The sequence below is a fragment of the Rhizophagus irregularis genome, chromosome 9 (genome assembly GCF_026210795.1).
Source record: "Rhizophagus irregularis chromosome 9, complete sequence".
Lineage (NCBI taxonomy): Eukaryota > Fungi > Glomeromycota > Glomeromycetes > Glomerales > Glomeraceae > Rhizophagus > Rhizophagus irregularis.
The window spans coordinates 3368612-3607914 of record NC_089437.1 but is presented as its reverse complement, the minus strand read 5'-3'; the positions used below and the strand labels follow the sequence as shown (position 1 = coordinate 3607914).

Genomic DNA, 239303 nt, shown 5'->3' with positions numbered 1-239303 from the left:
TCCCAAAATTCGTTTTATTCTTTTTTTTTCGTTTTGTCATCATTCACAAAATCACAAAAATCGGAATATTAACATATATGGTAAATTCTCTTTGGGTGTTGTTATGTAATCAATTATGTATTTCACAATTTTTTTTTAAAAAAAATTAATTTGACAACTTTTCATTCACATCGAATGACATTAAATAAAATCTCTATTTTTAACTGAAAATGGATCTTTTCCTAAAATTTCGAATGTTACACAAAATGATTAAAAAATAGAAATAATTTATAACCATACATTCTCAATTCAAACTATAAAGCATTATTTGACACCACATCTCCTCTTTAGCAGATGATTAAACCATAAATGTAAATTCACAGCTTCTCCATGAATTCCATGAATGATGTCTCTTGTTTTAATTAAAAAAATTTATTTTATAATTTTTTATTATTTTTGCTATCTTTAAAAGTCAAATAAAATCAAAAAGTGAATTTTTTTTTTTCAAAGTACTGCATTTTTATTGACATTATTATATTTTAATTATCATCAAATATCAATATTCACATGTTAAAAATGTAAAACAAATGAATTTTAATAAGTTCAATACAATAAAAAAATTTTTATAAATTAAATTACACGTTTTAAATCATATAAATAAATGCATTAATGTAATTGTATAATATCTGCGCCAAGCCTAGGATTTATTCATTTGTAAATTAGCAGATCTGAATATCATTCGTTTAAAAATTATCCGGATACAGTTGGATAGTAGGATAATCCGGTGTAGGGACCACTCACCTTTACGTGCATGATTTATTTAATCATTGTCACTCAGGTTAAAATACATTTCCCGAGTTCAAAAGATGAAATAATAAATAAAATTCAAGAAAGAAAATAATTTTTAAGTTATGAAAAGTAAAATATTTCCAAATACTAAAATATAAAAAATAATTTAAAAAGAAAACTATTTAAAATATGTATAATTATATTTTTTCCTTTCGTTCCTGTTTATATAAACGAAGTCTCTACGCAAAGTACATAACCTAAAAATGAAGTTTATTTTTTAGAAAATGAGATAATTGAGAATATAATGTACATTTGAGATATCTTTATTTTATTTATTTTATAATTCACTTTTTTTAGATCCTCTTTTACCACTTTGGAGGTGATCGTGAATTCGATTCTTTGTATGAGTGGAGTTTAACTCTATTAGCAATAAATGGGCATAAATACATAATATACTGGAGGCATCTATTTAAATATAATACTATTATTATTATTTGTTGAATACAAATGATAAAAATGCAATTTAAAATCTTACCAAAGATACTGCACGCGAACAACGCACATATATAACAGAGATTATAAGATAACGTTTGTAGGCTAAATTATTAATTATATATTAATTACGTATCCCAATTAATTACTAATAGTTGACTGACCTATTTGCATCAAATCCATTTTTGTCATATAAACGTGATAATGGATTGACTGTTAAGCAAGAATGACTATACTTTTAGAGTATGCCATTCCCATTATAATCTAAATGTGGTGGTTAAAGGAATGTATAAGACTAATTTAACCCAGGGTGATTTAAGCTGGGTGATTTAGCCTACTAGTAAATTTTATATAATTATATAATTTTGCCCAAATTTTCAAAAAAAAATGTAAATTATGATTACAATAAAAAATGAGACATTGTCAAAAATATAAGAAAAATTGGTCATTATACTCTAATATCTAAATAAATAAAATCTATGTAAAGTGAAATGAATAATAACATAAATTGGGTGATTAAATCAGGTTATTTAACCCAGGGGGGCAAGTTAGCAAAACTCTAAAGGAATAAACTAAAATAAAAAAAAATGAAACGTAATATATTTATGAGAAAAATGAAAAATATATTTTTTCATCTAAAAACTAAAAAAAAAATATTTTTAGTTTAAGAATGAATTTGACTATATAAAGAATTATTAATAATAAATATATATTTAGTGAAACTATATAACGGAGCAACGGAACCCGGGAACCGACGGAAAGTCAATAAATAACATAAATAATGGTGATTATTTAAAATAACACGTATCTAAACTAAAAAAAAAACCTAATGGCTAATGATATCGTAAGGATCTAGCATGAACACAAGAAAATGAACATTAACATTATGTATCACAATAATACACCATTTAGGAATGAAAAAAAACAAAAAGATTTCATTTATCGATTGATTTAAAATTCAAATAAAAAAGATGTGGAAAATGAATGGTTCACTGTTTGTTCACAGATAAACATTATTTTTGCATATTTATATTGATAAAAGGAACCAAGCTTTGATAGAAAAAATTTTTGATTCGTCGGAAATGTTATTGGTAAATTAATTCATATGTGAGCTAACTTTAAGAAATATCTCGTTTAGGGAATATTAGGAAATTAGAATTCCGAATAGCGATTCGAATATAACGATTTGATCAAAATCTTGTGATCCTAGTGATCAATGATAACCTACATTATCTTTACCTAATCATAATAAACATAAACAACGGAAAAAAAAACTACTATATAAGGCGTGGGCTTCTTCATGGCAGATGGTTAAGATAGAATGATAAAATTCATTCCCGAATCTTTATTATTGTAAACAAAAACTATAAAGTCATATGAAAGGAAAATATTTTCTTTCTGTTAGATAATTTAGGCATTTGTAAATAAAAATGTGGTACTTCCCGTTCATTTACACGAAAAAATATTTTTTTTTTTTTAACGCATGATAAATAAAAATAAAATGTAGACGCCCCATTTTTAATATGAAGATTACATAATTTTTTTTAAATTTTTTTCATCCCCTGATTTTTTAATCCTTTCGCCAAGTTTTCATCGTATGACAAAGTTTATACGAATTTGGTTTCATTATTCCGAAAGATATTTTTATCTATTATCCAAAAATCGGCGCTATTATTTATTTGGTGGGCATATTGCATATGTCGTACGAACAATGAATTTATAGGGAAAACAAAACTGTTAGCAATTCTAATTATAATATACTTTTCTGGAATTTTCTTCACGTGTAAATATCACCTTTAGTTAGCCTGAATTCTTTGGTGTAATAGGAAAAATTTTTTTTTACTATCTATGGTTGAAGAATAAAGTAAGAAGAAAAAGAAGAAATTAAATAATAAAATAAGAAAATAAAATAATAAAAAAGAAAATAAAAAGTACACTTATATCTAGTATCTACAAATAAATTTTTTACAATATGAACAAAGAAAAATTAATGTAATTTCTACTATTATTAACTAATATAGAAATTCTAAGATTAATAATAAATTATGCTTGTACTTTTAGTTCAGGCGATTTCGCATATTCTTCTCGCCTTCCTTCTAATGCTGCTAATGTGTCTTCCACACCACCAGGATATCCTCTGGTGACACTTGAGACACTGATAATACTAGCGACACTACCACGTCTCTCACCATTATATTTCTTTGCTGTACTCGAATGTGTTTGACAGACAGACACTTTGACTCTCTGATAAACGATCAAAAACATTATCCTGTCGGTGTTTCGATCTTGTATGTGTATGATGTGACATTAATTCACGTTTTTCACGTTCACTGGTCGTATTCGCTTGCTGCATCATCACTATTGGGTGAATTGCGTCCATATGAACTTTGTCGCATATAATATGCTGCTGTTATATCTTTGGCTCGTCGTGCCATACTGCTTTGTGACCTTCGCTTATCACCACTGCTAAAATATCCGCTATCACGTGGACCATCCCCACCTGATTCTAAGTGAAAACCCATGCTTGTTGAACTACTTTGTCGACTATCTTTTGGTGTAGATGGTGTAGATGGTGTAGATGGACCATTAGATGGTCTTTTTAATCTTCGACCATTCGAACTCTTTCTCTTTACATTATTATTGTTATCACCACTAGATTCACTATTACCGGAATATTTTCTTCTTGGATTTGTTGGAACGTCCAGCGTTCATTAGTTTGTTCGAGTACTTTTTCACACGGTTGAAGATTTAACCAACCGGTGGTATTGGTGGTCTTGAAGAAAAACTTGCTCTATTATTACCAGCATTCAATGGACTTGCAGATAATGGTGAAGAAGAGAAGTAAGCTGCATCGTCGTCAAAGAAGTATGAATTACGTCTTGATAATGATCCTATTTGACCAGGAGTTCCAAGAGTTCCTGCTGATACTGCAGCTTCGACTTCTGCATAAGCTTGATCTAATTTATGATCAAATAAGGAAATGCCATTGGAAGTACTATTTTCAATATCATCCATCTGTAATTCTCTCTTTTCCGGAGTTGATGGACTTGATGATCTTTCACCGAAACGTAAAGCTTCCTCAAGTTCTCTGTTTTTCTTTTCATATTCACTTGTTGTAAGAACTGCAGCTCTTCGCATGGCCAATAAAGTTTTTCTTAAATCAATAATTGTCTTATCTTGGTTCTAAGGTCATTTGTCGAGACCAAATCTCCAGTTTTCAGATCTACAATATCCTTAAGAAGGATTTTAATATTGTATAACTTTCAAATTCATCCAAATTTCGTAGAATGCGAACAGCAACGTCATATGATGCTTCAGGTGTGGCAATATGAAAGTAAGTTTCTTTTCAATTTTACTTGACTTGATACTATTCTTTCGTGATTTATCTTCAGATTCTTTGCTACATATTTTCAGCAGATTTTTCTTATTCGGCTGCAATGTAAAGAATGAATCTTGGCAGTAATATAAGTAATTTTGGAGGTGATTATCTTAATCTTATCATCTAATGCTTGAGCATCTCCTCCTAACTCATTTCTAATTTCACTAGTAATTATTTTTTCACGTTCTTCAAGTAATTCATTCTTCTCTTCTTGTAAATTATTTCTTTTAACGATCCAATCATCCATCATTGTCAATGTTTGACGACCACTAATATATTTGTAGATTGCTTCATCAAGAAGTTTTTGTTATTATAACCACTTCATCGAAGATAGAACTTAAATCATCAGACGGAGGATTGTCTCGAATCTCGATTCCTTTCCGTTTTCAGTATTATTAGATGTTGATTGTCATTTGTGATTACGGATATTCTTTAATGATCATTTATCGGAGTTTTTCCCGGGAAATTTTTTATGGGGAAGTATAAGGCTAGGCATATTTGTATTTGTTCATGAAAAATCCAAATATTGCCAAAGTCGCCAGATCCCTCTCTCTCTCGCTCGTTCTTAGGTTTCTTAGGTAGAAAGGCCACAATTATCTAGCCTATTCAATTTAAAAAAAAAGAGCCAATAAAAGCCCAGTTATGCCTTTTCGCAATTTCAATAAAGCATAAAGATTGGAAGAGCCGTCCACAAAGTAAATATTGTTCAACCTAATTCTCCAAGTTCGGAGAAATTTATTTAAGCCTCCATATTTTTATCTTAATTTTAGCCAGTTTTTACTCATACCCCATCTTTAAATATTTCCAGTAAGTCTTCCGCTTGCTACTTGACAACTTAAATACCGTTTACCTAAACACCTTAATTTTTAAGATTTTTTAAACCTAAAAATTTTTTTTTTGCATGACTTCATCGCATCGCCGCAGTAAAAAAAAAAAAATTTCCGTCTCCGAAAAAAAATATTTTTTTTGGGCCAAAGCATGTGATACCAACATCATTCAAAAAATTATCATTTTTTTTTGTGGGGGTACATTATTGCATTTGCATACATTAGATTGATAGATAGATGTCACAATTTTTTTATGTTCTAGCGATGCCAAGTCTTCAATATGTTGATCTTACAGGGGTACCATGTCTAATGAAAAGAGTATTACTCATTCTTGTACAACCCGAGTTCATTTCTTGTAAATTCAAATCCTAAATATTCCGAATAAAACATGAACTTTTAAGTTCTAACTAAATCATCACAAAATTAACTACTATAATTATAGTTTATACTATAGTAAAAAATGTTTGAAAACACCACAATACTGAGTTAATAAAATAGTTTCTTTTTCTGGAAGAACAATAATTCCTTTACTGAAGCAGAATGAGAACATTCTTTTTTCATTATCTCAATACTTTGTAAACAATAATACAATTTTTTATGAAAAAAAAAAAGAGAATTAAATATTTCCAGTAAGTTTTTCCGCTTGCTACTTGACAACTGGATTAAATATCGGTTACCTAAACACTTTAATTTTTAAGATTTTTAAACCTAAAATTTTTTTTTTTTAAAAAAAAGCAGACATCGTGACATCACCGCATCGCCAAATTTTCGTCTAAACGGTCTAAGCGCAGTAAACTATTTATATATTTATATTTTTGGGTAAAAAATGGGCTAAAACTTGAAGCATGTGATACCGACATGATTACAGCTGATTTCATAATGTACGGGACACTTGGCAAATTTTTACGCCGAGAGTTGCCGGTTGTCGCCTGTTCGGCAAATTGAAAAAATAACGAACACATGATTATCTAAACCGACAAACCCGACAACCTGACAACTCTTGGCAAAAATTTTGGCAAGTGTCCCGTACATTATGAAATCAGCTGTAATCATGTTGCATATTAGATGTCACGGACAACGCATTTATTTTTGACAATTTTTTAGTTCTATGAAAAGTACATTACAGCAAATTTCAAAATATACGGGACACTTAAGAAATTTGATTGTCGGGTTGTCGGGTAGCCGGGTTACTCGGCAGTAGGTTGTTTATTAGAAAAGTATAAATAACACGTGACGAGTGTAGTATATCAGATTATATAATAACCTACTGCCGAGTAACCCGGCTACCCGACAACCCGACAATCAAATTTCTCAAGTGTCCCGTATATTTTGAAATTTGCTGTAATAATATTACATGATCAAGTACAATTGTATTATGTAATCGATCTTTTTTGCAGTATGAAACATCACCTGCATAATTTGAATGGTTTGATCTGCAAAAGAATTTTCTTAAAAAATAAGTTTCACAATTTTAGGTAATTAAAATAAAGTGAAAAAAAAAAAATCAGTTTCAATCTCTTTACGATTTTGGATATAAGTCGCTTTTCTTATAAAACATATAGTAATATTACAAAAAAAAAGTGGAACATTAGTTTAACCGGTGTAATACCTTTAGTTACCCTGCTTTTTTTTTGGTAAAAAAATTTGTAAGCAAAAGAAAAAAGCAGAAGATACCTTTTTTTATTCTTTCTCAATCTCTCTTTTTTAATAAATATTAGACAAATAAATTATTAATATAAATTATATTTACAATATATTTATAACAAAAGAGTACTATTTTTTAGTAAAAAAAAAAATGAAATCTACTATACTTTTATACTTTTTATATATCTATTTATTTGCCTAAAAAGATCAAGATTACATTTCTCCACATATCTCAAATTTTTTGGCGTGCATCTCTTTTTCAAAGAAAAATGAACCATAATGAACCACAATGAAATGTAATGAAACATATTATTAAAATTATTACTAAAGTTTCCGAATTCTAGGTAATGTTAACAATGTAAAAATATAATATACACCACATTTACCACATTTACTAAATTTACATTTATTACATTATTGATTACATTGATTACATTTATTACATTTATCATTTTTATCATTTTTATTATCGTTTTTTTTTATTATGTCATCCTGGTCAAGATATTCTGCACACTATCAAACTTTCATTGTAAAAAAAAAAAAATTCCTGTTAGAAAAATCCTTCACATGGAAAACAAAACGAAAAATAAATAATAAATTTATTACTTAAAAAATGGTGAGGATGAATTTAATTAATTCATGTTTACAAAATAATTATTAATAATAATTAAAATTTAATTACCGTATTTATCATTATCATTATTGTCATTATTATTATTTGATTCGCTTTAGAAAAAAAAGATTTAATAAAAGATTTAATGGAAGAGCTTTAAAATAGTTTGATGCATTAATGCATATGATCATATTAAAAAAAATCAGTAAAGAAATACGTAATAAATTCTTGAGACAATGAAACTCCATGATTGGTAAACAGCGTTTGTTAAGAAATATAAGAAAAAAAATGCAGGGGTTATTACTTTAAAATGAAATTATTACAAGTTAAAAGAATAAACTTAAACGCAAAACAACTTGATTGAGGAAAAGTTGAGAAACTCGGGAAATACATTAGCAAGAATTGGGGTAATCAACAAAATATCTTATGATTGAAAAGAAAGAAAGAAAGAAAGAAAAATAACAAAAACGGTATAAAAAAAGGTTTATAACTAAAATTAGATTTTAATTAAAATATTCTAGATTGTAGGCTATAGTAAAACGGCCTAAAGTGGGAAAATAAAAAGGTCATTGCCGAAATGGTAATAATAGTTTCGTCATTTTGACATGACGAAATGACGAAATTAATTTTGACAAGCAACTTTAGTCCTGATTTTAAAATGCATTTCGTAAACTAAAATGTACGTTACAAAAACCACGGATTGGGAAAAAATAAAAAGCTTGATTTTTATTTATAGTGGATAATTATTCATGTAAGTCATGTAAAATTGTAAAATATACGTAATACATAATCTTTTAATTGCGAAAAATGCAAAAAGCCTCTTTTCTGCCCAATTTATAGCATATATACATACACTGCTTGGACAAAAGTAGCGGACCTCAAATTTTATTTATTACTCAAAAACGTACATAACAATATTACTCAAAATTTTAATATGTAATAAAATGGACACTTCAAAAGCATATATTTAAATTTTATACTGCTGGCTTTCATATAATGTCATTAATTGAATAATGAAAAAATATTTTTTTTTAAAAAAAAGGTTAAATTAAAAAACAATTGATATTAGTATTTTTTTGATTTCTAATTTTTTAGAAAAGATAAAGATATAAAAATTTATATGCTAATTCTTTAAAGCAATAGCTTTTAAATGAATAAAATTTAACCATTTTTATTATGTACAATTTTAAGTAAATGCGAAATAATATAATTTTTTTTGCAATTTTAGTTCAAATTTTCTTTTTTTACAATTTTTTCATAAACCCATATAGTAACTTGTAAGCTAATAATGAAAAATTCAATACATATATGCTTACTGGAATTTGTGTGATCACATATTAGAGTTTCAGGCAATAATATTATGTAAAATTTGAAGTTATTAGGGGTCCGCTACTTTTGTCCAGGTAGTGTACAATTGACCTATTTTTTTTTCTCAATAAAAGAGATGAAAATGTTTTGGAGTCAATGACAAAAATATTTGAAGCTCGTGAAACAAAAAAATTTTTTTTTTTATTTTTCTCGATAGTTTGAAACAATTAAAATGTATGGAGACTCCTCAATGTATGGAGATCCGGAGTTTTTTAACATTATTATTTTCATTGTAATTAATCTAGCTATATTATTATTATTCAATGAATACAATTAACAAATTTCCGCGTTTATATCTATAGTAGTCTAAATAGGTTTTATTTAAAAACCCGCGGTCAATGAACATGAATATAGTCATGTAATTAATCGTATCATTTGTATTACAACGTCCATTGTTTTCTCTTTTGATATTGATCTTGATAGGATCTTTCCGGAAACCTACTTCCGGAATTCAATCTTATTTTTCCCGACTTTTGTTACGTAAATATTTTATCGTATTAACAATACTAATACCAACCTTTGATGGTTTATTTTCTCGTACATCAATCAAAAAAAAAAAATTTTTTTTACTTTCCCAAACACTAATCGACTATCGACTTCATCTAAAACACCAACGGAACACAAAATTGGGGTGAGTGCTGGGAAAAGGGACCAAATTGACAAAAAATTTTTTTTAAAATAACAAATGTTCTGGATCAGATGATTAGATCTACATTTATTTTATAAACTTTTTTTTTTGAAAAAATTTCAATTTGGTCCCTTTTCTCAACACTCACCCCAATTAATATTCATAATATTAAATTTAATCTTTTTAAATAAAGTTATTATCTATTAAATTTAAAGAAATACTTCTGAGATGAACTCTATAAAAATACAGTAGTAAGTAAATAGTAATAAAAATGATAATAAAATGATAGTTAAATAAACGTAAAAAATAACTTTAACCATATCCTTTTAAACCATTATATAATTCCGATTTCCGGAAGAGAATCGACTTTTTTAATCTCATTCATATGAAAAAACATGAAAATATCTTTTTGTTTTGGTTCACGAGGTCTCATTGATATATTTTCAGTTATTATATGGATAAATATTTTATTATATATGAATCGAAACTCTTAACTCTTTTCGTTAAAATCTTTTATATTTCCAAATAAAGAAGTTTAATAATTTTTTGACTCCGTCCCTTCTTTTAATCCCTAGATTGAATTATATTTAATGTGGATTTACGCCAAATTTAGTGTTTTATATGCGGATATCGTAATACATATTATATACATATTTTTTTAGTATATATACATTTCGTCATAGATGTTTGAGAATACTATTCGGATCTACAATATTTTTTACCCCTTTAAAAATGATATAATGATACACCTTCGCAGTTCCATCCCCCCTTTATAAAAAAGATCTATACATTTTTACCCTTTTTTTTATGATTTTAAACTATAACTCTATTAAAGTTATATATAAAATCGTTATATAATGTTAATATAATGTTATATAATAAAAAACTAGTATTTAATGAAATTGTTTTTGTGATGATTTAGTTAGAAGTTTTAAATTAACACTACATTTGTACCGTGGCTTTGTTCACGTTGAAAATAAAAATAAAAAATTAAAATTAACATGTTTTATTCAACATTTTCTATAACTACAAAAAATTTAGCCAACTTTTGTGAAAATCTACTTTTTTTTTTTTTGAAATCATCACAATAATTAATAAAAACAAGTCACCATAATAGATTCTCTTTCCGGAAGAACAATCATTCCTTTAATAATAAAAAATAACTTTATTTTTTTTTTTCTGAAGCAGAAAGCGAATCAGTTAAATGACTTAAAAAATAAAAAATCATATTTTATTAAAAAAATTTTTCAAATTCCAAATTAGGAAGATTTATTTTTAAAATGAGGAGATGGTTTTTTTTACACCAAGTCAATTTTTAACCAGGAAGGTAAAAGTTGGGAAAATTATGAATAAATAAATTTCGGAATTTAATATTATAAATGTAATTCCGGATTATAAAAATCATTCGATAAAAAAAAAAATTTAGTATTAAAGAAAATTTAGTATTTAATTTACCAAAGTTAACCGAACGTAACCGAACTTGAGGATTGTAAATAAATAAAACAACGTCTTACGTACTTCAATCAGAGATTTTTAATCTGACGAATAAAGATATAATAAAAACTAGGTTATTTGCGTGGGTTTTATAAATAATAAGAAAAAAAGAAAGTAAAGAAAGTGAAAAAAAATTTTTTTTTTTTTCGTCATGCACAAAGCATAAATAAATTATTAATAAAAGCAAGAAAGCATAAGACAGCTGCGAAAGTATGGATTTTCGGTAGTTTAAAAACAATAATCGGAATTTTCTATTGAAATTTCCAGTATATAATAATGTCAAAAAATGAATAGTTACAAATAATTTGTGAGATGGTCCATGCTTTTTTTTCCTGCGAAATGCAACCAAAAAATTTTTTATATAAAGAAAAAAAATAAATATGTGTAAAAAATATATTTTATCAAAGAATACTTTTTTAGAAAGAATTTCATTATAAAATGTTATTCGATTTGCAGGATTTCTGTATGAACATGCCCTGACTTACAAGACTGAAGTTTTGATATACATAAAAATGAATAGTTACAATTGTAAATGATTCTCCCTATATATTATAGTCATAACGATTATATTAAACTTTTACCATGAACTTTACCATGAACTTTACCATGAACGAATCCTAAAATCAAAGTTTTACCAAATATAAATAATGATATACAATTGAACGAAAATTTTCAATCCCTTATCCCTTATTCCACAACATTAATAAATTAACTAGATATCAAGTTATTGAAAAACTGTGCTATTCTTAGTATAGTATTCGATAACTAGCTCTGCATAGGAAAAATAGGCTTACCTAGTTCATTATTTTCAATAAAAATTAATTTATGGATATCATTTTTACCACTTGGCACTTATTTTTTTATATAATTAGACAATTGAGAACCCCAACTCCAATTATGGTTCAATTATAATATATTATCAAAATATAAATGTATTTATCAAGGGTTATCTCTTGATCAAATAAAAATAAAATAAAAAAAAAATTTTGTTTCTTTTAAAAAATGCTCGAATAATAAAGGCTAATAGACTAATTAATGTAAAGGTTTAATGTAAAAATTTTTTTTTTAAAAAAAAAAATAAATGAATTATACATAACAAACATCTTATCAACAAATACTTTAATATACGTAATAATCATAAAATCATAAGCATGAATAAATTGAGATAATAATTAATTAAACTCAATATCGGCAACTTTAAGATATAAATATTAAAAAAAAAAATTTTATAAAAATAATTTATTTATATTAGTAAACGTAATTTGTGAATCTTTTAACTTAATAACCCGGATAATAATTTTTTTTTATACATTCGCCAAATATAGAAATATTCCAGTAACATCTTTTTGAAATAATCGCCATATATATATTGGACTTTCTTCTTGCTAATTTTTTTTTCTTGCTGTTGCAAATTCACAAATCTCGTTCATAATTTACCAAATAGCCTTTTCATTCTATTTCTATAACTTTTATTAAAATAAGCCATGAACATCCCGCCGATTCCATTTTCAGCTATTAATAATTTTATCCAAAACAACTTGGTTAACATGATAATAATTAATATTAATAATACTCAATCAAAGAATACATTACATCATGGAAAACATATTGGGAATAAATTAATTACACCGTTACCCGTAACAATAAATCGCAGAGAAATGGGATTTATGTAAGTACCCTGTTTGTTATTTTTCTTATTATAAGTTGTTTTCTCAATATGCCACATTTGACGCACTATAGAAAATCCAAGTCAACAATTGAAAAAGCTTGCGGGATTGTTACTTATGAAATTGATAACAAGCGTAAGAATAACTTACCATTACTTCTTATTGTGGGTTGGAGGGTAAGTCCTTTCGCAATAATAATTTTTGTTTCAAAACTGTGCCGAAAGTAAGCATGCACATAATGCCAGCCAAGATCATCATAATGTAGGCCAAAATTGTAATAATTCTGGTAAGGGTGCTTACTTTCGGAATTTTACGGTATTTATATGAAGTAACGTTTACCGAATCACTTGATCCTATAAACTGACCAAATATGTAAAATGGTCAAAAATCAGCTATATAAACCATGTTTTATTTCATAATTAGATATCCTTCATCGGAAAAAACAAGTGGTTCGTCTTTATTGGCTGTGAAACAGATCCGGATTTTCCAGACAAAAGTTCTATAAATAAATATTTGAAAGAAAATGGAAATAAGGGATCAGATACTTTGGAATTTGAGGAACATTCAATGATCATTGACGGATCGATATCTGATGGGTAATTATTTTATTTCATTATCTGTTATATTGTGATTATTTTTATTAACAATACAAAATACATATAGGAATAACGCACAACTCAACATTTGTATCCGTTCTTGGGGGGTATTAGATAGATTTTTTTTCTTGATAGGCTAGGCTTTTTTCAGAAATATATTTATCTCATTGATTTTCAGTACATCAGTTTTCGGTATATTTTTCTTAGTTTTTTTTACTTCCCAAAATTTCGAAATGTAGATCTACGATACCAAATTAGCGATCCCTTATTTAATTATTGATTTAGTTGTCCTAGTTAATTTATTTATTTTATCTTTCGTTTTCATCTGTTTATTTCTTTTCTATTTATTTTTTATTCTTACTTTGAAATGATTATACAAAATTTGGATCTCCGTAAATGCTGGAAACCTGGAAGAAATTTTATTTCATCGGCCACATCTCGTTGATCGGGGTGGGTAAAACTGAAGAATAGAGAATATGAAATAATTTATTAATAAAGTTATCACGCAGCCCTTAAAAAATAATAATAATAATTTACGTTATTTATTGATTATTGCTATAGTATTTTCATTTCCCTGAAAGGGTATATTTCTTATTTTATATTATTTATATAAAGTAAAAATAAGGATTAACCGATTCAACCATTCATATATCCATATGACCAAGTATCATCATTCTCCATTTTAAGACAGAAGAAAATATCTCTAATATTTAATTTTGGGAATTGCTAGGGTCTTCGATCACGTGGCAGATTTAATGTTTTTGATTGGCCACATGATCGCTTCATGTTTTCAGTATAAGTTTGAGGTTCGTTTCTTCTGTTCTTTCGGCCTCAAGGTATTTTTCTTTTTTTTCTTTTACTAACTCTATTTCATTATTTTTAGGTCCTTTAGTGAGTTTAGTCCTTCTGGTTCTGCAATCAAGGTTCAGTTGTTTTCACTTACGTTTCGTTTCTTACTCAATTTTTTATTTTTTTTTTATTTTGTTTCTGTTTCATATTAGATCTTTTAGTTCTTTCGGTTCTACAATTAATAAAGGTATGATTTTAATTTTTTATTTATTTTTTTTTATTTTGTTTCTATCTTATATTTCGTTTCTTACTAACCATTTTTTTTTACTTTATGGTTTTATTTTTTACTTGGTTTCCTATCATTATCTTTTGCTACCCAACCTCCTATCATGATTATCTTTTTATTTTTTATCTCTCATCATTTTTCGCCTCCTATTACTTCTCATTATTCCATCCTTTTCGTCTCCCATTATTTTCTATTACATCTTTTCATTTTCCATTATCTCTTTTTCTCTCCTGTTTCCTTCCCATCATTTTTTTTTATTTCTCATCGCTCCTTTACGTCTCTCATCACTTCTCTTCATCTTCTATCACTTCTTTTCGTCTCTCATCACTCCTCCCATTATATTATGACAATAATAGTAAAGAGCGGTCAGTGGATAAGAAAATCGGATAAAATAGTTATTTTAAAATGCTTAATGATTAGTGAATTTTTGAGCGTGGTATGTGTTATGAAACTTAAACTTTTGATCTTAAAAATGTTTTTGTTTAATTATATGACATTTTTTTTATGTTTAATACTTAACAGATAAAAATAAAATTATTCTTGAAGTATATGGAATATCTCAAAATCCGGATACAAATAATTATGTTATAGTTTTTCATATTAATAAGATGATTGAAATTTATGAAAAATATACGAAAAATTTTTTTACGAATTGGTCTTATAATTTGCCAACTAATAAAAAGATCATTGATTTCATTCAACAGATGTAATTAAAAATTAATTTTTATTACGATATAGTATTTGAATAGATATCATACAGTCAGTTGAATAAAGTTAAAAAAATAGTTAAAGGTGGTTTTGTACGGTATATTCAGCAATATGGGAGATGGTCTGATGACAATAAAATGGAATGGACAAGAGAAATAAATAAAAAAGTTGCTTTAAAATGTTTACATAGTTCTCAAAATATCAATGAGGGATTTCTGAATGAGGTATGAATTGCAAAACACCTTTATAGATCATGGATTTTTAAAAAGATTATAAATAATTTAATAATTACATTTCTTTTTGTTTAATAGGCTAAAGAATACTCAATTGATAGTCTTAATATTCTTAGAATATATGGAATATCTCAAAATCCAGATACTAAAAACTATATTATGGTTCTTCAATATGCGGAAGGTGGTGATTTTAATAAATGGATCAATAAAAATTATGAAAATTTTGATTGGATAAATAGAATAAAAGTATTAAATAATATTATTAACGGTCTTAAAGAAATTCATCAAAAAAAGAAAGTTCGTCACGATTTCCATACAGGAAACATATTATTCCTTTTTACTAGCACTAGTGATATTTGCGATTATACACGTATTTCAGATATGGGATTATGTGAAGAAGTTGACAATGTTGACGAAGAAAAAATTTATGGAGTTATGCCTTATGTAGCTCCTGAAGTATTAAGAGGAAAACTTTATACTCAAGCAGCGGACATATATTGCTTTGGTATTATTATGTATTTTGTAGCTACTGGAAGACAACCTTTTGCTAATCGTGTGCATGATGAATTTTTGGCATTAGATATATGTGAAGGAATTAGACCTAAATTAAATGAATTGGAGGCACCAAAGTGTTATATTGAATTAATGAAAAAATGTTGGGATTCAAATCCAAATAAGAGACCAGATGCAACCGAAATAAGTGATCAAATATATTCTTGGAAAAATGATGATTTTGAACATGTAGAAAATTATCGAAAAGCAAATCTTTTTAAAAGAAAACAATTAATAATTCATCCGCAAGCTATTTATACATCTCGAATACTTAATCCTTACACAGAAAATCTTTCGAAATATTATAACTCTAATTGTTCAGACTGTGCAATTGTTGATTAAAAGTAAAATATTCCACCTTCCCTAAAGATTTATTTATTTCGGATCCTATCAATAAGATGTATTATTATATAGTTTTGTTCAACATTGATTGTATATGTATAGTACATGTAAATTTTTTTTTTTACATAAATAAAAATTGAACAAATTTTAATATTAAAATGGTAATTATAAAAAATTAGAAAAATTTAAATATCGTCCAGGTATCATCTTATTTCTCATGTTTACTAATTGGTCTTTTTCCAATCAAAATTATTTGCGATCACACTTTTTCTCATCACTGGACGTTAACTATTTCACGTGTCGCATAAATATCATGATTTTACCGCATGCGGCACGTGAAATAACTATTAATGGTCTAACTTCTAAAATTATATTTGTTGTAGAACTTTGCTGATCATAATAAATTTGTTTCCGAGCCTCAAAAGGTCATTAAAAGTTAAGGTCAATTCCGGACCACAGTAAATTTAAAATATGATACTGCGCCCAAAATTAATAAGATCATTAGATAAGGACATAAGGTCATAAGGTCGTCCTCTACATTGATAAATACTAGGATTTCATCCGGTTCGTAATGGTGTAACCAATCTTCTGGGGATACAATATATTTTATTCCGACTGTGGTGCTTGTGTCAAATGCTACCAAAAAAAAAAGAAAGTACATTTCGCATTTCGCAGAAAGAAAGCATAGACCATCTCACAAATTATTCTTTCAATTCTTGTAATAAAAATTTTTTCTTACCTGTTTTGTGAAATTAGGTGGAACTAGTGTTATTATTCATACAGCATTTCGTCTTTTAGACTTAGATCTAAATCGGTGATCGGATCGATCATATTGATGCTGCGGTCCTACATACAGTAAGCGTGATTTCTTTTTTCGTTCTTTCACCCCTTAATCAAAATAAAATAATTTTTACTGCTTTGTATGACTTATTAAATATATTTTTTTATTTAAAAATAAAAGAAAATTTTATTGTTATACTGATTTAAACTCATTTAATCCTGTTGCAACGCAACAGGCTACAGCTAGTAATTAATAATAAAAATGTCATAATGGCCTTTTGGCTGAACCTCTGGTATTCGGCATTAAAGAATTATGCAACGTTGTATCGATTATTTAAACTCTCACAACTATTTATGTAATCTTTACGCAGTAATCATATTGAAATTTCACATTTGCGATTAGCAATGTATTTATTAAAAAAAGCAGCATACATAAAAATGGAATTTCTAATAAATGTAAACGATATGTATATATTGTATATATATGTAAATAAAATGTAAACATGGATAAAATATAAAAATAGAAATAAAATAAGGTTAACTTCAACTGTTCAACATGCTCTTCAGTTACTTAAATATTTGATTCCAATGAAAGAACCTTCATTCAATATTATTTTCGCAATCTTGACAAATTTCATTTAGTTCTATAAAAAAATAAGTAAATAAATAAATCAGATAAGAAATATTAATAAGGTTAAAATAAATAATAAATTACCTAATTCGCTTAATTGAACATCTAAACACGCTGAAACTGTAAATTTCATGAAATAGTATTTGACCATTAATAAATAAATATAAATGCAATAATCATTATAATAATAATTAAGAGAAATACTTGCTTGGATTCGCTGCCGTTGATTGAATATCATAATTAGCATCTATTGGGGAGGGGAAAAAATAAAATTAATAATGTAAATGATTTTTCATAACAAAAGTAAATAAGTTAAATTAAATTACCTGAGTTAAATTGAAAAGTAGAAGAATTTACTGGTTCTGGAAGATTTTTAAAATTTAAATGTCTACTAGTGTATATAGCTTGTGGATGTGTTTGAATATTTTTGGACCTATCTTCATTTGACCTGTTGTTAAATTTTTTTTCTCTAATTTCATCACATTCTTTTATTTGAAGAAAAATTTCAATATTTTGATTATTTTCACTATTTTTACTATCTCTAAACCATTTCAGTAATGTTTGATATAACTCTTTGGCAGTTGGTCTGTTTTCTATTTTAGCATCCCAACATCTTGTAATCAAGTCTGCAAGTAATTTTGGTGCGTCTTTAGAAATTTCTGGTCTCTGTCCTTTACATATTTTAATGGCTAAAAATTCATCATGAGGAATATCATTATAAGGAATTTCCTCAGAAAGAAGCTCATTCATTATTATTCCAAATGAGTAAATATCTGCTGCTTGTGTATATTGATGTCCACGTATAACTTCCGGTGCCATATATGGTAATACTCCACAAATTCCTTCTCTTTTAACTGCTTGCTTATTTGCTGGTCGAGACATTCCTAAATCACATATATATGGTATATAATCAGAAAACAATATATTTCCAGAATGAAAATCTTTATGAACTTTCCCAGCAATATGAATGTCTGAAAGTCCTCTTGCAATTCGTTGTAGTTTACTAAGTTTTGTTCTATAACCTATGTATTCTTCAGACTTATTTAAATAATTTCTCAAGTTTCCATCTTTACAATATTCTAAAACCATCATATACTCCTTAGTATTTGGATCTTGAGTTATTCCATAACATGTAATAATATCAAGAAGATGAATCTGAAGATGAGATTTAATCTAATCGAGTAAAGAAAAATTTGTTAATAAATAAATGCAAATAATAATATTAAATATAAATAAAGTAAATTCAAATTACCTCATTAAAAAAATCTGAACTTATACCAGAAGAATTATTCAAACTTTTCAATGCATATTTATCTTCATCACATCTACGCCATTTTTGATTTTCAATATCCCAATAGTCAGTATGTCCTTCAGGCCATTCAGCTAAATATACTTTACCAAAACCACCTTTTGCAATATAAGTGATATTTTGAAATTTTTCATAAGGTATCCATTCAAGACATTTACCATAACATAAAGCATTAAGTTGTGAATGTTGTATAAATTCATCAATATTTTTATTTCCACTAGTCCAATTTTTAAAGTTATCCTTAAATCTTTTAGCATTACAAGGTTGACACCATTTTTCTCCTGTGCCGGGTTCATTACATTCTCCACATATTCCATATACTTGTTTTCTTTTTTCTAAATCTTCCATATAAATTATTCTTTCGTCTGCATCTTCTGATTCAGTAGTTGAATCAATAGTAGAAATTTTGACATGAAGCTTTTGACGATCAAAAAATTATTACTATTTTACTATAAAATTCAATATTACTATAATTATTAATAATAAATGTTAATTTATAATACCTGATATTTTCTAAAATCAAATTCTTTCCATAAATTCTTTGGTTTTTCTTCCATGCTAATTAGTTTAAATTATATGAATTATAATTTTGTATATGCGAGTAATTTAATCAAAAGAAATTTTAGAATTATAAATACTCAAAAACGAACGGGTTGAAAATACAAAATTTTGTACTACGGCTTAAACTGTAAAAATTTTTTATGCAGAAAAAGACTAAATATGGCAATTTGGCAATTTATAAAAACAAAACGTTTGTTACACATTATCTGATTGTCACAAAAAATAAATTCAATCAATTTGATAGGTTATATTTAATAAATCTAATTTCGATTGCATACGCCACCAAGTTTGCCAAATCTTTAGATAGAGTTTATAAATTTGACGTACCTATTAAAGACATGTACTGTATGTATGTGACAACATATGATTATTTATAGATATTGTATTTATATTAATTCGTGATCCACGAGTCAACTGCAAACGATCTGCAGAAAATGGGGGCGTCAAATAAAAGTGAAAAGTAATGTGAAAAATTATTGTAAAAACCAAACTATTTGAAACTTTGGGATAAATATTATGTATTAAAATATATTGGTGTTGAATGGATTCACATAAAGAGCATTATTTAAGGAATGAAAATCGGGTGGCACCGAAATATATGAGTTTTTTGCAGAAATGAGCGGAATTTTTGGTAGTATAGGTAACTTTTTCAAAAATATTTTATAAAATCGTCACAGACACAATATTCACGATTGTCATGTGACCAATGCAAAAAAGTATTCAACTAAAAGCACCTTTCCATCAAAAGGATGATTTAGAAAGATGCCAAACATTTACAACAATTGTTAGCAGGAATTATTTTATTTATGATATAAATTTTATATTACGTATCATATAATACAAATATTACAAATATTATAATTAAAAATACATATGAAAAATCTTATATAGATAATAAAAAAATCAATTTTACGTTATAAATTTTATTCATCCGACCTTAGCGTCACGTTAAAAATAATTGATCTTTTTTGGAAACAATGGATATGACCCCTAACTTAGTTTTGTAAAAACCGTCCTGAAAGAGGAGAGTTAGTTCCGAACATAGTAAATATATTAATGACATATATATATATATATATATAAGAATTTTTAATTTAATACTATTATATCTTAGAGATCTTAAAGTATCTACTAAATGTTCCCGGCTCTTTATCCTTATATATATTTTTTGTTATAATGTGCAGGATAACGATTATTGAAGGGAAAGTCAACTGAAATGACTTGAGTTTTCCGTATTGCTTTTATATAATTTTTGGTGTGTCAAGTAATGATGATGACAAAATTACTGTCTCCTCCTTTAAAGACTTTTTTGAAATCCTCAAACGTTTTTTTGTCTTCTTTGGTAAACTTTACACCCTTTTTAACATAACATATATAGTTGAATGGTGACTGAATACGCGATAAGACCTCTCCGATCAATTTGATAGCTTTGTTGTTTTCTATATTTCCTTTGAATGATTCACATAATATATATATATATATATATAGTGTGTCATATACCTCAATGCAAACTGTCATAAGTCTTCTAACTGCACCATCATAATGGTAAATGTGTTTTGTGATAAATATCACCTTGAACAAGCATATTAGCGAGAGTGGACTTTCCCTTTCCGGCGGTACGTCCAAAAAAATTACAGATAATGGTACATCAACTAGAGAGAGGTTATTCCTATACGAGTGTATGGAACGGTCAGGATTAATCCTCTTCTACATATTCATATATTTTTTTATGAATAAATAAATATTAATAAGATAAATATTTATAATAAAATTACCAGGTAGTTCCCTTGGATGTATTTATATGCTTTTTATGGTTAAACAATCAGATAAGCAAACGTTATCAATCGATTTATCTATATCATGGTATGTATGGTATATATGGTGGTGACCTGATGTATGGTCATGTATATGAATAACACATGATTTTGAATTTAGGATCATGATAAACAAATGCACTTAATTTTCAGACTTTCCTTTTTAGTTAATTTTTTATTCAAACATGGAATCATTTGCACTAAAATCATCAAAAACATTAAGATTAGGAATCTGGTTTTAAACTTACTAAAAATCTCTTAGCAGATATAAAAACAATTATTTATCCATTTTCCGACATACTGTACTTCACTATTATTTTAACTTGAAAAAAATAATAGAGAATGCACAAAAAAAATATTTCTTCAGAATTTTATAAGAAAATTAATCAATATGATGCATGGTAAAATTGAAGTAATTACTGCCATAAATTAAATTATTAGCGCCTATATTTTTATGTAATTCAATAAATTAAGATAAAATAAATATGTTTACTTTATATTTTAGTTTTATTTTATATTATATGTATGAGAATTTTTTTTAATTTGAGAGGTGTCCGTATATTTTTGATCGCCTACTGTAAATTCATTGGATTTTTTATAATTTTATTTGAAATTTCCTTTTCATCATATTTATGAAATGAGACTTTTTATGAAATTCTTGAAGAATATTATAACAGAAGTTAATGAATTTTAATGTTTCTATCTTTGGCAGGAATTTTAATTATCCTTTTTGGATGGGATGCAATAGCAGATACAATTTACAAACTTCTTTCACACACTGAGAAGTCAAGTTTGACTTTCTTTCTAGAGCTATTCTCTTCGTAATTCTCAATAGATCCATGATTGATATCCTTTGTCATGTAAAACGTGGCACGCGATGCAAATGTAGGACCAAAATACTCCTTAAAATTGCTTTTCATAATAATGAGGCAATTATTTGTTAAAATTGTGTCATCAAATGGTTGTATTGTAAAAGCAATTGTTATGTGTTGGCATTGGGAAAGGATTTTGTGAAGCTCTCCTGTGGTTCCCTCAAGATTCTTAATGTGTTCTTTTTTAAGACTTTCAGCAGTGCCTGAGAGGTAATATAAGTTGTTGTTTTGGACTATTGCCCTGATGACGAATGCTTCAGAAGATGCACCAATAGAATTTAATTCTTTATCCATTGGTTTCACACATGGTAATTGTTCTTTTGCATAGCAAACAGTAAGTTCCTTCAATTCCACTTCAATATTCAAAGTTGTTTGAGTCCCATGAGCGCCACGATACAACTCACCCAGACGCGCTGATTTCTTTCCACGTTTTATTAGCAGATTTGTACGGAATGCATCATAATTTGCTACAAAAATCTCCCACGATTGCCAATACATTTCATTTTGTACCGGAAATACCTCCTCAAGTTCTCTGTCCACAATTTTTAATTTGTCATTGTATAAACAGATAAAAAAGAAAGGCATCTTGATGGTAAATTCAAAGGAATAGTGATCGCAGGGATTGAGAATGATATGTGAGTCACGCTCGAGTTTTTCAATCGTATAATCTTGCTTGCTTGGATCCAGGCATGTATTGTAACTAACAGGAATTGCATCAATACTGTGATAAAGAAGCTCTAAAGCAAGTTTTTCATTATTCTCAATGGTTTTATATATGTTGTAACGTTCTTGGAGATGGTGTTTGACATTATAAAAGATGGTATTAAAGTGCTGTTTATAAATTTTTTCAAAGAATTCCTTTTCACCGCCTTCAATTTTAAAGCATTCATCAAGAACGTATTGAAGTGCACGAGGCAATCCTCCGGTGTCTTCCAAAAGTTGGAGAAATGGTTGACAAAGCATCCATTTGTATGTACCACAGTCGAATGTTTCTGGATCAAATTTTTGTGCATAATGATTTGCAATATTAAGCATTGCTCTGAGCGACAGTTGTGGGCAATTGACAAATGTAAATGAAACACCTGCTGGTTTTTTCGTAGATTTAACAAGTTGTGGTGCTGTTCCAGAAAGAAATGTCTGGACAAAGATACGGGAGGGTGGACCAAACAAGAATGATGCAAGGTCATTAGTCATTTCCTTAAAGAGCTGTTTTATTGCCATTTGCCTTTTCATAACTGCGTTAGACTCCCACTGATCGATGAGCTGAAACTCGTCAATATGAAGAAACACAAAGAGTTGTTGATTGGGTTGGAGGGTTATATGTATATGATTATAAATACTTAAAAAAACATTAGATATCATGAAAATGTCTCTGTATTCCCAGATTAGTCTACGAAAAGTTTCAAACTTCATTTTATATTTTCTTTCAATGAAAAATGTGAAGGCGATTCGCAGGCCGATGATGACTGTTGGAGTTAGTTCATCATCATATGAATCAAGCTGGCAGCCATTACCGAAGTCTAAATAGAGACCTACAATATGCAGATTATTTTTCCACTCAGAAGGGACCCAATTCTGATTATTTTCCAGGTGTTTGAATAGTTCTTCTCCATACCGAGTTTTACCTATGCACGAGATTTAGTGATAAATGAATAATTACGTTTGACACTATATTAAGAACATACCTATTCCGGGAGCCCCACCACTCACAAGGATGTCATAATCCGTTTTGGATTTACAATATTTAAGATTATTATTAATATTTCGTATAATCATTCTAATCGCTTCATCGGTGTCACGCTCCATAAAAGGCATATTATCATCAGGTCCAACAATATCAACACTAGTAATAGCATCCTTTAAGGCAATATTAATGGCATCCATGACTAGTGATTAAAAGTAAATTAAAAATCCGATTACACAAGAAGATTCTGCTGTAATGAAAAAAACAACTTCGCGTGTTACCTGTTTCCACAGTTTCTTGTGCTGATTATAAAGAAACGGGAAGGAAACCACAAATGTGGTGCATGTTGGCAAAAAAAATAATGACATTAGACAAATTGATATTTTGTTATTGCAAATTTCTCATTCGAGAGGTAAAACATTGAGACACTTACCAGTAACAGAAACGGGTATGAAGGTAATTAAAAAAAGAATGAATGATATAGTGCAAGGTTAAAAATTAAATAAAGGTATTTTTTTTTTTCAACTTAAATTTCGAGGGAGATACTTACCAGTGGTGGGCAGTTTCACAATGATGAGACTTTTATCGGCTTCATCTTTATTTTTAAAATAATTCGAAAGAAAGTTGACAGCTATCAACTCTTGGCCTTCATTAATTTATTCTTCAGTAAAATCTCCAAAAGTGACGTCAACCTTCCAAAGGGTCATCTTCTTACAATTAATCTTAACTTCATTTAAATTACCACCACGTACTTCATTATAGATAATATACTTAAGGTCTCCAATTTTGAGACTATTAAATAAGACTTTAGAATCACCAACATTGTTGGTTTCGTAAAGGTTAACCGTAAAAGAATCAGAAAGAGAAGTCTTTCCTAGGAGTAAACAATTTAGTGACATCGCCATTTTGGAAATAAATCTGATGTAAAGCGATAAAAAAAAGAATTTTAGAGGAAGAAGTATTTTTTTTGAGAAAGTTTGAGGATATATATATACTTTGATTACTTGTAAAACCTCATCATGATTGATCAGTGGCTTATAATGACGATATAGGTACTGCTGTACTACCAACTTACAGTTTTTAGCACCTTAGTTAGCCCTTTAATACATATTTGCAATATATACAACTACAATAAAACATATTATTATACTAAAATAGTTTCAAGACTAATTTAAAAGATTTTTAAAAATCCTGATTTAAAACTAATTTAAAACTAATATTAATTTAAAATTAGACTTGAAAATAAAATAAAAATTTCAGCATTTTATTATATAAGACGGCTCGAAGAAACTCAGACACGGGATCATTTTTCTGAAAAATTTTTTATAGGGTCATGATGTGATAACCCAATTTTCTTGTCATTTTTTAATTTGATTATATAAATCGCATGATCAACTAATCAATCATTGATTGGTTCGAGCAAATGGTCGAATATGATTGATTACATGTGATCGATTAACGTGATCGAGTCAAATAAGCATGGTAAATTTAATTCACTACTGAAAATTTAATATACTAAATGGAATAATGTTACAATTTCACAAATTTCAACGGGTTTGTACTGTATTTAATAATGAATTAAGGGATCATTTGTTATTTTACTGTTATGATGTATTATTACGATAACATATTTAAAAATTTTAAAATCTTCTTCAGATTCTTTTATATTAAATTTATTGGAAATTATGTTGAATACTTTATATTTGTTACACTTTCATTTCTTTCTTTATACATTACGTTCCTATTATTAAAAATAAAAAATGTATGAATGGCTTGAGGATGAAATTTCCATAATAGTTAAAGAAGGAAAGTTGATATATATATATATATATATATAAATTGAGAATACTCGAGAACTTTCTTCGAGTATTCTGAAAGAGATTCACAAAAGATTAAAACCGGACAAAATCTTAAGTTCATTAACTAATGGTGATATTACTGCAAATATTCCTAAATATTCTTAGAAGTAGTTGAATAGGTTTATGAAAGTTAAAAAATTCTCAAATAATTACTTCGAAACTTTTAGTAAATTAATTCGGATTTATGAGGTTCAATTATACAAATTATACAAACTAGTTTTTACGTTCCGACCAATATATCAACGGGTTTTTGGCCTGAATTATGATCGATTTTGGCCAGCATTATGGTTAATTTTGGCAAAGATAAATACCGGACCTCGGAACATTTAAATTAAAAGTTTATTTATAAGAAAATGAATTTTTAATACATATATTTTTTTTGATTGGATAAACAGATTTTAAACCGGTTTTAAAAACTAAGTTTTATACTAATTATAAATTTAGTTTAAACCGAATTATAAACCGTTTCACACTTGAGTTTTACAAAAAATTTAGTTTAAACATTATTCAAATTAGAACATTCTAAATTAAAATCATATGTAAATTTTAATGCAGAATTTGTAGATAAAAATCTCTATTGCTTCGCTGCACAGAATTATAGAATATAGATCTTAAAACTCTAACATGTCTTATTATACTATATTTAGTAATCATTTTCCATTTTACAATCACGTTATAATTGATTTGCGTGACGATTAATTTTAATGAATTATAGAATTATACCGATTTGTATAGGATATACGAAAATGGGTAATGTGTTACTATAAAAATAAAAACGCGGACAATTCGTATAATTGATTAATTGTATAAATTGTATATCAGTATCACAAAACAATGCAAGTAATTAGTCCATTATACTATTTTAATTTCTATATTCATAAAAATCTTTTTTCAACATTTATCGAACTTTCTAAAAACTTCTAAAACTTTTAAAAGTATAACATCTTTAACTTTCATATATTGTATATGAAATTTATCTTTTGTACCTTCTTTACCTAAAATTCCGTAACTTTTTTCCCCATTAATTCCTTTAAAACAACATATATCTTCCCTTAATTTATCATTGTTATTATTATTATTATTGTTATTATTATTATTGTTATTATTATTATTATTATTATTAATTAACATTTTAATACTACCAATATAAAAATATATTGCATTATTCACATGTGTCACCCACACTTCAATTAATTTCTTTTTTTCGAATAACGCTTTACATTCATCATTAAATTCAAAATCAAATGTTTGGCATGTTGAATCGTATCTAATGAAATCTGCAAAAATTTGTTTTGATTCTTTGGTTTCTTTATTCTTTTTTTTGTTTTGATTATTCTTTTCATTTTCATTCGTCGTTTTAAACTAAAATAAAATTAATATAATGTAAATATAAATTACGTTAAAAAACAAAAATTGTACAAAAAAAAAATAAATAAATTATTTACCATGAAAAGCCATCCGTCTTCATAATATTGTAATAATTCATCGGAAATTACTATTGGAATTAAATTATTCCATCTTTTACATGTCCTTCGTAATTGAAATAATTCGGGAAAACTAAAAAGAAAAATATAAAAAAAAATAAAAATAAAAATAAAAATAAAAAAAATAAAAAATAAAAAATTTAATTTTAACAAAATTGAATTTACCTCATTTCATGTTCATGATATAATCTTGTAAATATGTCAAGTAATATTTCATTCGGTAATTTATTGGCCATGATTATTATTATTATTCACGATCAAAAAAAAAATAATTTTTTTTTTTTCTTATAATAATATTTTTCGATGAATGTACGTACGCTCAAAGAGAAAATAATTAATGGAAAATGATTCGTATCTACAAAAAATTTTTCATTTATATTTATACATTTTTTTTTTATAAATAAATAAAAATACGTATGTTTGCAGCTAGTGGCCGTTTTGTTCAATGATAAATAATAATACAATTATTTTACATTATTCAATACCTTTTTTTTTTGCATCTTGTTATTGTCGCTATTGTACGGGATTGATCTATAAACGCCTACATGTTGCAGTAAGAATTATGCAATTGCAGCTGAAATATTATAATGGAAAGAAGTTTACGTAATAATTTATCATGATCCTCCATGCATGACATTACAATCAAGTGAATTTAGTAAATTATTTACTCAAACCAGTTCGTTATACAAATGAAATCGGGTTAAACCTTTAACCGTATCAAAGATTATCATATAAATAATCTCACATCCCCCCTTTTTTTTGGATTCTTTCTTTCACCTTTTTAATTCCTTATATTTTTGTTCAAAAAGATGCAAGCTATAACGTACCAGGATCCTTTTAAGGTTATTGTTAAAACCGTTGATATTCCAAAATTAATTGAACCAACTGATGTTATTGTGAAAATTATTGCTAGTGGACTATGTGGATCGGATCTTCATAGTAAAAAAATGAAAAAATTTGTTTTTTTTTGTAGATAATTTTATTCTCATAAACTTGATTTAACTTGATATTTAATTTGATTATATTTTGATTTTTTAGTTTATAGGGAAAATGAGAGAGGATTGGATAAAGGAACCATAATGGGTCATGAATTCGTTGGAATCATTCATGAAATTGGTGATGCCGTAACGACCTTATCAATTGGTGATCGTGTTTTTTCTCCTTTTACAACGTCTTGCGATAATGTAAGAAAGTTCATATTATATAAGAATTTATTAATAAACTTTTTTAATAATTTTTATAATTTAAAATTTTTTTTTTTTAGTGCTTTTATTGTAAACGTGGAATAACATGTCGTTGTGAAAAAGGCAATTTATACGGATGGATATCAAAAGGGAAAGGAATTCAAGGAGCACAAGCGGAATATATCAGAGTCCCTCTTGCTTCTACAACATTAGTTAAAGTTCCACAAGATATTAATGATAATGTGGCATTATTACTTGGTGATGTATTATCAACAGGTTATTTTTGTGCCCAAAATGGTTTGGGTCATGAATTTAGTGATAATGACGTTGTTGTGGTTATTGGATGTGGTCCTGTTGGATTAATGGCTATTGCTGCTACAATTTTTCTTGGTGCTAAATCTGTTTATGCCATTGATTGCGTTGAAGAAAGATTAAAAATTGCTCAAGAATTTGGTGCTAATATTATTAATTTTGTTGAATGTGATCCTTTGAATAAAATTAAAGAATTAACTGATGGTCGAGGTGCTGATGTTGTGTTGGAGGTAAATATACCAAATTTTAATAAAATTAGAATATATGTAATACTGTATATATAATTTTTTTATTTAACTAATGATTTATTTTTTAGGTTGTTGGTAATCCTTCAGCACTTGAATTGGCGTTTAATATTCTTAGAACTTCTGGTGTAATATCTAGTGTTGGTGTTCATAATTCAACAACTTTTCCTTTTAGTCCAGCAAGGTAAGTTTTTTTTTTAAAAAAAAATATTCATCATCTATATTATTTAATTTTATTGATTTTCTTTTTTTTTATTATTATTAAGTGGGTATGATAAAAATCTTACATACAAGTCAGGTAGATGTCCGGTAAAGCATATTTTAACTAAATCAATTCCATTGGCACTTTCTAAAAAATTTGATTTTGAAAAAATCATTACTCATACGTTAAAATTATCTGATGGTGAGAAGGCTTATAATATATTTGATAAGAAATTAGATGGTTGTATTAAAGTCGTATTTAAGATTTAAATATTGTTGTTTTTTAATTATTTTATACGAAAAAAAAAATCATTGTGATATATTAATTATTTATTTTTTTAATAAAAAATATATAATTACGTAACGTTGAACCAAATTTTTTCTTTTTCTTATAATTTTTTAATTTTTACTAAAAATATAATTAAAATTTTTTACAATCAGGCAGAGTTTTTTTGGAATCTTAAATATTAAATTTCGATTGAAATTACAAAATGAATATATAATTTTCTTTTACTTAGAGAAAATTATTGTAAAATTATCAGCATATACCAGTTACATGTTGACAAGCGTCTATTATTTTAAGATCAAGCCAGTCATGAGAAATCAGATTTCAAACGAGAAACGAAATAACTAGTTTATATATATACAATGATTATATCTAAAATAAACCATCGATAATTGGAATATCTATTAAGAAATTTATATATTATTAAATAGTTATTGGATGGGGGAAAAGAGATATCAGTCGAAATAGTGAAGATTCCATACATACAATATCAGCTGGTCCACAATATTTAAGATCACTCATAATGATTAATCCGATGATATAGAATCCGTGAATTCTGTTCTCACTATGAATTATATGAAGTGCGTGAAGTATATATCATAAGTAAAGTAATTTGAATTCTTTCTTTCCATGTAAGGTCATTATGATTTCGCTGTAAATAATTCTTAAATCTATATCCATACAACATTACAACACATTACAATTATTTCAAGCATATAATTTCTTTTTTAAACCAAAACATGGTCCATTCCTAATATCGATCTTACACCTAGCTGCACCATTGAGTGGACATACGGCTTGGTGCTATTGATCCATGTGATTTCCCATATAAAATTACACGTATATTTTTTTTAAAAAGTTACATAAAGCCGAATAGAATCCTTTCAATATAAATACCCCATCAATCTAGCACTTTCCAACATTTTCTAATCTTTTAAGTATTACTCAGTAACCTTTAAAACTTTTCAGTTGTTTTTCTTTAGAAACTCATTTATTATAATTTATAACGCCCATCAATCCAATCTGTTATATAAATTTCGGAGAATCCACCTTTAGTTAAAAATATAAATTATAGAAATCCATTCTATTAATGTATTAAATTGTTATCCAATTTAAAAATTTTTTAAATAATCTCGAACAAAATGTTCACAATATGTTATAACTAAACATTCATTTTGACAATTTTCACAAATTATGTAATCCCGTCAAAGTTCTTATTTAATTTATTTATTGCTTCTCTTCTGTAAGAGATTCATCATTATTAATCGCAGTATTCACTAGGGTATATTGTTAATTTTTTTTTTAATTTAAATAATTAAAACGAAAAGCAACTTCTTACGGCGATTGAGACCTAGTTTTGATGAGACGTGTAGTCAAGGCTTAAATCTTGTCAAGATATTTAATTAGAAACGTATTAACTTCTCCGATTCTTCGATTTCTCGGTATTTTAAGTGAATCATATTTCATATTTATCTTATTATTGCATCAACTGGGACCAGTCAATAATTCAAAAGAAAAAAAAAATGGTATTGAAATAAATATTTCTGGAAATTATACGTTATTAGCAGCCGTAATAATATTGCAGAATTTTAATGAAAACGGAAGGTAGGAGAAAGAATTTTTTTCATTTAATAAATTATTTAATTCGATATATAATCTTTTTTGTAACAATTAAAGGTTTTCAATTGACGAGTTGTAAATTAAGAAAAAGTTTCGCCCGATCAGCTAATCGATAAATTATTTTTACTAAGAAATTTTTATTCAACTATAAATATTACAAATATATTTGATAGGAATTAAAAATTATTATTAAAGTCTCAAATTACTATTATTAATCACATGATAGTTTCGTTTTGCTAACAAATTATAAAGTATTTTTACTTAAATTTACCAATTTAATTAAATTTGCGTGACCACGATACTCCAATTATTCACGTAATATTATGACTTTAATATTGTAAATATTGTAAAGGACATTAATGAGAAAATATTACTAACAAGATTTACTATTCAAATTATTGGAAATATTCAGATGGAGCACAAAGTATTTTTGTTGCTTTTGAAGATTCTTGATTTATGCATAATCATTTTAATCATTTTTTATATTTAGATCATATCGTTGATTGCAATCCAAAAAATCAAGAATTTCTAAAACAAAGTATTATTAGAAAACTCACTTTTATTTAAAGAATAATAATGGTTCTCGGAAAAATATTCTCTATAAATTTGCTATTATTGCATTTATAAAAAAAAAGCGTCGACTCAATTTTGGCATTAAAAATATTTTGATTTTCTGTTTTATATAAAAATCCAATGATAATCTAGCCGCATTTCCGCAAACAAGTGAACGAAGTAATCCACCCTAATCTTAACAATTCTACTCCCAAGAGATCGTTTCTTGTACTAGAATACTAAATAATCGATCGATCAATCTTTTATTTTATTTTTGGCTTTATTTTTTTGATTCTCCATTTTTGATTTTAATCCAACCTTGATTATACACATCTTCTTCAAATTTTATATTTTTCTAATGATAGTACAACAAAATAACATTGATTTGGATACGAATTCCTCCCCTAAATTTTCCCAATTTTCTTCCATTAACTTCGCTACTTTCAATATCCAAGGTGCGATCAACAAAAAAATGACACTTATTTCATATATCACATTCATTTATTACACGTATGCGAAACAAATCTACAGGATCCCAATAACAGACTAGATATAAAAAACCACAAAATTACAAAAAATTATTTTACACTTAATAATAAACAATTTCTTATTATACATAACCCTGATCCCTCTTACAACGAACGCATTAATTCTAAACGGATTTCTAAAAATCAATGGACTGATTTCCACAACTTCGTTTATCAATAATTTCAACGAGAATCCATCAATTATCGTACTCATCATGATCCTCAAAAACATGTTAATACGACATATGAACATATCCAACAAGCAATAGACAAAACGATAAAAAGCCTTAACCTTCCAAAAATTAAACAAAATTCTCATCAATTTGATAATTCTTATTCTATTCGAATGATATTCATTACATAAACAAACTTATTGCTAATATTAATGTTTTTTTCAAAGACAACCTCATACTCTTTCCAGTTTAACTCCACAAAGTCACAATAATAACCGACTTAAGTTGACAAACTTTTGGACTGGTTTAACTGGACTGAACGTAATTTAACGAAAATTACGGATAATCCACATTTACATTGTTTACTCCTAAATTTAATCCCTAAAGAGATTATTTATCCTTTTAAGGCTGCTGGTATAGGCAAAGCTCGAATGAAAAAAATATTAATTAACTTTTATACGACCTTCACAAAAACATTTACGAAGCTATTTGGAAAGAACGCTCCATTATGTGGAAAGAGACCAAGAAACGTCTTAATATCACCAAATCTTCATTCCGTGATTATCGACGCACACATCCTAATGATAATAATCGAAAACGTACACGTCATAACTGAAATCTTAACGACTCCATTATGGAACGTGGCTACCGACACCCTTTTAATGACTCACGACGAGCATTTGACAACAATATCTTATGGATCTATTTAACATCGTCAAATTTCAGACATAATTTAACTTGGTTATTATCTTTAGATGTTGATTTATCATCAGTTTCTTTTACCCATTGGACTAATATTTTCTTTCTTTTCTTTTTTTCTTTTCTTTTTTTTGTAATTTTATTTTTTCCTAATGCTAGTAGTAGCGTAATTTGAATAATGTACTTCTACTTACTAGATTTCCCTGCGATTTGTTTTATTACATATCTTTTGTAACAGATAACATTTACTACTCTTCTAGAAATAAAATAAATAAATAAAAAATATCGCGTCACAGGGGGGTGTGACATCGGTGGATTACACAAACGGGAAACTCAGTTGAAATTAATTGGCGCTTAGAATATAAACTATAGTATACAAAATATAAAAATTGTAAGTTAATCATGCACGTGTCATTGATAATAGTGTTTTGAATGGGGTTTTCAGTGGTTTTTTCAAAAGAAAAAAGAAAAAAAAAAGTTTTCTTTTTTCTTTTATTTTCTTTTTGTTTTCAATATTTACGAGCTCTTTTTCAAAATCAATTTATAACAGAAAAAAATAGGTAACGTAAAATGTCTCTCTCATTATTTTTTTCTACACATAAACATTACTAATTCTTATTTTTCACATTAAATACAATATCTCTTTTTTACATTAAAACCTTTTCTTTTTTACATTTAAATACCACTTTATTATTAGATGGTTTTTATTATGATGTGTAATCAATTTTTAAATAAATTAAATAAATTTATAGGAATTCCAGCTAGAATTAACGAATACGCATATCACATGATTAGGAAATGATTGGATTCAAAGTTTATAAACAAAATAAATAAATAAATAAATCAAATTAATATTGTTTCCACAAGATAGAAATGTTATTACAGTTTATAAACATAAAATTGACACCATTAACATCTCAGGATTTTAAAGTATGCTATCACCAAGAAAATCGCACGGTTCTTTCATCTATCTATAAAAAATATAATTAATAGTAAATTATTTTACATTAGAAATATTTCTTACCAATTCTAGATAGTTATTGCGTCAATCAAAAGTTCAATATGACTCACCTATACAATATTATTATTAAAGTTAGATATATTATGTAATAATTGTGTCTGATCGATGATCTTTCCATACTCAGCACACTCAGCCTCAAACGCGTACTATAGAACACGACGTGTCTCAATAAATACACAAGATGAGTCAATTTTCAGAAAAAAATTATATATATCCTATATTTTTTTCATACGTTTAATTTTTTTGTATGGTTTAAAATACTTTTTCGTACGTTTAACTTATTTTTTCGTACGTTTTTTTTTATTTCAATAACTCGGCAACAAACAACTGTCGTTTGTCGAAAAAAAGTTTTTTTTTTCTTTGGTCATTAAATGAGACAACTAAATTCCTCAAGGGTGCAACAGTATGCAAGAAAAAAAAAAATAATTTTTTATTCTTCAGCAACAACTACTGTTTAATACTAAAGAAAATAAAACGTATTTCTGGGTGATTGATTATGTTCTGCTTCAGAATTATTATTATTATTATTAGACCTCTCATTTGGTTTTCAATACTCTTGAAAACCAACGTGATCTTCACTATGATGACAAGAAGGTTTTGATCGTTCATGACCAGGTAATGGAGTATTGAATAATATTAGGTATATACCTACCTATTTATCTTTGCCTTTTTTATAAGAACTCTCTTCTTTTTTGGTATTGGAGTCATTAGTTTGTTTCTTTTCCAAAGAATCAATGTTTCCTTTTCTTTATCTTTAATTAAAACTTTAGCAGAGCAGGCAGCTTGTTTGATCTTCCAATGGTGGTAATATTGGTGAAAATTTTGTTCTCCTTGAATCTTTTTTATTATATTTTCTAGAATCATCAAAAGACTCTTTGTGATCATTATCTTGATTGTCTGTCCTTTTACAACTATCAGCTAATACATCTTTTTCTTTATGATTTTTATCATTTTAACATATTTTTTCGTATGGTTAACATATTTTTTCATATGGTTAACATACTTTTTCATAAAGTTAACATACTTTTACAAACAATATACAGTATATATCTGTTGTAAAATCATTAGATACCAAAGGTTACAAATTTCGCAAAAGTCTTCTAAGCCATATACAATAGAGAGCCATGGTACAGAAGTTAAAGGCCTTCTTTCTTGAGTGTAAAATGACTCAAGAGATTTTAAAAGAGGTGTGTATTTTTTTTATTTGCAAAGTGGGTAACTTCCTAAGCTAAAATTAGAACGGATAACTCATTTGAGTCGGGGAGTTCACAAATTTTACTTAGGAGGGTACTGGATTTATTTGTTTGGGTTGGGTAAGGGTGAGCAAAGTGGGTAATTCCTATGAAATTACCTGCTTTTTCTTTTTTATTTTATTTTTATTTTTATTTTTTTATTCCCTTTTTTTTTTTTATTTTTTTTTATTTTTTTTTATTTCTCTTGTTCACTTGATAACCAACTCAGGCAAATAACATCCTACTTTGTTATTGATAAAGTCTGCTAATAATTCTAAAGGAGGAATTGGCTAGTTCTTCTTTACCATTAAATAAAAATTTAGCACACTATTAATAATTTTTTCTTTCTTATAATAGGTAAATGCAGAGATTTACAATCACTGGTAAAATGAAGAAATTTCCTAGAGGAATTCTTGAAAAAAAGTAATAAAAATGTGAAAATTTTTTTTTATGTTTATACTTTATATTTGTTATCTGATTTCTTATTATTGAATTATATTCAATTATTTATCAATTACAGCATTATTTTGTATTGAAATACTGGACAACAGATGAAAATTCTCTGAATGGAGCATTACTGACTTTTAGATAAGTGTAAATGGCTTATTAAGAGACTTTAAAAGAGGTGTGTATTTTTTTATTTGCAAAGTGGGTAACTTCCTAAGCTAAAATTAGAACGGATAACTCATTTGAGTCGGGGAGTTCACAAATTTTACTTAGGAGGGTACTGGATTTATTTGTTTGGGTTGGGTAAGGGTGAGCAAAGTGGGTAATTCCTATGAAATTACCTGCTTTTTCTTTTTTATTTTATTTTTATTTTTATTTTTTTATTCCCTTTTTTTATTTTTTTTTATTTTTTTTTATTTCTCTTGTTCACTTGATAACCAACTCAGGCAAATAACATCCTACTTTGTTATTGATAAAGTCTGCTAATTCTAAAGGAGGAATTGGCTATGTCTTCTTTACCATTAAATAAAAATTTAGCACACTATTAACAATTTCTTCTTTTTTATAATAGGTAAATGCAGAGATTTATAATCACTGGTAGAATGAAGAAATTTTGCTAAGTTTATTCAAAAAGTAACAGATTATACAAAACTGAAAACCAATATTTGAAATTGAAAATTAAAATTAATGATATATCTTGAAAAGATTTTTGTGAAAAGGTAATATTTGACAATGAAGATTGTGAGTTGTTTGGTAAAGCATTCATGATGGTAGGTTGGCTAGTGGCATCAGATGCTAATGATCATTTCAATTTTAGGTGCTGACTGCTGAATAAAGATCTTAAAGATGAAATAGAGATAGGAACTGGATAAATAGTAAAGGTAAGATGAACATGAGAGGTAAAGGTAAGAGATAGTAACTTATTGGATCTAGTATATTGAGATGTACTGTACAGGGATGTTGTACATATTAAATATGCGCAGAGTAACGTAATTATGCGAATTTCATTACCTTACGTTCTTTATGCACTTAGCCAATCTAATGCTGGTCCATTTTATTTAAAGTATTGAGTGTATTAATAGTGTTGAGTATTTTAGTAGCTTTAAATTATAAGGAACATTATTAGATAAAAGCATAAGAAGTTGTTCAATCATATCATTTTTTATGTTTTTTAGTTTATTTTAATCCTTTTATCCTCTCTATTGATTCTAGTTGATATTATTAATATTTAATACTGTATAATGTAATAAAATAAATTTTATAATTTCAAAATTGAATTTATTTATTAAACCAAGTATACTGTACATTATATGTTATGTGAAAAAAAAGACAAAAAGATGATGAGAAATAAAAGAAAAATAAAAATAAAAATAAAAAATAAAAAATTTACAAGAAAATTATATTAAGATACTATATAGAATTTACAATAAAAAAAATAAAAATTTACAAAATAATTAAACTAACTTAAAATAATTTCACATTTTCCTTTTATCTTTTTTTTTAAAAAAAAAGTTTCTTCTTTTTATCAATTTCATAAAAAAAAAATACTATTTAATAATAATAATGATGATTATAATTAAATATTATTATTATTTATTTATTTATCATTCATATTCATTCATCATATACCCAAATTGAAACTTCATCAAGACTTTTTTTCTTAAAATCATGTTTTGTAAAAGTAGATTTTTCTTCAAATCCTTTATAAATAGCATCTTGATCATCTTTCCTATTATTATACCAATCTTCTAATGTTTTAGATTGTCCAAAATAATAAATATGTTTTGGTTCAGGTTCATGATTACAAAAATGAATATGATGTAACACTTCATAATCTGCTATATGATTTGCTCAATGTCTTAATAATGTTTGTTTACCTTTAGTTTGTGCTATTGCATATCAGTCACTGGAAATGTCACAATAAAAAAAGGCAAATTTTTTTTATTAAGGTCGAGAAAAAAAAATTTATGGCGCAGTACCCTCTTCAAATGTATAATACAAATATATAATTAAAGTTGGCCAAAATTAATTAAATCTGGTTAAATTTGCCGATCAACAATTTATAATTCTGGCCAAATTTTTGTTAATTCTGGCCAATTCCGTAATGCCGGCCTAAATTCCGTTAAATTAAAAAAAATTAAATCATATGTAACACCAAATTTACACAATATGATCGATCTAACTTAAATAATAAAAAACGAACATATTGACCGCTTCTATAACCTTATTAAAAAAAATCTCTCATACTCTTTGTTATTCAACTTTAATCTTCGCTGGAAGTTGTTGTATTTTTGATATTAAAAATAATAAAAGGTAAGAAAAACTTGAAATTTACCAAAGATAACAAGAAATTTAAAGTTTTAAACAAAAACTAGTAAAATATAACGTGTTTTTTTCTTAAAAAAAAATTTTTTTTTTTAGATTTATATAATGGATTTAGAGAAAAGCTTAGAATATGAGAATTTAGAGGAAAGTTTAACGGATAAGAATGAAACTTTTTATAGTGAATATGATGAAAATGAGAGTTTCAATAATGTAGAGGAAAATGAATCTTTAGAATCTTTATTTGAATTAGATTTTAATATGCTTACAAATGCAAAAAAATTAGTTCAACAAAATATTTCAGAGGAAGAAGACAATTGGGAGGATCTGAGTGATATAGGAAGTAATTTTTCTGAGACAGAATCTGATGATGAGCGTGATGAAATAATTACTAAAGTACCAAATAATGAAAATTTAACTCCATGCGTTGTAATTGATATGTTAGATGGTAAAATTCAGCGGTGCAACTCTAAAAAAAAATTGAGACGACTTTGGCAAATGATTGGAACTTGGCAAATTGACGATGAAGAAGTTAAAGCAAAAAATTTTTTAATTGAAGATTTAGGTGTTTGTTATTCGCATTTTTTATATGATCAAAATCAATTGCATTCATCAAATTTAAAACAAACTAAAGATTATATGGAAAGTATTATTCATAAACGCAGATGTTTATTTTGTAATAAAAATAAAATTTTTTTTAGTCGTGGTCCTAATTGTGAAAATCACTCATATAAAGTTATAGGTAAAAATATTCAGGTACCTTGTATAGGGCAAATGAAATGTGGTGCATTGCAAACATACCATTCTTTTGTAATTCCAACAAATTCGAGTAAACATGCACGATATATATGTATGAATTGTTATGAAGAAAAGGGTGGGCATATTTATCAACGTGTTGGACAAGGTATAAAAAAAGATCCAAATTGTGATAACCTGTCACATCATAAAAATGATACCAAAAAGGCATTAGAAGTAATTGGATATTGGATTCTTAATATTGCTAATTCTGATAATTTAGCATTTCAAGAAAAAATTTTAGCACATTTAGCTCCTATTTTATGTATTATTAATACTCAAGAAAAATCTGAGACTACATCATCAACGCTACTATCAGTACAAAATATAAAAAATGAAGTACCTTCTTTATTTATAATTCTTATTATTCTTATTTTAGTCAAATTTAATTACAATTTTGATAAAAAATTAAATCCTAAGAATCTTACGTCAAAACATTTTTTTGAATTTGGAGAAGCATTAGCACATTCAATAATACTCGCGAAAAATGAATTAAAAATTCACAAAAAATTACTTGAATCACCTACTTCTATAGAAGAATATCGTTCTATATTTCCTTCATGTTTAGTACAATTTTATGATGGTCTTTTAAAAACTTTATATGAAACAAAAAAAAAATTATAGATAGACAAAGAAAATATCGTAAAAAACCATTAAAACCTTTAAATTATGAAAAAATTACTAAACAAACCACATTTTTTATTTCAATAATTTTAAACATTGCATTTAAAGGATGGAAAATTTGGTTACCTCGAACAATGGCAAGTCTTTGCCGAAAACCAAAACTTTTGTCATCATTGCAGGGAATTTTAGAAGTTGTTAATATTACAAGCCACTCTCAAAGACATGAACGAAATTTGGAAAAAATTCGTGCTCTTTTAGTAGATCCAACTGATCGAATTTGCCATGAAAAGAATATTTGGAATCTTGGTATTATTGATAATGTGGATTTTAAAGAAACTACATTTGGTTATGGAAACATTTTTGACGCTGTTAGAGGAAATTCACACGCTACATTACGGATGCTCTTTCAATACCAACTACCTAATGAATTACCTGAAATTATTGAAATACAAGACGAAAATAAGCAAAAACTTTTTGGGCAAAATAATTTTTCACAACAAACATTTAATATTTTTAATTCAGTTTTTGAACAATTACTTACGTTTAATGAAAATCTCACTCCTAATTATCGTTCAGATTTTAATGAAGATGATATACGTAATCAAATTATGACACATTTTGAAGTTAGTTTTAATCTTCCGCCTCCCAATGTTATAATTCTTGATGCTGGAGATCCACCATCAAGTGATTCCGCTGTGCATAAATGTCTAGAAATGTATAAAAATGAAATTGGTATGGAAAATAATGAATATATTAATGTAGTTGCGGATGAAGCTATTTTTAGACGAGGTATTAGTTATTGTAAAACAAATCAAAAAACAAAAATGATCCTTGGACAATGGCATACCAATAAGGATATGATGATGGCATTAATTACAATTTTTTCTGGTTACGGAATATTCAATATGGCAGGAATATTAGGTGTACGATTTCTAGATAAATTAGAGAAAGGTGTAGATTTCAGAGCAACTTCAAGAGTATTGGAATTGATTTGGATTTCCGTAGGAATAGCAATTCATATATATGTAAAAAAGAAAAAACAGACATTAGATAATATTTTAAAAGAAGAAAATAATTGTGTAAAAGTTTGGTATTTATATTTTCAATGGGCTAGTTATTGGCGTGCACATTGGTTTGGTATTAGATGGGGAATATTTGATTTACAACATGAAAGTTTAAAAGCTTTTTCACCTTTATTTCCCATTGCCGGTAAATCAAATTATGCTAGATCTGTAACGTATCATATACATTGCATAGAAAATAATCCTCTACTTCGTAAAATGCTTCGTACAGCACCATCCATTAATTTAACAAGTCCTGGACATTTTTTTGCATATGACGAAGCACTAGAAACATTTGGAGTAAAATTTGTAAAACAAAATGTAACAAGAATTCCGGCAGATGGGGAAGAGTTGAAATTAAGAATAAAAGCTACTCAACTAGAAAAGGAACGAACAGAAATGCTGATTTGTGATTACATTGGAGATTCTGTTCAAAGTTCCCGACCACGTAATGTTCAATCTCGAAAGGAAAAGATTTGGGAGCTCGCACACTTATTGATAAATGCTTTTGAATCTTTAAATCCTCTTGAAAATCCAGTATTTGAATTCTGTAACAATTTAAATGATGATGGAGTTAATCAATTAATTATTGCGTATGATATTGGAATTAAGAGATTACAAACAATAGCAAATCAAGAAATTTTTTTAACAGAAAGTTATACAACTATTGGAAGAAGAGCAAGAAATATCACACGGGTTACAGTTGCTGATATTACTAAAATGAAAAAAGAAAAAAATAGAAATAAGAGAAGAAAAAGAAAAAGAAAAAGGGAGAGGAGGGAGAGGAAGAGGAAGGGGGAGGGGGAGAGGGAGAGGGAGAGGGAGGGGGAGGGGAAGAGGGAGGGGGAGGGGGGGGGGAAAGAAGAAGAAACAAACATGCTATCTGATGATGATGATGAAGCAACTGATACTTAAATCCCAAACTATTATACGTTCATGCTATAGTAATTTGTAAAAAAAATAAATTATTTTTAATTAAAATATTAAAAAAAATTTTGATAATATTTTAAAAAATAAATTTATATTTATTTATCTATGAAAATTGATAAAAAAATTTCTATTATACACGAAAAAATAATTGTTCTACATAAAAATAAATCTATCCTATATGAATACAATATTATCTATGCAAAAAATAAACTCACATGAATAATCAACTTGTTTTCATCTGATTAATTAATATTATTTGACGTCCATCACGAAAATTAAGAAATCGTCAAAAATAATTTTTAACTACTATTAAACCTACATAAAAAAAAGGACAAACAATCCATATTAGTTATAAAATAAGTAATGGTAGTATGAGAAAAAAAATAATTATCTTTACTTTAGGCAAAATTTCTAAGCTGAAAAAATAAGAAATTCCAAATCATCAAAAATAATTCCAGACCGCCTAGAGAAGAGAAATTAGTATTAGCATATAGTATTGTATAACTAACAAGTATAATTGAAGAGTTGTAGATACGAGAGGATATTGATAACTTACAAAAATAAATGATTTTAATATACTTTTTTTTCGTTTTTTATATTAAAAAGCTCCTTATAATAAAAAAAAATCCAATTTTTTACGTTTTACACAAAAACTACCTAACTGACCGTCATTAATAACTTAGAAAAACATTTTCTTCTCGTGAATTTGCATATATTACTATTGTTAAAAATATTTTTTACTCCATTTCTCAACTTTAATCTCGAAGAAAAGCTTTTTTTAAGGGTTTTTTGCACGAAATGTAAAACGAAAAAAAAAATTACTAAAATGGAAAGTAATGATAAAATTTATAGAACACATGATTATCTATAAATTTTGTAATTTACACAAGCGTGGTACATTTGGAATTTGACGTTTAATTATAAAATAAAGTTGTTGGATTAACGTTACACAAAATCGATTTATTATGAAAATGATCTGCATGTGACATTTCCGGTGACTGATATACTTCACTAAAAATAAAAAGAATGTAATATATATATAAATATAAAATACGAATAATAATAAAATTTTTGTTTTATAAAAAAACATTAAAATATTTTTTTTTTAAAAAAAAAAAAACTTACCCCATAAAAGCGATCAACAAATTTTGTAAAATTATTATAAGAAAACAAGTTAACATTAAACATGGCAGGGAGCTATAGTCATAGTATAATTAGAACTGTAATAATTCTGACTTTTTTTAATTAAGTTGGTTTATACTACCATACAGTATCATAATTACAGTCAACTCTCTTTATAGTCACACATTTGGGACAGTCCATATTTGGTGATTATAAAGAGATGTGACTATATAAAAAATTTCTTATATTAGTATATCATAATTCCGGCCAAAAATTAACATAATTTTAGCCAAAATTATACTCAAAACTTTATTGTATCGTAACTCCGCGCCAATATTAATCGTAGAGAGATGATCTTACCGCCATTCGATTCGTCTTGATGAGACGGTTCTAATGGTATAAAATACATCGAAATCTAATCACTAGATTAATTTCCGAAATTAAAAAAATATTAATGGTTTTTGTGTAATAATTCTGCCAATATTGATCCTAGAGAGACGATCTTACCGCCATTCGATTCGTCTTGATGAGACGGTTCTAATGGTATAAAATACATCGAAATTCAATCACTAGATTAATTTCCGAAATTAAAAAATATTAAATGGTTTTTAAGTAGTAACTCCGTCAATATTGATCACAGAGAGATGAGCTTACCACCATTCGATTCGTCTTGATGAGGCGATTCCAACGAGCTATTAATCGTCTTTTTACAATCACTAGGTACCGAGAAATTTAGCAAAATGTTAAATGGCGCAGTAAACGTAAATTAAGAAATATAATAATGCCGATGCTTAACATTTTGTTGAATAACTCATCAGTCAGTGATCGCAAAAGGATAAAACTACCACCATTCGATTCATCTCAGTGAGACGATTCTAACAAGCTATGATACATCTTTGTACGATTATTAGATGCCAAGTTATTTAATATATTCTTTATATAACTGCGATTATAAACGGTTTTTTTTAATATAAGATTTTTGAGGATAGGTGTGATAGTGACTATAGATAGATTGTGACTATATAGGATAGTTTTTAATAATAAAGTGTTTTGAACATTCAACTGGTGTGACTATATAGTAGAATGTGACTATAACGGGAGTGACTATAGAGGGAGTTGACTGTATGTTATAATTTCTAAATTTTAACTGGTGGAAAAATTACTGGTAGATCATGTGATTGTGTATTAAATATTCACATGATTTATTATGACAATGCAATTTCATTTGCTCGTTTCACTCATAGGGTTTTTCTAGCCAAACCATAACTTTCATTTTATTTGCAAAATTTTTATTATATTTAACATATCTATAAAAAAAAATGAGAAATTACTCTTAACTAGCTATTAACATAATTTTTTTTATCATTTGGTAAAGGATGATCATTTTCAGTTATTTTGATTGTTAATCATTTTTGGCTTACTTGTTAATCATTTTAAGGTTAATTATCTGATTGTTGATGATTTGCTAAAAATTTTATCCACAATTTTTTAGCAAGAAAGGACATTCTATAAAGTGCAATATGACCTATTGGGTGGTGGATGGCGCGTCATGTTATTGTAATGACTTGAAATGATTGACATGTCATGATAGGTTAACATTAACTTAACATTAACATAAGATTTTTTTTTTTTTTAAACAAAGGACAATATTTATTACAAAAGAAAAATATACAAAATTGAACTAATCTAGTTTAAATACAAGATCGAATAAAAACTAATAAAAAAAATGGTGACTTAAGAATATATGTTCAAAAGAACTATCTACCGTCATGCCTGCCCAAATACTTTCACAGTCGTCGGGCTGGTAGTGTGCCTCGCTAGCGCTCATCCCACCTCGGCCATGGCCTCGCAGTACCTACATCACCCCTCCGTGGGGCGGGAAATCCCTATACATCTGAAACAATATGAAACAAGATCTGAAACATAACAATATAAGCAAAAAAGGATAAAATAAGGGAAAAGAGAGGAAAATAAGAGAGAATCAGAGAGGGTGTTTCGATGTTTCAGATGTTTCGGCAATTTTGGTAAAAGTCAGGTGAAGACAACCCTCCCAGAAAAAGTTTTGATTTTACCCCCCCAGATCCGAAACTTCTGAAACATCTGAAACCGATTCAGGATTCCGTTCGTTTTCTTATTGGAGGCAGTGAGATAACAAACCGAGTGAACAGGTAGGTCAATAGCCCCTAGAAGGTCTGGAGAACCACAGGAGGGTAATCGGGTAGGAGTGCAGATCTTTGGAAAAAATATATTCGGCAATTGAAGATTAGGTAACTATAAATTAGTACTCGATTTGATAGAACAAAAAATGACCACTCAAGCTCAAGTTATCCCCAAGTTCGGTGAACAAACGAAAGCCTTCAGTATCGATGAGCTTAAACGGTTTATTGTCGCTGCAAAGAGTATGAATGATCTCGATCAAGCCAAGAGGTATCTTTGCAGTTATTTCATTCTCTGTGCAGATCCTCATGGGGTTTTCTGGTGGGACCCGGATAGTAAAAGTTTGAAACACGTTATTGACAAAAATATTGGTAAACTTATCCGTCCAATCACGAAGGCATTCTACACACAACCTGAACAAGGACCCTCTCAAAAGACCGAGTTCAACATCTACAAGTGGTTTATGGTCGAGAATACCGATGTATGTAATGCAACTTGTGATCCCCATAAACAGCGAATCTTCAGATCCTTAACCGGCCAACTCTATCTAAATATCTTCCCGGGATTCCTCCACGTCTTACGTCTGATATCTACCTTTGAGTCTACAATTCACCTCGCGGTTAAATTTATCTTCTCTCACATTCAGGATATCTGGTGTTCAGGTGATTGGAATCTCACTGAGTATATCATCAAGTGGTTAGCCGGTGTATCTGCTGGAAGGAAGATGTACTCGATCCTTTACCTGAAATCTGGACAGGGTTGGGGCAAAGGTATTATAACAGATTTCATTCAGCGCAGCGTCCTAGGCACTCAACTCGTTTATAAGACCAGCGATCCTCAAACGATTCTTGGAAGTTTCAATGGGCAATTACAGGGTAAGGTTCTTCTTCTCCTCGAGGAAATGCCCACGGAAAAAAGCCAGTGGAATAATCTGTATCGCTCTTTAAAGGATAAGGTAACGAGTGACATAATAGAAATCCATGAAAAATACAAGACGCCAACACATTACAAAAACTTTATGTCAACTATCGTCCTAACCAACGAAAATGCTCTCAGAGTGGAGAACGATGATAGGCGCACAGTGTTCTTGGATGTGTCACCATCCCGCAAGGGAGACCTCAACTACTTCAAAAAACTCGGTGACGCTATGAAATACCCAGGCGCCAGTGAGGCGTTCTATGCTTATTTGAGAGCCATCGCGGATGCTTACCCGGATTCAATGGAAATCCGCCACCTATGACAACATCCAAACAGGAACATATCATCTCGACTCTTCCACCGCTATTCCAATTTATAAAGGACACTTACCTCGTAGTGAAAAATTATATGACCGACCTACCTGTTCAAGAATTTTATAGGGTATATACTTCATATTGCGAAACTCATTGCATTTCACCCCTATCAAAGATAAACGCTTCTAGAATCCTATCAAATGAGTTGGGTATAAATAGCAAAGTAGTACGCAAGGGTGGAAAAACACCACGGGTTTACAGCATATCCAGGGAGGATCTTTACAAGAAATACCTCGGCAAAAACTGGATCCACGAAACAGACGAGATAGACATAGAAGGAATTGATATAGAGACTTCTAAGAAACCCGCATCAGACCCCAATGCCTTGGATAAGTTCTTGGCAAATATATATAATCCAGCTAACAATTCACAAGATATACAAGAGAAACCCGCTGAGAAAAAACCCGCTGAGAAAAAACTCGAACCCGCTGAGGAAAAACCCGCTGAGAAAAAACCTGAACCCGCTGAGGAAAAACCCGAACCTGTAATTCGCAAAACTTCTCCACCACTTCCACCCAAGCCTGATCACTTAAAAGAACGTCCACAAGAGTTAAGGGAAGAACAACCAGATCCCGATGAAGATACTAATGAGTCAGACACTGATGAACCTATAGATAGCTTCTCAGATTGTTATCTATCTGACGAGGAACCTGATCAAGAAGAACCCACCCCTAAACCAGATGATGACTATGACATCTTAGACGACTTATTATCAGACTCGGATTCTACAACCGTGGACCCAACTCCTGAACAACAACCCAAGTCTCCCGCAGAATCTTCTGCATCTGTCACTAAGCCTGACCCAGAACTGGCTCCTGAAGAGCAATTTATCCCAGAATCTGACACAGAACCAGAAGTCGACCAGGATCCTGAACCAAAGGAAGGCACTCGAGCACACTAGGCTTGGCAAGAAAGGCACCGATGGGATCGCAAACCGTGGGTTAAAAATTCAAAGGACCAGGTCTTCAATGAACTCTACAATACAGGTAAGGAATTATGGGCCAAGTACCAAGACGCGTCAGATGAATATGACTGGGAAATACTCGCGTTTGAAATAGAGGAATGTCCCACAACGTGTATTGAGGACGAGTACCAGTACTACCTTATGGAGGTAGTAGACCGCTTCAAGGACTGGATTGAATATAATGGATACTTACCTAAAATACCTAGCCGTAAAGAACTCGCAGATTTAATAAGAGTATACAAGGATAATCGTGATGCCGAGATTATTCCCACCCCCTCTGGTTATGAAACTATGAGGGCAGATAAGGGAAAAGCGCGAGAGATCCCCGAGGAATGTCCAAAAACCGATATGGAACGTGAATGGGAAGCCGCCAATGGAATCATTGATGACTGGGACGAAGAGGATACTGAGGGCGCTATCAACGATATATTGTAAGCGCTATTTGAGATTATTTCTTTTTTCGTATATATATATAGAAAGATATTATTTATAGTTGAAGACAAAACATATACATAAAAATGCAATACTCAAGAATTGCCCGCACTTTACCAACACGACCTGACATCAAGGAACTTCAGTATTCCGGTGCTCGCTTTTCCAGAGGAGCTATCGCCAGACTCGGTCAGACTCTCCAGACGCGATTTCCAGATAGAAAGTTCCAGATCCTACTTCCCTATGAAAACTGGAAACCCGGTGGATGGACATCAGGAAACCAACCAGCCAGCCTCTTTTCACTATTAGACCATTATGATGAAGCACAACTACCGGATGACGCAGACCCTGATTATTTTGAACGATTCATAATTTATGCAAGAGATAGTCCACCGGCCACAGGAGGATGCGATGGGGAGTTAAATGATTGCCTATATGAATGCCTGAAATATATCTACGGCACATTCTCTAAAATGCCAAAGTCAATCGAAAAGCCCGAGTATATCAAAAAGGCATTAGGTCTCAATCGCGATGCTCCCATCCCAGTTTCATGCATGGACAAGATTGAACAACTCGCAGGAAGTCTCGCAATTAATATTGTGGGGGACATTACCCGAATCTCTAAGAGTAAGTCCGATAGATGTGTAACACTCATCCTATCAGAAGGCCATTACTTCCTCGCGTTAAATCCCGAAAGACTCCACCCCAGTAAAATAGATAGAAAGCGTAATTTACCCATTGTATACCATGAAGATGGGACCAATAATGTAGTCACAATATACAACGGCAAAACGGTTAAGTCTTGCACAATTGGGCAGTTTCAAAAAACTAAGAATTCCAAGAGTTCTTTCATCCCCGTCGAGAAAAACCGTAAGACTGGGGTATATGAAACTCTCGAAGAAGCATATCAGAGAATCCACGACGAGCGGAATTCCTTTCTACAGGAGACAAAGAAGTTCGGTTTAGGAATCGACTTATCATACCATAACTGGTCTTACAAAAGAACGGCTCTCTGGTTATTCGAACGATTAAGTGTAGGGATTCCGGCCAATGATCCTCTTGACCCGATAGAAGCAGAGTGGTTAAGTGATGCAATGATGGGCGGATTAATCTGGGCAGATAACGAGTGGAAGGGCTATGGAAGACAGTACGACGCAACAAGTTTATACCCGAGTATCCAACAATCGAACGTGAACTTTCCAATCAGACGGGGTAAATTCCAGACACTTAATGACTTTGTTGACCGCAGGGGTTATGCCTTGTATGGATTATTCCGTGCCAAGGTAAGTGGGAATAATATTCTCTTCCGACAGAATAAAAGGGGAATCTATACATTCATCGACTTACAACGAGCAAAAAAACTTGGTCTCAATATACAGTTAATACAGGATGGGAAGCCAAATGCATTGATATATGATAGAGAAGCGAGAATCCCTGGAACTGTAATATTTGGTGAGTATGTACACTTCCTCTTCAAAATTAAAAACCAGGGTGGCGTAGCTGGCCGCGTGGCAAAGCGAGTCCTCAACACATTATGGGGAGCATTATGCCAGAGGAAGCGTAATTACAAGACACTCACCGCAGATCAAACAGACCCATTTACATTTCCAGAGGGCCATACACTCGACTCTATCATACCAGTAGGATCTGACCAGTGGCGATTCCAGTTCACAAACCCGGGTAATCCCTTCAAAGGTGAGTATCCCAGGATCGCCCCATTCTTATTAGCACGTGGTCGCAAAATCACATCTGAGGCAATTCAACCATACAAGGATAAAGTACGACGTATCCATACGGATGGATTTATTTTAGAAGAGCAGCCAGATAGCCCCGCGCTTTTCACTTGTTCAGAGAATGCAGATACGACTCTAAAGACTTTTAAGTTTGAAACCGCGGGATACTGCCATGTGAAAAATGCGAACAAGGTTATCTGGATATGATTGCTAAAAACTGGTAGGTTTATTTTTTACCGACATACCGTGATAGCATAATTGAATAAACCTATAGAACATGTAATCTTACAAGATACCCAAATGCAAAACACTGACGGATTAGGTAGACAAGACGACGAAAGTTTCCACACGTGGGCTAAGCGCATTCAGAATGCTGTGCAATATTATGAGACTTGTAGTAGAATAGGTTTTCATAGGCGGCTACCTTATCCAAGGTCTCGTCAAGCTGTATATGCTTATATTGTGCACATTAGGAGAATAGTATCACGACTACCAAATAGGTGGTACTGTACCTACTGTAAATCTTTTATTGATCGCGGATGGAGAGCCGATGCTTCCATGGATCAAGCGGTACGACTACATTTATATAGTTGCTCGAAGCATTTTAATTTCGACTATTATACTCATCATGCTGAAATGATCCAGAAAGCCTTTAGGAGATATATAGAAAGAAGGAACAATAAAGCGGCTAAGATCATCCAGAAAGTCGCTATCCCCTGGTTATATAGACCAGGCTCTCCATTGATACAAAAGGCCGAGCGACGCTTCTACTGCCTTGCAGTATCCCAAGTGTAAACCCCGAGTTTCATATTTATTTTTTCTCATTCGAATAAACAGGTAACTGAAGATTTATATTTTTTACAAAGTACAAAGAATCATGTCAACATATACTGAATTCGCAAGCATTGTTAACAGCACTGACAGCACTAGTGAAGAGGTTATTTACGAGGCATCGCGCATTCAGCCTAGTGTTATCACTGACGAAACTGTCCCCAAGATTATCCGCGCATTAAAAGATACTATAGTAGTCGCATTAGTATCTGGGTTTAGCAAAACCAGTTACCTCGTCCAGGACCACGTGAAGTATATCAAGCGAATCCAGACGGCAAATTCTCCTGTATCATATGTGAAGTTCGTGGCCAGAAAACTCTTCCCAGATAATGCGGCATATACTGCTAAAATAGCAAAAATCCGCGAATCATACAAGAATAAACAAGCTCTCCTAGATAAGCTTCGAGGCCCTCTTCGAATTGTATTATAATGCGACTAAGGACTCATCAACCGGTCCCCCAAAGCGAGCTATTACTAAAAACGAGGCTGAGAAAACCTTAACAGAACTTCTTGCATAAGCGGCTCCTGTGGTCCTACGATTCTGTACGAATTTAGTCTATATTTTTTATCCATGTGTAATAGGCATACAGTAATTGAAGATAGCTATAGTATAAGTAACATAACATCATGTTGGACCGATTACCAGTAGAAATAGTCGAACACATTGTCGCAAAGATCCCGGATACTGACCTTATTGCAGCGAGTAAGGTAGATAGAGTGTGGTGGCAGGAAGTTCGTCGAGAGGCATATAAGAGGTGGAAAAATTATGCCACTATGATCGGGTATGTCCGAGCTCTTGGAAAGCCATTCGAAAAAGGGAATGTTGACTGGATAACATTTGAAGATGTAAACGACTTCTATAAAAGATGGATAGACCGCCTCACCGAGGATCAGCTTTATATTATGGAGAAAATGCTTAGGAATGGGATGGTCGTGGACCCCCAAGAGAGGGAAACCATAGAGCATGCATTAAGTGAACATAGATGGGGAGGCGATCCTTGGGGACTGGGAGTGGTATGAATGGACTCAACAAAAGTAAGCATTTTGTACTTGACTTTCGTAGGAATTACCCTGCAGAGTCATATTTTTTAGATCCGGCCGGCATTACCGCGTAATCCCGAATTACCGAAAAAGGAAATTTATGTTACACAAGGTTCCAAACGCATTCTTACCAAATCGATTTTTGTGGAACGGGTATCGCCCAAAAAGGAAATGATCTACGTACCGCATGAAGTCACGTGACACTCTACACATTTGTTCAGGGTATCACGTGACATGAACTCCGTTCACATTTTCTGTAATATAATCCATAGTTTTTCCATGAATGCTTTAATCCAATAACTTATTCATCAGGTATCCTCGTGTTTTGCGACAAGGACTGATGACCATGTAACCTCATCATCAGGCATCCTCGCATTTTTTGACAAGGACTGATGACGATGTCACTTGGTTATTGTAAATTGAAGATAACAATTAGGTATGTAGACACGTACAGAAAAAAGACATGTCATACCCTTATATAACTAATCCTATAACCGGACGTCCAATCCGTGTTGGTGGAGATACCTTTAATCGAATAGTTATGGAATCCCATGATTATATCGATGGAAGGCTTGTCCGTAGACAAACCGTACCGCCTCCACCCCAGGAACAACCTGTATATTTAAATACAGATACAGGACGCTATATTCAACACGGTACTAGAACGTATCATAGACTGGTTGAGAGTGACTACGAGGTAGTGTAGGACTACTACCTTGTTCATTCTAAAGAGGAGGAGCTTATAGAGGAAATCATCAATGAAACGCGCTATAATGAGGAAAATCTTGATGGCCAGCGGTTAACTTTTAATGATATACAACAAATCAGGGCCGCTATTCAGGCTGACCAAGATGAATATGATGATTTTATCTTACAGCAAGATACGACTAACGGGACACCTTCCTCCGGTCCTTCTGGTCATCCACGAACTTTGGAGGACCATGCCCCGAGACTTGCAGAGCTTAATATTGAGTTGTGTAGGGGAATGTGCCATTGCCTGTGAGCCCAAGTGACTTAATAGACAAGTTGTGCAAGGACTGCGCTTCCTAATGGTCAGTCCTCCGGTCCTCCAGTCCTCCAGTCCTCCGGTCTTTCCAACGGTCGATCCCTTAATGCCAGTTATTTTTTTTTATACAAATGACAGGTATTTAAAGATAACAATATATAAAAAAGATTGTGAAGGATACTAAGTGAGCGAATAATCAAAGAAAGATAGCCATGTCAACATCAATCGTAATAAACCAGTGTCAGAACTGTGGAGTATTCTCTGCAAAAGCGGCATATAGAGGATTATCCAGCGTGTTGTATAGACAGATTATAAAGAAGATTGGCGACGAGAGTGAACCTTTACAAGCCTTGGGACTTGCCAGGGATAAGTTGGTCCAGATTATCCATCGGGCAAGTAATGCGGATTTTACGCAATTATTCACACAAAGACTGGATATGAAAATTATGGACGGAGATTCATACGAGGATACTAGGAAGTGGCTTCTTGAACAGCTTATAGCCATTGGATGTGACAGTGGGGAAATTGCCTTATATCAGTTCTTACGGAATACATACCCGGATGGTATTGACGAACCCTTTACTACATTCTATGAAAACTATGTAAGTCATGTAAGAAATCCGATGACTAAGAACTTTGCTTCTCGAGCCTTAGGAGCTATTGGGTTAAAAGCTAGGATGCTACGGATTGACTTCGAAGGACGTAAAAAAAGTGCCATGATTCTTAGGGCTTCTGCAGAAGAACTTCGTGAGATGGGTTGCTAAAGCAACCAGATTCATACAAAATACTATTGATCCCTACTCGTAATGCTCGACGGTCCATATGACCCTTAGAAAAGATCTGTAAAAGGACCCCGATGCCTTCTATTATTTTTTTATTATCCAAAGGGTGACTAGACTTCAGGACTTCATATCGGAAGAATAACTCCTTTACGGTCTCAGGTTTTGGAATTTCAGTCTTCGTGGTTCTATCCCGTACTTTCGCTAAGAAGTTTTGGAAGTCTGATCCCAAGGTCTTACCAGATAGTCCGTAGGCTTCCCGAAAAACGTACTTAATCCAGGTATCTGCGTTCTTAGCTATAACACCAGATACGAGAAGGTGTTTTCTCTCTTTAGGCGACGGATATTCCCGAGCAAATTCGATTAGCTGGGAGGACTTTTTTGCTTCAGCTACGGCTTTCTGGCCATAGGAACTAAACTTCGATCGAACTGGGTTCAAACTCGGATTGAACTTCGATCGAACTGGGTTCAAACTCGGATCGAACGGGGATTGAACTGAGATCGAACTAGGATCGAACTGAGATTGATCGGTGATCGAACTGAGACTAGTATCCCATCTAACCCGAATAGATAACGGATCGCTCTTGGATCTTCTAAGATCAAATACTATAAATTCGCGTTGTAGAGTAAGGTCATCGATTACTGGAGCTAGTGACTCCGATTCTTCTGTATACTGGCGGATGATCCTCTTAGTATCAATCAAACTTCCGTGACCTCCATGTAGGGAAATATAATTCACATTTTCACGAATAGCCTTGGGAATGGTAAAGAATCTTTGGGCCACATAGATACACGAGATATTTTTGTGACACCCGTGTGTAAAAAATCCAGTGATGAGATCCTGGGTTTTTTTAGGCGCATCTATCAAATACTCGAAGATTACCACAGTAGCCTGGGTGGAGTTGAAGTCCTTAACATTTGGAATCTCACTATGGGATACTGCGGTAAACGGAATTTCTTGTTCTTTGAAAAAATCACGTACAACTGCCCACTTCGGTTCATCGAGGTATCTGCCAACTAGAATTACCGCATCACATAATATGTACCTTTCGCCATTCTCCTTTGCCTTCTTGTCTCCCATTAACAAATTAATAATCATAGTTGTCTTACCCGAGTCAGAACTTCCTGCTACGGCAAGACGGAAAGGCCATGATGGGGCAAACTCATTACCCTGTCTCGAGTCGGTCGTGTACTCGTCCAAATTGTATACATAAAGATCCATTTGAATTTTATTCTAACTTAGTTTAAATACGATGTCGACACCAATTGCAATTTATACTCCTTCAGAGCCTACTGGACCGCCTCCTAGGGATTTGCGTGATATGAATAATATACCATTAGTTGCGGTAATTAAGGATCTAACAGATTTTTTAACTGTCAGTGATCGCATGGTTGTTAATCGAGATGTACAAAATGCAAACCATCGTCTTAAACATGCTCTTAATTTATTAATTCATCGCTGTAGAGAAACATACGAAGAACGCGATATATTAAAAGCGGAACGCGATCGATCTCGAAAAGAACGTGATGAATTACAAGATGAACTCGAGGTTCAAACGGGTTTGTTAGGTCTTACACAAGATGAGCTAAATAACGTACAAGATACTATTACTGGTTTAGAAGCTAATTTGGCTGAATTGGAACGTGAGTTTGGTGGTAAGCGGACGACTAATCGTCGTCTTCAGCAGCAATATAATCTTATGAGAGGAGAACGTAATAGAGCTATAGGTGAACGTAATAGAGCTATAGGCGAGCGTGATGCGGCACGAAATCGGCTTGTATATGCCAATAATCGGGTTCTTTTTGGAATTCGGACATTGGGACGTCTTAGGAATCGACTTTTCCAACAAATAGCCGCTCTGCGTATCCAAGTACAATGGTTTCGGATTAGACAATTGAACCTTCCTCCACCTCCTCTCAACCATCCACAAAATACGATATGGCTGCCGTTGGTATAGCTGCCCCCATATTTCATGGTCGGGAAGATGAAGATCTTAATCTTTTTATTGATAACTTTTTAGGGTATATTAATACCGTTGGTATTGATCCATTGGACGATACCGGTGCGCCTCCTGGTCGGGTGCGAGCGATGGGGTTCTTCGTAGCTGTATGAGAGATGAAGCGGCGAGGTGGTTTGATGCGGAACTTACTGGAAAAAATTGGGAACTCTCGAATATTCGGTTAGTAGCTGCTGCAAATGGTGGAGCCGGTGCTACTCGCTGAGCATTCAGAGCTTTGGCTGTTCCTGAGGTTGCTAATGGATTACATGTTGGTACTTACTTACCCGGGTCTGATGCTGATGTATATTCAAGGATTGCAGGTAATGCGGCGAGAACCGTTGGAGAGGCATTTTTCCCATCACGCGCTGATATCGTTAGATCGAATTTTAAAGTTGAAGAGCAGTGGAGGCGTGCGGGCGGACGTCCTACTCATCAACCCGTTAATGGGTTGGGAAATCATGGAGGTCCATTTAATGCTGCTGTCCAGAATCAACCAATAGTCTTACAGGGGATTCTCCTGGATCAAGCATTTATGCATATGCGTACAAATTTTCCAACCATCGTGGAAGAAAGACTTCAGATACGATTTAGTAATCTTTACCAGGAACAAGGTGAACCTGTTCGATCTTACTATAAGCGAGTTGAGAGGGCTGGGGATATTGTAGGATATAATCGAATTATGGTTACTGACCAGTTCTATAGAGGACTTTTGCCAGAAAACGTTATTGAAGCTTCCAGAATCGGGACGGCGCCTCTTAATATATTAATCGATAGATTGAGTGATCTTGAGCGACGAAAGGGTGAAATGTTCTATGGATTACAAAGGCGCCAGGGTATTGAAAAGGCTAAAAAAGAGGAATTGGCTGGCTATACTCATCCCGTGACTCCACACGAAGGTGCTGTAATACAAAGGTCGACAGACGTTATTACTCAAGAACGATTACAAGAATTGCTTAAGGCACAAGCCGAGGAACTTACCAAGAATTTCCAGGCACAATTTAAACAATTACAAGCATCTAAGCCAGTTCGTAAACCACCGGTCTATAGACAACAGATTAAACCTGTTCGGCCAAAACCACGGCCACGCGTTGTTCAGGATCATCAGGATCCTGATTGGGATGATGGTTATGTAGATCATGATTTTGGTGATGACCCTGGTGACCCTGATGCTCCTGAGTGGACTAGTGAAGATGATCAACATGTTATTGATCTTATTATGGGATATGAGACATCTAAAAGATTTCCAAAGCGACTTCAGAAGGCTAAAGATAAACGCGATGATCTGGAATTAGCCCGAGCAATGAGAAACCTCGATCTTAATGATGATGCTATGGATATTCACTGGTCGAAATAGTCCAAATCGGCTAGAAATCGGATGTCCGATTTTAGGCCGAATTTGGTGATAAAGATGGCCGATTTATTAATTTAGGCAAAGTTCCGATTGGCAGGCCGATCGACGCCGATCAGAATATCCAAATTGTATCTGAATTGCTTAGTATTTTTGATCCGAATTGTTTAAAAAAATATATTCATAAATTTACCGAATTGCAGTGAATTTATTCTGAATTATGATAAATTTTGATAAATTGCGATAAATTTTAATCTGAATTGCAGTAAATTTTAATCTGAATTGCAGTAAATTTTAATCTGAATTCAGTAAATTTTTCGAATTGCAGTAAATTTTAATCTGAATTGCAGTAAATTTTAATCTGAATTGCAGTAAATTTTAATCTGAATTGCAGTAAATTTTAATCTGAATTGCAGTAAATTTTAATCTGAATTGCAGTTAAATTTTAATCTGAATTGCAGTAAATTTTATTCTGAATTGCAGTAAATTTTGAATTGCTGAATTGCGGTAAATTTTATTCTGAATTGCGGTAAATTTTCTATTCTGAATTGCGGTAAATTTATTCTGAATTGCGGTAAATTTTATTCTGAATTGCGGTAAATTTTATTCTGAATTGCAGTAAATTTTAATCTGAATTGCAGTAAATTTTAATCTGAATTGCAGTAAATTTTCTATTCTGAATTGCGGTAAATTTTATTCTGAATTGCGGTAAATTTATTCTGAATTGCGGTTAATTTATTCTGAATTGCGGTAAAAATTTAATGAATTGCGGTTAATTTTATTCTGAATTGCGTCTGAATTGCAGTAAATTTTATTCTGAATTATGGTATATTTGCAGTAAATTTTATTCTGAATTGCGGTAAATTTGCAGTAAATTTATTTCGAATTGTAATTAATTTTTTTCTGAATTAAGACAAATTTATTTTGAATTATGGAAAATTCTAATACTAATAATTTGGAATATTAATTACATATATATATAGATTTTTGACGAAAAAAAGAAAGTTTTCTACCAAATTAATTCAGATTCGTTCATTGCGCGTCGTCCATATGTAAATCAGAATCTGAATTATTATGATTGTCGCCGACCGTTGATTTTGATGGTTTTTCTTCTCCTTCCTTGTTATGGTCTTCATCATTTTCGGTGGTGTTGCCAGTTGCTGGTGTTGTCCCTCTACTAACTTCTTCTTCTTCTTCATCATATTCAGTGATTAAACCCTGATCGATATCAGTATCGAATATTAAATCTTGTTGTTGTACGATATAAGACCATTCGGGAGCATTCGACGGATGTGGTCGGTCGTATTTTTGTACCTCGTCGTCGTATCTACGTTCGCGTATTAATTTCGACTTATTTGACGAGTGTACATCGAGTACATTTCGTAGCAAATTTTTAAGCTGAAGAAACAATAAAATATAAAAATTAAATCCAGCGATTCGTCTGAAAAATCAAGATTCAGAAGTTCTAACCTCATCAGATCTCCACGAATAGTCGTAAATAGCGATTATGGACTTTGTTGGGTCTTCTTCGTCTGTCTCGCTTATTTCTGGAGAATGAAATAAGCGATTGGATAACATCTTTAGTAATCTACGCTTATCATATTTTGTTATCCGTTCATCGTCAAAACTATATAATCTCTTTGCCGCCTTAATTCGGCGGATTTTCTTCTAAAATACGTTATAATTTGAATAAAATTCAATACATAATCGGAATAAAATTCAGCATAATAATTATAAATCATTACTAACGTCGTGTACTCGATTGTTTGAGTGCACCCGGTGTTTATTTTCATCGGCTTTTCCCCTATCCATTAATCTTTGATGAGAACGACGAGACTTGTGGAGACAACCCAACCATTTTGTAAGTTGCTTATTCGAAGCGGGAAAACACGGAGCAAGGGCTGAACGCAATTCAGGGACTAGCTTACGACGAATCTTGAGATTTTTCGCGCTATTGAACGTTTCATTGTAATCTAGTCCTCGAGTTTCATCGATGGTTTTCAAAATAGACTTCATTTCAGCCTAAATATAACAATCAAATAATGATAACCGGTACTTAATTACTCAATACTGCAATTTTAAATAACTGAATCAGACAAATAAAATTAATATACCCTAGCTTCTTTTTCGTCGTACTCATCATTATTGTTAGAACCAGACCGTTCTTCCTCCGATTCTTCCTCGTATCGCTCGGACTTTTTTGTCTTAATTCTTTTTTGACGTTTTGCCGGCTGTTCGAGATCCGTCTGCCTATGAATGGCTTTAGGCAGACGGATTCTCGAATACCTGTTTAAGCTTTCGCGTAGATCGTCATTCTCGTCTGCAAAGGCCTCGTTTATTCGAGTCAAAAAACGATTTTCGTCGAATAATCGGTTATTTTCGCGTTGAAGCTTTGCATTCTCTACTTGTACTTCTTCAATTTGTTTCTTTAATTTTAGATTTTCTAAATAAAGAATTTTATTAATAGTAATATTTTTTTACGAATAATTCTGAATTTATACGAATGAAGTCAAAATCGTACCTGCTTCTAAATCAGTATCGTCGTCATCGATCATCCTTTCATTACCTTGATCGTCTTTAACCACTAATACGAATTTTTGTGGAATTCGAATATTCCCATATCGTTTTTCATTTCCGATAACATCTCTTGTTGATCTATAAAAATTATTAATTATCGTACATGTCAATCAGCAATTTTCCAAAATTCAATTACCTTTAGGAATATTTGGCGGTTCAATTTCTATAACCTCATCGTCAGACTCTTCTTGAGTCGGCTTAGTCGACTTTGCAGATTTGAGGATCGACTTGATGGGTGACGATTTGCTAGTCGACTTATTGGTTTTGTCAATCGTCTCATTCGGATTACTTTCTTCTTCCGTTCTTCCCCGTTGACGATTAAATCCTTCGTCAGGTGTTTCTTCTTGAAACCTTTGCTGCTTTTGTTTGTTTGACTTGGTGAGTGACGATTTGCTAGTCGACTTATTGGTTTTGTCACTCGTCTCATTCGGATCACTTTCTTCTTCTGCTCTTCCCCGTTGACGATTAGATCCTTCGCTCGGTGTTTCTTCTTAAAACCTTTGCTGCTTTTGTTTGTTTGACTTGGTGGGTGACGATTTGCTAGTCGACTTATTGGTTTTGTCACTTGTCTCATTCGGATTACTTTCTTCTTCCGTTCTTCCCCATTGACGATTAGATCCTTCGTCAGGTGTTTCTTCTTGAAACCTTTGCTGCTTTTGTTTGTTTGACATGGTGGGTGACGATTTGCTAGTCGACTTATTGGTCTTGTCACTCGTCTCATTCGGATTACTTTCTTCTTCCGTTCTTCCCCGTTGACGATTAGATCCTTCGTCAGGTGTTTCTTCTTGAAACCTCTGTTGCTTTTGTTTGTTATTTTTTTTATTGTTTTTTTTATTATTGCTATTATTTGACATTTTATATTCACTCAATATTCGTTTAAAAAATCGAAGCGGGTTCAATATCGTCATATCGTCCTATTTATAAATTTAAAAATCATCAATTAATTAATAAGAAAATCGTTAGCGTTCTACTGCGTTGATTTCTCGATTGAAAAATCAATTATAAATCATAATTAAAAAAGACAAATAAATTAATTAAAATTAAGAAAATCGTTAGCGTCCTACTGCGTTGAATTCTTGATTGGAAAATCAACTATAAATCATAATTAAAAAAAACAAATCAATTAATTAAAATTAAGAAAATCGTTAGCGTCCTACTGCGTTGATTTCTCAATTGACAAATCAACTATAAATCATAATTAAAAAAGACAAATAAATTAAAATTACGAAAATCGTTAGCGTTCTACTGCGTTGATTTCTCGATTGAAAAATCAACTATAAATCATAATTAAAAAATCAAATAAATTAATTAATAAGAAAATCGTTAGCGTTCTACTGCGTTGATTTCTCGATTGAAAAATCAACTATAAATCATAATTAAAAAATCAAATCAATTAATTAAAATTAAGAAAATCGTTAGCGTTCTACTGCGTTGATTTCTCGAGGAAAATCAACTATAAATCATAATTAAAAAATCAAATAAATTAATTAATAAGAAAATCGTTAGCGTCCTATTGCGTTGATTTCTCGATTGAAAAATCAACTATAAATCATAATTAAAAAATCAAATAAATTAATTAATAAGAAAATCGTTAGCGTCCTACTGCGTTGAATTCTCAATTGGAAAATCAACTATAAATCATAATTAAAAAATCAAATCAATTAATTAAAATTAAGAAAATCGTTAGCGTTCTACTGCGTTGAATTCTTGATTGGAAAATCAACTATAAATCATAATTAAAAAAAACAAATCAATTAATTAAAATTAAGAAAATCGTTAGCGTCCTACTGCGTTGATTTCTCAATTGACAAATCAACTATAAATCATAATTAAAAAAGACAAATAAATTAAAATTACGAAAATCGTTAGCGTCCTACTGCGTTGAATTCTTGATTGGAAAATCAACTATAAATCATAATTAAAAAAAACAAATCAATTAATTAAAATTAAGAAAATCGTTAGCGTCCTACTGCGTTGATTTCTCAATTGACAAATCAACTATAAATCATAATTAAAAAAGACAAATAAATTAAAATTACGAAAATCGTTAGCGTTCTACTGCGTTGATTTCTCGATTGAAAAATCAACTATAAATCATAATTAAAAAGACAAATCAATTAATTAATAAGAAAATCGTTAGCGTCCTGCGTTGATTTCTCGATTGAAAAATCAATTATAAATCATAATTAAAAAAGACAAATAAATTAAAATTACGAAAATCGTTAGCGTTCTACTGCGTTGATTTCTCGATTGAAAAATCAATTATAAATCATAATTAAAAAAGACAAATCAATTAATTAATAAGAAAATCGTTAGCGTTCTACTGCGTTGATTTCTCGAGGAAAATCAACTATAAATCATAATTAAAAAATCAAATAAATTAATTAATAAGAAAATCGTTAGCGTCCTATTGCGTTGATTTCTCGATTGAAAAATCAACTATAAATCATAATTAAAAAGACAAATCAATTAATTAATAAGAAAATCGTTAGCGTCCTGCGTTGATTTCTCGATTGAAAAATCAATTATAAATCATAATTAAAAGACAAATAAATTAAAATTACGAAAATTGTTAGCGTTCTACTGCGTTAAAATTTGATATACTTTAATGCGGCAAGTTATACTTTGTCGAAATTTGCAGTAAAATCGAAAATATATTGTTATTATAGCAATACCACTTCGATTAATACAAAATTGTTACTTTTCAACTTTCGCTAAAATTTACAGTTTCTTTTGATAAGGTTTGTTTGGCATCCGAAAATGATAAAGGGATGATAAAGTGATTATCTTGTAAATAAAAGTTATTTTAAAATAAAATAAGCTTTTTATTTTAAAAATAAGCTTTTTATTGTAAAATAAGCTTAAATCATATTGCAATTTTTAAAAGTATATTAATTAGAAAATTCGCAAATTTATTATATAAAATTGCCAAATTTGCGAAAAAAAAATATTAAATCCTAAAAAATTATTGAAATAATCATAGAAGCCAGGATTACATTAATTATACATACAAATTATACAAATTTTGTGTTATTCCAAATTTTATAAAAATCGGCCTTTTTACAAATTTGGATTTTGCCAAACTTATTAAACTTATTCAAATACTAAACAAATGAGCAGAAAAAGGTCAGTCTCTAGTATACTTGACGATCTTGATGATGAAGAATCACCTTCAAATCAGCCATCTTCTACTCGTAGAAATAGATCAATTTCTGGTATAATAAACGAAGAAATAGTATCTTCTGCTAGACCAACAAGTAATAAAAGAAAACTAGTAGTTTGTAATTGTCCTGATTGTGATGGCAACTTGGTGGATTCTCGCACAAAAGAAATTCACGATTCTAGACATCAAGAATACCAAGATTCGCAAGGTACAATTTCGTCTCAAGTTCGTCAACTTGAAATAGGTGAAACATCAATACCCGCTTCAGCTGGACGAATGATTGACGAATCTATTAGACAAGAATCGGAAAAATCAGATAACAGTAATCAAGATGATGTTGATGATGAACATCAAGATGTCGAATTTAACTTCTTACCTCGACAACGTGCAAGAAAGTATACAAATCGTCCGGAAATTTCAGAAGATCCAGAAGATTCATCATCATCCGAATATACTACAGAGGAAGATATCTACAGTGATACATTGTCTATAGGCAGTGAATCAGATAATGATCCAATTTCTGGAATTTCTGAAATTTTTGAAGACTATTCACCACCTAGTTATGAACCATTTCAAAACCCACCATATTTAGAATCGAATTATGATCGATTTTTATGGATTTTACTTTGGATAATGAACTTTCGAACAAGATTCAATATCGCAGAGACAGCTACTGAGACTCTAATAAAATTTATGAAATTGGCCCTGTGCGAGTTCAGTAGTGACGATTTTAATGATTTCCCAGATTCGCTTTACTTAACAAGAAAGAAGCTTGGATTAAATGACCAATTTCATAGTTTTGTACCTTGTCCGAAATGTCACAAATTGTATAAAAAAGAGGAAGTGGTAGATTTCAAACAAGAGGACAATCCTGCTATAATGAAATGTCAACACATAGAATTTCCCAATTCTTCAGTTCGCAGATCACGTCTTTGCAATACGGCATTGTCTGAAAAAATTAGCGCATCGACAAATCGAACAATAATACGACCTAATTTAATGTATCCGTTTGCTGGAATCAATCAACAACTTGCCACTATGTTTTGTCGGCCTGGGTTTGAAAATTCTCTCCGACATTGGGCTAATCGGTCGAATTTTGATAATATTTTGACCGATATATATGATGGGCAAGTGTGGAAGAATTTTAAAGAATCGGACAATGAAGATTCGCCAAATTTTTTCAGAAGCGAAGTAGCCGATTCTCATCTTGGCTTGATGCTGAATCTTGATTGGTTTCAGCCATATGATAGTACCATTTATAGTATCGGTGTCATATATGCCGCTATATGCAATTTGCCACGCGATATCCGATTTAGACGTGAAAATTTATTGACTCTCGGCATTTTACCTGGGCCAAAGGAGGTCAGCCTACATAAAGTGAACCACTATTTAGCACCAATAGTTAACGAATTGGAAACACTCTGGGCTGGGTTAACACTAAATCGTACTTATGAATGCGAAAATGGAAAGAGAGTTCGTGGCGCTTTAATCTTAGTATCATGTGACATTCCCGCCGCAAGAAAAATTTGCGGTCATGTTTCTGCCTTAGTTTCATGTCACAGGTGTGAGAAAAAAGCAAATTATGAAAATGGGCAGCATAATTTTGCTGGAATGGATGATGTAGGGTATTCTGCTCGAGATTCGAATGAGCGCCGGCAAAACGCATTAGGTTGGCGAAGATGCAACTCAGACGCTGCTAGAAAGCGCTTCGTCAAAGAAACTGGCGTTAGATGGTCCGAATTGTTGCGTCTATCATATTTTGACCCTATTAGATTTATTACAGTCGATCCAATGCATTGCTTATTTCTGGGCATTGCGAAGTGGATAGTAAAACGAATTTGGATCGATGGGGGTATTTTGACACCAAATTCTTTGAACAAAATTCAGAAAAAGATGGACGAGTTTCAGATACCATCCGATTTAGGTCGAATTCCAGGAAAAATTCATAGTGGAGAGGGATTCACCAATTTTACGGCCGATCAGTGGCGAATATTCTTTACAATTTATTCAACTGTATCACTTTGGGAACACCTTTCAGACGTAGATAGAAGAATCCTGAATCATTTTGTCAGGGTTTGTTCGATTTTGGTAAATCGGATTCTAGAATCTAATTTGGTGGATGAAGCCCATAGAAGTCTTATCGAAATAGTCAAGCTCATTGAGAATCACCACGGCAGAGATAAGATCACACCGAATCTTCATCTTTCTCTGCATTTGCGTGATTGCTCATCTGATTATGGACCATTATATGCGTTCTGGTGTTTCTCTTTCGAACGTATGAACGGTATTTTAGGTAAATATCCGTTAACGATTTTTTAACGATTTTAACGATTTCAATATTAGCTTATAATTTATTGATTTCGCACTTTTAGGTTCGTTACCAAACAGCAACAGGAAAATTGAGTCTGAACTTATGCGTCGATTAATGTTTGATAAACAAATCGAAAATATCATAAGTTCAGGTATCGAAGTAAAAGGTCTTGAATTGCTAAACAGTCAGCGTACTATCGGGTCCCTTTCAGTTACTGATGAATTTTCGTCAGATGAGATGCATCGATTTTGGCTGAATTCACAAAATATTAAAGATTCACAGATTTCTGGCAAAGAAGGCTTTCCAGGTGAATTTCTTAAGCCGGTATCTCATAATATACTACTTTCAAGTGAAATGTTAAATTTAATGGTCGAATATTACAATGCGACTTACGAATCATTTGGATTTCGGAGGCCTCTTGTAGAAGGTTTAGATAACGATATAATAATTAGGGTCAAAATTAACCAATTCGGAAGGTGTCGGATTGGTTCAGAAGTCTTTGGATCGTCATTATCGTTAAGACATGTAAAAAGTTCGTACGTCTTAGCGAAATTTATTACGGATGATGAAGATGTCGACACCTACCCAGGTCAAATTCAGTATTATTTTACTCACGTAGTAGACTTTCCGGATGGTCCCGTCGAACATTTTCTAGCATACGTTCGTTGGTATAAACACGCAAATTCAACCAATATTCAATACTATTTCAGCAGTGATGAAATTTGTAATGTTGAGTTGTGGAATACCGAATTTTATCCAATAAGTCGTGATTGTATAATACCTGTGCATCATATTTTAGGTAGATTTGTACCAGTAAGTTACCAAATCTCAAACCGGCAAAATGCAAGAGAGTATTTAGCCGTAAATCCAATTAGTAGAAAATACCAATTATAAACTTATAAGTTTTAGACATAAATTTATAATAAATTGAGTAATTGACTATAAATTTGGTGTTGATTTTTCCGAATTTCTGAATTTTAATGACAAATCATGTTTTTCAAAAGTTAATTTTGATGACTTTTTTTGTATCAATCAGCCGTCAATCAAATATAATGATTTTTTGCCGAATTTTTATCGAATTTTTATTGAATTTTTATTGAATTGTCAATTTTCCATAAATTGGAAGTACATATTTGAATATTGGGCAAATTTTAGGTTGATTTGTCATTTTGTCTGATTTTTTTTTGATTTCAACCAGCATCAATCAGCCGTCAATCAAATATAATGATTTTTTGCCGAATTTTTATCGAATTTTTATTGAATTTTTATTGAATTGTCAATTTTCCATAAATTGGAAGTACATATTTGAATATTGGGCAAATTTTAGGTTGATTTGCCATTTGTCTGATTTTTTTTTTGATTTCAACCAGCATCAATCAGCCGTCAATCAAATATAATGATTTTTTGCCGAATTTTTATCGAATTTTTATTGAATTTTTATTGAATTGTCAATTTTCCATAAATTGGAAGTACATATTTGAATATTGGGCAAATTTTAGGTTGATTTGCCATTTGTCTGATTTTTTTTTTGATTTCAACCAGCATCAATCAGCCGTCAATCAAATATAATGATTTTTTGCCGAATTTTTATCGAATTTTTATTGAATTTTTATTGAATTTTTATTGAATTGTCAATTTTCCATAAATTAGAAGTACATATTTGAATATTGGGCAAATTTTAGGTTGATTTGCCATTTGTCTGATTTTTTTTTTGATTTCAACTAGCATCAATCAGCCGTCAATCAAATATGATGATTTTTTTCTGGATTTTCATTAAATTGTCCGATTGGCATCAATCAGATGTGCCGATTTGTAATGTCAGTCGATTTTGGTCTGATTTTTAGCTGATTTTCCATATGTCCGATTTTTTTGATTTCGACCAGTGATTGATACTAATACCGCGAGTTTTGATGACTTGAAAATTGTTCCCGATGAGGAAGGTGGTTTTCGGATTTGTGCGGTTCGAAGTACAAAAAAAAAGTAAACTCGGATAAGGGTGTAAGTATCTCGAAACTTCTTAAATCTGTTCCAAAAAAATCAGTTAAAATGACTCCTATTAAGATTCCTGTGAAGGTTACTAGTAGTAAGCCCACACTTATAAAAGCCGTCACCAAAAATGATTCATTAAGTTTATTAAGGTCTGCAGATTTTAGAAAATTACTCCGCGAGATTCTTCGGGAAGAATTAAAGTCTGCTCGTAAAAGTACGGAGATTCCGGAAGACCTAGTTGAGGAAAAACAAGAAGAGGATATCAGGGGAAGATGACCCGATGGATATTGACATAGCTCGTTTGGAGAATACTAAAGATCTTTTAGCGCTGGATGGGGAGGTCAATGGGATAGCAATTCAGTGTTTAGCAGACACTTGTGCTAACGCGTCTTTTATTCAGAGGGAAGCCGCTGAAGAATTAGGGTTGGATATCGACAAGAGTATTACACATAACATATCCGGTGCTCCGGGTTCTGGTAGGACATTCGGCATGGTAAAAGGTGTGTCAATCAAACTAACCCCTGATTGTGTAATCACTGAGAATCTCGCGGTTTTAAGCGATTACAAGCATAGGGAGATTGGATTGAGCCGGACGTGTCTGAAACGTTACAATTATGATGTCCATGAATCACGTGAACATATCGCCCTTACTTGTAATGAGAAGAATGTTTTTATCCCGATAGTTTCTGATGTGAATCGAGGAGACAAAAAATAGGGAATATTTATTTTTTATTCCCAAAACTTGCGGATTAAGGCAGGGACATCCTCTTCCAACCGGTCAGCGGGTTCCCAAGTGGCTTCGGTATCTGGGTATCGTTCCCACTTGACTAGATACTGGTCTTGACCCTTCCTGATGCGATGCCAGAGTATCCGCTCAGGTACAAATCTTTCAGGTTGCCCTCTTATCACGGAATCAGGTGGGGGATATTCATTTTCTGGAACAATCTGCAACTCTTTTCGGGTGTACGCACATCTGGATACACCTAGACGCCCGTGTGGTCCATCAAGAAGATACGTAGGAGGTTGTTCGGGTGAGAGTATCATTTTTTTGATGACACGGATATTGGGATTCCATCTTATGTCTCCTGTACGAAATTTTCCATGGAGTTTATTACCGAGTACTGAGATAGGTTCATCTAACTTTACTCAGACTCGCATTCCTTCAGAGAGAATTTCCATCTTTTTTGACACCTTGGGTGACCCAGTCGGAATGTCTGGAGGATTTCTTTGCCAGATTTCATCTATTTTACTAACCACATCATGGAAATCTTCTGACCATTCCACGGATGTCACCCCAGTCTTCAACTCCTGTGCCACCATTCGTTTTAGGAGAGGTTCCTGGATTGCTTGGATGGCTCGTTCAGCGTATGATTGCTGTTTGTGTCTTCCTGGTTCGCCGAATCTCATCATCACCCCTAGGCTATTCAGGAAAAAATCACGTACCTGATCATTGGTGAATTCTGATCCGGAGTCTGTCTCTATTCGATGTGTTGGTGGCTTAATGCGATTTCTTCTGTAGATTTTAACAAATCCATTGAGAACCTTATTTGCGGTTTTATCCTTTAGGGGCTCTGCATCGACTCGTTTACCCGCGACTTCTACCACTACGAGGAAATAGTGGAATCCTTTGGGGTCGACTGGCATCTCTGCGAGATCTGCCTGATGCGTCGCATTTGGTTTCCATACAACTACTCGTGGACGCTCTGATGACTTCTCCTTTAGGGGCTTTTTGTATAGGTTGTAGTGCTCCTCACCTTTTAGAATTCGTGCTGGTACTCCGGAGAGATTGTAGTATTTGTAATAATTCTCTAAATGCGACATATTACGACAAATTAAAGGAAAGATTTTGGACTTCAAATCTTAAGATGACACGATTTTACTGCCTAAAGTGTAAGAAGGAAACCGAAACTGCTAGTGAAATACAAGATATGACCACAAATGGGCGTTACCGGCTGCATGGTGATTGCACAGTTTGTGGTATGCATAAGAATACTTTTACTGGGATAGACTGGGTTATCAAAAAGAAAACCAAGGAGAAGAAAAAAGAAACTGCGGCTAAAAGACATCAGACGGCATACAATCGGCAATGCAAAAAACTCGGGCAGAAAATCTTAGATTCTGATGACACGTGTAAGCAGTGTATTGATAAATGCCTTAAGGAGGCAAAAAAGAGGAAGACGGATTAGTACCGCTTTCTAAAAGTATTCCTCATCATCTGAGTCATCGAGAGATACCTCTCCATCATCTGATTCATCATCCGAGTCATCAGGAGTGCGACCTTCCTTAAGCAATTGGATGTTGTACGTTATTTGAGTCCATTTCTCCCAGTCGGACTCTTGCGTTATAAAGCCGCATCTGAGGAGTGCTCTTTCTATTACTACCATCCCTGCAAACCTGGTGTATTTTTTCTGATCGGCTTCATTGAAATTGTCAATGGCTTCCTTGTAGTAGTCTACTGCCTGTTTGTATACCTCTTCAGCTTCTTTATGCCGCTTCCACAACTCGGCTTTACAACAGTTATACCAGAGTCTGTTAATCTTGAGATGTTTTCCGAATTCTTTAACCGGAAGGTTTCTGACCATCTCTGCTACTATGTCCGGGTCATTGAGGGGTGATGCCCGAATTTGGATCCATTTACGGATTCCATAGATGTCTACAAGATCAAGCCCGAGGTCTTCGGCAAGAGAAGTGGCGGCGTGTAAGTTTATCATTGTATGTTACTTATAGTTACCTAATCTTCAATTGCCGAATATATTTTTTCCAAAGATCCGCGCTCCTACCCGATTACCCTCCTGTGGTTCTCCAGACCTTCTAGGGGCTATTGACCTACCTGTTCACTCGGTTTGTTATCTCACTGCCTCCAATAAGAAAACGAACAGAATCCTGAATCGGTTTCAGATGTTTCAGAAGTTTCAGATCTGGGGGGGTAAAATCAAAACTTTTTCTGGGAGGGTTATCTTCACCTGACTTTTACCAAAATTGCCGAAACATCTGAAACATCGAAACACCCTCTCTGATTCTCTCTTATTTTCCTCTCTTTTCCCTTATTTTATCCTTTTTTGCTTATATTGTTATGTTTCAGATCTTGTTTCATATTGTTTCAGATGTATAGGGATTTTCCGCCCCACGGAGGGGTGATGTAGGTACTGCGAGGCCATGGCCGAGGTGGGATGAGTGCTAGCGAGGCACACTACCAGCCCGACGACTCACATGCATAAGCACCCTACCGGTATTCGTACATTCTTTGGTGACTAGATCAAAAATATTTTTCTAAAAAAAAAACACACTATAAAACAAAAAGAAAATTATTCTAAAACCTAAAAAAATTTAGTATATCCTAAATTAATTTACGTAAAACATCTAAAATTTCCGCTAAGACCTTTGATCGTGATGTTTTACGGGACTTATCTTTCTTCTGCTTTTTATGCTTCTCAGATTTTGCCTCTTGTGGTTTCTTTTTAGAATTCTTAGAATTCTGTTTACTTTTATCAGTCTGTCGACTTCCTGAAGTTCGTTACCGGTCCTTGTTGGTATTATTACCAAATGACCTTGTTCGTTGCGATGGAGAATCATGTCGATTCCAAGACAGGTGCAATTGCTCCCAATCAAATTGATTATCTAATGCTGTACGCATATCAACCCACTTTTCAAAATAACCAATAAGTTTACGATCCCCCTTGCAGTCTGTATAATTTTAAAGCTTTTCAAACCCTTAATCGCAGAAAGGAATGAATGTGGGCAATGGTCTTTCCATAAGGCTGCTATCATCATCGATTCTGGAATTTTTCGAATCATAGCTTGGAACTTCTCACGTTATTTTCTTTCTTTGAGTGTCCACCTTGCTGGAAACCATCAAACCGGTATCCCCCCTAAATCCGTAGTCCAAACAGGATCTTAACGTTAACATAAGATTAGTTTTTGAGTGATTTCCATTTTAAGATGCTGATCCCCCATCTTTGGTATTAATTTTCTGATTATATAAATACATTTCGAATCAAGCTTTTCTATTTTAGTACAATCGGCAACCAACAAATCTTTTAGTGTTTTAATTAATGTTACACCCAATTTCACAATACTTCAAATCACTAATTATATAGTTAAAACGCTTTGTCATAAATTTTATGACAGTATTTATAACCATTTATTGATGCTTTTAATAAACAATTCATCAATGTTTTTAATAAACACACTCGCTAAAAATAATTGAAATACAAATACATGTTTTCTCTGATTTATGGAGTTCATTGAGATTGTTGTTAATATTACCTACTAAAAAAAAGCTTCATACAGATATTCCCTTTAATCATGAATCTTGCCCTTTTTAGATTTATTAAACATAATACTATGAGGTTAGTTGCATATTGTGAACACTCACCATGTTAAACTGGATGTTCGAACTTATTAATCTTTGTGCTTTCATTTGTTAAGCTTTGTTTTATGTTAATAAATGTGACATTTCTTTTTAAAGCTAAATGCGCAATTTGTTTCTTTGACTCATCTGATGGATTTCCAATTTATTGATAATTTCTAATGCAAGACCTGTCAGATCCCTTAATTTTGTTGTAAATTAGCCATCCTCATCTTCTTTGTTGTAATTTTTTTTTTGCAATTTCAAATTCCAATTTCTTATCTATTTACATAAAAATTATTAAATATAAAAAAAATGTTGCCCAAAATAAATTTAATTACTTGTAAGAATAATATTCATACTTGAATTATAATATTACTGAGACACATTAAATCATTATTAATTATTAATTGCTGGTTCTTTTTTTTTTCATATCATATTATTTAAATTATTTGAATGTTTTGAATTTGCATCATAAGAGAAAAGGCCTTTATAACTAAAAAACAAGAGTGACAGAGTGAAAAATCATTTAAAAGAGTCAAACTTCTAGTATAACGAACCTTTATTTTTTTAACTTCAATCTTAACCTCATCAGAAATGATGTACATTGATTAAGCTAATGCAGTGAAATAAAAAAAAGTAAAACACTTAAATCCACTTGCCATTGTCAATCATAGACTTAAGCCTACAAAAAAGCTATCTTTGTTTGAGAGGTAAATGTTTGGAGACATTTACTAGTGGTGGCAGGCTTTGGCATACGATAATGCGGATTCTTTGAAAGTGGAGGTAGAGTTTGGAATCGATTAAGGTTAATCGATTAATTAATCGACTAAGAGATTAAGGTATCTCAAAAATCGGTTAATCGATTAAAATTATCAACCTATAATTCTGGTCAAATTATCTAATGCGGCCCAGAGCTGTGAATTTTTGGTCACGTGTTCTCCGAACTTGGAAGAATTTGGATTAATTTTTTAATGATAATAATATTTCTTATCTTTCTTACCAATATATCCTTATCATAATATCCTTCTTACCATATTGAACCTTTTGCACTTGTTGAAGAAGATATTATTCCTATCAACAAGGATATATATGTGCTAAATATCCTTGTCAAATGATAAGTTTCACTGAGTTAAGTCTATTAAGGTAAGCACACTAAGAAGGCTATTTCGATAAACAAGCTTACAGACAAAAAAAGACTGATAAGAGAAGAGGTGGAACTGGTTTTCCTGAAGAAGGGATTAACCTATGTACTCCTGCGATAGTATCAAGACCATGACAGTAGGGACTTTTTAGTCCCTTTATCCTTTATTGTGCAAGATCTAGGGCAGGATGACAGATCTATCAACACTAATTAAGGGCAAAGAATCCTGTCTTCTTGAACACTGAAGTGGTTTTGCTACCTTCACTTTTCTTGGAGGTTTTTTTTTTATGTAGTGTGGTTCCCTGGTACCAACCATACTAACGATTTTTTTTTTAATCAATTTTTTAGTATTACTAACTGAAGAGCAAATTCAATATATGAACATAAATAACAATTTCAGAGAGTAGTAGTTGTAATCATTTCATGCTATTTTGCATGTAGTGAGTAATATAATTTTATTGCATATTTGAGACTTGTTTAGCGCATCTGTATACAATTGTTAGGTCAACATGATGTATTATCCTATTACTTTTTTTTCTCTATATTAACTGACCCGGACAAGATCTTGTAGATGCCGAAAGGAAGAATTCCTAGGTAACTACTACGAACATTATAGACGCGAGCAGGAGTAAAAACCAACAGTTGCTGGATTACTTTATTTGGTGTACTATATTATATACAAATTAATTAAAGGATCGTGTATTAATGGGATACCAGCTTCTTAATTCGCTAGTAGTAGCAATAGGTCACCACAGTGGAATCGCACAATTAACATGTCTTGTCATCTTGGAACTTGCGTACTTAATAATCGTAAATTTTAAACCACTTGAACGAAATTTGGCCAATATTTTTAACTTAACATTTTCTGCTGGACGTCTGATAGTACCATTCTTGGGTGGTAATCTTACAATCACGCCTACAATTCACTTCTCCTTGGCTATTGTGTTAATTATCATACAACTTCTAATGGTTGTTTGTATTGGTGGATTGATCCTCTGTGCTACTTTTAAGTTCCTGTTTAAATAAACTTACTAATCACTTTAATCATCAATTTTCCTTAATAGATAAGTTATTATTATCGTCACCAGCCTCTTGTGTTTGATTTAAGTCAGCGTTCTCATCTGTTTTAGTAGTTTTTTAAAACATTAAATATTTTTTTTTTCAATTCATTAATTACTTTAGAAGTTACAGAAATCAAGAACGTAGAACGTTTTATCTATGGGGATATAGATTACAAAAAATGTTATACTTTTATGATGTATAGTTGAATAATTACTATCAAACACTTGCTAATATTCAATGAGATTTGTTTTTTTATTTTTATTTTTTTTTAAAAAAAAAAGCTTTATCCATTTTTATAAGGTGATCATGATCAACCATCGGCCGCAGGGAGTTCGATGCACCACCAAGACAGAAAAAAAGACAACGTTAAATTATCATGACTTAACTAGTATTATAGTGAAAGTATTTTCTAAATTATGAAAAAAGTGCAAGTTCATCTACGAGGTTGAGGTAGCGGTTTATTTTTTTTTACTATAAACTTCTAAACTAAATGCTTTTATTACTTTAGTATTAAAAAATCAAAATTCACAAAGAACTAATCCTTAAAAGCATGCACTACAGAAAAACCCTCGCTAAAAATTAATGAAGTAGAGTAAAATGAAATACGCTTAATACATATATGAAAAAAATAAAAGAAAATAAATTATTTTTTTAAAAAATTTTATCCGTAATTTCTGTAAAAACTCCGTGAACATGATACATTTACGGAAAAAACACGGAATAAATTTTTTATGTTGTAGAGAATTAAAAACTAATATATGTGATTAATTATCACTTATCTAAAAAAATATAATCGTAATTGAAACGATTTTTCAGGAGTCAAATTTTTGAAAGTTAATAATCATCACCTATATATTTAAATAAAATTAAGTATGAAAAAAATAAAAGAAAATAAATTATTTTTAAATTTTATCCGTAGTTTCCGTAAAAACTCCGTGAAATATGATATATTTACAGAAATAACATGGAATAAAAAACACAGAATAAATTTTTTATACTGTAGGGAATTACAAACTAAATATTTGTGATTAATTATCACTTATCTAAAAATATAATCGTAATTGATTATAAATAAAACGATTTTTCAGGAGTCAAATTTTTGATAAAGTGTTGGGTTAATCATCGCCTATATATTTAAAATAAAATTATTACATTATATTCACAGTGGTAAAGTTAAAGATATTTTACTTACTAATATCGTCCGGAATAATAAAATCATATTGCGTACTATCATAGACTAAAAAAAAAAAAAAAAAATTTACAAAAAATGATTGAATATATCAAATTTTTTATTTTTCGATTATTATACCTTCCTGTTCCTCTATTAATTAAAGAATCAATAACGTTAATTAAATATATATACATTACAAACATTTATTTAACTGCTTACATTACCTTCAGTAGCATTTCTTGGTTCAGGTAAATTATCATACATATGTACTTTGCTGATAGATTTAGTATAACTAAAATTTGTAACATTTGCGTGTGAAAATGTTTCATGATGTTCTTGGTTATACGAATTTTTTATTTCGCTTATTTTATCGTAAAGACTATTAATATCAGGCCTTTTTGCTGGATCAGCATCCCAACATTGTTCCATTAATATTTTGTATTCTAAGGGGGTTCCTGGAATTATTTTTGGCCTCATTCCATTTACTATATTCATTGCAAGATTAATATCATGACTGATATTAGCAAAAGGTGACTGACCAGATGAGATTTCCCACATAAGTATGCCAATGCTGTAAATGTCAGATTCAAAAGTAGTTTTATTTCCCACAATAGCTTCTGGTGCTATATATGGTAGTTTTCCATATGTACCATTTATTGGTACATTAGCTGGTCCACAAAATCCAAGATCACTAATATAAAAACTTTGATTAAGATGCAAAAATAATATATTTCCAGAATGTAAATCTCTATGAATTGCGTTTTCTCCATGAATTCTGGAAAGTGCATAAATTATATGTTGAACAATTTGAATTCTTTTTTTCCATGTAAGTTCTTGATTGTTTTGTTGTAAATATTTTTCTAAATCGGTATCCATTAGTTGTACTACAAGCATATAATTATCATTTGATGGATTTTGTGTTATACCAAAACATCCTACTACATTATCCCATTTATTACTTATTGTTATATGAGATTTGGCCTATAAAAATAATGATATTTATTTCATTATTATTATTATTTTTTTTTTAACGAAAAATTTTCGATAATATTCTATTATACCTACCTCATCAAACCAATTTCTATTAGCTTTTTCAATATTTTCTAATCCTTTAAGTATTACTTGACGTTTACCGACTCTTTTTAATTGCTTTTCTTTCAAATCCCATTCGTTATAACGCCCCTCAATCCAATCCGCTATAAAAATTTCGGAGCATCCACCTTTAGTTAAATAATTGACATTTTGGAATTTATTATATGGAATCCATTCTAATATTCTACTTGGTTTAAGCGTTTCCAATTGACAATTTTGTATTAAATTATCAATATCATCATTTCCTGATGTCCAGTTTGAAAAATTCGATTTTAAATAATTTCGAATACAACATTCACAATATGAAGTAGCTAAACATTCATTTTGACAATCTTCACAAATTCTTTTCGTTCCTTTGTTATTTTGGATTTTATGTTTATCAAAATTTTTAATAATAAAATCTATTGATACTAATTTTTCATCTTCTGTGAGAGATTCATCAGCAAGAATAGTTTGTTGTAAAAATTCACTTTTTTTATCAAGATTATCATGAATATTATTATCAATTAATGTCATTGCTCTATTAATTGCAGCAACAGCCAATTCATATCGAATTTCAGTCATTAATCGATAATATAATAATGAAAGGGTCTTTAAAATTATTTTTGTGGGAAAAAAAAAGAAATTTTAAAATTGTTTATTAAATATTAAATAAATGTATAACAAACAATACGGTTTAATTCGGAATTCTGAAACAATTTAATATAAACATGTTTATATTAATTTTTGATCAACATTGATTATGTTAAAAGCGTAGCGACGTAGTGTTCACGTCAATAACGTGACAAAAAATATAGAATTTCGTTTATAAAGTTAAACTGATATGTTTAAATAAGGTATGAAAACTTATAATATTGTATTTATAACCTTTCAATGATCAATCACGTGATTTGTTATGAACCAATCATTTTTAGAATTTATATCATCATGTTTTACAACTGATCTTAACGCACGTGATCGGGACTAAAAAATTAAAAAATTATTAGAGATATCACGTAATAAGCCAAAGGTCATTGAACATTCGGTCAAATTTCAAATTATTGAAAAATTGGTAAACTACGCCAAGACCAAAAGAACATGAAATGATTTGAATAAAAGCAATGCAATAATTTATAACAACAAAGCGTTTTAATATAATTTCTTTTATTCCTCGCATTATTAACATAGCAGTTAGATATTTTAATTTAATTTCTTTTGTTATTTGTATCGCTAACATAGCAATTAAATATCTTAAGGCTCTTTATTTTTCTATTAGCGATAAAACATGAAAAATTCTGTGGTTTACCAGAAATTTCGTATTTAACCTGGAAATTTATCCTTTCTCCTGGTTATTACACAAAATCTAACCATCTCTATAAAAAATATTGCCCAAACACTGTTCGGTTTTTTGTTCGGAAAATCGATTCCGTTCCGAACATTTACTTGACATTTATTGGACATTCATCATGGTTAAAAATTCTCAATCTCCGCATCTTGTATTAAATTGTAACAAATATTGTATAATAACGTGCGAGTGTCCGGAAAATTGACCCCATTCCGAATATTTTATCGTACAAACATTTTTTATAGGGCACCTAATTCTAAAATTCTATAATTCTAAAATTCTAAAATTCTAAAAAAATAAACATTCATTTAGTAATTACTAATAAATAAATAAATTAATTGATGATCCTTCGCCACATGCCGAAAACAAAAGCATTTATAATTACAATTACACAAAAAGAACTTCTAACACGTATTACTATTAAACATTCTCATGTTTGTTCAAATTTAATTCGTTCAAAACTTTTGTTTGATAAATATACAGCCCACATCAAAAATTAGCCCATCCTTTTGCTTTTCCTGAAAATAAAGTTTGTTTAACTGAATTCCTAACCTGTGGATCGAATAGTAATCCTTGAGTTTCACTAACTTGTTCAAAATTTTTAATCATAAAATTTAAATAGGATCTTTTAAACCTTCGTATTTTGGGACCAAACCAAACATAACGCACTGTATATACTGTATATATACATATATAGATAAAAAGTTACGTTAGACTAGACATCATTCAGAGGCACTTTCAATCATTTAAGTATTATTCGATGATCTCCACCGTTTTTTTAATAGCCATTTTTCTCTAGAATCCTGTTTTGCATATTTCCCATCAATCCAAGCTGATGTATAAATTTCAGAAAACCGCCTTTAATCAAACATTTAATACTATGCACAAATTTTGCATTTTTAATTAGTTTTAATAATTGTTACTATAATAAATAAAATATTTTATAATGAATTGTTCGTATTTTAAATCGATCGGTCAGATGTTAATTATATTTACGGAAGTGGAATATTACTTTCAAAATATCTGATATTGAATTCTCGATCGATATAATATAACTTCTTATGTACTTTACAGAAACTTCAAGATCGTAGCGATGGCTTAATGCGCAGTAACTGCATATATGTAATTTCTTTACGATTACATAATGTGGTCACTGTGTATTTATAACGCAGCTACTGCGCATTAAGCCATCGCTACGTTTCTGTAAAGTAGTTGATTACGTTAAATAATTATCAAATGTGGCAATCGTTATATTTATAAAAAATTAAATTTCTTTATATTTTATATTGGAAATATTAAAAATAGAAAATAATTATTGATAATGTGAATACATATAAAATTATGGATTTAAAAGTATTGTACTAATAAACTATTAAAATATTTAAATTGAAATAAGTTCTTGTAATGGATAAATTTTTTTATCTCTCTTAATACGACATATGTCAAAAGTCCCTAGGTTATTGGTTAATTTTAATAAAATTACGTAAGAAGAAATATAAGAAATTAACTTACTTAATAATAAATAGTCTCACACTCAATTGATGAAATAGTAGAAATGATAGACTAATGATAATAAATTTCAGAACAATGATCGAACTACCGAAGCACAAGATAAAAGATCTGATACAAAGTAAGCTCAAGGAAGATAATCCCAATTCGCAAGTTAGCTTCTCTCACCGGAAAGTTTACGACAACAACGGATGCTGTGTTCCCAGCCAGACTACACTCTCGTGCTCTTCTGTGGGACGAAATATTGGTTATGCAAAAATTTACTATTCCGTCATAGTAGTTTATTAATTCTAAAAATAATGCGAATATTTCTACTTATAATGTCGAAACTATTACGAGTATAGTTCTGAAATTATCGTTAATCTAAAATAAAAATTAAAAATTAAAAAATTAATTTTATTTTTTCTTTTAATTTAAAAACAGTAGAATTAGTATAATTATGTTTAAACCAATTTACCTTCAAAAATTTCTAATTCATCCTGTTCTTCTGAATGAAGATTCGGATTATTATACGTATCATCACCGTCATCTATATTCATATCTATATTCATAATATCATTAATATTAGAATTTTTTTTTTTTAAAAAAAAAGACAATTAAATAAATTTTATTCACCATCATTCGTAGTATTCGTGATGTAATGTTCTCTTATATAATTGAATTCTCCTTTATTATCAAATTGTGTTTCTAATTTTTTTTTAAAAAATTAAGATATTAAAGAGTCTTAAACGTTAATAAAACATTAAATATTATTACCTTCGTCTTCACTTAATTTTATTTTCTTAAATTTTTCACCTATTGTTTTAAAAGCAATAAAAAATAATTTTTAGTTTCTAATCATCAACGCATAATTTCTATTATTGTTAAAAATTAATTACTGTCTAAATTATTATTCGAATAAATTCTTTTAGATTCACCCTTTACATTTTTATCTAAATTAATTAAATTATTATTAGATCATATAATCAAATAAATTATAAACATAATATTCTTACCAGTTGAATCATTGTTCTCGGTTTGACGTCCAAATATATATCTTCAATTTTTTTTAAAAAAAATTAATAATTATTTAAATAATATAATTTAAAACTTTAATTTTAAGCAAATACTTACCTACTATCGGGAATAACAAAATCTTGTTGATTACTATAGTAAGCTTTAAAAAAAATTAGTATTTAATTATTTTATTATTAAATAAACTAATTTAAATTACCTTCTCGTTCTTCTGTTGACTCAAAGATAATAAAGATAATAAATTTAATATTATTAATTATAAAAGGATTATTAATAATATATAATATGAAATAATTTACCTTCAGTGAAATTCCTTGGTTCTGGCATTTCTCCAAAAATGTGTATTTTACTAAAACTACTAATTAAAGAATTCACTGAGATACTAATATTCACATCACTTATATTTAAAACATCTAACTGTTCATCATTATTATTTTGATGATACAATTTGTTGATCTCGAAAATTTTATTGTCAAGATGGGAAATATCGGGTCTTTTTGACGGATCAGCATCCCAACATTGTTCTATTAATTCTTTATATTTTGGAGGAGTTCCTGGTACTATTTTTGGTCTCATTCCATTTATTATTTTTAATGCAAGATCAAAATCATGATCGAAATTAATAAAAGGTGGTTGTCCGGATGAGATTTCCCACATAAGCATACCGATACTATAAATATCAGATTTAAAGGTAGTTTCTTTTCCAGAAAGAACTTCTGGTGCTATATATGGAAGATTTCCATACGTGCCATCTAATGGAACATCGGCCGGTCCACAAAACCCAAGATCACTAATATAAAATATTTGACTATTTTCATCAAATAATATATTTCCAGAATGCAGATCCCTATGAATTACTTTCTCTTCGTGAATATTGGAAAGTGCAAAAATTATATCATCAGCAATTTTAATTCTTCTTTTCCATGTTAGATTATTACAATTTTGTTGCAAATATTCCCTTAAATTCATTTTCATTCTATTCATTACAAGAATATAATTTTCATTTGATTCATTTGGTTGATTTGATTGATTTGATTGATTTGATTGATCTTTTGTTAAACCATAACATTGCACTACTGATCCATATTTATTGTTGATAGCAAAATGAGATCTAGTCTGAATTTTTAATATGAGATTTGTTAATAAGATCGTAAACAATTTTTATTTAAATTAAAAATTACCTCGTCAAGCCAATTCCTATTAGTATTTTCTATATTTTCTAGCTTCTTTAATACTACTTCATGTGCACCAAACCTTTTTAATTGTTTTTCTTTTGAATCCCATTCTTCATATCTTCCATCAATCCAATCTGCTGTGTAAATCTCAGAACATCCACCTTTAGTCAAATATTTAATATTTTCTAATTTATTATATGGTATCCATTCTATTATCTTATCCGGTGAAATTGTTTCCATTTGACATTGCTGTATTAAATTATCAACATCATTATTTCCAGATGTCCATTTTTCAAAATTGGTTTTCAAATAATTTCGGACACAATGCTCACAGTATAATTTAGCTAAACATTCTTCTTGACAATTTTCACAAATTCTTTTTGTTCCTTCATTATCAAGAATTTTAAACCCATCAAAATTTTTACTTATTATATTTATTGCTTCTAATTTTTCATCATGTGAAAGTGATTCGTCACTAAGAATGGTTTGTTTTATAGATTCATATTGTCCTTCTTCATTTTTATCATAATCTATTAATAAATATGCATTATTAATTGCATCACTAACTAATTTATTCCTAATAAAAGACATATTATATGTATATATTATTTTTTGGGAGAGAGAGTTGTTTGAGTTGTTGGATAACTCCTACTTAGGTTCTAAATTAGAAATTTGTATAGTGGGGTTATGATTTTGGATTTTGTAACACGATGATGATAAACGTGTTGTTTACAGCCGATCGTTTACATACTCTAATTTCAGTTTTTTCAGACGTGAACCATGAGGCATCATATATATATATATTTTTTAAACTTACATGACGTCATATGTTATAAATTCTATTTACAAACAAACACGTGTATAAATAAAGATCTCCCACCTGTGTTCTAAATTTAGTAAACAAGATTTCAATTTACATGTATTTTGCGGGCCACAGTGGCACAGTACTCCCCCTATGCACAGTACCCTACAAAAAAGAACTCCCATTTTCTACCGATTTTGTTATTTAAAATAATTTAATAATTACCTAGGTATTACTCGTGATAAATACCCAATTATTATATAAGTTTTATACATATCTACTAATAATAAAAACTCACGCAATGGTGGGGGGTATAAGGCCAAAACCTCTGAAATCTGTATCATACCCGGGGGTACTGTGGCCCCCGTTATACGGTACATATTCGAATTTTCTAATTAATCCGGTAAAAATTCACAGTTTGCTTGTTACAAAATTTTCAATTTCGGCCACATTAATATCCGAAATTTTGACGATCTAGAAAATTTAGAAAAAATTTCCGAAATTCAATTATGGATGAAAAATTTGTGATACATACAACTAATACGTTTGTAATTGACGCTCTGCCCTAATGACATCATTTCTCCATTAGTTTTTACACCCAAAAATCAGCTTTATTAAAAAATTCGAATTGTTGTTACAGCCAATTCAATTAGCTATATGATTTTTGATTTTTTTTTAAAGTAACATCATTAAAAATCTAGAAATCGGAATAAAATTCTTGTAAGTAACTTAACGTATACTGTATGTAAGCTAGACGAATGAATTTGTATTCATCTGAAAGAGAAAATCACGATCAGCCCAATGAATCAAAAATCGCATGAATTGAATTACTAGTTGCTGAATAATTCGTTCAATACATTTATTTTCAATTTTTGAATTTGATCGTTAATATCTCCACGTGTAATGATTCAATTTGAATGATCTTTATTTGTTAAGCTAGAGTAAGTTTTTGCCTTTCAAATGAATATAAAAACAATTCGTTTAGGATGTAGTTTGCTGAGAAATTAACGATTATTTCACTTGCATAAAATCCGCCATAAAAATTTTCAAAAATTATATTTCTTACCAAAAGATGTTTCATAAAGGATTCTTGATTCCTTTCATTTTATTTAAAAGGTTTTAGTTGTTATTTAAGAACATTTATTTAAAAATTAATTAGCAAAATGATAATTCTAACTAATAAAAAAAAAATCTTAAACAGTATAAAATTAGTTTATTAAGAACAAAGAAAACTTCATCAAAAATCCTACACCATAACTTACACTTTTATTTATACATACGGTATTTCTATAAGGAAAAAAAAAAGAGTGTAAGTTAAAAAATAATTTTTAATATTAATAGAAATATTAATTTTTTTCTTTTACTTACTGGTTTAAAATTGTGAAGTAGTTTTTTAAATTGAGCATGTAACACGTTAATTTAGGTTGTGAAACATTAAAATAGCTATAAAAATCGCTAATTTCAAAGATCGGCGGAAAATGTTGCGAAACTTTTTGAAATTGTATACGATTCCCGTGTGAACAATGGTGACATTGCAAGTATTTCGTGACATGAGTAGGTTTATTTAATAAATTTTTTCTGCATAACCAAACTCAGCTTAATTTATTTTATTTATTTATTTTTATTTTTACTTTTAAAAAATAATTTTTTTATTGCAGGTTGAAGTTTCTAATTTCATGATCATGACAACGAGGATATTCATAATTATAATAAAATTTCATTCACTTCTTATTGGTATTTGATTTATTTTTATTTATTTTTTACTTTATTTTTTTTTATATACGTATTTACCATATAAATTGACATGTTTTACAATTTAAGCCTAATAGGAGCTTGAATAATAACTCACTGTGTTTGCTAGGCTTATAAGTCCAATAAAATTGAATTTTATTGGACTAATAAAATTATTAAGTCCAATATTCCAATCGATGAAGAAGTCTTTATAAGTCAATAACCATCATTGATCGCTGATAATGAACGTTAAAAATAAGATCATACAGTACATCGGGAAAAAATAAAATTGGGGTTGACTTAAAAAAGAAGCATTATCGAAACGTCACCATCACCAAATGAACCAAACATGTGAGTAGGAATTACAATTTTATTTTATGATGAACGATACAGTATTGATACTAAAGTTTGATCTTGATTTTTGTTGTAGCGAGGTTATTGAGATGAGAAATGTATGTTAACGTGAAGGGAAGAGTAATTGATGCGTAAAAGGACGTTTATTAACTTATCTATTCATAATAATGTCCATTTTCGTTATTTTCGTTCTTGATTCGCAAAATGGTTATTAAAAGAGGAATACAAGAACGTAAGGTTTGATGGTCCATTTTAATTTGTTTCTTTATATTACGATTTAGCCTCTAAGTTTTTTAATATTTACTTGTAATAGAAGGAGATTTATAATCTCTGCCACGTATGTCTTTGAGATCAAGTGGATGAGTATGTGGTTCAGACGCCAAAAACAATCATTAAGGTTATGTTGAACGTTCAGGGTACATTTATTTACGTTAAATCTTAAAACTAGTTTAGTTTCCAGTAATACTGAAGAATCTGAAGGAAATAGCACTGAGGAATTTGAAGATAGTAGTATCAAGGAATTTGAAGGAGTAGTTTTATAAATTCACTACTTCCTGTTTTATTATATCAAGTTTAGAATCTTGGACGCTATACGTATTGATTATTGAACAAAAGATTTCTGAAAATATTGATGAGACTGTTGTAGAAACTTTAACAAAATATATGTAGGTTAGTTTGTATTTTATAATTGCTATTTATTTAATGTCGGCTATTATAAATCAAGAAATTTTATAATAGAAGATAGCAAATAGAGAATTAATTTGGAATAATTTTTTTGTTAAAATTTATTTTCATTTTACGTAGTAAAATATTTACATTTTTGCAAACTATCCATTTGATATCATTTGACTAGTATAATATTCTCCGGCATAAAGCTCGTTCATTTGAATATATCATCGAGGCGTAACCGTCACGTCTTAATTAAGCATTATTTTATGGTGATAAAAGGGTATATAGAATCAGATTATTCTCCAATTACTTTTTGAATTTTTTTTTTAATTTAATCACGATTTTTATTCATCGTGTTTGATTTTTTTTCTTTAACAAATAAAGCATTTTATATTAATTAATTATAATTAAATTTGATGATTTACATTTTATCCATTTTCGTGAACCGGAATTGAATCATATAACGATTTAGGAAATATTAAGTCGGATATTATTATCGTTTTTTTTTTAAAAAAAAACCCGAGATTGTTCAGAGCTATTAATTCGATAATAAATAAGAAAAGGATATTTGATAGAAGATTTTGAATAAAAAAAATATAATCAAATATTGAACAATATAAAGAATATAAAAAAAAAGAAAATTTTAAGATTTAAATATGTTATCGTTATAATAGATCATAAAAGTAAATAATAAATGATCTCAATTTTAAACAACATAAAAAATTGACTTAATTCATTATTAAATCATCCATTAAAATTATCGAAGCTATAAATATTGTCTAAAAATACATGTTTGATGATTTTGATCGAGTTTCGACTCAATCATGTCTAATTGATTAATCAAAAGGCTTCGATCACTACTAAGATCGCTATGAGTATTGATTGACTCGAACCGATTCAATCAACATTTTTATAAGAGTGTAATTTTTATATTATCTTACAATAAATGACCATAAGAAAATAAATTACTATTTTTGATTTTTTAAATTTGACGACAGATATAAATAATTTATGCTTTAATTATACACATTGGATTGTGAAAATGTCAATTATTATTACTATACTAAAAATTGTAATTTGTCAAAATCATTTTGAGGATTTGTTTATTTGATATAAATCAAGTTATAAAAGAATTCTCAGTAGTCTTAAAAAAAAAGTTATTACTGGTGGTATAACGATAAACGTACATACTGTATGTAAAATTTTCAAATTACATAATCTTCCCTTTTTTACAGTTAGTTCTTTGATCACGTCATTCACGTGATTTTGAAATTCAATAACGTGATTGACCATTCTTTGTTATATCGTTTTTGGTTAATGCATCTGCAAGTATCACTCTATTTATCACCATTTATTTATGCATTAACTCGGTCTAATCAACAACGACATATTTGCTTGTTTCACGACACCGGAATTTGTTATATTAAATTTCAATTTTTTTAATAAAAAGTTTATCTCACGTTATCTGTTATCAGTTATGACTTCTATTCGAGAAGAATTAGTTTACATTGTAATCAATAAAGCATATGCATTAATAGATTATAATATCCAAAATACTATAGACAAACAATTTGAATTTGTAAAAAAAATTGTTCTTGCTGACAAATCTCTTACAAAAAATGAAAAATCATTTGCAATAAATCAGTTAAATAAAGATTCTGACTCTTATAAACTTCTTTATAATGAAGGAACAAAAAGAATTTGTGAAAATTGTTATGATGAATGTTTAGCTACGTTATTTTGTGAACATTGTGTTCGAAATTATTTAAAATCAAATTTTTCAAATTGGACATCTGGAAATAATGATATTGATAATTTAATACGGCAATGTCAAATGAAAACAATTAATCTATATAGAATAGTAGAATGGATTCCATATAATAATTTACAAAATATTAATTATTTAACTAAAGGTGGATGCTCTGAAATTTATACGGCAGATTGGACTGATGGTCATTATGTTGAATGGGATTCAAAAGAAAAACAATTAAAAAGATTAGGGCAAAGTGTAATACTCAAAAAGTTAGAAAATGTTGAAAGTGCTAATAGAAGTTGGTTTGAAGAGGTATGTAATTTAAATGTATTTGAAAATGGTGATTCAAAATTCTTTTATATTAATATGCATTAATTTTTATAGAGTAAATCTCATTTATCTATAAGTAACAAATATAGTCAAGTTGCTGAATGCTATGGTTTAACAAAAAATCCATCAAATGGAAATTATATGCTTGTAATGAGTCGTTATGATATAAATTTAAGAGAATATTTACAACAAAATCATAATAAACTTAAATGGAAAGAAAGAATTCAAATAATTAATGCTATTATTGGTGCACTTCGTCAAATCCATCAAAATAACGTAATCCATAGAGATTTACATTCTGGAAACATATTATTTAATCAAATAGTTCAATTATTCAAAATTAGTGATTTTGGATTTTGTGGACCAGCTGATAAACCATTAAATAGTATATATGGAAATCTTCCTTATATTGCACCCGAAGTTATTTGTGGAAAAAGGACTACTTTTGCATCTGATATTTATAGTATTGGTATGCTTATGTGGGAAATCTCATCCGGACAACCACCTTTTGTTTATAAACATAATTATGATCTTGCATTAAAAATAATAAATGGAATGAGGCCAAGAATAATACCGGGAACTCCTTTAAAATATAAAGAACTAATGGAACAATGTTGGGATGCTGACCCAACAAAAAGACCTGATATCTATACTCTTGATAAGGAAATAAGTTCTTTATATAGAAAATATCTCAATAATGAAAATGATGAACAACAGACAAATAACATTACAAACATAGATAACTTTCAATTAAACACAAATTTTAGTATAAGTTCTACTAACTCTATTAACACCTTTTTTAGAAATTCTAGTAGCAGAGTTTATTATTTTAAAAATTTGCCTGAACCAAGGAATGCAACAAAAGGTAAAAAGATTTTTATTTATCAAGATTAATTAACATCATAATAACCGTTTATCTATAATTTTATTTAATAGAAGAACAAGAAGGTAATCATCAATATTTGTTTAAACAATTTGTATGTGGGAAAATATAGTATATATAACGTTGTTTTATAGCTTACCATAGTATACAATTTGACTTTGATTTACAAGATGGTATGATTACAGGTAAGTTTAATTAATATTGAAATTATTAGTTGGTATGATTTTAACGATATTTTAATTTTCCTAAAAAATAGTAGAAGACGAATCTAATAAAAGAATTTACTTTAATGGTAATGAGTCATTTTATTTATCAACAGTTAGTAAAAAAAATAATTAACTTTCTATTACTTTAAAGTAGAAGGACAAAATAATTTAACTGTTAACCCTAACCCTAAGAAAGTAAAGTTGGAAAATAATGATAAGGGTAATTATTCTTAGATATCAAAAATTTTTATTTCGTCGTTGTAAGTAATTATTTTAGAATTATATATAATATAATTTTTATTTTAATTCTAAAATTAGATGAAGATGAAACATATAATCCAAATTTTCATTCATCAGAAAAACGAGATGAATTAAAAGTTACTGATTGTAAGTAAGATTTTAGAATATCTTTCTTGCGTATGATTAATATTAACTTATAATAACCAATTTTTAGGTAAAATGGATCTTAACTATCTATTAAATTAAATTTAATTATAATTATTATTTAGAATTATTTAAGCACTAAGGTTTAGAGTAGCAAATATTTGCAAGTTTCTTAGTTTGTAATTTGAATAATTCACTTTATTTTATAAATAAATATATGAGTTAATAAATAAAATCATTAAATTATGATGAATAAATCACGTATTGTTGGACTTCATAGTGTATATGTATTATTAAAGGTCAACATTTAAAATAATATAGAGAACGACATAAATTTAAAGGAAAATTATTCTTGCTTGACGAACCTCTTACAAGAATGAAAAAATCATACGCAGTAAAGATATTAATTGAAATTTTGTTTATTGTAAAGTTATCCTTAGAACTTATGAAAATTGTAAAGATTGACGTTTAGTTATATTATATTGTGAATATTGTAAATTATTAAAAATATATATATATATATTTCAAACTAATTACATAAAAATAATGTTAAATTGACAAATTTCAAATAAAACGCCATGACAAAAAAGAAAATAATTTTAACTAAAAATGGATGCTCTGAAATTTAATAGATAGCTGATTGGATTTTTATAATTTTTTTTTTTAAATTTTTAGTAGCGAAGCTAAGAAATTAAGAAAGCTAAATATTATTTATTTAAAACAAGAAAGTACGCGTTTAAAAATACTTTTAAATATATACATTGAATTTATTTTTCATAACTTATTATAACGATCATATTGTTGGTAAAGTTAAAAATTATGAATGATATTTTAATTTCTTAATTTATAAAATTTCTAATATTTAAATCAATAAATAATAAAAGTGATTATTTATCAAATCTTAAAAGTTTTATTTCATTAAATAAGTAATTGTTATCGGTCATGTTGTAGATGATAACTGATTTACCACTAGGATTGCTATGTATATCATATGGCCGAAGGCCACATGATAGAGTAGCATCCTAGTGTAAATCAGTTATCATAAACATGACTGATAATAAAGTTATTGGATATGTATGACGTAAGTAACTGAGACTTTTTTCGTGTATCTTATCTTATTTATTATTTTATAATAAAGTGATCAAAATTTTGTATATCACTAATTATGAAGCGACCAAAATTTGTGTATCACTATTATAAAGTGATCAATAACATACGTAAAAAATGTCCAGTGCTTACTTAGAACATATACAATAATTAAGTTTATTTATATAATATTTAGAGTTTGAAACCTGATTTCCAATTCTTTGGAAATAAATCCAATTTCTTCGATTCGGATTTACGATAAAGAGAAACCGGATACAGTATAAAAATTAGGTTTCAAATTTTTGATAATTAAATAAATTCGAAATTAAAAAAAATAATTGAAATTTTATAATTAAATGAGACTCATCTGTATCGTAAAGAATGTTCGATTTAATACTGATTTAATATAATATAATTAGTTATTCAATTCAATATACACTAGATTTATTATAAAAATGACGAAACAATGATGTATCAGATAGATACTTCACGTAAGCATTATTTAAACTAATCACTTTCATTTTTATACTAGTAAATTTGAATAAGTAAATCGATAAGAAAATAGCATTAAAGTAAAATAATTTATAAATATAAAAAGAATTTTTCTAACTATCATGATCACCGGTGATGATCACCCGGTGATTTGAAATATAAAAAAATTTACGTCGATATTGAAAAATAAGTAAAAGTTCAAAATTTTAATTAACAAATCATTAAAAATGATTTTATATATTTAAAATATTAAAATAGAAAATTATTGTACCATTAAAAAATCACTATAATAAAATAATTAATTATTTCATAAAATAATATTTGTTAATATTTTAATATTTTTCAAGCTAGTTTATATATTTTGCTTTCAGTATTAGTTTAGTTCGTGATCCACGAGTCAGCTGTAAAGATCTGCAGAAAATGGAATCTTGGCGTGTAAAAAATTATGTGAAAAAATTATTTTAAAAAATAAACTATTTGAAAATTTGGAATAAATATTATGTATTTAACGGGTATCAGAAAAAAATTGCATAAATTTGCACTTTTGCACTTGGACTCACCCTGTAAAAAAAGTCGATCCAATTTTATTATTCCGTCTTTTTTTTTCCGTAAAAGGCTCATATTTCCGGAATTAATAGCCTTATATCACGGAATTTATCAAATTATTTACATTTTCCGTGAATGGATCCGTGAAAGGCTCATTTTTAGGGAGTTTTTACAGAAATAACGGATAAAAATTTTATAGGGCACGGGATCACTAATTAAACTTTACTTGATGTAAACATTAAAATGTAATAAATATCGAATGCTTTGTGCTGAAAATTATTTAGGACATAAATTTAAAGAAATTGATGATACAGTATATATATCAATGATAATAATTGACCAATACTTTTTCAGTTAATTAAATATATATGAAAACAATCCGAACAAATATACTTTAATTAATGATGTAAAAATTTATTAAAATTTTCAATTATAATGTATTTATATTTGTTCAATTACAAACTGATTTTATTTATGTAAAAAAATTTTTTACATCTACTTCACAATCAGTGTTGAACAAAAACTATATAATAATATACTGCTTATTTTTAATCAACAATTGCACATTCTGAACAATTGGAATTATAATATTTTGATAGATTTTTTGTATAAGGATTGAGTATTCGAGATGTATAAATAGCTTGCGGATGATTTATTAATTGGTCCCTTTTAAAAAGATTTGCTTTTCGATAATTTTCTACATGTTCAAAATCATCATTTTTCCAAAGACTTATTTGATCACTTATTTCTGTTGCATTTGGTCTTTTATTTGGATTTAAATCCCAACATTTATTCATTAACTCTATATAAAATTTTGGTGCTTTCAATTTATTTATTTCGGGTCTAACTCCTTCACATATATCTAATGCCAAAAATTCATCATGCGCACGATTAGCAAAAGGTTGTCTTTCGGTTGCTATAAAATACATAACCATACCAAAGCTATATATGTCCGCTGCTTGAGTATAAAGTTTTCCTCTTAGTACTTCAGGTGCTACATAAGGCATAACTCCATAAATTTTTTCTTCATCAATATTATCAACTTCTCCACATAATCCCATATCTGAAATACGTGTATAATCACTAATATCACTAATGCTACTAAAAAGAAATAATATGTTACCTGTATGAAAATCATGATGAACTTTCTTTTTTTGATGAATTTCTTTAAGACCATTAATAATATTATTTAATACTTTTATTTTATTCGTCCAATCAAAATTCTCATAATTTCCATTTATCCATTTATTAAAATCACCACCCTCCGCATATTGAAGAATCATAATATAATTTTTAGTATCCGGATTTTGAGATATTCCATATATTCTAAGAATATTAAGACTATCGATTGAGTATTCTTTAGCCTATTAAAAAAAAAAATAATTGTTACATTTAAATCAATGAACAACTTATAAAATGTTTTATACTGTAATCTCATACCTCGTTTAGAAATCTCTCATTGATATTTCGTGAACTACGTAAGCATTTTAAAGCAACCTTTTTGTTCATTTCTCTTGTCCACTCCTTTTTATTATCATCAAAATATAATGGACCATCTTCCCATATTGCTGAATATACCGTAGCAAAACCACCTTTGCCTATTTCTTCAATATCATCAAATTGATTGTATGGTATCCATTCAAATATTATATCATAATAATAATTAATTTTTAATTGCATTTGTTGAATAAAATCTATGATTTTTTCGTCGATTAGCAAATTATAAAACCAATTTGTAATAGATTTTTTCACATATCTTTCATAAATTTCAATCATCTTACTATTATGTAAAACTATAACGTAATCTTTTGTATCTGGATTTTGAGATATTCCATATACTTTAAGAATAATCCTATCCTTATCTGCCAAGTATGCTTTAACCTATTAAATATAAAAAAAATTAATATATAATAATAGATATATTTTTTAGATCAAAGGTTTAAGTTTCATACCACATTCAAAAATTCGCTGGTCATTAAGCATTTTAATACAACTTTTTTATCTGATTTTCTTATCCACTCCTTACTATTCTTATGATCATAATATAATGGACCGTCCTTCCATATTGCTGAATATATTGAAGAATAACCGCTTTTACCTATTTCTTTAATATTACTAAACTTGCTATATGGTATCCATTCAAATACTGTATCGTTCCAATTATTAATTCTTAATTGTAGTTCTTGAATAAAATCGTTAATTTGTTTATTTCCATTGGTCCAGTCTATAAAATTTTTTTTGAAATTATTTATTTGACACGATTTACACCATTTATACTTTGTATCCGTATATTTCTCATCACATTTTTCACAATATTTTATACCATATTCTGCACAATATGTTTCCTGGAAAATTATTATATAATCGTTTGTATCTGGATTTTGAGATATTCCATATATTTTACTATTACCCGTATATGTATTAACCTATTTAAATGTGAAAAGAATATTAAAAAAATTTTCGATTTAAAATCACAAAGGACTTCTTACCTTGTTTAAAAATTTATTGATAGTATTTTGTAAATTACATATATTATAATGTAAAGATTTTAAGATGATATTTCTTTTTGATACTCTTTTCAATTCCATTTTATTATTATCATAATATAATGGACCATCATTCCATATTGCTGAATATACTGCAGAATAAATAGTACTTTTACCTATTTCTTTAATATCATTAAACTGGTCATATGGTATCCACTCAAATATTATATCATCCCAATTATTAATTTTTAATTGCATTTCTTGAATAAAATCATCAATTTTCCTATTTTTACTAGTCCAATACGTAAAATTATTTTTTAAAGAATTTATCTGGCATGGTTTACACCATTTATTATCTACATTTGTATATTTTTCAGTACACTGCTTGCAATAACTTTTGCCATATTCTTTATAATATTTATCTTGAAGGACTATAACATAATTTCCTGTATCTGGGTTTTGAGATATTCCATACGTTTTAAAATTATTATTATCCTTATTTGATAAAAACGTATTAATCTAGAATATACAAAATATAATTTATATATTAAAAAAAAGAAATATTTAAATTAAATTTACAAATTATATTATTATTCATACCTTATTTAAAAGTTCATCAATATTATTTTGTGAATTATATAAGCATTTCAAAGCAATTTTTCTATTTGACCTTCTTGTCAATTCATTTTTATTATAATTATAATACAATGGACCATTTTTCCATATTGCTGAATATATTGTAGCAATATTACCTCTACCTATTTTTTTAACTTTATTGAACTGGTTGTATGGTATCCATTCAAATATTATATCCCATAAGTTATCGGTTTTTAATTGCATTTTTTGAATGAAATCATTAATTTTTTTATTGCCACTAGTCCAAGTTTTAAAATTTTTTTCTAGGAAATCTATTTGACAAGACTTACACCATTTATACATTATGTTTGTATATTTTTCCATGCATTTTATACAACACTTTTTACTATATTCTTCACAATATTTACTTTGAAGAATTATTATATAATCATTTGTATTTGGATTCTGAGATATTCCATGTATTTGAATATTATTACAATTATAAACATTTGTTGAATGTGTTCTAACCTATTTATTAAGAAAAAATTTTATTATTCAATATTTTAATTAAATTGAATTACAAAAAAATGTCATACCTTATTTAAAAATTCATTAATATTATTTTGTGAGTTATATAAACATTTTAAAGCAACTTTTGTATTTGATTTTCTTAACCATTTTTTTCCATTATAATATAATGGACCATCTTTCCATATAGCTGAATATACTATTTCAAGAACATCTTTTCCTACTTCTTCAATGTCATTAAACTGATTGCATGGTATCCATTCAAATACTATATCAAATGGATTATTGATTTCTGATTGCATTTCTAAAATCAAATCATTAATTATTTTATTTTCACCGAAATTTAATTTTAAATTATTTGTTTGACATGGTTTACACCATTTATATTTTATATTTGTATATACTTCATTACAATTTTTACAATAATTTTTACTATATTCTATGTAATATTTATCTTGTAAAACTATGATAAAATCTTTTGTATCTGGATGTTGAGATATTCCATACATTTTATAATTACTATCAGTATTTTTTAAGTACATTTTAACCTAATTATACATAAAAAAGGAATTATTATTATTATAATATTATAAAATGAAGTAATTAAATTCATAAAAGATTCGTACCTTAGTTAAGAATTCATTAACATTAATGTTTTGTAAAAATTTTAAAGAAACATTTTTGTTAAACATTCTTTTCAATTCCATTTTACTACAATAATAATTTAATGGTCCATTCTTCCATATTGCTGAAAATACTGTCATAGTAAAATTTCCTTTACCTATTTTTTTAATATTTTCAAATTGATCGTATGGTATCCATTCAATTATAATATCATTATGATTATTAACTTTTAATTGTATTTCTTGAATAAAAACATCAATTTTTTCATTTTTACTTGTCCAGTTTGTAAAATTATTTTTAAAATAATTTATTTGACATGATTTACACCATTTATACTTGATGTTTGTATATTTTTTACCACATTTAAGACAGTATCCATTTTGAAATACTATAATATAATTTTTTGTATCTGGATTTTGAGATATTCCATATATTTTACAATTAACAATGCTTAAACATGCTTTAACCTATTTGTACATAAAAAATGAATCATTATAATATTCCTAATTTTCAAAATTATTTTAGAAATTTATAAAAAATATATTACCTTAATTAAAAATTCATCAGAATTAGTAATTTGTAACCATTTTAAAGAAACATTTTTAGAAGATATTCTTTTTAATTCCATTTTATCAAAATCATAATTTAATGGACCATCTTTCCATATTGCTGAATAAATTTTGGAAGAATCAACCTCGCCTATTTCTTTAATATTTTTAAATTGATTATATGGTATCCATTCAATTATAATATCATTATGATTATTAATTTTTAATTGCATTTCTTGAATAAAATTATCAATTTTTTCATTTCCACTTGTCCAGTTTGTAAAATTATTTTTAAATAATTTATTTGACATGTTTTACACCATCTATACTTAGTATTTGTGTATTTTTTATCACATTTGATACAATAACCATCTTGAAAAACTATTATATAATCTTTTGTATCTGGATTTTGAGATATTCCATATACTTTGCAATTAAAACTAGCATCTGTTAAATATATTTTAACCTAGTATTTGTGTAAATAAATAAAAAAAAACAAAATTAAAATTAAAATTAATATTAAAAAATTTTGACTAAATACTATATAAAACATACCTTATGTAAAAATTTATTAATCATATTATATGAATTATATAAATGTTTTAAAACAACTTCCTTATTTGATTTCCTTAATAATATTTTTTTATCATAATTATAATATAATGACCATTTTTCCATATTTTAATGAAATCACATTTATCACTTTTATCAGTAATTGATCATATGGTATCCATTCAAAAATTATATCATTATAATTATTAATTTTTAATTGAATTTTTTGAATGAAATTATCTATCTTTTCATTTTTACTAGTCCAGTTTGTAAAATTACTTTTTAAATGATTTATTTGACATACTTTACACCATCTATACTTAGCATTTGTGTATTTTTTATCACATTTGACACAATATCTATCTTGAAAAGCTATTAAATAATCTTCTGTAACTGGATTTTGAGATATTCCATATACGTTGCAATTAAAACTAGCATCTGTTAAATATATGTTAACCTATTTGTACAAATAAATAAAAAACAAAATTAATATTAATATTAAAAATTTTTAAATATATAAAACAACTGTTAACATGTTTTACATTCGGCCATTTAGTTCCTATTATCTCCTTGATCAACTATCAGCAAAAAAGACCATACTTAAATAAATACAAAAATTCTTACTTTTCCCATACATTTCAAGTAATCAATGATGGCTTTCCTATAATTTACTCCTTTAGGCAGAACAGGTTTCTCATCATCGGGAATATTATATAAATGTAATTTAAAATGCTCAACCGGTTCTGAAACAAACTGATTTTTGACTTTCCTTTACTTTTTTTTGGTCTTTTAGCTAACGCTGGATAACCCCATTCTTCGACAAATTTAAAATTTTCATCATACTGTAATACTGTATTTGTTTTTAATGGACCGATTTGGTCAGGCCAAGTATCATTCGTAATAATTTCGTTATTCACTTTATGTGCATATGTGAATCCCTAAAAATTTTACAATGATTTAATGAAAGTTCAATAGTTTAAAATAAGAAAGATTAAATAGAATAACTTACAGAATATGTTGTTCCAAAATCTCTTGGTTTAAATAAATGAAATTTTTTAGTGATGATTTTCTGAATAATAGCAGTATTTAAAAAATGAATTTAGATAATTACCAATTGATATTACGACACGAACACCGTCCATTTATGGGAAAAAAGAGTTCGGAGAATTCTATTAAAGGAAAAAAAAGCAAGAAATGAAAAAACTCTCCGGATAAACGGATAATTTATCCGAATTATCCGGATTAATTTTAATCGTGAAGACGATCATTTCCTTTTTGGCGATAGCGTCTCACGCAAAATTGCAAAAATTATCTTTTTGACCCTGTACGACATCCTTTTTTGACCCTCCTCTATGTAATACAGTATATGCGGGTCAAAAAATAACACGAGGAGGGTCAAAAAGGTAAATTTTGACACAAAATTAGACATGAATTCTTAAAATGGAAATTTATTTAACGATCTTGTACAATAATCACTATAAATATGGCCCAAATTATTCTGAACCGGATTATTTATCCGGATAAATTTAGTTAGATATCCGTTGTAATGCCGTAGTAAATTTATTAATTGTGAGGCGCAGTATTATATTTTATAAATTTTTAGTAGTTTAAAATTGTATTTTAATTGGTCCGCAATGACATTAAACTATGATGAATCAGAATTAGGAAGGATTAGCGTCCGAGATGACGTTAAACTAATGAGTTATTAGATCAAGTGATTAGGATGATTTAATTGGTTATCAGAATGATTTTACATTTAAGGACGAATTAAACCATTGAGGGATTGGAATAGAAAATCGAATCTTTTCAAGATTTTTCTTATAGACGACCAACCTAACTTTGAATCAGTTTCTAATTTCAACGAAAATAATCAGCACTTGGCCGGCATGAAAAATTACTTTGGAGTCAGGTTAACTTATATGTAAAAAATTGCTGAGAATCGATTCTCGAGAATCGATTTTACTATGTTTTGTCGATTTTCGATTAATCGATTCCAATCCCTAGTTTGGATAATATGGAACAATGCTTTTTAGCAATGTGTTTAGTAAATATTTAATTTTTGAGGCAACGCTTAACATAAAAAGGTGTAGGACAGTTCAATAGGTATTACAATATAAATAGCAAATTATTTTAACCTCCCAAAAAAAAGTTTACGAATTTTGAGAATTATTTTAAAATTTTAGGATAAATATTTAACCATTATTTAATATTATTAAACCAAGCATATTATTGTATTTATTTATATTATTAATAAAGTAATATTTTGTCAATATCTAAGGTGGCAACGTGACTTATCACGGGCTTAGGTATTACACCGTAAAATACGGATAACGGATCTAAGCTCTAATTCTATTAGAGAAAAAGGAAAAACAGAAATGAAAAAATTCCGAATAAATAAATAAATAAATGCGAATATGTTAAGATCTGATGATTGACATACTAAGTTATATACGTTCTTCTCAATTGTTGTTAGTAAAATGATTCCGTGTCACATTATACTCGCTAGCTATTAGCATTTTTTTGTCTTTGTGTTATTTGATGTACTATCGTACAACCAGTGTTTGAAATTCAATGTGCGAACTGCAGAGTGTGCGCGCGCAAAATTTTTAAAAACTCCGCACATTTCCGCACATCGCGCACATTTTTGCACATTTCCGCTTCCGCACATTGTTGCTTATTTTCCGCACATTTGCGCACATTTCCGCACATCATTAGTCATTACTTTCTGCACATTTCCGCACATCGCGCACATTTTTGCACATTTCCGCTTCCGCACATTGTTGCTTATTTTCCGCACATTTGCGCACATTTCCGCACATCATTAGTCATTACTTTCCGCACATTTGCGCACATCTGTACGCATCGCGCACAAACCATTTATTTATATAATATGAAAGAAAGTTTTTATATTTTCGTAAATGAGTTTGGTAATTTTATTTACAAATATCATTAAAAATTTCGTGTAAGGTTTTTATTGGATATAATTAACATGTGAATTAATATAAGGTTTGCAAATACAATTTATCTATGTGGGGATTTTAAAATAACATATTTGCGTGAATTTTTTGCACATTGAATTTTTCATGTTTACTGATGGAAAACTGTTTTTACCCGGAAAAACAGAACAAGATCATGTTAATAACACAAATAAAAGGAAAAATAAACCAAATCAAGATAATAAAAATAGCTATTAATGTATGAATGGCTAGAATATCGAACATATCGAACAAATTGAAGATAAACCTTTTATTATTGGTGTTTAGTGCGAAAAAGCAGAATTTACTAACCAAATGGCTAAAGGAACCGCAATTTACAAAAAAGTTTCACTTGTTCATCATTTGAAGCATTCAATAGCAGAAAAGAAGCAAAAAGAAAATCAGAAAAATTTTATTGATCATATTATATGAATTATATAAATGTTTTAAATCAACTTCTTTATTTGATTTCCTTAACAATATTTTTTTATCATTATATAATGGACCATTTTTCCATATTTTAATGAAATCACATTTATCGCTTTTATCAGTAAATTGATCATATGGTATCCATTCAAAAATTATATCATTAATTTTTAATTGAATTTATTGAATGAAACTATCTTTTCATTTTTACTAGTCCAGTTTGTAAAATTATTTTTTAAATGATTTATTTGACATGATTTACACCATTTATTTGTCATATCTGCATACTTCTTACCACATTTTCCACATTTTCCAGAATAATATGAATAGATATCATTCTGAGCAACTTTTGTATTTAATATTTTTGTTCGTTTGCTTAAATAATAACGAATATCCTTATTTGTTTCTGATAGTGAGTGAATATCTCTTAAAAGTTTCTAAATTGAAAACATATTAGCATTTTTCCAATTAATACAAATGACAGTTCTACATGAACCACTCACTGTCGTCAGTTCAAGTATTTCTACGTAGGATTTCTGAAATTCCTTTATAACATTATTAATTATTATTCATTATTTCCAGATTTCCCAATTTGAAAATTCCTTTATTAAGCAATGTTGAGCGAGTTTCAAGTTTGTGAAATTATTTAAAATACACTTACTTTCATTTCTGAAGCCAAGTAATGTGTTCTTAAATTAACCTAAATCAAAAGAATATTAGCATTTTTGATTTATTACAAATGATATTTCTATTTGAACTACTTACTATCATCAGCCTCAATATCTTTATTAGTATAAGTTTATTTTCATATGTCCAATTTGAAAAGTCCTTTTTTAACATTACCAAAATAGATAATATTTTTAGCATATTACCAACTAACATAAATGACACTTTTACAGAACCGCTCACTAACCACCACTTTCGAATAATCGTAAGAATTGATGGAAACAATTTTTTCTAAACAATCGGCAAAGTTTCTTTTGGAATATCTTCGCAGTTTCATTGAAAAAAAATATTGAATTAATTAAATTAATTTATAAATAATAAGGTTTGTTAAACTAGTCACAAAGAACATGTATTTAACGTTCTTTATCCTTATAATTCAAAGATATAACGTTTATAAATCTATGTTTCTCTTTTTTTTATATGAAAGAAATTATGTTTTTCACTCTTACCTGTAATTTGGTAAAACAGATAAACGTCGTAAAAAAGAAGATTTACTACTTGATAGTTCATCAAATACAATAATATTTGGAATATTATTTTCAAATTCATTATAATTTATTCGTTTTCTTAGAATGTTAAGAATGTCAGTTGATAGTGGGGAATTAAGTAGAATCATTTTGAAAAATTTAGCAAAAAAAAAAAATACAGTTAGGGAAACCTTCTATTACGATAAGGCGCATGAGTTTGCATTTTTGCATTGGTCAATCAATTCTATTGGTCGAATTCCACGACCAGCTGACTGGCGCTGCGCCGCACGCGGCTAATAATGACACAGCGTTTATAATATTTCAATTTCTTTCTCTCATTTTTTAATATAATCATAGTTTTATCATTTCAATTGCTGCCTCTAATATTAATTTAATTTTTGAGGTAAAAGTTGATATGGGTGTATAATGTAAATAACAATTATTAACTTGTAAAAAAAAAAAATTTTAATTAACTATTGCCTTTACTAGTTTTTCATGATGAAAAAGAAAAAAAAAATTATTATTCTCTGGTGGATTGAAAATAATACATAATAAATAATTAAATTTTTACATTGCTTTGTTTGACAACGTAAAAGTATTTTTTTTCTTAGGATGATATGACTAAAAGGATTATCAGAAAGTGAATTCTTTCAAAATCTTAATTAACAAAAGTATTAAATTATTTGTACAGTATATTATCAATATTAATTACTGACATAAATATTTGTCCATCAAGTAGGTTTAATATGCAAAACAATATAAATTTATAATTTTTTTTTAAAAAAATCAAATGCTAAATCATTTACTCAAATAGTTCAATTAATTAAATTGAAGTTATATAAATTATGAATAGTAATACGCAAATAACATAGTTACGATAATATAAATTTGCAAAAAACTTTACTACTTCTAATTATATTTTTATTTTATATATTTATATATTGTAAATTATTTAAAGAATTCAGAAATTTCAAGATCAAAATTCTTATCATTAGCTAATTTTAATTTCATTTACTTTTTCTGAATGGAATTTGAAGAATAAAATATTTCATCTCCTTCCTTAAATCAAGAAAAAAAAATGATATGATTACATGTATTGGTCGTATTAATAGAAATTATTATGATGTTACTATGAAATACAAAAATATAAATATTTAATAGTATTAGACAATATGCAAATTAAGTATATAATGTGTAAAACCATTGTTCTTCTATGTTAATAAAAAATTTATGCAATCAATTGTATTTATTGGTAGTTTGACCTGGTCAAATATCCGAATAAAAAACCGAGGTTTTATCCCGAATTGCAGATTTTGGATAGCTGAAATATTCCATGAACTAACAATCAGAATTTTATGATTCGTAAAGCGCTTACTACAAAATTTGTTTTTATCCGGATCGAAACGTCCCAAATTGATGAATCACTTGTAAATGTTTTCATATACTATGCATCATTTGCATACTATTACTTTTTCAGATTCATTAATTATATTTTTGGTATGATTTTTTTAATTCAAAGAGTTTCATTGAAAAGAATAATAAAATTAGACTTTTTGTAACTTTTTGTGCTATATATAGGATAGGGTATACGCTATTTTCAAATTTTTTACATAAAAAGCATAAAACAATTCTTAAATTTAAGAATAATATGATGTTAATCTTTTTATGAAAATAAATTAAAATGTCGTGTATGTAATTGTAATAGTAATCTTTAAAATTCTTACAATCTAGTTTTATTTTTTTACGAAATAATTTTTTTAAAAAAATTTTCTTTTTATCAATATATAATTTATATACTAGTAAATTAGTATTGGTAAATAAAATAATTGATGATGAATATACTGGAACAAATCATTATATACGGTACAAGAATTATGATAAATTTAGAAGACGTGAGAATTTATGTTGAAGGAATTCTTGTTCATGGAAAATTGTTATCTAAAAAATATTAAATTGTGATTTATTAAATTAAGCTTTTGATAAACTTTTTAACGTGATGGAAATTTTGATTTCATCAATTATAAAACTCTAACCTACAATTGAAGGTAAAAAAGCACAATAAAAGTTTGTTCGTAAAAAAAAACTCATTTAATTATAAGTGGTGTTTTTAAATTTGAACATTTGTGTGTTCAGTTGTTCACGTATAATTATGTTTAAGGCGTGAATAATATTAAATTATTATTGTTGTAATTATTAATATTTTTTTTATACATAAAAATTCTTTCTATTCTGATTTTGTTTGCAGAATCACCAAAAACAATAAAATTTTAATCAACTTAATCGACTTCTATTGCGTGTTACTTGAAGAGTATCTTTTTTTCTTTGTACGCTTGTAATACAGTACAATCATATAATAATATTTGTTCAATGAACGGAACATCGAAATCATTTTTGATGTCACATGACATATTTGTTTATATAATTCAATAACGAAATGACCGTTCTTTTTAAAATCAGACTATTTTTTTTTATAATAAAATCAAAAGTTTTTAAATTCACCATGACTAAAATTCGAGAAAAATTATTTAACATTGCAATTAATAAAGCATATGTATTAACAGATTATAATATTCAAAGTACCTTAGACAAACAATTTGAATTTAGAAAACAAATTATTCTTGCTGATAAATCTCTTACAAAAAATGAAATATCATGTGCAATAAATTCTTTAAATAAACATTTTGATTATTATAAACTTCTTTTTACGAAGGGACAAAAAGAATTTGTGAAATGTCAAATGGAAACACTTAGATCAGATTATATAGTAGAATGGATCCCATATGATAATCTAAAGAATATTAAATTTTTAACCAAAGGCGGATGCTCTGAAATTTATACAGCAGTTTGGATTGATGGAAGTTATGAAGAATGGGTTTCAAAAGAAAAACAATTAAAAAGATATGGAGAGCAAAATGTAGTACTCAAAAAGTTAGAAAATGTTGAAAATGCTAATACATAATAGAAGTTGGTTTGAAGAGGTATGTAATTTAAATGTATTTGAAAGATGATAATTCAAATATTTTATGTAATATTTATTAATTTTAGGGTAAATCTCATTTATCTATAAGTAAAAAATATTCACAAGTTGTCCCATGTTATGGTTTAATAAAAGATACATCAGATGGAAATTATATACTTGTAATGGATCATATGGATGTTAATTTAAGAGAATATTTACAACAAAACCATAATAATCTTAAATGGAAAGAAAGAATTCAAATAATTAGGAATATTACTTTTTCACTTTCTGAAATCCATCAAGAAAATGTAATTCATAGAGATTTACATTCTGGAAATATATTATTTGGTACTATATCTCAATTATTCAAACTTAGCGATTTTGGATTTTGTAGACCAGCTGATAAACCATTAAATAGTATATATGGAAATCTTCCTTATATTGCACCCGAAGTTATTTGTGGAAAACAAACTACTTTTGCCTCTGATATTTATAGTATTGGCATCATGCTTATGTGGGAAATTTCATCCGGATAACCAACCACCTTTTATTAATTTTGAAAATGATTGTGAACTTGCACTAAAAATAATAAATGGAATGAGACCAAAAATAGTATCAGGAACTCCTTTAGAATATAAAGAATTAATGGAACGATGTTGGGATGCTGATCCAACAAAAAGGCCCGATACTAATACTCTTTTTTTTATTATAGAATAAATGAATAGGTTAAATTATCAAAGTGAGTTAAAAAAAGATAAAAGTAAAGTTAAAAAATTAATTGAATATATATATATAAATAATCAGATTATCTATATCAAAAGCAAATACTGCTCCAAAAATAAATGACATAAGTAATTTGAAACTAACAATTCAAGTAGCAGATTATTTACAAGCTTATCAATTTAAAAATCTACCTGAACCAAAAAATGCAACTGAAGGTATGAATAGACATATATCTTTTATTATATTTGCAAGTTACCAACATTGTTTTAAATTACCATTTTGTTTAAATTAAACAGAAGAAGGTACATTATCTATTATTTATATTTAATTTAATGTAAGTATTCAACTAACATAATTATAAAGCATTTCGCAGTAAAACCTATAGTTATAACATTCCTTATAATAGTAACTATTCTAAAAAAAAATCAAATAGCTTTAATAATAATTTGACTAATTATTTCATATAGTTGACGATTTTATTAACAAAAATAATGATAACACATCGATATCAATTAACAAAATTGAAGTAAATAATTTTTAATTATTAATTTTAAAGTTTTACTTTTTTTGAAGGAATTTATTAATTTTTAAAAATCAGAAAATTATCTGAAGTGTCTGAAAACTGAATATGCAAATAAATTATTCAAATAGTAGTAATAGTAAGTAAAGTATTCCAATTATAATTAATTATAAAATTATGATTTCTTATTAACAAGAATCCTTAACTTTTGTAACATGATGCTAATATTATGAATAAACATATTTACGTGACATTCAATACAAAATGGTGCAATAATTCCAAAAATATGTAAAATGAAATATTGCAAATATTGCTTGCTCTTGGCCAGTTATTAACTTACAACTGTTTCTCCTGAACACCACGTAGAGGTGGCAAGCTTCGCTCAGGGTAAAAAAGAAATCACTTACCTATAATCTTATACAACCAGTTTATAATTAATAGGATTAAAAAAAAAAATATTTGGGTTGTTAAGAACAAAAATTGAGCAGAGACGTTCGGACATATAGATATATATATAATATAACAACATTCACAACTTGACCAATTCTATATGTAAACTGTGTTTTTTTAGTTATGTTCTGGCCCCAGATACGACTACTTATGCACATGTGCATCAGAACAAGAAAGAAATTATTTTTGTAAAATCAAAAATAAGCTTTCTCATCCCCCCATCTAATTATTTGGTTTACATATATACACCATACGTACTATGTACATACATACATAAAATACGTACGTATATATACGTAATGTGGGAAAGTCGAACGAGCAATAAACACAGGTTTCTCGACTCAATTTTATTAGAAAAATTTGTTTAAGTATGGCTTTAACTTTTTTAAAGTTTTTAACGTGAAGTTGGTCGTACCTACGGTTTAAAATGAGATGTGGAGTTGGTTGTGCCTTACCTATTACCATACTTAACGAGAAAAAAATAAATAAAAGAAAAAGAAAAGCGAGAAGGAATAAAAAAGGAGAGAGGAGTTGAAGAGAATAAAGAGAAAAAAGTGGTTTTTTATACTATATTTTACTTAACCATGATGAGTCATGTTACAAACATGTAAACTCCGATAGTATACATGTGTTTGCAATAATTTCTCACGTAATCTTTTATATGACGTCAAATTTTATAACTATTTCTGTGGGCGTATATCAATCATTACATCACTAACCGAAAAACCCATTACTGCGTAACTTATTACAGTATATTTTCAAAAATATTAGTGATGTACTAAAACTCCTAGTACCTCTAGAATAAAGCCAATATAAACACAGAATTATAAGAATAATAAGTAAAAATTTTCTTAAAAATCTTTTGAAACCTAACTAAATATAAAGGTAGATAATCTATTATCAATAACTTGAAATACTTCATATTCCTCTATTTCAAAAGTTTCTTTATTAATGATTTTCTTTTCATATGAATGTTGCTTGCTTTTTACCAACAATATTATTAATAAAAGATCCTGATGATTTGATTGTAACCAAAAATATGGTCCCTCATTTTTACTCCAAATGATTGCTTCCTTTTCAAAATTGACTCGACTTAATATAGGATTAAATCGATTTGTTAATGAAAATAAAAACTATTTGACGTTTTACATTGATAATTTTTTGTGGTTACGAGATCTTTCATCTGCTACCATTTTTGTACGACACCATTCTAATGGATTATATCCACCAATCTTTTGGGTGTAATTATAAGAACAGTTGGTCCCTTATTATCGCAATGTTTATGGAATTTATCAATCCCAAAACCATCGCGACTAGCACGACAAATAACAGATAAGATTAAATTTAAAAGGTAAATCTTTAAAATGATAAGGTGTTCCTTTTTCTTATCAATCCAACTTGCTATTAATGCAACATCTGTAGTAATTAATAATCTTGGAGTCAAATATATATCTTGGCGGCAAAGCATTGGGGAAAGTCTGGAGGCTGAATTTGAAAAATATAGTAACTTCATCATCAAGACCATCAGGAAAAATATTTTTAAAATATACAAAATCTTTTTTAGTTAAAACGAGAAGTAATGACAGGCAATTGTATAATAATATGAATGTGATCTTTGGAGGTTTATAAATCTTATAATTTACAGGTTTCGTTATATTGTCTCCAAGTTCTTAGTGACACCTTCAAAAAAATCACCCAATATGCAGCTTCGATGGTTTCTCGTTGCCCAAAAATTCAGATCTTCTACCAGGAATGTGCAATCTAAAAGCAACTTTTTTGTCATTAGCAATAATTGTGTTGAACAAATGCCAACCTGGAACATAATTAGATTCATATGTCTGTAAAGTATAATTCGTATTTCACTTCTTTAATAACAATTTTTAAAACAATATTAATGCTTCTTGTTAAATATTTATTAAACAATTTATAATTTTCTTTTTTAGTAATATCTACATTTTAAAAAACTATATATTAATAACTTTTTTTTTTTTTTAAAAAAAAAAAGAGCTGTGATGCCATTATCTCTAAGTTTCCAACTCAAACTTTGAAAATCTCATATTTCTTCCCTTTGATTTTTTTTTACGATCCATTATACGCAGTGATAGAGCTGGTTACCAAATAGAATTTTGGTTATTCTCGAATTTACTTAAAATTTCTCTAAATTTTAATATAAGTACTTGTGGAAAACAGAATTATTAGGTGTATTTACGAGTAGCACACTTAAAAATCTACAAATTTTTGTTATTTTTTTAAATTTATTTTTATCCAATAATTTGTTATATTAATAAACACCTTTAAATATTCATTTGAACTACTTAAAATATTTAAAGCGATATATTTTAATGATAGTTTCGTCCATTAAATCAATGTATTAATAAGGCGGCGCAAAGTTATAAATTCGGTTTTCATATCACACATATCACAATTTGTCTTTTTTTTTGACCCAGCCGTCGCCCGGGATTTTATTTTTACAGCTGTTTTCATATTATTCGGGACAAAGTAAAATTTTGAACTTGACATCCAGTCCGGTTTTTCGGATGAGGCAAAAAAAAACTAAGTCCTTCAGATAAATATAGACAGCGGCGGAGAAAAAAGAAAAACTATTTACTGGGGTTATTATTATAATTTCAAAATACGAAAAGCTTTCCAATTTAAACCCATAAAAATGTATAATTTAATATTTCTCTTTCTAGTTTGGTCAACTTCGATTATTATTGGCTTGGTATTTTATATTTATTCATAATTGGGAACCTAATTCTGTTAGAATTTACCGAATTCAATATATATTATAAATTAATATTATAAATTTTTACATTATTTTTAAAAATCATTAAATTTGTAATATTATTATTTAGTGAAGAATGCCGAAAACTTAATGAGGAAGATAAGAATTTTAATTAAAAAGAGTGCAAATTTATCAAAATCGACACCCAATTTTATTCTTCATGATAAAGAAATATATGGGCTCAAATCAATTTATGATTTACAGCTAGAAAGTATAAGTAAAAATATAATTTATCAAAGTAGTAATGGAAATGATAAATTAAAAACTTTGTTTAAAATAAAGTTTTTACAAAAACAAAAAAGAATATGGACGGCAAAATGTCCTGGAGAAATGGAATTTGAAGAATATAGAGGGAAACATTGTTGGATTAGAGACGCTATAAACTTATTAAAAAGTGAGGATATGTGTTTATGTATACATGAAACGAAAGACAAAGAAGATGAACATAGAATAAAAGGGCGTGGATTAGAAATAATTGATTTTTTAACAAAAAAAGAAATTAAATTGAGCGCTAATTCAAGAAGAAAGAAAGGAATAATTTTTTTACCACAGTTGTTAGAAGGGGATAGCGTTCATCCAATGAAATGGAAACATTTTATAATGGAAAAAGGTTTAAATTTAAGAGGAAAAATACCAAGATGGTTTAAAAAAATAGAAAGAGAAGTAATTGAAGATCAAATGACGAGAAGAGTTAAAGATAAATATTTGTGTGGAGAGAAAAATTTAAAAGAGATACATCTGAAATTATTTGACGAAGAAGAGAAGATACTAGGTAATTTCTTGGAATAACGATCAAGGAATGCCAATTTTTGGGATAGATAAAAAGAAGTCAAGAAGTAAAAAATATAAAAGATTAGGATATCATATGGTTGTTAATAATGATATAGTAGATCTTGACAACTCACCTGAGTTAGTGAAATGCAGTGGATGCGAAAAGAATGTAAGTAAGAAGAATAATAAAGATGAGAATGATTTTTGTTTAATTTATATAAATAATCAAAAAAGCAGAATTATTAAAAAAAGAGTAGAAAGACAATTTTAAAACCTTATGAGTCATTAAGGAATATTATCAAGAAAAATGAAATAATAAGAGAATACGTGGAATATGATATAAATGATGAATTTTATAATTGGAGAATTGATTTAATCGATAAATTAATAGAGACTGATGAAAATTTTATTAAATTTTTAAAAAATAGTTTAATAGAAGAAGAAAAAAAGGGTATGAGGGGAGAAGAAATATTTTTATTAGTGGAAAATATAAAAATAAGAAATAGGATGGAAGAGAATGGTAAAAGAAGTTATGAATATATATTAAATATTTTAATTAGGAAAAATTATAATAGCGATAAGGAAGAACTGAAATTTAGTGTAAGATATGACGATAATCTTGAAAATGAGTTTAAAATTATTATAAGAGGTATTATTTTGGGAATATTAATAATTGATAGAGGAAGTGACGTTGGATTAGGAGTTAATAGTTATGTGCTTAGACTATTAGAAGATTTTAAAAATAGTAGTAATAAAAGGAACATTAGACGAAGTGTTATATTTGGAATTAGCTTTTTTAGAAAATTATATGGAAAAAATGAATATTAAATTTATAGAAAATGAATTTTTGATTTTATCTAGTTTAGAAAAAATAAGGTTAAACTAAGTTAAGAGAGGAATTAGTAAATAATAAAGCGATGATGGATTCTAAGTCGTATAAGATGAAATTTATAGATGAGGTAATGTATTTAATCTTTATTGGAAGAAAATTTTAATTTCAGGAGGGCTTAGAGCGTGGCGTAAAAAGTGTTCTGAATTAATTTGGAAAAATGAAATGCTTAACAGTAGTAAGGTGGAAGATCTCTTTTATTATAATTATAAGGATGAATTCGATTGGAATAAAACATTACAGTTTATTAGTAATAGAAATATTTATACATCATGGGAAATTGAGAAAGATGATGTATGGGAGCGTTCATATAAAATTAAAAATTTTTTAAAGGATTTACCAATGTATGAGGTGTTATATAAAAGAGATGTAAACAAGATAGAAACAGATCAATGTATTAGGTGCAAGAATGGTGTGGAAGATTGGGACCATTTATGGATCTGTGAGATTAATGAATTAACGATAAAAGAAGTTTTAAAACTTTCGATTAGTAATTTTGAAGAAAGTTTATTGAAGGAAGAAAAGCATGAAAAAATCAAATTTTTACAGAACATAAATTTTAGTTTTTTAAAAATTTTATACGAAAAATCAGAAGCTGAGTTTACTTGGAAAAGAGAAATATTGGGAATTGATTAGAGGAGTTTATAATCGAAAATTTAATACGTTATCAAAAGATAAAGACGAGAAAGAAGTTATTAACGAGCTTTGGAGTTTTTGTTTCAATGCGTTAAAGAAAGAGTTTTGGAACAAAAGGTGTAATGAAGTTAATGAGATAGAACAGAGTTTAGGTATTAAAAAATTGGATAAAAAAGTTAGAAAATTTATAGATAGGGATATGAAGTGCGGAGATAAAAGTATAGAAATCAAAGAAAAAAATTAAAAATTAGTGAAAAATACAAAAATAGAGAACAAAATATTAAATTAGTAACGAAAAATAAAATAATTAGTAGATTCACAGAAAGAAAAGATACGAAAAATTGGAATTTAACTATAAAATTAGTTTATTTTTTTTTTAGATTAGATAGATATTAGTAGATACTAGTATTTGTTCGAATACTTTAGTTAGTATTAAGGGTAAATTAATTTATTTAATTTGCTTTCTAGGTGTTTTAATGTTTATGTAATCTTTTCTGTTAAATGATTAATAAATAAATAAACGCGTTACTAATTTTTTTTTTAAAAAAAAAAAATATTATTACTTAGTGTTATGGACGTAAATAAAAGATATACAAACTTTAAAATTGGAATTCGATATTGTAAAAATAAAAATATTCACGTTATATAATGGTAATATCAATAAGAAATTTGTGTTGCGTAGTGGTAGGATTCTGGCGTGTCGCCGGTTCGCCGCTCAAAGTAACAGTAACAAGTACTTTAAAATTTTTTTTTTATTATGAATTTTTGATCTTCGCCATTACTATAAATACGGTAGTATTTGACTTTGGATTAAAAAGGATTTTTTTGGTAATTAAAGATTTTTTCTGAATTATAATAATTATTTTAAATTTGAACGTCTTTTTATAAAAAAAGTTGTACTATCTAGGGGATAGATAAATAAACGGGGGGGACAACTCGTGGTTACACAAATATATGGATCACGGATTGAACTGAAGCCATATATAAATTACTATAGTTTACTATAGATGTGCGAAAAATCTGAAAATCCCAATGGTCTTATTTTAATAAAAAAGTGATAATTACGATATGATACAATCACACCATGACGGCACATTGCGAAGCTATACATGATGTGAATTTTATCGCCTTCGCGTTTCTAGTTCTTAAGATATTTAGCATCAGCTACTTTAAGTACCTCAAAATTATATAAAATTTTATTATATACTTGAAAATAATACACAATAAAGGAAGTAAACACTATTTTTAAATGGTTTAGATAAAAATATTTATAATTTTTTTATTAAGACTTGTAAAAAAAAAGTTTAATTTTCTAACTTTCTATTATCAAGTGGTAAAAACATATAAAAACTAAGAACAAAGCAACCAGTGGTCATATTTGGATAAAAAAACTTCGCTTGTATAGAGCTAGCACGCACAACCTTAACTCTTAACATCAGCTGCTCTTCTATGTATGTGTGCTGAGAAAAATAAAAAAAACTAAAAATTTTGCGAAATTTAATATGGATTTTTTTTTGTGTAACCAATTTTATGTGACTTCAGTTCTGTCTTGTGATCATAAATATGTGTAACCCTGAGTTGTCCCCCCCGTTTATTTATCTATCCCCTAGGTACTATTAGTTAGTATGTGAAATCATAGTGTGAAAAATTTTATAACTTTAATTATTTCCTACATTAAAATCAATAGCAAATTATAAATTAAAATTCTTGTAAAACATTATTTTTTTTTTTGGTTTTGTTAACGATTAAGAAAATAAATTATCATAATTAAAAGAATACACGCTTGTAATATATCATAATTTTATTGCATAAAAATTCTCCAATACGTTGTGAATGGTTTTCTTGTCCTGATTTTGTTCAAGCGCAACCTAAAATAGTGATACGAATTAATTTTCATTATTTATGCTGTGTTGGTTTTTTTTGACATTACTTTCCTATTATAGTACGAATATTCAAATACCGAACCAATTTTTTGATACCCATGAAATTTTCTGTAGGGTAAATGATGATCCATCCCATGTGAGTTACATAACATATTTGTATAACAACAGGGATGTCGGAATCATAAAATTCCGTTCCACAATTCTTCTTACTGTTAAACTTATTAAACTAGCATTTTTTTATTGTCAAAAAACTGTCCATCATGACTGAAATTCGAAAAGAATTAGTTAATACTGTAAATAATAAAGCATATGCATTAATAGATTATAATATTCAAAATACCTTAGACAAAAAATTTGAATTTATAAAAAAAACTATCCTTGCTGATAAATCTCTTACAAAAAATGAAAAATCATATGCAATAAAAGAATTAAATAAAAATTCTGATTATTATAAACTTTTTTTAAATGAAGGAACAAAAAGAATTTGTGAAAATTGTCATGATGAATGTTTAGCTACGTTATTTTGTGAATATTGTGTTCGAAATTATTTAAAATCGAATTTTTCAAATTGGACATCTGGAAATAATGATATTGATAATTTAATACAGCAATGTCAAATGGAAACAATTAAAATAGATAGGATAGTAGAATGGATCCCATATAATAATTTACAAAATATTATTTATTTAACTAAAGGTGGATGTTCTGAAATTTATACGGCAAAATGGATTGATGGTCATTATAATGAATGGGATTCAAAAGAAAAACAATTAAAAAGATTTGGAGCGCAATATGTAATACTCAAAAAGTTAGAAAATGTTGAAAGTGCTAATAGAAGTTGGTTTGAAGAGGTATGTAATTTAAATGTATTTGAAAATGGTGATTCAAAATTCTTTTATATTAATATGCATTCATTTTAATAGGGTAAATCTCATTTATCTATAAGTAACAAACATCCACAAGTTGTTGAATGTTATGGTTTAACAAAAAATCCATCAAATGGAAATTATATGCTTGTAATGAGTCGTTTGGATATAAATTTAAGAGAATATTTACAACAAAATCATAATAAACTTAAATGGAAAGAAAGAATTCAAATAATTGGGAATATTACTTTACCACTTTTTGAAATCCATCAAGATAACGTAATCCATAGAGATTTACATTCTGGAAACATATTATTTAGTCAATTGGTTCAAGAGTTCCGAATCAGTGATTTTGGATTTTGTGGACCAGCTGATAAACCATTAAATAGTATATATGGGAATCTTCCTTATATAGCTCCCGAAGTAATTTGTGGAAAAGGAACTACTTATGCATCTGATATTTATAGTATTGGTATGCTTATGTGGGAAATTTCGTCTGGACAACCACCTTTTATTAATTTTGAAAATGATTGTGAACTTGCACTAAAAATAATAAATGGAATGAGACCAAAAGTAGTACCAGGAACTCCTATAGAATATAAAGAATTAATGGAACAATGTTGGGATGCAGATCCAGAAAAAAGACCTGGTATTAAAACTCTTAATGTTGAAATAAGAGAAATAAATAGATTAAATCATCAGAATGAATTAAATAAGAATAAAAGCATAATTAAAAAATTAATTGAAAAAACTAGATTATCTAAACAAAAAGCTAATACTATTTCAAAAATAAATGAAATAAATAATTTTGAAATTAATAGTACAAGTAGTAGATTATTTACAAGTAAGGTTTATCAATTTAAAAATCTTCCAGAACCAAAAAATGCAACTGAAGGTATAAAAAGACATATATTTATATATTGCAAATGTATATTATGTTTTGGATATTACTAACATACACTGTTTTTTAAATATCTTGTTCAAATTAAACAGAAGAACAAGAAGGTATCTATTATTATTAATTTATATTTAGTTAAATTTTAAGTATTCAACTAACATAATTATAAAGCATTTCACAGTAAACCTTATAGCTATAACATTCCTTATAATAGTAAGTAAAAAATTAAAATGTTTGAAAAAGTTAACTTCAATAACAATAATAACTATTTGTTTATTAATTAATCCATTTAGTTGACGATTTTAATAACAAAAGTGATAGTAAAACATTTAATACATCAAAATCAAGCAACATAATTAAAGGTGAATAATTATTATTAATTTGAAGTTCCATTCTTTGAAAAATTTGTTAATTTTTTTTTAATAATTAGATGACGATAAAAAATTATCTGAAGTATTTGAAAATATGCAAATAAATTCAAATAATAGTGAGTAAAATTATAATTATAATGGATTATGCAAATTGGAAGTTTTTATTAATAATAATTAATTTTATAGATATTATTCAATATGATTATAATAGAGAAATTACACTGCAAGTAAAGAAGCACACCAATATTGATGATATTGATGGTATATGATTTATAATATTTGTTTAATTATAAATTTTATAACCAATTTCTAATTATTATTTTACTTGTAGATGAAGATACAATGTATAATCCAAATCTTCATTCAGAAGAACAAGATGAATTTGAAATTCCAGATGGTAATTATAATTTAAATAATTAATTTTTAAAATTAAATGTTTAGGCTTCTTTTAATGACTATTTTTTTTTTTAATATAGATGGATTTTAAATTATTTAATCGAACTAAGTGTCACTCATGATTTCCTTCATACTGATTTTTGAGTTAGCTGAGTTTATAATTGACCGTGAATCTTCGTTTACTTATTTCTCGGTCTCGCCAGAAAAATCTTTAATAGATAAATAGTTAAATAGTTTAAAAAATAATTAATCACGTTATATTTAATGAGTGACACGCTCCAGGGATTACCCATGAAATAAATAATACAAATCTTTTAATTACTATTATTAATTTCTCATTTAGAATTATTTAAACACTAAGAATAGAGTAGCAACTAGCAAACTTCTTAGTTTGTAATTTGAATAATTCATTTTTTAACATTAATTAAATTATATTATTTGTTACAGAAATACTGTTGTTCGGGTAATTAGGTCATATAATAAAATTTTCTACTTTAAATTATTATCGTACATGATACCTGACGTTCTTTCCTAATAATACACTATTATTCAACATTGATACTTTTATGTTGAATAATGTAAATTCAAAGGAATTCTGCTCTATAAATCCAAATTTGCATTAACTTATCGCAATATTGGAGATGGCAACGGTGGTTAAGAACCTTTGACCGACCTTGACTGACCGTTTGAAATGACCGGATAAACAATTTGATCAAAAATGAACAATAATATTTTTTTTTTAAATAATCTTATATCTAAGAATAAACCATAACTACTATAATTTTCGGTTAAATGGTTTGTCAAACGGTTCGGTCAGAAGTCTTTGGCCAACCTATATCTGTCACAGTCATGACCAGTTAATAACCGTGACCGTTTTCGTCCCTACCCTAATGGAAATCTTCCTTATATATCACCCGAAATCATTTCTGAAAAAGAAACCACTTTTGCACCTGGTATTTATAGTATTTGGTATGATTATGTGGGAAATTTCGTCTGGTTAATTTTGAAATGATTACGAAGAAATTTTGAAATTACCCCAGTCCGTCTAGGTGATCTTTGAATGTCACAGGCCATTTAGTCATTTGTCATTTAAGTCATTTACGATATTAGCCAAGTTTTAGTTTAGTATGAAATTAAAGTAGGCCAGAATCAGGATAAAAAGAAAAATAAGATTACATGATATGTCATTCGTCATTTGACCTTAAATGACATGTGACTAATGATACAAGTCATTTAGACCAATGCGCCTTCGCCGCCATTTTATGATTTATCAGCTAGATCACAAATCCAAATTATTAATATATAAATCCTTTTTTCCATGTAAGATGATGCTGAAGATATTCATATAATTCATCACAAATTGCAATATTCTTCTGATGATCTTTTTGTCAAACTATAACAATACATGTTTATTACATGTACTGAATACATGTGATTTCCTCTGTAAAATAAAATTATAAAACGGAATACCCTTCACGTAAATGTCTCATGAATATTACTATCAGCACTTTCAACATGTTCTATTTCCTTGAATTCCAAATATTTTTAATTACCTTTCTTTAGTAGAGCTGCGACTCGTTACTCATTTACCCAAGTACAATCCGAGTATACCAAGAATCCGGATCATAAAATAACAAACGGGTAAAATTGGGTTTGTATCCGTTTTATATTTTAAAGGGTCGATCCGAATATTACCCGAGTAATTTATAATAATCAAAATTATATAAAGAAAATAAACATTGATACTGAAATCTCAAGTTTTAACGTACGTCCTCCTATTCTAGTTATTAAATGCAAATCCGTGAAGAGATCATCAAACAGAATTCTATTTATTGCTTACCTTGCAAGAAAATATCTTCAAATTCAAATACTTAAGTGAGAGATTATTTTCAAATGCAGGTAATTATACCACTGACAAAAGAAGATGTATGAAACCAAAATTTTACCAATTTATTTTAATTAGGCTATTGAACAATAAAATATTATTTTTTTTTTCACTTCAATCATTCTTCTATAAAACACTTATTTGAAAATAAAGATGAATTATTTTTATATTTGTTTCAAGATAAAGTACATTAAAAGTAAAACTTTTAAAAAATACATAAAACTTCTACCCAAGTACACTCGGATATTACTCGGGTAATATTTGGTAAAATGCTAAATGAGTATAAATGGTATAAATGGGTAATACCCGTTAAGGGATCGGGTAACCATTTTTTTCTTTATTTGAGTACGAATCCTGATCCTGAAATTATGACGAGTCGCAGCTCTATTCTTTAGAATCCTACTGTCCAAAATCCAATTTGCTCAGACAATCTACCATTAGTCAAATATTTAATATTTTGCATGTAAATTATCGTACTTACCGTACTGGACTGTACGCTTATCTTTTCATTTGACACTTTTGTATTAAGATCATCAATATATCGTTTCAAGATGTCCAATTTGAATAATTTATAATTTCGAAACATTTACAAATTCTTATTGTACCTGTCATTTTATAATAATCATTGTTTCATAATTTCATCCTTAGTAAGAGATTCAACAATATCCAGAATTTTCATATTTTCTGGATATTTTAAGACTTCTAGGAAGAATAGTTTGAATTTGAAATCTTCCAAATTTATTATAATTGGTTAGCTAATGCAACATGCTATCATTTCGAATGGCAGATATATATAATTTTAAAGATCATCGAGTTCAAACAAGGATTAAAAAAAAAAGGTTATGATGAAGCTTATAAATTATAATTAATGAATTAAATACTTATATTGTATCACAAATTTATTACTGTAACAATAAACATTATTATTACATATTATTAAATATAATTAATAATACTTAATAATTAAATTTTCAATTATTTTACTCGATAAAGTTTTTATTTTTTTCATGATTCCTATATTAATCAAATATCAATAAAATTTGTTTCATTGAAGTAAGAATTTCCTGTTTCATTTACAAAAGTAAATACTAGTATTATTAAACTAAAATTAGATTAAATGAGAGTTAAATTCATAATTAGTTTAATTATAATCTTTAATTCAAATAAAAACATTGAACGCGAAAAAAACCAGACGCTTGATGCACGTTACAAAAATGTCCAAGTTTAATGTAACCGATAATATTAAAATAGGATTAGACTATAAAAATGAAAATAATACTAATTAAATAATACTAATTTGTTATTCACTAAAAATGAAAATAATACTAATTAAAATAATACTAATTAAAATAATACTAATTTATTATTCATTAAAAATGAAAATAATACTAATTAAAATAATACTAATTTATTATTCATTAAAAAAAAAATTACACCCATAAATATGATATACATATTGATTACTATATACGGATAAATAATACTAAAAAAAATTTGAACTCGGTTTTAAATTCTAATTAGTCATTATATATTATTCATATTCGGACGGCCAATAAACATAATAGGAATAAGAATGAAAGGGGTACGGCCGGTATTTTTTTTTTTTTTGAATGTACGCCAAACGCCATTTTAATGGTTCACAACTTTTTATTTACGAAGGGGTCGTAAAGTTATTTAGATCAAATAGATGAGATTTGACAAATGAACCTAAAAAAAAAAATTTTTCTAAACAGGTATTATCAAAAAAAAATAGGGTAATGACCCCATTTGTTTATCAGACAGCAGTAAACTATTATGTGCATATAATGAATAAAAGTATTTTAAGTATTGTTTTTCTATATCGTGAAAATTAAAAAAATAGTAGAAGAGCGACTTGATGTAACACCAAATATATCATTAACCTAACTTGAAAAGTATACTAATACATCCCATTTATGGCTAGATGAAACGGATATGTTTATCAATCTTACTATTTATAGCAAGTAATACAAAAATGTTCGATAGTTTGCAATAATTGTTGTAGGTATACGTATGAAAATAAATATCAAATATTACCATATTTAATTTTATACTTTCGATTGTAAAATATATGAAAGGAAAACAAACCACGGCTAAATTATGTTTCACCCGTAATTTTATGGTTCTCACAATTCTTCATTCAAAATTACATCTAATTTTTTTATATATAAAATTCGTTTCATAGTTCGTATATCACTACTTTTAACCTAACCATTATTTGCAATAATGTTAGAGAATAACAAAGAATATAAAGATTAGTGATTTACTGCATATGCATCACGAAGTAAATCAAATGATAAGCTTCATCTTGGATTCAAATTATTCTTATTATGGTGTCGATATTTGGATCCCAAACGAACACCGTTTTTAGTAATATGGCAATTAATTTTGATTGATTCAACTTAAATTAGAAAAATTAAATAAATTACTTAAGAAGTAATCCAATTTGGCTACGACATTCTTAACTATTCTTCTTTAATTTTTTTTTGAAGCGCCAAGCAATTTTGAGAAACATAAATGAATAAACCTTGTTTCCAAGTACTACTCCTTTGAAATATCCGTAATATTACCATTAAAGTTTAGTGGATGCACATATGTATTTTGCATTTCTCACCAATCTTCAAATCATCACCATCGATAAAATCCTCCATGTTAATTTTTATGACCCATTTTTTTTTTCTTTGAGCTTAAACATTTAATAAGTAAATAATTCATTTACCTCTTCCAACGTATCTTTATAAAAACAAATAAATGTGAACTTTAAAATCAATCTTATAGTTCATTTTTCTATTATTATAAGTTCTGCTGTGTCTCGTTGTATCGTTCAATCATCAGTTATTATATAAGCACCTATTTTTGGAAATTTTATGTTTTATAACTTTTATAATGTATTAACATTTGTTTGTAATTTCATCCCAATCTCGATATTTTTCGTGCCTTAATAATAATAATATTAAATATTAAATAATGTGATTATTCGAAATTAGACTTTATCCGGTTATCGGGTTGGTCCAGATTATCCCCATCCGGGATTCCGAATTCCGGGTTAGGAAACACAAAACAATACGAATGTTTGATATAAAATTGTACATATTGTTTGTGTACAACAAAAAATTTTTTTGATTTTTATTATCATTCCATGGTACAATAGTTAGTCTTTATTCTCCTTAAAATGCTTCATGGGGTAATAAAGTTTTGTATACGCCATTTTTCCATTTTGTTTTTAAAATAAAGTTTTGTTTTTGGGACACTAAATAAAAAAAACATGATAAACAATTCGGAATGTCCTAGAATATATAAATATATACTTTTAAACAGCTAATTGTCATTTTTATTTTTTTATTTTTTTTACAAAACAAAATTTCTTTCTGTCTCAAATATGACAACTCTAAAAAAATTAGAAGAAACTCAAATTAAAAAGGTATAATAATATTTACGATTGTTTAAACCCATTCCGATTTTTATTTTTAATGAAATATTTGACTTTCTTTCATTTCGATAAGATTTTCGATAAGTTTGATTATAATGGAAACAGTATCTTGTCTCTCGCTGAAATAGATAAGGCTGTCCTTGAGCTTTATCCACACTTTTCAAAAAATAAACCCGTTATCATGCGAGCATACAAAGCTGCTGATATTTCAAAGGTTCGTTATTTGAAAAATATCTTACAAATTCTGAAATAAACGTTCCAAACCCTCGGAAATATGCGTTCCTGAAATGCATTACCGTAACTATACACTAACTATCCATTGTACATACATATTTAAACCTGTATTATTGCTATTAGGATGGTTATATCGAACTTTCCGAATTCAATCGTCTTATCGAATTTCTTTATTACTACGATGAGCTATTTCAGTTGTTTAAGAAACTTGATAAAAATAATGATAATCGTATTAGTTTACAAGAATTTAAGCAAGGACATAAAATTATGGGGCTAGAGGGGTTATCGAATCAAGAACTTAAGAAGGCATTTGATGAGATTGATGTGAATCACGGAGGGTATATCCTATTTGATGAGGTAAATTGAGGTCTTAGTTTTTAATTATTTTATATAATATTCTATAGTATATTAATCTTCTCATATCAAAATATTCCACTCTTTCAGTTTTGTATGTACGCTGCAAAGAAAAAATTGAATTCAAAAGGAAATCCTCCAAAACCTTCGTCAAGACCATCATCAGTTGTAGGGTCAGTGAAAGGATCAAGACCATCATCAGTTGTAGGGTCAGTGACAGGATCAAGACCATCATCAGTTGTAGGATCAGTGACAGGATCAGTGACAGAATCAAAAAAATCATCAACTGGATCGAAAAGTCATGAAACAAAAGGATCGATTTCTGGTTTGAATGTTATTGATGATGCTACTTCAGTTACTTCTACTTCAGAATTTGCAGATTTTACTAGAGATGATATTATAATAAGATCTCTTTATAAATTATCAGAAGATTTAACCAATTTTTTAACCAAATCAAAGGAATTTGATGTTAAAATAATAATTGGAAAAGAATCAGATGTTGAAGAATTTCAAGCACATTCTTCTATTCTTCAAGCTAGATCTGCTTATTTTAATGCTGCTTTATCCAAAAAATCAGAAAATAATAAGACTGAAGAAGATAATTCAACTGTTTCTTATTTTTATTCAGCATTATCCTCATTTATGAGTTATAGTGATAGCGTTGATGAAGAAAATATCACTATTTTCAAAAAAGAAAACATCTCACCTAAAATTTTTAGAATCGTTTTAGAGTAAGTTATTTAATGAAAACATATACTTTTTAAAATTTTGTTTAAATAATTATTTATTTATATTTAAATTTTTTTTTTTTTTTTTTTTTTTTTAGTTATATATATGGTGGAGCCGTTGGAATTATCAAAACTAATGAATTGTCATCACCCGAATTTTTGGATCTTCTTGAAACCTGTGAAGAATTAGGAATTCAAGGATTTAGTGAATGCTTACAACCAATTTTCCTTGAAAATCATCATGGATGGATTCAAGAAAATTTAATTACTCTTGAAAAATTTTCTTCCAAACGTGAAGCTTTTCATGAAATTCAAAGATATTGCCTTGATCAACTTTGTCAAGATCCGGATACTATACTCAAATCAGAAGATCCTGGTTCGATAGATAAGAAAGTATTACTCAGTTTCCTATCTAGAGATGATTTAATTGCAAATGAAATTGATCTTTGGAATTTCATAATTAAATGGGGTATTACACAAGATTCAACTATTAGTAAAGATTCACCCTCAAAATGGCCTAAAGAAGATTTTAGTAAATTGAAAGCTAACGTGAATGATTTAATTCCTTTAATAAGATTCAAATGGATAACTTCAGATCTTTTCTTTCAACAAGTTAGACCATATAAATGGTTATTTGATGGTGATATATATGAAACCCTTATGGAATCTTATATGATGGGTAATAGTCCATCTAGTCAAACTAATACTCCAATACTTCAAAATCCTTCTATGGTTCTACAAAATGAACCAAAAGCAAGAGAAAAGAATGCAAACCTTATCATTAACGAAAATCTAAAATATGGAAGTCTTATTTCGAGTTTTATTGATAAAAAACCATTCAAACCAGAATACCCATCTTATGTTTTTAAATTGGTATACCGAGGCACGTCTGATCATTTTTCTTGTGCAGCTTTTCATGAAAAATGTGATAATTTAGCAAATACTTTAACAATTGCAAGAATTAGAGAGACAGGAGAACTTATTGGTGGATACAATCCTGAAAAATGGAAGATTGCTGGTCGTAGTGTTAAAGCTACTTATCCAATTGAATCTAAAAAAGCTTTCATATTCAAAATTGAAAAGGATAAAATAGAAAATTCCAAGCTTAGTCGAGTACATGATCATTATAATGCATTACGTCATAAAAAAGAGACGGGACCAAATTTCTGTGATCTTATAATTTGTAATAAAACTCCAACAATTCATTATGAACATCGCTTTTATGATAAAGAATTAAAGATTAATGGAGGAAATTTAGATGATTTTGAAGTATATAGAATATTCCCAAAACAAACAAAATAAGTAAAATAACCATGATTTGTAAAAATTATATATATATATATATATTATATATATACTTATTTATTCTTTAGAAAAAAAAAAATTTTTTTTATATATAGTATAACATTATTTTATCATTAAATTTAAATATTTATTATTTTTTAAAATATTAAACGAATAAAGATAAAATTTTTAAAAATATTCCAAAGTCAAATCATTATAAAGAAATATAAAAAGCACGTCGTTAACTAGTTTAACTATACCTGAACCTTAAAGAGCACCGGACAAGAAATGATTGTGCGATTCAAATATATCATTCATTATATGCTTAATAACAACACCATCGTCATCATAGTGAGTAAAAGCATTTTACCAAAAAAAAAATAAAAGAAAATTACCTCGAGAGTAAACCAAATCGAATCCTTCTAAATTCTTTGATCCGATCTCAAAAGCATTATTTTTTGCATAAATTTGCGTGTACTTATCTGCTATGATAGAACAATCACCTATTAACGAATTTTTCGCTTTTTTCTTAACTTTTTGAAGAGCGTAATACTAGCGTAATGAGGTACGTACAAAATTGATACTTTGATTCTGAGTTTTAGCACGCATGAGTCGTGAATGCACCTTGTGAAGGATCTCCCTAGTACGTGACAATAAATCTCACGGGGGGGAGGAGTAAACTGTAACCCTGTTAAAAAAATCCATTAATTTAGCAAGATGTTATTTCTAGATGCATTTTTTTGTTAAATATATTTACACGGGAAACTTGTCCCACTTACCGAAAACGTTTTTTAACAACATCGTATCGCGTGGTCAATAAGATCATGTCGTGCATGTCGTGTTATAATACTTACCTCAATCGCAACATTGCACGAATAACTTGGTGTTCTAGCCAAACTAAGAGAGAGAAAATTGCATTCATCCAATAAGATAGCGTTAATTGCAGTCGTCAATTCGAGTAACTAACACTACCAACGCACAAGTTAATTTTTGGATCACCTATTCGCTACATTCGCTACGCAAAATTCATCGTGAGACCTTTTGTTTTTGGACACACATATGTTAATTAATATTGATTAAATATTTGTGAAAAAATAGATATTTTTTTTTTAATGAAATTATCGTACTACATTTATTTTTCAATTTTGTAGCGTGATTTCAGTGTTTTTGCTAAATGAAATAGGGTTAGGGTAATGTGATCAAAAATTGGATACGTATAATGAACTTGGACCAAATTATAAATTAACTGTTACAAAGGTAAAGTAAAAATTGCTCTCAAATACTTTACATATTCATACAACATATTAAATTACGGAATTTCTTCCCCCGCTCCCTAAAATATTAGCTAATATATGTTCGTTAAATATTTGCTGCGCCACGTGCTAAATTTTCAAACTCGTCAAATCGTATTACTAGATGACAAAATAAGATGTTCTATCAACACTGATATTAGATCATTCTTCAACACGACGTAGAGGGCTACTGTAAACAAAAATTATTGAAATAATAATAACATGTACCCCTAAAAGAAATAAGAAATTTGACATCAATATTAATACTATTTTTAACGCTATATCAAATAAACACCGCCCATAACACCAGAACACTTTAAAGAATACTATTTTAAAAATTTTTAAAATTTTAAAATATTCACACTTACCCGCAAGTTACATTTACATATAAGATTGAAGTATTCCAAAATAATGAATTTTCAATATAATGAATTTTCAATAAAATCTATAAAATCTGAAAACCCAAAACAATTCCTGATGTTGATATTCTAAGAATCTCTTTTAAAATAATGAGTGAATATATTATTTTTATTGATACTGAAAATTTATGCAAAGAAAAAAAAAATACAATAATGAAATACAAGAATATATGTAGGTACAAAAATATTCAAATTATTTTTACAAGAATAAAAATTACTTTTTATCTAATTCTTTTTTAATGATTTGTTTTTTTTTAACAGTTTGTTGCTAGCTTATTTAATAATTCATTTTTTTCTTCCGTGTTTAATGTTTCAAATAATTTTTCAAATCCCTGAATAACAGCTTTTAAATGATTTTTACTTAAATCTAAAATACTTTGTTTTATAGCTTCATTTTTAACTTTCTCAATTCTCTCTTTAAACGTGATTTTTGGAATTAAATTATTAATATTAATTTTAGTCTCATCATCGCCATTATCACCGTCATCACTTACTTCTTGATTGTCTCTATTATTTTCCTCTAATATCCTTTCTAACCATTTCGCAATTATTTCATCAGATTCTTCCCAATCAAATTCGCTATTATCATTCACTATATTATCTTCTTTAAACCAATTAATTAAATGTTCCGTCATTTGATTTCTATTTAATTTATTATTCGCTTCAATTAATTTTCTAAACATATATTCTTCATGTAATCTTCTTTTAACTCTCCAATAAAAGAATCTCCTAGAATCCTTCCACTCTAAAGCTTTTCTTATAGTTTGTTTAGATTTCATCCTTCCTGGCGTATCATGTAAATCTGCAAATTGTATAGCAATTTGTGAATATATTGGTAATAATTCTTGTTCTCTCGCATCTAAATGTTTTTTGATCTCTTGTTTTTGTATTTCAGATATTGTTGGGTCATCCAATGACTTCTTAAGGTTACGATATGTTTCATCCAACCTTCCCATTGTTGAAAGTAATTGTGGTTTTCTAAATTTAATTTCTACCACACCTTCAGGTTCGAGTACACCAGCTCTTGATTTTGTATCTGCGTACATTTCCATCATATCAATATTAATATTAGGATCCACTACAACCCAAGCTCCACCACGAAGTTCACCATTAGGAACTATATATACAAATACTGGTTGTTTATAGTTAGCAAGAGCATCTACAATATAAGATCCATATTTTAAAATTTCTTGAAACATATCTCGTTGACCACCTGAAAATCCACGCCAATTAGCAAGAATCATTAAGGGTAACTGTTCACCTTTATTAAAATCATTAATTGATTGTGCTGTCTTATAAGCTGAATTAGGATACCAAACTTGACCAGCTTCCATCATCATTTGTTGATGTGATTCCTTATCAGCTGGATCAGCTGGAACTATACATTCGACGGTACGTGTTTCAACTGCTATAACGCCCATTGGGATTCCACCAAGACGTGCCCTTCCAACTACTACCGTTCTCGCCCATCCGCCTAATGTTTCAACAAATGATCCTTTATCAAAGAATCCACCAACCCAACTACTAGGTTCTCTTTCAGTTTCATATTTTCCTGCAATTAACCATCTTGGATCATAAGTTCCTTTAGGAGGCATATAACTAACATCTCTGTCCCAATTATCCGAACTTGGGAATATTGGTACAAGTGAATTTCGAACAGATGGAACATAAGAGAGCCATTGCATAATCTTTGTAATACCTTCCAAATCATTTTGTGCAGTTAAATGTGAAACTCCATTCTTAAACATAATCTGTGTACCTCCAAGTTGTATATTTCCGGTATAAACTTCTCTCCCTAACACTTTATTTAGTGCTTGTGCTCCAGTTAAAATAATAGGTTGACCTTCATTCTGAATTGTACGTTGTCCTAACCTTACTAAATATGCTCCAATACCTAAGTTAAAGAAAAAGAATAAAATTATTAATAAAAATTTATAAACATAAATTAAATTTATAACATGAATTTATTAAATGTTACATACCAACTGAACGACAGGTGACTAAAGTTATTGTAAAGATATCTTCGTATGCACGTGATGTAGCTCCAGCAATTAATCCTGAACCTTTCAAACATTCAACTCCAAGTCCATCTTCTGATCCAATAATATCGGTGATTTTATATCGTGTTTCATCTTCTTCAACTATTTCTTCCGCAATAACGGATTTTCTTTCATTTTGTTCCAAGTGTTTGTAAGTTTCTGAATCAAGATAAAGATATTTCACACCTTTACTTGGATTTTCTCGATCTACCCATGCAACATGAAAATGATTCATAACTTCTTCTGCCAATCCAATTCTTGCACCAGAATTGGCCGAAAGATAAATTCTTGGTATTCCTAATTCTCTTGCTAATTCAGTTGCCTTATAAAAGAATTGATCTTCATTGGGCCCAAAAGATCCGATTTGATATGTGATATCATTCGCGATAACAATTATATTTCTACCTTTGGGATATTGAGGAGTGAAAAGCGTTAAGATCCATGCGACCATACCACATGAATTTGTTCCTGGAGCTCTTTCCACTTCTTGTAATTTATTTTTTTCATCGAGAACAAGTTCTTTAGCTTCCAAAACATCACTTGGACATTTTAGAGTTGGATTATAATGTGATGCGCGATTCCATTGTGTTCTAATAGCTTGACGAAATAGTTCAGGAAAATCATAAACATAAGTGGTACCCATTAGATGAGCCTTATAACGCCTTGGTTGAAGCCATTCTTTCGTTGGATAAGGTGTATGAGTTGGTTGTAAATGCATTGAACCGTGTTTTCCGATTGATTTAAGTATCCAACTATCACGTTCTGTCTTCACCTCTTGATAAGTTTCAACTTTAACAACATATCCAGAAACGTTATTAATGATGATACGTAAAGAATAATGCGTTCCTAAAGTAGGATCTTCGACCTTAAAACGAACTTCAGCTCCGGTAACACGTAATCTCCATAATCTTTTTCCATGCCTGTCTATAAATCCTTTAACAGCTTCTTCAATTTGTCTCGGTTCCAATACAAATATTGGAATGAAATTTATAAATAAATGATTACAATCCGAATTCTTATGTTCCGAACTAACAATTTCAAGAGAATCTAAAATTTCATTTAACAATCTATCTGATTCTGATATTAAATAATCTGCAGTACGTACACTATTTCGTAATCGACCAGGACGAACTAAAGCTCGAATAAAGAATCTACAATCTGAAGTATTTTCTTTACCAACAGCATAATAAACGTGAATTTGTCTATTATCAGTAAAACAAGGTTTAATATCGAAATTAGATAATCTCGTAAGTTCAAGTTGATAGGCCATAGCAGGTTCAATATTACGAATCGTTTGATCTTCAACATAACCTGTAGACTCTCGGAATGTGAAATATCCTGGATATTGACCTTTACGAAATAGTACAATAGTAACACGTCTTATTCCATGTTCACGTAATTCATAAGAATGTCGTTGTATAAGAGGTTTAAGTTGTTGTTTTAAAGTTTCATCCTCTAAAGCATCATCTCCTAATCTTAAAGCAAGGTTTAGAATATTATTAATTTTGCTCCTATCTGATGAACCTTGAGGTTTCCATCTATCATTTTGTATTTTTGGGAATAATGCTAATATACGTGGTAAATTTTTTTCTATTACTTCATTCGAAGTACAAGCAATCATAGCACCAATACGTAAAGGTTCATTCTCAGTTTTTGGAATCATATAACTTAAATCCGATATTGAACCAGATCGTCTCATAGTAAAAGGTTCTGATTTTGAACTATTAGCTTGAGCACTATGAAGTAAAAAGTTCCAAGAAACCATAAATGGAACGCTATCTGTATGATATTCAACATCCATTAATTGATAGGCACGATAAGCACGCCTAGCGTAAACTTCTAACGCAGCAAGTCCAATCCAATTGTCTTGATGATAAAAAAAATTTGGAAGTACGTCAAAAACTGAAAATCTTGTATCAATTAATTCTTTAAGTGAATCATAACTTGGAGTTCGATAATCATAACCATCATCTCCATAATGACTTTCAATAACTGCAGCTTTCAATATTTGTTCCATCTGAGTGTATCTTTCTTCATAAGAAGGTAAATGACAATGAATTAGTAATTCACGTGCTTTTAATGAAACTTTTGTTGTGAAACGACCTCTAAGTTCGGCCAATTTTTTCAAAATAGGTGAAAAGAATTTATCAAGAGCTTGCCCAACATTTTCAGGTTTAATATGATCTAAAAGATGCAATATTAAATTATTCTTTAATCCTATTTTGGAATGCGATAAAATTGTAGTTATGACCTTATCCAAATCATCCTTGTATTTATCACGTAAAGAATGAACAACTTCTTCCTCGCGTTTATCGCGTTTATCAGAGTTCGAGAATAAAACTTCAACTTCATGATATTTGTTCAATAAATAAATGATATCATTCCATTTCCGATATTTTATACCAGAAACATATCGATCAAGAATTTCATTCAAAGGAGCGATTGTAGATTCAAAACTTATGAGATCCGAAGGATTGACAGAATCACGAGAATAATTAATTATCATTTCTTTTAATGTTTTGGCAGGAAATTCTAATCCTTGATTATATGTTTCACTAGAAATTTTTTGTAAAGACGCTTCAAGCTTGGATGGAATTCTACCAGAAAGTGTTGACAATACTTCATGATATTCTAAATAAGGGAGTTCAGGATTTCTTAAAAGTTCTATTAATTCTTTAACACTACACTGTAACATAGCTTGATTATCATAACCATCCAGTATACACTCAAGAATATGAAAGACTTCACGATATCTCTGATGAGCCTTATCACCAATTATAACAGGAGGATTCATTGCAGGGATTTGTCCTTCAAAAGGTAACGCGTGACGAACTCGACTAGGATCATCAAGAGTGAGAATACCAATGATATCACCAGCTTCAAGTGTTGAATTTTGTTGTTTTATGAATTGAACTATACCATCTTCTGTTGCAACAAGTGGCATATACATTTTCATCACCTAATATGAAATAAAATATGAAATTTAAATTATCAATTTTATACTTAAAAATAAATTCAATTTTATACTTTTATAAAAATCATACCTCAATTTCAGCGAAAGCATCACCTCTATTTACATGATCACCGGACTCTACCAAAAATCTAACAAGTTTTCCTGGCGAAGGTGAACGTAATTGTGTTGGATCATTTTCATGTTCGAGTAAACAAGTTTTACCACCAATCATCAATCTAATTCCTTGAACTTCTTCACGAAAATAACAAGTATGACTCTTTCCATCCAATAAAACTAATAATCCACCATCAGTAAGAGCTCTAACACAAACTTGTACTCTTGATCCATTTAAATAAAGTGTAAAAGAATGAGGAGCAGATCTGGTAGCAGTAAATTTATATCGAACTCCTTCATATATAAAATCAGTAGTAAAAACAGTACGTAATATATCTTTGTTAGGAATTTGACCTTTTTCCAAGAAACGTTTATATTCAGAAACGGATTCCATAGTTTCAGTATAAGATTTTGTAACAGCACCACATATGACTGCCAACATTTTATCAGGTTTTTCAGCTGTTAAATTTTCATCAGATATTAACATATCTAACCAACCAGTTGTAAAACTATTTTCTTCAAATGCTTGAGTTTCAAGTAATTTAATTAAATATTCAACAGTAGTTCTAAAATCTCCACGAATTGATAATTCTTTTAAAGCAACCACCATATTTTTTCGAGATTGTTGACGATTTTCACCATAAGCGAAAATATGACCAAATTGAGAATCAGCAAATTCATGAAGACCACCAGCAGAATTAACAGAAAAATAACCCCAAACATTAGTACTACTACGAAAGTTAAGTTCATGTACCATACCACTACTTGGTTTAAAACCAGCATCAGGATTTTCAGCGGTTATACGAACAGCTATCACATGACCTTTTGGAGCAGGTCTTCTCTGAGTTTGAAGAGATTCAGGATTTGAAAAATCAAAATCTATTTCATAAGTACCACTAGGAGCTAAACCATAAAGAACTCTTATATCACGAATTTGATGAAGTGGAATTCCCATAGAAATTTGTAATTGAGCAGCAGGTAAATCTACACCTGAAACCATTTCTGTAGTAGGATGTTCAACTTGTAATCTTGGATTTAATTCAAGAAAACAAAAAAAATCTCTTTCATGACTATAAAGATATTCTATAGTACCAGCACTAACGTAACCTACAAGTTTCGCTAATCTTACAGCAGCTTTTTCCATAGCTTCAAAAGTTTCACGTTTAGCAATAGTAACAGGAGCTTCTTCAATAATTTTTTGATGTCTCCTTTGAACAGAACAATCCCTTCCAAATAAAGAGATAGCATTTCCATATTGATCAGCTAAAACTTGAACTTCAAGATGACGAGCATTCCCAGCAAGTTTCATGATAAAAATTGGAGAACCAGGAACTTCACCTTGAACTTGAACAAAAGCTTGTTTAAAATTTTCAGAATTTTCAACCTTTCTTATTCCTTTACCACCACCACCTTCAGAAGCTTTAATCATAACAGGAAACCCGATTTTTTTTGCTTTATCTAAACCATCATCAGCATCTTTAACACAAGCTTGTTCATAAGCACTTTCAGGAACTATAACATGACCTTGATCATCAATTTCAGTTTGAACAACACCACTACCACTCCAATCCATTGTAGGAACATTTGCAGATTGAGCCACAATCGTAGAAGATATTTTATCACCTAAAGATCTCATCGCAGAACCAGGAGGACCAATAAAAACTATCTTATTTTTACTTTGAGCCAAAGATTCAGGTAATCTAGGATTCTCAGATGCATGACCCCTATATTAAAATGATTTATTGATTAATTAATAAATAAAATAAAAATAATAATAATAAAAATAATTAATATTAATAATAATTTTTAATAATAACTAACCAACCAGCCCAAACAGCATGAGCGCCAGTACGTTCAGCAATATCAACAATTAAAGAAACATTAGCATAATTATTATTATTAGAACCACCAGGTACTTCAATATATTGATCAGCCATTCGAATATATTCGGCATTGATTTTTAAATCTTCAGGAGTAGCCATTACGGTAAATTGTATAGCCCTTTCATCACCAAATATTTCATAAGCCCATTTCCTAATGGATCTAATTTCTTTAACAGCTGCTATACCATTATTTGCTATTAAAATTTTTGTAATTACAGTATGACCATTATGTTTTTCTACAAAATCTCTTACGGGACCTCTAGGAGCATTTTGTAAATTATTTCCTCCTGAATTATATATGAAAAAAAAAAGAATATTTAAGAATATATATATATAATTATTTTTTTATGTATATATATATATATAAAAAAAAAATTAATTATACATAAATAGAAATAAATCACATTTAAGGGATAAGTCCAAAAAAACCACCTTACCAATAAATTGTTCAATATTTCTGCTCATGGTACAAAAATACAAAAAAAAAAAAATTGATTTATTTATACAAGTGTGTTTAAAAAAAGAAAATTCTTTTATGTCGATTTATTACTTTATTTAAATTAGTTTATGTATATTTTTGAATTGTATAAATAGAAATTTCTCATTGAATTTAATTTTTTCGGAATTTTTTTTTTTTTATTTTTTTTTTGAATAAATAAATTTCGTAAGGAAAAAATAAGAAAGGAAGGAATGTTTTTGAAATTTTTTTTTAAAGAAAAAAAAGGGTTCAATTTAAAGTAAAAAAAATCATAAAAAAAAAAAAAAAATTTAATTAAGATTGAAACAAAAGAAATTAATTTTTTTTTAAGATCTTAACTATTTTTCCGAATATAACAAAATGCATGTGTTAAAATTTGTACAAAATATATTTAATTTTCAAATTGAGATTAGCCCCAAAGCCCCAAAATTTGGCAGTTTAATTTTATATCAAAATATTACCAGTCAAAAACAGCACTAACGTACCTTTTTCACGTGACACCAAGCCTTTTGAATCATTACGTAAAATTTATCTAACCGGAATGACTACTCATCATTTAACATTGTTAAGAAGTTTTATGACAATATTGATTTACTCTTATACTAAATTTTTTACCCCAAGTCCCCAACCAAAAAAAAAAAACTGTTATCGATTTTATCGATTAAAAGATTATTATCATTATTGTCATCATGTCAAATATGTTGATCAGGATGATGATGACAAATTTGTTTTAAAATTAATTTAAAAAAGGTTTCAAAAAATGTGTTTGAAAAAAGAAACAACGAATTTGCTAGAACACTGCATATCACGTGAATTGTTGCACAAACGCGAAGTTTACTGCGCCATCCAAATAAAACACTTTGTGTTAACTAATAAGCCATACCGAAATGGTACAAATCGGCATTATACTGGATAATAATTTGGTGTAACATATTTCCCCAATACGTATTATTATCTCATCCATATATAGCAATACTTTCTCATAATTGGTCTTTATTTACGCGAAATTAATTTATTATTATCAAGTAAATTGAAAATTAATTTTCCTTCTCAAATAAAAAATTGATGATTTTTAGATTTTAGAAGAAAAGAAAAAAAAAACTTTTTATAAAAGAAAATTACGTCATAAAAAAAAATATACTTTCAAAAATACTGCGTCATTAATTAATGAAATACACTTAAAAGGAAAATCAATGACATATCTGACATACTTGTGAAATTTTTTGACTCAAAAATATGCAAAAAAACTTTTAAAAAAATCATGATGTCACTGTAAATCTGGAAATGAATTTTTTCTTATTTTGTTTAAAATTATTTTTTCATTAATCATAAATAGGATAATCTAATCTTTGATTACAATCGTGAATATTTCAATGAAAAAATCTTTTTTTATAGAATTTTTTTTTTTAAACCTTATTTTTTTTATTTATAGTTGAAAAATTTTTATGCTAAAAATCAACAGATATTATAACGTTTTACGATATGAAAAAAAAAATAAACATTTACTTCATTTCTGTGGAACGTGATGAAATTATTAACGTTTTTTATACTTCATAATTTCTTGAAAGTTCTAAAATTTAGCATGAAAAAATTATTAATATAATATTTGAAATTTCAAATTGTGGAAGAAATTTTTCATTAAAAAAATCGAATTTTTCATGAAATATATCGAATTTTTCTGATTATCCGAAGAACCTCGATTAAATGCAGTTAACTTCCGGCCAGTTTCAACCCGTATGTATTAACCGTTTATTGATATTTATGATGTCAACCGTTAAAATGCTTATCAAGATTTTCCTAAAAAAAAAAAAAATTGGATTATGTAATGATAACCGGTTTGATTACAACTCGGGTTATGACCCGGGTCAGGACTAACCCTGGTATCCGCGTTAAATCGTCAGGATCGTCAATCCAAAAATTTCACGTAATTATTCAAAACTCGAGTTTTCTCTCAATGGAAAATCCATTATTAACGAATATCAACAACAATGAAAAATATTATTTGATAATACTTAATTTTGATTATTTTCCTTCTCACAGATCATCGTGACACAATTTTGACATTTTTTAAATCGGGTATAAACTCGATTTTAAAAGTTTTTTAAGTTCAAGTCCAAAAAACAATCGATTAAAGAAGTAAATCGAGATCGAAAAAAATCATAAAAGTAAATATTAAAATAATATTTTTTTTAAAAATTAATATATATATGCACATAAATAATTATCAGGAGAAATTTTAGTCGTTTTTAAATATAGTCCTGAAAAAATTTTTGAACGGTAAAGCCGTGGTCCAATACAAAAAATTCACGTGATTCGGTCCCCCCCAGTCCAAAGCGGTCGTCACACCTTCCTCATTACTTTACTATTTGTAATACGAGTAGTAAATAAGGACAGTCTGAATGGAACATAACAAAAGTATTTTGAGGTATTTGACACGTTAATAAAATCGTATGATTTTTGGTGCATTAATTAAGTGATATTCCGTTATGAATTGAATTTTTTATATATCTCATTCTTTTTTTTTTCCCAATAAATCCTTTCAATTTTAGATATTCAATTTATTTGTTTTTTATTATTATTATTATTAATATTATTAATTATGGCTGAAAAATTACCGGCTGAAATATTAATTGATATTTTTACTAGATTCCTTTTTAACTCAAAGTAAGCTTTTTGTTTTTTTGGTTTTATTTTTATTATTTTAATATTATTATTTTTTTTTTATTATATAATCCTTTTTATATTATAAATTTATATGACTAATCTACTCTTTTTTTTTGTAACAATAGATCAAATAATTTTAAACAACTCATTATACTTCGTCGTACGTGTAAAAAATGGAATGATATTATTCTTAAATGCGTTTTCGATGAATTATCTAAGCAAAATCACAAGTCTTGGGAAATTGTGGTAAATTTGAAATAATTTTTTTTTTTCATTGTGATATATAATTGGAAAACTTTATTCATAATCATCTCCGTCGTATATATTTTCCCTCCCCCCCCTTCCTTTCCCCTCCCTTCCTTCCCCCATAGATTGGAATATCCAATCCACGTATGCATGCAGCAGCAGAATTACATTCATTTGATCGAATAAATCAAAGATTTAATTTTAATTTCCCACGACAAACGATAATAATTAAACCGGAACAAGATATTAAAGTGAATTTTAAATATAATCATCCATTTTTTCATACTTTCACATTATTTAAACCAAGTATACTAAATGATACGAATAATAATCAAGGTGAGTTTTCTTTTATATTAAGTAATAATGATGTTTTAAGAGATGAAAATGAAGTACAATTGGAATCATTGAAGATTAAAGCAAAGATATTTTGGGAAAAAGTTTATCACATATTTGATGATAATACTTTTGTCGAGCTCAGAAAATCCCCTAGTTATGTTATTTATGGTGATCCATATTTTGATGATTTGTAAATCAAAATTTATTATTTATGTAGATTAAAGTAACTATATAATAATTATAGAACTTTTTCAAGGAATATATATATATATAATATATATATAATATATATATATATATATGTATTTTTTTTTTATTGAGCAGTAGTTAAATTATTAAAATAACAGATTAAATCATTAATTTGATCAATATAATCAATATATGGTAATAATTTATCACCTCTAACAATAATTTTTTGAAAATATTTGGAATCATCATCAATAATATCTTCTTCAATATTTAACCAATAATTATGTATTAAATATTCTCTTATTCTTTTAATTGAATCAACATTTAAAATTTCATAAATTAAATGAAATATTATGCAAAATTCACTATATTTTTTTTTAATATTTTCTTTCTTTTTACCTTCTTCACTTTTATCATTATTTAATGTCGTAATAAAATTACATTCAAATGATTCTGTATTATAATTATATGTGATAAAATTATTCATTGTTTGTTGAGTGGATGAATGAGATGATGGAGATGGTGATGGAGGTGGTGAACTATTGCTTTTAATTTCTTCTTTAATTGATCCTCTTATAATTTGATAATAATACTATTAAATATAAAAATTTGAAAAATTAAATTTTTAATATTTATAAAAAAAAAAGATGTGGTTGAAATATTTTTTTTAATTTACCTTAATTTTAGTTATCATACTCGTTAATTTATCAATCAAAATAACGATAATAAGTTCAAACCAAACTTTACAAACTTTACGATATTTATAAAGTTCCATAACACTATAATAAATTAAATTTTTTACATTAAATATAGATATATATATATATATATATTTTATAATAATAATAATTATTTTATTTACCCAAAACTAACAATAAAATGTTTAAAAATTTCGAGCCACAATTCCCTTGGAAGATCTTTTACCATGATTAAAGTAAGAAATTTTTTTTTTCTTTTTCTTTTTTTTCTTTCAATTAATAATTTCTTTCTTTTTTTTTTAAGAAAAAAAAAAAAGAAGAAAAACACCATTTAAATAAGGATTCTTTTTTTTTTTTAGAAAAAAAAAAAAAAAAAAGAAAAAAAAAAAAAAAAAAAAAAAAAAAAAAAAAAAAAAAAAAAAAAATTTTCATTTTAATTGACTTAAAAGGGAGACGGCTGAAAAACACTAGTTGGATCGGCGTGTGAATCATGCACAATCATATGCTAATGAATTTATAAGTTCATAATGCAGGCCAAGATGATGGAAAAATGTTTTTATCCCGAAATTTTTTCGTCCCTTCCTTATCGTATAATTATCATAAATGATCTCACAATATCTTTTATTTATTCAATTCTAATATAAAATTAACAGATTTTGTAATTACATCAAAGTTCGGACAATCATGATGAAGTTTGTCAAATACTCTTGATAAGCAACACTCCTTGAACACGTATTATTTTGATTATTTGCAAGTATCGATTTTTTTGTTATTTGATAGGTTACTAATTGAAATTCTTTAAAAACTTATTTTTAAAAGGGAGACGATCGAAGCTAGAGACAATAAAGCGACTGTTAATTTGTTTAATTTGTTAAACCAGGAATTCCTTGTTGAGATAAACAAAATAAGTATTAAAAGATCCTTACTATGTAAAGAATGTAGATCTAAGGAACAACGAGGAAAGTTGTTACTTGTCACTTGTCACTTGTCAGGGTGAAAGTTGTCAGGGTATTATATTCAAAACAATGTTCTATTCAATTTGTTCAATTTCTAAAACAACGATTCCAGAAGAATTACTTATTCTAGAAAGAGGATTAACGTGATGAACTATTTGCAAGTAAGGAAATATTAAAAGCATACAATAAGAACTAACAATCAGATTCCCACAATTTCAAATAATGATAATAAATTGGTCTAATGAATGATTTAAAATAAGAAAGAAGAACATTTTTCTTAGACAATTTTGAAAATTTTAATGTGATGATTTGATCGTTTAACAGATCCATCAATCATTTACTGCGTGGCAGCCTTTTTTGCTTATTTGTATTGTATCACAAATATTAATTAATAATAGATTATTTAGCGAATCATGCATTATTATGTGATTATGTGAGCATGATTACCGCTATCTTTTAAATGGTTTTCTTGTACTATATTATCAGATGAAAACCATTTGATATTCAGGTGTGATTATATATTCATAGTACAATTAATCCTCTTATCTATTAATTATTTGTCACAATTATTAATAATATATTAAATGTGTATCGAGGTACATATTATCTTTTTACAATTCCCTTATTATTCCCATTTTGGAAACTAAGTAATCTTTTCCTTATTTTATCAATATTTTTTTTTTTCACTTATTTCTATATTTGGTTTTAAGCGAATGAAAATCCATAATTCTCACAATAAACATTTTTTCTCGTAAATAAGTATTATGAACCCTTATCTTTACATGGGGTTCACCAATTTCTATTTTTTGTATATTTGCCAGTCTGAGATGTCTGAGGTCATAGGGATTGTACATAATGAACTAATGATCATTTCCACCAATCAATAAAGAGCATGTGATCGATAAGATAGAACTTTTTTTTGCAACGACGCAAGAATTTTTGTAACAGCCATTATTCTATATTTCTTAGATATTTTCTCCAGGATTGACAGTATATATTAAATATCTTTATGACATTTAAATTATTCCTCCTTTGACAACTCCTCCTTTGGCAGCAATTATTTTGATTTTGGAGACGCCCTTTGGGATATATTTTATTTAAACAATCTCTTATTAGTAAGAAAGGGTCTTTGAGTTATCACGGAAATTCGTACGCAATAATGCCCAATTTATGTATTGGAAGGGTGGGCGTGCTTTTGGGTGAAAAAGCATAAGAAGCCATAAAGTTATTTTTCTAATTCCTTTACAGCTGATTTCAAGATTCACGCACCACGCCACAAATCACAGATAGGTTTCATATATAGTACAGTACATCACAATTCACAAGACCATTCAATAATTTGAACCAAAATTTATAGTGTTTGACGCGAATAAAGAAATGGATAATTCGATCCAGTTCTATTATTTTTGGTTCGGATTTACTGAACGATCTTCTAGTGTTATGCAATGAACCTGTGACTGAAAAATCCTAAAATCAATTGTAAAATTTGCTGCTTTTGTTCCCGTCTGGGTTTGATACAAAATTCAGCATAATCGATTTTCCTAAAGTTCCTATTATATTATTAGAAATTATCGTTAGCGCGCTGGTTAAATAATGTAATGTTCACTTTGTGACAATAATTTTTCAAATCTAATGATTGATTTCTTAAATACACAGTGAAATTCGATATACATTAGTAAAATCTTGATATATCGGAATTGGGGTCTGGAACGGATTATCATAACGTATAATTAATTTACCCTCGATATAACGAAATTCTTGATAATAACGGATTTTCGACAAATTTTACTAATTGAACGGATGTTTCCATTATATCGAATTTCACAGTATATATGAGTTCAAATTTTCAAGAAATTCTAATTAATTCTTACGTCGTTTCCTCTCATAAATTTTTTAAAGCTCATTATCTTCAGTAGCTTCAATAAAAATATTTCATATGTTCTAATTTTTTCTCAATAATAAATAAGTGATACCAACCATACCCCATTTTTCGTAGCAAATTAAAATTTCTTTAGATTTCTACGGTAAGTTTAATGATTAAAAGTATAACTAGATTAATTGAAATTAACTTTAAATATCCAGATGAATGCTATACAGAATTTATATTATTATACCATATAGCACTGCTCATAATATCGGGATATTTTACTATTACCGTCATACCAAGTAAAATAACCTTCCTATTTCTTTACCTGCGTAAGAATGCGTATCCGGTAATAAAGATGATACTCATAGTTTATCCAATGGATTCATTTTCACAATGGCGCCGATGAAGTAAACAATGTTTCTGCACAGATAGAATACCATGAGCGTAAAAGTATATTATGTCAGATGGGATTTGATCGCAAAGTAGATTTATGAAGCGTTCTCTTTACGACTTTTGGTGCTATAAAAGTTCTCTGATGAAGAAATAAACCAGCCACTTTACTATTATTTAATAGTAAGAATATTGAGGCAATTTTGTTAACATACATAAATAAAAATTAGGCTTTGATCACAATCGCCACGGCTAACATACATTAGGCTTTGATGACAATCGCCACGGCTAACTTAATTCCGTAATAGTTTGTTTCCTCCAACTTGACCGAAAGAATATTCAGCAATGTCGTAAAATATTTTAACAAGAAGATTTCTAATTTTCTTTTTCGGTAAAATTTATGCCTGTATCGGTGATATCGGTTATTTAGTTATTTTTCTTTATTACGACTATTAATTATTGCTTCTTTATCATTAATTCATTGAGCAATTGCTGGTTTCACACAGAGATTTCTTTAATTCTGTTTTCAGATTGTTCGACCTGGTTTAAGGTTTATCTTTTTAGAGTTTAAAGTTCTTTACCTTCAGGTATTAGATCGTAAAACGGCACTAAATAGTTTCGCCCTTTTTATAGATTAATATTTTTTGCTAATTTTTTTTTTTATTTTTAGATTCCACGTGAAATACTTTTTGCTAATTCGTCAATAAATGGGCTTAACTAGATAATTTTGGGCGATCATATGACAACCTTCGAACTTACCAAACATTTTTAATTAAATGGGAGGTTTATTTTATTTAACAATGAATTTTACTTCCTAAATCTTTTATGGATAAAAAACGAAAATTTTTTTTAAATTCATAATTAATAAAAACTTCACATCAAAAAATATTATCATCGTTCATATAACAATAATAGTTGATTATCCTTTTAAGATTTTAATTTTCTTTGATTATCTTTATCCTTTTTAATACTAATTGCCCTCTTATATTATATTCCTTTCCTTTTTAATATTAATTAATGATAGGGTTCTATTTTTTTTTAGATTATCAATGATTTTACTTAGTATTTATGTTTATATTAAAAATTGTTTATTTGCAGTACTCGTACAATTGCACTACTATTTATAAATAATCACTATTTAAAAATGATCTTTTTGATTTTCAAAAAGTTTTTATTCATATAAAGAAACGATCAAATTACGCCATTTAAAATTTATAATACTGTATATTTTAATTTTAAATAAAATTCCGACCAAAATAAAATAAAATAAAATAAAAATTCTGAGAATAAATTTAATTATGAAATATGAAAATTTTTTTTTTAAGTTTCAACAAAAAAAAAATAATAATTTAAATAAAATAATGCAATATAATATTCCGTTTTAGATACGAAATTTTTCGGTCGTACGACAGACCGCAAAAAAATTTAAGCTATTCTACATAAGTAATTATTTATTTTAAACAGATAAATAAAACTCGATATGATTTTTACGATTTTTACGTGATTTGTAGGGATGAGGACGACTCGCTCGGTTCGGTTCGGTTCCGAACCGATACTATTGAAAAATCGAAAAACCGGTTCGGTTCCGTAATCGGTTTTTGTCACTTTGGTCCAGTTCCGAGTCAGTACATATCAAAATTTATCAAAACAGATGTACCAAACCAAATGGAACGAACCGACTCAAGTCGCTCAACCCGAACTTTTTCCATCCCTAGAGCTCACGCACTTTTTTCAAGCATAACTGATAAATCTCCTTATAAAATTAAAAAAGTTTTTTAACTGGTTAATTTACCTTTTCACGTTACTTGTTAGGGCTTTTATAAAAAAATTCCGATTGGCTATGCGTGATGATAAAGTTCAGTAGCGCTTATACGTTAGTTTTATATGGTTAAAATATTTCAGATTTATCATTTTACTTGTAAATATTTTTAATCAGCTGGTTGCTACACTATTAGTATTAGGAGAAAGTTTTAATAAATTAGAGCCTTATGTTAATCTTAACATCCATTGCTTTTTTAATGTTAGATTTCAGTTATCTCGGTTATAAAGTATACTGTACATTTTAATACTTGTGCATCAGAAAATTTTTTTCACGTAAAATCCACATGGAAATCCCATCAAATATTGTGGAAATCTGGATAGTTCCATTATTTTCCAAATACCATGTGGCGAAACAGGCGAAACACATGGTATTTTCAACATTCTACGCATACGGCCGATCTACCTAAAAATTTCTTGACGTAGATTAGTTGGCACATGACACGACACACTTGATACATGATGCGAGGTGCCCCTATAAAAAATTTTATCTATAAAAATGAGCCTTTTATTAATTCCGGAAACATGAGTCTTTTACGGAAAAAAGACGGAATATATAAAACGGATTACAGGTCTGCAATATAAATTAACGTGATACAGTATTATTAAACGTTGTTTATTTATATTATTGATACATCTCTAATATATTTTATTAAATTATGTCTAAAAATAATATTTCATTATAACTATTATATGCTATTTAATTCATGTAACATGGGCATTTGTATCTATATGAAAAATGTCTTCTTTTTTATGCGATCAAAATTCCTTTTTTCCTTCAAATATCCTTTTAATTTTTTATTTTAAGCTGCTGCTGCTTGAGAAAGTAAAACTGGAACACCAGTTTGAGGAGGAGAATCATTATTGAAAACGTATATGTAAGAAGGACCAGGAGCAATTATTGTAGGATTTGGAGGTAATTTAAGTTTTACAATATATTGATCAGCTGTTGTTTGATCAGCCGCCATTTCTGTAATTTCAAGATAAACATATCGCTGACTGAAATTTTGTGAATGTGTGATGAAACCATGATGTATAATTGAAGCTTTTAAACTTGGAGTGGTACCATCAGGTTTAATTTGTACTACCATAGTAACTTCTTGTCCATAATTTACATTAATTCTGTTATTATCAATTTGAGTAGATTGAAGAGAAATAATAACTGGCCGAGAACTTTGTGTAAAAAGATAAGGGGGAGAGAAAATTTCAACGCGGTATCTAAAAGAAAGAAAGAAAGGTTAGAATTTTTTATTTAAATGATTTTTAAAATAAAAAAAAAAAGGTAAACTCACTCAGTTGGATATTTTTCATTAAGATCGACTTTAGGTTGTGGATTACTTCCAGCGATAAGCACAGTACCATCAGGTACCAAAGTAGAAATAGAATGATACATTCTTGGTATAGTGGATGGAGCAAGAGTAGTATACGTTTTAGCAAATGGATCATAACGAAATGGGGTAAGGACGGGATCTTCGTTAACAAATATAGCGGTTATGCCTGCACCTTTGCGAAAACCAGCCATGCCAGTCGCAGCACCATTGACGAATAATATGGATCCATCTACTAAAATGGTAGAATCAGGCATAATACGTCCTTGACCACCGAAATTATCCATTTCCCATGCAGCATTCGCAGTAGATAATTCTAACCTTCCACAAGAAGCTTCAGCTGGTGCTGTAATTTCAAAAGTTTTACTACCACCACAAATCATGATCGTTGGATTATAATTATCCGTAGGTGAAAGTGGTAACATTACAGAACTGGCAGTTAATGGATATGAGCGAATGACACCACCAGGAATATTTGGATAGTTTGTAACAGTTTTACCAGCATCAAGATCATAACTTATTCCCATTTGATTAGCAAACATGAAAAGAAGCGTTTTTCCGTCAGCATTTGGAATTATATGTACCATTGGATAAAGATTATATGGTAATGTGGTAGTTAAAAAGTCTAATGGCACGTCTACCAATGTTCCACTTGGAGGTGGATAGATCATGTAAGTTGGATTATTTATTTCCGGTTTACTTTTACCTGTGCCTGCGGTTGAACCTCCTAAGACCATTACATTACCGTTAGGTAAGGTCAACATGGCTGGATACCATCTATTAGATGGAACAATTCCTTCTAATTCAACCCAATCTCCAACGGCAGTATCATATAAACGAAGCGTTTGTATACCAATACGATAATTATCACCACCAACATCACCCCCCACTTCAACTAAAGTTCCATTTCCTAACCATGATCCTGCCGAACAAAACGTATTTGTGTAAATTCCGAGCGGTTTAACCTCATTTGTATCTAAATCATATTCTGATGATATTGCAGCAGCACCATCCGGTCTCTTCAACGCATTTTCTTCAACTATTTAAATAAAAAGAGCAAAAAAGGAAAAGACTAAATAATTGTAAAAACAAAATAAAATGTAAACAAATTTGAAAGCTTACGTTTGTCTATGAATACAACTTTTCTTGGAGACACTAAGACGGCATGCATGGCATTGACACCGGATCTATAATACAAAAAAGAAATATTGTTAATATTATGAACTTCATATGTAAAGAAATTTTATTACAAATAAATAAATAAACACTTACTTTCCAACAACTTTCCATGTTCCCCCCACACCTGGATCTTGGCGTGCTATAGACAAGGAAGGATTAAGAGAACTTAATATAATACAAATTCATACGTGTATAATTTAAAGTAAAGAATGGTTAGTTTTTGATACCTCGTAATGGGGATGTAGGAAAAGCATTAACATTGACTTGTTCATTTAATAAAATTAATCCTCCAACGAGGAATGCAGATAAAATCAATTTAATATTCATCCTCTTTTTTATCACAACAAAAATCAATTATTATATTATAATAATGTAATTTTATAGAGAAGGAAAAAAATTCTCTTTATCAAAAAAACTGCTATTTTATATTCATTTTTTTTTTCTTTTAATAGTTATAAATAAATTTAAATATAATTAGTTGATTTTACTATAATTAGTTGATTGACTTTTAGCGTCAGTGTTACAAGTGTTACAAGTGTTACAACTAAAAAAAAAAACCAGGGTATAATCAAAGATATGTATAATTTTATTATTTATATTTGTATATTGTATGACAAATTAACATTATTCACTTCAAAGGTTAGAGAATCAAATTTTAATTTACTTTTTATTAAGTAAATACTCCGCAAATTGTACACTGATGAAACATTGATCTATCTTTAAAAGAAGGATTTTTCTCGATAATTCCGCGCTATACAAAATCATTCCATTTAAATTATGTGGACTTTGGTGACTTTGGTTACATAAAATAAATTGTTATGATTTGGATTTTCATTGATTTTACTGTTTTTGTTTATTTAATTTTAGTTACGTAATTGGTTTAACGATCTTCACTATTTAGAGTAACTCCCCCAATGTCTTGGCAAGTCGGCTATTTACGATAAAATAAAGAAGATTTAACCGACCTGTCTAAAAATAACCGAATATTTCATGATTCAAAAAGCAAAAACTAAATTTTATTGGTTGACCCTTTGTTTCCAATGAATTATGCCAAGAATTTTATCCTATAAATCATGTATGTATGAACCGGTAAACAAACCTGATTTCATTAAATTAAAGTTTCGAATTTGTATTAATTTAGTAATTTACTTTTATCAAAATATCCTTTTTTTTTTTTGAAACCTAATATTTTTTTTTTTAGACATTCTTATTTTTAGATTTTTTTTTGAAATAAAAAAAGAAAGAAATCAAGATAATTTTCATGTATTTAACACTAAGACATATAAAAAAAGTATCAACAATGAGTTACTTAAAATGATTGTAATCATGTGGGAAAATGAAACAATTCCTGGAAATGATTAGTTGATTATACGATCAAGTAAGACGAAAATAATTGTCCGATTTTTAGAAAAAAATTATTATTTTAGCAAAAGTTCCTAATTAAAAATTCTTATTATTTCAGTAATTTCAGTATTATTTATACTGAATATTGCCTATATACTATATAAATTAATGACGATTCCGATCGAAGTAAGACAAAATAATATCGAATTAATTGCATGATTTTAGAAAATCATTAATTTAATCAAAGTTCCTAATTAAAATTCTTATTGTTTCAATATTATTTATACCGATTTTATCGCTGTTTTCAGAATTCAGAATTGTGCTACCCATATAAAATTACGATAATCGTCCTATAATTATCAATCTTGCATTATTCTGAAACGGGATTTTAGATGGATCCTTATCAATTATAATAAAATAATATGAAACAAAAGAGACAATGAATTTATGAAACAGTAATTTATGCAATAAATGTAATAAAAATGATTCAAATAGAGATAGAATTGGTTATTTTTATTTTACTACTTTTAAATTCAACTGATAAGTATATCGGAGTTTCGGGCATATAGGAGTTTTGGAATTCATGAACATGTATGGTATGGTTTGTATGGTTTTTACACAAGGTTTTTGATCACCAACGTATACATAATGACTGGCCATGAACGTCTCTTTTAAAGAATTTGATATTAATATTTCTATTGGTTTATTTAATTTTCTTCCAATTTCCTTAATATTAATTATTAAATAACTGTACGCAAGATATTTTCTTGTAAGAAATAAACGGTTAAAAACCTTTTAAAATGGTGAACCCAATTCAAAAAAAATTCGTTTATCTACTAATTCAATCTAACAATCTAACAGTTTGTTCATCAAATCCAAATATATGCACAATTAACCTAGGTTGATAGGCTTATTCGGAAATTGATTCTTAGTTATAAATGATTCATATTAACATAATTTTAGATTTACAATACTGAATTTGATTATCCATTTAATTAAATCTTTCTTATTCAATATGCAAATATATTTGATTAATGATCTAAGTATCAGCTGAATAAACGTGTATTATTTGCTTGTTATTAGAAAATTAATTTTCTTTTTGTTATATTAATATAATAAAATAGTAATATTATTTTACTAAATTATGATTTATTGCGGAATAAATAGCATAGCAAATATTTGTATGTTGAAAATCCATGCACGTATGATTTTTTACAAGTCTGTATTATAGATTAAAAACCGTACAGTGCATACATGACCATACGATTTAGTAATACCTTTCTAGAATTATTGTCAAGTTACCAATTAAAGATTACTGGCTAAAGATTAATACCTACAAGACATGTAATATGTGGATCAAAAAAATCATCAAATTAAAACCATAATTTACAACTATATACAGTATTAAAAGTACAAACGGGATAGAAGTTATACCTCGGGTCTAAATCAATGTTTTAAAATCGGATAAATTGATTTATAACCGGGTATTTACATAGGCTTGTCGCTCAATATGCAACTAATAATGTAGATAATTTCTTCTTTTCGGCGTCATATCAAATGATATACATTAGTTTCGGGTATTTTGATCTATATGCAGGTTTTTATCTCGGGAATATGTACAGTATATATATTTTTCTTTTTTTTTTATATGGCGCTTTCGGCAAAAGAAATAATTTAATAGAAAGTCTTTCTTTTAAGAAATATTCTTTAATGCAAAATTGTTAAACCATGAATTGCAGATTATGATTATCGCCATTTTAAGTCATTAAAATAGTATTATGCCATTGGTTCATTATTTCATACACCATTGAAATAATAGAATGATAAAGTAATTTGTTGTTATGTAAACCACCTGAAGATGTTCAGATTTACTGGATAATAAATAAATTGAGTTACATCAATATAACAGATAACGGAAATACTAATTAGATAAAAAAAAAATATTTCCATTCTGATGACTATTCTTCAAAAACAACTGTCTCTCACTTACCACTTCCTCATCGATTTGCACTTTTCTCATAAATTTAGATAATACTTCCGTTAATCCTTTTTTTCTGTCGATCCCTTTTAATACCCTTACCAGATTTCTATGGCGTATGGGTATTTTCACTCACCTTAACGTGCATTGAATATTTTATTGCAGCTATGGTTCCATGCGGGCAATTATTAAGCTCGCTTCTATCGTTACAATTTTCATCATAGAGCCTGGAATTAAAATTAACTGGATACCATCTTACGCTACCGACTCATTTTACCGACAATCATTTCAACAATTATCTCGCCGACAGCCGACAATCATTTCACAGACAGGATCATTTCACCGACAGTCATTTCACCGACAGTTTTGAATTCTAATCACTTACCCCTACCTAATCCTAGCCTAATCCCAACCCTGATTTTCTTACATAACCTTAACTTTAATCCTAAATTCATTTGTCAGTGAGATGTTTGTCTACGAAACATTGTCTGCGAATACCAATAAATTATTTTCTGACGTAATTGTGCTGAAAAATATATGATAATTATTTAATATCCACTATTATTTATCGACGAATTTATATAAATAATTCAGTATATTTTCAAAAGTAAAGTAAAAAAAATCAAAAGAATTTCAATATAATTGAATACTAAATAAAATATAAAGTAAAATAATATAGAAAATAAGGCGAAAAGTATGAAAAATGGATAAAGCATTCATTACAAATATTTTCAGCCAATTAGTGCACTTTCCTCAATAATTCTGGACTCACCTTATAATAAGTCCTCCTTTTATTCTTTCTTTGAGATTAAATTGTGTTGCAAATTGACTAATTATAGACTAGTCTCAAACCTACGTCCACTTTTTTTAGGGACCACCAATCAGCAGGTATACCCTCCAATAAAGTAGATCCTTATTATGATCCTATTATGTAGAGTAAGAGAAGATTTAATGGTCAACCCTCATTATAATTTACGAGTGTTTTCAGAAAATTTACGATCTTGGTTGTCTTACCCTTTATAAGATCAACATCAGATAAAATGTTGAAAGACCGGGTAAAAAAATGGGGTTTTTCTTAAATTCTTCCTTGTTCTGAACTGATTGATCAGATTAAGACAGAATCTTATTAACCTACTGCACCACAAAAATGTTATTATTGGTATAGTATATTATAATTCTATACATGAAATCGTTATTTGATAAGAAATTTAACAAGATAAAATTTATAATACATCGAGAAAAGTTATATAAAAATTCATTCATATTATTAAAAAGATTACGGTCAAAACGTTAATTTATTAAACATTAAAGGATGAAATAATGTAATAAAATAATTTATAAAGTTATATTTTATGATTATATGTTCAATTCTTTATTGCTATTTTTCTTTAACAGTCTGTGAGAGTCTCTTGAAGGAGATTCTGAATAACCGGAGTTAATTTTAACGCCCCTACAGTATTTTAAATTTTATTTTAAATAAAAATTATATAATATAATATTAGTACTTAAGAGATGGCAAAAAAATTTTACACAAATTTCATATGACGTAAATTTGCTCACACAATCCAAAATTACTAATGAGGAATATTATTACTTACTAGATAAATGAGATTTAGCTTAAAAAGAATTTAAACTTTAAAGATATTAATAAATTATTTTATATATATGCATTACTGTATTTAATTAAACTAATTTCTAATTTTCTGAGTACGTATTACTTCATTCTCTTCAAATCTTTTTAATTGTCCTGTAAATTGCAATACCATTAAATTTTAAAGTTCACAATAAAAAACAAATCCGATCTCAAATATGAAAATCATTTTGTGTCGCCAACTGTAAAAATTTTAAATATTTACTTGATTTGTGCTACCAAATAATGTTGATCACTTTTATAGTTATTTAATGGCGTAAATTTTCTCTCAACGATTTAACTTACATAATGCATACTCTTATAAATGTTGTATTCGAAATTTCTTTCATTTGATGAAACTCAAATGTTAGTAAATTTTGTAAGCCGGTTTTCCGCGATTTATAATTATTTAATTGATAATATATAAAAGTTTATCCTTAGTGTATTACACGATGTAATGATTAAGCAACCGAGATTTTTTATCAACTTTTCTTTTATCAAATAATTTGACTTATGTTCGAATAGCCAAATGTTTAATTAAGTTAACTAATTATATATGCAGATAATGGATCAAACAAAAAATAATTTTTTTTTTACATTTGGCTTTGAAATCTCTGACAAAAATAAAAAATAATGGACGATTAAGATTTAGTTTCGTCCGCCGTTGATTGAGCGGATGAAATTTGCGAAAAATTAGAAAAATTAGGGTATTATATGTAAATATTATAACAATAAGTAATAGTGGAATTAAATAAATAATTTATCTCTTTTCAAAAAGTACGTCAAGGTAAGCTTTTATATTTATCTATGCTCCATTTTTTTAAAAAAAATAGGTTTGCTGGTGAGTTTTTAAGGTGAAATGGTTTAAAATCTTTTATTACTATAATAAATAATTTTAGGGGGAGTATTCTTGCTTATGTATGATCGTGGGAATGAGAAAGTTTACAGTAGTATTCCATTTATCAATAAAGTACGTAACCAAATATGTTCTATTTTTTCATCTTCAATAAGATTCATTTATCTAATTAAGTTTCTTTGTTTATTTTCTTTAGATGATAACATTTAGTGAAGCAAACATTATTCGTAGACCTGCCATGACCATAATTATTAAATTATCTATAGCAGATAATTCTATAGTAACTTCGGTACTGCTTTGACGTAATACATGATTAAAATTATAAACAAAATCATAACGGATATGATGATTAAGCTAAAGTCAGGAAAAACTGTCATGGTATGTATGAAGTATTACGAGTAATCAAAATTTTTATTTTAATGACTTTGTGTTAACGTTGATTGAATTCTTAATTTATCCTAGTTATTAATGAATGTCATATATGGAAAAGCAATTGCTAGAATTTCAATCCCTCTTCGTACGACAAGCATATTGATGGAAAAGGACACAAGTATCATTACATATTCCATCACATTAAGTAATATTGGAAGAATTATGGACAAAAGCAAATCTGCATGAAGAAGGTGGTAAATGGCGAAAAATTGGATTCGCAACTGAAGCACAAAATGGGAAATTCATCAAGGTCGAATATTTAGAACTTGAAAATATGCACAAATTTATGAAAAAGATGTTGATGATTATCGAAAGTAAGTAAAATACCTGATTGTAATATTATCATATTTAATAAAAAATAGAATTAATTTCTCATGTAACTTTATTTTTTATTATTTGATTAGGCATCTTATAACACATAATTGACCTGCAGGACAAAGATGTCCATTTGCAACAACGTCCATTGAAGCTACAGAACTATTATGTGATTATTGTGAATGTAAGTAATATTGTATAATTACTGATTCTTCACGTAATTTATATCTTTTTATAAAATAATTTTCTTCTATTCTTTTAGGTACAACAACATCACCATCATTTCAAATCATCTTTCAGACTATGGAATGAAATGGAAGCGGTAAGAGTTGGCATTAATAGATGAAGCCGACAAAGCAATTAGTACAAATTAGAGATAGAAAAAAGGATTGGATTAGGCGATGATTTATTAAGCAAACTCACAGGGTGGTAATTAATTTTCAAATCCAAGATGATTTTGATTTAATATAAAATGTTAATACATATATATTTTTTCGTAATGTAGGAATTTACGTAGTAGATTCAGTTATGTACAGAATCGTACATTTTGTAAAGGTTCAAAATATTAAATGTTTATTAATAGGAGATTAGTTTCAAATTAAATTCTACAACAAATCTTGAGTAAAAAGACTATGATTAATAAAAATAGAGATTTTATAGATTAAGTCTGAATTTAATTTTTACATTATAATATTTTTTTTTTTAAAAAAAAATAAACAAATGATTTTTTATTAAAATGTTATCTTTTGATTTTAGTTGATATATCTTTAGTGAATTTATCTTTAATGATTGATATAATGATAGGACCTTCACTACACACCTGAATCACCACCTAAAGCTATCTTATCTTAATAATATTTTTAATCAGCAGTAAATGATTCAGTTTATTTGTAATTAGTATCTCTAGTAGAACTATTAACTAGAAAAAAGATAAATGCGTAATATATAATATTCTTTTCAAATTAATTATTTACCATATATTATTCCTTTTAAAGTTGAAATTTCTCAGTGATTGTAAATCTCTACATTTGCCTATTATCTGTTATGAGAAGAAAAAAATTATTAATAATGTGCCAAATTTTTATTTAATGGTAAAGAAGACATAGCCAATTCCTCCTTTAGAATTAGCAGACTTTATCAATAACAAAGTAGGATGTTATTTGCTTGAGTTGGTTATCAAGTGAACAAGAGAAATAAAAAAAAATAAAAAAAAAAGAAAAAATGGGAATAAAAAAATAAAAATAAAAATAAAATAAAATAAAAAAGAAAAAGCAGGTAATTTCATAGGAATTACCCACTTTGCTCACCTTTACCCAACCCAAACAAATAAATCCAGTACCCTCCTAAGTAAAATTTGTGAACTCCCCGACTCAATGAGTTATCCGTTCTAATTTTAGCTTAGGAAGTTACCCACTTTGCAAATAAAAAATACACACCTCTTTTAAAGTCTCTTGAGCCATTTACACTCATCTAGAAAATCAGTAATGCTCAAAATTCAGAGAACTTTCATCTGTTGTCCAGTATTTCAATACAAAATAGTGCTGTAACTAATAAATAAAAAAAAGGAATAAATACAATCCAATAATAAGAAATCAGATAACAAATATAAAGTATAAATATCAAAAAAAAAATTTCACATTTTTAATATTTAATACACACTCTTTTTCAAAAACTCTTTAAGAAATTTCTTCATTCTACCAATGATTGTAAATCTCTGCATTTACCTATTATGAGAAAGAAAAATTATTAATAGTGTGCTAAATTTTTATTTAATGGTAAAGAAGACATAGCCAATTCCTCCTTTAGAATTAGCAGACTTTATCAATAACAAAGTAGGATGTTATTTGCTTGAGTTGGTTATCAAGTGAACAAGAGAAATAAAAAAAAATAAAAAAAAAAAAGAAAAAAAGGGAATAAAAAAATAAAAATAAAAATAAAATAAAATAAAAAAGAAAATAAAAGCAGGTAATTTCATAGGAATTACCCACTTTGCTCACCCTTACCCAACCCAAGCAAATAAATCCAGTACCCTCCTAAGTAAAATTTGTGAACTCCCCGACTCAATGAGTTATCCGTTCTAATTTTAGCTTAGGAAGTTACTCACTTTGCAAATAAAAAAATACACACCTCTTTTAAAGTCTCCTGAGCCATTTTACACACATCTAGAAAACTGGTAATACTCCATTCAGAGAGCTTTCATCTGTTGTCTAGTGTTTCAATACAAAATAGTGCTGTAACTGGTAAATAAAAAAAAGGAATAAATACATCCAATGATACAATGATAAGAGATCAGATAACAAATATAAACATAAGTTTTTTTTTCGTGTTTTTAATACTTGATATGTACTCTTTTCAAGAACTCCATAAGCAGTACTGCGGCAGTGATATTACGCTAGAAAAACCAATATTATTAACTGTCTAAAAAGAAAAATCAAAACATTTTCAACCATTTCGTAAAATCCCTTCTCATAAAGATCTTATCTCACGTATCCAAAGACACAACTGTTAATAAAGTTCGTTAAAAAAGAAAGAAAAAAAATCTTATTTTTTACTTGCCAAAATCCGTATTCAAAGAGGCTGTCTAGTTTTGACAAAATAGAAAATAATTTCCGCTATCCAGAGAAAATTATCTCAAAATTTTGAATGAGCGTATCTCTAATAATACCATAGAGTATGAACCTTCACCAAGGGTTTTACCTAATTCAAAATCTTTCACGCCTTTCTTTCTTGCAGAAGGAATGAGTTTCCAGAGTCTGTTGACTATTATCACTATTGCTTTTCAGAGGAAATGTTGGGGTAGGTGAGTGGTAGGTGGTTGAGAACGTTGGCCAACTGGAGTACGTTTTATTGCTCCTACTATTTCCTACTATTGTACATTACAACTAGGATTACAACTAGATAGCTTGGAAGCCATAACTCAAGACCGTTCTGAAAAAAAGGGAGTGTTTTTTTTTGGAGAAAACTGATGGTATATTTATATATTGAGAACATATATAGTTTATAAAATCGAGACTCGTGAGTCGTGACTTATGAGTAAAAAAATGATGGTTAACATAATTGATGATGTGATGTTAATCGCGCCTTTAGCCATTAGTGTATTATACTCAAAAGTGGCTTTGTGATTAAAATAGTATAATTTTATGTCCGACATGATTATTTTAAGTAATTGTGAGTTTGTGACATACGCCTGACTTTGTGTACTTATTTCTTTATGTAAATATTAAAAGTGCGATATGATAATGCGTCAATATACACACAAAATTTCAATATTAAGGCTAATTAAATTTTTCGAATAGTTTTAGGATAGTTTATTTTAAATAAATTGCTGTTAAATCAAATAACTTATGTATTACTGTTTTTATGTTAAATATATAGGCGATGATTAACCTGTTAGTAAAGATATTGCAGCTTTATACTGTAAATTCTAAAATATCTTACTAATTAATTATTTATTTTGAAGAAAATTATCAAACAGTAACACGTAAAACATCGAACAAGCGGGATTGAGCGTCATTTTTCAAAGTCTTATTGTAAAGTTTAATATTATAGAGCTATTAGGCACGGAGGATTCAATATTACGGTGGGTGTTGAATAATTGGCTGTCAATTGTTGCTACTGCGTGGCACATGACAACAATCCACCATAATATTAATATTAACATTATTGCCGCATCATGAAATTTTATCATCAAAAATATTTTCGTTTGAAGATTTGAATCATAAATTTCTACTTAAGATAAATATTACGTTATTATAAACTTGATTAAAAATAAATATAAACCAATTGATATCTTTCTTATTATTCTACATTATACATATATTTTTTAAAATAAAAAAATTATAAATTGATTATAAGTCAGTACGCGTTCGTTTCTGACTTTTGAGAAATCTTTATAAAATACTACGGTATATCTTATTTCATTTTTATTAAAAAAAAAAATAACTTATCAGTCATCATTTTGTTCATTAATAATTAATTATTACAAAATTGCTTTACTGCCACTTAAAATTAAGTCTTTTAGTTTTATTCTTTGCTTTATTATCTATATAATTATATAAAATTAAATATTAGCTATTTATATTACATATTTTAGAAATTCAAAGATCATTCATGTATGAATTTTTGATCATGCCAAATAATTATCAATTTATCCTCTTATAAATCAAAGCTACGGTAAGTTGCATATTAATATATTATAGTATAAAACATATTAATTATGTATACAAATATAATAAAAATATGAATTGTTTATAATAAAATCAATTCATATCTGATATAGTAGAAAATAGTAATATTTACCTTTTGTCCTTTTATTACATTTCTGGTCCAGGTTAAAATACATATACTTGACTGACTAAATTCCCAAAAAAGGAATTTCTAGATCATACACTAAGTTCTTAAAAACGAAAGGATTTATAATGGAATTTATCTGTTCATTATTTTCTTTTTGGCAATCATTTATTCTTCCGGAAAGATTACAATACCAGCGATCTGCACCCAAAACATTGGGTATTATTTTTGGTCTTATTATTCTTATCGCAGATCATAATTATGTTTATTAATAAATGGTGGATGTCCAGATGAAATTTCCCACATAAGTATGCCAATATTATAAATATCGGATACAAAAGAAATTCCTTTTCCAGAAATAACTTCAGTGAAATAAATATAAGGAAAGTTCTCCACATATACTCTATCCATTGCAAACAAAATTAAATCTTTTCGAATAGTCAGACAAAAAAAAATAATAAATTAAATTTTAAGGATTTAAAAATTTACTGTTTTCGTCATGTGTTATTGAATTCCTAAATCACGTGTTAATTTTTTTCAGCGTAAAAAACTCGTCGGGATTAACCAACATACCGTATGTGCACGTATAAATAATAAATTAAAGATTCAAACATTAGTCGCATCTCAGGTCAGAATTTATTAATAGATTGTAACAGCAAGATTTGATGTATTATGAAAAAGCAATATATTATATATATAATAAATAAATAAATACTATATATTATAAATATGTATAATAAATTTACATTATATATTTAATCCTTTCTGTCAAGTAAGTTATAATCGAAAAATTTCATAATAGCATTTGTAATTCTCAACATATTATTTCTAAAAAAACAACCAATATATCCAACTGGAGTAGTGTTTCTTATCTCAACAAATCGAGATTTTAGTACGTCAGCGGAACTTCGTTTTAACATATCATTTTCATATTCTTTAATACAAGAAATATAATTTTCTGAAGAATAATTAAGTAATGCTCGAGAAAGAACTTCAGCATCTTCAATAGCATTATTCGCTCCTAATCCTAATACAGGACTCATAGCATGAGCGGCATCTCCCAATAATGTAATTCTATTACTCGTCCATGTATTAACAGATAATGGGTCAATATCTTGCATCTTTCTTCTTCGTATAGGATTGTAAGTTTTAGATGGATCAGAAGTCGTTTTAGGAACTAAGTCCCATAGTTCCAATATAACGTTAGTTAACTCACATTCTGGTCTTAATTTTCGAATCATATATTTAACATGATCGACAACAGATGCAGGATCATTATCATCAACTTTAATTTTATCATGTTCAACATCATCTAATTTAGATGGATATTCAAAAAATATTGTTGCTCTATAATAAGATTCATTTTTATTCTTATAATTTTCTTTCTCTATTGGAATAAGACGAAAAAGAGTGACCGTAGTTTCTCCATTTAATCCAACAGATTGAATTATACCTTTTCCATTGAATTTAGTAATTAATCTGTCTAAAAGATTTTTAGGTGCATCCACATTTGCAATTACCATGGTTGATCCATAATCAAAAATTTGCAATTCTGGTAATTTTTGTTTTCGAACTAAAAGAGATAGTAAAAGAAATAAAATAATTATTAATTGAAATTAAAAGAAATAAATGATATTAATTTATTATTTTTTTACCTGGAGAATTGATACCATCTGCACCAACTAATATATCACAAAATTCTTTTGAACCATCTTCAAAAAGTACCCAAACACCATCATCAGTTTCTTCATATCTAATACATTTTTTACCCCATTGAACTGGTACATTTTCTAATAGAACATCTCTAAGTTTATCACGACAAGTTATAATTATTGAAGAACCGACAGATAAATTTGCAACTTCGTAAACATCTTTAACTTGTTTAGTTGGAGGTCTTAATAGTAGATTTCCTGTATGATCGGTGAGTGAAAATCCATGATATTCTACATTAAAAACTGGATTTGGCATTGCTTTTGGAAGGTTTAAAGCGATCGATGAAGGAATACAATTTATAAGAGATCGAGCTCCAAATTTGTTTATGCCTATATGATATCCTTGCCATCGAGCTTTCAATTTTTACATGGAAGAAGTATTCAAGTTAGTTGTTAAAAAATATTATGAAAAAATTATATAGTATACTTATGTGTATACCTTGAGGGCCGGATTCTCGTTCGAAGATTTTCACGTTGAATTCTTTTTTATCTTTATTCTTAATCAAAGCATGATAAAGAGTAAGGCCTCCTAGACCTGCACCGATAATAATTACAGTTGGAATTTTTTGTTGCATTTTTAAAAAAATTATTTTAATTACAATTTGATATCAGACAAGATGAATTGGAGACGAAGTGATAAAATATATATATTTGACGTAATATATTGGCCGAATTTTATCCGGTATTTTTCCTTTGGCATTATTGTCATGCAACATATTTTCTGTTAAGAAATTCCGTTCATTAATTTGAACATAAGCTACCGGAAAATTTTATCCGAAGTGGGTCAAAATACCTAATAATAGAATATAACGCAGTATTTTTTCAATTTTAACCGAAAAATAAAAATAATTAATAATTTTAAGCCATTGTAGAGGATTTTTTTTTCATTATTTGAATAGACCTGAAACCAGTAATTTATAAAGTAGTTCATTATACTGCATGTATTTTATTTAAAATATGTAAAGTCAAAACCACTATTGCAAGCTTAAAAAAAGAAAGTTTTTCCAAAAAACGTTGGTGCATATTTATTGAATGAAATTGATTTGGATTAGGTTTTTTATATTCAAATAAAAAAACAATTGTGTACTGTTGATAGGTAATTTAATAGCCAAAAAGAAGTAGCGGATTTCCTTTTTGAGAAAATCATACGTGATATAGTAAGTCTTTGACGCAAATACTATCTTCTAATACCGTGTCACCATACTATTTTATACCGCATAACATACATTTGCGTGAGCTTTTTTGTCGAAAAAAAAATGTACTAAATAAAAATTCAATATTATTATTAACAAACTGGTGATTACTGATTACGATCTGCTTTCATAGTGATACGGGGACGATGAGCATGATAAAATGGTGTACGGCCAGTCGAGTGATAAATAATTCTGCTCGCGTTATAATAATTATTTTATTTATCAATTAATAATTATAAGAAACTAAAAAAAAAAATTTATATTCATTCTTTACGTCTGATGCTCTTAAATAAAAAATTTCGATTTTTAATTTTTAACTTTATTATTGATTTAACTTTTTTATTTTGATTCTTTTTATCTTTTACTATTCTGGTTCAGGTTTACTGGTATTAAAATGAAATTGAGTACATACTGACATTCAATTTTTAAGATAAAAGTCTCCTGTTTCTTTAAAAATCTATATATTAATCATAATATTGACATATCGAATTAAACACACCGATTTATATTAGTTATATATCATATTAAATTAGTATTAGCTATTAAATCGATCATTCCCAACTTTTGATGCAGGTGACTCATCTAAATTATAAAATTTTGAATTTTAATTAGAGAATCTATTTTTAAATCCGAATATATCAATTATCAAAAAAATTTGAAATCTAATTTTATATGTCTGGTTTTCGTTCTTTGACAACGTCGTCGAAGGACGTTAAATTTGAAAATCGAAAATCAGATCAAAACTTTAATCTTGGTTATATCATATAATCAAAAACTTTATTGTATGTAAATATTTACAAATATTGATATGAATTTTATATAATAAACTTCGATATATCGAAATTGTTCCAATATACGTGAAAAAAAAATGTCCTGTTTAGGCCCAATCTCAGAGGATCCGATTTATCGAATTTCATTGTATATTACAACCAATGGGTTTTTTTGTTTAACTATAACATTTAATAACTTGTCCTCGTTTGTTACTTATTATAGATAAACGAGATTTAGTCTACAAAATTAAAGAAGAATTTATTATTAAATAATTTTATGAATAACATCATGCATAAATTTCGGAACCTCTACCTTTAGTTATGTGTAAATGTTTGCAAATTAGGGGCCACCCTACTATTCTTAGTGTTTATCCAGTTTGAAAAATTTGATTTTTATTGATCTCTAGCTAAATATTCATCATGAAAATTTATCATATTCTTTTTGTTTTTCATTAAAAAAAAAGTTTATAATCGTCAAAATCTTATTTAATAATTTTACTTCATATGATTTTTTCATCTTTTGTAAGAGCAAGAATAGTTCGTTGACTGTTCGTTGTCTAAATTCAAATCGGTTGTCTAAGCCTCTAAGATATCCTGAATATTATAATATGTTAATGCATATGCTCTATCAAGTGCAGCTGTAATTAAATCTTTTCGAATAGTAAGTAGCTAGTCATGATGTTATAAAAATTTATTGAATTAAATTTTAAATATAGAAAATAATTAACTCTGGAGTCTGGACTTGTTTCACAATATCACGTGTTATTGAATCCTAAATCACGTGTCAAATTGAGGAGTACTTTGAAAAATATTCAAAACTGTAAAGCAGCAAATTGGCGTAAAAAAAACTCGTATGACCAATCGTGATATGATAACTAATAGCCAACATACTGTATATGCACGTATAAATAATAAATTAAACAAAAATTTTAAGGAATATGTACCCGTCAAGCATCCTCTCTCACTACATCATCAAACTTCGTCGCATCTTTGGATTGGAATTTGGAATTTATTAATAAATTGAAATTTAATGTATTTATTTAATATCAAAATGAAATATAATCGAAAAAAATATTTTTTTTTAAAAAAAAAAAAATATATATTATACAATAAATAAATAAATAAATAAATATTATATATATATATATATATATATATATAGTATATATTAAAGAAATGATAAAATATGCATAATAAATTTAATTGTAAATATTTAACCATTCCTAGCAAGTAAGTTATAATTAAAGAAATTCATAATAGTATTTATAATTCTCAACAAATTATTTCTAAAAAGACAACCAATATATCCAACTGGAGTAGTGTTTCTTATCTCGACAAATCTAGATTTTAGTACTTCGGTGGAATTTCGTTTTCTCATTTCATTTTCATATTCTTTAATACAAGAAATATAATTTTCTGAAGAATAATTAAGTAATGCTCGAGAAAGAACTTCAGCATCTTCAATAGCATTATTCGCTCCTAATCCTAATACAGGACTCGTAGTATGAGCGGCATCTCCTAATAATGTAATTCTATTACTCGTCCATGTATTAACAGATAATGGATCAATATCTTGCATCTTTCTTCTTCGTATAGGATTGTAAGTTTTAGATGGATCAGAAGTCGTTTTAGGAACGGCTAAGTCCCATAATTCCAATATAACGTTAGTTAACTCACATTCTGGTCTTAATTTTCGAATCATATATTTAACATGATCGACAACAGATGCAGGATCATTATCATCAACTTTAATTTTATCATGTTCAACATCATCTAATTTAGATGGATATTCAAAAAATATTGTTGTTCTATAATAAGATTCATTTTTATTCTCATAATTTTCTTGCTCTATTGGAATAAGACGAAAAATAGTAACCGAAGTTTCTCCATTTAATCCAACAGATTGAGTTACACCTTTTCCATTGAATTTAGTAATTAATCTGTCTAAAAGATTTTTAGGTGCGGCCACATCTGTAACAATTATGGTTATTCCATAATCAAAAATTTGCAATTTTGGTAATTTTTGTTTTCGAACTAAAAGAGATAGTAAAGAAATAAACTAATTATTAATTGAAATAAATGATATTAATTTATTTACTTTTTTACCTGGAGAATTGATACCATCTGCACCGACTAAAATATCACAAAATTCTTTCGAACCATCTTCAAAAAGTATCCAAACACCATCATCAGTTTCTTCATAACTAATGCATTTTTTACCCCATTGAACTGGTACATTTTCTAATAGAACATGTCTAAGTTTATCACGGTAAGTTATAATTATTGAAGAACCGACAGATAAATTTGCAGCTTCGAAAACATCTTTAACTTGTTTATCTGGAGGTCTTAATAATAGATTTCCTGTATGATCGGTGAGTGAAAGTCCATGATATTCCACATTAAGAACTGGATTTGGTATTGCTTTTGAAAGGTTTAAAGCGATAGATGAAGGAATACAATTTATAAGAGATCGAGCTCCAAAATTGTTTATGGCTATATGATATCCTTGCCATCGAGCTTTCAGTTTTTGCATAGAAAAAAGTGTTCGAGTTAGTCGAGTGATTCTTTAAAAAACATTATGAAAACGTACTGCATACTTATGTATACCTTGAGGGCTGAATTCTCGATCAAAGATTTTTACATTGAATTCTTTTTTATCTTTATTCTTAATCAAAGCGTGATAAAGAGTAAGGCCTCCTAGACCTGCACCAATAATAATTACAGTTGGAACTTTTTGTTGCTGCATTTTTAAAAATTATTTGATATCAGATAAAAAAATTGGAGCTTAAATGAGACGAAATGATAGAATATATATATATTCAACGCAAAATATTGGCCTTTTGGACATGATTGTCACGCCCATTAATCAGTTTATACGTTACTGGAAAATTTTATCCGAAATGGGTCAATAGAATATAGCGTACTAGTACTTTTCAATTTTAAATGAAAAAAAAAATTGTGATGTATTTATTGCTTAATAATATTTAAATTTTATTTTTGATCGATATCTTAATAGTAATTTAATATCCAAAAATGAAATAATGGATTTCCTTTTTGAGAAATTTATACGTGATATAATTAATTTAAATAGTACTAAAATAAAAAATTATAATTGGATGAGGGAGTAGCACAGGACCAAATTATTGGATGAAAATGGGTCACGTAGTGGCATTTTCACCAATCAATGAAGGTCCCTGTGACCGATATAGCTACACATTTATTGTTCTGACGTTTTGATCATAAGCTTTCTATAAATGCTATTTTTTTAATCCACTTTATAAGCTTTATTTAAACTTTTCCTAGAAAATATTCATTTACACCATATTTCTTTACTCCACTTTATTATATCAATCATGTGTTATTGCCATACGCCCATACCTAATAAAAATATCGGTCTATGAAAATCTGCATGATCCTATTGGGCTGAACGATGACGATTGGATATTTTGGAAAAATGGGTTCACGATCTGCTTTCATAGAGAAGTGTTGAATCCTATGTAACATACTGAGGTGATAAATAAAATGTACTGGCCAAAATTATTATAACGCAAGCCAGAATAATTATGAACTTTACTGATTGATTTTTAATACCTATATTAAATTGCACCATCAAAAAATTATCTTACCTATAAAAATTATTTAGAGAATTGATCACATGGAGTTTTTTTTGAGATAAAAATTAGAAAATGATCGTTTATCGGGTTTTCACAGAAAATTTTCTATAGGGTTAATAATTAAAAAAAAAAATTTTTTTTTATTTTTATTGAACACATCGAGCATACATAAAAAATTTGACTCAACGACACATACGTATGAAAATATACACATATACAATAAACTGCCACAAACGCGATGATTCCTATCGAAATTTAATTTCATTCTCTACGTCAGATGCTTTTAAATAAAAAAAAAATTTTTAATTCATTATTGATTTAACTTTTATATGTCTCAGTTCATTATTGTTTACATTTTACATAGTATTAAACGTAAATTTTTTTTATGCTACTCAACAACTTAATAAATATTTATCAATGACATTTAATTTCAAATTTTTAATAGAAAATCTCCTTAGTCATTTTTTAAAAAATATCTAAATTATAAAATTTTGAATTTTATTAGAGAATTTATTTTAAAAATCTAATTATTATATAAATCAAAACTTTAATATATGAAAATTTTTATTTAATTTAGAAAATTATTAAAATTATTTATTTATCGCGGATGCGATTTGTCGCTAGTCCCTATTATTTATCACATGATTTACGTAGTAGTCATGAGATTTAGACTTTTCGATTATCAAGTCGACCACGTTCCCACGTTTACTTTCTCTCTCATTATTTTTACTTTTACTTTCTTTAATAAACAATACCTATTTTCATTTATTTTTTTCCCTTTAACGTAAACCTACCTTATGTAAGAAGAATTCGAAAATATTCATCTTTTGGGATTTGCTCATGATATGTAATTAGGTAAAGTAATGTTGGCTTTAAAGTAACGTTGGCTTTTATAGTGGTATTGGCTTTGGAATAGCTTAGGGTCAGGATAATGGGAATTGGTTTAGGTTAGGTGCGTTGTCTCTAGAGTGGTGTTGGTCTGGAGGATTAGGTTAGGGTTGGGAGGTTAGGGTAAGGAGGGTGAAGGATTAGAATACTAGATGCTTTTGGGTTATCATTTCTAACCCTTCTTTTTATTTTATTTTATTTATTTTACCTTTTTAGATGATTGTGACGAATCGATCTTGTCTAATAAGGACGAACATGTACTATTATATTCAGGAAAGAAATTTCAATTATGTGAAGGTTGCAAAGTCTTTATAGATGGTTAGGCTAAACAACAAGGGTTTCAGATCATTAAAGATCGTGTAAGTCGCGAGAAGGACATTGTCCGTCGTCATACGTATATCTGTTCTCACAGTAACAAACTAACAAAGCTTTACGATCTAATTCTAACTCGGAACAGCTTATTGAATTGTTACAAGAATTTACAGAAGTTGGGAAATCAGATTCAGAAGAATTGAATGAAATTAATCAAGAAGATGAAATAAATGATAAACTCATATTGACCCTTTGGTACCAAATGTCACGAAAATCCGAAAAAAAATGTGATAAAAGATGACCGTTAGGAACTAAAAGATTTAAGTCATCTACTAAAGCTTGTAAACCTAAATCATGAATCAACGACATTGCAAAAAATGTGGGAAAGTCGGGCACTATCAGAAAAATTGAAGGTAGTAATTGTTGTATCTGTTTTACATACCCTGTTATTTTTTATATTAACGAACTTTATTACTTTAACTAGGAACAAAATATTTAACTTTGGTTTGGAATAATTGGTTGGGGCTTGGAGATATTAATTAGAATGTATGGATAAAACGAATGTATTAATAGAGTAGGATAATGTATTAATGAGAAATGTATTAATAGAATACGAAACAATTAATTTGTACAATTTATTGACTAATAAAATCACATGATAAATTCACTAATCATATGATATTTGAGGACTAACCATGACCTTTAATTTATTTAATTCAAATATATTCAAATATATACTTGTTATTCCATGGGTATCAATGAATAACTGAAATATTCACCGATGTCTTGGGGGCCCCCCCGAAGGGAGGGGAGCATCGGTGTATATGGAGTATTTATTAGATACCCATGGAATAACAGGTTTATCTCATTGTGTATGGCGTATACACCGATGGATTTTATACTTTTTTATACTTTTTTATACCGGTGGAATAATTTACAAAAAAATCCATCGGTGTATACATAATACCGATGGGATAATGATATGAATTTTATGTAATAAACTTCGATATATCGGAGATATATCGGAATTGTTCTAATATACGTGATTGGCTTCTAATATAATTGGTTTAACACGTTGGTTACTTTACAGATATAAAATGTCTACCTTTAGTTAAGTGTTTAATATTTTGTAAGGACCTATATGTGTGTAGATCATTCCTTTTTGGGATAATTCCGGGCGGCATTACGCAATTCTTGCCCTGGAACGTAGAGCTAATAAGTTAGTTTCTATTGCTCGAGGTCCTATTTTATCAATTATTGTTTTGGATCAATTCTACTATTCTTACAGTAGTGATTTTATTTAACATTTTTGCATTAATTATCAAAATCATTATTTCCAGATGTCCAATTTGAAAAATTTGATCTAATGTAGCTAAACATTTCATCATGACAATTTTTATCATATTCTTTATTAAAATTTTAATTTAATGTTTTATTCATAAGATTTTCATCTTTTGTAAGAGATTTGTCGCAAGAATATTTCGTTTTATAAATTCATCGCGAACATTTCAGAAGAGGTTGTGAAGAAAAATTCGAAAAAGAAGTTTGCAAGTAGTGCAATATGCAACGTCTAATCTAAAATGATGAAAAAATTTTGAAGTTGAAAATTTAGGTAGTATTTTCAATATTATAGTCTGTTAATCGATCCATTGCAATAAATACTACAAAGTCTTCCCGAATAGTAGTCGTAATGTGTGAAATATAATTTTTTGTTAAAAATGAAATTTAAGCGTGAAACTCGATTAAGAAAATTTTTAAGAATTTTAGAATTTTAAAATTTAATTCCGAAGTTTGTTTCACAAAATTTTAGTAAAAACAATTTAAATTCGACTATCATAACATCATGTGTTATTTGATTCCCTAAATCACGTTTCAAATGTCACTGTAGAACTGCGAGTTTGACATGAAAGAAAACTTATGAACGATCGTGATATAATACAAAAAAATTAACATATATGCACACATGAGCAATAAATTAAAAAAAATTTACATAAAATCTTACCACGAAAAAAGTTTAGACAAAGAATCACACTTAATCTGAATTAATTTAAAACATTCGCCGTGTCTCAGCCGAAATTTATTAATAGATTGTAAAAATAATATTTTAATATATTAATTTAGTATCAAAGTTATCAAATCATAATCCATTTGAAAAAAAAAAATTTTTTTTTTTTATTCTATTCATGATATGGAAAAGCTAAAAGTACAATAAATAAATAAATATATATATATATATAACATTGTAAAAATTTAATTCTTCCTAGCAAGAAAATTATAATCAAATAAATTCATGATAAAATTTGAAACTCTTATAGAATTATTTCTAAAAATAGAACCAATATATCCAACCGGAGAAGTTTGTTTTAATTCTACATGTCTAGATTTTAGTACTTCAGCGGAACTTCGTTTTTTCATTTCATTTTCATATTCTTTAATACAAGAAATATAATTTTCTGGGGAATAATTAAGTAATGCATTAGAAAGAACTTCAGCATCTTGAATAGCATTATTTGCTCCTGATGATAATACAGGACTCGTAGCATGAACGGCATCTCCTAATAATGTAATCCTATTACTCGTCCATGCATTAACAGATAATGGATCAATATCTTGCATCTTTCTTCTTCGTACAGGATTGTAAGTTTTAGAAGTCGTTTTAGGAACCAAATTCCATAGTTCCAACAAAATGTCAGTCATTTCACATTCTGGTCTTAATTTTCGAATCATATATTTAACATGATCAACAACAGATGCAGGATCATTATCATCAACTTTAATTTTATCATGTTCAACATCATCTAATTTAGATGGATATTCAAAAAATATTGTTGTCCTATAATAAGGTTCACTTTTATCCTCATAATTTTTTTGTTCTATTGGAATAAAACGAAGAATAGTAGCCGAAGCTTCTCCATTTAATCCAAGAGTTCCCCGAAATGTACCGTTTCCATTTAGTTTAGTTAATCTGTCTATAAGATTTTTAGGTACGGCCACATCTGTAACAATCATGGTTATTCCATAATCAAAAATTTGTAATTCGGGTAATTTTTGTTTTCGAACTAAAAGAAAAAGAAAAAGAAATACAATTAATTATTAAAAAATCAAATGTTGCGTATATATATGTATATATATATATTACCTGGAGAATTGATACCATCTGCACCAACTAAAATATCACAAAATTCTTTCGAACCATCTTCAAAAAGTACCCAAACACCATCATCAGTTTCTTCATATCTAATACATTTTTTACCCCATTGAACTGGCACATTTTCTAATAAAACATGTCTAAGTTTATCACGGTAAGTTACAATTATTGAATAACCAACGGATATATTTGCAACTTCATAAACATCTTTAGCTTGTTTAGTTGGAGGTCTTAATAGCAGGTTTCCCATATGGTCGGAGAGTGAAAATCCATGATATTCTATATTAGGAACTGAATTTGGAATTGCTTTTGGAAGGTTTAAAGCGATCGATGAAGGAACACAATTTATAAGAGATCGAGCACCATAATTGTTTATGCCTATATGATATCCTTGCCATCGTTCTTTTAGTTTTTAATATAGAAATCAGTGATCGAATTAGTCGAGTGATTTTTTAAAAAATATTATGAAAATGATTATACAGTATACCTTGAGGACTGGATTCTCGATCAAAGATTTTTACATTGAATTCTTTTTTATCTTTATTCTTTATCAAAGCGTGATAAAGGGTAAGGCCTCCTAGACCTGCACCAACAATAATTATAGTCGGAATTTTTTGTTGCATTTTTTAAAGAATTTTTTTTTTTTTTATAATGGACAAATTGATGTCAATTGAGTTATATATATTTCAACGTAAAATTTTGCCGAATTGTTAGTGTAACATTGAAATAGAAAAAAAAAAGAAGAATGCAATACAATGGATACAATGACTCATTTACAATGACATTTTAAATAAGTATTATTATAATAATGATATTTTTTAATGAAAATTATTTAAGAACAAAAGCTTCCTTTTTGAGAAATTCATAGATGATATAGTAAATCCTAAAAAGGATCGAACAAGTTGATTATGTAGGCTCTTTTTATCGAAAAAATAAAAGTAAAAATAGTACTAAAAAATAAATCTAGAAAATAATAAAAATATAAATTTGAAAAACAAGGGCTTCTGCGGCAATGTTTCATATGAATGATGAATAACGGACATAATCAATAAATCATACTGTATTGGTCACAGTATGATTTTCGTATAAAAGTAGTAAAGGTTACATATAAAGTTAAACTTTCTCACGCTAATTAACGACATTGTTTATTTGTATTTTTTATTTACTAATAATAAATAGAGTATCAGAATTTGTAATTGAACTAAATGGGATAATTATTTGTTTCATATTTTTGTTTATTTCTGTCGTAAAGCCTTTTTATAAACTTGAAATAATATAAAAAACTTATCTGTCCTTGTTACTTTGCCGTAATTGTTCCTGTTGCGTAATAGGCCTACACCTGACCGTATTTTAAACTTACGTTATCACAATTTCTTTAATATAGAATGCGTATAATACGTATATTTATACCATTATTATTTATCAATTAATTATTGTAAAGGATCAAAAAAAAAAGTAATACGCCAACTTATTATTATATATTTATATATTTTCATTTGGCCTAATTGTAATTAATTAATTTATCTCGTTTTTTGGTGATTTTGTTCATATTTTCAATTTTTATTTTATATTAAGTAAATAGAATCCTAAAAATTCATCAGGAGATTGTATGAGCCGAATATTAGCGTAAAGTTATCAAATATGTATAATCCCTAGAAATTTATACTCCGTAAAAATCTATAAATATACAATTTTGCATAATTTATGATTAAAACATAGTTATTAATAAGCGTATCTTAAAAAGTGTCATAAAATTTTTATGAATAGGTATTTTCAAAGTTTTATATCTTGAAATAAATTCTTGAATATATGATTTAAGTAATTTACACATAAAAACAGTTTAAAAAATATTTTGTTGATTTTGTATCTTAAAAAGTTTCATAATTCTGTATCAGGAGAATAAAATAAGCGTAGAATCTCTGCAAAATAATACATGTGTGAAAAAACTACGCAAATCTGCACCACTCGCGACGATATACGAGTGTGAAAAATTTAGAGGAATTTTCAATAGTATAAAAAGGTGTATTTTTAAAAATGACGTAGTTTTTTTAATGGTAAAAAATAATGTAGTTACCTTAACAGTATTTTTTTTTACTTACACTAAGAGTCGAACTGAATGCATTTTATTATTTTTTTACTTACACTGACATTTTATTTATTATTTTTTTTTACTTACACTAAGAATCGAATTGAATAGTACTATCTCAAGATAAACTATTAATATATTAAGTCTCATTATCCGACCACTACACTATTTGTTCTTTTTTTTTAAATAAATCTAAAATAAAATAAAGAACAATTTTGTTGAATGCATCATGATATCAGATATCACTTAAAAAAAGACTATAAATCATTTAAAAATACAAATAATTGGTTAATTTTATCTGTTTAATATAATATAATAAAATTAATTAATTATTAGTATTATATTTCATATTATTTTGAATAATTTTGTATTTAAAAACGTCGCGTAAAATTTACTTAGAATAAAAATGTATTTATATAATTTTTTTTTGTGTAGATTATAAGTTACATTTCGCGTGGGTTATGCAAAATCATTTATTTATGCAAATTTGTAAAGCGTAGATTGCTAAAACTACCTCAGTTGTTAAATGTCCGAGTTTGAAAAATTTGCCATTAAATAATTTTGTTCACAGTATAATGTAGATAAACATTCATCATGACAATTTATACAAATTTTTTTGTTACTTATTTAAGAGTATCTTATAATAGCATTAAAAATTATACATATAGCATATGATTTTTCATCAAGAATATCTCATCGTAAACTTGTCCATTAAAAGTCAAAATGAGATAAGTTATCATAAATAACATCGTGTTTTATCCCTAAATCACGTTTCAAATAAAGTAGTGAGCCAAAGAAAGAAAGAGTCAACATTTAGACAATCAGTTGCACAAGATCTGACCACAAAAAAGTTTGAATCATATCAGAAATGCTAGTACCAGTATCATGCGCCATTGCGCCGAGCAATCATACTTAAATTTTTTGCTACAAGATTACTAAATATTCGCCGAGTATTGTAACAGCAGCACGATATTTATTAATTTATCAATTTAACATCAAAATGATACATTTAGTAAAAGAAAAAATTCTTATTAATATGAAAAACTAAAAATATAATAAATATATATTTTATATTGAGCATATATATAAAGATAAGCGAACAAAAAACGTGTATAAAAATAAACATTTAGCTAGTTTTTCTAACAAGAAAATTAAGATCAAAGAAATTTATGAAAAAATTTACAATTCTCATAAAATTATTTCTAAAAATAGAACCAATATATCCAACTTGAGAAGCTTGTCTTAATGCGATAGATCTAGAATGTAGCACATCCGTGGAATTTCGTTTTAACATTTCATTTTCATATTCTTTAATACAAGAAATATAATTCTCTGGAGAATAATTAAGTAGTGCTTTAGAAAGAACTTCAGCATCTTCAATAGCATTGTTCGCTCCTATTCCTAATACAGGACTTGTAGCATGAGCGGCATCTCCTAATAATGTAACTCTACTACTCGTCCATGTATTAATAGATAACGGATCAATATCTCGCATCTTTCTTCTTCGTACAGGATTATAAGTTTTGAATGGATATTTTTTTGAATCAGGAGTCGTTTTGGGAACCAAGTCCCATAATTCCAATACGATGTTAGTCATTTCGCATTTTGGTCTTAATTTTCGAATATAATATTTTACATGATTAACGACAGATGCAGAATCTTCATCATCAACTTTGTGTTCATCATGTTCATCATCTAATTTAGTTGGATATCCATAAAGTATTGTCGCTCTATAATAGGTTTCATTTTTATTCTCAAAATTTTCTTGTTCTATTGGAATATGACGAAAAAAAATAAACGTAGTATCTCCATAAAATCCAACAGTTTCTTGAAATGTACCGTTTCCATTGAGTTTGATCAATCTGTCTAAAAGGTTTTTAGGTGCGGCTACATCCGCAATAATCATAGTTATTCCGTAATCAAAAATTTGCAATTCTGGTAATTTTTGTTTTCGAACTAAAAAAAGATAAAAGAGTATTAAATGATAAGTATTTTATTTATTTATTTTATTATTATTATTATTTTACCTGGAGAATTGACGCCATCTGCACCAACTAATATGTCACAAAATTCTTTCGATCCATCTTCAAAAAGTACCCAAACACCATCATCAGTTTCCTCATATCCAATACATTTTTTACCCCATTGAACTGGTACATTTTCTAATAGAATATCTCTAAGCCTATCACGATAAGTAATAATTGTCGATAAACTATTGGTTGTATTTGCGACTTCGTAAACATCTTTAACTTGTTTAGTTGGAGGTTTTAATAGTAGACTTCCTGTATGATCGGCAAGTGAAAATCCATGATATTCTAGATTAGGAATTGGATTTGGCATTGCTTTTGGAAGGTTTAAAGCGATCGATGGGGAAATACAATTTATAAGAGATCGAGCTCCATAATTGTTTATGCCTATATGATATCCTTGCCATCGGTCTTTTAGGTTTACCATAGAAGTAAACAAGTGTTTATGTGAAATTCTTCAAAAAAATGTTATGAGAATGAATACACAGTATATTTATACGTATACCTTGAGGACCAGATTCTCGTTCGAAGATTTTTACGTCGAATTCTTTTTTATCTTTATTCTTTATCAAAGCGTGATAAAAAGTAAGGCCTCCTAGACCTGCACCAATAATAATTACAGTTGGAATTTTTTGTTGCATTTTTTTTTAAAAATTATAATTTGATTCTTTTGCTTTTTTATTAATTTTTTACTTGGTATTTTTTAAAAAATTATAATTTGATATCAAAATTAAAGGAGACGAAGTGAGAGAATTATATATCAACTCAAAATGGCCGAATTTTATCCGATATTTGTGATGGTCATACGATTTACTTCTACTTAAGGAAATTCTTAGTCAGTGAAACTCATTAATTAATGTAACACATACTGTATTTATCCGAAAATACTGACAAAAAAAAATAATAATAGAATAATATTTCGCAGTATTTTTCGATTTATTTCTTTTTAACCATTTGCGCACTAATACTTTGATTTTGAAATATTATGATTATCTTTGTTATCAAATCTTCAACTAGTAGAAGTAATAAAATAATGAATGTGTTATTAAAATTATATTAATTTTATTTAATAAGTGCTTACTTTTTATAGGAATTCATACAAAATACTTTTAATTAATAATCAATAAAAATAATACTATACAAATATAGATAAATTCTAAAATTTAAAAATCAAAAAAAAAAAAATAATATCAATGTATACTTATGAGTACCACTGATGATGCCCTCCATATCTTTTTAAATATTTAATATTTTGTAATTATATGGGTCGATAGATGTTCTGAAATTTGAACTGATAGATAATATTCTAATCAATTTATATGTTCCCATTTGACATTGTTATACTCAATTATCTAGTTGCCCGGCTTGAAAATTTGGTTTAATTATTTAGAACACAATGTTCGGTAAATATAGTTAAATATTCACCATGACAATTTTCACAAAAAATTATAATTGTCAAAATCTTTATTTAATATTTTTGCTGCATATCGATATGACTTTTTATCTTTTGTAAGAGACTTGTCAGCAATAATAGTTCGATGTCTAAATTCAAAATGTTTGTCTATAATATCTTGTATATTAAATTTGTTAATGCATATGATGCTCTTCTATATATGAATTGCAATAAAAGCTGTCTTCTCGAATAGAAACCATAATAATAATTCAATTTTGGATAAATATTTTACGAAACCATACGTTTAACACATTTAATTGTGCGACCTTCTTTGCATGAATTTGGATCATCTCAATTCTCAATCGTAAAAAGATTTGATAATATTTATTTTTTTTTGTTAGTAAGGCACATTCCTTTATCGATTTGATAGTGTTTAATAATTGAATAAACTGAAAATTATTATTAGTATAAGCTTTTTTTTAAAAAGAAATACAGATAAAAAATCATTCAATAGTTAAAAATTAAACAAGAAAATTTTTTCCATATTGTATATTATCGGGGAAAGACAAACTTCAAAAATCGGTTAATAATAAAGAACATTTTTTTATCTAACCACAACCGCTTGACGGAATTGATAAAGCTCAGTCATCACGCAAATTAAAAGTTATTATCATCATTGGAGTTTTAACTAATTTCAAAATTGAAAAAATAATAAGGAAGATCAGCGAATATCTGATGAATCTTGAAACTTTTTTCGTGGCCAACTACAATAAACAATAAACAAAAAAAAAATTTAAAATTAAGTTATTAGAGAAAAATTGTAATACCACAAAAATATTGAAGTTCCAAGCAAATTATCTATCATTGGAACTGATGGTGGTGGATTTGATCCTTTTCTTAGAGCGAGATGAAAAAGTAAAACATTAGAGATAATTTAATGATTTTATTTATTTATTTATTTATTATTTTGTCTAGGATTCGGTTTGAAGTAAACTATTTGAAATATTATAACGAGAAAATTATTATTTATTATAGTAATAATAAAAAATGTTACGGATTCTAATTTGTTTTTTTTTTATAAGTTATTCATTTTTCAAGATTTAAAAATTATTAGATTCAATAGCGGGATTTTATTAATAAATTGTAACGATAACACAAAACTTAATTTAAATGTTCCATTCAAGTAAAAAATATATATATATATGTTTTTTTATAAAAAGCTAAAAATATATAAAATATAATAAAATATATATAGTAAATTCAGTACATTCAGTACATATAAAGATAAGCGAACAAAAACATGTATAAAAGTAAATATTTGGCTATTAGTTCTTCTTCCTAACATTCCTAAAAAGAAAAGTAAGATCAAAGAAATTCAGTATAAAATTTAAAATTCTAAGAAAATTATTTCTAAAAATAGAACTAATATATCCAACTTGAGAAGCTTGTCTTAATGCGATAGACCTAGAACGTAGCACGTCCGCGGAATTTCGTTTTAACATTTCATTTTCATATTCTTTAATACAAGAAATATAATTCTCTGGAGAATAATTAAGTAATGCTTTAGAAAGAACTTCAGCATCTTCAATAGCATTGTTCGCTCCTATTCCTAATACAGGACTTGTAGCATGAGCGGCATCTCCTAATAATGTAACTCTATTACTCGTCCATGTATTAATAGATAACGGATCAATATCCCGCATCTTTCTTCTTCGTAAAGGATTGTAAGTTTTAAATGGATATTTTTTTGAATCAGGAGTCGTTTTGGGAACCAAGTCCCATAATTCCAATACGATGTTAGTCATTTCGCATTCTGGTCTTAATTTTCGAATATAATATTTTATATGATTAACGATAGATGCAGGATCTTCATCATCAACTTTGTGTTCATCATGTTCATCATCTAATTTAGTTGGATATCCATAAACTATTGTCGCCCTATAATAGGTTTCATTTTTATTCTCATAGTTTTCTTGTTCTATTGGAATACGACGAAAAATAATAAACGTAGTATCTCCATTAAACCCAACAGTTTCCTGAAATGTACCGTTTCCATTGAGTTTAATCAATCTGTCTAAGAGATTTTTAGGTACGGCTACATCTGTAATAATCATAGTTATTCCGTAATCAAAAATTTGCAATTCTGGTAATTTTTGTTTTCGAACTAAGAAAAAAAGATAAAAGAGATAAGATTAATTATTAAATAATAAGTATTTTATTTATTTTTTTATAATTATTAATTTTTTACCTGGAGAATTGACGCCATCTGCACCAACTAATATGTCACAAAATTCTTTTGAACCATCTTCAAAAAGTACCCAAACACCATAATCAGTTTCTTCATATCCAATACATTTTTTACCCCATTGAACTGGTACATTTTCTAATAGAACATCTCTAAGCCTATCACGATAAGCGATAATTATTGAAAAGTTTGAATTTGCGACTTCGTAAATATCTTTAACTTGTTTAGTTGGAGGTCTTAACAGTAGACTTCCCGTATGATCGGCGAGTGAAAATCCATGATATTCTAGATTAGGAATTGGATTTGGTGTCGCTTTTGGAAGGTTTGAAGCGATCGAAGAAGGAATACAATTTATAAGAGAACGAGCTCCATAATTGTTTATCCCTATATGATATCCTTGCCATCGATCTTTCAGTTTTACCATAGAAACAAGTGTTTAAAAATGAAATTCTTAAAAAATGTTAAGAGAATGATTAGGGCCATGACATATATTAGCTAATATTTTAGGGTATGGGGTTAAGCAAAATATTACATAATACAAAATTAAACATTTCTATCGTTAAAATTAGTATTATACGTATAATTGAATATTATTGGTTAAAAAGATCTAATATTAACTAATATATGTCACTGCCCGTGCACAGTATATTTATACGTATACCTTGAGGACCAGATTCTCGTTCAAAGATTTTTACATAGAATTCTTTTTTATCTTTATTCTTTATCAAAGCGTGATAAAAAGTAAGGCCTCCTAGACCTGCGCCAATAATAATTACAGTTGGAATTTTTTCTTGCATTTTTTTTTAAAAAAATTATAATATGATATGATTAAAAGGGGACGAAGTGATAGAATATATATATCAACTTAAAATGGCCGAATTTTATCCGATATTCTGATTACCAATGTGATGGACATGCAATTTACTCTATTTAGGAAATTCTAAGGTTAGTGAAACTCATAATTAATGTAACACATACCGTATTTATCCGAAAATGCTGACAAAAAAAAAATAGATCATAACAAAGAGGTTTTTAATCTAATAAAAGAATATTTCGCAGTATTTTTCGATTTGAATGAAACTATTTTTTTTTTTAACCATTGGTTTTGAAATATCATGGTTATCAAATCTAGAGGTTGGAACCGGTCCAAAAAGTCTTAACTGGTTAAAACTCAATTCTAGTCAGCATTAAAATTCGGCCGGGATTAGCATCAAATATATTTTTAATCCCGGCCAAAATTAGGCCAGACTTTCAAAACTCTAACTATTCGAAACGAAACTCTAGCTGAAAGACGAAATTCAGGCCAAAGTTGTCTGCCTGCACTATGAATTTCGGCCCGCATTATGAATTTTATATATCACAAAAAATTCTACCATTGGCATCCGAAGTCCCGTGATTTATAATTCTGGCCGGCACTGTAAATTTGGCCAGAATTACAAACATTTTCAGCATTTTAACCGGTTAATTTAACCGATTACAGCAAATTTCTAAATATAGTGGACTGCTAGATGATATAGTACTTGACATTGTTATACTCAATTACTTAGATGCCCGGTTTGAAAATTTGATTTAATTATTTAGAACGCAATATTCGGTATAATAGTTAATTAAATATTCACCATGACAATTTTCACAAAAAAATTTTTTTTTGTTCCTTTATTTAAAAGAATTTTACTATAATTGTCAAAATATTTATTTAATATTCTTACTGCAATATCGATATGACTTTTTATCTGTTGTAAGAGATTTGTCATCAATAATAGTTTGATGTATAAATTCAAAATGTAAAATGTTTGTCTATAATATCTTGTATATTAAAATTTGTTAATGCATATGATGCTCTTCTATATATGAATTGCAACAAAACTGTCTTATCGAATAGAAACCATAATAATAAAGATATCGTTATTACGAGTTGCACAAATCATACGTTTAACACATTTAATTGTGCTTTTGTTAGTAAGCGCGCATTCCTTTGTCGATTTGATAGTGTTTAATAATTGAATAAACTGAAAATTATTATTAATATGATTTTTTTTAAAAAGAAATACAGATAAAAAAAATTATTCAATAGTTAAAAATTAAACTAGAAAATTTTATCCATGATATTGTATATTATCGTTCATTCGCGTGAAAAGACATACTTCAAAAATCGGTTAATAATAAAGAGCATTTTTTTTTATCTAACCACAACCGCTTGACGGAATTGATAAAGCTCAGTCATCACGCAAATTAGAAGTTATCATCATCATTAGAGTTTTAACTAATTTCAAATTGAAAAAAAGATCAACTTGTGACGCGACGGATATCTGATGAACCTACTATGGCGCATTGTACAAGTATTTACATTTTTTTCGTGGTCAGATTTTGTTTAACTACAATAAACAACTGAATAAACTAAAAAAAATTTAAATTAGAAAAAGTTGTAATACCACAAAATATTGAAGTACCAAGTAAACTGATGGTAGTGGATTTGATCCTTTTCTTAGAGAGGAAAAAATAAAAACATTATTAATTTAATGATTTTATTTATTTTATTTTTTTATTATTTTGTCAAGGATTTGGTTTGAAGTAACTATTTGAAATATTATAACGAGAAAATTATTATTTATTATAGTAAATTAATAGTAATAATAATAAACGTTACGGATTCTAATTTTTTTTTTTTTATGTGAGAAGTAAAGTTATTCATTTTTCGAGATTTAAACATTATTGGTTCAATAACGGGACTATATTAATAAATTGTACCGACAACACAATACTTAATTTAAAATGTTCCATTCAAGTAAAAAAAAGATATATACATTTTTTATAAAAAAGCTATAGTAAATTCAGTACATTCAGTACATGATATAAAGATAAGCGAACAAAAAACACGTATAAAGCAAATATTTGGCTATTAGTTCTTCCTAACATTCCTAAAAAGAAAATTAAGATCAAAGAAATTCATGATAAAATTTATAATTCTAATAAAATTATTTCTAAAAATAGAACTAATATATCCAACTTGAGAAGCTTGTCCTAATGCGATAAATCTAGAACGTAACACGTCCGCGGAATTTCGTTTTAACATTTCATTTTCATATTCTTTAATACAAGAAATATAATTCTCTGGAGAATAATTAAGTAATGCTTTAGAAAGAGTTTCAGCATCTTCAATAGCATTGTTCGCTCCTATTCCTAATACAGGACTCGTAGCATGAGCGGCATCTCCTAATAATGTAACTCTACTATTCGTCCACGTATTAATAGATAACGGATCAATATCTCGCATCTTTCTTCTTCGTAAAGGATTGTAAGTTTTAAATGGATATTTTTTTGAATCAGGAGTCATTTTAGGAACTAAGTCCCATAATTCCAATACGATGTTAGTCATTTCGCATTCTGGTCTTAATTTTCGAATATAATATTTTACATGATTAACGATAGATGCAAGATCTTCATCATCAACTTTGTGTTCATCGTGTTTATCATCTAATTTAGTTGGATATACATAAGCTATTGTCGCCCTATAATAGGTTTCATTTTTATTCTCAAAATTTTCTTGTTCTATTGGTATACGACGAAAATAATAAACGTAGTATCTCCATTAAATCCAACAGTTTCTTGAAATGTACCGTTTCCATTGAGTTTAATCAATCTGTCTAAGAGATTTTTAGGTGCAGCTACATCTGTAATAATCATAGTTACTCCATAATCAAAAATTTGCAATTCTGGTAATTTTTGTTTTCGAACTAAAAAAAAGATAAAAGAGTTAAGATTAATTATTAAATGATAAATATTTTATTTATTTATTTTATTATTAATTAATTTCTTACCCGGAGAATTGACGCCATCTGCACCAACTAATATGTCACAAAATTCTTTCGAACCATCTTCAAAAAGTACCCAAACACCAACATCAGTTTCCTCATATCCAATACATTTTTTACCCCATTGAACTGGTACATTTTCTAATAGAACATCTCTAAGCCTATTACGATAAGTGATAATTATCGAAAAACTAGTGGTTAAATTTGCGACTTCGTAAATATCTTTAACTTGTTTAGATGGAGGTCTTAATAGTAGACTTCCCGTATGATCGGCAAGTGAAAATCCATGATATTCTAGATTAGGAATTGGATTTGGTGTCGCTTTTGGAAGGTTTGAAGCGATCGAAGAAGGAATACAATTTATAAGAGATCGAGCTCCATAATTGTTTATTCCTATATGATATCCTTGCCATCGATCTTTCAGTTTACCATAGAAGTAAACAAATGTTTATGTAAATTCTTCAAAAAATGTTAAGAGAATGATTACACAGTATATTTATACGTATACCTTGAGGACCAGATTCTCGTTCAAAGATCTTTACCTTGAATTCTTTTTTATCTTTATTCTTTATCAAAGCGTGATAAAAAGTAAGGCCTCCTAGACCTGCACCAATAATAATTACAGTTGGAACTTTTTGTTGCATTTTTTAAAAAAAAAAATTATAAATTGTCATTTGACATTTGAAAAAATAATAGAATACATACTGTATAGCTATATATATTATATTTATATATTTAACGTAGGCCGAATTTTATCCGCTAACAATGTGAAAGTCATTCTATTAAGGAGTTCCCCGAGTCATTTAAATTTAGTAAACTCATTAGTTAGTGTAACACGATACGGTTACCGATTTATCCGAAATAGAATTTTATCCTAACCTAATATGGTAATAGATAGAATAGGTTGATTTTTAATGGAAAAAAAAAATTTTTTTTATGGATTTTTATATATTATAATAATTACCTTTGCTGGAATAGTAAAATTTTACTAGAATCGGATAAATGATGGACCGATCATGTTTCCGACTCCGAAGTAAAATTTTATTTATCCCTATAATAGTCGGTAAAAATAACGTTATAAATTTTTATAAATGAAATCTAAAAAAATAATATATATAATTTAAACAATATATATCTAAAAGTAATTTGTTAAACCATAGTGTTAAACAACATTTTATTTATAATAAATGAAATTTTAGATTATTTTAAATAATTTTACGAATAATCATTTCAAACACTTTTCTTTCTGTTTCCACTTTCAATATTTTCTAACTTTTTGAGTACCATGATGTTCTCCATTTCTTTTTAAATATTCAATATTTTGTAATTATATAAGGATCCATCCACTAATGAAAGAAAAATAATTAACTAAAGATAAACACTCTGAAATTTTGATTGATAGATTTATGATATTATATTTGGTTTAAGTGTTTCCATTTGACATTTTTATATTCAAGTATCCAGATGTACAGTTTGAAAAATTTGATTTTAATTATTTAGAGCACATTGTTCGGTATAATGGAGCTAAACATTCATCATGGTAGGTTTTTTTGTTTCTATATTTAAAAGAATTTTAAAAAATTTAATAATAATTAATAATAATTTTACTGCATATGGTTTCCATCTTTTATAATAAGAGATTTATCAGAAAAAATACAAAGGAACCTGGAATTGGGTCTGGAACGGATTATTATAATGAAATAATAAATTTATTTTCGATATGTCGGATTCCTTGATATATCTGATTTTTTAATGGACGATGAATCTCGTTTATCGAGCCTGTCTGCATTAGTTCATTACTAAATCTGAATCGTTTGTCTGGGGTTTCTTTAATAATAAACTAAGTCTTTTTGAATAGTAGTATAGTAGTCATAATGTAAAAACAATATATATATACTATATATATTTTTTTAACTTTCTGATAAAAGAATGAATTTACGGAATTGTTTCACAAACTTTCTTAAGCAATGAAAGTCGTCGCGACGACGACGTTATTGAATTTCTAAATCACGTGTCAAATGGAGCGAGTCGAGCGGGATTGGACAAATAATTTTTAAAGTATAAGCGGCATTCAAAATTTTTTATTCCAAAAATTAACTCATGTGACCAATCGTGATACGGTAATTTTTAATATATTTATTATATATACATGATACAAAAAAATACGTAATGTAATAAATCACGACCGAGAATTTGACTTTTTTCTTATTAATACTGTAAATAAATAAATAATACCATAAGTTTAATAATTAAACAAATGCATAACAGAATGGGAGAAACATTTTTTTTTTTTAGAATTTGTTTGCAGAATTTGAAGGGAAAAATAAAAAGATCCAATTATTAAGCCGATTAAATTATAAAAATATATCAAACCCTATTATAAGTGGACTAATTTTTACTATTGTTAATATGAAAAATCTAGATTTATAAGACCATGCAAAAATATATAATTAATAAATGCTACAAGAAAAAATTTCATTAAATTATCATACATCTCAAAAAAAATCTCCACTTTGAACTTCCTTTCGACTTGATTTTTTTAAAAAAAATGTGAAAAGAATTAAAAAAAATATATCATAAAAAATAATGTCCTTTCAAAAAAAATTAATAATCATAATTTTGATAAGCTATCTTGTGATACAACTAGGAAAACAGTAACCGTCACGTTTATTTACTCAGGATCTTTTTTCTTATTACAACATTAAACAAAAAAATTGATTACGAAAGATAGCAAATTATCAGTGTTACAAAAAAAAAAAGAATATTATTGAAAGGATTTTTTAAAACATATTGTTTAAATTTGAATGCTAAAAATTTCTTCAACGTGCTTATTCAAGATTATTTGAATTATGTGGTATTATTTTATTTTTTTTTATTTATTAAAATCTTTGCATGATGTAAACATTCCTTTTTTTTTAGGAAATTGGTTTCTTTTTTTGTAATTTTACTTGAATCCTAAGAATGTTATTATGGAAAAACTTTGCACAATAATTCAAAGCCAAATAGTCTTAAAAAATTAGATATATCAAATTATTTATTTAGTTATGTTTATATGAAATATATGACTTACTGTATGTAATATTGTAATATGTAATTATTATTTGTTGCTGACTTAGCCAAGTCTTTTAAAAACTTGTTGTCACCTGATCACCACGTTGAGGTGAGCAACATTGGTCGGGGGAAAGGAAAAACGAAAGGGAAAGGGAAGACGAAGGGAAAGAGGAGACGAAAGGGAAAGAAAAAAGCGAGAGAGGAGGAAGGGGAAAGAGCAAGGAAATATACAAACATACACCACCCACACACAAACCTACACACAACAACCAACATACGTAAAGAAACCTAGACATAGAGAAAATAGACTTGATAAAAAGTTAAAGAAGACCATTTAAATTATATACTCATGCGCATCCAATAATATTTTTTTTACAACAAAAAGTAAAATAAAGGGCGCCAACGTATGGTTATTAGATTTATGGCAAAACCCATATCAAGATTATGTGTTTATTTGCATGAGTAATTTTTTCGCGTTAGTAACTTTCATTCATATGACCGATATGCAAACAGACATTTTAGTATAGAAGTTATATAGTCAACAATAAATTTTTACGAATAATCAATTGTATAATAAAAATGAATTATTCAAATTACAAAACTAAAAAGATTTACTAGTTGCTACTATATTTTTGGTGTTTAAATAATTCTAAATAAAAAAAAGTACAAATATGTATATAAGAAACAAATATGAGAAATAATAGCAAGTATAAATTTAAGGATTTGTAATTTATTGACCATTCGTGAGCTTACAGATGTGTCAACACTTGAAGAGGTCGATATAGACGATATACCAATACCCGATTTGCATTACGGCATTAAGAAATTAAGCCACGTGACAAATAACGTGGCAAACGAGAGTCCTCAGTAATTTTTGAAAGTGATCGATACATTGACCGGTCGATAAATTACTTTTTTCTAAATTTAGATAGTTTAAAATCAATCTGTATTTAAACAAAAAAAAATGGTTATAAAAAGTCAAGTAAATTTCAAAAATATATATTGAGTTTTTTTAATTACCATCGGGATTATTACATCATTATCTAATAAAAAAAAAGATGAAATTAAAAATTTAATTCATAAATTTAGTATTAAAATAAAATTTGGCAAACTGTAACCGTTAATATCATCAATATTATACTTTTTTGACTTGTATAGTTTCTTCTTTATAATTATCTTGATTATCTATAAAAAAAAATTATTATTATTATAAATTATGATTTATTAGAATTATAATTGAACTCACCATTACTTGAATTTATTTGCATTATTCTCAAATACTTTAAACAGTTTTTTGCTAGCACCTAATTTTTAAACCAAGAGAATTATTTGTATATTTTATTTCAAAAAATAAGTATATAAATTTTAATAATTATTTACCTTTAAATAAATTACTTGATTTTGATATATTATTATTACTTTTATTATCAAAATCTTCAACTAAAAAAATAAAAATTTAGTAAGATTATTGTTTAATTTATTGTATAACTTTAGTTAATACTTACTATTATAGGGAATGCTAAAGCCATAAGGGTTACTATGAAATGCTTAAGATTAATTTAATTAGTTAAATAATAATACATCAAATATAAAAAAATAATAATGACGATGAAATTTATATACGTATATACCTTCTTGTTCTTCTATTAAATTTTATATAAATGGTTATTTAAAAAATTATATATGTTAGTAATGCGTTGTATGATATACATTTTTTTTGTTAAATATAAAAATATAATTATACCGACCTTCAGTTGCATTTTTTGGTTCAGGAAGATTTCTATATTGATGAACTTTACTTGTAAATAATCTACTTGTACTTGTATCTGAACTGTTCGTATCATTTATTTTTGAAATAATATTTGCTTTTGGTTTAGATAATTTAATTTTTACAAATAATTTTCTAAATATACTTTGGTTTTCATTTGATTCATTTTGATAATTTAATCTATTAATTTCACTTATTTTATTAACAAGAGTATTAATATCAGGTCTTTTTTCTGGATAAGCATTCCAACATTGTTCTATTAATTCTTTATATTCTAAAGGAGTTCCTGGTATTATTTTTGGTCTCATTCCATTAATTATTTTTAGTGCAAGTTCATAATCATGTTCACAATTAATGAAAGGTGGTTTCCCAGATGAAATTTCCCACATGAGCATTCCAATACTATAAACATCAGATGCAAAAGGAGTTTCTTTTCCAGAAATAACTTCGGGTGCAATATAAGGAAGATTTCCATATAAACTATTTAATGGTTTATCAGGTGGTCCACAAAATCCAAGATCACTTATGCGAATAATTGTATCATTAAATAATAATATATTTCCAGAATGCAAATCTCTGTGAATTGCATTTTCTCCGTGAATTTTACGAATTCCATCAACAATATTATCAATGATTTGAAATCTTCTTTTCCATGTAAGATTATTATGATTTTGTTGTAAATATTCTCTTAAATTATTATGCAATTTAAACATTACAAGCATGTAATTTCCATCTGAGCAATCTGACGGATCCTTTGTTAAGCCGTAGCATGGAACAACCTGTACCCATTTGTTACTTATGGTTAGATGAAATTTACTCTACAATAAATAAAGGAATTATTAAATAATTTTTATGAATAACTAATTAAAATATTTTTTAGTTATATACCTCTTCAAACCAGTTTCTATTAGCACTTTCAACATTTTCTAATTTTTTGAGTATTACTTGATGTCCTCCAGTTCTTTTTAATTGTTTTTCTTTTGAATCCCATTCATCATAGCGTCCATCAATCCAATCTGCTGTATAAATTTCAGAACATCCACCTTTAGTTAAATATTTAATATCTTGTAATTTATTATATGGAATCCATTCTATTATTCTATCTGGTCTAAATGTTTCCATTTGACATTGTTGTATTAAATTATCAATATCATTATTTCCAGACGTCCAATTTGAAAAATTTGATTTTAAATGATTTCGAACACAATGTTCACAATATAATGTAGCTAAACATTCATCATGACAATTTTTACAAATTCTTTTTGTTCCTTCATTATCAAGAATCTTAAATTTGTCAAAATCTTTATTTAATAATTTTACTACATATGATTTTTCATCTTTAGTAAGAGATTTGTCAGCAAGAATAGTTCGTTTCCTAAATTCAAATCGTTTGTATAGAGTATTTTGAATATTATGATCTGTTAATGCATATGCTCTATGATACGCAGCAAAAACTATTTTCTTCTCGAATAGAAGCCATAACAAAAATTTTATTTTTCTTTAAACAAGTGAATGAGTTCATTAAATAAATAAGATCTGCAACGGAGTTTTTATTACCGGAGAGTTGCATAAATCATGTGTTTAATTGTATCGTACGACATTACTTGCTTATCTCAATTTGTAAAATACTTAATACTAACTAATACAAAATTTTACACGTGTATGGAACAACAAACTAGGAAGTTTTGGATTCTCGTCGGCACCAATCATTTTCAACATAATGGCGCAATCGATCAGTCACGTGGATTCGCAACTACATAACGATCGCACAAAAGATGATGTCATCGTATGGTCTACTCGTAGATTAATGGATCGCCAACATCCTTGGGTGTTCGAACGTGAATCAGCCTCGGGGTTTGGCTTCAGTGCACAAGTTACTTAGTCTCTAGGTTTTGTAGGAGGGTATGGTCGGTATGGGCGTACCATTGCACGCGTAGCGAAAGCCGTAGAAATTCCCTAGATAGTTAACGAGGGGTAGGAAGAGCAGAGAGTGGGTAACTTGTTTTTTTTTGGATTTAGTGACAGATTAGTTTTTTTTTTTCATATAGATAGATATTATCAGATGGCGTCTGGTGTTTTGTAGTGTAGTTTTTATATTATTTATATTAGATAGACTTGTTAGCTATAGGGTTTTCGTTGTCCTATGTATTTTATTTAGTCCTGTACTTATGTATAAAATAACAAATAAAATGCGATGCTAATTTTTTTTTTTAAAAAAAAAACTAAATAAACTGAAAACAATTTATTAGAATAAAATTATTTTGAGGCAAACTTACCTTTTTTCAATAACAAAAAACTTTTTGTAACAGATGATTATTATTGAAATATTCTAGAAGTACTATAATTATACAAGAAGAAGATAATAATAATTTGAATATTGAAAACAATGAAGAAATTGGAGAGAGTGAAGAAAGTGAAGATTTTTCTAGATATTTAGTGATGAAAATGTTGAAGAAGTTACTAATAATCAACTATCAAACTTGGAATGTTTTACAAATATTAGCAAAGATGATATTAATCAGCTTGAAATTAAAGAAGGTATAATCTCATTTAATTATAACTGGCAGAATTCATTGCTAATATAGGAGGTTATCAGGAGTTGGTATAAAAAGTTTTTTAATTTTTAGGCAAAAACCTTGATTCACATCAATGGAATGCTTCTGTTAAACTTTGGATGGCTACAATATATACTCTAAAACCAATGAGTAATTCATCAACAACTATTAAATATTCAACATAAATATAAAGAATTTGATACAAGACTAACAAATGTTATTGGAAAGGTTATTGGTATAAAGTAAGTAGAATATATGTAATTATGTGACTTGTTTATTATAATTACAATAACGTTTTTCTGTTATATAAGTCAATATTTCAAAGTGTTGTGCTTAGTATTTGTGCCCATAGCAAGTATCCGAGTTTAAAAGAACTTAAGGAGGGTGTACTGAGCGAATTTCAATGAATCAAGAGTAAAAAACAAAAAATGCATTCTGGTCACAAGTACAAAGTGAGGTACTGTATAGTAATAATATTATATTATTATTTATGTAATTTATTAAAAATAATTAATTGATTATTATAATAATTTATAGTCATTAAAAATAGTTCCAAGATCAGTGAGGTTACATTGCACAAAATAGTTTATTGGCTATTTGTAAAATTTGGATTTACCATGCATTGCCTCTAATAATATTAAAGAATGGTGTAAAGACAAAAAAGTTGCTGCAGCAAAAAATTTCATGAAAGAAAGAACAATAATGGCAAAAACTTATTTGAAAAAGAAATAATTCCTGATATTTTTAAAAGTAACGACTATACAGATAAATTATTTTCAGTTGGTGTAATTAAATTAGCAATGGAGGGGTACTAAATTAGCAATATAATAACTTAATGATGTAGGGTATAGGAATATTTAGCATTAATTTTGCATTATACATAAAATGGATATGTATTGAATTTACTTAATGACATTTTTGGGATATGATGCATTAGAAAAGAAGTATCAAGATTAAAATGACTATTGTGATTTTGTAAATTGGAAACAAACTATACCGCAAATTGGATTTTTGAACCTGTGGTACAACATACTATTTCAAAAAAATTTTGAACCGCATAATGTAAATTCATGTATCACAAATTTATAAAATATTTTTTAGGGTCACCATGGCGATGGGTCGCCAAATAATGTTATCCTTAAATTTAGCATTTAACCAAGTTAATAATTGGAAAATTTCCTGTGAAATATAGATCTTTATTTGGTTGAATGAAAATAAAATTGACCATAAACGCAGAAACTTCATTTAGTTTTGTAATTTGTATTTAGAGATGGCGTTATAACCTGTTATGACCGGTCATACATGAGTCATGACCGTGACCGATGTCTTTCGGTCAAAAGATTCTGACCGACCGTTTGACCGATCATGTTACAGCTGTTTTTCATAAGTCACGAGACACTCGGTAAATTTTGTTGCCGAGTACGTGCCGCCAACTGCATGACAAGTCAAAATCTGTCAGTTCGGCCAAAACTATCATTGCTATGGCCTAAAGCTGGAAAATTTGCCGAGTGTCCTGAAAAAATTATTTTCTTTTTAATAAAAATATTATTTAAAAAACTAATGTGTTTAAAAAAAAATTATTTTGATTTTTTTTAAAAAAAATTCTTCATTCGAATGATCATGTTTTAAGCAATTGGCCAAACAACGGTTAGTCAGGGTGTTTTGATTAAATTCATTAGCCAAATTTATTACATTAGCCATATACATCTACTAAGCCATAAGCCCATAATATTAAGATCAAAATATTCCTAAAAAGGAAAAAAATTAAATATTTATAAGCCATACTTTTTTAGCTCAGGAATATAATCAAAAAAAAAAAAATCTTTGATTGTTAGAAAAAAATATACGGAACTAAGCCATCATTTAGTTTTAAATTTACTTTTTGTAAAGGCTAGGTTTTTTTTTATTTTGATCAATCTTACAATATGATAATAAAATTCATGGCTTTTTTTCGGAAAAACCACATTACAGTAGATACAGCAATATGAATTCATTATATTAATCTTGTACGAAAGATGATAAAAAAAAGCGATCAAAATACTTGAGAAACAAAAAAAAACAAAAAGATATATATAGGCACGCTATTTTTCTCTTCTTTCCTTTTCATAAATATATCGAGTAAAAAATTAGTAAAAAAGCAAAAGAATGAAAACCTGCTATTTTTACTTTAGTCTTTGCAGTGTTAATTGCTCTTGTTCTACCACAAGCTCATCCAGCTCCTCCTCCTGCTGGTGGAGAGAAAAAAATTGTCATAGTTGGACCTGGTGCAGGTCCTTGGTCTGTTGGATCTCAGCTAGTTGCTACTTTGTGTTCGACAGGATTTGATTCTGATCGTTAGTAAAATAAAGAAAATATTCTTATATATCAAATTATCATATTTCTTTGTTTTAAACAAATATTTTGATATTTAGAGCCAGTAATTGTCACTACTCATACACAAGGTAGTACCACACCAATCTTTAGCGCAGACGTATGTAATGCTTTAAATCCAATTTGTGTTCAAGTAATTTATTTACATTTTAATAAAATTTCTGTTCACATAAAAAATTAGTCCACTCATAATAATGGAAGCATACCAATACCAATCGACGATAAATATATACCTGGAACTAATTATGTAACTGAAGTCGGTCTTAAGTCTGATCCTACAATTAAAGGTATCGGCCCAGTCTTCAGTCTTCACAGTAACAGAGGGTGGCGATGGACCTGCAGCACCGGAACTAGGCCTATTAGGTACTCCTGCGAATAATCCTCCACCACCTGACAAACCACCTACTGCTACTCCTGCTCCACCACCTGGAAAACTTGGAATTTGTACCCAAATATAAGATAAATTATTTATTTATTTATTTATTTGTAGATGACTAAATGTATGTTGTATAGTTCCGTAGATGAATATTTTAACCAATTACATTCCTTTATATTTATTTATTAAACAATTACGTACTTTTTATGTACAGTATTTATTATTGTCAAGAACGTAATTAATAAAATTTTTAACGAAAGAATTTCATTCGTCTGTTTAAATATGAATCATATAAGTCGAACTGTGGCTTGTGTATATTATGAGATAATTATATCTTCAGATTTTGTTTACACAGCCACAGGCAACATCAAAAAGGGTGATTATGGAAATTTTTTTACATACAATGAAGTATCAAGAGGGCGTTTGAGGTGCATTTATAGAAGATGCATTTTATGGAGAGTTGGCCGTATACTCTCTTTCTTAACCCTATAAAAAAAGAATGTCCGGAAATTGTAGCTAAAAACGTCCAGAAAATGTTCATTTGTCTGGAATATGTCCGGAATATTGCAATATTCCGGACGTTGAAAAATTTCCATTTTCCAGAAAATATTCAGAAAATGTCTAGGAGGGTTCAGGCCCAGTGTTCAGAAAGTGTCCGGAATATTGCAATTTCCTGGACGTTTTCCAGACGCACGGACATTTTCCGGATGATTTTAGCTTAACATTTTTTTTTTTATAAGTTACAGTAATTACAGGTTATTATTAATAATGATTTCAGAAAATGAAAATGGTGGGGATGTAAGTAACTGGGAAGATGTTAAAGAAATAGTAGGCTTTTTTTTTGCGTTTAAAAGTTTTTTTTTTTATTATAGATATATTTATTATTTCATTATCAAAAAAGAAACCGGGTATTTATTTCTCATTTTTTAATTTCTTTTATTTTTTTTAATAAATTAAAAAATTTAACGCATTTTTTTTTACAGACATCTAGAATTATTACATCACAGTAAATTAATTCAATTGAAGTATCTTGTAATATCGTGTATTCAAAGAAAAAATAAATAAAAAATATGATTCATTAGATAATTACCTTTATCAAGTTATTTTAACTAATCATCCCAAATGACTCCTCATCAATTTTCATCAAAATTTCTCACGCATAAATTCTGACTAGTATAAGCCGGCATTACTACAGCAGTAGTTCTGTCCAGAATTGCAGATCATGAGATCTTTACGCAAAATGAGGATGGGTCCTTAGAAGAAAATTAAATCCTTTATCCATCACATTTGAAAAAAAAAATTGGATTATAAGAAGAAATAAAACATATTTATTTAGAGGCTAAGAAATACAATTGATAAGTAAATAAAATAAAATTTTGTAAGGATAATTGAGACATAAAAAAATAATAAAATTTAAAGATTTAAAAGTTCATATTTATCGATAAATTCATTAAGAAATGATACCGGCAACACTCATACCATTAGCTTCCTTATACATAAATTCTTCTTGACCAAAATTAACTTTTAATTTACAAGTACCATTAGAACCAATTGTGGGATACCAAGTATGAAATAAACCAGTATAAGCGGTATCCAAATTTTTACCATTCATTGTAAAGAAAACTTGACCAGTATTTGGATAATAACCACAACCTATCACATCATTTACTTCACCCCATTTTTCAGCATACTTTGATCCAGTATACTTTTCATTGTGGAATATTCTACCCTCATCTGAATGAAATCCAACTGAATGAATATTGCACCCGGGTAATCTTAAATAAAACAAAATTAGTAGTCATTCAGATAAAAATGAAATCATCATATAGAAAACACGTACCTGTTAGTTGAATAATTTTTTGAAGCGAGACCAATAGCAATTATTGTTTTATCATTATTCTCATTTAACAGGATTGTTATTTCATAGTAATAAAACCAATATTTTGCTGGTAATGAGGTGGAAAGAGTACCTGTTAGGGAATGGCGGTAATGAGTTAATAAAATTAATAAAATACAGTCATAAGAATGATATTAATAATTCTTACTTATATTTAAAGCAGTAGTATCCGATGGTATATTGTTTGTATTGTTAATATTGAGTAAAGGATAATTTGTTTGTATCATTACATCAAATTTAGTATTAAAATCAATTTCAACACACTTATGATCTTTTTTGAAGGTATTGTTGTTAGTATTTTTGTCATTTTCATCGCTTACGATTACGATTTCATTTAATAAAATTCTTGATTCAGGTATAAATTTCCATGCATTAACACCTAATTTTTTTATATGTTCATTTGACTCTGATTTTTTTCCTAAAAAATGTAAAGTCTTTTAAAACTTTTTTCAAGTACTCCTTAATATTTTGTAGCAGAATCTGTTTATTTTCTGATCCATATACTAAAATAAATAAGTATGTTAGTATAATAATAAAATAAGATTTTTTTTTTTTTTACTTACTTAGTAAAATAAATTCGTCATCAATTCGAATCATACATAAGTATGTATTAATTAATAAAATTGTTAGAAAAATTAATGTGGGTATAGCTAATAAATAATATATATACGTATATATATATATATATAACTAGAACTGTACCACTATGGCCGCCTGGCGGCGGCCTTCAAAATAAAATTAGGTGTAACATGAGCATAAATGCATAGTCAAATAAACACTTTTTTTAAAGAACCCCTAATTGCTTTATTATACTTATATGATAACTGATAACATGATAATCTAGGTTTGTTTATGAAATAGGAAGCGGTTGTGATGCTACTTGTTCCAAGCGAGAATATTCTTTAATCACATTTGGATCTACTTTGAATGCATCCCTATTTAAATTCATTGTTTGAATTTGATCCCATTTAGGACATCTGATTCAGTTTTATTGATTTAATGTTAGTAATAAATTATTTAAAAAATTATTAGTAATCAAATTATTATGAAAGTTTTAATAGTTCGTATATATATGATCAGTGATCTATAACATATATTTGTAATATTATTATTAAGGATCAACAATTAAATTTTACAATAACTTCAATTTTTTTTTTTAATAAAAAATAAATAAATATAATGTTTATTATAAAAAATACCAGATAATAAAAATGAATTTTAAAAACAGTTCGTATTTGTCAGGTGATCTATGACATGCATAATAGTACGATCAGCAATTAAATTTTACGTTGACTTCGTTGACTTCAAATTTTTTTTTTTTTTTGAACTAAATTATACTTTGATATAAAAATAAAATAAATGCAACTTCTTTTATTTCATTTATTTCATTGAAAAATAAATAAAGTACTTATTACATATAAAATATAAAAAACAATAGATAATAAAAAAAGAATTTTAAAGACAGTTCGTATTTGTCAGGTGATCTATGACATGTGTAACATGATCAGCAATTAAATTTTACGTAGACTTCAAATTTTTTTTTAAACCACTTTTCTTTGACATAAAAAATAAAATACGTTTTTTATTTCATTAAAAAAAATAAATATAGCACTTATTACATATAAAATATAAAGAACAAATAATAAAAAAAATTAAAGAAAAGATTATTACTGGGTTACGTTAGTTCATAAACATTATTTAGTTTTTTGTTTTTTTCTACCTCTTGTTGAATTTGAAATTTTTGGTGTATTATTTTTTTTTTTAATATTTTCGTTTCTCTCTTCATTTTCTTCAATCTTTTCATTAATTTTTTCTTCATTTTCTTCATTTGTAATAGAAGTTTCACTATCATGAATTTCATCACTTTGTTGATTTTGTAATAGCAAAGATCTTGAAATATCTGCTATTTTAGTCATATTTGTTTTACGTTTATTTTTAGTTGGTGTCATTGACAATGATGGTTGTGTTGTTGAATTCTGTTGTATGAGAGAAATTCTTTGTTCTATAACAGATTTTGAAGATCCTTCATTACATGAATCAGATTTTGATTTCCATGGAACTACAATACTGTTATCTGATTCTATTTTTGCTGATACAAACTGAAATTCCAAAATTTCACAGTATAATTGATCTTTTGCAAAAAAAAATACTCCTGTTGTATGAACTGTTGAATTTTTTCTGGCTTTTGTTAACGCGTTCTTAAATCGCCCATTTGGTGGGTGAGTTAAATTTACAGTAAATGGAGTAAATTGATCCTTAGATATATAAATATGGCTTTACTTGTATTTGTAAAGTATATCCACTTTCTGTTAATTCTGCATACCCCAAAGTCTTTCCAAGAAGATGTACAGTTGGTTTTATTATAGGAATATCTTCCTTATCGATAAGGAGTTGTACATTAGTTGTAATAGAGACGTTTATTGAACCATCTTGAGTTGTTGAAAATTTTCCTGTAATTAAGTATACATTTTCTGCCTTAAGTGGCGAAGTTACTTCAGATCCATCATCTGAATCAAGGTCTGTGTTATTTATTAAGGTCATATAATTGTAAAATTTATATATTTGAAATGCATCTTCATTATCAATTCGGGAAATAGCCATGGCTTTCTGCAAGACACCATTATTAATAGTTTCATCAGTCACAGAGAGTATATACACGATGGTTGTAATGTTTGCAATCATATTTCGAAATTTTTTTTGAATCTGATTATTATTAAAATGAAAAATGAATAAAAGTAAAAAAAAGTAAATGAATTACTTATATTTATAAAAAAAATTATGACTTTAATATATTTATAATATATTTTATTTTTTAAAAAAAAGTAATAATATTACAATTATTTATTATTATTTATGATTTATGATTATTAAAAAAATGTGATTTTATTACAATTTATTACAAAATTATGATACATTTTATTTAAAACTTAAAAAAGTGGTTCATTGAAAAAATTACGATTTTATTATTTATTAATATATGAAAAATTTTGATTTTTATCAAATTTATTAAAAAAATGCAATTTTATTGAAAAAATTACGATTTTATTACAATTTATTGCAAAATTATGATGATTTTATTACATTTATTTAAATTTAAAAAAAAGTAGTTTTCATTGAAAAATTGCGATTTTATTATTTATTTACATTAAAAAGAAATTGATTTTATCAAAAATTTATTACAATTTATATAATTTATTAATTTATATAATAGTTTATGATTGAAATAACATAATCTCATTAACTGTTAAATATTACTTTATTAATTAAATAAATGATAAAAAAAAAGGGTAATTTTATTAGAACTAATTTGTTTATAGTTACTATATGCGGCTTTAAATTTTCTAACCTGTGAATTCAATTTTAGTTTATTTTCATTGTAACGTAAATGATGATCATCTTTCAATTTTTCAATTTGTAAATTTATTTATTTTTTATTATTAAAAAAGTGTAATAATCTGTTGAAAAAAACCACACTTTTATAATTATAGCTATAAAAAAAGGGTGGTTTCATTATAACTAATTTATTTATAGTCATTAATTGCGGGCTTTAGTTCTTTTAACTAATATTAACATGTGAATTTAATTGTAGATTATTTTCATTGTGATGTAAATGATGATCATCTTTCGATTTTCAATTTGTAAATTTATTTATTTTTTTTTTATTATTAATTAAAAAAATGTGTAATTTATGGGAAAAATCACAATTTTTAATTTAATTAACAAACAAATAAAAAAATACAATTTTATTAATAAAAAAAGTACCTTCATTATAACTAATTTATTTATAGTTACTATATACAAGTTTCAATTTTTATAACATGTGAATCCAATTTTAGATTATTTTTACTTACTGTGACGTAAATGATGATCAACTTCAATTCACGAAATTTATTTAAACAACTGCTGTCCAAAAAACAATCAATTGATATATTGAAATTGAAATTGAAATTGAAATTCATTGCAATGAAACGAAATTTCAATTATGTTTATATATATTTTATATAAAAACGGACCCTGTTTTGCCATATTTGCTAACCAAATTAGGACCTACTTCCTTCCTTTTTTGGAATACAACTTATTATTACAACGGCCAATCACAATAAACAACACTATGAAATTTAGATCATCTGATTGCTAACAACTTTGTATCGTGATCTGTATATATTGATAATAAGTCAATACATTATATTAATTTTTTACAAAAAATTTAGTAAGAATTTATATACAGTACTTACCAATAAAAAACCTCACTCTATATGTGATATTATTATCAATGTTGAGTTTAACGTTTGGATAGTATCCTTTACCTAGAAAGATATTTATTAATATATAATTAACATATTTAAATATTTAAATTCATTGAATTTAATTACCATCATAAGGATAAAAATTATGAAGACGAAATATTCTACAGTAACTAATATATTCTTTGTGAAAACTAAATAGTAGCCTGCAAAGTATAATTAGTGCTTCAATTAAGCTTGCAAAATAAAATAAAGCGTATAGACTTTTTGAACGTTTTCGTATTGCTACGAAAACAATTGAAATTGGAATAATTGTAATAATGCCAAATATATTATAAAATATTTCAATTGTATTTTCAAATGAATCTTTCTTATAATAATATGTTACTGTTAATTCCCTTTGAAAAATCTCTGATATTTCTGATATCAATATCCAAATTCCAAGAAATGAAGTCGTAATTAGAAGTAAAATCCTCTCAAGTCGATAAATAATATAGGTGCCTACATCCAGAATAGAAATAAATTAATATAATGATAGAATTAATAGAATTAAAAAAGGACTTAATTATAAAATAACATACTTTTCTTCAATTTAGGCTTACGCTCCCCGAACCATTCCCAAGACCTAATAAAAATTATCGATAATTTTAGTTATAAATCACCACTTATTTTTTTTTTAAATAAATATAAAAAAAATTACCCAATCATTAATAAAATACAAAATACTATAAAAATAAATTGAAAAATTCCCAAAGTTATTATCACGGGTATAAATTTTGGTATATAATACTTTGATGTATTTTCATTTATTTCATTTATAATTTCGTTTTTATTATTATCATAGTCAAATATTTTTCTTAAATTCTCATTATTTGTTCCATCGCTTAATTTGCTTAAATCACTATCAGCAATAGCTTATCATGTAGTAAAAAGACACAAAATTAATAACCCATTTTTTTCATTCAAAATTAATATTTATGCAACTGTTAAAAATATTTACCATAGTAATAATCAAATTTAAAGATATTACAAAGTATTAATATAAATGGAGCAAGGTTTATGATTAAAAATGATATAACATGTATTATGGTTCTATGAAAGACCGCAGAGAAGCCACTTAAAAAAACGAATGGAAGTGTGGACCATAATGAGAATTTAGAGTTTACAAGAAAAAAAGAGTAAATAAAAAGAAAAATAATTTCGAAAATAATTATAAGATTAAATATAAAATTTAATCTTCTTTTAACGTTCAACATGTTTAAAATTGTAGTGCCTCAAAGAATTGTATTATCTAATTTATAATATGTACGATTACTAAAAAACTCGACGATATCACATATCACATATCACATAATTTTTACAGTATTTATATAGCAACTTATCAGCAGACGAAGTTTGTTTATTCAAAATGGTATTCGCGGAAAATAAACAATCAACTGAGCCTTATTCTTTTATTTTTTTAAAGAAATTATGCTCTTTTTCATTTATAATTATACTTATTTACTATACTTATGATCAGTTTTCACAATTTTCTAATTCAATTTCTAAACCAAATCTTATTTTCCGTAAACAACATGTAAGAGAAATATTAAATACCGCCAAAAACATCAATATTACTATAGAAATTTGTGGTACCGATAATTGTACTTATACTTACAATAATAACAATACCGATTGGAAAAAATGTGTAGCAGCTAATGAAGTTCCATTTGAAGTTTTAAGTGATAATGTTAGTGTTCCTGATTGTTTTCGTTATTCTTTTGACTATCAAGAACGTATAAATATAGAAGTACCTCCTATCACTGCGGTTCATTTAGATGGACTTGAATAGACCAATATTATTATGCTATATCTAGTAGTCCTTTATTTTTTATAAACAATACAACTACGACCATATATTATTCACCTACAATTATAAAACAAATATCTGATAAGTATGTATATGGTCTTGCGGGTGGAAAGAGCAAAGAATATGTTGATTTTAATGTACATACGGATATGACACCTTTAATCACTCCAAATGTAACAACGTTTGTATTAAGACCAATATCAATGAATATTTATTATCAAGAAGAAACTTATTATGATCGTAATTATCAAATTATTTTTTAATTTTTTAGAGAAAATTATTTTAATTTTAAAATATTAATAAAAATATTTATCACTTTTTTAGTTGGTTCGATTATATCGAGTATTGGTGGATTCTTCAGTTCCTTATCTGGAATCTTTGTATTTTTATTTGGAGCATCTAAATTAGCACCATGGTGAGTTAAATCATTATATATAATTCGTAAATACACAGAATTTATAATAATTTATTTATTTCGATAGGGGATTTTTGCAAATATATGTATTTAATTGCCTATGTATAAGATATCAAAGAAAACTTGCAAAGAAGCTTAAAAGTAAATACGAACCAATTCCATTCATTAGTGGAAGAACTAAAAATTTTACTTTAGAAGAGCGTATTCAAAGTATGGAAAATTTGCTTGAAGAATATTATCTTGATACGAATTTTTTGAATTTATTAATAGAAGAAAATAATGTTGATGATAAAGTCTAGATTATTACTGCGGCATAAAATTTCTTGAATATCACCTAATAAATTACAAATTACAATTATTAATTGTTTGTTATTGTAATGACTGTATGAGCTTTACTAAAAATAACTTTTTGACGTAATTTATTATTCAGTAAATTTACAATCAGAATTTAGGCGGTCCGGAGTTTTTAATCCACGAAGTCGAATCTCATAATGTCTGGCAAATTATAGTGACCAATCAAGGGACGTATACATCACGTGATCGCACACGGTAGTCTTCCTTTAACGTTTGAGAGTTAAGTTGTTTGACATTTAAGGTTACTGTGAAATTCAAATGATTTGCTGTTATTGTCAAACAATGGTCAAATCCTTTGAAACAGTTTAACTTTACAGTCAAACCCTTTGCCTCAAACAGTTTTACGAAGTGGAAATAATTTCCCTTATTTAGTTAAAATTCAAATTGTGTAAATTTAAAGTAATTCTATAAAGAAATTCTCTTTTTTGAAATTCCAAAAAGGAGGTATGTTTCCTTTTTAGGAAAATTATTTTTCAAATTAAAAGGATTTGCATTTAATGATAAACACATTACAATTAATGCAAAATGGTTTGTATTTAACGCCAAACAATATGTTGTTTAATGAATGATCTGGCATTAACCATTTAAAGGATAGCAGCCATGTTCGTTCCCGTGATCATAAGCCAATCATAATGTCTGTCTATTCATAGTTTACGTATACATCACGTGATCGCACACGGCTTTAGACATTCACTTGATTCTTTTTCCTTTTTTTTTTTTTTTTTGAAGAGGAACTTTTTCGGACGATCACTCTGACCATTTTTTTTGCTAAAGAAACATACTATAGAAACTACTTTTCCTACATATAAACCTGGTCTAAATCGTGATTTTTCGGACTCTACACTCTTGTTTACATTATTTACATGAGTAGAAACACTCGTTCCAAGTTTTCTCAAAAAATTCTAAAAAATATTGAAAAAACATATCATTCTACTACCGACAAAGAAGACATATATAGAACTTTCGCTCCTAACGTTAATAATAACAGAAATAGAAAAATGTCGAATATACCCACAACTAACAACAATAATAGTCATAAGACAGCCGAGCCTGCTTTGACTTCACTTTCTCAAACTTCCTCCTCCGTGGAGCAAGTCCCTGGGAATAATTCTTTAATAACACGTGACTCCACTCCCCATTTACCAAATGCACCAATCGTTGAAACGGTTGATGAAATGGAAATAGAAGTTACCAATAATAATGAAACACAACAACTTTCAGAAGGATCTACATCCATTAATGGCAATCCACCACCAATGGAGGAAATTCCCATGATCGACAACATATTTTCAGCCTCAAATACACAAACACAAACTTCTTTTGAAGGGTTTATCCCACGAGATAGTTTTCCACCAAAACTTACAGACAAAGAAATTTTACAAAAACTCAATACCATCTTTATCGGAGACAAAGAATTTATCAAAGTCAGATCTCTTAAAAAGATGACGTTCAAATTTTACATGATATCTGTGTCGACTAAGGAGAAATTGTCACACCTTATCAAAACATCACCTCCAACCCTTCCTAACGTTAAAATTTATGAATATACACAACACAATATAGATACCCTAATTGAACGAAAACTTCAATTACAAGATGACACCATCATCAAAATATTAGATATCCCTGTCAATTACGATGTCACGTTATTAATAAAACAAATAACTGATGCAACGGGAAAACGAATCACAACTTACAAAGAAACCAAGAAACCACCTCAAAGAATCCAAAACCGCAACAAAAATGATAAACCAATTTTTATCAAACCAATTTATAAACAATTAATAATCAGCTTTGAGGACAAAGCTGCGGCAGATTACTTGTTAGAACAAGACTGGTGCTTAGCCATTGAGGACTCAGTAGCCAGAATCTTACCAGGCAATCCAAAACATCCGATATACACACAACGAACGTCAGCTTTCTATAAAATCACTGGTCTACCTTTAAACACGAACGCAAAAGATTTAAGCCCTTTAGTTGAACATCTAAAGGGACGTACGTGTACATTTACCCAAACCTCACGCTCATCATTTTTCAAAAACGCATTCATATATGTTCACCCGAATGACGTTAAAAAGGATTATACCACAATTACGGGTACAAAATTTGGACAACATACAATTTTCATCTTCCCCCATACCAATACCAAAAAAACTTGCAATGCATGTGGAAATCATACACACGAATATAAAAATTGCACTAGTACCGATTTCACCCTAGACAAAAATGAACGTAAAATTTTCAAAAGACGTTTCATCACACGTAACAAAGAACGTATTCTTATCAACGAAACAACCAGACAAAATTATAATCACGTCATAAGACTCTCCAAAGACAATCCTGGTAATTCAACTGTACAATCTCGCCCTCAACTGACCACACGAGGCAAACAAAAACAAACTTATAACAACACTCCGAGTCACCCGGATAGGACGCATCAGAAGTCTACGTCGTCCTGGTCCCAACAACAACTCCCTCAAGAAATCTTAGACAAAATTGCGCATATGGAACAACAAATTACTACCTTAACAAATCACGTTAGCGTATTACAAGGTTCCCACCAAACATTCACGGAACAATACTCTTCACATCATCAACAATTAACCACAATTGACACTAACATAGCGTTGCTTACACATAGACAAGATAGTCTTGAAAATCAACATAAAACCTTAATGACCCAGATGCAAACGCTCATTAACACTCTACAAGCATCACAAACGCCATCCTCCCGACAACAACCAGCCAGAAAAGCTAAACGTACTAATACCCCATATGAAAAAACACCTTTGAAGGATGTGAAAAAACGGTTTATCCAACCATCCTCTGAATCGGTTATGACTGACAGTGATGCACTCCCACTTTCAGACGAATATTACACTGAATCTGGAGATGTCTCCGATACGGGTACCATTGAAAATACATATGAAGCGGCTGAACAAGAAATTTCAGGACAATCAAGCTTCATCCTTAACCCATTTAATTGGGGCAATAAACCCCAGGTTTAATTTGTGATTCATTCTTTATAATCATAAAGAAAATAGATATACCTTTTTGATTCCCCTTATTGTTTTCATCCCAACTTCTGGTTTACATACATTTCAATTTTATATAAAAATTTTAAATAATGTCATACAACAACTTAAATATATCCGATCCCTTTCCTAATATTTCATGCTCTTTATCACAAAACCCTGATCACTTGATTAATGAAGAACATATTACAAATTTACACGTGATCAATCAAGATAACATCAATGATAATAATTTCTTTATTGACTATATTAAAATAGGCAGTATTAATATTCAAACAGCCTTTAACAACAAGCTTAACGACATTATTAATTATTTTGTCGTACACAATTTTGATATCCTTGGTTTAGCAGAAACTAGTCTCTTTGGAGATCAATCAAATATTATTATCAACAAACATAAACATCCTACTTTACCTAATAATTTTATACATATAGTTCACGACACCTCTGGCGCTAATAAAGGCACTGGAGTGGCTATCATGATTACTGACAAAATGGAAAAACATCTTCATCATACAGAATTTTCAGAAGGACGTATCATCAATCTTATCTTCGGTTTCAAGAAATCAAAACAACTGAACGTAACTTGTTGCTACTTACCATCCAGTCCTAAGAATGATGTCACCAAAACCAAAATCAGCGCTGCCTGCGTCGATAAATTGAACAAATTTATTATTAAATCCAACAACACAAAAAATTCATACGCCATTGTTATCGGCGATTTTAATGTGACCACAAAGAATAAATCAGATCCGAATTATCCTTTCATCCGCTTACTTAAAAATAACGGATACAAAGATATGATTAAATATCATCAAGAATCCTTAGATAACAATTTCACCCATAGTACAAATAGAATCGATTACCATTATGGAAATAGGAATTTATTAGAACAATCAATTCATTCATACACACAATCGATACCACAATCTTTCTTTAATACTGATCACAAAATTGTTATAACCCTTTTAGAAAAAACTTTTTTCGATTCAAGAAACAAGGATTTATTTGAAAAGTTCATGAACGTCCTTCCTTTTAATAAACGGAATGATGAAGTTAAGAAAGTCTTCAAATACGATCGAATGACCGTTGAATTATGGTCCTCTTATACGAATCGTAGTCGTTCAACCTTCAAATATAGATTTTCCAAGGAACCTCAACAAATTAATAACAAAAATACTTTAAACCGGCAATGGGACCTCTTTGAGAAATGCTTAATTGAACTCAAAGAACATATTATACCACAAAAATCTATTAATTTTAATACATCATCAAACCTAGATTTGCCTCTTGAATTACGACAAATGAATAATCACGTGATTCTTTTATATCAAGTGAAACAATTTTTAAATTTAAAACATATTAAAATTCGTTTTAAATTATACTTCACACCCACACTTTCAACCCTCCACAACATTCCACGACACGTATGGGCCACCTATTATGAAGGATGGATGAAATACCTCCCTCGTTTAAAAATTTTAATAGATTTTAATAAATTATCAATCACTTTACCATCAACGGTTACTCCTGATAATTTTGTATCAACAAAGGATGAAATTTATCGATTATATCATACGATGAAAATAGCTTACCAATCTGCGTACGATAAATACCTTACCAACAAAATTAGTTCTTATGTCACAGAACGCAACGACAATTTACAACATGATCAAACCAAAATGATTAACTCTATTTTAAATCGTAAACCACGCCGTATAGTGTTGGACAGACTTTCTTTCATCGACAACAAAGGTGAACAGGTATTTACTAATAACCCAGAGATTATAGAAAAAGAAGCCATCAAACATTTCCAATACCAAGCGGGGCCTCCAAATGAAAAGAATATTTGGAATTTAGACTCCCTACCACAAGATTGGAAAGATCATTATGATCCTGCTTTACAAAATATTGATGAAGAATGGTGGAATCATTTAACTGAACCAATCACTCTTTTGGACCTTTCCTCCATTTTCAAAAAATTGAATAACAACAAAGCGCCAGGTCCTTCCAAAATCACATATGAAGATATCACACATTTACACGAGGACGTTTTAATGATCCTCGTCAAAATCTTCAACGCTTGCATTACACTTAAAGTGATTCCGGATAAATGGAAACACGCGTTGCTTTTTCCGATACCGAAACCACATGATTGGAATAGTAAACTAACTAACACAAGGCCTATAACTCTCCTGGAAACTCCTAGGAAATTATTAGTCAATATTATTTCAACTAGATTAAATCAAGCCCTTTCCAAACACCCAATTTTACAATTCAACAACAAAGCGGGCATTCTGGGCCAATCAACTTTAGAGCCGCTTATGATTACACAACACTTAATAGAACATGCGCGCATTAAGAAAAAACCCATTTGGATCGTATTACAAGATTTATCAAAAGCATACGATCGCGTCGACCTACGATTATTGAAATTGGCGCTTAAACGCTTAAAGATTCCTGATATTATTATTACTTTTTTTCTTAATTTATTTACAGAAAGACATAATGAAATCATAACCACGAATGGTTTACTGCCATCTTATGCAGTTCTCCAAGGCATTGACCAAGGCGAAGTTGTTTCACCACTTCTCTGGAATATATACTATGACCCGATGTTTCATCGCATCAATCAATTAACACATTTACATTACTCCACCTTTGCGACACAAAAGAAAAATTGTCAACATATAGAGAATGATGTCATTCATACCTTTGACATCTCCGTAGTAGGTTATCTCGACGACACTACGTGGTTTGGCTCTTCACAATTGCAAATCGAAGAAAAATTATCAATTGCCAATTCCTTTTATGACCTCAATAACATTAAAGTTAATATGGATAAATACAAAATCCTAACTAATGACCGTACCATCAAACAACCGAATATCATCCTCACAATTAATAATCGGCCATACGCAACACCTGTCACGCCTCGTAACAAAAGTGAACGTATATTAGGTTTATACATTAATGCATTAGACAAATATACGCAAACGATACGAAAAGGCAAACAAATAGTGATGGCTCACTACAACACTATGAAAAACAAAAAATTAACACATCACCATATACAATATATTATTAACAAAATAGTTATACCAAAATTGGAATATATTTTCCAACATACGATCCTTAATTCGAAACAATGTCAATCTTTAATGGGACCATTGAAAAGATTATTCAAACAACGTTTGAATCTTCCGTCAAATACGGCGGATAATATTATTTATAACCATATGTTCCAATCTATTAATAATTTTTTTGATATCCAAATGAAATCACAACTCAATATTTTAGGTGCACTTTTTAATACACCGGTCCTTCGAGAAATAGCGACTCAGAAAATATATAACACGCTATCGGAAATCTGGTATCCTACTATTCCGTCCAACATTAATACCTATTTGGACCATATAGTCAAGCCTACCTATTTAACGCAAGCTTTAGGCTTGCTTAATCAATATGGATTTTCAATTAATTACACTTTTGATATTAACATTTTAGGAGGAAATACCCCTATACGAGATTATATGTCAGATCTTTCTGCCACTGACATTAAATCTCTTAAAGCTAAGAACATCATTTACATGGATCAAGTCGTTTCATCAGACGGGAACTATTTACTCTCGTGGCATGATGTTAAAAGAAATAATAATAACAATTATAGTGGTCCAATCCCGGCATGGTACAAAAATTTAACCGACAATTACGTACTTAGTAACAACTTACGTCTGATCCACCCTCTTAACGATGTTGTATGTGACATTAATAGAACACATAAATCCCCTCCAACTCTACCAGATGTTACAACACCTAAATCACAATGGACGATACATTGGAATAATGTACAAAAACAAGTTATCTTTGGAAAGACCTTAACACAGGAAACAGATCGTTCAACTTCAATTTCTTATTTACAACATTTTATACCCCAACAAACCCATCATAATAATAGTTTAACACCTAAAAAACAATTACTTGGACTTATTGCGTGCAAGGGTTGCCTTTTACACTCTTACTATCCACACGACGCTCGTCCGACATGTGTTATCGCAATTAGAACACAAAAATTATTATTATTTAATATTTTTAAAAAATCTTCCTTTGAACACAAATCACTTTTAGAATTTTATAATCGTCAGAATTTCGTAGTAGCTACGAAACCTTTTCATACGCTTAGGCATATTGCATACGAACATTTTATTAAAATAGATAAATCCCCTTTGAATACCTCTTCACAACGTCCTTTGGACACTATTCTTACACCTTATCCCTCTTTACTTTCAAATAATATAGATAACCATATTGATCACGCTCTAATTTGTCATCCAGACCTTAAAGAAGAATTAAAATTTGATGCAAAACAATTAGAATTAGAAAATTTATTAACTTTTTACACAGATGGTTCTGTCCAACATATTGGTACAACTCATAGTATTAGTGGATACGGATGGACCCAAGTTCAACCCTTCATGCCGCGAGTCAAGTTCAGTGGATCTACAGTCTTCTTCCCATCGTCTTCCAAAAGTGAAAGCATGGGTATACTCACGGCCCTTATTGTATCTCCTTTTAACTGTAAAATCAATATTTACACCGATTCAGCCAACTGCATTACCATTTTTAACACGCGTATGCTATCAGGCATCGCTAGTCCGCGACAAAAATTGAAACAATCAAATTTTTTAATATGGGATTTAATTTTTTTCTTAATTGAAGAAAAGCAACTTTTAGTCTCTTTGTACAAAGTTTCTGGACATAGTAATAACCCTTATAATGATGAAGCAGATTTACTAGCAAAAGCTGGTGCTCATGTTATTGAGCCTATTATTGTTAATCATAAATTTTTTGTTAAACAAAGTTTAGGTTTCATTTCTTGGAATCGTTTACACGTTGTAGATCGCAACGTCAGAAAATGGGCGGATAACGTCATCCAACCTTTAATATTCAATTCGATGGTCAATAATAAAGCCTTATCTCCGATCAAACAACAAATTATCGATGGTGACATTGATTGGACTTTCACCAAAGAATGGTTGAATTTTAACGATCAGGACGTTCCATGTAGCGCCAAACTTTCCAAACAACAAGGAAGTAGAATTAAAAAATGTAATTTTATATATCCAACAATCGATATACAACAACGCAACTACCCCCGTTTATACCCTATAGGCAGCATATCTTGCATTGAATGCGCTAATGCCCACGACGATAATACGCACGTGGGCTTATGCAAGGAACACTCAATTCATATCAAAAACATATTAATACGAGCTGCTCATGACTTACACGACCTTATTATGAAGAATACTAAGGATGGAAATTCTATTTTGGAAGAAACCATTAAAAATATTTCCCTTTTTAATACCTCTTTTGTTGATGCCTTACCACAATCACATCCTGGTTATTTACTTATACACCATTTGGTCCCGAGCGACCTTACTAAAATTTTTAATACTTATATTAATAAAAAATTACGATTTTCCTTATTTTCAAAATTTTTTTTGACTTTAATGTCTTCAATTGATGCACTTATTTGGACACGTCGTGCTTCCTTAGTTAAACAATGGGAAAGTACTTTATCTATCACAAAAAACAAAAAAAGATTTTACAGAAAACGACATAAGAAAAGAACTCCTCCTCCTCCTGATCCAGGTGCTCCTGATCACAATTTATCTCCAAGTCGACATTATAATTCTCGGCACTTCGCCACTACTCCTTATTATAGGGATGGCGGCTTTAATGATAATTTCGCCCATATTCGTTGGATGACAAGTAATTATTTACATTCAGGACATTGGACTACTTATAGAGATAATATAGGGTTCAATAATATAGATTTATTTTTAATTTTACAAAATAGTTTTCTCAAAAATGTTTTTGACATTAGATAGTTTATCCTTTTGTTTTATTTTTTCTTTTTTTTCTTTTTTTCTTTTTTACTCTCTTTTTTTTTCTTCTTTTTCTATTTTAAGGCGGGTGTTCTTGGGAAAGTTCGTGGTTCTGACTCGTGTTCACCTATTCCATAAAGAACAGAAATCGTCACGCTTTGGGGTGGCTTGCCATGTAGTGATAGTATTATATATAGACTTTTATGTTCTCTGTATAATTGAATCTACGGGTTCGCTTTTCTGTTTTCTAAAAATAAAAAAATAAAAAATAAAAAAAATTCTTTTTCCTTTTTTGCAATAGTCTTGGTCGACTTGGCGTATTCTTTATTCTTTTGCTGCATTTAGCTTACTTGTCCCGACATTAATAAAAATGTTAAATCTTATGACAGAGTTATTGTTTGTTATGATGACATTTGTTTATAGGTTAAAATGATCAAATGACTCATTATTTATAACACAACATCATAAAATACAAATCATTTCTCTAAACGTTTAATCTTATTAAATATTCAAATATTTATTATCACTATTATTTACTGTAATTAGTTTATTACCATTCATAATCGGAGTTTAAATCCTAATTTTTGTTTTTCTTTGCTACTTTAGTGGCAATGTAGCACCAACTTTTCATTTTAAAAGAGAATCTATTTCAATTTCATTTAAAAAAAAAATAAAAATGATTGGTTAAATGATTGGGCAAATAATTGGGTAAATAATTCGGGTAAATTATCATGGGAGAATATTTTATTTCTTTGGATAATAATAATGTATTAATAAACCTTTATTTGGTTAAACCGTTCTCAGGATTCGGGGAATTATTTTATTTGATCTTTGGTATTCCCCTCCGTTTAACAAACAAGATAATGAATATTCATACCACCTTGATCTTATATATCATGTTACCCTTTTAATTTCTTTTATTTAATTAATGCAGAATGTTCCTTTTCTTTTCAAAAAAAAAAGCTGTCTTTGTGATCGATCAAATTGATCAGTTTTTACTTTACAAAAAAAAATTTGTTAAAACAAACCCTTCCAAAAGAGTCAAAAAAACCTGAATCATTTAAAAATAATGATATTATTTTACAAAATAAATTCCTTTTTAATATAAATAAGAAAAATGTCCCTTGAAAGTTGATCGAAACTTTTATATATACCAACTTGGAAAATTATTGCCTAAACCGATTTTATGCAGTTACTTTTTTTTTAAAGGAATTTTTGATTTTGAAGGAAATGAACCTGAAAAATAATCTTTAGATCAGGCTTAAAATTCGGTCAAATAAAATCCAACAAATTACATCATTTTAATACCAGATTAATAACGCGTAACTTTGAAATGGAATTCAATAAATTTAATATGTGATTTAATGTAGTCTATTTACGCTTACAAAGATCAAATTTTTTAATTATAGTGATAATAAGTATTTGAACTTTTTAACTAGCTTACTAGTTACTGCTGTAGATTCGATCATTATTATTAAAAAGACCGCAGCAAAATTTTCTGACGCGTCTTACAACTCTTACATGTATTAATTTAAGTGAATTATATTATTAATTACGTTGTCTATACACAAAATAATTGTTCCATTCAATCAAATTTATGTTTATGGTGAATCTCACATTGTCATAAAAGTATTAAGTGATCAAAAAAAAAATGTTAGCTCAGTCTACTGTCCGTCATCAACTGTGAAGAAATGTATACGTTTATACACAAAATTTATTGATTTACACTTCATTGGCTCATTTAATTCCTTAAATTTATCAACACTATCATTTAGAAAGAACTATTGGATTTTTCATTAGATTTTTGTTTTAGAGAAATTAAGCTTTAAATTCGATAAACTATCTGCAACTTTAATATATACTGTATTAACGAATCATCATCTTTCTCTATTTGCTGAGTTTTTGTTTTACCAAAGCAAGTTTATATTTTGAAAAATACTATGTAACTGCCGTGTGAATGTAATACTGTATCATCAAAAATTTTTCGTTATAAAAATTATTATTATCATGAATATTATAACCAATATCTGCTCTATGAATTATTGCATGAATTAATTCTCTTTGAATAGTAGTCATGATGCAAATTTCTACCTTTATTAGGTCTTTTTTTTTGGAACTGATTAATAAAAAATCCATTCGTTCTTGGCTAGCACTCCTTTATTATCATTAGTATAAAGTTGCTACTGTATCACGTTTCACTGACAGGTTTATTTCGCCATCAAACAGTTGTTTCCCCCGACAGTTTTAATATTGAATATTTTATAAAAAAAATATTATTATATTTAGCTGAGATAAAAATTATCCATTGGCATAAATTTATATTTATTATATTTAAAAGGAACAATTTCGCAAATAATCAATTAGAAAAAAATGAAATAATTTATACTACAGTATGTCTTTCCTTTTATATGTATACATTATCTCATTTTATATATATAATAAAATTGTTATGTTTTATATGTAAAAGCTGATTTTCTGTTTCTGTTTTTGTATTTATGAAAACTGAAAACTAATCTAAGTTTAAAAAAAATATATGTCGCGTATATGATATGCGGTAATAAAAAAGCATATTTAATATTTTAAAAAAATTGTGTCGTTGAGATTAATCCAATTGGTGAAACGTAAATGAATTAAATGCGCCCCATATAAACTAATATGATTGTTTAGTTTAACGACAGAATCTGATCATCGATCTCTTAACTCTTATTCTTGATGCCAAATACTTTCGCAGTCAATAAATCTATGTATCCGTCAAAATATATATATTATTTGTAACGCCTACTGTATATGTATATATTTCAACATGTTTCATATTTATACGCGAATATGTTAAATGGGTCAGACTGATGAAATTTGAGTCATTTGCCAAACAAAATAACTGAAATTAAAATGAAACTCCTTTAATCTCTTGAGCTATATATGTCTAATTTCTATAATTTCTAATGATATGATTTTAAATCAAAAATTATATCATGCCATATTTGGCAAAATGATTCATTCCTTGTTTGTATTTGTCAATATGATAAAGAATAGATTTGATAGTGTTAATTTTATTTCACTTTGATATCTCAATGTGTCAGTCTGAGTCATACTATCTACAAGGGATTCTTTTTTATTTAAGACATTAAAATGTCATCAATATTTTCTATTAATTTTTTTTTATCAACTATAAATTTCTCAATTATCAATTTTTTTTTATCAATTTTAAACATGAGCACATCTGAAAGCTATATTGGTCAAAATGGTAAAATCTTGTGATCCGTATTTTAACTTGTAATATTAATAAACTAATCAAAATTTCAATCTTTCAATCTTTCTAGCCCTTATCTCTTATTTAACAGATAACGATAGGACAACAAAGTCATATTGGCGATTCTTGAAAAATCACCGTGACATTATTATTGCTTCAATTACTACTAATACAAGTTTTTTAGACAATTGGAACAAACTTGATAATCTTTAGACTATCCATTTTTTAAGAGAAGGAAAAGATTTACCTGATTTAAAAGATAAGGTGTGTTATTTTATTTTGCAAAGTTAAGGGTAACCCCTAAGCAAGCGTGCTTACCTTAGGGAATTTACTGGATTTGACAAATCTTTGGTAACCACTCCAAGTTTCTCAGTTCAGGTGTCCTAACTTTGTTGTTGATATAAGTCTGCTAATTCTGGAGGAGGAATTGGCTATGTACCTTCTTCTATCCTAAATAAAATTTACACACTATTAATAATGTCTTTCTTGTAACAGATAACTATAGAGCGGTTGCGTTATGCAAAAACATTGAAAATATTTTGGCAAGAAATTATTAAGGAATATAAAAAAAATAAAGAAAATTTAGTACCTGCTGAGGAATATCATAATGAAAAAAAAGATCTAGTGTCTGCTGAGGAATATCATAATGAAAAAAAAGTTCTAATGCCTGCTGATTTACAAGAAATCATTGACATTTCTGATAAAGATCATTTCATTTCTAATTCATTCCATTTTAAAAAAAATGATGAAATACCTATTAAAGATCATTCTAAAAATTCTCAACTTATTAACTTTTGTTATGATATTCTTCAAGAACTTGATATTAAGTCTAATATTCATCCATTTTACAAATATGATGAAAAGGAAATAAAAAATCCAATGGATTTATTTACCATAATTTCAAAATTAGAAAATGATCAATATACAAGTATAGAAGAATTTGAAAAAGATATTCGTCTTATATTTCGTAATTGTTATATATATAATGATATAGGAAGTGAAATGCATACTTTAGGAGAAGCATTGGAATCAACTTTTAATAAGGTATGGGCTGAAAAACTTATTTTCCAAGGTAAACAAAAAGAAAAATTAAAAAGAGTACGAGATAGTGATACTGATTCATCTTCTGGTAAATTATAATATTTTTATTATCTTTCTTCTATATTTATATAAATGTATTAATTATTAACTCTTTATAATTATTTATTAGAACTTGTAACAAAACAAATTCAAATTTTGGAACAAAACAAAGATAAATTAGTATATAAACAAGTTGTAAATGATGCTCTTCTTATTGCTTTAGCATATGAAAATCTTGTTGCAGATAATATTGTACCTTTTATTGAACTTATAAAAACATTTTTGTCAACAAGATCACAAATATCATTATCTTCTGCAGGTGAGCCTGTTCTTCAAGCAATTGTTGAAAATCTTTTACCATTAAAATATTGTATTCCTGAATTATCACTAGTAATGGATGGTACAAAATTAAAAGGGTTTGGCCGATTTGGGTATTCAGATATTTTTATCTTAAAAGGAATAGGAAATAATAATATTAGTTTAGAACTAAAATACATTTCATTAGTTGGATTAATTAAAACTCAAAAAAAAAAGTTTAATACAAATGATTTGGAAAATTTAGATAAAATTATTGAAAAAGAAGATGAAAAAATTCTATTAAAAAGATTATATGAATATTGGTCAAAAGAACATAATGAAATTAAGCAAATAACTATAGAAGAAATATTAAATAATGGAGTTAATCAATTGAAATCATATATGAATATTATTTCAAAAGGGAAATCAATTGATTATTATAGTTCAGGAATATTTGATAAAAGAATCAAAATAACTAAATCAAATCCTAATAAATTAAAAGGATTTGTTATATTAGTAATTGGGTTTCGGCGTATTTTATGGAAACCTGTGGAAGAAATAACATCTAATTATTCATATGAAAAAATTTAAAAAATATAATATAAAATCTATTAATAATTAAATTTTCAAATTATATAATTAAATTTGCATATAGGAAGTGGAAAAGTAAGGTTATACATTAAAATTATTAATTATAAATTTATTATTAATATAATTTTAAAATACTCGCGTTATAACGAATTTCAATATATATCATTGAATGGTTTAACTAATAAAAAGTTTATTATTATCCAAAGAAATAAAATATTCTTTTATCAAATTATTTAAAAAAGAAAAAAAAGATAAAGATAAAATAAAAATAAAAATAGATTATTTTATAAATAAAATTATAATAAATTAATTGTTTGGAGCGAAACATAGGACATTATATTATATTATTGCTCAGTCGATTGATTGGTCACCGCAGTATTCCTAATGACCGAACTATAACTCAGTTATTGAATGGGGATATGATATCTCTTTTCCCCCATCCAATAACTATTTATCATATTATATTGATAAGATCAAATTGTTTTTGTATATTAGGGAGCTTACACGCTTACACATATTATGAAATATTCACTAACCAAATTATAATATTTATAAATTAAAGCTCCTTAATCAGAATTTTAAAAATACTCATTAGATACATTTGAATCTTTATAATGTTTTCTGTATCTATAAATGCATTAAATGCACACTTTGATTCAGTCCCAAGTATATATGACCTCTATTCACCCTTTGTAATCGCACGCTTTTATCCAGTCTCAAGAGGGGGTGCATTTATAGAGAGTATCCTTTTTTATTTAATAGTTAAATTTATGATTAACCTGCTTAATTTTTTACAAAATAAATTTATTAAAATAAATTATTGAATTATTTTTCAAAAATAAATTCCTTTTTAATATAAATACAAAAATGTTCATTAAAGGTTAAACGAAACTTTGGTGATCCAGGTGTCGATGTTATCTGTGGTGAAGGTCCTGTCATTATATCAATCACTAAAGATAAATCAACTAAAATCAAAAGATAACATTTAATAAATAAATTATTCTATTTTTTTTTATTAAAAAAAAAACACTTAAATATTTGATACTTCACCAAATAGGACATTTGCCGAAAATGTTAGCGTTGTTATCAATAAAAATTCAATCTAATACCTGATTTTTTATTGATAAATATTAAACTATAATCGAAATAAACATTATTATTAATGTTTTTAATAACAAAATTTTCATAAATATTATGGATATTTTGGAAAAGTATGATTTGAAATTTTCGGCGAAATGACTTCGACAAGTCCTTCGGCGAAATGTCTATCCGGTGAAATGTTTATTCGATGAAATGTCTATTCGATGAAATGTCTCTTCGGTGAAATGTCCCTTTGGCGAAATGGCTTCGGTGAAATGTGTTTCGGTGAAATAGATTTCGACTCAGGAATCAGGATACCTATATTAATATTTTACAATACAGTAGATTAAAATCAAATCACATTAGATGAATTATTTACTTCACTGGGGTTTGCTTAATAAATCATCATCTAATTCTAATTCTTTTAATTTTCTATCTCTAATAACTTTATATTCAACTTCCAACATATCTTTTTCAAATTCATATAATTGTTTTATCGCTTCGTCTCTTAATGCAAATTTTAATTGACTTCTCACTAAAGCTGATACTTTAGGAAAATCATCAACCATCGCTTCTATTTCATTCCATAATCTGAAAAATGGTTTGACTGTCGGCTACATAATGAATCTTTTCAAGCGCCAACAATAAAGCTTAAAATGACGTTTGACGTTATATCTAAAAAGGAAGGAAAATTATATTGGAGAAAAACATAAATTACGTAAAGAGTTAGTAATCATACAATATTACTTACATTCGGTACTAACATCCCAATAATCACATAATAGTTCCGCCTCAATTGATGTTTTTGCAAATGGACAACTTCGTTCTGCAGGACGATTATGTTGTCTAAAATTATCAAATAACAAAATAAAGTTACGTGAGAAATCGGTTATATATGATAATATTACAGTCAGTCAATTTTACTTACTTTTTGAATATCTTTCTTCATAAATCCATGCATATTTTCAAGCCCTAAATATCCGACTCGTTAAATTTCCATTTTGGTGCGTCAGTCGTGAACCCAATTTTTCGCCATTTACCACCTTCTTCAGGTAAATTCGCTTTTGTCCATAATTCTTCCAACCTTCAGCTGCTTTACGCGGTGGAATATGTGTCCTTTTCATCGATATGATTGTCATACGAAGGAGGGATTGAACTTCTAGCAATCACTTTGATAATTCTTCTCCATGTACTCCGTTCAATAATAACTAAAACAAATTAAGAATTCAATCAGCGTTAAAAAAATCACAAAAGTCCAAAATAAAAAAAATGTGGTTTTATTATTCGTATCTTCTTTATTCATACCGCGAAATATTTCCTAACTTTTAACTTAGTTATCATATCCATAAAATTGGTTATAATTTATTTATAATTGTGATCGTATAATTTGTCAAAGCTGTACAATTTTTTTCCCGAAGTAATAGAATTTTTATCTGCTATAAACAATTTAATATTATGATCATAGAGGTCTACAAATAATGATTGTTTTATTAAATGTTATCACCTAAGGAAAATAAACAAAGTGATATATGAATGTTATTTAAGATGAAAAAAAAAGAACATATTTTAATCTTCAGTTTTATTTATAAAAGGAATCCTACCATGAACCTTCCCATTCCCACGATCATGCATAAGCAAGAGTATTCACCCCGAAATAATTTATTATATCGATAAAAGATGATAAACCATTTCGCCTTAAAATTCAAAAGTTTTGAATATATATTACACGACTTATTTAGTATAAATGAGATAGATATAAGAGTTTACCTTGATGCACTTTTAAAAAGAGGAGAATTCAATCTCAGCTTCCTGACCAACGACAACGAAACTAATTTTAACCGTTCATTCTCTTTAATTTGCGTCAGAGATTCTAAAGCTAAATGAAAAAAAAAATTAGATTCTTTGTTTGATCCATTTTATACATATAGGTAATTAGTCGTCAGCTATTTGAACATAAGTCTAATTATCTGATGATAGAAAAGTTGGTAAAAATTTGGTTGCTTCATTACATCGTGTAATACACTAAAGCTAAATTTTATATATTATAAATTAATTATAATCGGTGGAAACTCAAGCAATAACATTTAATTAAATAATTGTATGTTATTGTACGGGCGTGCTTGATAATGGTATGATGTGGCGCTTCGCGTCACATCTTAAGCACGCCCGTATAATAACGAATATTAACAATCCAAAATTTTTAATTTGGAATATGCAAGAGTATGTAGGTAGTACAGGTAGTACTAATCAAACACGTCAAAATATTTCGTAGCGAAAAATATATTCCGAATCTTTATCTATCACCTTATCACGAATAATTGCACTATTGAAAGGCAATTACCCAACTATAAAAGATAAAATTTATTAATAGTGATTTAATACTATATCTTTATTAATTTATTCAGAAAGTGAAATTAGCTTTTTTTAATTATATATGAAGACAATAATAATGAGAATATGAGATATGACCTTATGTCATTTAATTTCATTCAATTGATATTCGTATTTCGTTTGGAAGTAAGGTTTTCATGAGTTTGATTTCAATTTTCGAATAAAGTATTGCTCGCTATCCTGTGATATAACAATGAATTTCTACAAATAATCATTTGTATAATAAATATAATTTATTTAAAATGTTAAAATATGAATTATTCAAATTACAAACTAAGAGACGATTTGCTAATTGCTACTCTATTCTTAATGTTTAAATAATTCTAAATAAAAAAACAAATATATATAAATAATGAACGTAAGATATGATCATATAATTTATATAATTTAAATAATTAGAATCCATCTGTATTTAAACGAAAAAAAATGTTATTATAAAAAGTCTATAATAAATTTCAAAAACATACGTTTAGATTGTAATTACCATTAGGAATTTCGAATTCAACTTGTTCTTCTGAATGAAGATTTGGATTATTATATATTTCATCGTTATCTAATAAAAAAGAAAAAAAGGGGGGATAAAATTAAATATTTAATACAAAAATTCAAAAATTTATTATTAAATAAAATTTATAGATTGTACCATTAATATCATCAATATTATGCTTTCTGACTTGTATAGTTCCTTCTTTATAATTATCTTGATTATCTATAAAAAAAATTATTATTATTATAAATTATGAATTATTAGAATTACGATTGAACTTACCATTATTTGAATTTATTTGCATAGTTTCAAATACTTTAGACAGTTTTTTGCTATCATCTAATTATTAAAACCGAATGAATTATTAATATATTATTTGGAAAATAAGACTATAAAATTTAATAATTATTTACCTTTAAATATATCATTTGATTTTGATGTATTATTATTACTTTTGTTATCAAGGTCTTCAACTAAAAAATAATAAATGAATAAGTTTACTGTTTAATTTACTATATAACTTTAATTAATACTTACTATTATAGGGAATGCTAAAGCTGTAAGGTTTACTATGAAATGCTTTTAAGATTAATCTAATTAATAAATAACTTCGAATATAAATAAAATATGTATATATATATATATGTATATACCTTCTTGTTCTTCTATTATATTTTATATGAAATGGTCATTTAAAAAACTATGTTAGTAATGCGTTGTATGAAATACATCTTTTTTTGTGAAATATAAGAATATAATTATACCGACCTTCCGTTGCATTTTTTGGTTCAGGAAGATTTTTAAATTGATATACTTTACTTGTAAATAATCTACTATTTGTGTTAGTGGGTTCAAAATTATTTATTTCATATATTTTTGCAATAGTATTTGCTTTTGGTTTGGATAATTTAATTTTTTCAAATAATTTTTTAACTATACTCTTATTTTTTTTTAACTCATTTTGATAATTTAACCTATTCATTTCTTCTATTTTACTATTGAGAGTTTTAATATCAGGTCTTTTTGTTGGATCAGCATTCCAACATTGTTCCATTATTTCTTTATATTCTAAAGGAGTTCCTGGTACTATTTTTGGTCTCATTCCATTTATTATTTTTAGTGCAAGTTCATAATCATTTTCAAAATTAATAAAAGGTGGTTGTCCAGATGAAATTTCCCACATGAGCATTCCAATACTATAAATATCAGATGCGAAAGAAGTTTTTTTTCCAGAAATAACTTCTGGTGCAATATAAGGAAGATTTCCATATATACTATTTAATGGTTTATCAGCTGGTCCACAAAATCCAAGATCACTTATACGAATGTTTCCATGATTAAATAATATATTTCCAGAATGCAAATCTCTATGAATGGCATTTTCATTATGAATTAAATAAACGGCATCCACTATATGATAAATAATTTGAATTCTTCTTTCCCACATGATTTTATCATGATTTTGTTGTAAATATTCTCTTAAATTATAATCCAATTTATATATCGCAAGCATGTAATTTCCATCTGATGGATTTTTTGTTAAACCATAACATTGAACAACTTGTGCACATTTGCCACTTATAGATAAATGAGATTTACCCTATAAAAAAATAATGGATATTACTACATAATAATTATTTTAGTCACCTTTACAAATAATTCCTAAATTACATACCTCTTCAAACCAACTTCTATTAGCACTTTCAACATTTTCTAACTTTTTGAGTACTACATCATGTCCTCCATATCTTTTTAATTGTTTTTCTTTTGAATCCCATTCATTACAAAATCCATCAATCCAATCTGCTGTATAAATTTCGGAACATCCACCTTTAGTTAAATATTTAATATTTTGTAATTTATTATATGGGATCCATTCTACTATTTTATTTGGTGCAATTGTTTCCATTTGACATTGTTGTATTAAATCATCAATATCATTATTTCCAGATGTCCAGTTTGAAAAATTTGATTTTAAATAATTTCGAACACAATGTTCACAGTATAATGTAGCTAAACATTCATCATGACAATTTTCACAAATTCTTTTTGTTCCTTCATTATCAAGAAGTTTATAATAGTCAAAATCTTTATTTAATAATTTTACTGCATGTGATTTTTCATCTTTTGTAAGAGATTTGTCAGCAAGAATAGTTCGTTGCATAAATTCAAATTGTTTGTCTAAGGTATTTTGAATATTATAATCTGTTAATGCATATGCTCTATGGCATGCAGCAAAAACTATATCTTCTCGAATAGAAGCCATAATAAAAATTTTATTTTTTTTATCAATTTTAAATAAGTGAAAAAAAAAAGAATTCGTTAAATAAAACCTGAAACGGAGTTTTATTACGAGTAAGTTGCACAAATCATACATTTAATTGTACGACCTTCTTTGCTAATTTAGGATTATCTTAAATTACTTTCGAAGAAAAAAAGAGAAACATTGTTTAAGACATTTGATAGTGTTTATTAATAATTGAATAAACTAAAAACAATTATTAGAATAAGATTATTTTGAGGCAAACTTATCCCTTTTTTTTTTTAAAAAAAAAAAAAATACTATTTATAACATATAATTGTTATTAGAAAAAAAATTAATTATTCATAGAAAAAAAATTTAAAATTTTATCCATATTGTATTATTATCGTTCATTCGCATGAAAAGACAAACTTCAAAATTGATTATGATATTTTCAAATATTTTTTGTCTACCATGACCTCTTAACGGAATTAATAAAACTTCAATAATTCACGTAAATTTAGAAGTTTTTATCATCATTGGTATTTTAACTCATTTTATTTGGAATAATAATGAGGAAAAAATCATTATTGATTCGATAATATCTAAATCTTGCAATGAAAATAAATAAATTTATATCTTACAACAAAAATAAGATTAAATTCTTTTAATTCTCGAAAAAAAAATTATGCCTCAATTTTTATTATTACTATTAATTATTATAATAAATAATAATTTTTTTACTATAATATATTTAAAATAGTTACTTCAAACTGAACCTTTAGACAAAATAATAAAATAAATAAATAAATAAATAAATAAAAACATTAAATTAATTTGAAACCTAAATTTTTTGTACTTTTTTTTTTCTCTAAGAGAAAGGATCATCATAATAAAATCCGCTACCACCAGTTCCAATGATAGGTAATTTATTTGGTACTTCGATATTTTGTGGTATTTCAACTTTTTCTCCACTTAAATCTAATAATTTAACTTTAACTCCAATTTCTGTTAATATATGTATATATTCTGCTGTATCTTTACTATTAATATTTTTATCAAATAACATATTAAGACCATCAGTCCATTCTGAATATTGTGTATAATCTCTTGCTATAAATTCTGTTAATACTGTATCTGGTCCTGACATTAATGAAAACGTTAAATCTTGTGATAAGTTATTGTTTGTTATGATGATATTTGTTGAAAGATGTTTTGAGATGGCTTTAGGTGGTGATCCAATTGTCGATGCTATCTGTGGCGAAGGTCCTGTCATTATATCAGTCACTAAAGATAAATCAACTAAAATCAAAAGATAAAATTTTAATAAAAAAAATCATTCGTTTATTTTTTTAAAAAAACAAATCAAATATTTAATACTATTAACTTACTTCTTTCGGGAAGATCCTCAATTCCATCTCTAATAAAAGTTTTCTCTGGAAAATCACTATAATGTAAAAATTTCAAATTCGGACTTAATCTATAAAATCTCCATTTTTTATTAATCATAGTCTTTTTTCCAAGATTTGTTGTAGAATTTAATGGAACATTTGTAGTTGTTGTAATTTGAAACCAATCTCCTATTAATAAACATTTAATACGTTGATTCTTTACGAATTCGTACGATTCTGTATATAATCTACTACGTAAATTCCTACGGTACAAAAAAAAAAATATAAATATAATAATATATATTAATATTTTGCTAATAAATTAAAATCGAAATCATATCTGATAAATTATTTACCTCACTGGAGTTTTGCTTAATAAATCATCACCTAATTCTAATTCTTTTAATTGTCTATCTCTAATAACTTTATATTCAACTTCTAGCATATCTTTTTCAAATTCATATAATTGTTTTGTCGCCTCGTCTCTTAATGCAAATTTTAATTGACTTCTCACTAAAGCCGATACTTTAGGAAAATCATCAACCGTCGCTTCCATTTCATTCCATAATCTGAAAAATGATTTGACTGTTATATAATGAATCTTTTCAAACGCTAACAATAAAGGTTGAAATGACGTTGATGTTGTATCTAAAAAGAATGGAAGAAGAAAAAGAAAATTATTAAAAGAAAAATATAAATTACGTAAATAGCTAGTAATTATACAACATCACTTACATCCAGTACTAACATCCCAATAATCACATAATAGTTCTGTAACTTCTATCGATGTTTTTGCAAATGGACATCTTCGTTCTGCAGGACGATTATGTTGTTCTAAGATTGTCTAATAACAAAAATAAAATTACGTGAGAAATCGGTTAAAAAATGATAATATTACAGTCGGTCGATTTTACTTACTTTTTGGTAATCATCAATATCTTTTTTCATAAATCCATGCATATTTTCAAGTCCTAAATATCCGACTCGTTGAATTTCCCATTTTGGTGCTTCAGTTGCGAACCCAATTTTTCGCCATTTACCACCTTCTTCAGGTAGATTTGCTTTTGACCATAATTCTTCCAACATTGCTTTATGTGATGGAATATGTAATGATACTTGTGTCCTTTTCCATCGATATGCTTGTCGTACGAAGAGGGATTGAAATTCTAGCAAATGTTTTGATAATTCATCTCCATGTACTCCATTCATCAATAACTAAGAGTTCAAATAGCGTTAAAAAAAGTCATCAAAATAAAAATTTCGATTGTTCGTAAATATTTCATACATACCGCGACAGCTTTCCTAACTTTTAGCTTAATCATCATATCCATAAAAGATTCCCAATGATGATCCGTAACATGTCTCATTAAAGCATTAATTAAACATAAACTATTCGAACACAAGACATAATCAGCAGATGAAAGACGTTGAACTAAAGTTGAAAAAAAATTTGGTTGCTTTATCATTGCATCATGTAATACATCAAAACCGTATGTTTTTATCGCCGAAGTTGTAGAATTTTTATCTGCTGTAGCTAATTTAATAATTATTGCCGTAGCAGGTCTACAAATATTCACTAACGTTTGTTTCACTAAAATATTTATCACCTAACGGAAAAGAAAATTGATTAGATAAACAATTATTTACGACGGAAAAAATCGCTTTGATCACATTGATCTCCTTACCTTATTGATAAAATCAAAGCCTAAATCTTCCCATCCATGATCATGTTCCATAAGATTTTGCATTGAAGTTAAAGCATAAGCAAGAGTATTTCCACTTGAATTATTTATTATATCAATAAGAGATTTTAATCCATTTCGTTTTAAAAACTCATCAGCGAATTCTACTTCCTAAAAAAAAAACAAATCGAATATATATTAATTGTTTTATTAAAATAAACATATTTGTGCTCACTTACCTTGATGTACTTTTGAAGAGAAAAGGTAGCCAATTTTAGGACTCTATCATCGTTAGAACCTAATTTTTCACAAATTTCGGCCGCTTCGATCAACGGTGATGAAACTAATTTCAACCGTTCATTCTCTTTTATTTTTCGTCGGAGATTCTAAATTCAAATGAGAAAGAAATTAAATTATCATTTTCAATTTTTTTGTAAACAAATAATTTAAATAATTAGTATAAATACCTCATCAGTAATCAATTCATCAGTATCCAACAACCTAAGAGCATAAAGGGCTGCAGGTTCTTGTATATTAAATTGTTCAATACACAAAGTTTTAATAATTTTTTCTATAGGTTGAGCAACATCAACATTACATAATACATTAGATTTATCATGATGAACGGTAACGGGAGTTGACATTACAGTTGGATTATTAAAAAGGATCGATTGTTTCTGATGACGTTTAGAAAATCTCCTACTATAACTTCCCCAAAGTTTCTTTGTTCTTTCCGTGGTGAAAATTTTTTGTAAGGGAAGAAAATTGGGGAGTAAAGGAGATAAAGGACACTAATCAAACAAAGATTATGTACGAAATTTATTATTTAATTAATTGATTGTTTTTTTTTTGTTATTAATTGTAAGGAATTATTATTATTATTATTATTGTTATTTTAATTTTTTTTTTATTACACGTCAAAGGGACACAAATATACAAAAATCAATATAAATAATTTTCATGAAATTGTTTTTTTTTTAATAATTTTTTTACTTTTTTTTTAAATTTTTTTAAAAAAAAATAAAAAATTCGGGGTAGAAAAAAAGTAAAAAAAAGAGGAAATTAAAAAAAAAAATAATTTGTTTTTAATATTATATGCATTGCATTGAATGAAGTTTATATATAATTTAATACTTTATTATAAATAAATAAATAACAAGGATGTACAAAAATCATTTTTTCAAGTTACGCAACATTTATATTTTATAATTATTTTTTTTACCTAAAAAAAAAATGAATCTGCACCAATAAGAGATCTGTAATCAATTAATTGAAAAAAAAAAATAAAATGGTTAGACAACAAACAAATAAATTTTTTTTAGGGATTCAATCAAATGAGGTATGGTCAAAAAAAGAAAATATAGTAACAATAAATTTTATGAACCCCTAAAATTTCTGCAAAGTGTTAAACCATGTTTAATTATACTTTGAATAAATTTGGTAATTGTAGATAGATCTAAACCTAAATTATGCGCGATCGGATTGTCCGTGCAAAGTTATACGATAACTAATAGATCATTTTTATAAATATTTTAACATAAATAGTTAATTTAAAAAAATATATAGTATATTTGTAATTTTGATATTCCATTATATGAGAAGACGACATAACGAATTAAACGTAAAGTTTTATTACACAATTTATGAATTTTTACGTAATAAAAAAATATATATATATCTGATATATATATTTTTTTAAAATTTTATATCAATTTTTGACGTACTGTACCTTTTTTTATAAAAAAAAATTAGGTAATTTTTTGGAGAATTTTAATTTTATAAGTATTAATTCTGTGATATGTCGAATTATTCGACAACGTTACTATTACTGTATAGTTATGAATGTGGTGGAACAAAGCGTGCGACTTGTTAAACTTCATACCATGGTTTCTTATTAGTCTTATTTTTTATTGCTCTTATAATTAATTCGAATGTTATAATTGTGTAATTTAAAGCACTAACTATTATTATACTACACTAAACTGTAATTTGTCTAAAAACATTTTAGAGGATTTGGTTGAACATGATTTCATTTAAGTTATAAAAGAAATTCTGGAATTACAAATTCGCGAAGCTGAACTTTCCTCACTAGTTACTGTTTTAAAAAAATTACCCTTGGTATTCTGCAATAATAAGCGCAAAAAATCTTATATGTAAATTTTCAAATTACATTTTCTTTTAACAGTTTCTTTGATTCACGTGATTCATGTGAGTTCGACATTCAATAACGTGATTGGCCATTCTTTGTGATTAATGCACCTGCAAGTTCACCACATTAATCGTCACTTCTATCACCTGTTTCATATAATATTTAATATATTATGCATGGGTGTGACCAAAAACGATATTTATTTACTTTGTTTATGAAACTCGCTCCGGAATTTTTTAATCCATTAAATTTCATTTTTAATAAAAAAAATTGTTTATTTCACATTATGACTTTTATTCGAAACAACATAGTTTTTGCTGCACTTCATAGAGCATATGGATTAATAGATTATAATATTCAAGATAACTTAGAAAAACAATTTGAATTTAGGAAACGGATAAATCTCTTACGTTAGATAGAGATTTTGATTATTATAAACTTCTTTTAATGAAGGAACAAAAAGAATTTGTGTATCTATTTTATACTCTATATATCCCTTTAACCTTTCCTGTTATTCATCGTTTTTTACCACCATATAATCTAACTACCACTCACCATTTGATCTAACTATCACCATATAATCTAACCACGCTTTTCTTCTTGTTTCTGAGTCTTTTGCATATCAATTTCTATATTGGGGCTGCTAGTTGTCTGTAGCTTTTTGGATATCTGGTTTTATGTTGAGTGTGCTGGCCTCCTGTGCCTGGTTGGATGCTGGATTCTTTATTGAAATGCTTACCCTTTGCGCTTGTTTGATTGCCTGTTAAAATGCCAAATTGTGGTAAAAAAATCGTGTCAGGTGGCGCAGTAAATTTGCGTTTAATTTTGGCTGACACTATGCCATAATTTCGGCTGATCTTTAGGATACGTGATTTGAAGATCCAGCTCCATGATAGTGCCATGGTAGTGACTTGGAACTGGCAGGAAACCAGAGTATTTCTATTAATTCACCAGCTTGGATGCCGAAATATTATGCCAAAGTTCTGACTAGAATTATGGAATAGTGCTGGCCAAAATTAATCAAAAATTTTCTGCACCTTACTGCGCTAATCATGTGATTCAGTTCCTCGCCAATTCCCAGCATTTTTCCGTCACTTTCTCGCATCTTTCGAGTAACTTTCAAGGGTCAGTTAGTTAAAGGATTGGAGTTTTAATAGGCATTATTATGGTCAGCTTATTTGTTTGCCGGAACTGCGCACCTTGCAACCAAAGCAACTATTGCCTATTTTAATATTGCCGGTACATATATGCCAATTTTGTGTCCGAAGTTGGAGGTGCGATATGTATTATAGTGGTCGGCCCATTTATACCATACTTGAGTACATATCTAGAAAGATAAAGTCTTCTTCCATTATTTTATATAAAGATTTCAAAAAAGACTTCATGCCATATCTGAGTACATACTTTGAGATGGGAACGGAGTGGAGGCTTCTGCCAATATTTATATAATAGATTACGCAGTTATCCGGATACATACTAGTAATAGAATATCCTTCTTCCATAATTTTATATAAAGATTCTGAAGAAAGATACCCTGGATGATGTATCCAGATACATACTAGGATGACATACCCGGATACATACTAGTGATAGGGTAGTCTTCTTTCAATTCCTAAATATGAAGCCCATAGTGAGAAAAAACTTGCCCTATACATACACAACTTCTGGCATATACATACCTTATTTTTGCATTATTTTACAGGAAATATTTTTGCGAAAAGTTGGCTGAACTTCCATACTCCTACATGCTATATATCTTGCTGGAAAAAAAGATAAGGGATAAAAATAGTGATTAGCATTGTTGTATGATGCCAAGAGTTCCATGAAAGCACATGTAAACGGAATCCTCATACCTTTTCATATGGAGATCTACTCTGCAAGACACAGTTGGTTTTACACCTGGCGATCTCGAAATTGCGAAGTCCTCAGCTTTTCATAACATATACTTTTGTCAGTACTATTAACTTATAGGGTAGATTCTGTTGCAACTAAACGCTCTTTTACATTTTTCTCATGTTTATACAGGGAAAAAATAAAGAACAAATTTTTTTTTTGAATGTGCTAGATATGTGAAAATTAATATTACACAAACTTGCCTATCTGATCATTTATTTTATCACAAGGCACTAAGCAATCTAAGCATGGCTCAGCAATTCTTCTAAATCAATGATCACTGCTCTGGATTAGTTAGATAGGAAGAGTACTAATTACAATAAATATCAGATTCATTTTTATTCGATTACAGCATATCAGGGATTTATATAGAATCATTTCTCAGCCAAGCTAATTTTATATTTACATGCATATTATCATAGCGCTGAGTTGTTTCTCAAAATCATGGGATGATCAGTTAATCAGATTTTGTATAGCTAAAAAAAGAAACATTATAACTGTCATAACTCATAGCACAGTGTTTATTTTTTTAATTGCCAAAGCAGGACACATGTTTATAAAATTCGAAATAAAAGGTCCATTTGGGACCATAATATTTTTTGTAAAGTATTACATGAGAAAAAGTCAGCCAGGAGAAATATAACAAGCTAAGATCTATATGATATAATTCAAAATAGACTACATATAATACAAATGAACTATATGTAATTTAGATCTACTGTATATCATCCAAATTATCCTCTTCACTTGAGCCTAAGTTAATAAAAGTATTTAGCTATATATTACGCTAAAACCTAGCATTAAGATATTAAAACATTTACCTGTAAAAGAGGATGAATCATTAAAGCCGGATATAGAAGTAATATTTAGAATATGTGGGGCCAGAATTCTTAAATATCCTTCAAGGTGGTCAAGTTTTTCACGGATGGTAAGGATCTCATCATTTGATCGAGTATGTTTATTAAGCTGTTCACTAAAGCGAGCTGTATTTGTTATAAAATTATCATATTGCTCGTCATTTGCTAACTAAACACGCTCTTTGATATTAAGAAACTTATCATATAATGCTAACATGTTTTTATGGTTCTCGATATTAATTTCGTTGAACTTTTTGGTCAGATATATTTTAATTTCATCATCCAAACCCGTTTCCTTATTATATAGTTGATTAAGAAGGGCATCTGTACTCACTTCTATATTTTCTAAAGTAGAATTAATATCACCAAACTTCTTGTTAAAAATTAGTTCCAAATGAGTTTGAACTGCCATAGAAATCTTGCTGGCTTGTGCGTAAGCATCATTAGTAAGTTAAAGTCTACTGTCACGTAAGATTTACCAGATAACACCGAAATGTAGAATAAAGCGTAAATCATTTCTGAAGTATTGAACAAGACTTGAATACTCTACATTTCCTCTATGAATAAATGATTATGATTAGATGTAGTTGTTGCAGGGAGAAACAAACTATCACGTTGCCATATTTCTTGAATATTGTTTTATTGGTTTACACGATAGTAGATTTTATTTTTTTTTCTTGCACAAAGCAAATATAAAATTCCAACTAAATGAATTTGCACTGCTTTTATAGGTTTTGGGTCTCTTATGATGCAGACATAATCCCATTAGGATAGTTTTAATAACACTGTAGGATATTAGAATAATTTTATTACATTATAATCACATTATTACGCACCTACAACAGACATTATAATAACTTGTATAAAATTACTTTTGCCGATGCAAAGGAATTGAGTAAAGTGAAAGAAAATAGAACTTTTTTTTTACTATTTTGTTAAAATTTTTACGATATCACTAAATATATATTGATTGGTTGTTCTGATTTAGCCAATAAAAACATCTTCCGTGAATAATCTAGACTTTCCAACTGTTTTTATAGTTTTCTTTATAATCAAGTCCGATATTCAATATCGTACACGCAATAATTTTCAAATTTGATATTCGAATGACAATTATGTAATGAAAGCGGATTGTAGACAATTTTGGACAAGATGGTTCGATTTATAATCATAGGAATCAAAAGGCCTATTTTCGGCTGAAATTCTAGCACTTTTAATTTAGAACATTTTACATTTTACATGCGGAGTTTTGTATGTAAATTATCTTTATTGCCTTGAATTTTTTTCTTTCAATTTAGAAAAAAAGGTTATATAAAACAAAAGGTACATTCAACAACAAAGAGAACGTAATACAATATTTTTCAGCTTATGATTTTGATTCTTAATAAGAAAAGCCCAATTTTATTTTCGTAATTACATTAATTGGAATCGTTTTTCTACATTCAAATACAGCTAATCAAAAAGATTTCAATGAATAAGGGATTAAACTTATTTAGGAATAGGGTTTTATTAGGAACTCATGCTAGAATATATTAATTGCTTCATACATGATGATTGTACTTAACAACATTTATTAGGTAAGTTTTCTACAATCATATTTTACATGATTGCTAATAAGAGGTTGGTTAATTTCTTGTAATTAACAATTGAAGACATACACAAATCATAAAATCTTTGAATAATATCTATAATAAAGTGATAATCAAACCTGTAACAAGAAACTATATAAGTAGATCTTTTATCATCATGTTGGTTTTGACAGAGAAAGGTCCTCATAAATTGAACGTTTAGTTTTTGTTTATGAAGAACTCTTGATTGTGTGTCAGCATCTTCAAATATAATAATTGATTAGCAGGAATAGCACTGAAAGCTGAACTTAAATCGTTATCATTCTTAATGGTTTGGAGATTCATATATCTCGAGAGAGCGAAAGAGTTGATATAATGGATTTTTAAAAAATACCATAATTCCATGAAATGATGTATTGTCTAGCTCTTTCTGAGCATCTCTCAAAGATTGTTGTATTCCACCATGGAACTCTTGGTTACTTTTATACTTTAGCAAGATTAAAAGTTCATAATTTTCAAGTGACATAGAAATTAGAACATTTTCTAGTTTTGAAAGATAGCCTTTTTCTTTTTCAGAATAATTGATGTTCTCGAATGCCACTTTATTAAAAATGGCTTTCTGTGACTTGCTCCATACGTCCCACTCTACTTCAGCTTTTAGATTCTTATTAAAATAAGTCACCTAATCCCTATACTTGCCAAAAGCATTTTTGTCTTCTAATTTGACTAATAGTCTTTTCACAAGAACAAGTACATCATCATTAACGTTTCTTTGTTTTCCTATTAAATTGTATAAATGTTTTGCACTGTCTCCTAGTTTTTCCAAGCATTGTATACAATCATTATATTTTTCCTCACAAACGTTTCCCATGAGATCTTCCCTAAGTCTTTCATCCTCAATAATACGCGTGTTTAAAGGGTTGACGAGGTTAGTATGTTGTTGTATCAATCTATTAAATTCCAGTGTTTCAAGTGTTTCCATAGTTAAAGATTATTTTTAAAAAGTATACGTCAAAAAAATATTGTTTTTTATAAAGAATATAATGGTACACGGGGATACTGATACTTTATATACTTTCGTACATAAACTTTTGGTGACGTAATACAGCAAATAGGTACAGTACATTACTCATTAATTGCAAATTTTCAGGTCGTACGAGTAGTGATACCGATGTGAAATAAAAGATTCTACGTCACAATTACACGTGATCTGCTTTCTCTTGTACATTTGATAAAATAATAACAGATAATAATACTTTATTTACGTCGTCAGAAGCGGACAATAATACATAAAAAATTGCAAATAGAGGTCCGACCAGGACCGGGATCGCTTTACACAATACAAATAAAAAATTCTAATTATCTTTGCTTAGTACCTCTAGCACTGTTTCAGTGGGAGGATACGATAACATTGTCCCTTTTCACTGGAAAAGATACGTTGAAGCTGTATGGGAAAATGATTAAAAATTGTGTCTTGCAGTTCAATATATATACAGTATATATATATATTCATTGATGTAGTTGATTATGACACTATCAGCTATAAACGTGACTTATATAAAGTCAAACTGGTCAAATCTATACAGTGACACCTCTATAAGTGCACCCTCTATAAGTGCACGCACTATATAAATTCTCTTTAAGTGCACGGTGGGCCTGGTCCCAACTTATAAGAGCTCTTAATATTTTACTCTCTATAAATGCACACCCTCTCTAAGTGCACATTCTACTATTTTTTTACTATGGTCCCAAGGGGGGTGCACTTAGAGAGGTGTCACTGTATCTTGAAATTGATTAACTGATTTCATTTGCAAGAGAAGAAACTTGATTGTCATTAGCATTAGATATTGTTACTTTGAAACAAGTTAACATTAAACATGGCAGGGAGCTATAGTCATAGTATAATTAGAACTGTAATAATTCTGACTTTTTTTTTAATTAAGTTGGTTTATACTACCATACAGTATCATAATTATTATGATAAATAGTTTTTAAGATTTAAAGAGAATTTCTAAATTTTAACTGGTGGAAAAATTACTGGTAGATCATGTGATTGTGTATTAAATATTCATGTGATTTATTATGATGATGCAATTTCATTTGGCTCGCTTCGCTCGCCGGGCTTTTCTAGCCAAACCATAACTTTCACTTTATTTGCAAAATTTTTGATTATATTTAACATATCTATAAAAAAAAATGAGAAATTACTCTTAACTAGCTATTAACATAATTTTTTTCTCATTTGGTAAAGGATGATCATTTTCGGTTTATTTTGCTTGTTAATCATTTTTGGCTTAGTTATTTCACTTGTTAATCATTTTAAGGTTAATTATCTTGATTGTTGTTTATTTTTTGGTTTAAAAATAAAAAAATATATATATCAGAATATGTGATTAACTTTAAATAACAATACAGAAAGATTGTTTATTACTTGATAAAGCATTTATTTAATATTTACTATCATCATTTTTGGAATTACGGCTCTGGAAAAAAATTTTTCATGATTATATTGTAATAAAACAATTCTACTATCCGATTGTTGATCATTTTTAGTTCTGGAAAATTATGATAACTGAATATCATAATAATAAGACAATGATAATGAAATTTTACCATTTAGTTGTTGTTTATTGTTTTGTTTCAAAATAAAAAATTACTTGATATAACATTTATTTAATTTTATCATCCAATTGTTGAGAAAAAAAAATTTTATGATAACATTATAATAAAACAACAATCTTATTATCTGATTGTTAATCATTTTTAGAATTACTACCCTGAAAAAATTTTCATGATAGCATTATAACTAAAGTTGCCTGCCAAAACTCTACAGGCTATTGTCGAAATGTCGAAACTAAAACCTGTAGAAATGCCGAAATGCCGAAATAGTTTCGATATGTCAAAATTGTCGAAACCTAAAAATATTACGTTTCGCGTAATAACTCGGCGTCCAATGATCGTAGAAAGTTGCACCATAGCTTGTTGGAATCGTCTCATAACGACGAGTCTAATGGTGGTTAGATCGTCTTTCTACGATCACTGGATGCCGAGATATTGAGCGAAACGTCAAAAATCAGCATTTTGTATTTTGCGATACTGCGCCATTTGACGTTTCACTTAATAACTCGGCATCCAATGATCGTAGAAAGATGCACCATAGCTCGTTGGAATCGTCTCATAACGACGAGTCGAATGGTTGCTAAATCGTCTTTCTACGATCACTGGATGCCGAGATATTGAGCGAAACGTCAAAAATCAGCATTTTGTATTTTGCGATACTGCGCCATTTGACGTTTCACTTAATAACTCGGCATCCAATGATCGTAGAAAGATGCACCATAGCTCGTTGGATTCGTCTCATAACGACGAGTCGAATGGTGGTTAAATCATCTTTCTACGATCATTGGATGCCGAGATAATAGACGAAGCGTCAAACGGCGCAGTAGCGCAAAATACAAAATGCCGATTTTTGACGTTTCGCTCAATAACTCGGCATCCAGTGATCGTAGAAAGACGATTTAGCCACCATTCGACTCGTCGTTATGAGACGATTCCAACGAGCTATGGTGCATCTTTCTATGATCATTGGACGCCGAGTTATTACGTGAAATGTAATATTTTTAGGTTTCGACAATTTTGACATGTCAAAATAGTTTTGACAATTTTGACATGCCGAAACTCCCTAATTTCGGCAGGGAACTTTAATTATAACGATAATGTAATGACGACGATAATGAAAATTTACCATTTGATTATTGTTTATTTTTTGGTTCAAAATAAAAAAAAAATGTATCTATATTTAAATAAGTAATACAAACAAATTGTTTATTTACATAATATTAAAATTTGTCATCCGGTTGTTGATCATTTTTGGCTAACAAAAAAATTATTCAGTTTTCACATGATTTGCTAAAAATTTTATCCCATAATTTTTAAGCAAGAAAGATCATTCTATATAAGTGCAATATCACCCTATGGGTGGGGTGGGTGGCGCGTCACGTTATTGTTATGACTTGAAATGATTGACATGTCATGATAGGTTAACGTTAACTTAACGTTAACATAAGATTAGTTTTTGAGTGATTTCCATTTTAAGATGCTGATCCCCCATCTTTGGTATTGATTTGCTGATTATATAAATACATTTCAAATCAAGCTTTTCTATTTTAGTACGATCGGCAACCAACAAATCTTTTAGTGTTTTAAATATCATTCACTTCCTCATCAGAAATGAAACAGTTAAGAATAATGTCTCCATTAGCAAGAAACTTTTCAAGCTTGTCAGGAGTCTTGGTCTTATTGAGCACCTCGGTCTTATCAGACATCTCGCTTTTCTAATACAAGGCCCATTGTGAGAAATTTTCGCTTGCATGCATACAAAATTCCTGGTATAAACATACCTTAAATTTTTTGCAGGAAAGTTGGCTGAACTTTCTCCACTATATGTTTTATATCTCTTTTTTCTCACTAGATTCGAAAAAAGACTAACAATAATATAGCTTTATCTGGTTAATTTTCTCCCGAGAAAATCTATTTTGAGGTAGAGCGGATTAGTTGAAGATGGAATATATAATCTCAATTTTCTTTCAGAAGAACAAAATGAATTAAAAGTTTCTGATTGTAAGTAAGATTTTAGAATATCTTTTGTATATGATTAATATTAACTTATAATAACCAATTTTTAGGTAAGATGGATCTTAACTATCTATTAAATCAAATTTTATTATTACTATTTAGAATTATTTAAACACTAAGGTTTAGAATAACAATATTTGCAAGTTTCTTAGTTTGTAATTTGAATAATATGCTTTATTTTATAAGTATATTTAGATAAATATATGATTTAATAGAGTAAAACAATTTATTTTTTAATACCATGAAAATTAAACCTTCATAATAAATAAATAAAACGATTACAAGTATTATTATTCAAATGACAAATAACAAAATGACTTTTCATTGCTTTTGTCATTTCAAGTTAAACATTTTTATAGTTTTTTTAATCAAACTCTTCCGATTAGCGTCTATTGCTCTATTTAGTTCATAAATTCAAATAACAATAACATGCGATTTACTTAATATATTATGGCTACCATTCAGAATTAATTGGACTTCATAATGTATATGTATTATTAAAGGTCATCACTTAAAATAATTTAGAAAATGACATAAATTTAAAAAAGAAATTATTCTTGCTAACGAACCTCTTATAAGAAAGAAAAAAATCATTATGCAGTAAATATATTAATTAAATCTTGATGATTGTAAAAGTTCTCTCGAAAATTGTTAATATTAATGTTTAACTAGTTATAATATACTGTGAATATTGTAGAATTATAGAAATTATTAAATTAATTACCTAGAAATAATGTTAATTTGACAAATTTTAAATAAAACGTCATGATTGTAATCAAAAGACAACAGATAAATTAATTGGATTTTATAATCGATCGAAAAATTTTGGGGAACTCAAAGTAATACTTGAAAGTGTTAATAAAAAGATGGTTTGAAGAGATAAATGATTAAATATTTGAAAAAAGTTATTTAAAGAAAAAATTGTATGATAATAATACTTATTTAATATTTTATGGTAAAGTATAAATAACGAATAACGCAATGCTAGGTATCCGACGAGAATAATATATAAAATGGATATAAAATTTAAATTTAAATGAATATTTATAACAAACTTACATGAAATGAAAAGATTCAAAATTATTAATTATATATTGTAACTCATAATGATAGAAATGTATTATTTGAATAATATTAAAACTGTTTAATCTTAGTAATCTCGAATCTTGTCATAATAGTATAGTACTACTTCAAATAATTCCCGAAGTTCTTTGTGAGAAATCTCACTTGGCCAACCATTTTTTACTTTATGATCATTAAGATGAAGCCAGGAAACTCCTTAAAATTATAAAGAATAATGGAGATGATGGACGGACCAACAAAAAGACTTGAATCGCTAATATTTATTTTCTTACTGATATATTTTGTATACAGTATTGTCAAATGAACAAAATAAATAACAATACACATATTAATATAATTAACTTTCAATTAAATATAAATTTTTGCTGAAGGCCTAAGTTCTAGTAATATTTTTTTAGAAATTTAGTAATTACAAATTAAGAAAGCAGATATTTGAAGAAAAAGTACGCGTTTAAAATATTTAATTATATTGAGATTATCAGTAAGGTTAACAACCAGGAATCTCTGGAAATTTCGAGGTTAGATTTCGAACTTTTTTCAGCTGCTTTCTGGCATAATTATAAAACTGTGAATTTAGCTTCTTAATTTCTTCATTAGGAAATTTTTTTTAGATAGGCGTAACCATGTTTGTGTAAATATACGTAAGCTTGTGTAAATTTTTGTAAATTTCTTACGAAAAATTTACGTGAATTTGTGTAAACTTACATAGGATTATACTCCCATCGCATGAAGAACATATAAACCAAAAAAGAAGAATATTCAAATGACAAAAGTGAATTTGAAATATTAGCAAAATTTTATTACTAAAACAATATTGTTCAAGAAAGAAACTTCATTATTCTTTATTTCATATTTATTCGTATATAAGCAATATTTATGCTCAAGAATTTTAGAAAAATAAAATAAAATATTACTTAGTTTACTCACTAATTATTGTTTGACTCAGTAAGGGGATGGCCAGAAATGAAAGGACGTAATTTAAATTTTAGGATTTTTGACCCCCCCCTTTCTATGTCATCATCCATTTTAGGAAATGTAAAATTAAAACATAATTATATTAACTACAAGTGTCTGTAACGGAAAGTTAACTAGAACTTTTATTTTTTTCAAAATTTGATTTAACTCTACAATCTCGCTGTTGCTTTCATCAATAATCTAATACTATAAATTATAATAAAAAATTTTGGAATTACAAATAATGTTGTATAATTTATTTGAGAATTTTTGATGATGTCTCGAAATCTAAAAAGAAGGTAGATAAATGAATCAGAAAAAATACGGCCCGAAAGAAAACAAATTAAATGAACACCCATAATCGGAGTAATTCCGCTTTTGATTTAAAATATCCTTTTTTAGTAACTCCTTATTATAAATATAAAAAAAAAATATTTTTTTTTCGTTCAAAAAAAAAAAGTTTGTTTGAATACTGTATAATGCGAAAATAACCTAATGGAAACCGAATTTAGTAAATTAAATATCTCAGGTGGAGATTCCAATTACAAAAATTGTTCGTATTGTAATAAACCTTTACTGAAGAATTATGGTGTAAATAATGTGACCCATTTAGAATAATAGAAGGATGGACCAGTGGAAATTCTGATATTGATAAGTTTATAAAAGATACAATGTATATAAAAGAGAAGACGGTTATAATTTTCTTGAATGGGTACCATTTGATAGATTTACAGATATAAAAGAAATTGGTGAAGGTGGATTTGCCAAAGTATATTCTGCAACTTGGATTGATGGTAAATTAGAGTATCATAAAAATGATGATGGAAGTTGGAAAAAAGAAGAACCTAGGACTAAAAAAGTTGCCTTGAAAAAGCTAAATGGATCACAGAATATGTCAGATAAATATTTAAATGAAGTACGTTTTTATACTATATTGTATCTTATTTAATTTATTTCATTTAGGTGTTTAATATTAAAAATATTAAATCATTTTATTTTTTTTATTTTAAATTTATTAAAATATAGCTTAAAATACATTGGAAAATTTCTAATATGAGTGGATAAAGTTTTTATGGATTAACTAAATGCCCAGAAACTAAAGAATTTATGATGATTATAGAATTTGCTAATGAAGGAAATTTAAGAAGTATTCTTTCAAATAAATTTAACAACATTATGTGGGAAAGTAAAATTTATTATTTGTATCTTATGCTCATAGACCTAAAAGATTTACATGAATTAGGATATTGCCATAAAGATTTTCAAAGTAATATTTTACAAGCTGATACTACTTATATTTCAGACTTTGAGTTATCAGGACCAGCAAATGAACAAAAATTAGATGGTAAAGTTTATGGAGTAATGCCATATATTGCACCAGAAGTTTTAAATGGAGAACCATATACATTATCATCCGATACTATTTATAGTGTAGGTGTAGTTATGGCTGAATTATCATCAGGAAAACCACCTTTTTACAATAAAAAACATGATTTAAGTTTAGCATTAGTCATATGTAATGGACTCAGACCAGAATTTGGAAAAGGAACTCCAGAAATTTATAAGAAATTAGCTTATAAATGCACGAATGTTAATCCAAATGAAAGACCAACATCTAGAGAATTTTACGATATTTTTAATTTTTGAATGATTCTATTGAAGGTAGTTATGGTGAAGTAGAAAAATTCAGTTATAAAAGAAAAGAATTTAAAGCAGCATTTGAAGAAGCTGATAAAGAAATACAAACATATCATCTCAACTTCGTATAAAAAGAATTCTGATGCTGTATTTACCAGTAGAACGTTTACATTTGGTAATTTATTACCAAAACCTGTTAATTCATCCCTTATTACATCATATGTTAATAATGAAGGTATTTTCTATTTTTCTATTTTTAAAATTTTTATTTTTACTTAAGTAATTATTAAATTATTGTTTTAATAGTTTTTGACTCTCAATTAATCGACTTGGAAGTATCTAATTCAATACAATTAGGAGGTGCTATATTACTAAACATAATTTAATATTATACTATACATTTTAATATTCTAATAATATTTATATTGCTGATATTTAGATATTGACGATGAAAGTAAGGTTGATGATTTAGTGAATTAAATTATTTATTTGCTATAGTATAATTGATAGCTTAATTACTCTATAATGCACTAGCTGCTGTAATCTGTTGCGTTGCAACAAGATTAATTTATGGTAATATACAAATTATACCCTTCCTTTTCCTGCTACAGGCTTATCTTTACATAATTTTTTTTGCACTGTTCAAGCAGTTGCCATATTTCTTTCATATATTATGCATTAGTATTATATTGATTATAAATTATAAATCAGATATGCTTCCATAATCAAATTTTTATTTATATCATTAAATTTTACTACAACTTATTAGAGGATAGAGATAATCAAAAAAAATTGCAATAAAAAATGAACAATAAAAACATAATAACAAAAAAAACCTTCTTTATTGACATTATTAGTTATTATTAATAATTAATAAATAAAAATTCAATAAAATGTATAATAATAAAAAAAATCTATTTAACAATACTAAGAAAAATCAAAATAAATGATAATAAAAAAATTTTCAGTAACTGAATTTCATGTATTTATTTACATTGTAATTAGTAATATTTGTAAGTCATAATTGTCCGAAGCATACTAGCAGGGCTCACTCATATAATATCTTCCATTATGCTGCGCCTATGGCAACGTTAACATAGGTGATTATGTGTGTATAATGTTTTAGCCTTCAGGTTCCCATTACTAGTGAACCATATACAAATTTGCCGGATTTTTTGATTATTTTAAATAAAAAAATATTTTTAAAATTTTGATAAACAAATTAGCAATAAAATAATGATAAAATACCGTATAGAATGTGAAGAATGTAATAAAAATAACATAACATAACACAAGCAAAATTTTAATATTACACAAATATTATATAAAAAATAACAAATATAATGACTTCATAAAAGAAAAATATTATTTCTTAATAAATAACATTTAATTTAAAAGATATCTTTATTTTCAAATTTATTTTAGCTATTTAAATGATCATTTATTAAAAGTATTATTTTAATTATTTAATTTTTAAATTTAGCAAATATATTATACTCAGCTTTTTATTTCATAGCAAAAAATTGTTGTGATCCACATTTTTAAAAATCTTGCACTTCATCATATGATTTAGTACTACGGCCCTGCCACAAGGGACTTCCTAAGAAGCGCACTATGCTCCTCCCATGAAAATTACGCATAGCACCATGCCGTACCACAACCAACCAGCCCTACTGTGAGACTACAGCAAAAGCTGGTACTCACAGGCTTACAAAGTAAGCACGCTATGCTCCCACCCAACGCATAGCATCATGCTGCTCCAATAAAAATACCCAAAGCTAAAAATAATGAAGAAATAAAATAAAAAAATAAAAAAAACTGTAAAATAACAAAAAAAGTGCACTTACCTTCGGTCCTATCGCAGGACTGCAGCAAAAACTGGTACCTACGAGCTTACTAAAAGTAAGCGTCTATGCTCCTTCCCTCGCATAGTACTATACCGCTCCAAGTTCCCAACCAGCCCTACCATGAGACTGCAGCAAAAGCTGGTACTCACAGGCTTACAAAGTAAGCACGCTATGCTCCCACCCAACGCATAGTGTCATGCTGCTCCAAAAGAAATACCCAAAGCTAAAAATAATGAAGAAATAAAAAAGTCATAATAAAAATAAAACTGAAAAATAACAAAAAAAGTGCACTTACCTTCGGTCCTATCGCAGGACTACAGCAAAAACTGGTACCTGCGAGCTTACTAAAAGTAAGCGTCTATGCTCCAACCCTCGCATAGTACTATACCACTCCAAGTTCCCAACCAGCCCTACTGTGAGACTGCAGCATAAGCTGGTACTCACAGACTTACAAAGTAAGCACGCTATGCTCCCACCCATGCATAGCATCATGCTGCTCCATCGAAATACCCGAAGACTACTTAAACATACTACAATATTTCCAAACATATAAAGTATGACGACGAAAACATAGTTAATATGGACCCAACAAAATACCTAGAAGTCACTTAAGTATTTCCATAAGCAGACGGTGAAAAAGAAAAGTTATAAAAATCGACTATGGGCTAGAGGAAGGTGGAGAGACGACAAAATGAAACGTCTGGAACCTACAAAAGAGAAAGCCAAAACGTTAGTAAGCGTTTTGCTAAATAAAAAAAAACAAAAAAAAAACAGTTTACCTTCGAAATTCTGTCCAAGAGATGTCCAGAGAGCCGTGGTCCTAGACAACAGTGGGAAAGATGAGAGGGAAGAGAAAAAAGCAGAAAGAATAAGAAGGAAGTAGGACAAGTGAATAAGTGAAGGGTTTTTATAGTTTTTATACTTTAGAGTAGGAAAAACTTCGGCTAATTTTATGCGTGACTAATATTTACATCAATAAAAGTTTTTTTCATAAAGATGACTCATAATTATATTACGCGTCGCGTATAATTATAATAGGAAATTGTTAACTGGTTAACTGATCAAAATCACAATTTGAGATTCCGATTTCCGATTTAGATATATTAGTATTGTTTTATTAATAATTATTCGAAGTGATGCTTGGGTTGTACTACTGCCACCCTTGGAAAATACTATAAAATAGTGATTCTACATTACGGTTGAAATAAATAACTTAAATATCATATTACTAAAGTTTATGAAAAAATACTCTGATACAGAAACTTCATTACGAGTTATTCTGTATTTAAGTTTTGTCATTTTAGTGCGCTGTTATGTATTTTTTTATCAAGTACGATTTTACAGTACGATAATGCCTGATTATTTCAGCCAATTATATTGACAGGATTTAAATTTGTATCTGGCCAAAACAATTTTAAAAAATTTTTTGTATTACTTCGAGATTTACAGCAGGTATTACGAAATCATCTACATAAGATCATACCCGCCAGTATTTAAACCAAAATAAATTTAATAAATAACTCTCACTATCTCACATTAATCACGCTATTCATATTATTCATCACGCTGCATCACATTCTACACTTTTTATTTTTATTATATATTCTCACCCATAAAAAATTTATTTTTTGGAAAAAACTCCGATAAATGATCGTTTTTCTAGGATGGCATTCGTGTGTTCGATACATGTAACGACGTGTGAATTAGTGTCTGCAGCTTCATGGCATTCTTGACAACTGATAATCCCTTCTGGGGTATAAACGTGGATAGTTGCATTGAAGTATGTCTGCCATAAAATTGGATTTTTTAATTTTACCACCTAGTTCGAAGAAACTTTTATATAATAAAAAAAAAAGGTGAAATTTATATTTTAAAATTTTCTTTATAGTTAATAATTAATTATTTCACATAAAAATATTTTTTAAATGGCCTTTATATATACTAGTTAATAATGAATTATTTCATATAAAGATATTTTGTTAAATGGCATTTGATAATTAACAACTTTTTACTAAAACTGTAATAGTTGTTACAATTCTTAACTTTTAAACTACCAAACGAACTTAGTTATCTCCGGACTCCATATTAATTAAAATACGCAGCGTGCGTCACGTAACTTGTTCAGGTAAAACAATTTAAATTCATACTGTACGTAATAATATTGAATTTAAAATTCACAAATACTCAGACTAATCATAAATTACGGTAATGGCAATTATTTAATCGATTATTTCAGAAGTATCAGTATCACAAGAAAATATACAAGTAACTATCAAAGGCAAAAGTATACAATATATATATATATGGGACACAAGACAAAATTTTTGAAGTCAAATTTGCAAGACAAAAAAGTTAATCATATTTATTAATTTCGATGATTGAACGTAATAAGTGTTAAATTATCTAATTTATCTTTAATTGATAAGTATGTAACTTTTATTTCATTTTGCTTAATTATTTTAATTACCAATTTATGTGAACTATTTCAGTTGATGAAAAATTTTTAGCATGGATAGGTGTACGGACAATAAGGTATAATAAATCTAATATTTGACCAAAAAAAAAATTATCTCATCGGTAATGATTTTAATTCAGAAAACACAATTCATAATTTATGGTTACTTACTATAATCCTGGCATCCCTTAGTACACCTAAATGAAAATAATTGTCGAATTGAAAATTACTCCCAGATCATAAAGTTGTTGATCACAGCAATTCATTAAACCACTAGTCGAGCCATCAAGAATAGAGTTAACGCCGCAGGTAGATCTATTCTGTATATCACAAACTGACAACGATACTAGCTAAAGTTTGGCAATCATCACAAGATGCTTCAGTCTTACGAGAAATAGAGCAGAGTGCCTGCTAATACGGTAGCGAATTTCATATTGGTTTCTTAAGACTTCGTATGATAAAGATCTGGATATATTTGAAAATAAATGATTCAGGTTAATATTTTTAGGCAAGACTGATCAACATTTGAGTGGTGTATGATGATATAAGTAAGTCGAAAAAGAGAGATAAAACAAAAAGATGCGGTGTACAATCAACAGTTGAGTTGTGTATGGTCAACGGTTGAGTAGTGTATGGTAAGACGAAAGGAGAGTTAATGCAATAGTTATTCCGGTGGTGTATGGTAATACATTAACTAGCCCTGCGTAACAAATAATGGTGCGACAGATAATGTTTTCGGCTTGTATCATAATAATTTTGACCAGATCATCTTATTTATCACTCGAATATGTTGTCATATCGAATATTATAATGTCATTATAATATGTAAAAGGAGCAAATAAACAAATTTATGTCGTGTACTCTATAAGTGTTGCAAAAGGTTTGAAGATTTCACTATAATATGACAAATAAATTTCAATTCTATTATGGTAAATTCTTAAATGTTCTTGCGATTAAATCAATTTAAATTAGACAAATAAATCGTACAACAAAGTTACCACTATATTATCTTATGTATTTGATAGCAATACTTTCTCTGCAATATCTCCTTTATTTAGGATTTCTTGCATCTATTATAAATTGGATATCCGATTTAATTAAATGATTTCGAGTACAATATTTATAGTATAATACTAGCAACAGCCCTTTGCTTCGCATCGGGATCAATGAACTTAAACCATATAGGTAATTAATTACGCACACAAATAATATTCTAAATAAGCTGCTGCATGAACAAAAATATTAAATTCTTTAAAATTATTAAATTTATAAATTTCAGTGACGATATCGTCATTACACTAATTTATCCATTTTATCGTATGCAATCCGTAATAATTTTAACGAGGACATGTTACTTTGTTACACATTACATATTTCTAAACGCTTGGAATACAGTAAAAGTTTCAAGAAGTTGTAAAGATTATAAACTTGGTATGATTTTATTTTTCTTCTTTTCTTATATTATATTTTAAAGAAATTTAAGTAATAACGAAATTTTATCATTGTTTAGGCGATAAATTTATAAATTTCCATCTTTTTTATAGTGATATTCAGCTTTATAAAAAAAATAATAATAATAAAACTTCTATAATTTAATTTTTTTACAATATTATAT

General features: G+C 28.1%; 56 protein-coding genes across 58 annotated transcripts; 25 read left to right on the top strand and 31 right to left on the bottom strand.

Annotated features, from left to right (window-relative positions):
- Nucleotides 1-3303: 3303 nt before the first annotated feature.
- Nucleotides 3304-3525, bottom strand: OCT59_029846 (uncharacterized protein; the record flags this gene model as incomplete). The annotated part of the gene is made up of 1 exon (XM_066146254.1): nucleotides 3304-3525. The coding sequence occupies one exon, from the start codon at nucleotides 3523-3525 to the stop codon at nucleotides 3304-3306; it is 222 nt and encodes a 73-aa protein (XP_065994918.1).
- Nucleotides 3526-3587: 62 nt separating this feature from the next.
- On the bottom strand, nucleotides 3588-4398 carry OCT59_029845 (uncharacterized protein; the record flags this gene model as incomplete). The annotated part of the gene is made up of 2 exons (XM_066146253.1): nucleotides 3588-3887; nucleotides 4018-4398. The coding sequence occupies 2 exons, from the start codon at nucleotides 4396-4398 to the stop codon at nucleotides 3588-3590; spliced, it is 681 nt and encodes a 226-aa protein (XP_065994917.1).
- Nucleotides 4399-4670: 272 nt separating this feature from the next.
- OCT59_029844 (uncharacterized protein) lies at nucleotides 4671-4889 on the bottom strand (the record flags this gene model as incomplete). The annotated part of the gene is made up of 1 exon (XM_066146252.1): nucleotides 4671-4889. One exon carries the CDS (start codon nucleotides 4887-4889, stop codon nucleotides 4671-4673), a length of 219 nt encoding a protein of 72 aa, XP_065994916.1.
- Nucleotides 4890-12697: 7808 nt separating this feature from the next.
- On the top strand, nucleotides 12698-13480 carry OCT59_029843 (uncharacterized protein; the record flags this gene model as incomplete). Its single annotated transcript, XM_066146251.1, has 3 exons — nucleotides 12698-12882; nucleotides 12954-13056; nucleotides 13304-13480. 3 exons carry the CDS (start codon nucleotides 12698-12700, stop codon nucleotides 13478-13480), a joined length of 465 nt encoding a protein of 154 aa, XP_065994915.1.
- Nucleotides 13481-14963: 1483 nt separating this feature from the next.
- Nucleotides 14964-16386, top strand: OCT59_029842 (uncharacterized protein; the record flags this gene model as incomplete). The annotated part of the gene is made up of 3 exons (XM_066146250.1): nucleotides 14964-14987; nucleotides 15301-15483; nucleotides 15571-16386. The coding sequence occupies 3 exons, from the start codon at nucleotides 14964-14966 to the stop codon at nucleotides 16384-16386; spliced, it is 1023 nt and encodes a 340-aa protein (XP_065994914.1).
- A 1380-nt stretch (nucleotides 16387-17766) lies between these two features.
- On the bottom strand, nucleotides 17767-19663 carry OCT59_029841 (uncharacterized protein; the record flags this gene model as incomplete). The annotated part of the gene is made up of 6 exons (XM_066146248.1): nucleotides 17767-17810; nucleotides 17882-17917; nucleotides 18006-18044; nucleotides 18124-18970; nucleotides 19050-19523; nucleotides 19610-19663. The coding sequence occupies 6 exons, from the start codon at nucleotides 19661-19663 to the stop codon at nucleotides 17767-17769; spliced, it is 1494 nt and encodes a 497-aa protein (XP_065994913.1).
- A 2576-nt stretch (nucleotides 19664-22239) lies between these two features.
- OCT59_029840 (uncharacterized protein) lies at nucleotides 22240-24237 on the bottom strand (the record flags this gene model as incomplete). The annotated part of the gene is made up of 2 exons (XM_066146247.1): nucleotides 22240-23978; nucleotides 24039-24237. 2 exons carry the CDS (start codon nucleotides 24235-24237, stop codon nucleotides 22240-22242), a joined length of 1938 nt encoding a protein of 645 aa, XP_065994912.1.
- A 456-nt stretch (nucleotides 24238-24693) lies between these two features.
- Nucleotides 24694-24942, bottom strand: OCT59_029839 (uncharacterized protein; the record flags this gene model as incomplete). Its single annotated transcript, XM_066146246.1, has 1 exon — nucleotides 24694-24942. One exon carries the CDS (start codon nucleotides 24940-24942, stop codon nucleotides 24694-24696), a length of 249 nt encoding a protein of 82 aa, XP_065994911.1.
- Nucleotides 24943-26408: 1466 nt separating this feature from the next.
- Nucleotides 26409-27731, bottom strand: OCT59_029838 (uncharacterized protein). Its single transcript, XM_025332338.2, has 3 exons — nucleotides 27546-27731; nucleotides 27342-27453; nucleotides 26409-27258 (listed from the first exon to the last, which is right to left on the bottom strand). The coding sequence occupies exons 1-3, from the start codon at nucleotides 27614-27616 to the stop codon at nucleotides 26788-26790; spliced, it is 654 nt and encodes a 217-aa protein (XP_025173314.1). The 5' UTR covers nucleotides 27617-27731; the 3' UTR covers nucleotides 26409-26787.
- Nucleotides 27732-28141: 410 nt separating this feature from the next.
- Nucleotides 28142-29697, top strand: OCT59_029837 (uncharacterized protein). Of its 2 annotated transcripts, none has more exons than XM_025323576.2 (5): nucleotides 28142-28319; nucleotides 28419-28564; nucleotides 28645-29106; nucleotides 29193-29305; nucleotides 29388-29697. In XM_025323576.2, exons 1-5 carry the CDS (start codon nucleotides 28190-28192, stop codon nucleotides 29590-29592), a joined length of 1056 nt encoding a protein of 351 aa, XP_025173313.1. In that variant the 5' UTR covers nucleotides 28142-28189; the 3' UTR covers nucleotides 29593-29697. The 2 variants fall into 2 exon arrangements, with proteins under 2 accessions (XP_025173313.1, XP_065994910.1); XM_066146245.1 differs by having other exon boundaries at nucleotides 28152-28222.
- Nucleotides 29698-38309: 8612 nt separating this feature from the next.
- Nucleotides 38310-39620, top strand: OCT59_029836 (uncharacterized protein; the record flags this gene model as incomplete). The annotated part of the gene is made up of 1 exon (XM_066146244.1): nucleotides 38310-39620. The coding sequence occupies one exon, from the start codon at nucleotides 38310-38312 to the stop codon at nucleotides 39618-39620; it is 1311 nt and encodes a 436-aa protein (XP_065994909.1).
- Nucleotides 39621-39754: 134 nt separating this feature from the next.
- OCT59_029835 (uncharacterized protein) lies at nucleotides 39755-41596 on the top strand (the record flags this gene model as incomplete). The annotated part of the gene is made up of 1 exon (XM_066146243.1): nucleotides 39755-41596. The coding sequence occupies one exon, from the start codon at nucleotides 39755-39757 to the stop codon at nucleotides 41594-41596; it is 1842 nt and encodes a 613-aa protein (XP_065994908.1).
- A 4620-nt stretch (nucleotides 41597-46216) lies between these two features.
- On the top strand, nucleotides 46217-47083 carry OCT59_029834 (uncharacterized protein; the record flags this gene model as incomplete). Its single annotated transcript, XM_066146242.1, has 1 exon — nucleotides 46217-47083. One exon carries the CDS (start codon nucleotides 46217-46219, stop codon nucleotides 47081-47083), a length of 867 nt encoding a protein of 288 aa, XP_065994907.1.
- Nucleotides 47084-47287: 204 nt separating this feature from the next.
- Nucleotides 47288-47581, top strand: OCT59_029833 (uncharacterized protein; the record flags this gene model as incomplete). The annotated part of the gene is made up of 1 exon (XM_066146241.1): nucleotides 47288-47581. One exon carries the CDS (start codon nucleotides 47288-47290, stop codon nucleotides 47579-47581), a length of 294 nt encoding a protein of 97 aa, XP_065994906.1.
- Nucleotides 47582-47664: 83 nt separating this feature from the next.
- On the top strand, nucleotides 47665-49518 carry OCT59_029832 (uncharacterized protein; the record flags this gene model as incomplete). The annotated part of the gene is made up of 1 exon (XM_066146239.1): nucleotides 47665-49518. One exon carries the CDS (start codon nucleotides 47665-47667, stop codon nucleotides 49516-49518), a length of 1854 nt encoding a protein of 617 aa, XP_065994905.1.
- Nucleotides 49519-49611: 93 nt separating this feature from the next.
- Nucleotides 49612-50106, top strand: OCT59_029831 (uncharacterized protein; the record flags this gene model as incomplete). The annotated part of the gene is made up of 1 exon (XM_066146238.1): nucleotides 49612-50106. One exon carries the CDS (start codon nucleotides 49612-49614, stop codon nucleotides 50104-50106), a length of 495 nt encoding a protein of 164 aa, XP_065994904.1.
- Nucleotides 50107-50188: 82 nt separating this feature from the next.
- OCT59_029830 (uncharacterized protein) lies at nucleotides 50189-50572 on the top strand (the record flags this gene model as incomplete). Its single annotated transcript, XM_066146237.1, has 1 exon — nucleotides 50189-50572. One exon carries the CDS (start codon nucleotides 50189-50191, stop codon nucleotides 50570-50572), a length of 384 nt encoding a protein of 127 aa, XP_065994903.1.
- Nucleotides 50573-50769: 197 nt separating this feature from the next.
- On the top strand, nucleotides 50770-51162 carry OCT59_029829 (uncharacterized protein; the record flags this gene model as incomplete). Its single annotated transcript, XM_066146236.1, has 1 exon — nucleotides 50770-51162. The coding sequence occupies one exon, from the start codon at nucleotides 50770-50772 to the stop codon at nucleotides 51160-51162; it is 393 nt and encodes a 130-aa protein (XP_065994902.1).
- A 3059-nt stretch (nucleotides 51163-54221) lies between these two features.
- OCT59_029828 (uncharacterized protein) lies at nucleotides 54222-55081 on the top strand (the record flags this gene model as incomplete). Its single annotated transcript, XM_066146235.1, has 2 exons — nucleotides 54222-54831; nucleotides 54990-55081. The coding sequence occupies 2 exons, from the start codon at nucleotides 54222-54224 to the stop codon at nucleotides 55079-55081; spliced, it is 702 nt and encodes a 233-aa protein (XP_065994901.1).
- Nucleotides 55082-57348: 2267 nt separating this feature from the next.
- OCT59_029827 (uncharacterized protein) lies at nucleotides 57349-59747 on the bottom strand (the record flags this gene model as incomplete). Its single annotated transcript, XM_066146234.1, has 7 exons — nucleotides 57349-57714; nucleotides 57787-57984; nucleotides 58066-58338; nucleotides 58431-58759; nucleotides 58838-58900; nucleotides 59030-59383; nucleotides 59477-59747. 7 exons carry the CDS (start codon nucleotides 59745-59747, stop codon nucleotides 57349-57351), a joined length of 1854 nt encoding a protein of 617 aa, XP_065994900.1.
- Nucleotides 59748-68551: 8804 nt separating this feature from the next.
- OCT59_029826 (uncharacterized protein) lies at nucleotides 68552-69067 on the bottom strand (the record flags this gene model as incomplete). The annotated part of the gene is made up of 1 exon (XM_066146233.1): nucleotides 68552-69067. One exon carries the CDS (start codon nucleotides 69065-69067, stop codon nucleotides 68552-68554), a length of 516 nt encoding a protein of 171 aa, XP_065994899.1.
- A 4958-nt stretch (nucleotides 69068-74025) lies between these two features.
- On the bottom strand, nucleotides 74026-74510 carry OCT59_029825 (uncharacterized protein; the record flags this gene model as incomplete). Its single annotated transcript, XM_066146232.1, has 4 exons — nucleotides 74026-74036; nucleotides 74103-74147; nucleotides 74220-74231; nucleotides 74306-74510. The coding sequence occupies 4 exons, from the start codon at nucleotides 74508-74510 to the stop codon at nucleotides 74026-74028; spliced, it is 273 nt and encodes a 90-aa protein (XP_065994898.1).
- Nucleotides 74511-78364: 3854 nt separating this feature from the next.
- Nucleotides 78365-80435, bottom strand: OCT59_029824 (uncharacterized protein; the record flags this gene model as incomplete). Its single annotated transcript, XM_066146231.1, has 11 exons — nucleotides 78365-78369; nucleotides 78464-78547; nucleotides 78622-78693; nucleotides 78763-78801; nucleotides 78885-78938; nucleotides 79002-79042; nucleotides 79120-79162; nucleotides 79220-79238; nucleotides 79320-79378; nucleotides 79959-80136; nucleotides 80202-80435. The coding sequence occupies 11 exons, from the start codon at nucleotides 80433-80435 to the stop codon at nucleotides 78365-78367; spliced, it is 828 nt and encodes a 275-aa protein (XP_065994897.1).
- Nucleotides 80094-80786, bottom strand: OCT59_029823 (uncharacterized protein; the record flags this gene model as incomplete). Its single annotated transcript, XM_066146230.1, has 3 exons — nucleotides 80094-80136; nucleotides 80202-80217; nucleotides 80621-80786. 3 exons carry the CDS (start codon nucleotides 80784-80786, stop codon nucleotides 80094-80096), a joined length of 225 nt encoding a protein of 74 aa, XP_065994896.1.
- A 5651-nt stretch (nucleotides 80787-86437) lies between these two features.
- OCT59_029822 (uncharacterized protein) lies at nucleotides 86438-87409 on the top strand (the record flags this gene model as incomplete). The annotated part of the gene is made up of 7 exons (XM_025332115.2): nucleotides 86438-86699; nucleotides 86771-86782; nucleotides 86852-86902; nucleotides 86974-87009; nucleotides 87078-87143; nucleotides 87242-87310; nucleotides 87378-87409. The coding sequence occupies 7 exons, from the start codon at nucleotides 86438-86440 to the stop codon at nucleotides 87407-87409; spliced, it is 528 nt and encodes a 175-aa protein (XP_025176814.2).
- Nucleotides 87410-89979: 2570 nt separating this feature from the next.
- On the bottom strand, nucleotides 89980-94273 carry OCT59_029821 (uncharacterized protein; the record flags this gene model as incomplete). Of its 2 annotated transcripts, XM_066146228.1 has the most annotated exons (8): nucleotides 89980-90795; nucleotides 90872-91312; nucleotides 91384-91857; nucleotides 91921-92436; nucleotides 92518-93021; nucleotides 93090-93569; nucleotides 93648-94112; nucleotides 94193-94273. In XM_066146228.1, the coding sequence occupies 8 exons, from the start codon at nucleotides 94271-94273 to the stop codon at nucleotides 89980-89982; spliced, it is 3777 nt and encodes a 1258-aa protein (XP_065994895.1). The 2 variants fall into 2 exon arrangements, with proteins under 2 accessions (XP_065994895.1, XP_025176815.2); XM_025308604.2 differs by lacking the exons at nucleotides 91384-91857; nucleotides 91921-92436; nucleotides 92518-93021; ... (1 more) ...; nucleotides 93648-94112; nucleotides 94193-94273 and having other exon boundaries at nucleotides 90872-90940.
- A 4043-nt stretch (nucleotides 94274-98316) lies between these two features.
- OCT59_029820 (uncharacterized protein) lies at nucleotides 98317-99488 on the bottom strand (the record flags this gene model as incomplete). Its single annotated transcript, XM_066146227.1, has 6 exons — nucleotides 98317-98583; nucleotides 98650-98691; nucleotides 98808-98846; nucleotides 98912-98974; nucleotides 99060-99135; nucleotides 99322-99488. The coding sequence occupies 6 exons, from the start codon at nucleotides 99486-99488 to the stop codon at nucleotides 98317-98319; spliced, it is 654 nt and encodes a 217-aa protein (XP_065994894.1).
- Nucleotides 99489-108054: 8566 nt separating this feature from the next.
- Nucleotides 108055-109072, top strand: OCT59_029819 (uncharacterized protein; the record flags this gene model as incomplete). The annotated part of the gene is made up of 2 exons (XM_066146226.1): nucleotides 108055-108295; nucleotides 108549-109072. The coding sequence occupies 2 exons, from the start codon at nucleotides 108055-108057 to the stop codon at nucleotides 109070-109072; spliced, it is 765 nt and encodes a 254-aa protein (XP_065994893.1).
- Nucleotides 109073-112430: 3358 nt separating this feature from the next.
- Nucleotides 112431-113577, top strand: OCT59_029818 (uncharacterized protein; the record flags this gene model as incomplete). The annotated part of the gene is made up of 8 exons (XM_066146225.1): nucleotides 112431-112470; nucleotides 112815-112826; nucleotides 112891-112932; nucleotides 113013-113081; nucleotides 113150-113206; nucleotides 113277-113351; nucleotides 113422-113487; nucleotides 113567-113577. The coding sequence occupies 8 exons, from the start codon at nucleotides 112431-112433 to the stop codon at nucleotides 113575-113577; spliced, it is 372 nt and encodes a 123-aa protein (XP_065994892.1).
- A 5165-nt stretch (nucleotides 113578-118742) lies between these two features.
- OCT59_029817 (uncharacterized protein) lies at nucleotides 118743-121630 on the top strand. Its single transcript, XM_025326274.2, has 5 exons — nucleotides 118743-118810; nucleotides 118893-119033; nucleotides 119177-119410; nucleotides 119498-120138; nucleotides 120234-121630. Exons 1-5 carry the CDS (start codon nucleotides 118769-118771, stop codon nucleotides 121435-121437), a joined length of 2262 nt encoding a protein of 753 aa, XP_025176819.1. The 5' UTR covers nucleotides 118743-118768; the 3' UTR covers nucleotides 121438-121630.
- A 1582-nt stretch (nucleotides 121631-123212) lies between these two features.
- Nucleotides 123213-130584, bottom strand: OCT59_029816 (uncharacterized protein; the record flags this gene model as incomplete). The annotated part of the gene is made up of 5 exons (XM_066146224.1): nucleotides 123213-125024; nucleotides 125113-128128; nucleotides 128214-129960; nucleotides 130058-130406; nucleotides 130557-130584. The coding sequence occupies 5 exons, from the start codon at nucleotides 130582-130584 to the stop codon at nucleotides 123385-123387; spliced, it is 6780 nt and encodes a 2259-aa protein (XP_065994891.1). The 3' UTR covers nucleotides 123213-123384.
- A 2612-nt stretch (nucleotides 130585-133196) lies between these two features.
- On the top strand, nucleotides 133197-134037 carry OCT59_029815 (uncharacterized protein; the record flags this gene model as incomplete). Its single annotated transcript, XM_025318132.2, has 3 exons — nucleotides 133197-133261; nucleotides 133387-133507; nucleotides 133633-134037. 3 exons carry the CDS (start codon nucleotides 133197-133199, stop codon nucleotides 134035-134037), a joined length of 591 nt encoding a protein of 196 aa, XP_025176821.1.
- Nucleotides 134038-134156: 119 nt separating this feature from the next.
- Nucleotides 134157-135089, bottom strand: OCT59_029814 (uncharacterized protein; the record flags this gene model as incomplete). Its single annotated transcript, XM_025332117.2, has 3 exons — nucleotides 134895-135089; nucleotides 134709-134811; nucleotides 134157-134624 (listed from the first exon to the last, which is right to left on the bottom strand). Exons 1-3 carry the CDS (start codon nucleotides 135059-135061, stop codon nucleotides 134157-134159), a joined length of 738 nt encoding a protein of 245 aa, XP_025176822.2. The 5' UTR covers nucleotides 135062-135089.
- A 5258-nt stretch (nucleotides 135090-140347) lies between these two features.
- OCT59_029813 (uncharacterized protein) lies at nucleotides 140348-142651 on the bottom strand. Its single transcript, XM_025318133.2, has 5 exons — nucleotides 142496-142651; nucleotides 142362-142407; nucleotides 142212-142276; nucleotides 141054-142128; nucleotides 140348-140979 (listed from the first exon to the last, which is right to left on the bottom strand). The coding sequence occupies exons 1-5, from the start codon at nucleotides 142593-142595 to the stop codon at nucleotides 140565-140567; spliced, it is 1701 nt and encodes a 566-aa protein (XP_025176823.1). The 5' UTR covers nucleotides 142596-142651; the 3' UTR covers nucleotides 140348-140564.
- A 5485-nt stretch (nucleotides 142652-148136) lies between these two features.
- On the top strand, nucleotides 148137-149135 carry OCT59_029812 (uncharacterized protein; the record flags this gene model as incomplete). Its single annotated transcript, XM_066146222.1, has 7 exons — nucleotides 148137-148190; nucleotides 148273-148365; nucleotides 148431-148454; nucleotides 148539-148593; nucleotides 148655-148822; nucleotides 148942-149007; nucleotides 149086-149135. The coding sequence occupies 7 exons, from the start codon at nucleotides 148137-148139 to the stop codon at nucleotides 149133-149135; spliced, it is 510 nt and encodes a 169-aa protein (XP_065994890.1).
- Nucleotides 149136-153711: 4576 nt separating this feature from the next.
- On the bottom strand, nucleotides 153712-155400 carry OCT59_029811 (uncharacterized protein; the record flags this gene model as incomplete). Its single annotated transcript, XM_025332118.2, has 3 exons — nucleotides 153712-154686; nucleotides 154769-155179; nucleotides 155265-155400. The coding sequence occupies 3 exons, from the start codon at nucleotides 155398-155400 to the stop codon at nucleotides 153869-153871; spliced, it is 1365 nt and encodes a 454-aa protein (XP_025176825.1). The 3' UTR covers nucleotides 153712-153868.
- Nucleotides 155401-158001: 2601 nt separating this feature from the next.
- On the bottom strand, nucleotides 158002-159534 carry OCT59_029810 (uncharacterized protein; the record flags this gene model as incomplete). The annotated part of the gene is made up of 3 exons (XM_025326276.1): nucleotides 158002-158822; nucleotides 158895-159305; nucleotides 159396-159534. 3 exons carry the CDS (start codon nucleotides 159532-159534, stop codon nucleotides 158002-158004), a joined length of 1371 nt encoding a protein of 456 aa, XP_025176826.1.
- A 4208-nt stretch (nucleotides 159535-163742) lies between these two features.
- OCT59_029809 (uncharacterized protein) lies at nucleotides 163743-165400 on the bottom strand. Its single transcript, XM_025332119.2, has 3 exons — nucleotides 165238-165400; nucleotides 164742-165152; nucleotides 163743-164661 (listed from the first exon to the last, which is right to left on the bottom strand). The coding sequence occupies exons 1-3, from the start codon at nucleotides 165371-165373 to the stop codon at nucleotides 163853-163855; spliced, it is 1356 nt and encodes a 451-aa protein (XP_025176827.1). The 5' UTR covers nucleotides 165374-165400; the 3' UTR covers nucleotides 163743-163852.
- Nucleotides 165401-167760: 2360 nt separating this feature from the next.
- Nucleotides 167761-169504, bottom strand: OCT59_029808 (uncharacterized protein; the record flags this gene model as incomplete). The annotated part of the gene is made up of 3 exons (XM_025318134.2): nucleotides 167761-168792; nucleotides 168864-169274; nucleotides 169369-169504. The coding sequence occupies 3 exons, from the start codon at nucleotides 169502-169504 to the stop codon at nucleotides 167963-167965; spliced, it is 1377 nt and encodes a 458-aa protein (XP_025176828.2). The 3' UTR covers nucleotides 167761-167962.
- A 1864-nt stretch (nucleotides 169505-171368) lies between these two features.
- Nucleotides 171369-173326, bottom strand: OCT59_029807 (uncharacterized protein). The gene is made up of 3 exons (XM_025318135.2): nucleotides 173163-173326; nucleotides 172505-172909; nucleotides 171369-172420 (listed from the first exon to the last, which is right to left on the bottom strand). Exons 1-3 carry the CDS (start codon nucleotides 173296-173298, stop codon nucleotides 171582-171584), a joined length of 1380 nt encoding a protein of 459 aa, XP_025176829.1. The 5' UTR covers nucleotides 173299-173326; the 3' UTR covers nucleotides 171369-171581.
- A 2074-nt stretch (nucleotides 173327-175400) lies between these two features.
- On the bottom strand, nucleotides 175401-176957 carry OCT59_029806 (uncharacterized protein; the record flags this gene model as incomplete). Its single annotated transcript, XM_066146221.1, has 4 exons — nucleotides 175401-176050; nucleotides 176119-176235; nucleotides 176320-176730; nucleotides 176822-176957. 4 exons carry the CDS (start codon nucleotides 176955-176957, stop codon nucleotides 175401-175403), a joined length of 1314 nt encoding a protein of 437 aa, XP_065994889.1.
- Nucleotides 176958-185124: 8167 nt separating this feature from the next.
- On the top strand, nucleotides 185125-186515 carry OCT59_029805 (uncharacterized protein; the record flags this gene model as incomplete). Its single annotated transcript, XM_066146220.1, has 4 exons — nucleotides 185125-185197; nucleotides 185859-186020; nucleotides 186099-186190; nucleotides 186345-186515. The coding sequence occupies 4 exons, from the start codon at nucleotides 185125-185127 to the stop codon at nucleotides 186513-186515; spliced, it is 498 nt and encodes a 165-aa protein (XP_065994888.1).
- A 1368-nt stretch (nucleotides 186516-187883) lies between these two features.
- On the bottom strand, nucleotides 187884-188927 carry OCT59_029804 (uncharacterized protein; the record flags this gene model as incomplete). The annotated part of the gene is made up of 4 exons (XM_025309339.2): nucleotides 187884-188208; nucleotides 188274-188403; nucleotides 188479-188748; nucleotides 188894-188927. 4 exons carry the CDS (start codon nucleotides 188925-188927, stop codon nucleotides 187884-187886), a joined length of 759 nt encoding a protein of 252 aa, XP_025176834.2.
- A 1097-nt stretch (nucleotides 188928-190024) lies between these two features.
- Nucleotides 190025-191012, bottom strand: OCT59_029803 (uncharacterized protein; the record flags this gene model as incomplete). Its single annotated transcript, XM_066146219.1, has 2 exons — nucleotides 190025-190528; nucleotides 190611-191012. 2 exons carry the CDS (start codon nucleotides 191010-191012, stop codon nucleotides 190025-190027), a joined length of 906 nt encoding a protein of 301 aa, XP_065994887.1.
- Nucleotides 191013-192453: 1441 nt separating this feature from the next.
- On the bottom strand, nucleotides 192454-193282 carry OCT59_029802 (uncharacterized protein; the record flags this gene model as incomplete). Its single annotated transcript, XM_066146217.1, has 5 exons — nucleotides 192454-192485; nucleotides 192566-192637; nucleotides 192704-193075; nucleotides 193156-193199; nucleotides 193275-193282. The coding sequence occupies 5 exons, from the start codon at nucleotides 193280-193282 to the stop codon at nucleotides 192454-192456; spliced, it is 528 nt and encodes a 175-aa protein (XP_065994886.1).
- Nucleotides 193283-193982: 700 nt separating this feature from the next.
- On the top strand, nucleotides 193983-194405 carry OCT59_029801 (uncharacterized protein; the record flags this gene model as incomplete). Its single annotated transcript, XM_066146216.1, has 1 exon — nucleotides 193983-194405. The coding sequence occupies one exon, from the start codon at nucleotides 193983-193985 to the stop codon at nucleotides 194403-194405; it is 423 nt and encodes a 140-aa protein (XP_065994885.1).
- Nucleotides 194406-194572: 167 nt separating this feature from the next.
- On the top strand, nucleotides 194573-195137 carry OCT59_029800 (uncharacterized protein; the record flags this gene model as incomplete). The annotated part of the gene is made up of 3 exons (XM_025308785.2): nucleotides 194573-194663; nucleotides 194748-194838; nucleotides 194906-195137. The coding sequence occupies 3 exons, from the start codon at nucleotides 194573-194575 to the stop codon at nucleotides 195135-195137; spliced, it is 414 nt and encodes a 137-aa protein (XP_025176835.1).
- Nucleotides 195138-196055: 918 nt separating this feature from the next.
- Nucleotides 196056-198200, top strand: OCT59_029799 (uncharacterized protein; the record flags this gene model as incomplete). Its single annotated transcript, XM_025326277.2, has 1 exon — nucleotides 196056-198200. One exon carries the CDS (start codon nucleotides 196056-196058, stop codon nucleotides 198198-198200), a length of 2145 nt encoding a protein of 714 aa, XP_025176836.2.
- A 4982-nt stretch (nucleotides 198201-203182) lies between these two features.
- Nucleotides 203183-204121, top strand: OCT59_029798 (uncharacterized protein; the record flags this gene model as incomplete). The annotated part of the gene is made up of 1 exon (XM_066146215.1): nucleotides 203183-204121. The coding sequence occupies one exon, from the start codon at nucleotides 203183-203185 to the stop codon at nucleotides 204119-204121; it is 939 nt and encodes a 312-aa protein (XP_065994884.1).
- A 3238-nt stretch (nucleotides 204122-207359) lies between these two features.
- On the top strand, nucleotides 207360-209336 carry OCT59_029797 (uncharacterized protein; the record flags this gene model as incomplete). The annotated part of the gene is made up of 4 exons (XM_066146214.1): nucleotides 207360-207362; nucleotides 207582-207632; nucleotides 207864-208497; nucleotides 208579-209336. The coding sequence occupies 4 exons, from the start codon at nucleotides 207360-207362 to the stop codon at nucleotides 209334-209336; spliced, it is 1446 nt and encodes a 481-aa protein (XP_065994883.1).
- A 1460-nt stretch (nucleotides 209337-210796) lies between these two features.
- OCT59_029796 (uncharacterized protein) lies at nucleotides 210797-211555 on the bottom strand (the record flags this gene model as incomplete). Its single annotated transcript, XM_066146213.1, has 4 exons — nucleotides 210797-211023; nucleotides 211168-211262; nucleotides 211345-211355; nucleotides 211457-211555. The coding sequence occupies 4 exons, from the start codon at nucleotides 211553-211555 to the stop codon at nucleotides 210797-210799; spliced, it is 432 nt and encodes a 143-aa protein (XP_065994882.1).
- Nucleotides 211556-213202: 1647 nt separating this feature from the next.
- Nucleotides 213203-214074, bottom strand: OCT59_029795 (uncharacterized protein; the record flags this gene model as incomplete). The annotated part of the gene is made up of 8 exons (XM_066146212.1): nucleotides 213203-213213; nucleotides 213292-213360; nucleotides 213451-213516; nucleotides 213577-213633; nucleotides 213708-213767; nucleotides 213832-213873; nucleotides 213948-213959; nucleotides 214059-214074. 8 exons carry the CDS (start codon nucleotides 214072-214074, stop codon nucleotides 213203-213205), a joined length of 333 nt encoding a protein of 110 aa, XP_065994881.1.
- Nucleotides 214075-216215: 2141 nt separating this feature from the next.
- OCT59_029794 (uncharacterized protein) lies at nucleotides 216216-219253 on the bottom strand (the record flags this gene model as incomplete). The annotated part of the gene is made up of 9 exons (XM_025323523.2): nucleotides 216216-216838; nucleotides 216928-217190; nucleotides 217284-217575; nucleotides 217663-217771; nucleotides 217846-218142; nucleotides 218217-218534; nucleotides 218613-218780; nucleotides 218849-218995; nucleotides 219077-219253. 9 exons carry the CDS (start codon nucleotides 219251-219253, stop codon nucleotides 216408-216410), a joined length of 2202 nt encoding a protein of 733 aa, XP_025176839.1. The 3' UTR covers nucleotides 216216-216407.
- A 4113-nt stretch (nucleotides 219254-223366) lies between these two features.
- OCT59_029793 (uncharacterized protein) lies at nucleotides 223367-223920 on the bottom strand (the record flags this gene model as incomplete). The annotated part of the gene is made up of 3 exons (XM_066146210.1): nucleotides 223367-223404; nucleotides 223473-223677; nucleotides 223843-223920. 3 exons carry the CDS (start codon nucleotides 223918-223920, stop codon nucleotides 223367-223369), a joined length of 321 nt encoding a protein of 106 aa, XP_065994880.1.
- Nucleotides 223921-225758: 1838 nt separating this feature from the next.
- Nucleotides 225759-226058, bottom strand: OCT59_029792 (uncharacterized protein; the record flags this gene model as incomplete). The annotated part of the gene is made up of 1 exon (XM_025326278.2): nucleotides 225759-226058. One exon carries the CDS (start codon nucleotides 226056-226058, stop codon nucleotides 225759-225761), a length of 300 nt encoding a protein of 99 aa, XP_025176840.2.
- A 6800-nt stretch (nucleotides 226059-232858) lies between these two features.
- Nucleotides 232859-233866, top strand: OCT59_029791 (uncharacterized protein; the record flags this gene model as incomplete). The annotated part of the gene is made up of 4 exons (XM_066146209.1): nucleotides 232859-233179; nucleotides 233522-233621; nucleotides 233693-233746; nucleotides 233826-233866. 4 exons carry the CDS (start codon nucleotides 232859-232861, stop codon nucleotides 233864-233866), a joined length of 516 nt encoding a protein of 171 aa, XP_065994879.1.
- Nucleotides 233867-239303: the final 5437 nt, after the last annotated feature.

Bases quoted from the DNA above. Each gene is read 5' to 3' on its own strand.
- OCT59_029838 (XM_025332338.2), bottom strand. From the start codon at position 27,616: ATGGCCAATAAATTACCGAATGAAATATTACTTGACATATTTACAAGA. The intron at 27,454-27,545 runs GTAAATTCAATT...TTTTCTTTTTAG, and splicing joins TATCATGAACATGAAATGAG to TTTTCCCGAATTATTTCAAT. The intron at 27,259-27,341 runs GTAAATAATTTA...ATTTTATTTTAG, and splicing joins AAGACGGATGGCTTTTCATG to TTTAAAACGACGAATGAAAA.
- OCT59_029837 (XM_025323576.2), top strand. From the start codon at position 28,190: ATGCAAGCTATAACGTACCAGGATCCTTTTAAGGTTATTGTTAAAACC. The intron at 28,565-28,644 runs GTAAGAAAGTTC...TTTTTTTTTTAG, and splicing joins TTACAACGTCTTGCGATAAT to TGCTTTTATTGTAAACGTGG. The intron at 29,107-29,192 runs GTAAATATACCA...TTTATTTTTTAG, and splicing joins GTGCTGATGTTGTGTTGGAG to GTTGTTGGTAATCCTTCAGC.
- OCT59_029817 (XM_025326274.2), top strand. From the start codon at position 118,769: ATGACAACTCTAAAAAAATTAGAAGAAACTCAAATTAAAAAG. The intron at 119,034-119,176 runs GTTCGTTATTTG...TATTGCTATTAG, and splicing joins AAGCTGCTGATATTTCAAAG to GATGGTTATATCGAACTTTC. The intron at 119,411-119,497 runs GTAAATTGAGGT...CCACTCTTTCAG, and splicing joins GGTATATCCTATTTGATGAG to TTTTGTATGTACGCTGCAAA.
- OCT59_029813 (XM_025318133.2), bottom strand. From the start codon at position 142,595: ATGAATATTAAATTGATTTTATCTGCATTCCTCGTTGGAGGATTAATT. The intron at 142,408-142,495 runs GTATCAAAAACT...CCTTGTCTATAG, and splicing joins TCCTACATCCCCATTACGAG to CACGCCAAGATCCAGGTGTG. The intron at 142,129-142,211 runs GTAAGCTTTCAA...TTATTTAAATAG, and splicing joins AGTTGTATTCATAGACAAAC to TTGAAGAAAATGCGTTGAAG.
- OCT59_029809 (XM_025332119.2), bottom strand. From the start codon at position 165,373: ATGCAACAAAAAATTCCGACTATAATTATTGTTGGTGCAGGTCTAGGA. The intron at 165,153-165,237 runs GTATACTGTATA...AAAAACTAAAAG, and splicing joins TCGAGAATCCAGTCCTCAAG to AACGATGGCAAGGATATCAT. The intron at 164,662-164,741 runs GTAATATATATA...TTTTTCTTTTAG, and splicing joins AGATGGTATCAATTCTCCAG to TTCGAAAACAAAAATTACCC.
- OCT59_029807 (XM_025318135.2), bottom strand. From the start codon at position 173,298: ATGCAAGAAAAAATTCCAACTGTAATTATTATTGGCGCAGGTCTAGGA. The intron at 172,910-173,162 runs GTATACGTATAA...TAAAACTGAAAG, and splicing joins ACGAGAATCTGGTCCTCAAG to ATCGATGGCAAGGATATCAT. The intron at 172,421-172,504 runs GTAAAAAATTAA...TTTTTTTCTTAG, and splicing joins AGATGGCGTCAATTCTCCAG to TTCGAAAACAAAAATTACCA.